Here is a 288,358-nt window from a genome sequence, read left to right on the forward strand (position 1 = left end):
TAATATACAATATTTGTTTTCCTCTTTCTGACTTACTTCATTCTGTATGACAGTCTCTCGATCCATCGATGTCTCTACAAATGACCCAGTTTCATTCCTTTTTATGGCCGAGTAATATTCCACTTCATATATGTACCACATCTTTATCCATTCATCTGTCTGTGGGCATTTAGGTTGCTTCCATTACCTGGCTATTGTAAATAGTGCTGCAACGAACATTGTGGTGAATGTGCCTTTTTGAAATACGGTTTTCTCTGGGTATATGCCCAGAAGTGGGATTGCTGGATCAGATGGTAATTCTATTTCTAATTTTTTTAAGGAAACTCCATACTGTTCTCCATAGTGACTGTATCAATTTACATTCCCACCAATAGTGGAAGAGGGCTCCTTTTGTCCACACCCTCCCAAGAATTGGTTGTTTGTAGATTTTCTGATGATGCCGAATCTAACAGGTGTGAAGTGATACCTGATTGTAGTTTTGATTTGCATTTCTCTAATAATTAGTGCTGTTGAGCCGCTTTTCATGTGCGTCTTGGCCATGTCTGTGTCTCCTTTGAAGAAACGTCTCTTTAGATCTTCTGCCCATTTTTGGGGGGTTGTTTGTTTTTTTAATATTAAGCTGCATGAGCTGTTTATATATATTGAAGATTAAACCTCTGTCCATTGCTTCATCTGCAACGATTTTCGCCCATTCTGTGGGATGCCTTTTTCCATTCCCGTGTTTTTTAACAAAAAAGGAAAGAAAGGAAAAGAAGCAGAACACTAATGTGCGTAAAATATGCCTTTTGAAACGGTCGTTTTGAAATATGGACGTCCTTTGAATTTTTTGGTCGATATGTGACCCCAGGATTTGTTTTCAGGGCAGGTGTCATTTACAGGCCTGCAATGATTTTGAATATCAACTGACCATTAGCGTTGGGATTAAAGCTGCTGTTGTGTGAAACGGCCACAAGGTGGCAGCAGTTCACCCTTACCAAATCTGGTTACTAGGGCAAGAGAGCCTCAGTGGAAGTGGTGTTCTAGATTGGAGTTTAGAATGGAATGTGCCAGGAGAAAGCCCCTCACGTTTGTCTCACTACATCTTGTTCGTGTTTTTAATTTAATTTTTTATTTTTTATTACAGCAAGTTTGATTACAAAGTTTGGCTTGTTGTAGGTGTGGAAGATGTGGTTCTTTTACACATATACAGATGACTGTTCTTCCTGGGATCCTTTTCCCATGTACGTTATGACAGAATGTTGAGTACTCCTCTCTTGGTATTCTGTAGGTCTTTGGTGATTATATATGTCACCTGTGTTTGTATATGTCTGTTAACCCCGATATCGTAATGAAACCAATCCTCACACCTTTCCATTGGTGAACCATAAGTTTGTTTAATGAATCTGTGATTGCCCTTCTCCGTGGAAATATCTGCCCTGGTATCCATTTTTAGGTAACACCTATAAGTGATATGATATGATATGTGTCTTTCACTTTCTGACTTACTACAAGTCACGTGATAACTTCTAGACTCATCTACGGTGCTGCAAATGGCATTGTGTCCTTTTCTTCCTTGGCTTCTCTTCTGCCTTAGCGGGGTCCATTTTCAACAATGTGATTCCCTGAGGGTTGTGGATTAGCTGACCTGGGCAGCCTTACCCTGCCGGCCCGCCCTCCCCAGGTGTGCCTCGTTGAGGTCAATATAAACAGAGCTCCAGGCAGCAATAGCCCCTGAAGCTGTGCCTGACTCCATATTCTCTGCCCCGTCAGCAGTCTCGGGGCTGTGCTGGTGGGAGGGAATGTGGGGCCACAGCATTGTGGGTGGCTCGGTGTGAGTGGGGTTCTGCTGGCCTTTCTGCTGGAGTTGTCAGGCTGCCGCCTGTAAAGAAGAGGATGTGTCACCCATACTTTCTGCTGGAATTTCTCTCCGGACAGAGGTGAGGAAGGAAAAAAGCAGTGGGGGCCGGGACAGGAGGGGTATCTCAGGCAGGGCAATGGAAAGCTTCTGGAAGAGCGCCCGGGGCCAGGACCACCCTGGCTGGCCTGCAGGCACCAAGTTGGCCTGCGTGCTGTCGCTGGTGTGGCTCCACGGTCCTTCCTCTAGGCTTTCAAGCCCTTGTACATATTCAGGTGTTTTACCTGGAATGGGTGGGAACAGTTCAGCAGCAGCTGGCCTGGGGCTCAGCTGACGTTTACTCACAGATGCCTCGGCACGGTCCCCCAGCTTTGCAATGAGGACGCTCCTTGCGTGGTGGGTGGGTTGCTGGGTGTATGGGAGATGGTTCCCCACCTCTGACCTATTTTAGAATTGTTTACCACTGGAGCAAGTGCCCTGATAGGGTTTTCCTCTGTATAACTCGTGGGTTCAGGTTTTTTTTTTTCTTTTATGGTTCAAGTTAGATTTTATTCCTCTTTTATGTATTTATAGATATAAGCATGGAAATAATTCATTCCTATAAATACATCTGTGTGACGTGAAGAACTTTTTTCTGTTTTATTTTTAAATTTTATTTTTTAAAATTTTGAAATTTATTTTTTTTTATACAGCACGTTATTATTGGTTATGTATTTTATGCATATACATGTATACAGGTAAATCCCAAACTCCCAACTCATCCCACCACCACAACCCCATGGCTTCCCACACTTGGTGTCCATACGTTTGTTCTCTACCTCTGTGTCTCTATTTCTTCCCTGCAAACCAGTTCATCTGTACCATTTTTAGGCTCCACATATATGCATTAATATACAATATTTGTTTTCCTCTTTCTGACTTACTTCATTCTCTATGACAGTCTCTCGATCCATCGATGTCTCTACAAATGACCCAGTTTCATTCCTTTTTATGGCCGAGTAATATTCCATTTTATATATGTACCACATCTTTATCCATTCATCTGTCTGTGGGCATTTAGGTTGCTTCCATTACCTGGCTATTGTAAATAGTGCTGCAATGAACATTGTGGTGAATGTGCCTTTTTGAAATACGGTTTTCTCTGGGTATATGCCCAGAAGTGGGATTGCTGGATCAGATGGTAATTCTATTTCTAGTTTTTTTAAGGAAACTCCATACTGTTCTCCATAGTGACTGTATCAATTTACATTCCCACCAATAGTGGAAGAGGGCTCCTTTTGTCCACACCCTCCCCAGAATTGGTTGTTTGTAGATATTCTGATGATGCCGATTCTAACAGGTGTGAGGTGATACCTCATTGTGGTTTTGATTTGCATTTCTCTAATAATTAGTGCTGTTGAGCAGCTTTTCATGTGCGTCTTGGCCATCTCTGTGTCTTCTTTGAAGAAACGTCTCTTTAGATCTTCTGCCCATTTTTGTATTGGGTTGTTTGTTTTTTTAATATTAAGCTGCATGTGTTGTTTATATATATTGGAGATTAAACCTCTGTCCTTTGATTCGTCTGCAACTATTTTCGCCCATTCTGAGGGATGCCTTTTTCCATTCCCGTGTTTTTTAACAAAAAAGGAAAGAAAGGAAAAGAAGCAGAACACTAATGTGCGTAAAATATGCCTTTTGAAACGGTCGTTTTGAAATATGGACGTCCTTTGAATTTTTTGGTCGATATGTGACCCCAGGATTTGTTTTCAGGGCAGGTGTCATTTACAGGCCTGCAATGATTTTGAATATCAACTGACCATTAGCGTTGGGATTAAAGCTGCTGTTGTGTGAAACGGCCACAAGGTGGCAGCAGTTCACCCTTACCAAATCTGGTTACTAGGGCAAGAGAGCCTCAGTGGAAGTGGTGTTCTAGATTGGAGTTTAGAATGGAATGTGCCAGGAGAAAGCCCCTCACGTTTGTCTCACTACTTCTTGTTCGTGTTTTTAATTTAATTTTTTATTTCTTATTACAGCAAGTTTGATTACAAAGTTTGGCTTGTTGTAGGTGTGGAAGATGTGGTTCTTTTACACATATACAGATGACTGTTCTTCCTGGGATCCTTTTCCCATGCACGTTATGACAGAATGTTGAGTAGTCCTCTCTTGGTATTCTGTAGGTCTTTGGTGATTATATATGTCACCTGTGTTTGTATATGTCTGTTAACCCCGATATCGTAATGAAACCAATCCTCACACCTTTCCATTGGTGAACCATAACTTTGTTTAATGAATCTGTGATTGCCCTTCTCCGTGGAAATATCTGCCCTGGTATCCATTTTTAGGTAACACCTATAAGTGATATGATATGATATATGTCTTTCACTTTCTGACTTACTACAAGTCACGTGATTACTTCTAGACTCATCTACGGTGCTGCAAATGGCATTGTGTCCTTTTTTTCCTTGACTTCTCTTCTGCCTTAGCGGGGTCCATTTTCAACAATGTGATTCCCTGAGGGTTGTGGATTAGCTGACCTAGGCAGCTTTACCCTCCCGGCCCTCCCTCTCCAGGTGTGCCTCGTTGAGGTCAATATAAACAGAGCTCCAAGCAGCAATAGCCCCTGAAGCTGTGCCTGACTCCATATTCTCTGCCCCGTCAGCAGTCTCGGGGCTGTGCTGGTGGGAGGGAGTGAGGAGCCACAGCTTTGTGGGTGGCCCGGTGTGAGTGGGGTTCTGCTGGCCTTTCTGCAGGAGTTGCCAGGCTGCCGCCTGTAAAGAAGAGGATGTGTCACCCATACCTTCCGCTGGAATTTCTCTTCAGACAGAGGTGAGGAAGGAAAAAAGCAGTGGGGGCCGGGACAGGAGGGGTATCTCAGGCAGGGCAATGGAAAGCTTCCGGAAGAGCGACCGGGGCCAGGACCACCCTGGCTGGCCTGCAGGCACCAAGTTGGCCTGCGTGCTGTCGCTGGTGTGGCTCCACGGTCCTTCCTCTAGGCTTTCAAGCCCTTGTACATATTCAGGTGTTTTACGTGGAAAGGGTGGGAACAGTTCAGCAGCAGCTGGCCTGGGGCTCAGCTCACGTTTACTCACAGATGCCTTGGCACGGTCCCCCAGCTTTGCAATGAGGATGCTCCTTGCGTGGGGGGTGGGTTGCTGGCTGTATGGGAGATGGTTCCCCACCTCTGACCAATTTCAGAATTGTTTACCGCTGGACCAAGTGCCGTGATAGGGTTTTCCTCTGTATAACTCGTGGGTTCACTTTTTTTTTTCTTTTATGGTTCAAGTTAGATTTTATTCCTCTTTTATGTATTTATAAATATAAGCATGGAAATAATTCATTCCTATATATACATCTGTGTGACGGGAAGAATTTTTTCTGTTTTATTTTTAAATTTTATTTTTTAAAATTTTGAAATTTAATTTTATTTATGTTTTTATACAGCACATTATTATTAGTTATGTATTTTATGCATATACATGTATACAGGTCAATCCCAATTTCCCAACTCATCCCACCACCACCACCCCATGGCATCCCACACTTGGTGTCCATACGTTTGTTCTCTACCTCTGTGTCTCTATTTCTTCCCTGCCAACCAGTTCATCTCTACCATTTTTTTAGGTTCCACATATATGCATTAATATACAATATTTGTTTTCCTCTTTCTGACTTACTTCATTCTGTATGACAGTCTCTCGATCCATCGATGTCTCTACAAATGACCCAGTTTCATTCCTTTTTATGGCCGAGTAATATTACACTTCATATATGTACCACATCTTTATCCATTCATCTGTCTGTGGGCATTTAGGTTGCTTCCATTACCTGGCTATTGTAAATAGTGCTGCAACGAACATTGTGGTGAATGTGCCTTTTTGAAATACGGTTTTCTCTGGGTATATGCCCAGAAGTGGGATTGCTGGATCAGATGGTAATTCTATTTCTAATTTTTTTAAGGAAACTCCATACTGTTCTCCATAGTGACTGTATCAATTTACATTCCCACCAATAGTGGAAGAGGGCTCCTTTTGTCCACACCCTCCCAAGAATTGGTTGTTTGTAGATTTTCTGATGATGCCGATTCTAAGAGGTGTGAAGTGATACCTGATTGTAGTTTTCATTTGCATTTCTCTAATAATTAGTGCTGTTGAGCAGCTTTTCATGTGCGTCTTGGCCATGTCTGTGTCTCCTTTGAAGAAACGTCTCTTTAGATCTTCTGCCCATTTTTTGGGGGTTGTTTGTTTTTTTAATATTAAGCTGCATGAGCTGTTTATATATATTGAAGATTAAACCTCTGTCCATTGATTCATCTGGAACGATTTTCGCCCATTCTGTGGGATGCCTTTTTCCATTCCCGTGTTTTTTAACAAAAAAGGAAAGAAAGGAAAAGAAGCAGAACACTAATGTGCGTAAAATATGCCTTTTGAAACGGTCGTTTTGAAATATGGACGTCCTTTGAATTTTTTGGTCGATATGTGACCCCAGGATTTGTTTTCAGGGCAGGTGTCATTTACAGGCCTGCAATGATTTTGAATATCAACTGACCATTAGCGCTGGGATTAAAGCTGCTGTTGTGTGAAACGGCCACAAGGTGGCAGCAGTTCACCCTTACCAAATCTGGTTACTAGGGCAAGAGAGCCTCAGTGGAAGTGGTGTTCTAGATTGGAGTTTAGAATGGAATGTGCCAGGAGAAAGCCCCTCACGTTTGTCTCACTACTTCTTGTTCGTGTTTTTAATTTAATTTTTTATTTTTTATTACAGCAAGTTTGATTACAAAGTTTGGCTTGTTGTAGGTGTGGAAGATGTGGTTCTTTTACACATATACAGATGACTGTTCTTCCTGGGATCCTTTTCCCATGTACGTTATGACAGAATGTTGAGTACTCCTCTCTTGGTATTCTGTAGGTCTTTGGTGATTATATATGTCACCTGTGTTTGTATATGTCTGTTAACCCCGATATCGTAATGAAACCAATCCTCACACCTTTCCATTGGTGAACCATAAGTTTGTTTAATGAATCTGTGATTGCCCTTCTCCGTGGAAATATCTGCCCTGGTATCCATTTTTAGGTAACACCTATAAGTGATATGATATGATAAGTGTCTTTCACTTTCTGACTTACTACAAGTCACGTGATTACTTCTAGACTCATCTACGGTGCTGCAAATGGCATTGTGTCCTTTTCTTCCTTGGCTTCTCTTCTGCCTTAGCGGGGTCCATTTTCAACAATGTGATTCCCTGAGGGTTGTGGATTAGCTGACCTGGGCAGCCTTACCCTGCCGGCCCGCCCTCCCCAGGTGTGCCTCGTTGAGGTCAATATAAACAGAGCTCCAGGCAGCAATAGCCCCTGAAGCTGTGCCTGACTCCATATTCTCTGCCCCGTCAGCAGTCTCGGGGCTGTGCTGGTGGGAGGGAATGTGGGGCCGCAGCATTGTGGGTGGCTCGGTGTGAGTGGGGTTCTGCTGGCCTTTCTGCTGGAGTTGTCAGGCTGCCGCCTGTAAAGAAGAGGATGTGTCACCCATACTTTCTGCTGGAATTTCTCTCCGGACAGAGGTGAGGAAGGAAAAAAGCAGTGGGGGCCGGGACAGGAGGGGTATCTCAGGCAGGGCAATGGAAAGCTTCTGGAAGAGCGCCCGGGGCCAGGACCACCCTGGCTGGCCTGCAGGCACCAAGTTGGCCTGCGTGCTGTCGCTGGTGTGGCTCCACGGTCCTTCCTCTAGGCTTTCAAGCCCTTGTACATATTCAGGTGTTTTACCTGGAATGGGTGGGAACAGTTCAGCAGCAGCTGGCCTGGGGCTCAGCTGACGTTTACTCACAGATGCCTCGGCACGGTCCCCCAGCTTTGCAATGAGGACGCTCCTTGCGTGGTGGGTGGGTTGCTGGCTGTATGGGAGATGGTTCCCCACCTCTGACCTATTTTAGAATTGTTTACCACTGGAGCAAGTGCCCTGATAGGGTTTTCCTCTGTATAACTCGTGGGTTCAGGTGTTTTTTTTCTTTTATGGTTCAAGTTAGATTTTATTCCTCTTTTATATATTTATAGATATAAGCATGGAAATAATTCATTCCTATAAATACATCTGTGTGACGTGAAGAACTTTTTTCTGTTTTATTTTTAAATTTTATTTTTTAAAATTTTGAAATTTAATTTTATTTATTTTTTTATACAGCACGTTATTATTGGTTATGTATTTTATGCATATACATGTATACAGGTAAATCCCAAACTCCCAACTCATCCCACCACCACAACCCCATGGCTTCCCACACTTGGTGTCCATACGTTTGTTCTCTACCTCTGTGTCTCTATTTCTTCCCTGCAAACCAGTTCATCTGTACCATTTTTAGGCTCCACATATATGCATTAATATACAATATTTGTTTTCCTCTTTCTGACTTACTTCATTCTCTATGACAGTCTCTCGATCCATCGATGTCTCTACAAATGACCCAGTTTCATTCCTTTTTATGGCCGAGTAATATTCCATTTTATATATGTACCACATCTTTATCCATTCATCTGTCTGTGGGCATTTAGGTTGCTTCCATTACCTGGCTATTGTAAATAGTGCTGCAATGAACATTGTGGTGAATGTGCCTTTTTGAAATACGGTTTTCTCTGGGTATATGCCCAGAAGTGGGATTGCTGGATCAGATGGTAATTCTATTTCTAGTTTTTTTAAGGAAACTCCATACTGTTCTCCATAGTGACTGTATCAATTTACATTCCCACCAATAGTGGAAGAGGGCTCCTTTTGTCCACACCCTCCCCAGAATTGGTTGTTTGTAGATATTCTGATGATGCCGATTCTAACAGGTGTGAGGTGATACCTCATTGTGGTTTTGATTTGCATTTCTCTAATAATTAGTGCTGTTGAGCAGCTTTTCATGTGCGTCTTGGCCATCTCTGTGTCTTCTTTGAAGAAACGTCTCTTTAGATCTTCTGCCCATTTTTGTATTGGGTTGTTTGTTTTTTTAATATTAAGCTGCATGTGTTGTTTATATATATTGGAGATTAAACCTCTGTCCTTTGATTCGTCTGCAACTATTTTCGCCCATTCTGAGGGATGCCTTTTTCCATTCCCGTGTTTTTTAACAAAAAAGGAAAGAAAGGAAAAGAAGCAGAACACTAATGTGCGTAAAATATGCCTTTTGAAACGGTCGTTTTGAAATATGGACGTCCTTTGAATTTTTTGGTCGATATGTGACCCCAGGATTTGTTTTCAGGGCAGGTGTCATTTACAGGCCTGCAATGATTTTGAATATCAACTGACCATTAGCGTTGGGATTAAAGCTGCTGTTGTGTGAAACGGCCACAAGGTGGCAGCAGTTCACCCTTACCAAATCTGGTTACTAGGGCAAGAGAGCCTCAGTGGAAGTGGTGTTCTAGATTGGAGTTTAGAATGGAATGTGCCAGGAGAAAGCCCCTCACGTTTGTCTCACTACTCCTTGTTCGTGTTTTTAATTTAATTTTTTATTTCTTATTACAGCAAGTTTGATTACAAAGTTTGGCTTGTTGTAGGTGTGGAAGATGTGGTTCTTTTACACATATACAGATGACTGTTCTTCCTGGGATCCTTTTCCCATGCACGTTATGACAGAATGTTGAGTACTCCTCTCTTGGTATTCTGTAGGTCTTTGGTGATTATATATGTCACCTGTGTTTGTATATGTCTGTTAACCCCGATATCGTAATGAAACCAATCCTCACACCTTTCCATTGGTGAACCATAAGTTTGTTTAATGAATCTGTGATTGCCCTTCTCCGTGGAAATATCTGCCCTGGTATCCATTTTTAGGTAACACCTATAAGTGATATGATATGATATATGTCTTTCACTTTCTGACTTACTACAAGTCACGTGATTACTTCTAGACTCATCTACGGTGCTGCAAATGGCATTGTGTCCTTTTTTTCCTTGGCTTCTCTTCTGCCTTAGCGGGGTCCATTTTCAACAATGTGATTCCCTGAGGGTTGTGGATTAGCTGACCTAGGCAGCTTTACCCTCCCGGCCCGCCCTCTCCAGGTGTGCCTCGTTGAGGTCAATATAAACAGAGCTCCAAGCAGCAATAGCCCCTGAAGCTGTGCCTGACTCCATATTCTCTGCCCCGTCAGCAGTCTCGGGGCTGTGCTGGTGGGAGGGAGTGAGGAGCCACAGCTTTGTGGGTGGCCCGGTGTGAGTGGGGTTCTGCTGGCCTTTCTGCAGGAGTTGCCAGGCTGCCGCCTGTAAAGAAGAGGATGTGTCACCCATACCTTCCGCTGGAATTTCTCTTCAGACAGAGGTGAGGAAGGAAAAAAGCAGTGGGGGCCGGGACAGGAGGGGTATCTCAGGCAGGGCAATGGAAAGCTTCCGGAAGAGCGACCGGGGCCAGGACCACCCTGGCTGGCCTGCAGGCACCAAGTTGGCCTGCGTGCTGTCGCTGGTGTGGCTCCACGGTCCTTCCTCTAGGCTTTCAAGCCCTTGTACATATTCAGGTGTTTTACGTGGAAAGGGTGGGAACAGTTCAGCAGCAGCTGGCCTGGGGCTCAGCTCACGTTTACTCACAGATGCCTTGGCACGGTCCCCCAGCTTTGCAATGAGGATGCTCCTTGCGTGGGGGGTGGGTTGCTGGCTGTATGGGAGATGGTTCCCCACCTCTGACCAATTTCAGAATTGTTTACCGCTGGACCAAGTGCCGTGATAGGGTTTTCCTCTGTATAACTCGTGGGTTCACTTTTTTTTTTCTTTTATGGTTCAAGTTAGATTTTATTCCTCTTTTATGTATTTATAAATATAAGCATGGAAATAATTCATTCCTATATATACATCTGTGTGACGGGAAGAATTTTTTCTGTTTTATTTTTAAATTTTATTTTTTAAAATTTTGAAATTTAATTTTATTTATGTTTTTATACAGCACATTATTATTAGTTATGTATTTTATGCATATACATGTATACAGGTCAATCCCAATTTCCCAACTCATCCCACCACCACCACCCCATGGCATCCCACACTTGGTGTCCATACGTTTGTTCTCTACCTCTGTGTCTCTATTTCTTCCCTGCCAACCAGTTCATCTCTACCATTTTTTTAGGTTCCACATATATGCATTAATATACAATATTTGTTTTCCTCTTTCTGACTTACTTCATTCTGTATGACAGTCTCTCGATCCATCGATGTCTCTACAAATGACCCAGTTTCATTCCTTTTTATGGCCGAGTAATATTACACTTCATATATGTACCACATCTTTATCCATTCATCTGTCTGTGGGCATTTAGGTTGCTTCCATTACCTGGCTATTGTAAATAGTGCTGCAACGAACATTGTGGTGAATGTGCCTTTTTGAAATACGGTTTTCTCTGGGTATATGCCCAGAAGTGGGATTGCTGGATCAGATGGTAATTCTATTTCTAATTTTTTTAAGGAAACTCCATACTGTTCTCCATAGTGACTGTATCAATTTACATTCCCACCAATAGTGGAAGAGGGCTCCTTTTGTCCACACCCTCCCAAGAATTGGTTGTTTGTAGATTTTCTGATGATGCCGATTCTAAGAGGTGTGAAGTGATACCTGATTGTAGTTTTCATTTGCATTTCTCTAATAATTAGTGCTGTTGAGCAGCTTTTCATGTGCGTCTTGGCCATGTCTGTGTCTCCTTTGAAGAAACGTCTCTTTAGATCTTCTGCCCATTTTTTGGGGGTTGTTTGTTTTTTTAATATTAAGCTGCATGAGCTGTTTATATATATTGAAGATTAAACCTCTGTCCATTGATTCATCTGGAACGATTTTCGCCCATTCTGTGGGATGCCTTTTTCCATTCCCGTGTTTTTTAACAAAAAAGGAAAGAAAGGAAAAGAAGCAGAACACTAATGTGCGTAAAATATGCCTTTTGAAACGGTCGTTTTGAAATATGGACGTCCTTTGAATTTTTTGGTCGATATGTGACCCCAGGATTTGTTTTCAGGGCAGGTGTCATTTACAGGCCTGCAATGATTTTGAATATCAACTGACCATTAGCGCTGGGATTAAAGCTGCTGTTGTGTGAAACGGCCACAAGGTGGCAGCAGTTCACCCTTACCAAATCTGGTTACTAGGGCAAGAGAGCCTCAGTGGAAGTGGTGTTCTAGATTGGAGTTTAGAATGGAATGTGCCAGGAGAAAGCCCCTCACGTTTGTCTCACTACTTCTTGTTCGTGTTTTTAATTTAATTTTTTATTTTTTATTACAGCAAGTTTGATTACAAAGTTTGGCTTGTTGTAGGTGTGGAAGATGTGGTTCTTTTACACATATACAGATGACTGTTCTTCCTGGGATCCTTTTCCCATGTACGTTATGACAGAATGTTGAGTACTCCTCTCTTGGTATTCTGTAGGTCTTTGGTGATTATATATGTCACCTGTGTTTGTATATGTCTGTTAACCCCGATATCGTAATGAAACCAATCCTCACACCTTTCCATTGGTGAACCATAAGTTTGTTTAATGAATCTGTGATTGCCCTTCTCCGTGGAAATATCTGCCCTGGTATCCATTTTTAGGTAACACCTATAAGTGATATGATATGATAAGTGTCTTTCACTTTCTGACTTACTACAAGTCACGTGATTACTTCTAGACTCATCTACGGTGCTGCAAATGGCATTGTGTCCTTTTCTTCCTTGGCTTCTCTTCTGCCTTAGCGGGGTCCATTTTCAACAATGTGATTCCCTGAGGGTTGTGGATTAGCTGACCTGGGCAGCCTTACCCTGCCGGCCCGCCCTCCCCAGGTGTGCCTCGTTGAGGTCAATATAAACAGAGCTCCAGGCAGCAATAGCCCCTGAAGCTGTGCCTGACTCCATATTCTCTGCCCCGTCAGCAGTCTCGGGGCTGTGCTGGTGGGAGGGAATGTGGGGCCGCAGCATTGTGGGTGGCTCGGTGTGAGTGGGGTTCTGCTGGCCTTTCTGCTGGAGTTGTCAGGCTGCCGCCTGTAAAGAAGAGGATGTGTCACCCATACTTTCTGCTGGAATTTCTCTCCGGACAGAGGTGAGGAAGGAAAAAAGCAGTGGGGGCCGGGACAGGAGGGGTATCTCAGGCAGGGCAATGGAAAGCTTCTGGAAGAGCGCCCGGGGCCAGGACCACCCTGGCTGGCCTGCAGGCACCAAGTTGGCCTGCGTGCTGTCGCTGGTGTGGCTCCACGGTCCTTCCTCTAGGCTTTCAAGCCCTTGTACATATTCAGGTGTTTTACCTGGAATGGGTGGGAACAGTTCAGCAGCAGCTGGCCTGGGGCTCAGCTGACGTTTACTCACAGATGCCTCGGCACGGTCCCCCAGCTTTGCAATGAGGACGCTCCTTGCGTGGTGGGTGGGTTGCTGGCTGTATGGGAGATGGTTCCCCACCTCTGACCTATTTTAGAATTGTTTACCACTGGAGCAAGTGCCCTGATAGGGTTTTCCTCTGTATAACTCGTGGGTTCAGGTGTTTTTTTTCTTTTATGGTTCAAGTTAGATTTTATTCCTCTTTTATATATTTATAGATATAAGCATGGAAATAATTCATTCCTATAAATACATCTGTGTGACGTGAAGAACTTTTTTCTGTTTTATTTTTAAATTTTATTTTTTAAAATTTTGAAATTTAATTTTATTTATTTTTTTATACAGCACGTTATTATTGGTTATGTATTTTATGCATATACATGTATACAGGTAAATCCCAAACTCCCAACTCATCCCACCACCACAACCCCATGGCTTCCCACACTTGGTGTCCATACGTTTGTTCTCTACCTCTGTGTCTCTATTTCTTCCCTGCAAACCAGTTCATCTGTACCATTTTTAGGCTCCACATATATGCATTAATATACAATATTTGTTTTCCTCTTTCTGACTTACTTCATTCTCTATGACAGTCTCTCGATCCATCGATGTCTCTACAAATGACCCAGTTTCATTCCTTTTTATGGCCGAGTAATATTCCATTTTATATATGTACCACATCTTTATCCATTCATCTGTCTGTGGGCATTTAGGTTGCTTCCATTACCTGGCTATTGTAAATAGTGCTGCAATGAACATTGTGGTGAATGTGCCTTTTTGAAATACGGTTTTCTCTGGGTATATGCCCAGAAGTGGGATTGCTGGATCAGATGGTAATTCTATTTCTAGTTTTTTTAAGGAAACTCCATACTGTTCTCCATAGTGACTGTATCAATTTACATTCCCACCAATAGTGGAAGAGGGCTCCTTTTGTCCACACCCTCCCCAGAATTGGTTGTTTGTAGATATTCTGATGATGCCGATTCTAACAGGTGTGAGGTGATACCTCATTGTGGTTTTGATTTGCATTTCTCTAATAATTAGTGCTGTTGAGCAGCTTTTCATGTGCGTCTTGGCCATCTCTGTGTCTTCTTTGAAGAAACGTCTCTTTAGATCTTCTGCCCATTTTTGTATTGGGTTGTTTGTTTTTTTAATATTAAGCTGCATGTGTTGTTTATATATATTGGAGATTAAACCTCTGTCCTTTGATTCGTCTGCAACTATTTTCGCCCATTCTGAGGGATGCCTTTTTCCATTCCCGTGTTTTTTAACAAAAAAGGAAAGAAAGGAAAAGAAGCAGAACACTAATGTGCGTAAAATATGCCTTTTGAAACGGTCGTTTTGAAATATGGACGTCCTTTGAATTTTTTGGTCGATATGTGACCCCAGGATTTGTTTTCAGGGCAGGTGTCATTTACAGGCCTGCAATGATTTTGAATATCAACTGACCATTAGCGTTGGGATTAAAGCTGCTGTTGTGTGAAACGGCCACAAGGTGGCAGCAGTTCACCCTTACCAAATCTGGTTACTAGGGCAAGAGAGCCTCAGTGGAAGTGGTGTTCTAGATTGGAGTTTAGAATGGAATGTGCCAGGAGAAAGCCCCTCACGTTTGTCTCACTACTCCTTGTTCGTGTTTTTAATTTAATTTTTTATTTCTTATTACAGCAAGTTTGATTACAAAGTTTGGCTTGTTGTAGGTGTGGAAGATGTGGTTCTTTTACACATATACAGATGACTGTTCTTCCTGGGATCCTTTTCCCATGCACGTTATGACAGAATGTTGAGTACTCCTCTCTTGGTATTCTGTAGGTCTTTGGTGATTATATATGTCACCTGTGTTTGTATATGTCTGTTAACCCCGATATCGTAATGAAACCAATCCTCACACCTTTCCATTGGTGAACCATAAGTTTGTTTAATGAATCTGTGATTGCCCTTCTCCGTGGAAATATCTGCCCTGGTATCCATTTTTAGGTAACACCTATAAGTGATATGATATGATATATGTCTTTCACTTTCTGACTTACTACAAGTCACGTGATTACTTCTAGACTCATCTACGGTGCTGCAAATGGCATTGTGTCCTTTTTTTCCTTGGCTTCTCTTCTGCCTTAGCGGGGTCCATTTTCAACAATGTGATTCCCTGAGGGTTGTGGATTAGCTGACCTAGGCAGCTTTACCCTCCCGGCCCGCCCTCTCCAGGTGTGCCTCGTTGAGGTCAATATAAACAGAGCTCCAAGCAGCAATAGCCCCTGAAGCTGTGCCTGACTCCATATTCTCTGCCCCGTCAGCAGTCTCGGGGCTGTGCTGGTGGGAGGGAGTGAGGGGCCACAGCTTTGTGGGTGGCCCGGTGTGAGTGGGGTTCTGCTGGCCTTTCTGCAGGAGTTGCCAGGCTGCCGCCTGTAAAGAAGAGGATGTGTCACCCATACCTTCCGCTGGAATTTCTCTTCAGACAGAGGTGAGGAAGGAAAAAAGCAGTGGGGGCCGGGACAGGAGGGGTATCTCAGGCAGGGCAATGGAAAGCTTCCGGAAGAGCGACCGGGGCCAGGACCACCCTGGCTGGCCTGCAGGCACCAAGTTGGCCTGCGTGCTGTCCCTGGTGTGGCTCCACGGTCCTTCCTCTAGGCTTTCAAGCCCTTGTACATATTCAGGTGTTTTACGTGGAAAGGGTGGGAACAGTTCAGCAGCAGCTGGCCTGGGGCTCAGCTCACGTTTACTCACAGATGCCTTGGCACGGTCCCCCAGCTTTGCAATGAGGATGCTCCTTGCGTGGGGGGTGGGTTGCTGGCTGTATGGGAGATGGTTCCCCACCTCTGACCAATTTCAGAATTGTTTACCGCTGGACCAAGTGCCGTGATAAGGTTTTCCTCTGTATAACTCGTGGGTTCACTTTTTTTTTCTTTTATGGTTCAAGTTAGATTTTATTCCTCTTTTATGTATTTATAAATATAAGCATGGAAATAATTCATTCCTATATATACATCTGTGTGACGGGAAGAATTTTTTCTGTTTTATTTTTAAATTTTATTTTTTAAAATTTTGAAATTTAATTTTATTTATGTTTTTATACAGCACATTATTATTAGTTATGTATTTTATGCATATACATGTATACAGGTCAATCCCAATTTCCCAACTCATCCCACCACCACCACCCCATGGCTTCCCACACTTGGTGTCCATACGTTTGTTCTCTACCTCTGTGTCTCTATTTCTTCCCTGCCAACCAGTTCATCTCTACCATTTTTTTAGGTTCCACATATATGCATTAATATACAATATTTGTTTTCCTCTTTCTGACTTACTTCATTCTGTATGACAGTCTCTCGATCCATCGATGTCTCTACAAATGACCCAGTTTCATTCCTTTTTATGGCCGAGTAATATTCCACTTCATATATGTACCACATCTTTATCCATTCATCTGTCTGTGGGCATTTAGGTTGCTTCCATTACCTGGCTATTGTAAATAGTGCTGCAACGAACATTGTGGTGAATGTGCCTTTTTGAAATACGGTTTTCTCTGGGTATATGCCCAGAAGTGGGATTGCTGGATCAGATGGTAATTCTATTTCTAATTTTTTTAAGGAAACTCCATACTGTTCTCCATAGTGACTGTATCAATTTACATTCCCACCAATAGTGGAAGAGGGCTCCTTTTGTCCACACCCTCCCAAGAATTGGTTGTTTGTAGATTTTCTGATGATGCCGAATCTAACAGGTGTGAAGTGATACCTGATTGTAGTTTTGATTTGCATTTCTCTAATAATTAGTGCTGTTGAGCCGCTTTTCATGTGCGTCTTGGCCATGTCTGTGTCTCCTTTGAAGAAACGTCTCTTTAGATCTTCTGCCCATTTTTGGGGGGTTGTTTGTTTTTTTAATATTAAGCTGCATGAGCTGTTTATATATATTGAAGATTAAACCTCTGTCCATTGCTTCATCTGCAACGATTTTCGCCCATTCTGTGGGATGCCTTTTTCCATTCCCGTGTTTTTTAACAAAAAAGGAAAGAAAGGAAAAGAAGCAGAACACTAATGTGCGTAAAATATGCCTTTTGAAACGGTCGTTTTGAAATATGGACGTCCTTTGAATTTTTTGGTCGATATGTGACCCCAGGATTTGTTTTCAGGGCAGGTGTCATTTACAGGCCTGCAATGATTTTGAATATCAACTGACCATTAGCGTTGGGATTAAAGCTGCTGTTGTGTGAAACGGCCACAAGGTGGCAGCAGTTCACCCTTACCAAATCTGGTTACTAGGGCAAGAGAGCCTCAGTGGAAGTGGTGTTCTAGATTGGAGTTTAGAATGGAATGTGCCAGGAGAAAGCCCCTCACGTTTGTCTCACTACATCTTGTTCGTGTTTTTAATTTAATTTTTTATTTTTTATTACAGCAAGTTTGATTACAAAGTTTGGCTTGTTGTAGGTGTGGAAGATGTGGTTCTTTTACACATATACAGATGACTGTTCTTCCTGGGATCCTTTTCCCATGTACGTTATGACAGAATGTTGAGTACTCCTCTCTTGGTATTCTGTAGGTCTTTGGTGATTATATATGTCACCTGTGTTTGTATATGTCTGTTAACCCCGATATCGTAATGAAACCAATCCTCACACCTTTCCATTGGTGAACCATAAGTTTGTTTAATGAATCTGTGATTGCCCTTCTCCGTGGAAATATCTGCCCTGGTATCCATTTTTAGGTAACACCTATAAGTGATATGATATGATATGTGTCTTTCACTTTCTGACTTACTACAAGTCACGTGATAACTTCTAGACTCATCTACGGTGCTGCAAATGGCATTGTGTCCTTTTCTTCCTTGGCTTCTCTTCTGCCTTAGCGGGGTCCATTTTCAACAATGTGATTCCCTGAGGGTTGTGGATTAGCTGACCTGGGCAGCCTTACCCTGCCGGCCCGCCCTCCCCAGGTGTGCCTCGTTGAGGTCAATATAAACAGAGCTCCAGGCAGCAATAGCCCCTGAAGCTGTGCCTGACTCCATATTCTCTGCCCCGTCAGCAGTCTCGGGGCTGTGCTGGTGGGAGGGAATGTGGGGCCACAGCATTGTGGGTGGCTCGGTGTGAGTGGGGTTCTGCTGGCCTTTCTGCTGGAGTTGTCAGGCTGCCGCCTGTAAAGAAGAGGATGTGTCACCCATACTTTCTGCTGGAATTTCTCTCCGGACAGAGGTGAGGAAGGAAAAAAGCAGTGGGGGCCGGGACAGGAGGGGTATCTCAGGCAGGGCAATGGAAAGCTTCTGGAAGAGCGCCCGGGGCCAGGACCACCCTGGCTGGCCTGCAGGCACCAAGTTGGCCTGCGTGCTGTCGCTGGTGTGGCTCCACGGTCCTTCCTCTAGGCTTTCAAGCCCTTGTACATATTCAGGTGTTTTACCTGGAATGGGTGGGAACAGTTCAGCAGCAGCTGGCCTGGGGCTCAGCTGACGTTTACTCACAGATGCCTCGGCACGGTCCCCCAGCTTTGCAATGAGGACGCTCCTTGCGTGGTGGGTGGGTTGCTGGGTGTATGGGAGATGGTTCCCCACCTCTGACCTATTTTAGAATTGTTTACCACTGGAGCAAGTGCCCTGATAGGGTTTTCCTCTGTATAACTCGTGGGTTCAGGTTTTTTTTTTTCTTTTATGGTTCAAGTTAGATTTTATTCCTCTTTTATGTATTTATAGATATAAGCATGGAAATAATTCATTCCTATAAATACATCTGTGTGACGTGAAGAACTTTTTTCTGTTTTATTTTTAAATTTTATTTTTTAAAATTTTGAAATTTATTTTTTTTTATACAGCACGTTATTATTGGTTATGTATTTTATGCATATACATGTATACAGGTAAATCCCAAACTCCCAACTCATCCCACCACCACAACCCCATGGCTTCCCACACTTGGTGTCCATACGTTTGTTCTCTACCTCTGTGTCTCTATTTCTTCCCTGCAAACCAGTTCATCTGTACCATTTTTAGGCTCCACATATATGCATTAATATACAATATTTGTTTTCCTCTTTCTGACTTACTTCATTCTCTATGACAGTCTCTCGATCCATCGATGTCTCTACAAATGACCCAGTTTCATTCCTTTTTATGGCCGAGTAATATTCCATTTTATATATGTACCACATCTTTATCCATTCATCTGTCTGTGGGCATTTAGGTTGCTTCCATTACCTGGCTATTGTAAATAGTGCTGCAATGAACATTGTGGTGAATGTGCCTTTTTGAAATACGGTTTTCTCTGGGTATATGCCCAGAAGTGGGATTGCTGGATCAGATGGTAATTCTATTTCTAGTTTTTTTAAGGAAACTCCATACTGTTCTCCATAGTGACTGTATCAATTTACATTCCCACCAATAGTGGAAGAGGGCTCCTTTTGTCCACACCCTCCCCAGAATTGGTTGTTTGTAGATATTCTGATGATGCCGATTCTAACAGGTGTGAGGTGATACCTCATTGTGGTTTTGATTTGCATTTCTCTAATAATTAGTGCTGTTGAGCAGCTTTTCATGTGCGTCTTGGCCATCTCTGTGTCTTCTTTGAAGAAACGTCTCTTTAGATCTTCTGCCCATTTTTGTATTGGGTTGTTTGTTTTTTTAATATTAAGCTGCATGTGTTGTTTATATATATTGGAGATTAAACCTCTGTCCTTTGATTCGTCTGCAACTATTTTCGCCCATTCTGAGGGATGCCTTTTTCCATTCCCGTGTTTTTTAACAAAAAAGGAAAGAAAGGAAAAGAAGCAGAACACTAATGTGCGTAAAATATGCCTTTTGAAACGGTCGTTTTGAAATATGGACGTCCTTTGAATTTTTTGGTCGATATGTGACCCCAGGATTTGTTTTCAGGGCAGGTGTCATTTACAGGCCTGCAATGATTTTGAATATCAACTGACCATTAGCGTTGGGATTAAAGCTGCTGTTGTGTGAAACGGCCACAAGGTGGCAGCAGTTCACCCTTACCAAATCTGGTTACTAGGGCAAGAGAGCCTCAGTGGAAGTGGTGTTCTAGATTGGAGTTTAGAATGGAATGTGCCAGGAGAAAGCCCCTCACGTTTGTCTCACTACTTCTTGTTCGTGTTTTTAATTTAATTTTTTATTTCTTATTACAGCAAGTTTGATTACAAAGTTTGGCTTGTTGTAGGTGTGGAAGATGTGGTTCTTTTACACATATACAGATGACTGTTCTTCCTGGGATCCTTTTCCCATGCACGTTATGACAGAATGTTGAGTAGTCCTCTCTTGGTATTCTGTAGGTCTTTGGTGATTATATATGTCACCTGTGTTTGTATATGTCTGTTAACCCCGATATCGTAATGAAACCAATCCTCACACCTTTCCATTGGTGAACCATAACTTTGTTTAATGAATCTGTGATTGCCCTTCTCCGTGGAAATATCTGCCCTGGTATCCATTTTTAGGTAACACCTATAAGTGATATGATATGATATATGTCTTTCACTTTCTGACTTACTACAAGTCACGTGATTACTTCTAGACTCATCTACGGTGCTGCAAATGGCATTGTGTCCTTTTTTTCCTTGGCTTCTCTTCTGCCTTAGCGGGGTCCATTTTCAACAATGTGATTCCCTGAGGGTTGTGGATTAGCTGACCTAGGCAGCTTTACCCTCCCGGCCCTCCCTCTCCAGGTGTGCCTCGTTGAGGTCAATATAAACAGAGCTCCAAGCAGCAATAGCCCCTGAAGCTGTGCCTGACTCCATATTCTCTGCCCCGTCAGCAGTCTCGGGGCTGTGCTGGTGGGAGGGAGTGAGGAGCCACAGCTTTGTGGGTGGCCCGGTGTGAGTGGGGTTCTGCTGGCCTTTCTGCAGGAGTTGCCAGGCTGCCGCCTGTAAAGAAGAGGATGTGTCACCCATACCTTCCGCTGGAATTTCTCTTCAGACAGAGGTGAGGAAGGAAAAAAGCAGTGGGGGCCGGGACAGGAGGGGTATCTCAGGCAGGGCAATGGAAAGCTTCCGGAAGAGCGACCGGGGCCAGGACCACCCTGGCTGGCCTGCAGGCACCAAGTTGGCCTGCGTGCTGTCGCTGGTGTGGCTCCACGGTCCTTCCTCTAGGCTTTCAAGCCCTTGTACATATTCAGGTGTTTTACGTGGAAAGGGTGGGAACAGTTCAGCAGCAGCTGGCCTGGGGCTCAGCTCACGTTTACTCACAGATGCCTTGGCACGGTCCCCCAGCTTTGCAATGAGGATGCTCCTTGCGTGGGGGGTGGGTTGCTGGCTGTATGGGAGATGGTTCCCCACCTCTGACCAATTTCAGAATTGTTTACCGCTGGACCAAGTGCCGTGATAGGGTTTTCCTCTGTATAACTCGTGGGTTCACTTTTTTTTTTCTTTTATGGTTCAAGTTAGATTTTATTCCTCTTTTATGTATTTATAAATATAAGCATGGAAATAATTCATTCCTATATATACATCTGTGTGACGGGAAGAATTTTTTCTGTTTTATTTTTAAATTTTATTTTTTAAAATTTTGAAATTTAATTTTATTTATGTTTTTATACAGCACATTATTATTAGTTATGTATTTTATGCATATACATGTATACAGGTCAATCCCAATTTCCCAACTCATCCCACCACCACCACCCCATGGCATCCCACACTTGGTGTCCATACGTTTGTTCTCTACCTCTGTGTCTCTATTTCTTCCCTGCCAACCAGTTCATCTCTACCATTTTTTTAGGTTCCACATATATGCATTAATATACAATATTTGTTTTCCTCTTTCTGACTTACTTCATTCTGTATGACAGTCTCTCGATCCATCGATGTCTCTACAAATGACCCAGTTTCATTCCTTTTTATGGCCGAGTAATATTACACTTCATATATGTACCACATCTTTATCCATTCATCTGTCTGTGGGCATTTAGGTTGCTTCCATTACCTGGCTATTGTAAATAGTGCTGCAACGAACATTGTGGTGAATGTGCCTTTTTGAAATACGGTTTTCTCTGGGTATATGCCCAGAAGTGGGATTGCTGGATCAGATGGTAATTCTATTTCTAATTTTTTTAAGGAAACTCCATACTGTTCTCCATAGTGACTGTATCAATTTACATTCCCACCAATAGTGGAAGAGGGCTCCTTTTGTCCACACCCTCCCAAGAATTGGTTGTTTGTAGATTTTCTGATGATGCCGATTCTAAGAGGTGTGAAGTGATACCTGATTGTAGTTTTCATTTGCATTTCTCTAATAATTAGTGCTGTTGAGCAGCTTTTCATGTGCGTCTTGGCCATGTCTGTGTCTCCTTTGAAGAAACGTCTCTTTAGATCTTCTGCCCATTTTTTGGGGGTTGTTTGTTTTTTTAATATTAAGCTGCATGAGCTGTTTATATATATTGAAGATTAAACCTCTGTCCATTGATTCATCTGGAACGATTTTCGCCCATTCTGTGGGATGCCTTTTTCCATTCCCGTGTTTTTTAACAAAAAAGGAAAGAAAGGAAAAGAAGCAGAACACTAATGTGCGTAAAATATGCCTTTTGAAACGGTCGTTTTGAAATATGGACGTCCTTTGAATTTTTTGGTCGATATGTGACCCCAGGATTTGTTTTCAGGGCAGGTGTCATTTACAGGCCTGCAATGATTTTGAATATCAACTGACCATTAGCGTTGGGATTAAAGCTGCTGTTGTGTGAAACGGCCACAAGGTGGCAGCAGTTCACCCTTACCAAATCTGGTTACTAGGGCAAGAGAGCCTCAGTGGAAGTGGTGTTCTAGATTGGAGTTTAGAATGGAATGTGCCAGGAGAAAGCCCCTCACGTTTGTCTCACTACTCCTTGTTCGTGTTTTTAATTTAATTTTTTATTTCTTATTACAGCAAGTTTGATTACAAAGTTTGGCTTGTTGTAGGTGTGGAAGATGTGGTTCTTTTACACATATACAGATGACTGTTCTTCCTGGGATCCTTTTCCCATGCACGTTATGACAGAATGTTGAGTACTCCTCTCTTGGTATTCTGTAGGTCTTTGGTGATTATATATGTCACCTGTGTTTGTATATGTCTGTTAACCCCGATATCGTAATGAAACCAATCCTCACACCTTTCCATTGGTGAACCATAAGTTTGTTTAATGAATCTGTGATTGCCCTTCTCCGTGGAAATATCTGCCCTGGTATCCATTTTTAGGTAACACCTATAAGTGATATGATATGATATATGTCTTTCACTTTCTGACTTACTACAAGTCACGTGATTACTTCTAGACTCATCTACGGTGCTGCAAATGGCATTGTGTCCTTTTTTTCCTTGGCTTCTCTTCTGCCTTAGCGGGGTCCATTTTCAACAATGTGATTCCCTGAGGGTTGTGGATTAGCTGACCTAGGCAGCTTTACCCTCCCGGCCCGCCCTCTCCAGGTGTGCCTCGTTGAGGTCAATATAAACAGAGCTCCAAGCAGCAATAGCCCCTGAAGCTGTGCCTGACTCCATATTCTCTGCCCCGTCAGCAGTCTCGGGGCTGTGCTGGTGGGAGGGAGTGAGGGGCCACAGCTTTGTGGGTGGCCCGGTGTGAGTGGGGTTCTGCTGGCCTTTCTGCAGGAGTTGCCAGGCTGCCGCCTGTAAAGAAGAGGATGTGTCACCCATACCTTCCGCTGGAATTTCTCTTCAGACAGAGGTGAGGAAGGAAAAAAGCAGTGGGGGCCGGGACAGGAGGGGTATCTCAGGCAGGGCAATGGAAAGCTTCCGGAAGAGCGACCGGGGCCAGGACCACCCTGGCTGGCCTGCAGGCACCAAGTTGGCCTGCGTGCTGTCCCTGGTGTGGCTCCACGGTCCTTCCTCTAGGCTTTCAAGCCCTTGTACATATTCAGGTGTTTTACGTGGAAAGGGTGGGAACAGTTCAGCAGCAGCTGGCCTGGGGCTCAGCTCACGTTTACTCACAGATGCCTTGGCACGGTCCCCCAGCTTTGCAATGAGGATGCTCCTTGCGTGGGGGGTGGGTTGCTGGCTGTATGGGAGATGGTTCCCCACCTCTGACCAATTTCAGAATTGTTTACCGCTGGACCAAGTGCCGTGATAAGGTTTTCCTCTGTATAACTCGTGGGTTCACTTTTTTTTTCTTTTATGGTTCAAGTTAGATTTTATTCCTCTTTTATGTATTTATAAATATAAGCATGGAAATAATTCATTCCTATATATACATCTGTGTGACGGGAAGAATTTTTTCTGTTTTATTTTTAAATTTTATTTTTTAAAATTTTGAAATTTAATTTTATTTATGTTTTTATACAGCACATTATTATTAGTTATGTATTTTATGCATATACATGTATACAGGTCAATCCCAATTTCCCAACTCATCCCACCACCACCACCCCATGGCTTCCCACACTTGGTGTCCATACGTTTGTTCTCTACCTCTGTGTCTCTATTTCTTCCCTGCCAACCAGTTCATCTCTACCATTTTTTTAGGTTCCACATATATGCATTAATATACAATATTTGTTTTCCTCTTTCTGACTTACTTCATTCTGTATGACAGTCTCTCGATCCATCGATGTCTCTACAAATGACCCAGTTTCATTCCTTTTTATGGCCGAGTAATATTCCACTTCATATATGTACCACATCTTTATCCATTCATCTGTCTGTGGGCATTTAGGTTGCTTCCATTACCTGGCTATTGTAAATAGTGCTGCAACGAACATTGTGGTGAATGTGCCTTTTTGAAATACGGTTTTCTCTGGGTATATGCCCAGAAGTGGGATTGCTGGATCAGATGGTAATTCTATTTCTAATTTTTTTAAGGAAACTCCATACTGTTCTCCATAGTGACTGTATCAATTTACATTCCCACCAATAGTGGAAGAGGGCTCCTTTTGTCCACACCCTCCCAAGAATTGGTTGTTTGTAGATTTTCTGATGATGCCGAATCTAACAGGTGTGAAGTGATACCTGATTGTAGTTTTGATTTGCATTTCTCTAATAATTAGTGCTGTTGAGCCGCTTTTCATGTGCGTCTTGGCCATGTCTGTGTCTCCTTTGAAGAAACGTCTCTTTAGATCTTCTGCCCATTTTTGGGGGGTTGTTTGTTTTTTTAATATTAAGCTGCATGAGCTGTTTATATATATTGAAGATTAAACCTCTGTCCATTGCTTCATCTGCAACGATTTTCGCCCATTCTGTGGGATGCCTTTTTCCATTCCCGTGTTTTTTAACAAAAAAGGAAAGAAAGGAAAAGAAGCAGAACACTAATGTGCGTAAAATATGCCTTTTGAAACGGTCGTTTTGAAATATGGACGTCCTTTGAATTTTTTGGTCGATATGTGACCCCAGGATTTGTTTTCAGGGCAGGTGTCATTTACAGGCCTGCAATGATTTTGAATATCAACTGACCATTAGCGTTGGGATTAAAGCTGCTGTTGTGTGAAACGGCCACAAGGTGGCAGCAGTTCACCCTTACCAAATCTGGTTACTAGGGCAAGAGAGCCTCAGTGGAAGTGGTGTTCTAGATTGGAGTTTAGAATGGAATGTGCCAGGAGAAAGCCCCTCACGTTTGTCTCACTACATCTTGTTCGTGTTTTTAATTTAATTTTTTATTTTTTATTACAGCAAGTTTGATTACAAAGTTTGGCTTGTTGTAGGTGTGGAAGATGTGGTTCTTTTACACATATACAGATGACTGTTCTTCCTGGGATCCTTTTCCCATGTACGTTATGACAGAATGTTGAGTACTCCTCTCTTGGTATTCTGTAGGTCTTTGGTGATTATATATGTCACCTGTGTTTGTATATGTCTGTTAACCCCGATATCGTAATGAAACCAATCCTCACACCTTTCCATTGGTGAACCATAAGTTTGTTTAATGAATCTGTGATTGCCCTTCTCCGTGGAAATATCTGCCCTGGTATCCATTTTTAGGTAACACCTATAAGTGATATGATATGATATGTGTCTTTCACTTTCTGACTTACTACAAGTCACGTGATAACTTCTAGACTCATCTACGGTGCTGCAAATGGCATTGTGTCCTTTTCTTCCTTGGCTTCTCTTCTGCCTTAGCGGGGTCCATTTTCAACAATGTGATTCCCTGAGGGTTGTGGATTAGCTGACCTGGGCAGCCTTACCCTGCCGGCCCGCCCTCCCCAGGTGTGCCTCGTTGAGGTCAATATAAACAGAGCTCCAGGCAGCAATAGCCCCTGAAGCTGTGCCTGACTCCATATTCTCTGCCCCGTCAGCAGTCTCGGGGCTGTGCTGGTGGGAGGGAATGTGGGGCCACAGCATTGTGGGTGGCTCGGTGTGAGTGGGGTTCTGCTGGCCTTTCTGCTGGAGTTGTCAGGCTGCCGCCTGTAAAGAAGAGGATGTGTCACCCATACTTTCTGCTGGAATTTCTCTCCGGACAGAGGTGAGGAAGGAAAAAAGCAGTGGGGGCCGGGACAGGAGGGGTATCTCAGGCAGGGCAATGGAAAGCTTCTGGAAGAGCGCCCGGGGCCAGGACCACCCTGGCTGGCCTGCAGGCACCAAGTTGGCCTGCGTGCTGTCGCTGGTGTGGCTCCACGGTCCTTCCTCTAGGCTTTCAAGCCCTTGTACATATTCAGGTGTTTTACCTGGAATGGGTGGGAACAGTTCAGCAGCAGCTGGCCTGGGGCTCAGCTGACGTTTACTCACAGATGCCTCGGCACGGTCCCCCAGCTTTGCAATGAGGACGCTCCTTGCGTGGTGGGTGGGTTGCTGGGTGTATGGGAGATGGTTCCCCACCTCTGACCTATTTTAGAATTGTTTACCACTGGAGCAAGTGCCCTGATAGGGTTTTCCTCTGTATAACTCGTGGGTTCAGGTTTTTTTTTTTCTTTTATGGTTCAAGTTAGATTTTATTCCTCTTTTATGTATTTATAGATATAAGCATGGAAATAATTCATTCCTATAAATACATCTGTGTGACGTGAAGAACTTTTTTCTGTTTTATTTTTAAATTTTATTTTTTAAAATTTTGAAATTTATTTTTTTTTATACAGCACGTTATTATTGGTTATGTATTTTATGCATATACATGTATACAGGTAAATCCCAAACTCCCAACTCATCCCACCACCACAACCCCATGGCTTCCCACACTTGGTGTCCATACGTTTGTTCTCTACCTCTGTGTCTCTATTTCTTCCCTGCAAACCAGTTCATCTGTACCATTTTTAGGCTCCACATATATGCATTAATATACAATATTTGTTTTCCTCTTTCTGACTTACTTCATTCTCTATGACAGTCTCTCGATCCATCGATGTCTCTACAAATGACCCAGTTTCATTCCTTTTTATGGCCGAGTAATATTCCATTTTATATATGTACCACATCTTTATCCATTCATCTGTCTGTGGGCATTTAGGTTGCTTCCATTACCTGGCTATTGTAAATAGTGCTGCAATGAACATTGTGGTGAATGTGCCTTTTTGAAATACGGTTTTCTCTGGGTATATGCCCAGAAGTGGGATTGCTGGATCAGATGGTAATTCTATTTCTAGTTTTTTTAAGGAAACTCCATACTGTTCTCCATAGTGACTGTATCAATTTACATTCCCACCAATAGTGGAAGAGGGCTCCTTTTGTCCACACCCTCCCCAGAATTGGTTGTTTGTAGATATTCTGATGATGCCGATTCTAACAGGTGTGAGGTGATACCTCATTGTGGTTTTGATTTGCATTTCTCTAATAATTAGTGCTGTTGAGCAGCTTTTCATGTGCGTCTTGGCCATCTCTGTGTCTTCTTTGAAGAAACGTCTCTTTAGATCTTCTGCCCATTTTTGTATTGGGTTGTTTGTTTTTTTAATATTAAGCTGCATGTGTTGTTTATATATATTGGAGATTAAACCTCTGTCCTTTGATTCGTCTGCAACTATTTTCGCCCATTCTGAGGGATGCCTTTTTCCATTCCCGTGTTTTTTAACAAAAAAGGAAAGAAAGGAAAAGAAGCAGAACACTAATGTGCGTAAAATATGCCTTTTGAAACGGTCGTTTTGAAATATGGACGTCCTTTGAATTTTTTGGTCGATATGTGACCCCAGGATTTGTTTTCAGGGCAGGTGTCATTTACAGGCCTGCAATGATTTTGAATATCAACTGACCATTAGCGTTGGGATTAAAGCTGCTGTTGTGTGAAACGGCCACAAGGTGGCAGCAGTTCACCCTTACCAAATCTGGTTACTAGGGCAAGAGAGCCTCAGTGGAAGTGGTGTTCTAGATTGGAGTTTAGATTGGAATGTGCCAGGAGAAAGCCCCTCACGTTTGTCTCACTACTTCTTGTTCGTGTTTTTAATTTAATTTTTTATTTCTTATTACAGCAAGTTTGATTACAAAGTTTGGCTTGTTGTAGGTGTGGAAGATGTGGTTCTTTTACACATATACAGATGACTGTTCTTCCTGGGATCCTTTTCCCATGCACGTTATGACAGAATGTTGAGTAGTCCTCTCTTGGTATTCTGTAGGTCTTTGGTGATTATATATGTCACCTGTGTTTGTATATGTCTGTTAACCCCGATATCGTAATGAAACCAATCCTCACACCTTTCCATTGGTGAACCATAACTTTGTTTAATGAATCTGTGATTGCCCTTCTCCGTGGAAATATCTGCCCTGGTATCCATTTTTAGGTAACACCTATAAGTGATATGATATGATATATGTCTTTCACTTTCTGACTTACTACAAGTCACGTGATTACTTCTAGACTCATCTACGGTGCTGCAAATGGCATTGTGTCCTTTTTTTCCTTGGCTTCTCTTCTGCCTTAGCGGGGTCCATTTTCAACAATGTGATTCCCTGAGGGTTGTGGATTAGCTGACCTAGGCAGCTTTACCCTCCCGGCCCTCCCTCTCCAGGTGTGCCTCGTTGAGGTCAATATAAACAGAGCTCCAAGCAGCAATAGCCCCTGAAGCTGTGCCTGACTCCATATTCTCTGCCCCGTCAGCAGTCTCGGGGCTGTGCTGGTGGGAGGGAGTGAGGAGCCACAGCTTTGTGGGTGGCCCGGTGTGAGTGGGGTTCTGCTGGCCTTTCTGCAGGAGTTGCCAGGCTGCCGCCTGTAAAGAAGAGGATGTGTCACCCATACCTTCCGCTGGAATTTCTCTTCAGACAGAGGTGAGGAAGGAAAAAAGCAGTGGGGGCCGGGACAGGAGGGGTATCTCAGGCAGGGCAATGGAAAGCTTCCGGAAGAGCGACCGGGGCCAGGACCACCCTGGCTGGCCTGCAGGCACCAAGTTGGCCTGCGTGCTGTCGCTGGTGTGGCTCCACGGTCCTTCCTCTAGGCTTTCAAGCCCTTGTACATATTCAGGTGTTTTACGTGGAAAGGGTGGGAACAGTTCAGCAGCAGCTGGCCTGGGGCTCAGCTCACGTTTACTCACAGATGCCTTGGCACGGTCCCCCAGCTTTGCAATGAGGATGCTCCTTGCGTGGGGGGTGGGTTGCTGGCTGTATGGGAGATGGTTCCCCACCTCTGACCAATTTCAGAATTGTTTACCGCTGGACCAAGTGCCGTGATAGGGTTTTCCTCTGTATAACTCGTGGGTTCACTTTTTTTTTTCTTTTATGGTTCAAGTTAGATTTTATTCCTCTTTTATGTATTTATAAATATAAGCATGGAAATAATTCATTCCTATATATACATCTGTGTGACGGGAAGAATTTTTTCTGTTTTATTTTTAAATTTTATTTTTTAAAATTTTGAAATTTAATTTTATTTATGTTTTTATACAGCACATTATTATTAGTTATGTATTTTATGCATATACATGTATACAGGTCAATCCCAATTTCCCAACTCATCCCACCACCACCACCCCATGGCATCCCACACTTGGTGTCCATACGTTTGTTCTCTACCTCTGTGTCTCTATTTCTTCCCTGCCAACCAGTTCATCTCTACCATTTTTTTAGGTTCCACATATATGCATTAATATACAATATTTGTTTTCCTCTTTCTGACTTACTTCATTCTGTATGACAGTCTCTCGATCCATCGATGTCTCTACAAATGACCCAGTTTCATTCCTTTTTATGGCCGAGTAATATTACACTTCATATATGTACCACATCTTTATCCATTCATCTGTCTGTGGGCATTTAGGTTGCTTCCATTACCTGGCTATTGTAAATAGTGCTGCAACGAACATTGTGGTGAATGTGCCTTTTTGAAATACGGTTTTCTCTGGGTATATGCCCAGAAGTGGGATTGCTGGATCAGATGGTAATTCTATTTCTAATTTTTTTAAGGAAACTCCATACTGTTCTCCATAGTGACTGTATCAATTTACATTCCCACCAATAGTGGAAGAGGGCTCCTTTTGTCCACACCCTCCCAAGAATTGGTTGTTTGTAGATTTTCTGATGATGCCGATTCTAAGAGGTGTGAAGTGATACCTGATTGTAGTTTTCATTTGCATTTCTCTAATAATTAGTGCTGTTGAGCAGCTTTTCATGTGCGTCTTGGCCATGTCTGTGTCTCCTTTGAAGAAACGTCTCTTTAGATCTTCTGCCCATTTTTTGGGGGTTGTTTGTTTTTTTAATATTAAGCTGCATGAGCTGTTTATATATATTGAAGATTAAACCTCTGTCCATTGATTCATCTGGAACGATTTTCGCCCATTCTGTGGGATGCCTTTTTCCATTCCCGTGTTTTTTAACAAAAAAGGAAAGAAAGGAAAAGAAGCAGAACACTAATGTGCGTAAAATATGCCTTTTGAAACGGTCGTTTTGAAATATGGACGTCCTTTGAATTTTTTGGTCGATATGTGACCCCAGGATTTGTTTTCAGGGCAGGTGTCATTTACAGGCCTGCAATGATTTTGAATATCAACTGACCATTAGCGCTGGGATTAAAGCTGCTGTTGTGTGAAACGGCCACAAGGTGGCAGCAGTTCACCCTTACCAAATCTGGTTACTAGGGCAAGAGAGCCTCAGTGGAAGTGGTGTTCTAGATTGGAGTTTAGAATGGAATGTGCCAGGAGAAAGCCCCTCACGTTTGTCTCACTACTTCTTGTTCGTGTTTTTAATTTAATTTTTTATTTTTTATTACAGCAAGTTTGATTACAAAGTTTGGCTTGTTGTAGGTGTGGAAGATGTGGTTCTTTTACACATATACAGATGACTGTTCTTCCTGGGATCCTTTTCCCATGTACGTTATGACAGAATGTTGAGTACTCCTCTCTTGGTATTCTGTAGGTCTTTGGTGATTATATATGTCACCTGTGTTTGTATATGTCTGTTAACCCCGATATCGTAATGAAACCAATCCTCACACCTTTCCATTGGTGAACCATAAGTTTGTTTAATGAATCTGTGATTGCCCTTCTCCGTGGAAATATCTGCCCTGGTATCCATTTTTAGGTAACACCTATAAGTGATATGATATGATAAGTGTCTTTCACTTTCTGACTTACTACAAGTCACGTGATTACTTCTAGACTCATCTACGGTGCTGCAAATGGCATTGTGTCCTTTTCTTCCTTGGCTTCTCTTCTGCCTTAGCGGGGTCCATTTTCAACAATGTGATTCCCTGAGGGTTGTGGATTAGCTGACCTGGGCAGCCTTACCCTGCCGGCCCGCCCTCCCCAGGTGTGCCTCGTTGAGGTCAATATAAACAGAGCTCCAGGCAGCAATAGCCCCTGAAGCTGTGCCTGACTCCATATTCTCTGCCCCGTCAGCAGTCTCGGGGCTGTGCTGGTGGGAGGGAATGTGGGGCCGCAGCATTGTGGGTGGCTCGGTGTGAGTGGGGTTCTGCTGGCCTTTCTGCTGGAGTTGTCAGGCTGCCGCCTGTAAAGAAGAGGATGTGTCACCCATACTTTCTGCTGGAATTTCTCTCCGGACAGAGGTGAGGAAGGAAAAAAGCAGTGGGGGCCGGGACAGGAGGGGTATCTCAGGCAGGGCAATGGAAAGCTTCTGGAAGAGCGCCCGGGGCCAGGACCACCCTGGCTGGCCTGCAGGCACCAAGTTGGCCTGCGTGCTGTCGCTGGTGTGGCTCCACGGTCCTTCCTCTAGGCTTTCAAGCCCTTGTACATATTCAGGTGTTTTACCTGGAATGGGTGGGAACAGTTCAGCAGCAGCTGGCCTGGGGCTCAGCTGACGTTTACTCACAGATGCCTCGGCACGGTCCCCCAGCTTTGCAATGAGGACGCTCCTTGCGTGGTGGGTGGGTTGCTGGCTGTATGGGAGATGGTTCCCCACCTCTGACCTATTTTAGAATTGTTTACCACTGGAGCAAGTGCCCTGATAGGGTTTTCCTCTGTATAACTCGTGGGTTCAGGTGTTTTTTTTCTTTTATGGTTCAAGTTAGATTTTATTCCTCTTTTATATATTTATAGATATAAGCATGGAAATAATTCATTCCTATAAATACATCTGTGTGACGTGAAGAACTTTTTTCTGTTTTATTTTTAAATTTTATTTTTTAAAATTTTGAAATTTAATTTTATTTATTTTTTTATACAGCACGTTATTATTGGTTATGTATTTTATGCATATACATGTATACAGGTAAATCCCAAACTCCCAACTCATCCCACCACCACAACCCCATGGCTTCCCACACTTGGTGTCCATACGTTTGTTCTCTACCTCTGTGTCTCTATTTCTTCCCTGCAAACCAGTTCATCTGTACCATTTTTAGGCTCCACATATATGCATTAATATACAATATTTGTTTTCCTCTTTCTGACTTACTTCATTCTCTATGACAGTCTCTCGATCCATCGATGTCTCTACAAATGACCCAGTTTCATTCCTTTTTATGGCCGAGTAATATTCCATTTTATATATGTACCACATCTTTATCCATTCATCTGTCTGTGGGCATTTAGGTTGCTTCCATTACCTGGCTATTGTAAATAGTGCTGCAATGAACATTGTGGTGAATGTGCCTTTTTGAAATACGGTTTTCTCTGGGTATATGCCCAGAAGTGGGATTGCTGGATCAGATGGTAATTCTATTTCTAGTTTTTTTAAGGAAACTCCATACTGTTCTCCATAGTGACTGTATCAATTTACATTCCCACCAATAGTGGAAGAGGGCTCCTTTTGTCCACACCCTCCCCAGAATTGGTTGTTTGTAGATATTCTGATGATGCCGATTCTAACAGGTGTGAGGTGATACCTCATTGTGGTTTTGATTTGCATTTCTCTAATAATTAGTGCTGTTGAGCAGCTTTTCATGTGCGTCTTGGCCATCTCTGTGTCTTCTTTGAAGAAACGTCTCTTTAGATCTTCTGCCCATTTTTGTATTGGGTTGTTTGTTTTTTTAATATTAAGCTGCATGTGTTGTTTATATATATTGGAGATTAAACCTCTGTCCTTTGATTCGTCTGCAACTATTTTCGCCCATTCTGAGGGATGCCTTTTTCCATTCCCGTGTTTTTTAACAAAAAAGGAAAGAAAGGAAAAGAAGCAGAACACTAATGTGCGTAAAATATGCCTTTTGAAACGGTCGTTTTGAAATATGGACGTCCTTTGAATTTTTTGGTCGATATGTGACCCCAGGATTTGTTTTCAGGGCAGGTGTCATTTACAGGCCTGCAATGATTTTGAATATCAACTGACCATTAGCGTTGGGATTAAAGCTGCTGTTGTGTGAAACGGCCACAAGGTGGCAGCAGTTCACCCTTACCAAATCTGGTTACTAGGGCAAGAGAGCCTCAGTGGAAGTGGTGTTCTAGATTGGAGTTTAGAATGGAATGTGCCAGGAGAAAGCCCCTCACGTTTGTCTCACTACTCCTTGTTCGTGTTTTTAATTTAATTTTTTATTTCTTATTACAGCAAGTTTGATTACAAAGTTTGGCTTGTTGTAGGTGTGGAAGATGTGGTTCTTTTACACATATACAGATGACTGTTCTTCCTGGGATCCTTTTCCCATGCACGTTATGACAGAATGTTGAGTACTCCTCTCTTGGTATTCTGTAGGTCTTTGGTGATTATATATGTCACCTGTGTTTGTATATGTCTGTTAACCCCGATATCGTAATGAAACCAATCCTCACACCTTTCCATTGGTGAACCATAAGTTTGTTTAATGAATCTGTGATTGCCCTTCTCCGTGGAAATATCTGCCCTGGTATCCATTTTTAGGTAACACCTATAAGTGATATGATATGATATATGTCTTTCACTTTCTGACTTACTACAAGTCACATGATTACTTCTAGACTCATCTACGGTGCTGCAAATGGCATTGTGTCCTTTTTTTCCTTGGCTTCTCTTCTGCCTTAGCGGGATCCATTTTCAACAATGTGATTCCCTGAGGGTTGTGGATTAGCTGACCTAGGCAGCTTTACCCTCCCGGCCCGCCCTCTCCAGGTGTGCCTCGTTGAGGTCAATATAAACAGAGCTCCAAGCAGCAATAGCCCCTGAAGCTGTGCCTGACTCCATATTCTCTGCCCCGTCAGCAGTCTCGGGGCTGTGCTGGTGGGAGGGAGTGAGGGGCCACAGCTTTGTGGGTGGCCCGGTGTGAGTGGGGTTCTGCTGGCCTTTCTGCAGGAGTTGCCAGGCTGCCGCCTGTAAAGAAGAGGATGTGTCACCCATACCTTCCGCTGGAATTTCTCTTCAGACAGAGGTGAGGAAGGAAAAAAGCAGTGGGGGCCGGGACAGGAGGGGTATCTCAGGCAGGGCAATGGAAAGCTTCCGGAAGAGCGACCGGGGCCAGGACCACCCTGGCTGGCCTGCAGGCACCAAGTTGGCCTGCGTGCTGTCCCTGGTGTGGCTCCACGGTCCTTCCTCTAGGCTTTCAAGCCCTTGTACATATTCAGGTGTTTTACGTGGAAAGGGTGGGAACAGTTCAGCAGCAGCTGGCCTGGGGCTCAGCTCACGTTTACTCACAGATGCCTTGGCACGGTCCCCCAGCTTTGCAATGAGGATGCTCCTTGCGTGGGGGGTGGGTTGCTGGCTGTATGGGAGATGGTTCCCCACCTCTGACCAATTTCAGAATTGTTTACCGCTGGACCAAGTGCCGTGATAAGGTTTTCCTCTGTATAACTCGTGGGTTCACTTTTTTTTTCTTTTATGGTTCAAGTTAGATTTTATTCCTCTTTTATGTATTTATAAATATAAGCATGGAAATAATTCATTCCTATATATACATCTGTGTGACGGGAAGAATTTTTTCTGTTTTATTTTTAAATTTTATTTTTTAAAATTTTGAAATTTAATTTTATTTATGTTTTTATACAGCACATTATTATTAGTTATGTATTTTATGCATATACATGTATACAGGTCAATCCCAATTTCCCAACTCATCCCACCACCACCACCCCATGGCTTCCCACACTTGGTGTCCATACGTTTGTTCTCTACCTCTGTGTCTCTATTTCTTCCCTGCCAACCAGTTCATCTCTACCATTTTTTTAGGTTCCACATATATGCATTAATATACAATATTTGTTTTCCTCTTTCTGACTTACTTCATTCTGTATGACAGTCTCTCGATCCATCGATGTCTCTACAAATGACCCAGTTTCATTCCTTTTTATGGCCGAGTAATATTCCACTTCATATATGTACCACATCTTTATCCATTCATCTGTCTGTGGGCATTTAGGTTGCTTCCATTACCTGGCTATTGTAAATAGTGCTGCAACGAACATTGTGGTGAATGTGCCTTTTTGAAATACGGTTTTCTCTGGGTATATGCCCAGAAGTGGGATTGCTGGATCAGATGGTAATTCTATTTCTAATTTTTTTAAGGAAACTCCATACTGTTCTCCATAGTGACTGTATCAATTTACATTCCCACCAATAGTGGAAGAGGGCTCCTTTTGTCCACACCCTCCCAAGAATTGGTTGTTTGTAGATTTTCTGATGATGCCGAATCTAACAGGTGTGAAGTGATACCTGATTGTAGTTTTGATTTGCATTTCTCTAATAATTAGTGCTGTTGAGCCGCTTTTCATGTGCGTCTTGGCCATGTCTGTGTCTCCTTTGAAGAAACGTCTCTTTAGATCTTCTGCCCATTTTTTGGGGGTTGTTTGTTTTTTTAATATTAAGCTGCATGAGCTGTTTATATATATTGAAGATTAAACCTCTGTCCATTGCTTCATCTGCAACGATTTTCGCCCATTCTGTGGGATGCCTTTTTCCATTCCCGTGTTTTTTAACAAAAAAGGAAAGAAAGGAAAAGAAGCAGAACACTAATGTGCGTAAAATATGCCTTTTGAAATGGTCGTTTTGAAATATGGACGTCCTTTGAATTTTTTGGTCGATATGTGACCCCAGGATTTGTTTTCAGGGCAGGTGTCATTTACAGGCCTGCAATGATTTTGAATATCAACTGACCATTAGCGTTGGGATTAAAGCTGCTGTTGTGTGAAACGGCCACAAGGTGGCAGCAGTTCACCCTTACCAAATCTGGTTACTAGGGCAAGAGAGCCTCAGTGGAAGTGGTGTTCTAGATTGGAGTTTAGAATGGAATGTGCCAGGAGAAAGCCCCTCACGTTTGTCTCACTACATCTTGTTCGTGTTTTTAATTTAATTTTTTATTTTTTATTACAGCAAGTTTGATTACAAAGTTTGGCTTGTTGTAGGTGTGGAAGATGTGGTTCTTTTACACATATACAGATGACTGTTCTTCCTGGGATCCTTTTCCCATGTACGTTATGACAGAATGTTGAGTACTCCTCTCTTGGTATTCTGTAGGTCTTTGGTGATTATATATGTCACCTGTGTTTGTATATGTCTGTTAACCCCGATATCGTAATGAAACCAATCCTCACACCTTTCCATTGGTGAACCATAAGTTTGTTTAATGAATCTGTGATTGCCCTTCTCCGTGGAAATATCTGCCCTGGTATCCATTTTTAGGTAACACCTATAAGTGATATGATATGATATGTGTCTTTCACTTTCTGACTTACTACAAGTCACGTGATAACTTCTAGACTCATCTACGGTGCTGCAAATGGCATTGTGTCCTTTTCTTCCTTGGCTTCTCTTCTGCCTTAGCGGGGTCCATTTTCAACAATGTGATTCCCTGAGGGTTGTGGATTAGCTGACCTGGGCAGCCTTACCCTGCCGGCCCGCCCTCCCCAGGTGTGCCTCGTTGAGGTCAATATAAACAGAGCTCCAGGCAGCAATAGCCCCTGAAGCTGTGCCTGACTCCATATTCTCTGCCCCGTCAGCAGTCTCGGGGCTGTGCTGGTGGGAGGGAATGTGGGGCCACAGCATTGTGGGTGGCTCGGTGTGAGTGGGGTTCTGCTGGCCTTTCTGCTGGAGTTGTCAGGCTGCCGCCTGTAAAGAAGAGGATGTGTCACCCATACTTTCTGCTGGAATTTCTCTCCGGACAGAGGTGAGGAAGGAAAAAAGCAGTGGGGGCCGGGACAGGAGGGGTATCTCAGGCAGGGCAATGGAAAGCTTCTGGAAGAGCGCCCGGGGCCAGGACCACCCTGGCTGGCCTGCAGGCACCAAGTTGGCCTGCGTGCTGTCGCTGGTGTGGCTCCACGGTCCTTCCTCTAGGCTTTCAAGCCCTTGTACATATTCAGGTGTTTTACCTGGAATGGGTGGGAACAGTTCAGCAGCAGCTGGCCTGGGGCTCAGCTGACGTTTACTCACAGATGCCTCGGCACGGTCCCCCAGCTTTGCAATGAGGACGCTCCTTGCGTGGTGGGTGGGTTGCTGGGTGTATGGGAGATGGTTCCCCACCTCTGACCTATTTTAGAATTGTTTACCACTGGAGCAAGTGCCCTGATAGGGTTTTCCTCTGTATAACTCGTGGGTTCAGGTTTTTTTTTTTCTTTTATGGTTCAAGTTAGATTTTATTCCTCTTTTATGTATTTATAGATATAAGCATGGAAATAATTCATTCCTATAAATACATCTGTGTGACGTGAAGAACTTTTTTCTGTTTTATTTTTAAATTTTATTTTTTAAAATTTTGAAATTTATTTTTTTTTATACAGCACGTTATTATTGGTTATGTATTTTATGCATATACATGTATACAGGTAAATCCCAAACTCCCAACTCATCCCACCACCACAACCCCATGGCTTCCCACACTTGGTGTCCATACGTTTGTTCTCTACCTCTGTGTCTCTATTTCTTCCCTGCAAACCAGTTCATCTGTACCATTTTTAGGCTCCACATATATGCATTAATATACAATATTTGTTTTCCTCTTTCTGACTTACTTCATTCTCTATGACAGTCTCTCGATCCATCGATGTCTCTACAAATGACCCAGTTTCATTCCTTTTTATGGCCGAGTAATATTCCATTTTATATATGTACCACATCTTTATCCATTCATCTGTCTGTGGGCATTTAGGTTGCTTCCATTACCTGGCTATTGTAAATAGTGCTGCAATGAACATTGTGGTGAATGTGCCTTTTTGAAATACGGTTTTCTCTGGGTATATGCCCAGAAGTGGGATTGCTGGATCAGATGGTAATTCTATTTCTAGTTTTTTTAAGGAAACTCCATACTGTTCTCCATAGTGACTGTATCAATTTACATTCCCACCAATAGTGGAAGAGGGCTCCTTTTGTCCACACCCTCCCCAGAATTGGTTGTTTGTAGATATTCTGATGATGCCGATTCTAACAGGTGTGAGGTGATACCTCATTGTGGTTTTGATTTGCATTTCTCTAATAATTAGTGCTGTTGAGCAGCTTTTCATGTGCGTCTTGGCCATCTCTGTGTCTTCTTTGAAGAAACGTCTCTTTAGATCTTCTGCCCATTTTTGTATTGGGTTGTTTGTTTTTTTAATATTAAGCTGCATGTGTTGTTTATATATATTGGAGATTAAACCTCTGTCCTTTGATTCGTCTGCAACTATTTTCGCCCATTCTGAGGGATGCCTTTTTCCATTCCCGTGTTTTTTAACAAAAAAGGAAAGAAAGGAAAAGAAGCAGAACACTAATGTGCGTAAAATATGCCTTTTGAAACGGTCGTTTTGAAATATGGACGTCCTTTGAATTTTTTGGTCGATATGTGACCCCAGGATTTGTTTTCAGGGCAGGTGTCATTTACAGGCCTGCAATGATTTTGAATATCAACTGACCATTAGCGTTGGGATTAAAGCTGCTGTTGTGTGAAACGGCCACAAGGTGGCAGCAGTTCACCCTTACCAAATCTGGTTACTAGGGCAAGAGAGCCTCAGTGGAAGTGGTGTTCTAGATTGGAGTTTAGAATGGAATGTGCCAGGAGAAAGCCCCTCACGTTTGTCTCACTACTCCTTGTTCGTGTTTTTAATTTAATTTTTTATTTCTTATTACAGCAAGTTTGATTACAAAGTTTGGCTTGTTGTAGGTGTGGAAGATGTGGTTCTTTTACACATATACAGATGACTGTTCTTCCTGGGATCCTTTTCCCATGCACGTTATGACAGAATGTTGAGTACTCCTCTCTTGGTATTCTGTAGGTCTTTGGTGATTATATATGTCACCTGTGTTTGTATATGTCTGTTAACCCCGATATCGTAATGAAACCAATCCTCACACCTTTCCATTGGTGAACCATAAGTTTGTTTAATGAATCTGTGATTGCCCTTCTCCGTGGAAATATCTGCCCTGGTATCCATTTTTAGGTAACACCTATAAGTGATATGATATGATATATGTCTTTCACTTTCTGACTTACTACAAGTCACGTGATTACTTCTAGACTCATCTACGGTGCTGCAAATGGCATTGTGTCCTTTTTTTCCTTGGCTTCTCTTCTGCCTTAGCGGGGTCCATTTTCAACAATGTGATTCCCTGAGGGTTGTGGATTAGCTGACCTAGGCAGCTTTACCCTCCCGGCCCGCCCTCTCCAGGTGTGCCTCGTTGAGGTCAATATAAACAGAGCTCCAAGCAGCAATAGCCCCTGAAGCTGTGCCTGACTCCATATTCTCTGCCCCGTCAGCAGTCTCGGGGCTGTGCTGGTGGGAGGGAGTGAGGGGCCACAGCTTTGTGGGTGGCCCGGTGTGAGTGGGGTTCTGCTGGCCTTTCTGCAGGAGTTGCCAGGCTGCCGCCTGTAAAGAAGAGGATGTGTCACCCATACCTTCCGCTGGAATTTCTCTTCAGACAGAGGTGAGGAAGGAAAAAAGCAGTGGGGGCCGGGACAGGAGGGGTATCTCAGGCAGGGCAATGGAAAGCTTCCGGAAGAGCGACCGGGGCCAGGACCACCCTGGCTGGCCTGCAGGCACCAAGTTGGCCTGCGTGCTGTCCCTGGTGTGGCTCCACGGTCCTTCCTCTAGGCTTTCAAGCCCTTGTACATATTCAGGTGTTTTACGTGGAAAGGGTGGGAACAGTTCAGCAGCAGCTGGCCTGGGGCTCAGCTCACGTTTACTCACAGATGCCTTGGCACGGTCCCCCAGCTTTGCAATGAGGATGCTCCTTGCGTGGGGGGTGGGTTGCTGGCTGTATGGGAGATGGTTCCCCACCTCTGACCAATTTCAGAATTGTTTACCGCTGGACCAAGTGCCGTGATAAGGTTTTCCTCTGTATAACTCGTGGGTTCACTTTTTTTTTCTTTTATGGTTCAAGTTAGATTTTATTCCTCTTTTATGTATTTATAAATATAAGCATGGAAATAATTCATTCCTATATATACATCTGTGTGACGGGAAGAATTTTTTCTGTTTTATTTTTAAATTTTATTTTTTAAAATTTTGAAATTTAATTTTATTTATGTTTTTATACAGCACATTATTATTAGTTATGTATTTTATGCATATACATGTATACAGGTCAATCCCAATTTCCCAACTCATCCCACCACCACCACCCCATGGCTTCCCACACTTGGTGTCCATACGTTTGTTCTCTACCTCTGTGTCTCTATTTCTTCCCTGCCAACCAGTTCATCTCTACCATTTTTTTAGGTTCCACATATATGCATTAATATACAATATTTGTTTTCCTCTTTCTGACTTACTTCATTCTGTATGACAGTCTCTCGATCCATCGATGTCTCTACAAATGACCCAGTTTCATTCCTTTTTATGGCCGAGTAATATTCCACTTCATATATGTACCACATCTTTATCCATTCATCTGTCTGTGGGCATTTAGGTTGCTTCCATTACCTGGCTATTGTAAATAGTGCTGCAACGAACATTGTGGTGAATGTGCCTTTTTGAAATACGGTTTTCTCTGGGTATATGCCCAGAAGTGGGATTGCTGGATCAGATGGTAATTCTATTTCTAATTTTTTTAAGGAAACTCCATACTGTTCTCCATAGTGACTGTATCAATTTACATTCCCACCAATAGTGGAAGAGGGCTCCTTTTGTCCACACCCTCCCAAGAATTGGTTGTTTGTAGATTTTCTGATGATGCCGAATCTAACAGGTGTGAAGTGATACCTGATTGTAGTTTTGATTTGCATTTCTCTAATAATTAGTGCTGTTGAGCCGCTTTTCATGTGCGTCTTGGCCATGTCTGTGTCTCCTTTGAAGAAACGTCTCTTTAGATCTTCTGCCCATTTTTTGGGGGTTGTTTGTTTTTTTAATATTAAGCTGCATGAGCTGTTTATATATATTGAAGATTAAACCTCTGTCCATTGCTTCATCTGCAACGATTTTCGCCCATTCTGTGGGATGCCTTTTTCCATTCCCGTGTTTTTTAACAAAAAAGGAAAGAAAGGAAAAGAAGCAGAACACTAATGTGCGTAAAATATGCCTTTTGAAACGGTCGTTTTGAAATATGGACGTCCTTTGAATTTTTTGGTCGATATGTGACCCCAGGATTTGTTTTCAGGGCAGGTGTCATTTACAGGCCTGCAATGATTTTGAATATCAACTGACCATTAGCGTTGGGATTAAAGCTGCTGTTGTGTGAAACGGCCACAAGGTGGCAGCAGTTCACCCTTACCAAATCTGGTTACTAGGGCAAGAGAGCCTCAGTGGAAGTGGTGTTCTAGATTGGAGTTTAGAATGGAATGTGCCAGGAGAAAGCCCCTCACGTTTGTCTCACTACATCTTGTTCGTGTTTTTAATTTAATTTTTTATTTTTTATTACAGCAAGTTTGATTACAAAGTTTGGCTTGTTGTAGGTGTGGAAGATGTGGTTCTTTTACACATATACAGATGACTGTTCTTCCTGGGATCCTTTTCCCATGTACGTTATGACAGAATGTTGAGTACTCCTCTCTTGGTATTCTGTAGGTCTTTGGTGATTATATATGTCACCTGTGTTTGTATATGTCTGTTAACCCCGATATCGTAATGAAACCAATCCTCACACCTTTCCATTGGTGAACCATAAGTTTGTTTAATGAATCTGTGATTGCCCTTCTCCGTGGAAATATCTGCCCTGGTATCCATTTTTAGGTAACACCTATAAGTGATATGATATGATATGTGTCTTTCACTTTCTGACTTACTACAAGTCACGTGATAACTTCTAGACTCATCTACGGTGCTGCAAATGGCATTGTGTCCTTTTCTTCCTTGGCTTCTCTTCTGCCTTAGCGGGGTCCATTTTCAACAATGTGATTCCCTGAGGGTTGTGGATTAGCTGACCTGGGCAGCCTTACCCTGCCGGCCCGCCCTCCCCAGGTGTGCCTCGTTGAGGTCAATATAAACAGAGCTCCAGGCAGCAATAGCCCCTGAAGCTGTGCCTGACTCCATATTCTCTGCCCCGTCAGCAGTCTCGGGGCTGTGCTGGTGGGAGGGAATGTGGGGCCACAGCATTGTGGGTGGCTCGGTGTGAGTGGGGTTCTGCTGGCCTTTCTGCTGGAGTTGTCAGGCTGCCGCCTGTAAAGAAGAGGATGTGTCACCCATACTTTCTGCTGGAATTTCTCTCCGGACAGAGGTGAGGAAGGAAAAAAGCAGTGGGGGCCGGGACAGGAGGGGTATCTCAGGCAGGGCAATGGAAAGCTTCTGGAAGAGCGCCCGGGGCCAGGACCACCCTGGCTGGCCTGCAGGCACCAAGTTGGCCTGCGTGCTGTCGCTGGTGTGGCTCCACGGTCCTTCCTCTAGGCTTTCAAGCCCTTGTACATATTCAGGTGTTTTACCTGGAATGGGTGGGAACAGTTCAGCAGCAGCTGGCCTGGGGCTCAGCTGACGTTTACTCACAGATGCCTCGGCACGGTCCCCCAGCTTTGCAATGAGGACGCTCCTTGCGTGGTGGGTGGGTTGCTGGGTGTATGGGAGATGGTTCCCCACCTCTGACCTATTTTAGAATTGTTTACCACTGGAGCAAGTGCCCTGATAGGGTTTTCCTCTGTATAACTCGTGGGTTCAGCTTTTTTTTTTCTTTTATGGTTCAAGTTAGATTTTATTCCTCTTTTATGTATTTATAGATATAAGCATGGAAATAATTCATTCCTATAAATACATCTGTGTGACGGGAAGAACGTTTTTCTGTTTTATTTTTAAATTTTATTTTTTAAAATTTTGAAATTTATTTTTTTTTATACAGCACGTTATTATTGGTTATGTATTTTATGCATATACATGTATACAGGTAAATCCCAAACTCCCAACTCATCCCACCACCACAACCCCATGGCTTCCCACACTTGGTGTCCATACGTTTGTTCTCTACCTCTGTGTCTCTATTTCTTCCCTGCAAACCAGTTCATCTGTACCATTTTTAGGCTCCACATATATGCATTAATATACAATATTTGTTTTCCTCTTTCTGACTTACTTCATTCTCTATGACAGTCTCTCGATCCATCGATGTCTCTACAAATGACCCAGTTTCATTCCTTTTTATGGCCGAGTAATATTCCATTTTATATATGTACCACATCTTTATCCATTCATCTGTCTGTGGGCATTTAGGTTGCTTCCATTACCTGGCTATTGTAAATAGTGCTGCAATGAACATTGTGGTGAATGTGCCTTTTTGAAATACGGTTTTCTCTGGGTATATGCCCAGAAGTGGGATTGCTGGATCAGATGGTAATTCTATTTCTAGTTTTTTTAAGGAAACTCCATACTGTTCTCCATAGTGACTGTATCAATTTACATTCCCACCAATAGTGGAAGAGGGCTCCTTTTGTCCACACCCTCCCCAGAATTGGTTGTTTGTAGATATTCTGATGATGCCGATTCTAACAGGTGTGAGGTGATACCTCATTGTGGTTTTGATTTGCATTTCTCTAATAATTAGTGCTGTTGAGCAGCTTTTCATGTGCGTCTTGGCCATCTCTGTGTCTTCTTTGAAGAAACGTCTCTTTAGATCTTCTGCCCATTTTTGTATTGGGTTGTTTGTTTTTTTAATATTAAGCTGCATGTGTTGTTTATATATATTGGAGATTAAACCTCTGTCCTTTGATACGTCTGCAACTATTTTCGCCCATTCTGAGGGATGCCTTTTTCCATTCCCGTGTTTTTTAACAAAAAAGGAAAGAAAGGAAAAGAAGCAGAACACTAATGTGCGTAAAATATGCCTTTTGAAACGGTCGTTTTGAAATATGGACGTCCTTTGAATTTTTTGGTCGATATGTGACCCCAGGATTTGTTTTCAGGGCAGGTGTCATTTACAGGCCTGCAATGATTTTGAATATCAACTGACCATTAGCGTTGGGATTAAAGCTGCTGTTGTGTGAAACGGCCACAAGGTGGCAGCAGTTCACCCTTACCAAATCTGGTTACTAGGGCAAGAGAGCCTCAGTGGAAGTGGTGTTCTAGATTGGAGTTTAGAATGGAATGTGCCAGGAGAAAGCCCCTCACGTTTGTCTCACTACTTCTTGTTCGTGTTTTTAATTTAATTTTTTATTTCTTATTACAGCAAGTTTGATTACAAAGTTTGGCTTGTTGTAGGTGTGGAAGATGTGGTTCTTTTACACATATACAGATGACTGTTCTTCCTGGGATCCTTTTCCCATGCACGTTATGACAGAATGTTGAGTAGTCCTCTCTTGGTATTCTGTAGGTCTTTGGTGATTATATATGTCACCTGTGTTTGTATATGTCTGTTAACCCCGATATCGTAATGAAACCAATCCTCACACCTTTCCATTGGTGAACCATAACTTTGTTTAATGAATCTGTGATTGCCCTTCTCCGTGGAAATATCTGCCCTGGTATCCATTTTTAGGTAACACCTATAAGTGATATGATATGATATATGTCTTTCACTTTCTGACTTACTACAAGTCACGTGATTACTTCTAGACTCATCTACGGTGCTGCAAATGGCATTGTGTCCTTTTTTTCCTTGGCTTCTCTTCTGCCTTAGCGGGGTCCATTTTCAACAATGTGATTCCCTGAGGGTTGTGGAATTAGCTGACCTTGGCAGCTTTACCCTCCCGGCCCTCCCTCTCCAGGTGTGCCTCGTTGAGGTCAATATAAACAGAGCTCCAAGCAGCAATAGCCCCTGAAGCTGTGCCTGACTCCATATTCTCTGCCCCGTCAGCAGTCTCGGGGCTGTGCTGGTGGGAGGGAGTGAGGGGCCACAGCTTTGTGGGTGGCCCGGTGTGAGTGGGGTTCTGCTGGCCTTTCTGCAGGAGTTGCCAGGCTGCCGCCTGTAAAGAAGAGGATGTGTCACCCATACCTTCCGCTGGAATTTCTCTTCAGACAGAGGTGAGGAAGGAAAAAAGCAGTGGGGGCCGGGACAGGAGGGGTATCTCAGGCAGGGCAATGGAAAGCTTCCGGAAGAGCGACCGGGGCCAGGACCACCCTGGCTGGCCTGCAGGCACCAAGTTGGCCTGCGTGCTGTCGCTGGTGTGGCTCCACGGTCCTTCCTCTAGGCTTTCAAGCCCTTGTACATATTCAGGTGTTTTACGTGGAAAGGGTGGGAACAGTTCAGCAGCAGCTGGCCTGGGGCTCAGCTCACGTTTACTCACAGATGCCTTGGCACGGTCCCCCAGCTTTGCAATGAGGATGCTCCTTGCGTGGGGGGTGGGTTGCTGGCTGTATGGGAGATGGTTCCCCACCTCTGACCAATTTCAGAATTGTTTACCGCTGGACCAAGTGCCGTGATAGGGTTTTCCTCTGTATAACTCGTGGGTTCACTTTTTTTTTTCTTTTATGGTTCAAGTTAGATTTTATTCCTCTTTTATGTATTTATAAATATAAGCATGGAAATAATTCATTCCTATATATACATCTGTGTGACGGGAAGAATTTTTTCTGTTTTATTTTTAAATTTTATTTTTTAAAATTTTGAAATTTAATTTTATTTATGTTTTTATACAGCACATTATTATTAGTTATGTATTTTATGCATATACATGTATACAGGTCAATCCCAATTTCCCAACTCATCCCACCACCACCACCCCATGGCATCCCACACTTGGTGTCCATACGTTTGTTCTCTACCTCTGTGTCTCTATTTCTTCCCTGCCAACCAGTTCATCTCTACCATTTTTTTAGGTTCCACATATATGCATTAATATACAATATTTGTTTTCCTCTTTCTGACTTACTTCATTCTGTATGACAGTCTCTCGATCCATCGATGTCTCTACAAATGACCCAGTTTCATTCCTTTTTATGGCCGAGTAATATTACACTTCATATATGTACCACATCTTTATCCATTCATCTGTCTGTGGGCATTTAGGTTGCTTCCATTACCTGGCTATTGTAAATAGTGCTGCAACGAACATTGTGGTGAATGTGCCTTTTTGAAATACGGTTTTCTCTGGGTATATGCCCAGAAGTGGGATTGCTGGATCAGATGGTAATTCTATTTCTAATTTTTTTAAGGAAACTCCATACTGTTCTCCATAGTGACTGTATCAATTTACATTCCCACCAATAGTGGAAGAGGGCTCCTTTTGTCCACACCCTCCCAAGAATTGGTTGTTTGTAGATTTTCTGATGATGCCGATTCTAAGAGGTGTGAAGTGATACCTGATTGTAGTTTTCATTTGCATTTCTCTAATAATTAGTGCTGTTGAGCAGCTTTTCATGTGCGTCTTGGCCATGTCTGTGTCTCCTTTGAAGAAACGTCTCTTTAGATCTTCTGCCCATTTTTTGGGGGTTGTTTGTTTTTTTAATATTAAGCTGCATGAGCTGTTTATATATATTGAAGATTAAACCTCTGTCCATTGATTCATCTGGAACGATTTTCGCCCATTCTGTGGGATGCCTTTTTCCATTCCCGTGTTTTTTAACAAAAAAGGAAAGAAAGGAAAAGAAGCAGAACACTAATGTGCGTAAAATATGCCTTTTGAAACGGTCGTTTTGAAATATGGACGTCCTTTGAATTTTTTGGTCGATATGTGACCCCAGGATTTGTTTTCAGGGCAGGTGTCATTTACAGGCCTGCAATGATTTTGAATATCAACTGACCATTAGCGCTGGGATTAAAGCTGCTGTTGTGTGAAACGGCCACAAGGTGGCAGCAGTTCACCCTTACCAAATCTGGTTACTAGGGCAAGAGAGCCTCAGTGGAAGTGGTGTTCTAGATTGGAGTTTAGAATGGAATGTGCCAGGAGAAAGCCCCTCACGTTTGTCTCACTACTTCTTGTTCGTGTTTTTAATTTAATTTTTTATTTTTTATTACAGCAAGTTTGATTACAAAGTTTGGCTTGTTGTAGGTGTGGAAGATGTGGTTCTTTTACACATATACAGATGACTGTTCTTCCTGGGATCCTTTTCCCATGTACGTTATGACAGAATGTTGAGTCGTCCTCTCTTGGTATTCTGTAGGTCTTTGGTGATTATATATGTCACCTGTGTTTGTATATATCTGTTAACCCCGATATCGTAATGAAACCAATCCTCACACCTTTCCATTGGTGAACCATAAGTTTGTTTAATGAATCTGTGATTGCCCTTCTCCGTGGAAATATCTGCCCTGGTATCCATTTTTAGGTAACACCTATAAGTGATATGATATGATATGTGTCTTTCACTTTCTGACTTACTACAAGTCACGTGATTACTTCTAGACTCATCTACGGTGCTGCAAATGGCATTGTGTCCTTTTCTTCCTTGGCTTCTCTTCTGCCTTAGCGGGGTCCATTTTCAACAATGTGATTCCCTGAGGGTTGTGGATTAGCTGACCTGGGCAGCCTTACCCTGCCGGCCCGCCCTCCCCAGGTGTGCCTCGTTGAGGTCAATATAAACAGAGCTCCAGGCAGCAATAGCCCCTGAAGCTGTGCCTGACTCCATATTCTCTGCCCCGTCAGCAGTCTCGGGGCTGTGCTGGTGGGAGGGAATGTGGGGCCACAGCATTGTGGGTGGCTCGGTGTGAGTGGGGTTCTGCTGGCCTTTCTGCTGGAGTTGTCAGGCTGCCGCCTGTAAAGAAGAGGATGTGTCACCCATACTTTCTGCTGGAATTTCTCTCCGGACAGAGGTGAGGAAGGAAAACAGCAGTGGGGGCCGGGACAGGAGGGGTATCTCAGGCAGGGCAATGGAAAGCTTCTGGAAGAGCGCCCGGGGCCAGGACCACCCTGGCTGGCCTGCAGGCACCAAGTTGGCCTGCGTGCTGTCGCTGGTGTGGCTCCACGGTCCTTCCTCTAGGCTTTCAAGCCCTTGTACATATTCAGGTGTTGTACCTGGAATGGGTTGGAACAGTTCAGCAGCAGCTGGCCTGGGGCTCAGCTGACGTTTACTCACAGATGCCTCGGCACGGTCCCCCAGCTTTGCAATGAGGACGCTCCTTGCGTGGTGGGTGGGTTGCTGGCTGTATGGGAGATGGTTCCCCACCTCTGACCAATTTTAGAATTGTTTACCACTGGAGCAAGTGCCCTGATAGGGTTTTCCTCTGTATAACTCGTGGGTTCAGCTTTTTTTTTTCTTTTATGGTTCAAGTTAGATTTTATTCCTCTTTTATGTATTTATAGATATAAGCATGGAAATAATTCATTCCTATAAATACATCTGTGTGACGGGAAGAACGTTTTTCTGTTTTATTTTTAAATTTTATTTTTTAAAATTTTGAAATTTAATTTTATTTATTTTTTTTATACAGCACGTTATTATTGGTTATGTATTTTATGCATATACATGTATACAAGTCAATCCCAAACTCCCAACTCATCCCACCACCACCACCCCATGGCTTCCCACACTTGGTGTCCATACGTTTGTTCTCTACCTCTGTGTCTCTATTTCTTCCCTGCAAACCAGTTCATCTGTACCATTTTTAGGCTCCACATATATGCATTAATATAGAATATTTGTTTTCCTCTTTCTGACTTACTTCGTTCTGTATGACAGTCTCTCGATCCATCGATGTCTCTACAAATGACCCAGTTTCATTCCTTTTTATGGCCGAGTCATATTCCATTTCATATATGTACCACCTCTTTATCCATTCATCTGTCTGTGGGCATTTAGGTGCTTCCATTACGTGGCTATTGTAAATAGTGCTGCAGCCTACATTGTGGTGAATGTGCCTTTTTGAAATACGGTTTTCTCTGGGTATATGCCCAGAAGTGGGATTGCTGGATCAGATGGTAATTCTATTTCTAGTTTTTTTAAGGAAACTCCATACTGTTCTCCATAGTGACTGTATCAATTTACATTCCCACCAATAGTGGAAGAGGGCTCCTTTTGTCCACACCCTCCCCAGAATTGGTTGTTTGTAGATATTCTGATGATGCCGATTCTAACAGGTGTGAGGTGATACCTCATTGTGGTTTTGATTTGCATTTCTCTAATAATTAGTGCTGTTGAGCAGCTTTTCATGTGCGTCTTGGCCATCTCTGTGTCTTCTTTGAAGAAACGTCTCTTTAGATCTTCTGCCCATTTTTGTATTGGGTTGTTTGTTTTTTTAATATTAAGCTGCATGTGTTGTTTATATATATTGGAGATTAAACCTCTGTCCTTTGATACGTCTGCAACTATTTTCGCCCATTCTGAGGGATGCCTTTTTCCATTCCCGTGTTTTTTAACAAAAAAGGAAAGAAAGGAAAAGAAGCAGAACACTAATGTGCGTAAAATATGCCTTTTGAAACGGTCGTTTTGAAATATGGACGTCCTTTGAATTTTTTGGTCGATATGTGACCCCAGGATTTGTTTTCAGGGCAGGTGTCATTTACAGGCCTGCAATGATTTTGAATATCAACTGACCATTAGCGTTGGGATTAAAGCTGCTGTTGTGTGAAACGGCCACAAGGTGGCAGCAGTTCACCCTTACCAAATCTGGTTACTAGGGCAAGAGAGCCTCAGTGGAAGTGGTGTTCTAGATTGGAGTTTAGAATGGAATGTGCCAGGAGAAAGCCCCTCACGTTTGTCTCACTACTTCTTGTTCGTGTTTTTAATTTAATTTTTTATTTCTTATTACAGCAAGTTTGATTACAAAGTTTGGCTTGTTGTAGGTGTGGAAGATGTGGTTCTTTTACACATATACAGATGACTGTTCTTCCTGGGATCCTTTTCCCATGCACGTTATGACAGAATGTTGAGTAGTCCTCTCTTGGTATTCTGTAGGACTTTGGTGATTATATATGTCACCTGTGTTTGTATATGTCTGTTAACCCCGATATCGTAATGAAACCAATCCTCACACCTTTCCATTGGTGAACCATAACTTTGTTTAATGAATCTGTGATTGCCCTTCTCCGTGGAAATATCTGCCCTGGTATCCATTTTTAGGTAACACCTATAAGTGATATGATATGATATATGTCTTTCACTTTCTGACTTACTACAAGTCACGTGATTACTTCTAGACTCATCTACGGTGCTGCAAATGGCATTGTGTCCTTTTTTTCCTTGGCTTCTCTTCTGCCTTAGCGGGGTCCATTTTCAACAATGTGATTCCCTGAGGGTTGTGGAATTAGCTGACCTTGGCAGCTTTACCCTCCCGGCCCTCCCTCTCCAGGTGTGCCTCGTTGAGGTCAATATAAACAGAGCTCCAAGCAGCAATAGCCCCTGAAGCTGTGCCTGACTCCATATTCTCTGCCCCGTCAGCAGTCTCGGGGCTGTGCTGGTGGGAGGGAGTGAGGGGCCACAGCTTTGTGGGTGGCCCGGTGTGAGTGGGGTTCTGCTGGCCTTTCTGCAGGAGTTGCCAGGCTGCCGCCTGTAAAGAAGAGGATGTGTCACCCATACCTTCCGCTGGAATTTCTCTTCAGACAGAGGTGAGGAAGGAAAAAAGCAGTGGGGGCCGGGACAGGAGGGGTATCTCAGGCAGGGCAATGGAAAGCTTCCGGAAGAGCGACCGGGGCCAGGACCACCCTGGCTGGCCTGCAGGCACCAAGTTGGCCTGCGTGCTGTCGCTGGTGTGGCTCCACGGTCCTTCCTCTAGGCTTTCAAGCCCTTGTACATATTCAGGTGTTTTACGTGGAAAGGGTGGGAACAGTTCAGCAGCAGCTGGCCTGGGGCTCAGCTCACGTTTACTCACAGATGCCTTGGCACGGTCCCCCAGCTTTGCAATGAGGATGCTCCTTGCGTGGGGGGTGGGTTGCTGGCTGTATGGGAGATGGTTCCCCACCTCTGACCAATTTCAGAATTGTTTACCGCTGGACCAAGTGCCGTGATAGGGTTTTCCTCTGTATAACTCGTGGGTTCACTTTTTTTTTTCTTTTATGGTTCAAGTTAGATTTTATTCCTCTTTTATGTATTTATAAATATAAGCATGGAAATAATTCATTCCTATATATACATCTGTGTGACGGGAAGAATTTTTTCTGTTTTATTTTTAAATTTTATTTTTTAAAATTTTGAAATTTAATTTTATTTATGTTTTTATACAGCACATTATTATTAGTTATGTATTTTATGCATATACATGTATACAGGTCAATCCCAATTTCCCAACTCATCCCACCACCACCACCCCATGGCATCCCACACTTGGTGTCCATACGTTTGTTCTCTACCTCTGTGTCTCTATTTCTTCCCTGCCAACCAGTTCATCTCTACCATTTTTTTAGGTTCCACATATATGCATTAATATACAATATTTGTTTTCCTCTTTCTGACTTACTTCATTCTGTATGACAGTCTCTCGATCCATCGATGTCTCTACAAATGACCCAGTTTCATTCCTTTTTATGGCCGAGTAATATTACACTTCATATATGTACCACATCTTTATCCATTCATCTGTCTGTGGGCATTTAGGTTGCTTCCATTACCTGGCTATTGTAAATAGTGCTGCAACGAACATTGTGGTGAATGTGCCTTTTTGAAATACGGTTTTCTCTGGGTATATGCCCAGAAGTGGGATTGCTGGATCAGATGGTAATTCTATTTCTAATTTTTTTAAGGAAACTCCATACTGTTCTCCATAGTGACTGTATCAATTTACATTCCCACCAATAGTGGAAGAGGGCTCCTTTTGTCCACACCCTCCCAAGAATTGGTTGTTTGTAGATTTTCTGATGATGCCGATTCTAAGAGGTGTGAAGTGATACCTGATTGTAGTTTTCATTTGCATTTCTCTAATAATTAGTGCTGTTGAGCAGCTTTTCATGTGCGTCTTGGCCATGTCTGTGTCTCCTTTGAAGAAACGTCTCTTTAGATCTTCTGCCCATTTTTTGGGGGTTGTTTGTTTTTTTAATATTAAGCTGCATGAGCTGTTTATATATATTGAAGATTAAACCTCTGTCCATTGATTCATCTGGAACGATTTTCGCCCATTCTGTGGGATGCCTTTTTCCATTCCCGTGTTTTTTAACAAAAAAGGAAAGAAAGGAAAAGAAGCAGAACACTAATGTGCGTAAAATATGCCTTTTGAAACGGTCGTTTTGAAATATGGACGTCCTTTGAATTTTTTGGTCGATATGTGACCCCAGGATTTGTTTTCAGGGCAGGTGTCATTTACAGGCCTGCAATGATTTTGAATATCAACTGACCATTAGCGCTGGGATTAAAGCTGCTGTTGTGTGAAACGGCCACAAGGTGGCAGCAGTTCACCCTTACCAAATCTGGTTACTAGGGCAAGAGAGCCTCAGTGGAAGTGGTGTTCTAGATTGGAGTTTAGAATGGAATGTGCCAGGAGAAAGCCCCTCACGTTTGTCTCACTACTTCTTGTTCGTGTTTTTAATTTAATTTTTTATTTTTTATTACAGCAAGTTTGATTACAAAGTTTGGCTTGTTGTAGGTGTGGAAGATGTGGTTCTTTTACACATATACAGATGACTGTTCTTCCTGGGATCCTTTTCCCATGTACGTTATGACAGAATGTTGAGTCGTCCTCTCTTGGTATTCTGTAGGTCTTTGGTGATTATATATGTCACCTGTGTTTGTATATATCTGTTAACCCCGATATCGTAATGAAACCAATCCTCACACCTTTCCATTGGTGAACCATAAGTTTGTTTAATGAATCTGTGATTGCCCTTCTCCGTGGAAATATCTGCCCTGGTATCCATTTTTAGGTAACACCTATAAGTGATATGATATGATATGTGTCTTTCACTTTCTGACTTACTACAAGTCACGTGATTACTTCTAGACTCATCTACGGTGCTGCAAATGGCATTGTGTCCTTTTCTTCCTTGGCTTCTCTTCTGCCTTAGCGGGGTCCATTTTCAACAATGTGATTCCCTGAGGGTTGTGGATTAGCTGACCTGGGCAGCCTTACCCTGCCGGCCCGCCCTCCCCAGGTGTGCCTCGTTGAGGTCAATATAAACAGAGCTCCAGGCAGCAATAGCCCCTGAAGCTGTGCCTGACTCCATATTCTCTGCCCCGTCAGCAGTCTCGGGGCTGTGCTGGTGGGAGGGAATGTGGGGCCACAGCATTGTGGGTGGCTCGGTGTGAGTGGGGTTCTGCTGGCCTTTCTGCTGGAGTTGTCAGGCTGCCGCCTGTAAAGAAGAGGATGTGTCACCCATACTTTCTGCTGGAATTTCTCTCCGGACAGAGGTGAGGAAGGAAAACAGCAGTGGGGGCCGGGACAGGAGGGGTATCTCAGGCAGGGCAATGGAAAGCTTCTGGAAGAGCGCCCGGGGCCAGGACCACCCTGGCTGGCCTGCAGGCACCAAGTTGGCCTGCGTGCTGTCGCTGGTGTGGCTCCACGGTCCTTCCTCTAGGCTTTCAAGCCCTTGTACATATTCAGGTGTTGTACCTGGAATGGGTTGGAACAGTTCAGCAGCAGCTGGCCTGGGGCTCAGCTGACGTTTACTCACAGATGCCTCGGCACGGTCCCCCAGCTTTGCAATGAGGACGCTCCTTGCGTGGTGGGTGGGTTGCTGGCTGTATGGGAGATGGTTCCCCACCTCTGACCAATTTTAGAATTGTTTACCACTGGAGCAAGTGCCCTGATAGGGTTTTCCTCTGTATAACTCGTGGGTTCAGCTTTTTTTTTTCTTTTATGGTTCAAGTTAGATTTTATTCCTCTTTTATGTATTTATAGATATAAGCATGGAAATAATTCATTCCTATAAATACATCTGTGTGACGGGAAGAACGTTTTTCTGTTTTATTTTTAAATTTTATTTTTTAAAATTTTGAAATTTAATTTTATTTATTTTTTTTATACAGCACGTTATTATTGGTTATGTATTTTATGCATATACATGTATACAAGTCAATCCCAAACTCCCAACTCATCCCACCACCACCACCCCATGGCTTCCCACACTTGGTGTCCATACGTTTGTTCTCTACCTCTGTGTCTCTATTTCTTCCCTGCAAACCAGTTCATCTGTACCATTTTTAGGCTCCACATATATGCATTAATATAGAATATTTGTTTTCCTCTTTCTGACTTACTTCGTTCTGTATGACAGTCTCTCGATCCATCGATGTCTCTACAAATGACCCAGTTTCATTCCTTTTTATGGCCGAGTCATATTCCATTTCATATATGTACCACCTCTTTATCCATTCATCTGTCTGTGGGCATTTAGGTGCTTCCATTACGTGGCTATTGTAAATAGTGCTGCAGCCTACATTGTGGTGAATGTGCCTTTTTGAAATACGGTTTTCTCTGGGTATATGCCCAGAAGTGGGATTGCTGGATCAGATGGTAATTCTATTTCTAGTTTTTTTAAGGAAATTCCATACTGTTCTCCATAGTGACTGTATCAATTTACATTCCCACCAATAGTGGAAGAGGGCTCCTTTTGTCCACACCCTCCCCAGAATTGGTTGTTTGTAGATATTCTGATGATGCCGATTCTAACAGGTGTGAGGTGATACCTCATTGTGGTTTTGATTTGCATTTCTCTAATAATTAGTGCTGTTGAGCAGCTTTTCATGTGCGTCTTGGCCATCTCTGTGTCTTCTTTGAAGAAACGTCTCTTTAGATCTTCTGCCCATTTTTGTATTGGGTTGTTTGTTTTTTTAATATTAAGCTGCATGTGTTGTTTATATATATTGGAGATTAAACCTCTGTCCTTTGATTCGTCTGCATCTATTTTCGCCCATTCTGAGGGATGCCTTTTTGCATTCCCGTGTTTTTTAACAAAAAAGGAAAGAAAGGAAAAGAAGCAGAACACTAATGTGCGTAAAATATGCCTTTTGAAATGGTCGTTTTGAAATATGGACGTCCTTTGAATTTTTTGGTCGATATGTGACCCCAGGATTTGTTTTCAGGGCAGGTGTCATTTACAGGCCTGCAATGATTTTGAATATCAACTGACCATTAGCGTTGGGATTAAAGCTGCTGTTGTGTGAAACGGCCACAAGGTGGCAGCAGTTCACCCTTACCAAATCTGGTTACTAGGGCAAGAGAGCCTCAGTGGAAGTGGTGTTCTAGATTGGAGTTTAGAATGGAATGTGCCAGGAGAAAGCCCCTCACGTTTGTCTCACTACTTCTTGTTCGTGTTTTTAATTTAATTTTTTATTTCTTATTACAGCAAGTTTGATTACAAAGTTTGGCTTGTTGTAGGTGTGGAAGATGTGGTTCTTTTACACATATACAGATGACTGTTCTTCCTGGGATCCTTTTCCCATGTACGTTATGACAGAATGTTGAGTCGTCCTCTCTTGGTATTCTGTAGGTCTTTGGTGATTATATATGTCACCTGTGTTTGTATATGTCTGTTAACCCCGATATCGTAATGAAACCAATCCTCACACCTTTCCATTGGTGAACCATAAGTTTGTTTAATGAATCTGTGATTGCCCTTCTCCGTGGAAATATCTGCCCTGGTATCCATTTTTAGGTAACACCTATAAGTGATATGATATGATATGTGTCTTTCACTTTCTGACTTACTACAAGTCACGTGATTACTTCTAGACTCATCTACGGTGCTGCAAATGGCATTGTGTCCTTTTTTTCCTTGGCTTCTCTTCTGCCTTAGCGGGGTCCATTTTCAACAATGTGATTCCCTGAGGGTTGTGGATTAGCTGACCTGGGCAGCCTTACCCTGCCTGCCCGCCCTCCCCAGGTATGCCTCGTTGAGGTCAATATAAACAGAGCTCCAGGCAGCAATAGCCCCTGAAGCTGTGCCTGACTCCATATTCTCTGCCCCGTCAGCAGTCTCGGGGCTGTGCTGGTGGGAGGGAGTGAGGGGCCACAGCTTTGTGGGTGGCCCGGTGTGAGTGGGGTTCTGCTGGCCTTTCTGCAGGAGTTGCCAGGCTGCCGCCTGTAAAGAAGAGGATGTGTCACCCATACCTTCCGCTGGAATTTCTCTCCAGACAGAGGTGAGGAAGGAAAAAAGCAGTGGGGGCCGGGACAGGAGGGGTATCTCAGGCAGGGCAATGGAAAGCTTCTGGAAGAGCGCCAGGGTCCAGGACCACCCTGGCTGCCCTGCAGGCACCAAGTTGGCCTGCGTGCTGTCGCTGGTGTGGCTCCACGGTCCTTCCTCTAGGCTTTCAAGCCCTTGTACATATTCAGGTGTTTTACCTGGAAAGGGTGGGAACAGTTCAGCAGCAGCTGGCCTGGGGCTCAGCTCACGTTTACTCACAGATGCCTCGGCACTGTCCCCCAGCTTTGCAATGAGGATGCTCCTTGCGTGGGGGGTGGGTTGCTGGCTGTATGGGTGATGGTTCCCCACCTCTGACCAATTTCAGAATTTTTTACCACTGGAGCAAGTGCCCTGATAGTGTTTTCCTCTGTATAACTCGTGGGTTCAGGTTTTTTTTTTCTTTTATGGTTCAAGTTAGATTTTATTCCTCTTTTATGTATTTATTGATATAAGCATGGAAATAATTCATTCCTATAAATACATCTGTGTGACGGGAAGAACATTTTTCTGTTTTATTTTTAAATTTTATTCTTTAAAATTTTGAAATTTAATTTATTTAATTTTTTAATACAGCACGTTCTTATTATTTATGTATTTTATGCATATACATATATACAGGTCAATCACAATCTCCCAACTCATCCCACCACCACCAACCCATGGCTTCCCACACTTGGTGTCCATACGTTTGTTCTCTACCTCTGTGTCTCTATTTCTTCCCTGCAAACCAGTTCATCTGTACCATTTTTAGGCTCCACATATATGCATTAATATACAATATTTGTTTTCCTCTTTCTGACTTACTTCATTCTGTATGACAGTCTCTCGATCCATCGATGTCTCTACAAATGACACAGTTTCATTCCTTTTTATGGCCGAGTAATATTCCATTTTATATATGTACCACATCTTTATCAATTCATCTGTCTGTGGGCATTTAGTTTGCTTCCATTACCTGGCTATTGTAAATAGTGCTGCAACGAACATTGTGGTGAATGTGCCTTTTTGAAATGCGGTTTTCTCTGGGTATAGGCCCAGAAGTGCGATTGCTGGATCAGATGGTAATTCTATTTCTAATTTTTTTAAGGAAACTCCATACTGTTCTCCATAGTGACTGTATCAATTTACATTCCCACCAATAGTGGAAGAGGGCTCCTTTTGTCCACACCCTCCCCAGAATTGGTTGTTTGTAGATTTTCTGATGATGCCGATTCTAACAGGTGTGAGGTGATACCTCATTGTAGTTTTGATTTGCATTTCTCTAATAATTAGTGCTGTTGAGCAGCTCTTCATGTGTGTCTTGGCCATCTCTGTGTCTCCTTTGAAGAAACGTCTCTTTAGATCTTCTGCCCAATTTTTGGGGGTTGTTTGTTTTTTTAATATTAAGCTGCATGAGCTGTTTATATATATTGGAGATTAAACCTCTGTCCATTGATTCGTCTGCAACGATTTTCGCCCATTCTGTGGGATGCCTTTTTCCATTCCCGTGTTTTTTAACAAAAAAGGAAAGAAAGGAAAAGAAGCAGAACACTAATGTGCGTAAAATATGCCTTTTGAAACGGTCGTTTTGAAATATGGACGTCCTTTGAATTTTTTGGTCGATATGTGACCCCAGGATTTGTTTTCAGGGCAGGTGTCATTTACAGGCCTGCAATGATTTTGAATATCAACTGACCATTAGCTTTGGGATTAAAGCTGCTGTTGTGTGAAACGGCCACAAGGTGGCAGCAGTTCACCCTTACCAAATCTGGTTACTAGGGCAAGAGAGCCTCAGTGGAAGTGGTGTTCTAGATTGGAGTTTAGAATGGAATGTGCCAGGAGAAAGCCCCTCACGTTTGTCTCACTACTTCTTGTTCGTGTTTTTAATTTAATTTTTTATTTTTTATTACAGCAAGTTTGATTACAATGTTTGGCTTGTTGTAGGTGTGGAAGATGTGGTTCTTTTACACATATACAGATGACTGTTCTTCCTGGGATCCTTTTCCCATGTACGTTATGACAGAATGTTGAGTCGTCCTCTCTTGGTATTCTGTAGGTGTTTGGTGATTATATATGTCACCTGTGTTTGTATATGTCTGTTGACCCCGATATCGTAATGAAACCAATCCTCACACCTTTCCATTGGTGAACCATAAGTTTGTTTAATGAATCTGTGATTGCCCTTCTCCGTGGAAATATCTGCCCTGGTATCCATTTTTAGGTAACACCTATAAGTGATATGATATGATATGTGTCTTCCACTTTCTGACTTACTACAAGTCACGTGATTACTTCTAGACTCATCTACGGTGCTGCAAATGGCATTGTTTCCTTTTTTTCCTTGGCTTCTCTTCTGCCTTAGCGGGGTCCATTTTCAACAATGTGATTCCCTGAGGGTTGTGGATTAGCTGACCTGGGCAGCCTTACCCTGCCGCCACGCCCTCCCCAGGTGTGCCTCGTTGAGGTCAATATAAACAGAGCTCCAGGCAGCAATAGCCCCTGAAGCTGTGCCTGACTCCATATTCTCTGCCCCGTCAGCAGTCTCGGGACTGTGCTGGTGGGAGGGAGTGAGGGGCCACAGCTTTGTGGGTGGCCCGGTGTGAGTGGGGTTCTGCTGGCCTTTCTGCAGGAGTTGCCAGGCTGCCGCCTGTAAAGAAGAGGATGTGTCACCCATACCTTCCGCTGGAATTTCTCTCCAGACAGAGGTGAGGAAGGAAAAAAGCAGTGGGGGCCGGGACAGGAGGGGTATCTCAGGCAGGGCAATGGAAAGCTTCTGGAAGAACGCCCGGGGCCAGGACCACCCTGGCTGGCCTGCAGGCACCAAGTTGGCCTGCGTGCTGTCGCTGGTGTGGCTCCACGGTCCTTCCTCTAGGCTTTCAAGCCCTTGTACATATTCAGGTGTTTTACCTGGAAAGGGTGGGAACAGTTCAGCAGCAGCTGGCCTGGGGCTCAGCTCACGTTTACTCACAGATGCCTCGGCACTGTCCCCCAGGTTTGCAATGAGGACGCTCCTTGCTTGGGGGGTGGGTTGCTGGCTGTTTGGGAGATGGTTCCCCACCTCTGACCAATTTCAGAATTGTTTACCACTGGAGCAAGTGCCCTGATAGGGTTTTCCTTTGTATAACTCGTGGGTTCAGGTTTTTTTTTTTCTTTTATGGTTCAAGTTAGATTTTATTCCTCTTTTATGTATTTATAGATATAAGCATGGAAATAATTCGTTCCTATAAATACATCTGTGTGACGGGAAGAACTTTTTTCTGTTTTATTTTTAAATTTTATTTTTTAAAATTTTGAAATTTAATTTTATTTATTTTTTTATACAGCACGTTAAAATTAGTTATGTATTTTATGCATATACATATATAGAGGTCAATCCCAAATTCCCAACTTATCCCACCACCACCACCCCATGGCTTCCCAAACTTGGTGTCCATACGTTTGTTCTCTACCTCTGTGTCTCTATTTCTTCCCTGCAAAACAGTTCATCTGTACCATTTTTAGGCTCCTCATATATGCATTAATATACAATATTTGTTTTCCTCTTTCTGACTTAATTCATTCTGTATGATAGTCTCTCGATCCATCGATGTCTCTACAAATGACCCAGTTTCTTTCCTTTTTATGGCCGAGTAATATTCCATTTTATATATGTACCACATCTTTATCCATTCATCTGTCTGTGGGCATTTAGGTTGCTTCCATTACCTGGCTATTGTAAATAGTGCTGCAACGAACATTGTGGTGAATGTGCCTTTTTGATTTACCGTTTTCTCTGGGTATATGCCCTGAAGTGGGATTGCTGGATCAGATGGTAATTCTATTTCTAGTTTTTTTAAGGAAACTCCATACTGTTCTCCATAGTGACTGTATCAATTTACATTCCCACCAATAGTGGAAGAGGGCTCCTTTTGTCCACACCCTCCCCAGAATTGGTTGTTTGTAGATTTTCTGATGATGCCGCTTCTAACAGGTGTGAGGTGATACCTCATTGTAGTTTTGATTTGCATTTCTCTAATAATTAGTGCTGTGGAGCAGCTTTTCATGTGCGTCTTGGCCATCTCTGTGTCTCCTTTGAAGAATCGTCTCTTTAGATCTTCTGCCCATTTTTTTTGGGTTGTTTGTTTTTTTTAATATTAAGCTGCATGAGCTGTTTATATATATTGGAGATTAAACCTCTGTCCATTGATTCGTCTGCAACGATTTTCGCCCATTCTGAGGGATGCCTTTTTCCATTCCCGTGTTTTTTAACAGAAAAGGAAAGAAAGGAAAAGAAGCAGAACACTAATGTGCATAAAATATGCCTTTTGAAACGGTCGTTTTGAAATATGGACGTCCTTTGAATTTTTTGGTCGATATGTGACCCCAGGATTTGTTTTCAGGGCAAGTGTCATTTACAGGCCTGCAATGATTTTGAATATCAACTGACCATTAGCGTTGGGATTAAAGCTGCTGTTGTGTGAAACGGCCACAAGGTGGCAGCAGTTCAACCTTACCAAATCTGGTTACTAGGGCAAGAGAGCCTCAGTGGAAGTGGTGTTCTAGATTGGAGTTTAGAATGGAATATGCCAGGAGAAAGCCCCTCACGTTTGTCTCACTACTTCTTGTTCGTGTTTTTAATTTAATTTTTTATTTTTTATTACAGCAAGTTTGATTACAATGTTTGGATTGTTGTAGGTGTGGAAGATGTGGTTCTTTTACACATATACAGATGACTGTTCTTCCTGGGATCCTTTTCCCATGTACGTTATGACAGAATGTTGAGTAGTCCTCTCTTGGTATTCTGTAGGTCTTTGGTGATTATATATGTCACCTGTGTTTGTATATGTCTGTTAACCCCAATATCGTAATGAAACCAATCCTCACACCTTTCCATTGGTGAAACATAAGTTTGTTTAATGAATCTGTGATTGCCCTTCTCCGTGGAAATATCTGCCCTGGTATCCATTTTTAGGTAACACCTATAAGTGATATGATATGATATGTGTCTTTCACTTTCTGACTTACTACAAGTCACGTGATTACTTCTAGACTCATCTACGGTGCTGCAAATGGCATTGTGTCCTTTTATTCCTTGGCTTCTCTTCTGCCTTAGCGAGGTCCATTTTCAACAATGTGATTCCTTGAGGGTTGTGGATTAGCTGACCTGGGCAGCCTTACACTGCCGGCCCGCCCTCCCCAGGTGTGCCTCGTTGAGGTCAATATAAACAGCGCTCCAGGCAACAATAGCCCCTGAAGCTGTGCCTGACTCCATATTCTCTGCCCCGTCAGCAGTCTCGGGGTTGTGCTGGTGGGAGGGAGGGAGGGGCCACAGCTTTGTGGGTGGCCCGGTGTGAGTGGGGTTCTGCTGGCCTTTCTGCAGGAGTTGCCAGGCTGCCGCCTGTAAAGAAGAGGATGTGTCACCCATACCTTCCGATGGAATTTCTCTCCGGACAGAGGTGATGAAGGAAAAAAGCAGTGGAGTCCGGGACAGGAGGGGAATCACAGGCAGGGCAATGGAAAGCTTCTGGAAGAGCGCCCGGGGCCAGGACCACCCTGGCTGGCCTGCAGGCACCAAGTTGGCCTGTGTGCTGTCGCTGGTGTGGCTCCACGGTCCTTCCTCTAGGCTTTCAAGCCCTTGTACATATTCAGGTGTTTTACCTGGAATGGGTGGGAACAGTTCAGCAGCATCTGGCCTGGGGCTCAGCTCTCCATTACTCACAGATGCCTCGGCACGGTCCCCCAGCTTTGCAAAGAGGACGCTCCTTGCATGGGGTGTGGGTTGCTGGCTGTATGGGAGATGGTTCCCCACCTCTGACCAATTTCAGAATTGTTTACCGCTGGAGCAAGTGCCGTGATAGGGTTTTCCTCTGTATAACTCGTGGGTTCGCTTTTTTTTTCTTTTATGGTTCAAGTTAGATTTTATTCCTCTTTTATGTATTTATAGATATAAGCATGGAAATAATTCATTCCTATAAATATATCTGTGTGACCCGAAGTATTTTTTCTGTTTTATTTTTAAATTTTATATTTTAAAATTTTGAAATTTAATTTTATTTATGTTTTTATACAGTAGGTTATTATTAGTTATGTATTTTATGCATATACATGTATACAGGTCAATCCCAATCTCCCAACTCATCACACCACCACCACCCCATGGCTTCCCACACTTGGTGTCCATACGTTTGTTCTCTACCTCTGTGTCTCTATGTCTTTCCTGCAAACCAGTTCATCTGTACCATTTTTTTAGGTTCCACATATTTGCATTAATATCCAATATTTGTTTTCCTCTTTCTGACTTACTTCATTCTGTATGACAGTCTCTCGATCCATCGATGTCTCTACAAATGACCCAGTTTCATTCCTTTTTATGGCCGAGTAATATTCCATTTCATATATGTACCACATCTTTATCCATTCATCTGTCTGTGGGAATTTAGGTTGCTTCCATTACCTGTCTATTGTAAATAGTGCTGCAATGAACATTGTGGTGAATGTGCCTTTTTGATTTACGGTTTTCTTTGGGTATATGCCCAGAAGTGGGATTGCTGGATCAGATGGTAATTCTATTTCTAGTTTTTATAAGGAAACTCCATACTGTTCTCCATAGTGACTATCAATTTACATTCCCACCAATAGTGGAAGAGGGCTCCTTTTGTCCACACCCTCCCCAGAATTGGTTGTTTGTAGATTTTCTGATGATGCTGATTCTAACAGGTGTGACGTGATACCTCATTGTAGTTTTGATTTGCATTTCTCTAATAATTAGTGCTGTTGAGCAGCTTTTCATGGGCGTCTTGGCCATCTCTGTGTCTTCTTTGAAGAAACGTCTCTTTAGATCTTCTGCCCATTTTTGTATTGGGTTGTTTGTTTTTTTAATATTAAGCTGCATGAGTTGTTTATATATATTGGAGATTAAACCTCTGTCCATTGATTCGTCTGCAACGATTTTCACACATTCTGAGGGATGCTTTTTTCCATTCCCGTGTTTTTTAACAAAAAAGGAAAGAAAGGAAAAGAAGCAGAACACTAATGTGCGTAAAATATGCCTTTTGAAACGGTCGTTTTGAAATATGGACGTCCTTTGAATTTTTTGGTCGATATGTGACCCCAGGATTAGTTTTCAGGGCAGGTGTCATTTACAGGCCTGCAATGATTTTGAATATCAACTGACCATTAGCGTTGGGATTAAAGCTGCTGTTGTGTGAAACGGCCACAAGGTGGCAGCAGTTCACCCTTACCAAATCTGGTTACTAGGGCAAGGGAGCCTCAGTGGAAGTGGTGTTCTAGATTGGAATTTAGAATGGAATGTGACAGGAGAAATCCCCTCACGTTTGTCTCACTACATCTTGTTCGTGTTTTTAATTTAATTTTTTTTTTATTTTTTATTACAGCAAGTTTGATTACAATGTTTGGCTTGTTGTAGGTGTGGAAGATGTGGTTCTTTTACACATATACAGATGTCTGTTCTTCCTGGGATCCTTTTCCCATGTACGTTATGACAGAATGTTGAGTAGTCCTCCTTTGGTATTCTGTAGGTCTTTGGTGATTATATATGTCACCTGTGTTTGTATATGTCTGTTAACCCCGATATCGTAATGAAACCAATCCTCACACCTTTCCATTGGTGAAACATAAGTTTGTTTAATGAATCTGTGATTGCCCTTCTCCGTGGAAATATCTGCCCTGGTATCCATTTTTAGGTAACACCTATAAGTGATATGGTATGATATGTGTCTTTCACTTTCTGACTTACTACAAGTCACGTGATTACTTCTAGACTCATCTACGGTGCTGCAAATGGCATTGTGTCCTTTTTTCCCTTGGCTTCTCTTCTGCCTTAGCGGGGTCCATTTTCAACAATGTGATTCCCTGAGGGTTGTGGATTAGCTGACCTGGGCAGCCTTACCCTGCCGGCCCGCCCTCCCCAGGTGTGCCTCGTTGAGGTCAATATAAACAGCGCTCCAGGCAGCAATAGCCCCTGAAGCTGTCCCTGACTCCATATTCTCTGCCCCGTCAGCAGTCTCGGGGCTGTGCTGGTGGGAGGGAGGAAGGGGCCACAGCTTTGAGGGTGACCCGGTGTGAGTGGGGTTCTGCTGGCCTTTCTGCAGGAGTTGCCAGGCTGCCGCCTGTAAAGAAGAGGTTGTGTCACCCATACCTTCCGCTGGAATTTCTCTCCGGACAGAGGTGAGGAAGGAAAAAAGCAGTGGGGGCCGGGACAGGAGGGGTATCTCAGGCAGGGCAATGGAAAGGTTCTGGAAGAGCGCCCGGGGCCAGGACCACCCTGGCTGGCCTGCAGGCACCAAGTTGGCCTGCGTGCTGTCGCTGGTGTGGCTCCACGGTCCTTCCTCTAGGCTTTCAAGCCCTTGTACATATTCAAGTGTTTTACCTGGAAAGGGTGGGAACAGTTCAGCAGCAGCTGGCCTGGGGCTCAGCTCACGTTTACTCACAGATGCCTCGGCACTGTCCCCCAGGTTTGCAATGAGGACGCTCCTTGCTTGGGGGGTGGGTTGCTGGCTGTATGGGAGATGGTTCCCCACCTCTGACCAATTTCAGAATTGTTTACCACTGGAGCAAGTGCCCTGATAGGGTTTTCCTCTGTATAACTCGTGGGTTCAGGTTTTTTTTTTCTTTTATGGTTCAAGTTAGATTTTATTCCTCTTTTATGTATTTATAGATATAAGCATGGAAATAATTCGTTCCTATAAATACATCTGTGTGACGGGAAGAACTTTTTTCTGTTTTATTTTTAAATTTTATTTTTTAAAATTTTGAAATTTAATTTTATTTATTTTTTTATACAGCACGTTAAAATTAGTTATGTATTTTATGCATATACATGTATAGAGGTCAATCCCAAATTCCCAACTTATCCCACCACCACCACCCCATGGCTTCCCAAACTTGGTGTCCATACGTTTGTTCTCTACCTCTGTGTCTCTATTTCTTCCCTGCAAAACAGTTCATCTGTACCATTTTTAGGCTCCTCATATATGCATTAATATACAATATTTGTTTTCCTCTTTCTGACTTAATTCATTCTGTATGATAGTCTCTCGATCCATCGATGTCTCTACAAATGACCCAGTTTCTTTCCTTTTTATGGCCGAGTAATATTCCATTTTATATATGTACCACATCTTTATCCATTCATCTGTCTGTGGGCATTTAGGTTGCTTCCATTACCTGGCTATTGTAAATAGTGCTGCAACGAACATTGTGGTGAATGTGCCTTTTTGATTTACCGTTTTCTCTGGGTATATGCCCAGAAGTGGGATTGCTGGATCAGATGGTAATTCTATTTCTAGTTTTTTTAAGGAAACTCCATACTGTTCTCCATAGTGACTGTATCAATTTACATTCCCACCAATAGTGGAAGAGGGCTCCTTTTGTCCACACCCTCCCCAGAATTGGTTGTTTGTAGATTTTCTGATGATGCCGCTTCTAACAGGTGTGAGGTGATACCTCATTGTAGTTTTGATTTGCATTTCTCTAATAATTAGTGCTGTGGAGCAGCTTTTCATGTGCGTCTTGGCCATCTCTGTGTCTCCTTTGAAGAATCGTCTCTTTAGATCTTCTGCCCATTTTTTTTGGGTTGTTTGTTTTTTTTAATATTAAGCTGCATGAGCTGTTTATATATATTGGAGATTAAACCTCTGTCCATTGATTCGTCTGCAACGATTTTCGCCCATTCTGAGGGATGCCTTTTTCCATTCCCGTGTTTTTTAACAAAAAAGGAAAGAAAGGAAAAGAAGCAGAACACTAATGTGCGTAAAATATGCCTTTTGAAACGGTCGTTTTGAAATATGGACGTCCTTTGAATTTTTTGGTCGATATGTGACCCCAGGATTTGTTTTCAGGGCAGGTGTCATTTACAGGCCTGCAATGATTTTGAATATCAACTGACCATTAGCGTTGGGATTAAAGCTGCTGTTGTGTGAAACGGCCACAAGGTGGCAGCAGTTCAACCTTAACAAATCTGGTTACTAGGGCAAGAGAGCCTCAGTGGAAGTGGTGTTCTAGATTGGAGTTTAGAATGGAATATGCCAGGAGAAAGCCCCTCACGTTTGTCTCACTACTTCTTGTTCGTGTTTTTAATTTAATTTTTTATTTTTTATTACAGCAAGTTTGATTACAATGTTTGGATTGTTGTAGGTGTGGAAGATGTGGTTCTTTTACACATATACAGATGACTGTTCTTCCTGGGATCCTTTTCCCATGTACGTTATGACAGAATGTTGAGTAGTCCTCTCTTGGTATTCTGTAGGTCTTTGGTGATTATATATGTCACCTGTGTTTGTATATGTCTGTTAACCCCAATATCGTAATGAAACCAATCCTCACACCTTTCCATTGGTGAACCATAAGTTTGTTTAATGAATCTGTGATTGCCCTTCTCCGTGGAAATATCTGCCCTGGTATCCATTTTTAGGTAACACCTATAAGTGATATGATATGATATGTGTCTTTCACTTTCTGACTTACTACAAGTCACGTGATTACTTCTAGACTCATCTACGGTGCTGCAAATGGCATTGTGTCCTTTTTTTCCTTGGCTTCTCTTCTGCCTTAGCGAGGTCCATTTTCAACAATGTGATTCCTTGAGGGTTGTGGATTAGCTGACCTGGGCAGCCTTACCCTGCCGGCCCGCCCTCCCCAGGTGTGCCTCGTTGAGGTCAATATAAACAGCGCTCCAGGCAACAATAGCCCCTGAAGCTGTGCCTGACTCCATATTCTCTGCCCCGTCAGCAGTCTCGGGGCTGTGCTGGTGGGAGGGAGGGAGGGGCCACAGCTTTGTGGGTGGCCCGGTGTGAGTGGGGTTCTGCTGGCCTTTCTGCAGGAGTTGCCAGGCTGCCGCCTGTAAAGAAGAGGATGTGTCACCCATACCTTCCGATGGAATTTCTCTCCGGACAGAGGTGAGGAAGGAAAAAAGCAGTGGAGTCCGGGACAGGAGGGGAATCACAGGCAGGGCAATGGAAAGCTTCTGGAAGAGCGCCCGGGGCCAGGACCACCCTGGCTCGCCTGCAGGCACCAAGTTGGCCTGTGTGCTGTCGCTGGTGTGGCTCCACGGTCCTTCCTCTAGGCTTTCAAGCCCTTGTACATATTCAGGTGTTTTACCTGGAAAGGGTGGGAACAGTTCAGCAGCATCTGGCCTGGGGCTCAGCTCTCCATTACTCACAGATGCCTCGGCACGGTCCCCCAGCTTTGCAATGAGGACGCTCCTTGCGTGGGGTGTGGGTTGCTGGCTGTATGGGAGATGGTTCCCCACCTCTGACCAATTTCAGAATTGTTTACCGCTGGAGCAAGTGCCGTGATAGGGTTTTCCTCTGTATAACTCGTGGGTTCGCTTTTTTTTTTCTTTTATGGTTCAAGTTAGATTTTATTCCTCTTTTATGTATTTATAGATATAAGCATGGAAATAATTCATTCCTATAAATATATCTGTGTGACCCGAAGTATTTTTTCTGTTTTATTTTTAAATTTTATTTTTTAAAATTTTGAAATTTAATTTTATTTATGTTTTTATACAGTAGGTTATTATTAGTTATGTATTTTATGCATATACATGTATACAGGTCAATCCCAATCTCCCAACTCATCACACCACCACCACCCCATGGCTTCCCACACTTGGTGTCCATACGTTTGTTCTCTACCTCTGTGTCTCTATGTCTTTCCTGCAAACCAGTTCATCTGTACCATTTTTTTAGGTTCCACATATTTGCATTAATATCCAATATTTGTTTTCCTCTTTCTGACTTACTTCATTCTGTATGACAGTCTCTCGATCCATCGATGTCTCTACAAATGACCCAGTTTCATTCCTTTTTATGGCCGAGTAATATTCCATTTCATATATGTACCACATCTTTATCCATTCATCTGTCTGTGGGAATTTAGGTTGCTTCCATTACCTGTCTATTGTAAATAGTGCTGCAATGAACATTGTGGTGAATGTGCCTTTTTGATTTACGGTTTTCTTTGGGTATATGCCCAGAAGTGGGATTGCTGGATCAGATGGTAATTCTATTTCTAGTTTTTATAAGGAAACTCCATACTGTTCTCCATAGTGACTATCAATTTACATTCCCACCAATAGTGGAAGAGGGCTCCTTTTGTCCACACCCTCCCCAGAATTGGTTGTTTGTAGATTTTCTGATGATGCTGATTCTAACAGGTGTGACGTGATACCTCATTGTAGTTTTGATTTGCATTTCTCTAATAATTAGTGCTGTTGAGCAGCTTTTCATGGGCGTCTTGGCCATCTCTGTGTCTTCTTTGAAGAAACGTCTCTTTAGATCTTCTGCCCATTTTTGTATTGGGTTGTTTGTTTTTTTAATATTAAGCTGCATGAGTTGTTTATATATATTGGAGATTAAACCTCTGTCCATTGATTCGTCTGCAACGATTTTCACACATTCTGAGGGATGCTTTTTTCCATTCCCGTGTTTTTTAACAAAAAAGGAAAGAAAGGAAAAGAAGCAGAACACTAATGTGCGTAAAATATGCCTTTTGAAACGGTCGTTTTGAAATATGGACGTCCTTTGAATTTTTTGGTCGATATGTGACCCCAGGATTAGTTTTCAGGGCAGGTGTCATTTACAGGCCTGCAATGATTTTGAATATCAACTGACCATTAGCGTTGGGATTAAAGCTGCTGTTGTGTGAAACGGCCACAACGTGGCAGCAGTTCACCCTTACCAAATCTGGTTACTAGGGCAAGAGAGCCTCAGTGGAAGTGGTGTTCTAGATTGGAATTTAGAATGGAATGTGCCAGGAGAAATCCCCTCACGTTTGTCTCACTACATCTTGTTCATGTTTTTAATTTAATTTTTTTTTTTATTTTTTATTACAGCAAGTTTGATTACAATGTTTGGCTTGTTGTAGGTGTGGAAGATGTGGTTCTTTTACACATATACAGATGTCTGTTCTTCCTGGGATCCTTTTCCCATGTACGTTATGACAGAATGTTGAGTAGTCCTCTTTTGGTATTCTGTAGGTCTTTGGTGATTATATATGTCACCTGTGTTTGTATATGTCTGTTAACCCCGATATCGTAATGAAACCAATCCTCACACCTTTCCATTGGTGAAACATAAGTTTGTTTAATGAATCTGTGATTGCCCTTCTCCGTGGAAATATCTGCCCTGGTATCCATTTTTAGGTAACACCTATAAGTGATATGGTATGATATGTGTCTTTCACTTTCTGACTTACTACAAGTCACGTGATTACTTCTAGACTCATCTACGGTGCTGCAAATGGCATTGTGTCCTTTTTTCCCTTGGCTTCTCTTCTGCCTTTCGGGGTCCATTTTCAACAATGTGATTCCCTGAGGGTTGTGGATTAGCTGACCTGGGCAGCCTTACCCTGCCGGCCCGCCCTCCCCAGGTGTGCCTCGTTGAGGTCAATATAAACAGCGCTCCAGGCAGCAATAGCCCCTGAAGCTGTCCCTGACTCCATATTCTCTGCCCCGTCAGCAGTCTCGGGGCTGTGCTGGTGGGAGGGAGGGAGGGGCCACAGCTTTGAGGGTGGCCCGGTGTGAGTGGGGTTCTGCTGGCCTTTCTGCAGGAGTTGCCAGGCTGCCGCCTGTAAAGAAGAGGTTGTGTCACCCATACCTTCCGCTGGAATTTCTCTCCGGACAGAGGTGAGGAAGGAAAAAAGCAGTGGGGGCCTGGACAGGAGGTGTATCTCAGGCAGGGCAATGGAAAGCTTCTGGAAGAGCGCCCGGGGCCAGGACCACCCTGGCTGGCCTGCAGGCACCAAGTTGGCCTGCGTGCTGTCGCTGGTGTGGCTCCACGGTCCTTCCTCTAGGCTTTCAAGCCCTTGTACATATTCAAGTGTTTTACCTGGAAAGGGTGGGAACAGTTCAGCAGCAGCTGGCCTGGGGCTCATCTCACGTTTACTCACAGATGCCTCGGCACGGTCCCCCAGCTTTGCAATGAGGACGCTCCTTGCGTGGGGGGTGGGTTGCTGGCTGTATGGGAGAAGGTTCCCCACCTCTGACCAATTTCAGAATTGTTTACCACTGGAGCAAGTGCCCTGATAGGCTTTTCCTCTGTATAACTCCTGGGTTCAGGTTTTTTTTTTCTTTTATGGTTCAAGTTAGATTTTATTCCTCTTTTATGTATTTATAGATATAAGCATGGAAATAATTCGTTCCTATAAATACATCTGTGTGACGGGAAGAACTTTTTTCTGTTTTATTTTTAAATTTTATTTTTTAAAATTTTGAAATTTAATTTTATTTATTTTTTTATACAGCACGTTAAAATTAGTTATGTATTTTATGCATATACATGTATAGAGGTCAATCCCAAATTCCCAACTTATCCCACCACAACCACCCCATGGCTTCCCAAACTTGGTGTCCATACGTTTGTTCTCTACCTCTGTGTCTCTATTTCTTCCCTGCAAAACAGTTCATCTGTACCATTTTTAGGCTCCTCATATATGCATTAATATACAATATTTGTTTTCCTCTTTCTGACTTACTTCATTCTGTATGATAGTCTCTCGATCCATCGATGTCTCTACAAATGACCCAGTTTCTTTCCTTTTTATGGCCGAGTAATATTCCATTTTATATATGTACCACATCTTTATCCATTCATCTCTCTGTGGGCATTTAGGTTGCTTCCATTACCTGGCTATTGTAAATAGTGCTGCAACGAACATTGTGGTGAATGTGCCTTTTTGATTTACCGTTTTCTCTGGGTATATGCCCAGAAGTGGGATTGCTGGATCAGATGGTAATTCTATTTCTAGTTTTTTTAAGGAAACTCCATACTGTTCTCCATAGTGACTGTATCAATTTACATTCCCACCAATAGTGGAAGAGGGCTCCTTTTGTCCACACCCTCCCCAGAATTGGTTGTTTGTAGATTTTCTGATGATGCCGCTTCTAACAGGTGTGAGGTGATACCTCATTGTAGTTTTGATTTGCATTTCTCTAATAATTAGTGCTGTGGAGCAGCTTTTCATGTGCGTCTTGGCCATCTCTGTGTCTCCTTTGAAGAATCGTCTCTTTAGATCTTCTGCCCATTTTTTTTGGGTTGTTTGTTTTTTTTAATATTAAGCTGCATGAGCTGTTTATATATATTGGAGATTAAACCTCTGTCCATTGATTCGTCTGCAACGATTTTCGCCCATTCTGAGGGATGCCTTTTTCCATTCCCGTGTTTTTTAACAAAAAAGGAAAGAAAGGAAAAGAAGCAGAACACTAATGTGCGTAAAATATGCCTTTTGAAACGGTCGTTTTGAAATATGGACGTCCTTTGAATTTTTTGGTCGATATGTGACCCCAGGATTTGTTTTCAGGGCAGGTGTCATTTACAGGCCTGCAATGATTTTGAATATCAACTGACCATTAGCGTTGGGATTAAAGCTGCTGTTGTGTGAAACGGCCACAAGGTGGCAGCAGTTCAACCTTACCAAATCTGGTTACTAGGGCAAGAGAGCCTCAGTGGAAGTGGTGTTCTAGATTGGAGTTTAGAATGGAATATGCCAGGAGAAAGCCCCTCACGTTTGTCTCACTACTTCTTGTTCGTGTTTTTAATTTAATTTTTTATTTTTTATTACAGCAAGTTTGATTACAATGTTTGGATTGTTGTAGGTGTGGAAGATGTGGTTCTTTTACACATATACAGATGACTGTTCTTCCTGGGATCCTTTTCCCATGTACGTTATGACAGAATGTTGAGTAGTCCTCTCTTGGTATTCTGTAGGTCTTTGGTGATTATATATGTCACCTGTGTTTGTATATGTCTGTTAACCCCAATATCGTAATGAAACCAATCCTCACACCTTTCCATTGGTGAACCATAAGTTTGTTTAATGAATCTGTGATTGCCCTTCTCCGTGGAAATATCTGCCCTGGTATCCATTTTTAGGTAACTCCTATAAGTGATATGATATGATATGTGTCTTTCACTTTCTGACTTACTACAAGTCACGTGATTACTTCTAGACTCATCTACGGTGCTGCAAATGGCATTGTGTCCTTTTTTTCCTTGGCTTCTCTTCTGCCTTAGCGAGGTCCATTTTCAACAATGTGATTCCCTGAGGGTTGTGGATTAGCTGACCTCGGCAGCCTTACCCTGCCGGCCCGCCCTCCCCAGGTGTGCCTCTTTGAGGTCAATATAAACAGCGCTCCAGGCAACAATAGCCCCTGAAGCTGTGCCTGACTCCGTATTCTCTGCCCCATCAGCAGTCTCGGGGCTGTGCTGGTGGGAGGGAGTGAGGGGCCACAGCTTTGTGGGTGGCCCGGTGTGAGTGGGGTTCTGCTGGCCTTTCTGCAGGAGTTGCCAGGCTGCCGCCTGTAAAGAAGAGGATGTGTCACCCATACCTTCCGATGGAATTTCTCTCCGGACAGAGGTGAGGAAGGAAAAAAGCAGTGGAGTCCGGGACAGGAGGGGAATCACAGGCAGGGCAATGGAAAGCTTCTGGAAGAGCGCCCGGGGCCAGGACCACCCTGGCTGGCCTGCAGGCACCAAGTTGGCCTGTGTGCTGTCGCTGGTGTGGCTCCACGGTCCTTCCTCTAGGCTTTCAAGCCCTTGTACATATTCAGGTGTTTTACCTGGAAAGGGTGGGAACAGTTCAGCAGCATCTGGCCTGGGGCTCAGCTCTCCATTACTCACAGATGCCACGGCACGGTCCCCCAGCTTTGCAATGAGGACGCTCCTTGCGTGGGGTGTGGGTTGCTGGCTGTATGGGAGATGGTTCCCCACCTCTGACCAATTTCAGAATTGTTTACTGCTGGAGCAAGTGCCGTGATAGGGTTTTCCTCTGTATAACTCGTGGGTTCGCTTTTTTTTTTCTTTTATGGTTCAAGTTAGAATTTATTCCTCTTTTATGTATTTATAGATATAAGCATGGAAATAATTCATTCCTATAAATACATCTGTGTGACCGGAAGTATTTTTTCTGTTTTATTTTTAAATTTTATTTTTTAAAATTTTGAAATTTAATTTTATTTATGTTTTTATACAGTAGGTTATTATTAGTTATGTATTTTATGCATATACATGTATACAGGTCAATCCCAATCTCCCAACTCATCACACCACCACCACCCCATGGCTTCCCACACTTGGTGTCCATACGTTTGTTCTCTACCTCTGTGTCTCTATTTCTTTCCTGCAAACCAGTTCATCTGTACCATTTTTTTAGGTTCCACATATATGCATTAATATCCAATATTTGTTTTCCTCTTTCTGACTTACTTCATTCTGTATGACAGTCTCTCGATCCATCGATGTCTCTACAAATGACCCAGTTTCATTCCTTTTTATGGCCGAGTAATATTCCATTTCATATATGTACCACATCTTTATCCATTCATCTGTCTGTGGGAATTTAGGTTGCTTCCATTACCTGTCTATTGTAAATAGTTCTGCAATGAACATTGTGGTGAATGTGCCTTTTTGATTTACGGTTTTCTCTGGGTATATGCCCAGAAGTGGGATTGCTGGATCAGATGGTAATTCTATTTCTAGTTTTTTTAAGGAAACTCCATACTGTTCTCCATAGTGACTGTATCAATTTACATTCCCACCAATAGTGGAAGAGGGCTCCTTTTGTCCACACCCTCCCAAGAATTGGTTGTTTGTAGATTTTCTGATGATGCCGCTTCTAACAGGTGTGAGGTGATACCTCATTGTAGTTTTGATTTGCATTTCTCTAATAATTAGTGCTGTGGAGAAGCTTTTCATGTGCGTCTTGGCCATCTCTGTGTCTCCTTTGAAGAATCGTCTCTTTAGATCTTCTGCCCATTTTTTTTGGGTTGTTTGTTTTTTTAATATTAAGCTGCATGAGCTGTTTATATATATTGGAGATTAAACCTCTGTCCATTGATTCGTCTGCAACGATTTTCGCCCATTCTGAGGGATGCCTTTTTCCATTCCCGTGTTTTTTAACAAAAAAGGAAAGAAAGGAAAAGAAGCAGAACACTAATGTGCGTAAAATATGCCTTTTGAAACGGTCGTTTTGAAATATGGACGTCCTTTGAATTTTTTGGTCGATATGTGACCCCAGGATTTGTTTTCAGGGCAGGTGTCATTTACAGGCCTGCAATGATTTTGAATATCAACTGACCATTAGCGCTGGGATTAAAGCTGCTGTTGTGTGAAACGGCCACAAGGTGGCAGCAGTTCACCCTTACCAAATCTGGTTACTAGGGCAAGAGAGCCTCAGTGGAAGTGGTGTTCTAGATTGGAGTTTAGAATGGAATGTGCCAGGAGAAAGCCCCTCACGTTTGTCTCACTAGTTCTTGTTCGTGTTTTTAATTTAATTTTTTATTTTTTATTACAGCAAGTTTGATTACAATGTTTGGATTGTTGTAGGTGTGGAAGATGTGGTTCTTTTACACATATACAGATGACTGTTCTTCCTGGGATCCTTTTCCCATGTACGTTATGACAGAATGTTGAGTAGTCCTCTCTTGGTATTCTGTAGGTCTTTGGTGATTATATATGTCACCTGTGTTTGTATATGTCGGTTAACCCCAATATCGTAATGAAACCAATCCTCACACCTTTCCATTGGTGAACCATAAGTTTGTTTAATGAATCTGTGATTGCCCTTCTCCGTGGAAATATCTGCCCTGGTATCCATTTTTAGGTAACACCTATAAGTGATATGATATGATATGTGTCTTTCACTTTCTGACTTACTACAAGTCACGTGATTACTTCTAGACTCATCTACGGTGCTGCAAATGGCATTGTGTCCTTTTTTTCCTTGGCTTCTCTTCTGCCTTAGCGAGGTCCATTTTCAACAATGTGATTCCCTGAGGGTTGTGGATTAGCTGACCTCGGCAGCCTTACCCTGCCGGCCCGCCCTCCCCAGGTGTGCCTCTTTGAGGTCAATATAAACAGCGCTCCAGGCAACAATAGCCCCTGAAGCTGTGCCTGACTCCGTATTCTCTGCCCCGTCAGCAGTCTCGGGGCTGTGCTGGTGGGAGGGAGTGAGGGGCCACAGCTTTGTGGGTGGCCCGGTGTGAGTGGGGCTCTGCTGGCCTTTCTGCAGGAGTTGCCAGGCTGCCGCCTGTAAAGAAGAGGATGTGTCACCCATACCTTCCGATGGAATTTCTCTCCGGACAGAGGTGAGGAAGGAAAAAAGCAGTGGAGTCCGGGACAGGAGGGGAATCACAGGCAGGGCAATGGAAAGCTTCTGGAAGAGCGCCCGGGGCCAGGACCACCCTGGCTGGCCTGCAGGCACCAAGTTGGCCTGTGTGCTGTCGCTGGTGTGGCTCCACGGTCCTTCCTCTAGGCTTTCAAGCCCTTGTACATATTCAGGTGTTTTACCTGGAAAGGGTGGGAACAGTTCAGCAGCATCTGGCCTGGGGCTCAGCTCTCCATTACTCACAGATGCCTCGGCACGGTCCCCCAGCTTTGCAATGAGGACGCTCCTTGCGTGGGGTGTGGGTTGCTGGCTGTATGGGAGATGGTTCCCCACCTCTGACCAATTTCAGAATTGTTTACTGCTGGAGCAAGTGCCGTGATAGGGTTTTCCTCTGTATAACTCGTGGGTTCGCTTTTTTTTTTCTTTTATGGTTCAAGTTAGAATTTATTCCTCTTTTATGTATTTATAGATATAAGCATGGAAATAATTCATTCCTATAAATACATCTGTGTGACCGGAAGTATTTTTTCTGTTTTATTTTTAAATTTTATTTTTTAAAATTTTGAAATTTAATTTTATTTATGTTTTTATACAGTAGGTTATTATTAGTTATGTATTTTATGCATATACATGTATACAGGTCAATCCCAATCTCCCAACTCATCACACCACCACCACCCCATGGCTTCCCACACTTGGTGTCCATACGTTTGTTCTCTACCTCTGTGTCTCTATTTCTTTCCTGCAAACCAGTTCATCTGTACCATTTTTTTAGGTTCCACATATATGCATTAATATCCAATATTTGTTTTCCTCTTTCTGACTTACTTCATTCTGTATGACAGTCTCTCTACATCATGTAGAGACATCGATGTCTCTACAAATGACCCAGTTTCATTCCTTTTTATGGCCGAGTAATATTCCATTTCATATATGTACCACATCTTTATCCATTCATCTGTCTGTGGGAATTTAGGTTGCTTCCATTACCTGTCTATTGTAAATAGTGCTGCAATGAACATTGTGGTGAATGTGCCTTTTTGATTTACGGTTTTCTCTGGGTATATGCCCAGAAGTGGGATTGCTGGATCAGATGGTAATTCTATTTCTAGTTTTTTTAAGGAAACTCCATACTGTTCTCCATAGTGACTGTATCAATTTACATTCCCACCAATAGTGGAAGAGGGCTCCTTTTGTCCACACCCTCCCCAGAATTGGTTGTTTGTAGATTTTCTGATGATGCTGATTCTAACAGGTGTGACGTGATACCTCATTGTAGTTTTGATTTGCATTTCTCTAATAATTAGTGCTGTTGAGCAGCTTTTCATGGGCGTCTTGGCCATCTCTGTGTCTTCTTTGAAGAAACGTCTCTTTAGATCTTCTGCCCATTTTTGTATTGGGTTGTTTGTTTTTTTAATATTAAGCTGCATGAGTTGTTTATATATATTGGAGATTAAACCTCTGTCCATTGATTCGTCTGCAACGATTTTCACACATTCTGAGGGATGCTTTTTTCCATTCCCGTGTTTTTTAACAAAAAAGGAAAGAAAGGAAAAGAAGCAGAACACGAATGTGCGTAAAATATGCCTTTTGAAACGGTCGTTTTGAAATATGGACGTCCTTTGAATTTTTTGGTCTATATGTGACCCCAGGATTAGTTTTCAGGGCAGGTGTCATTTACAGGCCTGCAATGATTTTGAATATCAACTGACCATTAGCGTTGGGATTAAAGCTGCTGTTGTGTGAAACGGCCACAAGGTGGCAGCAGTTCACCCTTACCAAATCTGGTTACTAGGGCAAGAGAGCCTCAGTGGAAGTGGTGTTCTAGATTGGAATTTAGAATGGAATGTGCCAGGAGAAATCCCCTCACGTTTGTCTCACTACATCTTGTTCGTGTTTTTAATTTAATTTTTTTTTTATTTTTTATTACAGCAAGTTTGATTACAATGTTTGGCTTGTTGTAGGTGTGGAAGATGTGGTTCTTTTACACATATACAGATGTCTGTTCTTCCTGGGATCCTTTTCCCATGTACGTTATGACAGAATGTTGAGTAGTCCTCCTTTGGTATTCTGTAGGTCTTTGGTGATTATATATGTCACCTGTGTTTGTATATGTCTGTTAACCCCGATATCGTAATGAAACCAATCCTCACACCTTTCCATTGGTGAAACATAAGTTTGTTTAATGAATCTGTGATTGCCCTTCTCCGTGGAAATATCTGCCCTGGTATCCATTTTTAGGTAACACCTATAAGTGATATGGTATGATATGTGTCTTTCACTTTCTGACTTACTACAAGTCACGTGATTACTTCTAGACTCATCTACGGTGCTGCAAATGGCATTGTGTCCTTTTTTCCCTTGGCTTCTCTTCTGCCTTAGCGGGGTCCATTTTCAACAATGTGATTCCCTGAGGGTTGTGGATTAGCTGACCTGGGCAGCCTTACCCTGCCGGCCCGCCCTCCCCAGGTGTGCCTCGTTGAGGTCAATATAAACAGCGCTCCAGGCAGCAATAGCCCCTGAAGCTGTCCCTGACTCCATATTCTCTGCCCCGTCAGCAGTCTCGGGGCTGTGCTGGTGGGAGGGAGGGAGGGGCCACAGCTTTGAGGGTGACCCGGTGTGAGTGGGGTTCTGCTGGCCCTTCTGCAGGAGTTGCCAGGCTGCCGCCTGTAAAGAAGAGGTTGTGTCACCCATACCTTCCGCTGGAATTTCTCTCCGGACAGAGGTGAGGAAGGAAAAAAGCAGTGGGGGCCGGGACAGGAGGGGTATCTCAGGCAGGGCAATGGAAAGGTTCTGGAAGAGCGCCCGGGGCCAGGGCCACCCTGGCTGGCCTGCAGGCACCAAGTTGGCCTGCGTGCTGTCGCTGGTGTGGCTCCACGGTCCTTCCTCTAGGCTTTCAAGCCCTTGTACATATTCAAGTGTTTTACCTGGAAAGGGTGGGAACAGTTCAGCAGCAGCTGGCCTGGGGCTCAGCTCACGTTTACTCACAGATGCCTCGGCACTCTCCCCCAGGTTTGCAATGAGGACGCTCCTTGCTTGGGGGGTGGGTTGCTGGCTGTATGGGAGATGGTTCCCCACCTCTGACCAATTTCAGAATTGTTTACCACTGGAGCAAGTGCCCTGATAGGGTTTTCCTCTGTATAACTCGTGGGTTCAGGTTTTTTTTTTTCTTTTATGGTTCAAGTTAGATTTTATTCCTCTTTTATGTATTTATAGATATAAGCATGGAAATAATTCGTTCCTATAAATACATCTGTGTGACGGGAAGAACTTTTTTCTGTTTTATTTTTAAATTTTATTTTTTAAAATTTTGAAATTTAATTTTATTTATTTTTTTATACAGCACGTTAAAATTAGTTATGTATTTTATGCATATACATGTATAGAGGTCAATCCCAAATTCCCAACTTATCCCACCACCACCACCCCATGGCTTCCCAAACTTGGTGTCCATACGTTTGTTCTCTACCTCTGTGTCTCTATTTCTTCCCTGCAAAACAGTTCATCTGTACCATTTTTAGGCTCCTCATATATGCATTAATATACAATATTTGTTTTCCTCTTTCTGACTTAATTCATTCTGTATGATAGTCTCTCGATCCATCGATGTCTCTACAAATGACCCAGTTTCTTTCCTTTTTATGGCCGAGTAATATTCCATTTTATATATGTACCACATCTTTATCCATTCATCTGTCTGTGGGCATTTAGGTTGCTTCCATTACCTGGCTATTGTAAATAGTGCTGCAACGAACATTGTGGTGAATGTGCCTTTTTGATTTACCGTTTTCTCTGGGTATATGCCCAGAAGTGGGATTGCTGGATCAGATGGTAATTCTATTTCTAGTTTTTTTAAGGAAACTCCATACTGTTCTCCATAGTGACTGTATCAATTTACATTCCCACCAATAGTGGAAGAGGGCTCCTTTTGTCCACACCCTCCCCAGAATTGGTTGTTTGTAGATTTTCTGATGATGCCGCTTCTAACAGGTGTGAGGTGATACCTCATTGTAGTTTTGATTTGCATTTCTCTAATAATTAGTGCTGTGGAGCAGCTTTTCATGTGCGTCTTGGCCATCTCTGTGTCTCCTTTGAAGAATCGTCTCTTTAGATCTTCTGCCCATTTTTTTGGGTTGTTTGTTTTTTTTAATATTAAGCTGCATGAGCTGTTTATATATATTGGAGATTAAACCTCTGTCCATTGATTCGTCTGCAACGATTTTCGCCCATTCTGAGGGATGCCTTTTTCCATTCCCGTGTTTTTTAACAAAAAAGGAAAGAAAGGAAAAGAAGCAGAACACTAATGTGCGTAAAATATGCCTTTTGAAACGGTCGTTTTGAAATATGGACGTCCTTTGAATTTTTTGGTCGATATGTGACCCCAGGATTTGTTTTCAGGGCAGGTGTCATTTACAGGCCTGCAATGATTTTGAATATCAACTGACCATTAGCGTTGGGATTAAAGCTGCTGTTGTGTGAAACGGCCACAAGGTGGCAGCAGTTCAACCTTAACAAATCTGGTTACTAGGGCAAGAGAGCCTCAGTGGAAGTGGTGTTCTAGATTGGAGTTTAGAATGGAATATGCCAGGAGAAAGCCCCTCACGTTTGTCTCACTACTTCTTGTTCGTGTTTTTAATTTAATTTTTTATTTTTTATTACAGCAAGTTTGATTACAATGTTTGGATTGTTGTAGGTGTGGAAGATGTGGTTCTTTTACACATATACAGATGACTGTTCTTCCTGGGATCCTTTTCCCATGTACGTTATGACAGAATGTTGAGTAGTCCTCTCTTGGTATTCTGTAGGTCTTTGGTGATTATATATGTCACCTGTGTTTGTATATGTCTGTTAACCCCAATATCGTAATGAAACCAATCCTCACACCTTTCCATTGGTGAACCATAAGTTTGTTTAATGAATCTGTGATTGCCCTTCTCCGTGGAAATATCTGCCCTGGTATCCATTTTTAGGTAACTCCTATAAGTGATATGATATGATATGTGTCTTTCACTTTCTGACTTACTACAAGTCACGTGATTACTTCTAGACTCATCTACGGTGCTGCAAATGGCATTGTGTCCTTTTTTTCCTTGGCTTCTCTTCTGCCTTAGCGAGGTCCATTTTCAACAATGTGATTCCCTGAGGGTTGTGGATTAGCTGACCTCGGCAGCCTTACCCTGCCGGCCCGCCCTCCCCAGGTGTGCCTCTTTGAGGTCAATATAAACAGCGCTCCAGGCAACAATAGCCCCTGAAGCTGTGCCTGACTCCGTATTCTCTGCCCCGTCAGCAGTCTCGGGGCTGTGCTGGTGGGAGGGAGTGAGGGGCCACAGCTTTGTGGGTGGCCCGGTGTGAGTGGGGTTCTGCTGGCCTTTCTGCAGGAGTTGCCAGGCTGCCGCCTGTAAAGAAGAGGATGTGTCACCCATACCTTCCGATGGAATTTCTCTCCGGACAGAGGTGAGGAAGGAAAAAAGCAGTGGAGTCCGGGACAGGAGGGGAATCACAGGCAGGGCAATGGAAAGCTTCTGGAAGAGCGCCCGGGGCCAGGACCACCCTGGCTGGCCTGCAGGCACCAAGTTGGCCTGTGTGCTGTCGCTGGTGTGGCTCCACGGTCCTTCCTCTAGGCTTTCAAGCCCTTGTACATATTCAGGTGTTTTACCTGGAAAGGGTGGGAACAGTTCAGCAGCATCTGGCCTGGGGCTCAGCTCTCCATTACTCACAGATGCCTCGGCACGGTCCCCCAGCTTTGCAATGAGGACGCTCCTTGCGTGGGGTGTGGGTTGCTGGCTGTATGGGAGATGGTTCCCCACCTCTGACCAATTTCAGAATTGTTTACTGCTGGAGCAAGTGCCGTGATAGGGTTTTCCTCTGTATAACTCGTGGGTTCGCTTTTTTTTTTCTTTTATGGTTCAAGTTAGAATTTATTCCTCTTTTATGTATTTATAGATATAAGCATGGAAATAATTCATTCCTATAAATACATCTGTGTGACCGGAAGTATTTTTTCTGTTTTATTTTTAAATTTTATTTTTTAAAATTTTGAAATTTAATTTTATTTATGTTTTTATACAGTAGGTTATTATTAGTTATGTATTTTATGCATATACATGTATACAGGTCAATCCCAATCTCCCAACTCATCACACCACCACCACCCCATGGCTTCCCACACTTGGTGTCCATACGTTTGTTCTCTACCTCTGTGTCTCTATGTCTTTCCTGCAAACCAGTTCATCTGTACCATTTTTTTAGGTTCCACATATTTGCATTAATATCCAATATTTGTTTTCCTCTTTCTGACTTACTTCATTCTGTATGACAGTCTCTCGATCCATCGATGTCTCTACAAATGACCCAGTTTCATTCCTTTTTATGGCCGAGTAATATTCCATTTCATATATGTACCACATCTTTATCCATTCATCTGTCTGTGGGAATTTAGGTTGCTTCCATTACCTGTCTATTGTAAATAGTGCTGCAATGAACATTGTGGTGAATGTGCCTTTTTGATTTACGGTTTTCTTTGGGTATATGCCCAGAAGTGGGATTGCTGGATCAGATGGTAATTCTATTTCTAGTTTTTATAAGGAAACTCCATACTGTTCTCCATAGTGACTATCAATTTACATTCCCACCAATAGTGGAAGAGGGCTCCTTTTGTCCACACCCTCCCCAGAATTGGTTGTTTGTAGATTTTCTGATGATGCTGATTCTAACAGGTGTGACGTGATACCTCATTGTAGTTTTGATTTGCATTTCTCTAATAATTAGTGCTGTTGAGCAGCTTTTCATGGGCATCTTGGCCATCTCTGTGTCTTCTTTGAAGAAACGTCTCTTTAGATCTTCTGCCCATTTTTGTATTGGGTTGTTTGTTTTTTTAATATTAAGCTGCATGAGTTGTTTATATATATTGGAGATTAAACCTCTGTCCATTGATTCGTCTGCAACGATTTTCACACATTCTGAGGGATGCTTTTTTCCATTCCCGTGTTTTTTAACAAAAAAGGAAAGAAAGGAAAAGAAGCAGAACACTAATGTGCGTAAAATATGCCTTTTGAAACGGTCGTTTTGAAATATGGACGTCCTTTGAATTTTTTGGTCTATATGTGACCCCAGGATTAGTTTTCAGGGCAGGTGTCATTTACAGGCCTGCAATGATTTTGAATATCAACTGACCATTAGCGTTGGGATTAAAGCTGCTGTTGTGTGAAACGGCCACAAGGTGGCAGCAGTTCACCCTTACCAAATCTGGTTACTAGGGCAAGAGAGCCTCAGTGGAAGTGGTGTTCTAGATTGGAATTTAGAATGGAATGTGCCAGGAGAAATCCCCTCACGTTTGTCTCACTACATCTTGTTCGTGTTTTTAATTTAATTTTTTTTTTATTTTTTATTACAGCAAGTTTGATTACAATGTTTGGCTTGTTGTAGGTGTGGAAGATGTGGTTCTTTTACACATATACAGATGTCTGTTCTTCCTGGGATCCTTTTCCCATGTACGTTATGACAGAATGTTGAGTAGTCCTCTTTTGGTATTCTGTAGGTCTTTGGTGATTATATATGTCACCTGTGTTTGTATATGTCTGTTAACCCCGATATCGTAATGAAACCAATCCTCACACCTTTCCATTGGTGAAACATAAGTTTGTTTAATGAATCTGTGATTGCCCTTCTCCGTGGAAATATCTGCCCTGGTATCCATTTTTAGGTAACACCTATAAGTGATATGGTATGATATGTGTCTTTCACTTTCTGACTTACTACAAGTCACGTGATTACTTCTAGACTCATCTACGGTGCTGCAAATGGCATTGTGTCCTTTTTTCCCTTGGCTTCTCTTCTGCCTTAGCGGGGTCCATTTTCAACAATGTGATTCCCTGAGGGTTGTGGATTAGCTGACCTGGGCAGCCTTACCCTGCCGGCCCGCCCTCCCCAGGTGTGCCTTGTTGAGGTCAATATAAACAGCGCTCCAGGCAGCAATAGCCCCTGAAGCTGTCCCTGACTCCATATTCTCTGCCCCGTCAGCAGTCTCGGGGCTGTGCTGGTGGGAGGGAGGGAGGGGCCACAGCTTTGAGGGTGGCCCGGTGTGAGTGGGGTTCTGCTGGCCTTTCTGCAGGAGTTGCCAGGCTGCCGCCTGTAAAGAAGAGGTTGTGTCACCCATACCTTCCGCTGGAATTTCTCTCCGGACAGAGGTGAGGAAGGAAAAAAGCAGTGGGGGCCTGGACAGGAGGTGTATCTCAGGCAGGGCAATGGAAAGCTTCTGGAAGAGCGCCCGGGGCCAGGACCACCCTGGCTGGCCTGCAGGCACCAAGTTGGCCTGCGAGCTGTCGCTGGTGTGGCTCCACGGTCCTTCCTCTAGGCTTTCAAGCCCTTGTACATATTCAAGTGTTTTACCTGGAAAGGGTGGGAACAGTTCAGCAGCAGCTGGCCTGGGGCTCATCTCACGTTTACTCACAGATGCCTCGGCACGGTCCCCCAGCTTTGCAATGAGGACGCTCCTTGCGTGGGGGGTGGGTTGCTGGCTGTATGGGAGAAGGTTCCCCACCTCTGACCAATTTCAGAATTGTTTACCACTGGAGCAAGTGCCCTGATAGGCTTTTCCTCTGTATAACTCCTGGGTTCAGGTTTTTTTTTTCTTTTATGGTTCAAGTTAGATTTTATTCCTCTTTTATGTATTTATAGATATAAGCATGGAAATAATTCGTTCCTATAAATACATCTGTGTGACGGGAAGAACTTTTTTCTGTTTTATTTTTAAATTTTATTTTTTAAAATTTTGAAATTTAATTTTATTTATTTTTTTATACAGCACGTTAAAATTAGTTATGTATTTTATGCATATACATGTATAGAGGTCAATCCCAAATTCCCAACTTATCCCACCACAACCACCCCATGGCTTCCCAAACTTGGTGTCCATACGTTTGTTCTCTACCTCTGTGTCTCTATTTCTTCCCTGCAAAACAGTTCATCTGTACCATTTTTAGGCTCCTCATATATGCATTAATATACAATATTTGTTTTCCTCTTTCTGACTTACTTCATTCTGTATGATAGTCTCTCGATCCATCGATGTCTCTACAAATGACCCAGTTTCTTTCCTTTTTATGGCCGAGTAATATTCCATTTTATATATGTACCACATCTTTATCCATTCATCTCTCTGTGGGCATTTAGGTTGCTTCCATTACCTGGCTATTGTAAATAGTGCTGCAACGAACATTGTGGTGAATGTGACTTTTTGATTTACCGTTTTCTCTGGGTATATGCCCAGAAGTGGGATTGCTGGATCAGATGGTAATTCTATTTCTAGTTTTTTTAAGGAAACTCCATACTGTTCTCCATAGTGACTGTATCAATTTACATTCCCACCAATAGTGGAAGAGGGCTCCTTTTGTCCACACCCTCCCCAGAATTGGTTGTTTGTAGATTTTCTGATGATGCCGCTTCTAACAGGTGTGAGGTGATACCTCATTGTAGTTTTGATTTGCATTTCTCTAATAATTAGTGCTGTGGAGCAGCTTTTCATGTGCGTCTTGGCCATCTCTGTGTCTCCTTTGAAGAATCGTCTCTTTAGATCTTCTGCCCATTTTTTTTGGGTTGTTTGTTTTTTTTAATATTAAGCTGCATGAGCTGTTTATATATATTGGAGATTAAACCTCTGTCCATTGATTCGTCTGCAACGATTTTCGCCCATTCTGAGGGATGCCTTTTTCCATTCCCGTGTTTTTTAACAAAAAAGGAAAGAAAGGAAAAGAAGCAGAACACTAATGTGCGTAAAATATGCCTTTTGAAACGGTCGTTTTGAAATATGGACGTCCTTTGAATTTTTTGGTCGATATGTGACCCCAGGATTTGTTTTCAGGGCAGGTGTCATTTACAGGCCTGCAATGATTTTGAATATCAACTGACCATTAGCATTGGGATTAAAGCTGCTGTTGTGTGAAACGGCCACAAGGTGGCAGCAGTTCAACCTTAACAAATCTGGTTACTAGGGCAAGAGAGCCTCAGTGGAAGTGGTGTTCTAGATTGGAGTTTAGAATGGAATATGCCAGGAGAAAGCCCCTCACGTTTGTCTCACTACTTCTTGTTCGTGTTTTTAATTTAATTTTTTATTTTTTATTACAGCAAGTTTGATTACAATGTTTGGATTGTTGTAGGTGTGGAAGATGTGGTTCTTTTACACATATACAGATGACTGTTCTTCCTGGGATCCTTTTCCCATGTACGTTATGACAGAATGTTGAGTAGTCCTCTCTTGGTATTCTGTAGGTCTTTGGTGATTATATATGTCACCTGTGTTTGTATATGTCGGTTAACCCCAATATCGTAATGAAACCAATCCTCACACCTTTCCATTGGTGAACCATAAGTTTGTTTAATGAATCTGTGATTGCCCTTCTCCGTGGAAATATCTGCCCTGGTATCCATTTTTAGGTAACACCTATAAGTGATATGATATGATATGTGTCTTTCACTTTCTGACTTACTACAAGTCACGTGATTACTTCTAGACTCATCTACGGTGCTGCAAATGGCATTGTGTCCTTTTTTTCCTTGGCTTCTCTTCTGCCTTAGCGAGGTCCATTTTCAACAATGTGATTCCCTGAGGGTTGTGGATTAGCTGACCTCGGCAGCCTTACCCTGCCGGCCCGCCCTCCCCAGGTGTGCCTCTTTGAGGTCAATATAAACAGCGCTCCAGGCAACAATAGCCCCTGAAGCTGTGCCTGACTCCGTATTCTCTGCCCCGTCAGCAGTCTCGGGGCTGTGCTGGTGGGAGGGAGTGAGGGGCCACAGCTTTGTGGGTGGCCCGGTGTGAGTGGGGTTCTGCTGGCCTTTCTGCAGGAGTTGCCAGGCTGCCGCCTGTAAAGAAGAGGATGTGTCACCCATACCTTCCGATGGAATTTCTCTCCGGACAGAGGTGAGGAAGGAAAAAAGCAGTGGAGTCCGGGACAGGAGGGGAATCACAGGCAGGGCAATGGAAAGCTTCTGGAAGAGCGCCCGGGGCCAGGACCACCCTGGCTGGCCTGCAGGCACCAAGTTGGCCTGTGTGCTGTCGCTGGTGTGGCTCCACGGTCCTTCCTCTAGGCTTTCAAGCCCTTGTACATATTCAGGTGTTTTACCTGGAAAGGGTGGGAACAGTTCAGCAGCATCTGGCCTGGGGCTCAGCTCTCCATTACTCACAGATGCCTCGGCACGGTCCCCCAGCTTTGCAATGAGGACGCTCCTTGCGTGGGGTGTGGGTTGCTGGCTGTATGGGAGATGGTTCCCCACCTCTGACCAATTTCAGAATTGTTTACTGCTGGAGCAAGTGCCGTGATAGGGTTTTCCTCTGTATAACTCGTGGGTTCGCTTTTTTTTTTCTTTTATGGTTCAAGTTAGAATTTATTCCTCTTTTATGTATTTATAGATATAAGCATGGAAATAATTCATTCCTATAAATACATCTGTGTGACCGGAAGTATTTTTTCTGTTTTATTTTTAAATTTTATTTTTTAAAATTTTGAAATTTAATTTTATTTATGTTTTTATACAGTAGGTTATTATTAGTTATGTATTTTATGCATATACATGTATACAGGTCAATCCCAATCTCCCAACTCATCACACCACCACCACCCCATGGCTTCCCACACTTGGTGTCCATACGTTTGTTCTCTACCTCTGTGTCTCTATTTCTTTCCTGCAAACCAGTTCATCTGTACCATTTTTTTAGGTTCCACATATATGCATTAATATCCAATATTTGTTTTCCTCTTTCTGACTTACTTCATTCTGTATGACAGTCTCTCGATCCATCGATGTCTCTACAAATGACCCAGTTTCATTCCTTTTTATGGCCGAGTAATATTCCATTTCATATATGTACCACATCTTTATCCATTCATCTGTCTGTGGGAATTTAGGTTGCTTCCATTACCTGTCTATTGTAAATAGTTCTGCAATGAACATTGTGGTGAATGTGCCTTTTTGATTTACGGTTTTCTCTGGGTATATGCCCAGAAGTGGGATTGCTGGATCAGATGGTAATTCTATTTCTAGTTTTTTTAAGGAAACTCCATACTGTTCTCCATAGTGACTGTATCAATTTACATTCCCACCAATAGTGGAAGAGGGCTCCTTTTGTCCACACCCTCCCAAGAATTGGTTGTTTGTAGATTTTCTGATGATGCCGCTTCTAACAGGTGTGAGGTGATACCTCATTGTAGTTTTGATTTGCATTTCTCTAATAATTAGTGCTGTGGAGCAGCTTTTCATGTGCGTCTTGGCCATCTCTGTGTCTCCTTTGAAGAATCGTCTCTTTAGATCTTCTGCCCATTTTTTTGGGGTTTTTTGTTTTTTTTAATATTAAGCTGCATGAGCTTTTTATATATATTGGAGATTAAACCTCTGTCCATTGATTCGTCTGCAACGATTTTCGCCCATTCTGAGGGATGCCTTTTTCCATTCCCGTGTTTTTTAACAAAAAAGGAAAGAAAGGAAAAGAAGCAGAACACTAATGTGCGTAAAATATGCCTTTTGAAACGGTCGTTTTGAAATATGGACGTCCTTTGAATTTTTTGGTCGATATGTGACCCCAGGATTTGTTTTCAGGGCAGGTGTCATTTACAGGCCTGCAATGATTTTGAATATCAACTGACCATTAGCGTTGGGATTAAAGCTGCTGTTGTGTGAAACGGCCACAAGGTGGCAGCAGTTCACCCTTACCAAATCTGGTTACTAGGGCAAGAGAGCCTCAGTGGAAGTGGTGTTCTAGATTGTAGTTTAGAATGGAATATGCCAGGAGAAAGCCCCTCACGTTTGTCTCACTAGTTCTTGTTCGTGTTTTTAATTTAATTTTTTATTTTTTATTACAGCAAGTTTGATTACAATGTTTGGATTGTTGTAGGTGTGGAAGATGTGGTTCTTTTACACATATACAGATTACTGTTCTTCCTGGGATCCTTTTCCCATGTACGTTATGACAGAATGTTGAGTAGTCCTCTCTTGGTATTCTGTAGGTCTTTGGTGATTATATATGTCACCTGTGTTTGTATATGTCGGTTAACCCCAATATCGTAATGAAACCAATCCTCACACCTTTCCATTGGTGAAACATAAGTTTGTTTAATGAATCTGTGATTGCCCTTCTCCGTGGAAATATCTGCCCTGGTATCCATTTTTAGGTAACACCTATAAGTGATATGATATGATATGTGTCTTTCACTTTCTGACTTACTACAAGTCACGTGATTACTTCTAGACTCATCTACGGTGCTGCAAATGGCATTGTGTCCTTTTTTTCCTTGGCTTCTCTTCTGCCTTAGCGAGGTCCATTTTCAACAATGTGATTCCCTGAGGGTTGTGGATTAGCTGACCTCGGCAGCCTTACCCTGCCGGCCCGCCCTCCCCAGGTGTGCCTCGTTGAGGTAAATATAAACAGCGCTCCAGGCAACAATAGCCCCTGAAGCTGTGCCTGACTCCGTATTCTCTGCCCCGTCAGCAGTCTCGGGGCTGTGCTGGTGGGAGGGAGTGAGGGGCCACAGCTTTGTGGGTGGCCCGGTGTGAGTGGGGTTCTGCTGGCCTTTCTGCAGGAGTTGCCAGGCTGCCGCCTGTAAAGAAGAGGATGTGTCACCCATACCTTCCGATGGAATTTCTCTCCGGACAGAGGTGAGGAAGGAAAAAAGCAGTGGAGTCCGGGACAGGAGGGGAATTACAGGCAGGGCAATGGAAAGCTTCTGGAAGAGCGCCCAGGGCCAGGACCACCCTGGCTGGCCTGCAGGCACCAAGTTGGCCTGTGTGCTGTCGCTGGTGTGGCTCCACGGTCCTTCCTCTAGGCTTTCAAGCCCTTGTACATATTCAGGTGTTTTACCTGGAAAGGGTGGGAACAGTTCAGCAGCATCTGGCCTGGGGCTCAGCTCTCCATTACTCACAGATGCCTCGGCACGGTCCCCCAGCTTTGCAATGAGGACGCTCCTTGCGTGGGGTGTGGGTTGCTGGCTGTATGGGAGATGGTTCCCCACCTCTGACCAATTTCAGAATTGTTTACTGCTGGAGCAAGTGCCGTGATAGGGTTTTCCTCTGTATAACTCGTGGGTTCGCTTTTTTTTTCTTTTATGGTTCAAGTTAGAATTTATTCCTCTTTTATGTATTTATAGATATAAGCATGGAAATAATTCATTCCTATAAATACATCTGTGTGACCGGAAGTATTTTTTCTGTTTTATTTTTAAATTTTATTTTTTAAAATTTTGAAATTTAATTTTATTTATGTTTTTATACAGTAGGTTATTATTAGTTATGTATTTTATGCATATACATGTATACAGGTCAATCCCAATCTCCCAACTCATCACACCACCACCACCCCATGGCTTCCCACACTTGGTGTCCATACGTTTGTTCTCTACCTCTGTGTCTCTATTTCTTTCCTGCAAACCAGTTCATCTGTACCATTTTTTTAGGTTCCACATATATGCATTAATATCCAATATTTGTTTTCCTCTTTCTGACTTACTTCATTCTGTATGACAGTCTCTCGATCCATCGATGTCTCTACAAATGACCCAGTTTCATTCCTTTTTATGGCCGAGTAATATTCCATTTCATATATGTACCACATCTTTATCCATTCATCTGTCTGTGGGCATTTAGGTTGCTTCCATTACCTGGCTATTGTAAATAGTGCTGCAATGAACATTGTGGTGAATGTGCCTTTTTGATTTACGGTTTTCTCTGGGTATATGCCCAGAAGTGGGATTGCTGGATCAGATGGTAATTCTATTTCTAGTTTTTTTAAGGAAACTCCATACTGTTCTCCATAGTGACTGTATCAATTTACATTCCCACCAATAGTGGAAGAGGGCTCCTTTTGTCCACACCCTCCACAGAATTGGTTGTTTGTAGATTTTCTGATGATGCCGCTTCTAACAGGTGTGAGGTGATACCTCATTGTAGTTTTGATTTGCATTTCTCTAATAATTAGTTCTGTGGAGCAGCTTTTCATGTGCGTCTTGGCCATCTCTGTGTCTCCTTTGAAGAATCGTCTCTTTAGATCTTCTGCCCATTTTTTTTGGGTTGTTTGTTTTTTTTAATATTAAGCTGCATGAGCTTTTTATATATATTGGAGATTAAACCTCTGTCCATTGATTCGTCTGCAACGATTTTCGCCCATTCTGAGGGATGCCTTTTTCCATTCCCGTGTTTTTTAACAAAAAAGGAAAGAAAGGAAAAGAAGCAGAACACTAATGTGCGTAAAATATGCCTTTTGAAACGGTCGTTTTGAAATATGGACGTCCTTTGAATTTTTTGGTCGATATGTGACCCCAGGATTTGTTTTCAGGGCAGGTGTCATTTACAGGCCTGCAATGATTTTGAATATCAACTGACCATTAGCGTTGGGATTAAAGCTGCTGTTGTGTGAAACGGCCACAAGGTGGCAGCAGTTCACCCTTACCAAATCTGGTTACTAGGGCAAGAGAGCCTCAGTGGAAGTGGTGTTCTAGATTGGAGTTTAGAATGGAATGTGCCAGGAGAAAGCCCCTCACGTTTGTCTCACTAGTTCTTGTTCGTGTTTTTAATTTAATTTTTTATTTTTTATTACAGCAAGTTTGATTACAATGTTTGGATTGTTGTAGGTGTGGAAGATGTGGTTCTTTTACACATATACAGATGACTGTTCTTCCTGGGATCCTTTTCCCATGTACGTTATGACAGAATGTTGAGTAGTCCTCTCTTGGTATTCTGTAGGTCTTTGGTGATTATATATGTCACCTGTGTTTGTATATGTCGGTTAACCCCAATATCGTAATGAAACCAATCCTCACACCTTTCCATTGGTGAACCATAAGTTTGTTTAATGAATCTGTGATTGCCCTTCTCCGTGGAAATATCTGCCCTGGTATCCATTTTTAGGTAACACCTATAAGTGATATGATATGATATGTGTCTTTCACTTTCTGACTTACTACAAGTCACGTGATTACTTCTAGACTCATCTACGGTGCTGCAAATGGCATTGTGTCCTTTTTTTCCTTGGCTTCTCTTCTGCCTTAGCGAGGTCCATTTTCAACAATGTGATTCCCTGAGGGTTGTGGATTAGCTGACCTCGGCAGCCTTACCCTGCCGGCCCGCCCTCCCCAGGTGTGCCTCTTTGAGGTCAATATAAACAGCGCTCCAGGCAACAATAGCCCCTGAAGCTGTGCCTGACTCCGTATTCTCTGCCCCATCAGCAGTCTCGGGGCTGTGCTGGTGGTAGGGAGTGAGGGGCCACAGCTTTGTGGGTGGCCCGGTGTGAGTGGGGTTCTGCTGGCCTTTCTGCAGGAGTTGCCAGGCTGCCGCCTGTAAAGAAGAGGATGTGTCACCCATACCTTCCGCTGGAATTTCTCTCCGGACAGAGGTGAGGAAGGAAAAAAGCAGTGGAGTCCGGGACAGGAGGGGAATCACAGGCAGGGCAATGGAAAGCTTCTGGAAGAGCGCCCAGGGCCAGGACCACCCTGGCTGGCCTGCAGGCACCAAGTTGGCCTGTGTGCTGTCGCTGGTGTGGCTCCACGGTCCTTCCTCTAGGCTTTCAAGCCCTTGTACATATTCAGGTGTTTTACCTGGAAAGGGTGGGAACAGTTCAGCAGCATCTGGCCTGGGGCTCAGCTCTCCATTACTCACAGATGCCTCGGCACGGTCCCCCAGCTTTGCAATGAGGACGCTCCTTGCGTGGGGTGTGGGTTGCTGGCTGTATGGGAGATGGTTCCCCACCTCTGACCAATTTCAGAATTGTTTACTGCTGGAGCAAGTGCCGTGATAGGGTTTTCCTCTGTATAACTCGTGGGTTCGCTTTTTTTTTTCTTTTATGGTTCAGGTTAGAATTTATTCCTCTTTTATGTATTTATAGATATAAGCATGGAAATAATTCATTCCTATAAATACATCTGTGTGACCGGAAGTATTTTTTCTGTTTTATTTTTAAATTTTATTTTTTAAAATTTTGAAATTTAATTTTATTTATGTTTTTATACAGTAGGTTATTATTAGTTATGCATTTTATGCATATACATGTATACAGGTCAATCCCAATCTCCCAACTCATCACACCACCACCACCCCATGGCTTCCCACACTTGGTGTCCATACGTTTGTTCTCTACCTCTGTGTCTCTATTTCTTTCCTGCAAACCAGTTCATCTGTACCATTTTTTTAGGTTCCACATATATGCATTAATATCCAATATTTGTTTTCCTCTTTCTGACTTACTTCATTCTGTATGACAGTCTCTCGATCCATCGATGTCTCTACAAATGACCCAGTTTCATTCCTTTTTATGGGCGAGTAATATTCCATTTCATATATGTACCACATCTTTATCCATTCATCTGTCTGTGGGCATTTAGGTTGCTTCCATTACCTGGCTATTGTAAATAGTGCTGCAATGAACATTGTGGTGAATGTGCCTTTTTGATTTACGGTTTTCTCTGGGTATATGCCCAGAAGTGGGATTGCTGGATCAGATGGTAATTCTATTTCTAGTTTTTTTAAGGAAACTCCATACTGTTCTCCATAGTGACTGTATCAATTTACATTCCCACCAATAGTGGAAGAGGGCTCCTTTTGTCCACACCCTCCCAAGAATTGGTTGTTTGTAGATTTTCTGATGATGCCGCTTCTAACAGGTGTGAGGTGATACCTCATTGTAGTTTTGATTTGCATTTCTCTAATAATTAGTGCTGTGGAGCAGCTTTTCATGTGCGTCTTGGCCATCTCTGTGTCTCCTTTGAAGAATCGTCTCTTTAGATCTTCTGCCCATTTTTTTTGGGTTGTTTGTTTTTTAAATATTAAGCTGCATGAGCTGTTTATATATATTGGAGATTAAACCTCTGTCCATTGATTCGTCTGCAACGATTTTCGCCCATTCTGAGGGATGCCTTTTTCCATTCCCGTGTTTTTTAACAAAAAAGGAAAGAAAGGAAAAGAAGCAGAACACTAATGTGCGTAAAATATGCCTTTTGAAACGGTCGTTTTGAAATATGGACGTCCTTTGAATTTTTTGGTCGATATGTGACCCCAGGATTTGTTTTCAGGGCAGGTGTCATTTACAGGCCTGCAATGATTTTGAATATCAACTGACCATTAGCGCTGGGATTAAAGCTGCTGTTGTGTGAAACGGCCACAAGGTGGCAGCAGTTCACCCTTACCAAATCTGGTTACTAGGGCAAGAGAGCCTCAGTGGAAGTGGTGTTCTAGATTGGAGTTTAGAATGGAATGTGCCAGGAGAAAGCCCCTCACGTTTGTCTCACTAGTTCTTGTTCGTGTTTTTAATTTAATTTTTTATTTTTTATTACAGCAAGTTTGATTACAATGTTTGGATTGTTGTAGGTGTGGAAGATGTGGTTCTTTTACACATATACAGATGACTGTTCTTCCTGGGATCCTTTTCCCATGTACGTTATGACAGAATGTTGAGTAGTCCTCTCTTGGTATTCTGTAGGTCTTTGGTGATTATATATGTCACCTGTGTTTGTATATGTCGGTTAACCCCAATATCGTAATGAAACCAATCCTCACACCTTTCCATTGGTGAACCATAAGTTTGTTTAATGAATCTGTGATTGCCCTTCTCCGTGGAAATATCTGCCCTGGTATCCATTTTTAGGTAACACCTATAAGTGATATGATATGATATGTGTCTTTCACTTTCTGACTTACTACAAGTCACGTGATTACTTCTAGACTCATCTACGGTGCTGCAAATGGCATTGTGTCCTTTTTTTCCTTGGCTTCTCTTCTGCCTTAGCGAGGTCCATTTTCAACAATGTGATTCCCTGAGGGTTGTGGATTAGCTGACCTCGGCAGCCTTACCCTGCCGGCCCGCCCTCCCCAGGTGTGCCTCTTTGAGGTCAATATAAACAGCGCTCCAGGCAACAATAGCCCCTGAAGCTGTGCCTGACTCCGTATTCTCTGCCCCGTCAGCAGTCTCGGGGCTGTGCTGGTGGGAGGGAGTGAGGGGCCACAGCTTTGTGGGTGGCCCGGTGTGAGTGGGGCTCTGCTGGCCTTTCTGCAGGAGTTGCCAGGCTGCCGCCTGTAAAGAAGAGGATGTGTCACCCATACCTTCCGATGGAATTTCTCTCCGGACAGAGGTGAGGAAGGAAAAAAGCAGTGGAGTCCGGGACAGGAGGGGAATCACAGGCAGGGCAATGGAAAGCTTCTGGAAGAGCGCCCGGGGCCAGGACCACCCTGGCTGGCCTGCAGGCACCAAGTTGGCCTGTGTGCTGTCGCTGGTGTGGCTCCACGGTCCTTCCTCTAGGCTTTCAAGCCCTTGTACATATTCAGGTGTTTTACCTGGAAAGGGTGGGAACAGTTCAGCAGCATCTGGCCTGGGGCTCAGCTCTCCATTACTCACAGATGCCTCGGCACGGTACCCCAGCTTTGCAATGAGGACGCTCCTTGCGTGGGGTGTGGGTTGCTGGCTGTATGGGAGATGGTTCCCCACCTCTGACCAATTTCAGAATTGTTTACTGCTGGAGCAAGTGCCGTGATAGGGTTTTCCTCTGTATAACTCGTGGGTTCGCTTTTTTTTTTCTTTTATGGTTCAAGTTAGAATTTATTCCTCTTTTATGTATTTATAGATATAAGCATGGAAATAATTCATTCCTATAAATACATCTGTGTGACCGGAAGTATTTTTTCTGTTTTATTTTTAAATTTTATTTTTTAAAATTTTGAAATTTAATTTTATTTATGTTTTTATACAGTAGGTTATTATTAGTTATGTATTTTATGCATATACATGTATACAGGTCAATCCCAATCTCCCAACTCATCACACCACAACCACCCCATGGCTTCCCACACTTGGTGTCCATACGTTTGTTCTCTACCTCTGTGTCTCTATTTCTTTCCTGCAAACCAGTTCATCTGTACCATTTTTTTAGGTTCCACATATATGCATTAATATCCAATATTTGTTTTCCTCTTTCTGACTTACTTCATTCTGTATGACAGTCTCTCGATCCATCGATGTCTCTACAAATGACCCAGTTTCATTCCTTTTTATGGGCGAGTAATATTCCATTTCATATATGTACCACATCTTTATCCATTCATCTGTCTGTGGGCATTTAGGTTGCTTCCATTACCTGGCTATTGTAAATAGTGCTGCAATGAACATTGTGGTGAATGTGCCTTTTTGATTTACGGTTTTCTCTGGGTATATGCCCAGAAGTGGGATTGCTGGATCAGATGGTAATTCTATTTCTAGTTTTTTTAAGGAAACTCCATACTGTTCTCCATAGTGACTGTATCAATTTACATTCCCACCAATAGTGGAAGAGGGCTCCTTTTGTCCACACCCTCCACAGAATTGGTTGTTTGTAGATTTTCTGATGATGCCGCTTCTAACAGGTGTGAGGTGATACCTCATTGTAGTTTTGATTTGCATTTCTCTAATAATTAGTGCTGTGGAGCAGCTTTTCATGTGCGTCTTGGCCATCTCTGTGTCTCCTTTGAAGAATCGTCTCTTTAGATCTTCTGCCCATTTTTTTTGGGTTGTTTGTTTTTTTTAATATTAAGCTGCATGAGCTTTTTATATATATTGGAGATTAAACCTCTGTCCATTGATTCGTCTGCAACGATTTTCGCCCATTCTGAGGGATGCCTTTTTCCATTCCCGTGTTTTTTAACAAAAAAGGAAAGAAAGGAAAAGAAGCAGAACACTAATGTGCGTAAAATATGCCTTTTGAAACGGTCGTTTTGAAATATGGACGTCCTTTGAATTTTTTGGTCGATATGTGACCCCAGGATTTGTTTTCAGGGCAGGTGTCATTTACAGGCCTGCAATGATTTTGAATATCAACTGACCATTAGCGCTGGGATTAAAGCTGCTGTTGTGTGAAACGGCCACAAGGTGGCAGCAGTTCACCCTTACCAAATCTGGTTACTAGGGCAAGAGAGCCTCAGTGGAAGTGGTGTTCTAGATTGGAGTTTAGAATGGAATGTGCCAGGAGAAAGCCCCTCACGTTTGTCTCACTAGTTCTTGTTCGTGTTTTTAATTTAATTTTTTATTTTTTATTACAGCAAGTTTGATTACAATGTTTGGATTGTTGTAGGTGTGGAAGATGTGGTTCTTTTACACATATACAGATGACTGTTCTTCCTGGGATCCTTTTCCCATGTACGTTATGACAGAATGTTGAGTAGTCCTCTCTTGGTATTCTGTAGGTCTTTGGTGATTATATATGTCACCTGTGTTTGTATATGTCGGTTAACCCCAATATCGTAATGAAACCAATCCTCACACCTTTCCATTGGTGAACCATAAGTTTGTTTAATGAATCTGTGATTGCCCTTCTCCGTGGAAATATCTGCCCTGGTATCCATTTTTAGGTAACACCTATAAGTGATATGATATGATATGTGTCTTTCACTTTCTGACTTACTACAAGTCACGTGATTACTTCTAGACTCATCTACGGTGCTGCAAATGGCATTGTGTCCTTTTTTTCCTTGGCTTCTCTTCTGCCTTAGCGAGGTCCATTTTCAACAATGTGATTCCCTGAGGGTTGTGGATTAGCTGACCTCGGCAGCCTTACCCTGCCGGCCCGCCCTCCCCAGGTGTGCCTCTTTGAGGTCAATATAAACAGCGCTCCAGGCAACAATAGCCCCTGAAGCTGTGCCTGACTCCGTATTCTCTGCCCCGTCAGCAGTCTCGGGGCTGTGCTGGTGGGAGGGAGTGAGGGGCCACAGCTTTGTGGGTGGCCCGGTGTGAGTGGGGCTCTGCTGGCCTTTCTGCAGGAGTTGCCAGGCTGCCGCCTGTAAAGAAGAGGATGTGTCACCCATACCTTCCGATGGAATTTCTCTCCGGACAGAGGTGAGGAAGGAAAAAAGCAGTGGAGTCCGGGACAGGAGGGGAATCACAGGCAGGGCAATGGAAAGCTTCTGGAAGAGCGCCCGGGGCCAGGACCACCCTGGCTGGCCTGCAGGCACCAAGTTGGCCTGTGTGCTGTCGCTGGTGTGGCTCCACGGTCCTTCCTCTAGGCTTTCAAGCCCTTGTACATATTCAGGTGTTTTACCTGGAAAGGGTGGGAACAGTTCAGCAGCATCTGGCCTGGGGCTCAGCTCTCCATTACTCACAGATGCCTCGGCACGGTACCCCAGCTTTGCAATGAGGACGCTCCTTGCGTGGGGTGTGGGTTGCTGGCTGTATGGGAGATGGTTCCCCACCTCTGACCAATTTCAGAATTGTTTACTGCTGGAGCAAGTGCCGTGATAGGGTTTTCCTCTGTATAACTCGTGGGTTCGCTTTTTTTTTTCTTTTATGGTTCAAGTTAGAATTTATTCCTCTTTTATGTATTTATAGATATAAGCATGGAAATAATTCATTCCTATAAATACATCTGTGTGACCGGAAGTATTTTTTCTGTTTTATTTTTAAATTTTATTTTTTAAAATTTTGAAATTTAATTTTATTTATGTTTTTATACAGTAGGTTATTATTAGTTATGTATTTTATGCATATACATGTATACAGGTCAATCCCAATCTCCCAACTCATCACACCACAACCACCCCATGGCTTCCCACACTTGGTGTCCATACGTTTGTTCTCTACCTCTGTGTCTCTATTTCTTTCCTGCAAACCAGTTCATCTGTACCATTTTTTTAGGTTCCACATATATGCATTAATATACAATATTTGTTTTCCTCTTTCTGACTTACTTCATTCTGTATGACAGTCTCTCGATCCATCGATGTCTCTTCAAATGACCCAGTTTCATTCCTTTTTATGGGCGAGTAATATTCCATTTCATATATGTACCACATCTTTATCCATTCATCTGTCTGTGGGCATTTAGGTTGCTTCCATTACCTGGCTATTGTAAATAGTGCTGCAATGAACATTGTGGTGAATGTGCCTTTTTGATTTACGGTTTTCTCTGGGTATATGCCCAGAAGTGGGATTGCTGGATCAGATGGTAATTCTATTTCTAGTTTTTTTAAGGAAACTCCATACTGTTCTCCATAGTGACTGTATCAATTTACATTCCCACCAATAGTGGAAGAGGGCTCCTTTTGTCCACACCCTCCACAGAATTGGTTGTTTGTAGATTTTCTGATGATGCCGCTTCTAACAGGTGTGAGGTGATACCTCATTGTAGTTTTGATTTGCATTTCTCTAATAATTAGTGCTGTGGAGCAGCTTTTCATGTGCGTCTTGGCCATCTCTGTGTCTCCTTTGAAGAATCGTCTCTTTAGATCTTCTGCCCATTTTTTTTGGGTTGTTTGTTTTTTTTAATATTAAGCTGCATGAGCTTTTTATATATATTGGAGATTAAACCTCTGTCCATTGATTCGTCTGCAACGATTTTCGCCCATTCTGAGGGATGCCTTTTTCCATTCCCGTGTTTTTTAACAAAAAAGGAAAGAAAGGAAAAGAAGCAGAACACTAATGTGCGTAAAATATGCCTTTTGAAACGGTCGTTTTGAAATATGGACGTCCTTTGAATTTTTTGGTCGATATGTGACCCCAGGATTTGTTTTCAGGGCAGGTGTCATTTACAGGCCTGCAATGATTTTGAATATCAACTGACCATTAGCGTTGGGATTAAAGCTGCTGTTGTGTGAAACGGCCACAAGGTGGCAGCAGTTCACCCTTACCAAATCTGGTTACTAGGGCAAGAGAGCCTCAGTGGAAGTGGTGTTCTAGATTGGAGTTTAGAATGGAATATGCCAGGAGAAAGCCCCTCACGTTTGTCTCACTACTTCTTGTTCGTGTTTTTAATTTAATTTTTTATTTTTTATTACAGCAAGTTTGATTACAATGTTTGGATTGTTGTAGGTGTGGAAGATGTGGTTCTTTTACACATATACAGATGACTGTTCTTCCTGGGATCCTTTTCCCATGTACGTTATGACAGAATGTTGAGTAGTCCTCTCTTGGTATTCTGTAGGTCTTTGGTGATTATATATGTCACCTGTGTTTGTATATGTCGGTTAACCCCAATATCGTAATGAAACCAATCCTCACACCTTTCCATTGGTGAACCATAAGTTTGTTTAATGAATCTGTGATTGCCCTTCTCCGTGGAAATATCTGCCCTGGTATCCATTTTTAGGTAACACCTATAAGTGATATGATATGATATGTGTCTTTCACTTTCTGACTTACTACAAGTCACGTGATTACTTCTAGACTCATCTACGGTGCTGCAAATGGCATTGTGTCCTTTTTTTCCTTGGCTTCTCTTCTGCCTTAGCGAGGTCCATTTTCAACAATGTGATTCCCTGAGGGTTGTGGATTAGCTGACCTCGGCAGCCTTACCCTGCCGGCCCGCCCTCCCCAGGTGTGCCTCTGTGAGGTCAATATAAACAGCGCTCCAGGCAACAATAGCCCCTGAAGCTGTGCCTGACTCCGTATTCTCTGCCCCGTCAGCAGTCTCGGGGCTGTGCTGGTGGGAGGGAGTGAGGGGCCACAGCTTTGTGGGTGGCCCGGTGTGAGTGGGGTTCTGCTGGCCTTTCTGCAGGAGTTGCCAGGCTGCCGCCTGTAAAGAAGAGGATGTGTCACCCATACCTTCCGATGGAATTTCTCTCCGGACAGAGGTGAGGAAGGAAAAAAGCAGTGGAGTCCGGGACAGGAGGGGAATCACAGGCAGGGCAATGGAAAGCTTCTGGAAGAGCGCCCAGGGCCAGGACCACCCTGGCTGGCCTGCAGGCACCAAGTTGGCCTGTGTGCTGTCGCTGGTGTGGCTCCACGGTCCTTCCTCTAGGCTTTCAAGCCCTTGTACATATTCAGGTGTTTTACCTGGAAAGGGTGGGAACAGTTCAGCAGCATCTGGCCTGGGGCTCAGCTCTCCATTACTCACAGATGCCTCGGCACGGTCCCCCAGCTTTGCAATGAGGACGCTCCTTGCGTGGGGTGTGGGTTGCTGGCTGTATGGGAGATGGTTCCCCACCTCTGACCAATTTCAGAATTGTTTACTGCTGGAGCAAGTGCCGTGATAGGGTTTTCCTCTGTATAACTCGTGGGTTCGCTTTTTTTTTTCTTTTATGGTTCAAGTTAGAATTTATTCCTCTTTTATGTATTTATAGATATAAGCATGGAAATAATTCATTCCTATAAATACATCTGTGTGACCGGAAGTATTTTTTCTGTTTTATTTTTAAATTTTATTTTTTAAAATTTTGAAATTTAATTTTATTTATGTTTTTATACAGTAGGTTATTATTAGTTATGCATTTTATGCATATACATGTATACAGGTCAATCCCAATCTCCCAACTCATCACACCACCACCACCCCATGGCTTCCCACACTTGGTGTCCATACGTTTGTTCTCTACCTCTGTGTCTCTATTTCTTTCCTGCAAACCAGTTCATCTGTACCATTTTTTTAGGTTCCACATATATGCATTAATATCCAATATTTGTTTTCCTCTTTCTGACTTACTTCATTCTGTATGACAGTCTCTCGATCCATCGATGTCTCTACAAATGACCCAGTTTCATTCCTTTTTATGGGCGAGTAATATTCCATTTCATATATGTACCACATCTTTATCCATTCATCTGTCTGTGGGAATTTAGGTTGCTTCCATTACCTGTCTATTGTAAATAGTGCTGCAATGAACATTGTGGTGAATGTGCCTTTTTGATTTACGGTTTTCTCTGGGTATATGCCCAGAAGTGGGATTGCTGGATCAGATGGTAATTCTATTTCTAGTTTTTTTAAGGAAACTCCATACTGTTCTCCATAGTGACTGTATCAATTTACATTCCCACCAATAGTGGAAGAGGGCTCCTTTTGTCCACACCCTCCCAAGAATTGGTTGTTTGTAGATTTTCTGGTGATGCCGCTTCTAACAGGTGTGAGGTGATACCTCATTGTAGTTTTGATTTGCATTTCTCTAATAATTAGTGCTGTGGAGCAGCTTTTCATGTGCGTCTTGGCCATCTCTGTGTCTCCTTTGAAGAATCGTCTCTTTAGATCTTCTGCCCATTTTTTTTGGGTTGTTTGTTTTTTTTAATATTAAGCTGCATGAGCTGTTTATATATATTGGAGATTAAACCTCTGTCCATTGATTCGTCTGCAACGATTTTCGCCCATTCTGAGGGATGCCTTTTTCCATTCCCGTGTTTTTTAACAAAAAAGGAAAGAAAGGAAAAGAAGCAGAACACTAATGTGCGTAAAATATGCCTTTTGAAACGGTCGTTTTGAAATATGGACGTCCTTTGAATTTTTTGGTCGATATGTGACCCCAGGATTTGTTTTCAGGGCAGGTGTCATTTACAGGCCTGCAATGATTTTGAATATCAACTGACCATTAGCGTTGGGATTAAAGCTGCTGTTGTGTGAAACGGCCACAAGGTGGCAGCAGTTCACCCTTACCAAATCTGGTTACTAGGGCAAGAGAGCCTCAGTGGAAGTGGTGTTCTAGATTGGAGTTTAGAATGGAATATGCCAGGAGAAAGCCCCTCACGTTTGTCTCACTAGTTCTTGTTCGTGTTTTTAATTTAATTTTTTATTTTTTATTACAGCAAGTTTGATTACAATGTTTGGATTGTTGTAGGTGTGGAAGATGTGGTTCTTTTACACATATACAGATGACTGTTCTTCCTGGGATCCTTTTCCCATGTACGTTATGACAGAATGTTGAGTAGTCCTCTCTTGGTATTCTGTAGGTCTTTGGTGATTATATATGTCACCTGTGTTTGTATATGTCGGTTAACCCCAATATCGTAATGAAACCAATCCTCACACCTTTCCATTGGTGAAACATAAGTTTGTTTAATGAATCTGTGATTGCCCTTCTCCGTGGAAATATCTGCCCTGGTATCCATTTTTAGGTAACACCTATAAGTGATATGATATGATATGTGTCTTTCACTTTCTGACTTACTACAAGTCACGTGATTACTTCTAGACTCATCTATGGTGCTGCAAATGGCATTGTGTCCTTTTTTTCCTTGGCTTCTCTTCTGCCTTAGCGAGGTCCATTTTCAACAATGTGATTCCCTGAGGGTTGTGGATTAGCTGACCTCGGCAGCCTTACCCTGCCGGCCCGCCCTCCCCAGGTGTGCCTCTTTGAGGTCAATATAAACAGCGCTCCAGGCAACAATAGCCCCTGAAGCTGTGCCTGACTCCGTATTCTCTGCCCCGTCAGCAGTCTCGGGGCTGTGCTGGTGGGAGGGAGTGAGGGGCCACAGCTTTGTGGGTGGCCCGGTGTGAGTGGGGTTCTGCTGGCCTTTCTGCAGGAGTTGCCAGGCTGCCGCCTGTAAAGAAGAGGATGTGTCACCCATACCTTCCGATGGAATTTCTCTCCGGACAGAGGTGAGGAAGGAAAAAAGCAGTGGAGTCCGGGACAGGAGGGGAATCACAGGCAGGGCAATGGAAAGCTTCTGGAAGAGCGCCCGTGGCCAGGACCACCCTGGCTGGCCTGCAGGCACCAAGTTGGCCTGTGTGCTGTCACTGGTGTGGCTCCACGGTCCTTCCTCTAGGCTTTCAAGCCCTTGTACATATTCAGGTGTTTTACCTGGAAAGGGTGGGAAGAGTTCAGCAGCATCTGGCCTGGGGCTCAGCTCTCCATTACTCACAGATGCCTCGGCACGGTCCGTCAGCTTTGCAATGAGGATGCTCCTTGCATGGGGGGTGGGTTGCTGGCTGTATGTGAGGATGATTCCCGACCTCTGACCAATTTCAGAATTGTTTACCACTGGAGCAAGTGCCCGGATAGGGTTTTCCTGTGTATAACTCGTGGGTTCAGGTTTCTTTTTCTTTTATGGTTCAAGTTAGAATTTATTCCTCTTTTATGTATTTATAGATATAAGTATGGAAATAATTCATTCCTATAAATACATCTGTGTGAAGAGAAGAACATTTTTCTGTTTTATTTTTAAATTTTATTTTTTTGAAATTTAATTTTATTTATTTTTTTATACAGCAGGTTATTATTAGTTATGTATTTTATGCATATACATGTATACAGGTCAATCCCAATCTCCCAACTCATCCCACCACCACCACCCCATGGCTTCCCACACTTGGTGTCCATACGTTTGTTCTCTACCTCTGTGTCTCTATTTCTTCCCTGCAAACCAGTTCATCTGTACCATTTTTTAGGTTCCACATATATGCATTAATATACAATATTTGTTTTCCTCTTTCTGACTTACTTCATTCCGTATGACAGTCACTAGATCAATCGATGTCTCTACAAATGACCGAGTTTCATTCCTCTTTATGGCCGAGTAATATTCCATTTTATATATGTACCACATCTTTATCCATTCATCTGTCTGTGGGCATTTAGTTTGCTTCCATTACCTGGCTATTGTAAATAGTGCTGCAATGAATATTGTGGTGAATGTGCCTTTTTGATTTATGGTTTTCTCTGGGTATATGCCCAGAAGTGGGATTGCTGGATCAGATGGTAATTCTATTTCTAGTTTTTTTTAAGGAAACTCCATACTGTTCTCCATATTGACTGTATCAATTTACATTCCCACCAATAGTGGAAGAGGGCTCCTTTTTTCCACACCCTCCACAGAATTTGTGGTTTGTAGATTTCCTGATGATGCCGATTCTAACAGGTGTGAGGTGATACCTCATTGTAGTTTTGATTTGCATTTCTCTAATAATTAGTGCTGTTGTGCAGCTTTTCATGTGCGTCTTGGCCATCTCTGTGTCTTTGAAGAAACGTCTCTTTAGATCTTCTGCCCATTTATGTATTGGGTTGTTTGTTTTTTTAATATTAAGCTGCATGAGCTGTTTATATATATTGGAGATTAAACCTTTGTCCATTGATTCGTTTGCAATGATTTTCGCCCATTCTGAGGGATGTCTTTGTCCATTCCCGTTTTTTTTAACAAAAAAAGGAAAGAAAGAAAAAGAAGTAGAACACTAATGTGCGTAAAATATTCCTTTTGAAACGGTCGTTTTGAAATACGGACGTCCTTTAAATTTTTTGGTCGATATGTGACCCCAGGATTTGTTTTCAGGGCAGGTGTGATTTACAGGCCTGCAATGATTTTGAGTATCAATGGACCATTAGCGCTGGGATAAAATCTGCTGTTGTGTGAAACGGACACAAGGTGGCAGCAGTTCTCCCTAACCAAATCTGGTTAAGAGGGCAACATTGCCTCCCAGGAAGACGTGTTCTAGATTGGAATTTAGAATGGAATGTGCCAGGAGAAAGCCCCTCAAGTTTGAATCACTACTTCTTGTTCGTGTTTTTAGTTTATTTTTTTATTTTTTATTACAGCAAGTTTGATTACAGTGTTTGGCTTGTTGTAGGTGTGGAAGATGTGGTTCTTTTACACATATACAGATGTCTGTACTTCCTGGGATCCTTTTCCCATGTACGTTATGACAGAATGTTGAGTAGTCTTCTCTTGGTATTCCGTAGCACTTTGGTGATTATATATGTCACTTGTGTTTGTATATGTCTGTTAAACCTGATATCATAATGAAACCAATCCTCACACCTTTCCATTGGTGAACCATAAGTTTGTTTAATGAATCTGTGATTGCCCTTCTCCGTGGAAATATTTGCCCTGGTATCCATTTTTAGGTAACACCTATAAGTGATATGATACGATATGTGTCTTTCACTTTCTGACTTACTACAAGTCACGTGATTACCTCTAGACTCATCTACGGGGCTGCAAATGGCATTGTGTCCTTTTTTTCCTTGGCTTCTATTCTGCCTTAGTGAGGTCCATTTTCAACAATGTGATTCCCTGAGGGTTGCGGATTTGCTGACCAGGGCAGCCTTACCCTGCCGGCCGGCCCTCCCATGGTGTCCCTGGTTGAGGTCGATATAAACAGCGCTCCAGGAAGCAATAGCCCCTGAAGCTGTGCCTGACTCCATATTCTTTGCCCCGTCAGCAGTCTCGGGGCTGTGCTGGTGGGAGGGAGTGAGGGGCCACAGCTTTGTGCTTGGCCCGGTGTGAGTGGGGTTCTGCTGGCCTTTCTGAAGTAGTTGCCAGGCTGCCGCCTGTAAAGAAGAGGATGTGTCACCCATACCTTCCGCTGGAATTTCTCTCCGGACAGAGGTGAGGAAGGAAAAAAGCAGTGGGGGCCGGGACAGGAGGGGTATCTCAGGCAGGGCAATGGAAAGCTTCCAGAAGAGCACCCGGGGCCAGGAACACCCTGGCTGGCCTGCAGGCACCAAGTTGGCCTGCGTGCTGTCGCTGGTGTGGCTCCGCGGCCCTTCATCTAGGCTTTCAAGCCCTTGTACATATTCAGGTGTTTTACCTGGGAAGGGTGGGAACAGTTCAGCAGCAGCTGGCCTGGGGCTCAGCTCACGTTTACTCACAGATGCCTCAGCACGGTCCGTCAGCTTTGCAATGAGGACGCTCCTTGCGTGGGGGGTGGGTTGCTGGCTGTATGGGAGATGATTCCCCACCTCTGACCAATTTCAGAATTGTTTACCGCTGGAGCAAGTGCCCTGATAGGGTTTTCCTGTGTATAACTGGTGGGTTCAGGTTTTTTTTTTCTTTTATGGTTCAAGTTAGGATTTATTCCTCTTTTATGTATTTATAGATATAAGCATGGAAATAATTCATTCCTATAAATACATCTGTGTGAAGGGAAGAACTTTTTTCTGTTTTATTTTTAAATTTTATTTTTTTTAAATTTTGAAATTTAATTTTTTTTATTTTTTTATACAGCAGGTTATTATTAGTAATGTATTTTATGCATATACATGTATACAGGTCAATTCCAATCTCCCAACTCATCCCACCACCACCACCCCATGGCTTCCCACACTTGGTGTCCACACGTTTCTTCTCTAACTCTGTCTCTATTTCTTCCCTGCAAATCAGTTCATCTGTACCATTTTTTAGGTTCCACATATATGCATTAATATACAATATTTGTTTTCCTCTTTCTGACTTACTTCATTCTGTATGACAGTCTCTCGATCCATCGATGTCTCTACAAATGACCCAGTTTCATTCCTCTTTATGGCCGAGTAATATTCCATTTTATATATGTACCACATCTTTATCCATTCATCTGTCTGTGGGCATTTAGGTTGCTTCCATTACCTGGCTATTGTAAATAGTGCTGCAATGAACATTGTGGTGAATGTGCCTTTTTGATTTATGGTTTTCTCTGGGCATATGCCCAGAAGTGGGATTGCTGGATCAGATGGTCATTCTATATCTAGTTTTTTTAAAGGAAACTCCACACTGTTCTCCATAGTGTCTGTATGAAGTTACATTCCCACCAATAGTGGAAGAGGGCTCCTTTTGTCCACACCCTCCCCAGTATTTGTCGTTTGTAGATTTCCTGATGATGCCGATTCTAACAGGTGTGAGGTGATACCTCATTGTAGTTTTGATTTGCATTTCCCTAATAATTAGTGCTGTTGAGCAGCTTTTCATGTGCGTCTTGGCCATCTCTGTGTCTTCTTTGAAGAAACGTCTCCTTAGATCTTCTGCCCATTTTTGTGTTGGGTTGTTTGTTTTTTTAATATTAAGCTGCATGAGCTGTTTATATATATTGGAGATTAAAACTCTGTCAATTGATTCGTTTGCAACGATTTTCGCCCATTCTGAGGGATGCCTTTTTCCATTCCCGTTGTTTTTTAACAAAAAAAGGATAGAAAGAAAAAGAAGCAGAACACTAATGTGCATAAAATATGCCTTTTGAAACGGTCGTTTTGAAATATGGACGTCCTTTGAATTTTTTGGTCGATATGTGACCCCAGGATTTGTTTTCAGGGCAGGTGTGATTTACAGGCCTGCAATGATTTTGAATATCAGTGGACCATTAGCGCTGGGATTAAAGCTGCTGTTGTGTGAAACGGCAACAAGGTGGCAGCAGTTTTCCCTTACCAAATCTGTTTAAGAGGGCAACAGAGCCTCAATGGAAGTGGTGTTCTAGATTGGAGTTTAGAATGGAATGTGCCAGGAGAAAGCCCCTCAAGTTTGTCTCACTACATCTTGTTCGTGTTTTTAATTTATTTTTATTATTTTTATTACAGCAAGTTTGATTACAATGTTTGGCTTGTTGTAGGTGTGGAAGATGTGGTTCTTTTACTCATATACAGATGTCTGATCTTCCTGGGATCCTTTTCCCATGTACGTTATGACAGAATGTTGAGTAGTCTTCTCTTGGTATTCCGTAGGTCTTTGGTGATTATATATGTCACCTGTGTTTGTATATGTCTGTTAACCCTGATATCGTAATGAAACCAATCCTCACACCTTTCCATTGGTGAACCATAAGTTTGTTTAATGAATCTGTGATTGCCCTTCTCCGTGGAAATATCTGCCCTGGTATCCGTTTTTAGGTAACACCTATAAGTGATATGATACGATATGTGTCTTTCACTTTCTGACTTACTACAAGTCACGTGATTACATCTAGACTCATCTACGGGGCTGCAAATGGCATTGTGTCCTTTTTTCCCTTGGCTTGTATTCTGCCTTAGCGAGGTCCATTTTCAACAATGTGATTCCCTGAGGGTTGTGGATTAGCTGACCTGGGCAGCCTTACCCTGCCGGCCGGCCCTCCCCAGGTATGCCTGTTTGAGGTCAATATAAACAGCGCTCCAGGCGGCAATAGCCCCTGCAGCTGTTCGTGACTCCATATCCTCTGCTCCGTCAGCAGTCTCGGGGCTGTGCTGGTGGGAGGGAGTGAGGGGCCACAGCTTTGATGGTGTCCCAGTGTGAGGGGGGCTCTGCTGGCCTTTCTGCAGGGTTGCCATGCTGCCACGTGTAAAGAAGAGGATGTGTCACCCATACCTTCCGCTGGAATTTCTCTCCGGACAGAGGTGAGGAAGGAAAAAAGCAGTGGGGGCCCGGACAGGAGGGGTATCTCAGGCAGGGCAATGGAAAGCTTCCAGAAGAGCGCCCGGGGCCAGGACCACCCTGGCTGGCCTGCAGGCACCAAGTTGGCCTGCGTGCTGTCGCTGGTGTGGCTCCGCGGCCCTTCATCTAGGCTTTCAAGCCCTTGTACATATTCAGGTGTTTTACCTGGGAAGGGTGGGAACAGTTCAGCAGCAGCTGGCCTGGGGCTCAGCTCACGTTTACTCACAGATGCCTCAGCACGGTCCGTCAGCTTTGCAATGAGGACACTCCTTGCGTGGGGCGTGGGTTGCTGGCTGTATGGGAGATGATTCCCCACCTCTGACCAATTTCAGAATTGTTTACCGCTGGAGCAAGTGCCCTGATAGGGTTTTCCTGTGTATAACTGGTGGGTTCAGGTTTTTTTTTCTTTTATGGTTCAAGTTAGGATTTATTCCTCTTTTATGTATTTATAGATATAAGCATGGAAATAATTCATTCCTATAAATACATCTGTGTGAAGGGAAGAAATTTTTTCTGTTTTATTTTTAAATTTTATTTTTTTTTAATTTTAAAATTTAATTTTATTTATTTTATTATACAGCAGGTTATTATTAGTTATGTATTTTATGCATATACATGTATACAGGTCAATCCCAATCTCCCAACTCATCCCACCACCACCACCCCATGGCTTCCCACACTTGGTGTCCATACGTTTGTTCTCTACCTCTGTGTCTCTATTTCTTCCCTGCAAATCAGTTCATCTGTACCAGTTTTTAGGTTCCACATATATGCATTAATATACAATATTTGTTTTCCTCTTTCTGACTTACTTCATTCTGTATGACAGTCTCTCTATCCATCGATGTCTCTACAAATGACCCAGTTTCATTCCTCTTTATGGCTGAGTAATATTCCATTTTATATATGTACCACATCTTTATCCATTCATCTGTCTGTGGGCATTTAGGTTGCTTCCATTACCTGGCTATTGTAAATAGTGCTGCAATGAACATTGTGGTGAATGTGCCTTTTTGATTTATGGTTTTCTCTGGGCATATGCCCAGAAGTGGGATTGCTGGATCAGATGGTAATTCTATATCTAGTTTTTTTAAAGGAAACTCCACACTGTTCTCCATAGTGTCTGTATGAAGTTACATTCCCACCAATAGTGGAATAGGGCTCCTTTTGTCCACACCCTCCCCAGTATTTGTCGTTTGTAGATTTCCTGATGATGCCGATTCAAACAGGTGTGAGGTGATACCTCATTGTAGTTTTGATTTGCATTTCCCTAATAATTAGTGCTGTTGAGCAGCTTTTCATGTGCGTCTTGGCCATCTCTGTGTCTTCTTTGAAGAAACGTCTTCTTAGATCTTCTGCCCATTTTTGTGTTGGGTTGTTTGTTTTTTTAATATTAAGCTGCATGAGCTGTTTATATATATTGGAGATTAAACCTTTGTCCATTGATTCGTTTGCAACGATTTTCGCCCATTCTGAGGGATGCCTTTTTCCATTCCCGTTGTTTTTTAACAAAAAAAGGAAAGAAAGAAAAAGAAGCAGAACACTAATGTGCATAAAATATGCCTTTTGAAAGGGTCGTTTTGAAATATGGACGTCCTTTGAATTTTTTGGTCGATATGTGACCCCAGGATTTGTTTTCAGGGCAGGTGTGATTTACAGGCCTGCAATGATTTTGAATATCAATGGACCATTAGCGCTGGGATTAAAGCTGCTGTTGTGTGAAACGGCCACAAGGTGGCAGCAGTTCTCCCTTACCAAATCTGGTTAAGAGGGCAACAGAGCCTCAATGGAAGTCGTGTTCTAGATTGGAATTTAGAATGGAATGTGCCAGGAGAAAGCCCCTCAAGTTTGTCTCACTACATCTTGTTCGTGTTTTTAATTTATTTTTATTATTTTTTATTACAGCAAGTTTGATTACAATGTTTGGCTTGTTGTAGGTGTGGAAGATGTGGTTCTTTTACACATATACAGATGTCTGATCTTCCTGGGATCCTTTTCCCATGTACGTTATGACAGAATGTTGAGTAGTCTTCTCTTGGTATTCCGTAGGTCTTTGGTGATTATATATGTCACCTGTGTTTGTATATGTCTGTTAACCCCGATATCGTAATGAAACCAATCCTCACACCTTTCCATTGGTGAACCATAAGTTTGTTTAATGAATCTGTGATTGCCCTTCTCCGTGGAAATATCTGCCCTGGTATCCGTTTTTAGGTAACACCTATAAGTGATATGATACGATATGTGTCTTTCACTTTCTGACTTACTACAAGTCACGTGATTACCTCTAGACTCATCTACGGGGCTGCAAATGGCATTGTGTACTTTTTTCCCTTGGCTTCTATTCTGCCTTAGCGAGGTCCATTTTCAACAATGTGATTCCCTGAGGGTTGTGGATTAGCTGACCTGGGCAGCCTTACCCTGCCGGCCGGCCCTCCCCAGGTGTGCCTGTTTGAGGTCAATATAAACAGCGCTCCAGGCGGCAATAGGCCCTGAAGCTGTGCCTGACTCCATATCCTCTGCCCCGTCAGCAGTCTCGGGGCTGTGCTGGTGGGAGGGAGTGAGGGGCCACAGCTTTGATGGTGTCCCAGTGTGAGGGGGGCTCTGCTGGCCTTTCTCCAGGGGTTGCCATGCTGCCACGTGTAAAGAAGAGGATGTGTCACCTATACCTTCCGCTGGAATTTCTCTCCGGACAGAGGTGAGGAAGGAATAAAGCAGTGGGGGCCTGGACAGGAGGGGTATCTCAGGCAGGGCAATGGAAAGCTTCCAGAAGAGCGCCCGGGGCCAGGACCACCCTGGCTGGCCTGCAGGCACCAAGTTGGCCTGCGTGCTGTCGCTGGTGTGGCTCCGTGGCCCATCCTCTAGGCTTTCAAGCCCTTGTACATATTCAGGTGTTTTACCTGGGAAGGGTGGGAACAGTTCAGCAGCAGCTGGCCTGGGGCTCAGCTCACGTTTACTCACAGATGCCTCAGCACGGTCCGTCAGCTTTGCAGTGAGGACGCTCCTTGCGTGGGGGGTGGGTTGCTGGCTGTATGGGAGATGATTCCCCACCTCTGACCAATTTCAGAATTGTTTACCGCTGGAGCAAGTGCCCTGATAGGGTTTTCCTGTGTATAACTGGTGGGTTCAGGTTTTTTTTTCTTTTATGGTTCAAGTTAGGATTTATTCCTCTTTTATGTATTTATAGATATAAGCATGGAAATAATTCATTCCTATAAATACATCTGTGTGAAGGGAAGAACTTTTTTCTGTTTTATTTTTAAATTTTATTTTTTTAAAATTTTGAAATTTAATTTTATTTATTTTTTTATACAGCAGGTTATTATTAGTTATGTATTTTATGCATATACATGTATACAGGTCAATCCCAATCTCCCAACTCATCCCACAACCACCACCCCATGGCTTCCCACACTTGGTGTCCATACGTTTGTTCTCTACCTCTGTGTCTCTATTTCTTCCCTGCAAATCAGTTCATCTGTACCAGTTTTTAGGTTCCACATATATGCATTAATATACAATATTTGTTTTCCTCTTTCTGACTTACTTCATTCTGTATGACAGTCTCTCTATCCATCGATGTCTCTACAAATGACCCAGTTTCATTCCTCTTTATGGCCGAGTAATATTCCATTTTATATATGTACCACATCTTTATCCATTCATCTGTCTGTGGGCATTTAGGTTGCTTCCATTACCTGGCTATTGTAAATAGTGCTGCAATGAACATTGTGGTGAATGTGCCTTTTTGATTTATGGTTTTCTCTGGGCATATGCCCAGAAGTGGGATTGCTGGATCAGATGGTCATTCTATATCTAGTTTTTTTAAAGGAAACTCCACACTGTTCTCCATAGTGTCTGTATGAAGTTACATTCCCACCAATAGTGGAAGAGGGCTCCTTTTGTCCACGCCCTCCCCAGTATTTGTCGTTTGTAGATTTCCTGATGATGCCGATTCTAACAGGTGTGTGGTGATACCTCATTGTAGATTTGATTTGCATTTCCCTAATAATTAGTGCTGTTGAGCAGCTTTTCATGTGCGTCTTGGCCATCTCTGTGTCTTCTTTGAAGAAATGTCTCCTTAGATCTTCTGCCCATTTTTGTGTTGGGTTGTTTGTTTTTTTAATATTAAGCTGCATGAGCTGTTTATATATATTGGAGATTAAACCTTTGTCCATTGATTCGTTTGCAACGATTTTCGCCCATTCTGAGGGATGCCTTTTTCCATTCCCGTTGTTTTTTAACAAAAAAAGGAAAGAAAGAAAAAGAAGCAGAACACTAATGTGCATAAAATATGCCTTTTGAAAGGGTCGTTTTGAAATATGGACGTCCTTTGAATTTTTTGGTCAATATGTGACCCCAGGATTTGTTTTCAGGGCAGGTGTGATTTACAGGCCTGCAATGATTTTGAATATCAATGGACCATTAGCGCTGGGATTAAAGCTGCTGTTGTGTGAAACGGCCACAAGGTGGCAGCAGTTTTCCCTTACCAAATCTGTTTAAGAGGGCAACAGAGCCTCAATGGAAGTCGTGTTCTAGATTGGAATTTAGAATGGAATGTGCCAGGAGAAAGCCCCTCAAGTTTGTCTCACTACATCTTGTTCGTGTTTTTAATTTATTTTTATTATTTTTTATTACAGCAAGTTTGATTACAATGTTTGGCTTGTTGTAGGTGTGGAAGATGTGGTTCTTTTACACATATACAGATGTCTGATCTTCCTGGGATCCTTTTCCCATGTACGTTATGACAGAATGTTGAGTAGTCTTCTCTTGGTATTCCGTAGGTCTTTGGTGATTATATATGTCACCTGTGTTTGTATATGTCTGTTAACCCCGATATCGTAATGAAACCAATCCTCACACCTTTCCATTGGTGAACCATAAGTTTGTTTAATGAATCTGTGATTGCCCTTCTCCGTGGAAATATCTGCCCTGGTATCCGTTTTTAGGTAACACCTATAAGTGATATGATACGATATGTGTCTTTCACTTTCTGACTTACTACAAGTCACGTGATTACCTCTAGACTCATCTACGGGGCTGCAAATGGCATTGTGTCCTTTTTTCCCTTGGCTTCTATTCTGCCTTAGCGAGGTCCATTTTCAACAATGTGATTCCCTGAGGGTTGTGGATTAGCTGACCTGGGCAGCCTTACCCTGCCGGCCGGCCCTCCCCAGGTGTGCCTGTTTGAGGTCAATATAAACAGCGCTCCAGGCGGCAATAGCCCCTGCAGCTGTGCGTGACTCCATATCCTCTGCCCCGTCAGCAGTCTCGGGGCTGTGCTGGTGGGAGGGAGTGAGGGGCCACAGCTTTGATGGTGTCCCAGTGTGAGGGGGGCTCTGCTGGCCTTTCTGTAGGGGTTGCCATGCTGCCACGTGTAAAGAAGAGGATGTGTCACCCATACCTTCCGCTGGAATTTCTCTCCGGACAGAGGTGAGGAAGGAAAAAAGCAGTGGGGGCCGGGACAGGAGGGGTATCTCAGGCAGGGCAATGGAAAGCTTCCAGAAGAGCGCCCGGGGCCAGGACCACCCTGGCTGGCCTGCAGGCACCAAGTTGGCCTGCGTGCTGTCGCTGGTGTGGCTCCGCGGCCCTTCCTCTAGGCTTTCAAGCCCTTGTACATATTCAGGTGTTTTACCTGGGAAGGGTGGGAACAGTTCAGCAGCAGCTGGCCTGGGGCTCAGCTCACGTTTACTCACAGATGCCTCAGCACGGTCCGTCAGCTTTGCAATGAGGACGCTCCTTGCGTGGGGGGTGGGTTGCTGGCTGTATGGGAGATGATTCCCCACCTCTGACCAATTTCAGAATTGTTTACCGCTGGAGCAAGTGCCCTGATAGGGTTTTCCTGTGTATAACTGGTGGGTTCAGGTTTTTTTTTTTTTATGGTTCAAGTTAGGATTTATTCCTCTTTTATGTATTTATAGATATAAGCATGGAAATAATTCATTCCTATAAATACATCTGTGTGAAGGGAAGAACTTTTTTCTGTTTTATTTTTAAATTTTATTTTTTTTAAAATTTGAAATTTAATTTTATTTATTTTTTATACAGCAGGTTATTATTAGTTATGTATTTTATGCATATACATGTATACAGGTCAATCCCAAACTCCCAACTCATTCCACCACCACCACCCCATGGCTTCCCACACTTGGTGTCCATACGTTTGTTCTCTACCTCTGTGTCTCTATTTCTTCCCTGCAAATCAGTTCATCTGTACCATTTTTTAGGTTCCACATATATGCATTAATATACAATATTTGTTTTCCTCTTTCTGACTTACTTCATTCTGTATGACAGTCACTAGATCCATCGATGTCTCTACAAATGACCCAGTTTCATTCCTCTTTATGGCCGAGTAATATTCCATTTTATATATGTACCACATCTTTATCCATTCATCTGTCTTTGGGCATTTAGGTTGCTTCCATTACCTGGCTATTGTAAATAGTGCTGCAATGAACAATGTGGTGAATGTGCCTTTTTGATTTATGGTTTTCTCTGGGCATATGCCCAGAAGTGGGATTGCTGGATCAGATGGTTATTCTATATCTAGTTTTTTTAAAGGAAACTCCACACTGTTCTCCATAGTGTCTGTATGAAGTTACATTCCCACCAATAGTGGAAGAGGGCTCCTTTTGTCCACACCCTCCCCAGAATTTGTTGTTTGTAGATTTCCTGATGATGCCGATTCTAACAGGTGTGAGGTGATACCTCATTGTAGTTTTGATTTGCATTTCTCTAATAATTAGTGCTGTTGAGCAGCTTTTCATGTGCGTCTTGGCCATCTCTGTGTCTCCTTTGAAGAAACGTCTCTTTAGATCTTCTGCCCATTTTTTGGGGGTTTTTTGTTTTTTTAATATTAAGTTGCATGAGCTCTTTATATATATTGGAGATTAAACCTCTGTCCATTGATTCATCTGCAACGATTTTCGCCCATTCTGAGGGATGCCTTTTTCCAATCCCGTTGTTTTTTAACAAAAAAAAGGAAAGAAAGAAAAAGAAGCAGAACACTAATATGCATAAAATATGCCTTTTGAAACGGTCGTTTTGAAATATGGACGTCCTTTGAATATTTTGGTCGATATGTGACCCCAGGATTTGTTTTCAGGGCAGGTGTGATTTACAGGCCTGCAAGGATTTTGAATATCAATGGACCATGAGCACTGGGATTAAAGCTGCTGTTGTGTGAAACGGCCACAAGGTGGCAGCAGTTCTCCCTTACCAAATCTGGTTAAGAGGACAACAGAGCCTCAATGGAAGTCGTGTTATAGATTGGAATTTAGAATGGAATGTGCCAGGAAAAAGCCCTTCATGTTTGTCTCACTACATCTTGTTCGTGTTTTTAATTTATTTTTATATATTTCATTACGGCAAGTTTGATCACAATGTTTGGATTGTTGTAGGTGTGGAAGATGTAGTTCTTTTACACATATACAGATGTTTGATCTTCCTTGGATCCTTTTCCCATGTACGTTATGACAGAATGTTGAGTAGTCTTCTCTTGGTATTCCGTAGGTCTTTGGTGATTATATATGTCACCTGTGTTTGTATATGTCTGTTAACCCCGATATCGTAATGAAACCAATCCTCACACCTTTCCATTGGTGAACCATAAGTTTGTTTAATGAATCTGTGATTGCCCTTCTCCGTGGAAATATCTGCCCTGGTATCCGTTTTTAGGTAACACCTATAAGTGATATGATACGATATGTGTCTTTCACTTTCTGACTTACTACAAGTCACGTGATTACCTCTAGACTCATCTACGGGGCTGCAAATGGCATTGTGTCCTTTTTTCCCTTGGCTTGTATTCTGCCTTAGCGAGGTCCATTTTCAACAATGTGATTCCCTGAGGGTTGTGGATTAGCTGACCTGGGCAGCCTTACCCTGCCGGCCGGCCCTCCACAGGTGTGCCTGTTTGAGGTCAATATAAACAGCGCTCCAGGCAACAATAGCCCCTGAAGCTGTGCCTGACTCCGTATTCTCTGCCCCGTCAGCAGTCTCGGGGCTGTGCTGGTGGGAGGGAGTGTGGGGCCACAGCTTTGTGGGTGGCCCGGTGTGAGTGGGGTTCTGCTGGCCTTTCTGCAGTAGTTGCCAGGCTGCCGCCTGTAAAGAAGAGGATGTGTCACCCATACCTTCCGCTGGAATTTCTCTCCGGACAGAGGTGAGGAAGGAAAAAAGCAGTGGGGGCCGGGACAGGAGGGGTATCTCAGGCAGGGCAATGGAAAGCTTCCAGAAGAGCGCCCGGGGCCAGGACCACCCTGGCTGGCCTGCAGGCACCAAGTTGGCCTGCGTGCTGTCGCTGGTGTGGCTCCGCGGCCCTTCCTCTAGGCTTTCAAGCCCTTGTACATATTCAGGTGTTTTACCTGGGAAGGGTGGGAACAGTTCAGCAGCAGCTGGCCTGGGGCTCAGCTCACGTTTACTCACAGATGCCTCAGCACGGTCCGTCAGCTTTGCAATGAGGACGCTCCTTGCGTGGGGGGTGGGTTGCTGGCTGTATGGGAGATGATTCCCCACCTCTGACCAATTTCAGAATTGTTTACCGCTGGAGCAAGTGCCCTGATAGGGTTTTCCTGTGTATAACTGGTGGGTTCAGGTTTTTTTTTCTTTTATGGTTCAAGTTAGGATTTATTCCTCTTTTATGTATTTATAGATATAAGCATGGAAATAATTCATTCCTATAAATACATCTGTGTGAAGGGAAGAACTTTTTTCTGTTTTATTTTTAAATTTTATTTTTTTAAAATTTTGAAATTTAATTTTATTTATTTTTTTATACAGCAGGTTATTATTAGTTATGTATTTTATGCATATACATGTATACAGGTCAATCCCAATCTCCCAACTCATCCCACCACCACCACCCCATGGCTTCCCACACTTGGTGTCCATACGTTTGTTCTCTACCTCTGTGTCTCTATTTCTTCCCTGCAAATCAGTTCATCTGTACCAGATTTTAGGTTCCACATATATGCATTAATATACAATATTTGTTTTCCTCTTTCTGACTTACTTCATTCTGTATGACAGTCTCTCTATCCATCGATGTCTCTACAAATGACCCAGTTTCATTCCTCTTTATGGCCGAGTAATATTCCATTTTATATATGTACCACATCTTTATCCATTCATCTGTCTGTGGGCATTTAGGTTGCTTCCATTACCTGGCTATTGTAAATAGTGCTGCAATGAACATTGTGGTGAATGTGCCTTTTTGATTTATGGTTTTCTCTGGGCATATGCCCAGAAGTGGGATTGCTGGATCAGATGGTAATTCTATATCTAGTTTTTTTAAAGGAAACTCCACACTGTTCTCCATAGTGTCTGTATGAAGTTACATTCCCACCAATAGTGGAAGAGGGCTCCTTTTGTCCACGCCCTCCCCAGAATTTGTTGTTTGTAGATTTCCTGATGATGCCGATTCTAACAGGTGTGAGGTGATACCTCATTGTAGTTTTGATTTGCATTTCCCTAATAATTAGTGCTGTTGAGCAGCTTTTCATGTGCGTCTTGGCCATCTCTGTGTCTTCTTTGAAGAAACGTCTTCTTAGATCTTCTGCCCATTTTTGTGTTGGGTTGTTTGTTTTTTTAATATTAAGCTGCATGAGCTGTTTATATATATTTGAGATTAAACCTTTGTCCATTGATTCGTTTGCAAAGATTTTCGCCCATTCTGAGGGATGCCTTTCTCCATTCCCGTTGTTTTTTAACAAAAAAGGAAAGAAAGAAAAAGAAGCAGAACACTAATGTGCATAAAATATGCCTTTTGAAAGGGTCGTTTTGAAATATGGACGTCCTTTGAATTTTTTGGTCGATATGTGACCCCAGGATTTGTTTTCAGGGCAGGTGTGATTTACAGGCCTGCAATGATTTTGAATATCAATGGACCATTAGCGCTGGGATTAAAGCTGCTGTTGTGTGAAACGGCCACAAGGTGGCAGCAGTTTTCCCTTACCAAATCTGTTTAAGAGGGCAACAGAGCCTCAATGGAAGTCGTGTTCTAGATTGGAATTTAGAATGGAATGTGCCAGGAGAAAGCCCCTCAAGTTTGTCTCACTACATCTTGTTCGTGTTTTTAATTTATTTTTATTATTTTTTATTACAGCAAGTTTGATTACAATGTTTGGCTTGTTGTAGGTGTGGAAGATGTGGTTCTTTTACACATATACAGATGTCTGATCTTCCTGGGATCCTTTTCCCATGTACGTTATGACAGAATGTTGAGTAGTCTTCTCTTGGTATTCCGTAGGTCTTTGGTGATTATATATATCACCTGTGTTTGTATATGTCTGTTAACCCCGATATCGTAATGAAACCAATCCTCACACCTTTCCATTGGTGAACCATAAGTTTGTTTAATGAATCTGTGATTGCCCTTCTCCGTGGAAATATCTGCCCTGGTATCCGTTTTTAGGTAACACCTATAAGTGATATGATACGATATGTGTCTTTCACTTTCTGACTTACTACAAGTCACGTGATTACCTCTAGACTCATCTACGGGGCTGCAAATGGCATTGAGTCCTTTTTTCCCTTGGCTTCTATTCTGCCTTAGCGAGGTCCATTTTCAACAATGTGATTCCCTGAGGGTTGTGGATTAGCTGACCTGGGCAGCCTTACCCTGCCGGCCGGCCCTCCCCAGGTGTGCCTGTTTGAGGTCAATATAAACAGCGCTCCAGGCGGCAATAGCCCCTGCAGCTGTGCGTGACTCCATATCCTCTGCCCCGTCAGCAGTCTCGGGGCTGTGCTGGTGGGAGGGAGTGAGAGGCCACAGCTTTGATGGTGTCCCAGTGTGAGGGGGGCTCTGCTGGCCTTTCTGCAGGGGTTGCCATGCTGCCACGTGTAAAGAAGAGGATGTGTCACCCATACCTTCCGCTGGAATTTCTCTCCGGACAGAGGTGAGGAAGGAAAAATGCAGTGGGGGCCGGGACAGGAGGGGTATCTCAGGCAGGGCAATGGAAAGCTTCCAGAAGAGCGCCCGGGGCCAGGACCACCCTGGCTGGCCTGCAGGCACCAAGTTGGCCTGCGTGCTGTCGCTCGTGTGGCTCCGCGGCCCTTCATCTAGGCTTTCAAGCCCTTGTACATATTCAGGTGTTTTACCTGGGAAGGGTGGGAACAGTTCAGCAGCAGCTGGCCTGGGGCTCAGCTCACGTTTACTCACAGATGCCTCAGCACGGTCCATCAGCTTTGCAATGAGGACGCTCCTTGCGTGGGGGGTGGGTTGCTGGCTGTATGGGAGATGATTCCCCACCTCTGACCAATTTCAGAATTGTTTACCGCTGGAGCAAGTGCCCTGATAGGGTTTTCCTGTGTATAACTGGTGGGTTCAGTTTTTTTTTTCTTTTATGGTTCAAGTTAGGATTTATTCCTCTTTTATGTATTTATAGATATAAGCATGGAAATAATTCATTCCTATAAATACATCTGTGTGAAGGGAAGAAATTTTTTCTGTTTTATTTTTAAATTTTATTTTTTTTAAATTTTGGAATTTAATTTTATTTATTTTTTTATACAGCAGGTTATTATTAGTTATGTATTTTATGCATATACATGTATACAGGTCAATCCCAATCTCCCAACTCATCCCACCACCACCACCCCATGGCTTCCCACACTTGGTGTCCATACGTTTGTTCTCTACCTCTGTGTCTCTATTTCTTCCCTGCAAATCAGTTCATCTGTACCAGTTTTTAGGTTCCACATATATGCATTAATATACAATATTTGTTTTCCTCTTTCTGACTTACTTCATTCTGTATGACAGTCTCTCTATCCATCGATGTCTCTACAAATGACCCAGTTTCATTCCTCTTTATGGCCGAGTAATATTCCATTTTATATATGTACCACATCTTTATCCATTCATCTGTCTGTGGGCATTTAGGTTGGTTCCATTACCTGGCTATTGTAAATAGTGCTGCAATGAACATTGTGGTGAATGTGCCTTTTTGATTTATGGTTTTCTCTGGGCATATGCCCAGAAGTGGGATTGCTGGATCAGATGGTAATTCTATATCTAGTTTTTTTAAAGGAATTTCCACACTGTTCTCCATAGTGTCTGTATGAAGTTACATTCCCACCAATAGTGGAAGAGGGCTCCTTTTGTCCACACCCTCCCCAGTATTTGTCGTTTGTAGATTTCCTGATGATGCCGATTCTAACAGGTGTGAGGTGATACCTCATTGTAGTTTTGATTTGCATTTCCCTAATAATTAGTGCTGTTGAGCAGCTTTTCATGTGCGTCTTTGTCATCTCTGTGTCTTTTTGAAGAAACGTCTCCTTAGATCTTCTGCCCATTTTTGTGTTGGGTTGTTTGTTTTTTTAATATTAAGCTGCATGAGCTGTTTATATATATTGGAGATTAAACCTTTGTCCATTGATTCGTTTGCAATGATTTTCGCCCATTCTGAGGGATGCATTTTTCCATTCCCGTTGTTTTTTAACAAAAAAAGGAAAGAAAGAAAAAGTAGCAGAACACTAATGTGCATAAAATATGCCTTTTGAAACGGTCGTTTTGAAATATGGACGTCTTTTGAATTTTTTGGTCGATATGTGACCCCAGGATTTGTTTTCAGGGCAGGTGTGATTTACAGGCCTGCAATGATTTTGAATATCAATGGACCATTAGCGCTGGGATTAAAGCTGCTGTTGTGTCAAACGGCCACAAGGTGGCAGCAGTTCTCCCTTACCAAATCTGGTTAAGAGGGCAACAGAGCCTCAATGGAAGTCGTGTTCTAGATTGGAATTTAGAATGGAATGTGCCAGGAGAAAGCCCCTCAAGTTTGTCTCACTACATCTTGTTCGTGTTTTTAATTTATTTTTATTATTTTTTATTACAGCAAGTTTGATTACAATGTTTGGCTTGTTGTAGGTGTGGAAGATGTGGTTCTTTTACACATATACAGATGTCTGATCTTCCTGGGATCCTTTTCCCATGTACGTTATGACAGAATGTTGAGTAGTCTTCTCTTGGTATTCCGTATGTCTTTGGTGATTATATATGTCACCTGTGTTTGTATATGTCTGTTAACCCCGATATCGTAATGAAACCAAACCTCACACCTTTCCATTGGTGAACCATAAGTTTGTTTAATGAATCTGTGATTGCCCTTCTCCGTGGAAATATCTGCCCTGGTATCCGTTTTTAGGTAACACCTATAAGTGATATGATACGATATGTGTCTTTCACTTTCTGACTTACTACAAGTCACGTGATTACCTCTAGACTCATCTACGGGGCTGCAAATGGCATTGTGTCCTTTTTTCCCTTGGCTTGTATTCTGCCTTAGCGAGATCCATTTTCAACAATGTGATTCCCTGAGGGTTGTGGATTAGCTGACCTGGGCAGCCTTACCCTGCCGGCCGGCCCTCCCCAGGTGTGCCTGTTTGAGGTCAATATAAACAGCGCTCCAGGCGGCAATAGCCCCTGCAGCTGTGCGTGACTCCATATCCTCTGCCCCGTCAGCAGTCTCGGGGCTGTGCTGGTGGGAGGGAGTGAGGGGCCACAGCTTTGATGGTGTCCCAGTGTGAGGGGGGCTCTGCTGGCCTTTCTGCAGGGGTTGCCATGCTGCCACGTGTGAAGAAGAGGATGTGTCACCCATACCTTCCGCTGGAATTTCTCTCCGGACAGAGGTGAGGAAGGAAAAAAGCAGTGGGGGCCTGGACAGGAGGGGTATCTCAGGCAGGGCAATGGAAAGCTTCTGGAAGAGCGCCAGGGTCCAGGACCACCCTGGCTGGCCTGCAGGCACCAAGTTGGCCTGCGTGCTGTCGCTGGTGTGGCTCCGTGGCCCTTCCTCTAGGCTTTCAAGCCGTTGTACATATTCAGGTGTTTTACCTGGGAAGGGTGGGAACAGTTCAGCAGCAGCTGGCCTGGGGCTCAGCTCACGTTTACTCACAGATGCCTCAGCACGGTCCTTCAGCTTTGCAATGAGGACGCTCCTTGCGTGGGGGGTGGGTTGCTGGCTGTATGGGAGATGATTCCCCACCTCTGACCAATTTCAGAATTGTTTACCGCTGGAGCAAGTGCCCTGATAGGGTTTTCCTGTGTATAACTGGTGGGTTCAGGTTTTTTTTTCTTTTATGGTTCAAGTTAGGATTTATTCCTCTTTTATGTATTTATAGATATAAGCATGGAAATAATTCATTCCTATAAATACATCTGTGTGAAGGGAAGAACATTTTTCTGTTTTATTTTTAAATTTTATTTTTTAAAATTTTGAAATTTAATTTTATTTATTTTTTTATACAGCAGGTTATTATTAGTTATGTATTTTATGCATATACATGTATACAGGTCAATCCCTATCTCCCAACTCATCCCACCACCACCACCCCATGGCTTCCCACACTTGGTGTCCATACGTTTGTTCTCTACCTCTGTGTCTCTATTTCTTCCCTGCAAACCAGTTCATCTGTACCATTTTTAGGCTCCACATATATGCATTAATATACAATATTTGTTTTCCTCTTTCTGACTTACTTCATTCTGTATGACAGTCTCTCGATCCATCGATGTCTCTACAAATGACCCAGTTTCATTCCTCTTTATGGCCGAGTAATATTCCATTATATATATGTACCACATCTTTATCCATTCATCTGTCTGTGGGCATTTAGGTTGCTTCCATTACCTGGCTATTTTAAATAGTGCTGCAACGAACATTGTGGTGAATGTGCCTTTTTGATTTACTGTTTTCTCTGGGTATATGCCCAGAAGTGGGATTGCTGGATCAGATGGTAATTCTATTTCTAGTTTTTTAAAGGAAACTCCATACTGTTCTCCATAGTGACTATCAATTTACATTGCCACCAATAGTGGAAGAGGGCTCCTTTTGTCCACACCCTCCCCAGAATTGGTGGTTTGCAGATTTTCTGATGATGCCGATTCTAACAGGTGTGACGTGATACCTCATTGTAGATTTGATTTGCATTTCTCTAATAATTAGTGCTGTTGAGCAGCTTTTCATGTGCGTCTTGGCCATCTCTGTGTCTCCTTTGAAGAAACGTCTCTTTAGATCTTCTGCCCATTTTTGTATTGGGTTGTTTGTTTTTTTAATATTAAGCTGCATGTGTTGTTTATATACTGGAGAATAAACCTCTGTCCATTGATTCGTCTGCAACGATTTTCGCCCATTCTGAGGGATGCCTTTTTCCATTCCCGTGTTTTTTAACAAAAAAGGAAAGAAAGGAAAAGAAGCAGAACACTAATGTACGTAAAATATGCCTTTTGAAATGGTCGTTTTGAAATATGGACGTCCTTTGAATGTTTTGGTCGATATGTGACCCCAGGATTTGTATTCAGGGCAGGTGTCATTTACAGGCCTGAAATGATTTTGAATAACAACTGATAATTAGCGCTGGGATTAAAGCTGCTGTTGTGTGAAACGGCCACAAGGTGGCAGCAGTTCACCCTTACCAAATCTGGTTACTAGGGCAAGAGAGCCTCAGTGGAAGTGGTGTTCTAGATTGGAGTTTAGAATGGAATGTACCAGGAGAAAACCCCTCACGTTTGTCTCACTACTTCTTGTTCGTGTTTTTAATTTAAGTTTTTATTTTTTATTACAGCAAGTTTGATTACAATGTTTGGCTTGTTCTAGGTGTGGAAGATGTGGTTCTTTTACACATATACAGATGACTGTTCTTCTTGGGATCCTTTTCCCATGTACGTTATGACAGAATGTTGAGTAGTCCTCTCTTGGTATTCTGTAGGTCTTTGGTGATTATATATGACAACTGTGTTTGTACATGTCTGTTAACCCCAATATCGTAATGAAACCAATCCTCACACCTTTCCATTGGTGAACCATAAGTTTGTTTAATGAATCTGTGATTGCCCTTCTCCGTGGAAATATCTGCCCTGGTATCCATTTTTAGGTAACACCTATAAGTGATATGATATGATATGTGTCTTGCACTTTCTGACTTACTACAAGTCACGTGATTACTTCTAGACTCATCTACGGTGCTGCAAATGGCATTGTGTCCTTTTTTCCCTTGGCTTCTCTTCTGTCTTAGCGGGGAACATTTTCAACAATGTTATTCCCTGAGGGTTGTGGATTAGCTGACCTGGGCAGCCTTACCCTGCCGGCCCGCCCTCCCCAGGTGTGCCTCGTTGAGGTCAATATAAACAGAGCTCCAGGCAGCAATAGCCCCTGAAGCTGTGCCTGACTCCATATTCTCTGCCCCGTCAGCAGTCTCGGGGCTGTGCTGGTGGGAGGGAGTGAGGGGCCACAGCTTTGTGGGTGGCCCGGTGTGAGTGGGGCTCTGCTGGCCTTTCTGCAGGAGTTGCCAAGCTGCCGCCTGTAAAGAAGAGGATGTGTCACCCATACCTTCCGCTGGAATTTCTCTCCGGACAGAGGTGAGGAAGGAAAAAAGCAGTGGGGGCCGGGACAGGAGGGGTATCTCAGGCAGGGCAATGGAAAGCTTCTGGAAGAGCGCCAGGGTCCTGGACCACGCTGGCTGGCCTGCAGGCACCAAGTTGGCCTGCGTGCTGTCGCTGGTGTGGCTCCACGGTCCTTCCTCTAGGCTTTCAAGCCCTTGTACATATTCAGGTGTTTTACCTGGAAAGGGTGGGAACAGTTCAGCAGCAGCTGGCCTGGGGCTCAGCTCACGTTTACTCACAGATGCCTCGGCACGGTCCCCCAGCTTTGCAATGAGGACGCTCCTTGCGTGGGGGTTGGGTTGCTGGCTGTATGGGAGATGGTTCCCCACCTCTGACCAATTTCAGAATTGTTTAGCACTGGAGCAAGTGCCCTGATAGTGTTTTCCTCTGTATAACTCCTGGATTCAGGTTTTTTTTTTCTTTTATTGTTCAAGTTAGATTTTATTCCCCTTTTATGTATTTATAAATATAAGCATGGAAATAATTCTTTCCTATAAATACATCTGTGTGATCGGAAGAATTTTTTCTGTTTTATTTTTAAATTTTATTTTTTAAAATTTTGAAATTTAATTTTATTTATGTTTTTATACAGCACGTTATTATTAGTTATGTATTTTATGCATATACATGTATACAGGTCAATCCCAAACTCCCAACTCATCCCACCACCACCACCCCATGGCTTCCCACACTTGGTGTCCATACGTTTGTTCTCTACCTCTGTGTCTCTATTTCTTCCCTGCAAACCAGTTCATCTGTACCATTTTTAGGCTCCACATATATGCATTAATATACAATATTTGTTTTCCTCTTTCTGACTTACTTCATTCTGTATGACAGTCTCTCGATCCATCGATGTCTCTACAAATGACCCAGTTTCATTCCTTTTTATGGCCGAGTAATATTCCATTTTATATATGTACCACATCTTTATCCATTCATCTGTCTGTGGGCATTTAGGTTGCTTCCATTACCTGGCTATTGTAAATAGTGCTGCAATGAACATTGTGGTGAATGTGCCCTTTTGAAATACGGTTTTCTCTGGGTATATGCCCAGAAGTGGGATTGCTGGATCAGATGGTAATTCTATTTCTAATTTTTTTAAGGAAACTCCATACTGTTCTCCATAGTGACTGTATCAATTTACATTCCCACCAATAGTGGAAGGGGGCTCCTTTTGTCCACACCCTCCCCAGAATTGGTTGTTTGTAGATTTCCTGATGATGCCGATTCTAACAGGTGTGAGGTGATACCTCATTGTAGTTTTGATTTGCATTTCTCTAATAATTAGTGCTGTTGAGCAGCTTTTCATGTGCGTCTTGGCCATCTCTGTGTCTCCTTTGAAGAAACGTCTCTTTAGATCTTCTGCCCATTTTTGTATTGGGTTGTTTGTTTTTTTAATATTAAGCTGCATGAGCTGTTTATATATATTGGAGATTAAACCTCTGTCCATTGATTCGTCTGCAACGATTTTCGCCCATTCTGAGGGATGCCTTTTTCCATTCCCGTGTTTTTTAACAAAAAAGGAAAGAAAGGAAAAGAAGCAGAACACTAATGTGCGTAAAATATGCCTTTTGAAACGGTCGTTTTGAAATATGGACGTCCTTTGAATTTTTTGGTCGATATGTGACGCCAGGATTTGTTTTCAGGGCAGGTGTCATTTACAGGCCTGCAATGATTTTGAATATCAACTGACCATTAGCGCTGGGATTAAAGCTGCTGTTGTGTGAAACGGCCACAAGGTGGCAGCAGTTCACCCTTACCAAATCTGGTTACTAGGGCAAGAGAGCCTCAGTGGAAGTGGTGTTCTAGATTGGAGTTTAGAATGGAATGTGCCAGGAGAAAGCCCCTCACGTTTGTCTCACTACTTCTTGTTCGTGTTTTTAATTTATTTTTATTATTTTTTATTACAGCAAGTTTGATTACAATGTTTGGCTTGTTGTAGGTGTGGAAGATGTGGTTCTTTTACACATATACAGATGACTGTTCTTCCTGGGATCCTTTTCCCATGTACGTTATGACAGTATGTTGAGTAGTCCTCTCTTGGTATTCTGTAGGTCTTTGGTGATTATATATGTCACCTGTGTTTGTATATGTCTGTTAACCCCGATATCGTAATGAAACCAATCCTCACACCTTTCCATTGGTGAACCATAAGTTTGTTTAATGAATCTGTGATTGCCCTTCTCCGTGGAAATATCTGCCCTGGTATCCATTTTTAGGTAACACCTATAAGTGATATGATATGATATGTGTCTTTCACTTTCTGACTTACTACAAGTCACGTGATTACTTCTAGACTCATCTACGGTGCTGCAAATGGCATTGGGTCCTTTTTTTCCTTGGCATCTCTTCTGCCTTAGCGGGGTCCATTTTCAACAATGTGATTCCCTGAGGGTTGTGGATTAGCTGACCTGGTCAGCCTTACACTGCCGGCCCGCCCTCCCCAGGTGTGCCTCATTGAGGTCAATATAAACAGCGCTCCAGGCAGCAATAGCCCCTGAAGCTGTGCCTGACTCCATATTCTCTGCCCCGTCAGCAGTCTCGGGGCTGTGCTGGTGGGAGGGAGTGAGGGGCCACAGCTTTGTGGGTGGCCCGGTGTGAGTGGGGTTCTGCTGGCCTTTCTGCAGGAGTTGCCAGGCTGCCGCCTGTAAAGAAGAGGATGTGTCACCCATACCTTCCGCTGGAATTTCTCTCCGGACAGAGGTGAGGAAGGAAAAAAGCAGTGGGGGCCGGGACAGGAGGGGTATCTCAGGCAGGGCAATGGAAAGCTTCTGGAAGAGAGCCAGGGTCCAGGACCACCCTGGCTGGCCTGCAGGCACCAAGTTGGCCTGCGTGCTGTCGCTGGTGTGGCTCCACGGTCCTTCCTCTAGGCTTTCAAGCCCTTGTACATATTCAGGTGTTTTACCTGGAAAGGGTGGGGACAGTTCAGCAGCAGCTGGCCTGGGGCTCAGCTCACGTTTACTCACAGATGCCTCGGCACGGTCCCCCAGCTTTGCAATGAGGACGCTCCTTGCGTGGGGGGTGGGTTGCTGGCTGTATGGGAGATGGTTCCCCACCTCTGACCAATTTCAGAATTGTTGACCACTGGAGCAAGTGCCGTGATAGGGTTTTCCTCTGTATAACTCGTGGGTTCACTTTTTTTTTCTTTTATCGTTCAAGTTAGATTTTATTCCTCTTTTATGTATTTATAGATATAAGCATGGAAATAATTCATTCCTATAAATACATCTGTGTGACGGGAAGAACTTTTTTCTGTTTTATTTTTAAATTTTATTTTTTTAAATTGTGAAATTTAAAATTATTTATTTTTTTATACAGCACGTTATTATTAGTTATGTATTTTATGCATATACATGTATACAGGTCAATCCCAAACTCCCAACTCATCCCACCACCACCACCCCATGGCTTCCCACACTTGGTGTCCATACGTTTGTTCTCTACCTCTGTGTCTCTATTTCTTCCCTGCAAACCAGTTCATCTGTACCATTTTTTTAGGTTCCACATATATGCATTAATATACAATATTTGTTTTCCTCTTTCTGACTTACTTCATTCTGTATGACAGTCTCTCGATCCATCGATGTCTGTTCAAATGACCCAGTTTCATTCCTTTTTATGACCGAGTAATATTCCATTTCATATATGTACCACATCTTTATCCATTCATCTGTCTGTGGGCATTTAGGTTGCTTCCATTACCTGGCTATTGTAAATAGTGCTGCAATGAACATTGTGGTGAATGTGCCCTTTTGAAATTCGGTTTTCTCTGGGTATATGCCCAGAAGTGGGATTGCTGGATCAGATGGTAATTCTATTTCTAATTTTTTTAAGGAAACTCCATACTGTTCTCCATAGTGACTGTATCAATTTACATTCCCACCAATAGTGGAAGGGGGCTCCTTTTGTCCACACCCTCCCCAGAATTGGTTGTTTGTAGATTTCCTGATGATGCCGATTCTAACAGGTGTGAGGTGATACCTCATTGTAGTTTTGATTTGCATTTCTCTAATAATTAGTGCTGTTGAGCAGCTTTTCATGTGCGTCTTGGCCATCTCTGTGTCTCCTTTGAAGAAACGTCTCTTTAGATCTTCTGCCCATTTTTGTATTGGGTTGTTTGTTTTTTTAATATTAAGCTGCATGAGCTGTTTATATATATTGGAGATTAAACCTCTGTCCATTGATTCGTCTGCAACGATTTTCGCCCATTCTGAGGGATGCCTTTTTCCATTCCCGTGTTTTTTAACAAAAAAGGAAAGAAAGGAAAAGAAGCAGAACACTAATGTGCGTAAAATATGCCTTTTGAAACGGTCGTTTTGAAATATGGACGTCCTTTGAATTTTTTGGTCGATATGTGACCCCAGGATTTGTTTTCAGGGCAGGTGTCATTTACAGGCCTGCAATGATTTTGAATATCAACTGACCATTCGCGCTGGGATTAAAGCTGCTGTTGTGTGAAACGGCCACAAGGTGGCAGCAGTTCACCCTTACCAAATCTGGTTACTAGGGCAAGAGAGCCTCAGTGGAAGTGGTGTTCTAGATTGGAGTTTAGAATGGAATGTGCCAGGAGAAAGCCCCTCACGTTTGTCTCACTACTTCTTGTTCGTGTTTTTAATTTAATTTTTTATTTTTTATTACAGCAAGTTTGATTACAATGTTTGGCTTGTTGTAGGTGTGGAAGATGTGGTTCTTTTACACATATACAGATGACTGTTCTTCCTGGGATCCTTTTCCCATGTACGTTATGACAGAATGTTGAGTCGTCCTCTCTTGGTATTCTGTAGGTCTTTGGTGATTATATATGTCACCTGTGTTTGTATATGTCTGTTAACCCCGATATCGTAATGAAACCAATCCTCACACCTTTCCATTGGTGAACCATAAGTTTGTTTAATGAATCTGTGATTGCCCTTCTCCGTGGAAATATCTGCCCTGGTATCCATTTTTAGGTAACACCTATAAGTGATATGATATGATAAGTGTCTTTCACTTTCTGACTTACTACAAGTCACGTGATTACTTCTAGACTCATCTACGGTGCTGCAAATGGCATTGGGTCCTTTTTTTCCTTGGCATCTCTTCTGCCTTAGCGGGGTCCATTTTCAACAATGTGATTCCCTGAGGGTTGTGGATTAGCTGACCTGGGCAGCCTTACCCTGCCGGCCCGCCCTCCCCAGGTGTGCCTCCTTGAGGTCAATATAAACAGCGCTCCAGGCAGCAATAGCCCCTGAAGCTGCGCCTGACTCCATATTCTCTGCCCCGTCAGCAGTCTCGGGGCTGTGCTGGTGGGAGGGAGTGAGGGGCCACAGCTTTGTGGGTGGCCCGGTGTGAGTGGGGTTCTGCTGGCCTTTCTGCAGGAGTTGCCAGGCTGCCGCCTGTAAAGAAGAGGATGTGTCACCCATACCTTCCGCTGGAATTTCTCTCCGGACAGAGGTGAGGAAGGAAAAAAGCAGTGGGGGCCGGGACAGGAGGGGTATCTCAGGCAGGGCAATGGAAAGCTTCTGGAAGAGCGCCAGGGTCCAGGACCACCCTGGCTGGCCTGCAGGCACCAAGTTGGCCTGCGTGCTGTCGCTGGTGTGGCTCCACGGTCCTTCCTCTAGGCTTTCAAGCCCTTGTACATATTCAGGTGTTTTACCTGGAAAGGGTGGGGACAGTTCAGCAGCAGCTGGCCTGGGGCTCAGCTCACGTTTACTCACAGATGCCTCGGCACGGTCCCCCAGCTTTGCAATGAGGACGCTCCTTGCGTGGGGGGTGGGTTGCTGGCTGTATGGGAGATGGTTCCCCACCTCTGACCAATTTCAGAATTGTTGACCGCTGGAGCAAGTGCCGTGATAGTGTTTTCCTCTGTATAACTCGTGGGTTCACTTTTTTTTTCTTTTATCGTTCAAGTTAGATTTTATTCCTCTTTTATGTATTTATAGATATAAGCATGGAAATAATTCATTCCTATAAATACATCTGTGTGACGGGAAGAACATTTTTCTGTTTTATTTTTAAATTTTATTTTTTTAAATTTTGAAATTTAATTTTATTTATTTTTTTTATACAGCACGTTATTATTAGTTATGTATTTTATGCATATGCATGTATACAGGTCAATCACAAACTCCCAACTCATCCCACCACCACCACCCCATGGCTTCTCACACTTGGTTTCCATACGTTTGTTCTCTACCTCTGTGTCTCTATTTCTTCCCTACAAACCAGTTCATCTGTACCATTTTTAGGCTCCACAGATATGCATTAATATACAATATTTGTTTTCCTCTATCTGACTTACTTCATTCTGTATGACAGTCTCTCGATCCATCGATGTCTCTACAAATGACCCAGTTTCATTTCTTTATATGGCCGAGTAATATTCCATTTTATATATGTACCACATCTTTATCCATTCATCTGTCTGTGGGCATTTAGGTTGCTTCCATTACCTGGCTATTGTAAATAGTGCTGCAACGAACATTGTGGTGAATGTGCCTTTTTGAAATACGGTTTTCTCTGGGTATATGCCCAGAAGTGGGATTGCTGGATCAGATGGTAATTCTATTTCTAATTTTTTTAAGGAAACTCCATACTGTTCTCCATAGTGACTGTATCAATTTACATTCCCACCTATAGTGGAAGAGGGCTCCTTTTGTCCACACCCTCCCCAGAATTGGTTGTTTGTAGATTTCCTGATGATGCCGATTCTAACAGGTGTGAGGTGATACCTCATTGTAGTTTTGATTTGCATTGCTCTAATAATTAGTGCTGTTGAGCAGCTTTTCATGTGCGTCTTGGCCATCTCTGTGTCTCCTTTGAAGAAACGTCTCTTTAGATCTTCTGCCCATTTTTTTTGTGTTGTTTGTTTTTTTAATATTAAGCTGCATGAGCTGTTTATATATATTGGAGATTAAACCTCTGTCCATTGATTCGTCTGCAACGATTTTCGCCCATTCTGAGGGATGCCTTTTTCCATTCCCGTGTTTTTTAACAAAAAAGGAAAGAAAGGAAAAGAAGCAGAACACTAATGTGCGTAAAATATGCCTTTTGAAACGGTCGTTTTGAAATATGGACGTCCTTTGAATTTTTTGGTCGATATGTGACCCCAGGATTTGTTTTCAGGGCAGGTGTCATTTACAGGCCTGCAATGATTTTGAATATCAACTGACCATTAGCGCTGGGATTAAAGCTGCTGTTGTGTGAAACGGCCACAAGGTGGCAGCAGTTCACCCTTACCAAATCTGGTTACTAGGGCAAGAGAGCCTCAGTGGAAGTGGTGTTCTAGATTGGAGTTTAGAATGGAATGTGCCAGGAGAAAGCCCCTCACGTTTGTCTCACTACTTCTTGTTCGTGTTTTTAATTTAATTTTTTATTTTTTATTACAGCAAGTTTGATTACAATGTTTGGCTTGTTGTAGGTGTGGAAGATGTGGTTCTTTTACACATATACAGATGACTGTTCTTCCTGGGATCCTTTTCCCATGTACGTTATGACAGAATGTTGAGTAGTCCTCTCTTGGTATTCTGTAGGTCTTTGGTGATTATATATGTCACCTGTGTTTGTATATGTCTGTTAACCCCGATATCGTAATGAAACCAATCCTCACACCTTTCCATTGGTGAACCATAAGTTTGTTTAATGAATCTGTGATTGCCCTTCTCCGTGGAAATATCTGCCCTGGTATCCATTTTTAGGTAACACCTATAAGTGATATGATATGATATGTGTCTTTCACTTTCTGACTTACTACAAGTCACGTGATTACTTCTAGACTCATCTACGGTGCTGCAAATGGCATTGGGTCCTTTTTTTCCTTGGCATCTCTTCTGCCTTAGCGGGGTCCATTTTCAACAATGTGATTCCCTGAGGGTTGTGGATTAGCTGACCTGGGCAGCCTTACCCTGCCGGCCCGCCCTCCCCAGGTGTGCCTCATTGAGGTCAATATAAACAGAGCTCCAGGCAGCAATAGCCCCTGAAGCTGTGCCTGACTCCATATTCTCTGCCCCGTCAGCAGTCTCGGGGCTGTGCTGGTGGGAGGGAGTGAGGGGCCACAGCTTTGTGGGTGGCCCAGTGTGAGTGGGGTTCTGCTGGCCTTTCTGCAGGAGTTGCCAGGCTGCCGCCTGTAAAGAAGAGGATGTGTCGCCCATACCTTCCGCTGGAATTTCTCTCTGGACAGAGGTGAGGAAGGAAAAAAGCAGTGGGGGCCGGGACAGGAAGGGTATCTCAGGCAGGGCAATGGAAAGCTTCTGGAAGAGCGCCAGGGTCCAGGACCACCCTGGCTGGCCTGCAGGCACCAGGTTGGCCTGCGTGCTCTCGCTGGTGTGGCTCCATGGTCCTTCCTCTAGGCTTTCAAGCCCTTGTACATATTCAGGTGTTTTACCTGGAAAGGGTGGGGACAGTTCAGCAGCAGCTGGCCTGGGGCTCAGCTCACGTTTACTCACAGATGCCTCGGCACGGTCCCCCAGCTTTGCAATGAGGACGCTCCTTGCGTGGGGGGTGGGTTGCTGGCTGTATGGGAGATGGTTCCCCACCTCTGACCAATTTCAGAATTGTTGACCGCTGGAGCAAGTGCCGTGATAGGGTTTTCCTCTGTATAACTCGTGGGTTCACTTTTTTTTTCTTTTATCGTTCAAGTTAGATTTTATTCCTCTTTTATGTATTTATAGATATAAGCATGGAAATAATTCATTCCTATAAATACATCTGTGTGACGGGAAGAACTTTTTTCTGTTTTATTTTTAAATTTTATTTTTTTAAATTTTGAAATTTAATTTTATTTATTTTTTTATACAGCACGTTATTATTAGTTATGTATTTTATGCATATGCATGTATACAGGTCAATCCCAAACTCCCAACTCATCCCACCACCACCACACCATGGCTTCCCACACTTGGTGTCCATACGTTTGTTCTCTACCTCTGTGTCTCTATTTCTTCCCTGCAAACCAGTTCATCTGTACCATTTTTTTAGGTTCCACATATATGCATTAATATACAGTATTTGTTTTCCTCTTTCTGACTTACTTCATTCTGTATGACAGTCTCTCGATCCATCGATGTCTCTTCAAATGACCCAGTTTCATTCCTTTTTATGACCGAGTAATATTCCATTTCATATATGTACCACATCTTTATCCATTCATCTGTCTGTGGGCATTTAGGTTGCTTCCATTACCTGGCTATTGTAAATAGTGCTGCAATGAACATTGTGGTGAATGTGCCCTTTTGAAATTCGGTTTTCTCTGGGTATATGCCCAGAAGTGGGATTGCTGGATCAGATGGTAATTCTATTTCTAATTTTTTTAAGGAAACTCCATACTGTTCTCCATAGTGACTGTATCAATTTACATTCCCACCAATAGTGGAAGGGGGCTCCTTTTGTCCACACCCTCCCCAGAATTGGTTGTTTGTAGATTTCCTGATGATGCCGATTCTAACAGGTGTGAGGTGATACCTCATTGTAGTTTTGATTTGCATTTCTCTAATAATTAGTGCTGTTGAGCAGCTTTTCATGTGCGTCTTGCTCATCTCTGTGTCTCCTTTGAAGAAACGTCTCTTTAGATCTTCTGCCCATTTTTTTTGGGTTGTTTGTTTTTTTAATATTAAGCTGCATGAGCTGTTTATATATATTGGAGATTAAACGTCTGTCCATTGATTCGTCTGCAACGATTTTCGCCCATTCTGAGGGATGCCTTTTTCCATTCCCGTGTTTTTTAACAAAAAAGGAAAGAAAGGAAAAGAAGCAGAACACTAATGTGCGTAAAATATGCCTTTTGAAACGGTCGTTTTGAAATATGGACGTCCTTTGAATTTTTTGGTCGATATGTGACCCCAGGATTTGTTTTCAGGGCAGGTGTCATTTACAGGCCTGCAATGATTTTGAATATCAACTGACCATTAGCGCTGGGATTAAAGCTGCTGTTGTGTGAAACGGCCACAAGGTGGCAGCAGTTCACCCTTACCAAATCTGGTTACTAGGGCAAGAGAGCCTCAGTGGAAGTGGTGTTCTAGATTGGAGTTTAGAATGGAATGTGCCAGGAGAAAGCCCCTCACGTTTGTCTCACTAGTTCTTGTTCGTGTTTTTAATTTAATTTTTTATTTTTTATTACAGCAAGTTTGATTACAATGTTTGGCTTGTTGTAGGTGTGGAAGATGTGGTTCTTTTACACATATACAGATGACTGTTCTTCCTGGGATCCTTTTCCCATGTACGTTATGACAGAATGTTGAGTAGTCCTCTCTTGGTATTCTGTAGGTCTTTGGTGATTATATATGTCACCTGTGTTTGTATATGTCTGTTAACCCCGATATCATAATGAAACCAATCCTCACACCTTTCCATTGGTGAACCATAAGTTTGTTTAATGAATCTGTGATTGCCCTTCTCCGTGGAAATATCTGCCCTGGTATCCATTTTTAGGTAACACCTATAAGTGATATGATATGATATGTGTCTTTCACTTTCTGACTTACTACAAGTCACGTGATTACTTCTAGACTCATCTACGGTGCTGCAAATGGCATTGGGTCCTTTTTTTCCTTGGCATCTCTTCTGCCTTAGCAGGGTCCATTTTCAACAATGTGATTCCCTGAGGGTTGTGGATTAGCTGACCTGGGCAGCCTTACTCTGCCGGCCCGCCCTCCCCAGGTGTGCCTCATTGAGGTCAATATAAACAGAGCTCCAGGCAGCAATAGCCCCTGAAGCTGTGCCTGACTCCATATTCTCTGCCCCGTCAGCAGTCTCGGGGCTGTGCTGATGGGAGGGAGTGAGGGGCCACAGCTTTGTGGGTGGCCCAGTGTGAGTGGGGTTCTGCTGGCCTTTCTGCAGGAGTTGCCAGGCTGCCGCCTGTAAAGAAGAGGATGTGTCACCCATACCTTCCGCTGGAATTTCTCTCCGGACAGAGGTGAGGAAGGAAAAAAGCAGTGGGGGCCGGGACAGGAAGGGTATCTCAGGCAGGGCAATGGAAAGCTTCTGGAAGAGCGCCAGGGTCCAGGACCACCCTGGCTGGCCTGCAGGCACCAAGTTGGCCTGCGTGCTGTCGCTGGTGTGGCTCCACGGTCCTTCCTCTAGGCTTTCAAGCCCTTGTACATATTCAGGTGTTTTACCTGGAAAGGGTGGGGACAGTTCAGCAGCAGCTGGCCTGGGGCTCAGCTCACGTTTACTCACAGATGCCTCGGCACGGTCCCCCAGCTTTGCAATGAGGACGCTCCTTGCGTGGGGGGTGGGTTGCTGGCTGTATGGGAGATGGTTCCCCACCTCTCACCAATTTCAGAATTGTTGACCGCTGGAGCAAGTGCCGTGATAGGGTTTTCCTCTGTATAACTCGTGGGTTCACTTTTTTTTTTCTTTTATCGTTCAAGTTAGATTTTATTCCTCTTTTATGTATTTATAGATATAAGCATGGAAATAATTCATTCCTATAAATACATCTGTGTGACGGGAAGAACTTTTTTCTGTTTTATTTTTAAATTTTATTTTTTTAAATTTTGATATTTAATTTTATTTATTTTTTTTATACAGCACGTTATTATTAGTTATGTATTTTATGCATATACATGTATACAGGTCAATCCCAAACTCCCAACTCATCCCACCACCACCACCCCATGGCTTCCCACACTTGGTGTCCATACGTTTGTTCTCTACCTCTGTGTCTCTATTTCTTCCCTGCAAACCAGTTCATCTGTACCATTTTTTTAGGTTCCACATATATGCATTAATATACAATATTTGTTTTCCTCTTTCTGACTTACTTCATTCTGTATGACAGTCTCTCGATCCATCGATGTCTCTTCAAATGACCCAGTTTCATTCCTTTTTATGACCGAGTAATATTCCATTTCATATATGTACCACATCTTTATCCATTCATCTGTCTGTGGGCATTTAGGTTGCTTCCATTACCTGGCTATTGTAAATAGTGCTGCAATGAACATTGTGGTGAATGTGCCCTTTTGAAATTCGGTTTTCTCTGGGTATATGCCCAGAAGTGGGATTGCTGGATCAGATGGTAATTCTATTTCTAATTTTTTTAAGGAAACTCCATACTGTTCTCCATAGTGACTGTATCAATTTACATTCCCACCAATAGTGGAAGGGGGCTCCTTTTGTCCACACCCTCCCCAGAATTGGTTGTTTGTAGATTTCCTGATGATGCCGATTCTAACAGGTGTGAGGTGATACCTCATTGTAGTTTTGATTTGCATTTCTCTAATAATTAGTGCTGTTGAGCAGCTTTTCATGTGCGTCTTGGCCATCTCTGTGTCTCCTTTGAAGAAACGTCTCTTTAGATCTTCTGCCCATTTTTGTATTGGGTTGTTTGTTTTTTTAATATTAAGCTGCATGAGCTGTTTATATATATTGGAGATTAAACCTCTGTCCATTGATTCGTCTGCAACGATTTTCGCCCATTCTGAGGGATGCCTTTTTCCATTCCCGTGTTTTTTAACAAAAAAGGAAAGAAAGGAAAAGAAGCAGAACACTAATGTGCGTAAAATATGCCTTTTGAAACGGTCGTTTTGAAATATGGACGTCCTTTGAATTTTTTGGTCGATATGTGACCCCAGGATTTGTTTTCAGGGCAGGTGTCATTTACAGGCCTGCAATGATTTTGAATATCAACTGACCATTAGCGCTGGGATTAAAGCTGCTGTTGTGTGAAACGGCCACAAGGTGGCAGCAGTTCACCCTTACCAAATCTGGTTACTAGGGCAAGAGAGCCTCAGTGGAAGTGGTGTTCTAGATTGGAGTTTAGAATGGAATGTGCCAGGAGAAAGCCCCTCACGTTTGTCTCACTACTTCTTGTTCGTGTTTTTAATTTAATTTTTTATTTTTTATTACAGCAAGTTTGATTACAATGTTTGGCTTGTTGTAGGTGTGGAAGATGTGGTTCTTTTACACATATACAGATGACTGTTCTTCCTGGGATCCTTTTCCCATGTACGTTATGACAGAATGTTGAGTCGTCCTCTCTTGGTATTCTGTAGGTCTTTGGTGATTATATATGTCACCTGTGTTTGTATATGTCTGTTAACCCCGATATCGTAATGAAACCAATCCTCACACCTTTCCATTGGTGAACCATAAGTTTGTTTAATGAATCTGTGATTGCCCTTCTCCGTGGAAATATCTGCCCTGGTATCCATTTTTAGGTAACACCTATAAGTGATATGATATGATATGTGTCTTTCACTTTCTGACTTACTACAAGTCACGTGATTACTTCTAGACTCATCTACGGTGCTGCAAATGGCATTGTGTCCTTTTCTTCCTTGGCATATCTTCTACCTTAGCGGGGTCCATTTTCAACAATGTGATTCCCTGAGGGTTGTGGATTAGCTGACCTGGGCAGCCTTACCCTGCCGGCCCGCCCTCCCCAGGTGTGCCTCGTTGAGGTCAATATAAACAGCGCTCCAGGCAGCAATAGCCCCTGAAGCTGTGCCTGACTCCATATTCTCTGCCCCGTCAGCAGTCTCGGGGCTGTGCTGGTGGGAGGGAGTGAGGGGCCACAGCTTTGTGGGTGGCCTGGTGTGAGTGGGGTTCTGCTGGCCTTTCTGCAGGAGTTGCCAGGCTGCCGCCTGTAAAGAAGAGGATGTGTCACCCATACCTTCCGCTGGAATTTCTCTCCGGACAGAGGTGAGGAAGGAAAAAAGCAGTGGGGGCCGGGACAGGAGGGGTATCTCAGGCAGGGCAATGGAAAGCTTCTGGAAGAGCGCCAGGGTCCAGGACCACCCTGGCTGGCCTGCAGGCACCAACTTGGCCTGCGTGCTGTCGCTGGTGTGGCTCCATGGTCCTTCCTCTAGGCTTTCAAGCCCTTGTACATATTCAGGTGTTTTACCTGGAAAGGGTGGGGACAGTTCAGCAGCAGCTGGCCTGGGGCTCAGCTCACGTTTACTCACAGATGCCTCGGCACGGTCCCCCAGCTTTGCAATGAGGACGCTCCTTGCGTGGGGGGTGGGTTGCTGGCTGTATGGGAGATGGTTCCCCACCTCTGACCAATTTCAGAATTGTTGACCGCTGGAGCAAGTGCCGTGATAGGGTTTTCCTCTGTATAACTCGTGGGTTCACTTTTTTTTTCTTTTATCGTTCAAGTTAGATTTTATTCCTCTTTTATGTATTTATAGATATAAGCATGGAAATAATTCATTCCTATAAATACATCTGTGTGACGGGAAGAACTTTTTTCTGTTTTATTTTTAAATTTTATTTTTTTAAATTTTGAAATTTAATTTTATTTATTTTTTTATACAGCACGTTATTATTAGTTATGTATTTTATGCATATACATGTATACAGGTCAATCCCAAACTCCCAACTCATCCCACCACCACCACCCCATGGCTTCCCACACTTGGTGTCCATACGTTTGTTCTCTACCTCTGTGTCTCTATTTCTTCCCTGCAAACCAGTTCATCTGTACCATTTTTTTAGGTTCCACATATATGCATTAATATACAATATTTGTTTTCCTCTTTCTGACTTACTTCATTCTGTATGACAGTCTCTCGATCCATCGATGTCTCTTCAAATGACCCAGTTTCATTCCTTTTTATGACCGAGTAATATTCCATTTCATATATGTACCACATCTTTATCCATTCTTCTGTCTGAGGGCATTTAGGTTGCTTCCATTACCTGGCTATTGTAAATAGTGCTGCAATGAACATTGTGGTGAATGTGCCCTTTTGAAATTCGGTTTTCTCTGGGTATATGCCCAGAAGTGGGATTGCTGGATCAGATGGTAATTCTATTTCTAATTTTTTTAAGGAAACTCCATACTGTTCTCCATAGTGACTGTATCAATTTACATTCCCACCAATAGTGGAAGGGGGCTCCTTTTGTCCACACCCTCCCCAGAATTGGTTGTTTGTAGATTTCCTGATGATGCCGATTCTAACAGGTGTGAGGTGATACCTCATTGTAGTTTTGATTTGCATTTCTCTAATAATTAGTGCTGTTGAGCAGCTTTTCATGTGCGTCTTGGCCATCTCTGTGTCTCCTTTGAAGAAACGTCTCTTTAGATCTTCTGCCCATTTTTGTATTGGGTTGTTTGTTTTTTTAATATTAAGCTGCATGAGCTGTTTATATATATTGGAGATTAAACCTCTGTCCATTGATTCGTCTGCAACGATTTTCGCCCATTCTGAGGGATGCCTTTTTCCATTCCCGTGTTTTTTAACAAAAAAGGAAAGAAAGGAAAAGAAGCAGAACACTAATGTGCGTAAAATATGCCTTTTGAAACGGTCGTTTTGAAATATGGACGTCCTTTGAATTTTTTGGTCGATATGTGACCCCAGGATTTGTTTTCAGGGCAGGTGTCATTTACAGGCCTGCAATGATTTTGAATATCAACTGACCATTAGCGCTGGGATTAAAGCTGCTGTTGTGTGAAACGGCCACAAGGTGGCAGCAGTTCACCCTTACCAAATCTGGTTACTAGGGCAAGAGAGCCTCAGTGGAAGTGGTGTTCTAGATTGGAGTTTAGAATGGAATGTGCCAGGAGAAAGCCCCTCACGTTTGTCTCACTACTTCTTGTTCGTGTTTTTAATTTAATTTTTATTTTTTATTACAGCAAGTTTGATTACAATGTTTGGCTTGTTGTAGGTGTGGAAGATGTGGTTCTTTTACACATATACAGATGACTGTTCTTCCTGGGATCCTTTTCCCATGTACGTTATGACAGAATGTTGAGTAGTCCTCTCTTGGTATTCTGTAGGTCTTTGGTGATTATATATGTCACCTGTGTTTGTATATGTCTCTTAACCCCGATATCGTAATGAAACCAATCCTCACACCTTTCCATTGGTGAACCATAAGTTTGTTTAATGAATCTGTGATTGCCCTTCTCCGTGGAAATATCTGCCCTGGTATCCATTTTTAGGTAACACCTATAAGTGATATGATATGATATGTGTCTTTCACTTTCTGACTTACTACAAGTCACGTGATTACTTCTAGACTCATCTACGGTGCTGCAAATGGCATTGTGTCCTTTTTTTCCTTGGCATATCTTCTACCTTAGCGGGGTCCATTTTCAACAATGTGATTCCCTGAGGGTTGTGGATTAGCTGACCTGGGCAGCCTTACCCTGCCGGCCCGCCCTCCCCAGGTGTGCCTCGTTGAGGTCAATATAAACAGCGCTCCAGGCAGCAATAGCCCCTGAAGCTGTGCCTGACTCCATATTCTCTGCCCCGTCAGCAGTCTCGGGGCTGTGCTGGTGGGAGGGAGTGAGGGGCCACAGCTTTGTGGGTGGCCTGGTGTGAGTGGGGTTCTGCTGGCCTTTCTGCAGGAGTTGCCAGGCTGCCGCCTGTAAAGAAGAGGATGTGTCACCCATACCTTCCGCTGGAATTTCTCTCCGGACAGAGGTGAGGAAGGAAAAAAGCAGTGGGGGCCGGGACAGGAGGGGTATCTCAGGCAGGGCAATGGAAAGCTTCTGGAAGAGCACCAGGGTCCAGGACCACCCTGGCTGGCCTGTAGGCACCAAGTTGGCCTGCGTGCTGTCGCTGGTGTGGCTCCACGGTCCTTCCTCTAGGCTTTCAAGCCCTTGTACATATTCAGGTGTTTTACCTGGAAAGGGTGGGGACAGTTCAGCAGCAGCTGGCCTGGGGCTCAGCTCACGTTTACTCACAGATGCCTCGGCACGGTCCCCCAGCTTTGCAATGAGGACGCTCCTTGCATGGGGGGTGGGTTGCTGGCTGTATGGGAGATGGTTCCCCACCTCTGACCAATTTCAGAATTGTTGACCGCTGGAGCAAGTGCCGTGATAGGGTTTTCCTCTGTATAACTCGTGGGTTCATTTTTTTTTTCTTTTATCGTTCAAGTTAGATTTTATTCCTCTTTTATGTATTTATAGATATAAGCATGGAAATAATTCATTCCTATAAATACATCTGTGTGACGGGAAGAACTTTTTTCTGTTTTATTTTTAAATTTTATTTTTTTAAATTTTGAAATTTAATTTTATTTATTTTTTTTATACAGCACGTTATTATTAGTTATGTATTTTATGCATATACATGTATACAGGTCAATCCCAAACTCCCAACTCATCCCACCACCACCACCCCATGGCTTCCCACACTTGGTGTCCATACGTTTGTTCTCTACCTCTGTGTCTCTATTTCTTCCCTGCAAACCAGTTCATCTGTACCATTTTTTTAGGTTCCACATATATGCATTAATATACAATATTTGTTTTCCTCTTTCTGCCTTACTTCATTCAGTATGACAGTCTCTCGATCCATCGATGTCTCTTCAAATGACCCAGTTTCATTCCTTTTTATGGCCGAGTAATATTCCATTTCATATATGTACCACATCTTTATCCATTCATCTGTCTGTGGGCATTTAGGTTGCTTCCATTACCTGGCTATTGTAAATAGTGCTGCAATGAACATTGTGGTGAATGTGCCCTTTTAAAATTCGGTTTTCTCTGGGTATATGCCCAGAAGTGGGATTGCTGGATCAGATGGTAATTCTATTTCTAATTTTTTTAAGGAAACTCCATACTGTTCTCCATAGGGACTGTATCAATTTACATTCCCACCAATAGTGGAAGGGGGCTCCTTTTGTCCACACCCTCCCCAGAATTGGTTGTTTGTAGATTTCCTGATGATGCCGATTCTAACAGTTGTGAGGTGATACCTCATTGTAGTTTTGATTTGCATTTCTCTAATAATTAGTGCTGTTGAGCAGCTTTTCATGTGCGTCTTGGCCATCTCTGTGTCTCCTTTGAAGAAACGTCTCTTTAGATCTTCTGCCCATTTTTGTATTGGGTTGTTTGTTTTTTTAATATTAAGCTGCATGAGCTGTTTATATATATTGGAGATTAAACCTCTGTCCATTGATTCGTCTGCAACGATTTTCGCCCATTCTGAGGGATGCCTTTTTCCATTCCCGTGTTTTTTAACAAAAAAGGAAAGAAAGGAAAAGAAGCAGAACACTAATGTGCGTAAAATATGCCTTTTGAAACGGTCGTTTTGAAATATGGACGTCCTTTGAATTTTTTGGTCGATATGTGACCCCAGGATTTGTTTTCAGGGCAGGTGTCATTTACAGGCCTGCAATGATTTTGAATATCAACTGACCATTAGCGCTGGGATTAAAGCTGCTGTTGTGTGAAACGGCCACAAGGTGGCAGCAGTTCACCCTTACCAAATCTGGTTACTAGGGCAAGAGAGCCTCAGTGGAAGTGGTGTTCTAGATTGGAGTTTAGAATGGAATGTGCCAGGAGAAAGCCCCTCACGTTTGTCTCACTACTTCTTGTTCGTGTTTTTAATTTAATTTTTTATTTTTTATTACAGCAAGTTTGATTACAATGTTTGGCTTGTTGTAGGTGTGGAAGATGTGGTTCTTTTACACATATACAGATGACTGTTCTTCCTGGGATCCTTTTCCCATGTACGTTATGACAGAATGTTGAGTCGTCCTCTCTTGGTATTCTGTAGGTCTTTGGTGATTATATATGTCACCTGTGTTTGTATATGTCTGTTAACCCCGATATCGTAATGAAACCAATTCTCACACCTTTCCATTGGTGAACCATAAGTTTGTTTAATGAATCTGTGATTGCCCTTCTCCGTGGAAATATCTGCCCTGGTATCCATTTTTAGGTAACACCTATAAGTGATATGATATGATAAGTGTCTTTCACTTTCTGACTTACTACAAGTCACGTGATTACTTCTAGACTCATCTACGGTGCTGCAAATGGCATTGTGTCCTTTTTTTCCTTGGCATCTCTTCTGCCTTAGCGGGGTCCATTTTCAACAATGTGATTCCCTGAGGGTTGTGGATTAGCTGACCTGGGCAGCCTTACCCTGCCGGCCCGCCCTCCCCAGGTGTGCCTCGTTGAGGTCAATATAAACAGAGCTCCAGGCAGCAATAGCCCCTGAAGCTGTGCCTGACTCCATATTCTCTGCCCCGTCAGCAGTCTCGGGGCTGTGCTGGTGGGAGGGAGTGAGGGGCCACAGCTTTGTGGGTGGCCTGGTGTGAGTGGGGTTCTGCTGGCCTTTCTGCAGGAGTTGCCAGGCTGCCGCCTGTAAAGAAGAGGATGTGTCACCCATACCTTCCGCTGGAATTTCTCTCCGGACAGAGGTGAGGAAGGAAAAAAGCAGTGGGGGCCGGGACAGGAGGGGTATCTCAGGCAGGGCAATGGAAAGCTTCTGGAAGAGCGCCAGGGTCCAGGACCACCCTGGCTGGCCTGCAGGCACCAAGTTGGCCTGCGTGCTGTCGCTGGTGTGGCTCCACGGTCCTTCCTCTAGGCTTTCAAGCCCTTGTACATATTCAGGTGTTTTACCTGGAAAGGGTGGGGACAGTTCAGCAGCAGCTGGCCTGGGGCTCAGCTCACGTTTACTCACAGATGCCTCGGCACGGTCCCCCAGCTTTGCAATGAGGACGCTCCTTGCGTGGGGGGTGGGTTGCTGGCTGTATGGGAGATGGTTCCCCACCTCTGACCAATTTCAGAATTGTTGACCGCTGGAGCAAGTGCCGTGATAGGGTTTTCCTCTGTATAACTCGTGGGTTCACTTTTTTTTTTCTTTTATCGTTCAAGTTAGATTTTATTCCTCTTTTATGTATTTATAGATATAAGCATGGAAATAATTCATTCCTATAAATACATCTGTGTGACGGGAACAACATTTTTCTGTTTTATTTTTAAATTTTATTTTTTAAAATTTTGAAATTTAATTTTATTTATTTTTTTTATACAGCACGTTATTATTAGTTATGTATTTTATGCATATGCATGTATACAGGTCAATCCCAAACTCCCAACTCATCCCACCACCACCACCCCATGGCTTCCCACACTTGGTTTCCATACGTTTGTTCTCTACCTCTGTGTCTCTATTTCTTCCCTGCAAACCAGTTCATCTGTACCATTTTTTTAGGTTCCACATATATGCATTAATATACAATATTTGTTTTCCTCTTTCTGACTTACTTCATTCTGTATGACAGTCTCTCGATCCATCGATGTCTCTACAAATGACCCAGTTTCATTTCTTTATATGGCCGAGTAATATTCCATTTTATATATGTACCACATCTTTATCCATTCATCTGTCTGTGGGCATTTAGGTTGCTTCCATTACCTGGCTATTGTAAATAGTGCTGCAACGAACATTGTGGTGAATGTGCCTTTTTGAAATACGGTTTTCTCTGGGTATATGCCCAGAAGTGGGATTGCTGGATCAGATGGTAATTCTATTTCTAATTTTTTTAAGGAAACTCCATACTGTTCTCCATAGTGACTGTATCAATTTACATTCCCACCAATAGTGGAAGGGGGCTCCTTTTGTCCACACCCTCCCCAGAATTGGTTGTTTGTAGATTTCCTGATGATGCCGATTCTAACAGGTGTGAGGTGATACCTCATTGTAGTTTTGATTTGCATTTCTCTAATAATTAGTGCTGTTGAGCAGCTTTTCATGTGCGTCTTGGCCATCTCTGTGTCTCCTTTGAAGAAACGTCTCTTTAGATCTTCTGCCCATTTTTGTATTGGGTTGTTTGTTTTTTTAATATTAAGCTGCATGAGCTGTTTATATATATTGGAGATTAAACGTCTGTCCATTGATTCGTCTGCAACGATTTTCGCCCATTCTGAGGGATGCCTTTTTCCATTCCCGTGTTTTTTAACAAAAAAGGAAAGAAAGGAAAAGAAGCAGAACACTAATGTGCGTAAAATATGCCTTTTGAAACGGTCGTTTTGAAATATGGACGTCCTTTGAATTTTTTGGTCGATATGTGACCCCAGGATTTGTTTTCAGGGCAGGTGTCATTTACAGGCCTGCAATGATTTTGAATATCAACTGACCATTAGCGCTGGGATTAAAGCTGCTGTTGTGTGAAACGGCCACAAGGTGGCAGCAGTTCACCCTTACCAAATCTGGTTACTAGGGCAAGAGAGCCTCAGTGGAAGTGGTGTTCTAGATTGGAGTTTAGAATGGAATGTGCCAGGAGAAAGCCCCTCACGTTTGTCTCACTACTTCTTGTTCGTGTTTTTAATTTAATTTTTTATTTTTTATTACAGCAAGTTTGATTACAATGTTTGGCTTGTTGTAGGTGTGGAAGATGTGGTTCTTTTACACATATACAGATGACTGTTCTTCCTGGGATCCTTTTCCCATGTACGTTATGACAGAATGTTGAGTAGTCCTCTCTTGGTATTCTGTAGGTCTTTGGTGATTATATATGTCACCTGTGTTTGTATATGTCTGTTAACCCCGATATCGTAATGAAACCAATCCTCACACCTTTCCATTGGTGAACCATAAGTTTGTTTAATGAATCTGTGATTGCCCTTCTCCGTGGAAATATCTGCCCTGGTATCCATTTTTAGGTAACACCTATAAGTGATATGATATGATATGTGTCTTTCACTTTCTGACTTACTACAAGTCACGTGATTACTTCTAGACTCATCTACGGTGCTGCAAATGGCATTGGGTCCTTTTTTTCCTTGGCATCTCTTCTGCCTTAGCGGGGTCCATTTTCAACAATGTGATTCCCTGAGGGTTGTGGATTAGCTGACCTGGGCAGCCTTACCCTGCCGGCCCGCCCTCCCCAGGTGTGCCTCGTTGAGGTCAATATAAACAGCGCTCCAGGCAGCAATAGCCCCTGAAGCTGTGCCTGACTCCATATTCTCTGCCCCGTCAGCAGTCTCGGGGCTGTGCTGGTGGGAGGGAGTGAGGGGCCACAGCTTTGTGGGTGGCCCGGTGTGAGTGGGGTTCTGCTGGCCTTTCTGCAGGAGTTGCCAGTCTGCCGCCTGTAAAGAAGAGGATGTGTCACCCATACCTTCCGCTGGAATTTCTCTCCGGACAGAGGTGAGGAAGGAAAAAAGCAGTGGGGGCCGGGACAGGAGGGGTATCTCAGGCAGGGCAATGGAAAGCTTCTGGAAGAGCGCCAGGGTCCAGGACCACCCTGGCTGGCCTGCAGGCACCAAGTTGGCCTGCGTGCTGTCGCTGGTGTGGCTCCACGGTCCTTCCTCTAGGCTTTCAAGCCCTTGTACATATTCAGGTGTTTTACCTGGAAAGGGTGGGGACAGTTCAGCAGCAGCTGGCCTGGGGCTCAGCTCACGTTTACTCACAGATGCCTCGGCACGGTCCCCCAGCTTTGCAATGAGGACGCTCCTTGCGTGGGGGGTGGGTTGCTGGCTGTATGGGAGATGGTTCCCCACCTCTGACCAATTTCAGAATTGTTGACCGCTGGAGCAAGTGCCGTGATAGGGTTTTCCTCTGTATAACTCGTGGGTTCACTTTTTTTTTCTTTTATCGTTCAAGTTAGATTTTATTCCTCTTTTATGTATTTATAGATATAAGCATGGAAATAATTCATTCCTATAAATACATCTGTGTGACGGGAAGAACATTTTTCTGTTTTATTTTTAAATTTTATTTTTTAAAATTTTGAAATTTAATTTTATTTATTTTTTTTATACAGCACGTTATTATTAGTTATGTATTTTATGCATATGCATGTATACAGGTCAATCCCAAACTCCCAACTCATCCCACCACCACCACCCCATGGCTTCCCACACTTGGTTTCCATACGTTTGTTCTCTACCTCTGTGTCTCTATTTCTTCCCTGCAAACCAGTTCATCTGTACCATTTTTAGGCTCCACAGATATGCATTAATATACAATATTTGTTTTCCTCTTTCTGACTTACTTCATTCTGTATGACAGTCTCTCGATCCATCGATGTCTCTACAAATGACCCAGTTTCATTTCTTTATATGGCCGAGTAATATTCCATTTTATATATGTACCACATCTTTATCCATTCATCTGTCTGTGGGCATTTAGGTTGCTTCCATTACCTGGCTATTGTAAATAGTGCTGCAACGAACATTGTGGTGAATGTGCCTTTTTGAAATACGGTTTTCTCTGGGTATATGCCCAGAAGTGGGATTGCTGGATCAGATGGTAATTCTATTTCTAATTTTTTTAAAGAAACTCCATACTGTTCTCCATAGTGACTGTATCAATTTACATTCCCACCTATAGTGGAAGAGGGCTCCTTTTGTCCACACCCTCCCCAGAATTGGTTGTTTGTAGATTTCCTGATGATGCCGATTCTAACAGGTGTGAGGTGATACCTCATTGTAGTTTTGATTTGCATTTCTCTAATAATTAGTGCTGTTGAGCAGCTTTTCATGTGCGTCTTGGCCATCTCTGTGTCTCCTTTGAAGAAACGTCTCTTTAGATCTTCTGCCCATTTTTTTTGTGTTGTTTGTTTTTTTTAATATTAAGCTGCATGAGCTGTTTATATATATTGGAGATTAAACCTCTGTCCATTGATTCGTCTGCAACGATTTTCGCCCATTCTGAGGGATGCCTTTTTCCATTCCCATGTTTTTTAACAAAAAAGGAAAGAAAGGAAAAGAAGCAGAACACTAATGTGCGTAAAATATGCCTTTTGAAACGGTCGTTTTGAAATATGGACGTCCTTTGAATTTTTTGGTCGATATGTGACCCCAGGATTTGTTTTCAGGGCAGGTGTCATTTACAGGCCTGCAATGATTTTGAATATCAACTGACCATTAGCGCTGGGATTAAAGCTGCTGTTGTGTGAAACGGCCACAAGGTGGCAGCAGTTCACCCTTACCAAATCTGGTTACTAGGGCAAGAGAGCCTCAGTGGAAGTGGTGTTCTAGATTGGAGTTTAGAATGGAATGTGCTAGGAGAAAGCCCCTCACGTTTGTCTCACTACTTCTTGTTCGTGTTTTTAATTTAATTTTTTATTTTTTATTACAGCAAGTTTGATTACAATGTTTGGCTTGTTGTAGGTGTGGAAGATGTGGTTCTTTTACACATATACAGATGACTGTTCTTCCTGGGATCCTTTTCCCATGTACGTTATGACAGAATGTTGAGTCGTCCTCTCTTGGTATTCTGTAGGTCTTTGGTGATTATATATGTCACCTGTGTTTGTATATGTCTGTTAACCCCGATATCGTAATGAAACCAATCCTCACACCTTTCCATTGGTGAACCATAAGTTTGTTTAATGAATCTGTGATTGCCCTTCTCCGTGGAAATATCTGCCCTGGTATCCATTTTTAGGTAACACCTATAAGTGATATGATATGATAAGTGTCTTTCACTTTCTGACTTACTACAAGTCACGTGATTACTTCTAGACTCATCTACGGTGCTGCAAATGGCATTGGGTCCTTTTTTTCCTTGGCATCTCTTCTGCCTTAGCGGGGTCCATTTTCAACAATGTGATTCCCTGAGGGTTGTGGATTAGCTGACCTGGGCAGCCTTACCCTGCCGGCCCGCCCTCCCCAGGTGTGCCTCGTTGAGGTCAATATAAACAGCGCTCCAGGCAGCAATAGCCCCTGAAGCTGTGCCTGACTCCATATTCTCTGCCCCGTCAGCAGTCTCGGGGCTGTGCTGGTGGGAGGGAGTGAGGGGCCACAGCTTTGTGGGTGGCCCGGTGTGAGTGGGGTTCTGCTGGCCTTTCTGCAGGAGTTGCCAGGCTGCCGCCTGTAAAGAAGAGGATGTGTCACCCATACCTTCCGCTGGAATTTCTCTCCGGACAGAGGTGAGGAAGGAAAAAAGCAGTGGGGGCCGGGACAGGAGGGGTATCTCAGGCAGGGCAATGGAAAGCTTCTGGAAGAGCGCCAGGGTCCAGGACCACCCTGGCTGGCCTGCAGGCACCAAGTTGGCCTGCATGCTGTCGCTGGTGTGGCTCCACGGTCCTTCCTCTAGGCTTTCAAGCCCTTGTACATATTCAGGTGTTTTACCTGGAAAGGGTGGGGACAGTTCAGCAGCAGCTGGCCTGGGGCTCAGCTCATGTTTACTCACAGATGCCTCGGCACGGTCCCCCAGCTTTGCAATGAGGACGCTCCTTGCGTGGGGGGTGGGTTGCTGGCTGTATGGGAGATGGTTCCACACCTCTGACCAATTTCAGAATTGTTTACCGCTGGAGCAAGTGCCCTGATAGGGTTTTCCTCTGTATAACTCGTGGGTTCACTTTTTTTTTCTTTTATCGTTCAAGTTAGATTTTATTCCTCTTTTATGTATTTATAGATATAAGCATGGAAATAATTCATTCCTATAAATACATCTGTGTGACGGGAAGAACATTTTTCTGTTTTATTTTTAAATTTTATTTTTTAAAATTTTGAAATTTAATTTTATTTATTTTTTTTTATACAGCACGTTATTATTAGTTATGTATTTTATGCATATGCATGTATACAGGTCAATCCCAAACTCCCAACTCATCCCACAACCACCACCCCATGGCTTCCCACACTTGGTTTCCATACGTTTGTTCTCTACCTCTGTGTCTCTATTTCTTCCCTGCAAACCAGTTCATCTGTACCATTTTTAGGCTCCACAGATAGGCATTAATATACAATATTTGTTTTCCTCTTTCTGACTTACTTCATTCTGTATGACAGTCTCTCGATCCATCGATGTCTCTACAAATGACCCAGTTTCATTTCTTTATATGGCCGAGTAATATTCCATTTTATATATGTACCACATCTTTATCCATTCATGTGTCTGTGGGCATTTAGGTTGCTTCCATTACCTGGCTATTGTAAATAGTGCTGCAACGAACATTGTGGTGAATGTGCCTTTTTGAAATACGGTTTTCTCTTGGTATATGCCCAGAAGTGGGATTGCTGGATCAGATGGTAATTCTATTTCTAATTTTTTTAAGGAAACTCCATACTGTTCTCCATAGTGACTGTATCAATTTACATTCCCACCTATAGTGGAAGAGGGCTCCTTTTGTCCACACCCTCCCCAGAATTGGTTGTTTGTAGATTTCCTGATGATGCCGATTCTAACAGGTGTGAGGTGATACCTCATTGTAGTTTTGATTTGCATTTCTCTAATAATTAGTGCTGTTGAGCAGCTTTTCATGTGCGTCTTGGCCATCTCTGTGTCTCCTTTGAAGAAACGTCTCTTTAGATCTTCTGCCCATTTTTTTGTGTTGTTTGTTTTTTTAATATTAAGCTGCATGAGCTGTTTATATATATTGGAGATTAAACCTCTGTCCATTGATTCGTCTGCAACGATTTTCGCCCATTCTGAGGGATGCCTTTTTCCATTCCCGTGTTTTTTAACAAAAAAGGAAAGAAAGGAAAAGAAGCAGAACACTAATGTGCGTAAAATATGCCTTTTGAAACGGTCGTTTTGAAATATGGACGTCCTTTGAATTTTTTGGTCGATATGTGACCCCAGGATTTGTTTTCAGGGCAGGTGTCATTTACAGGCCTGCAATGATTTTGAATATCAACTGACCATTAGCGCTGGGATTAAAGCTGCTGTTGTGTGAAACGGCCACAAGGTGGCAGCAGTTCACCCTTACCAAATCTGGTTACTAGGGCAAGAGAGCCTCAGTGGAAGTGGTGTTCTAGATTGGAGTTTAGAATGGAATGTGCCAGGAGAAAGCCCCTCACGTTTGTCTCACTACTTCTTGTTCGTGTTTTTAATTTAATTTTTTATTTTTTATTACAGCAAGTTTGATTACAATGTTTGGCTTGTTGTAGGTGTGGAAGATGTGGTTCTTTTACACATATACAGATGACTGTTCTTCCTGGGATCCTTTTCCCATGTACGTTATGACAGAATGTTGAGTAGTCCTCTCTTGGTATTCTGTAGGTCTTTGGTGATTATATATGTCACCTGTGTTTGTATATGTCTGTTAACCCCGATATCGTAATGAAACCAATCCTCACACCTTTCCATTGGTGAACCATAAGTTTGTTTAATGAATCTGTGATTGCCCTTCTCCGTGGAAATATCTGCCCTGGTATCCATTTTTAGGTAACACCTATAAGTGATATGATATGATATGTGTCTTTCACTTTCTGACTTACTACAAGTCACGTGATTACTTCTAGACTAATCTACGGTGCTGCAAATGGCATTGGGTCCTTTTTTTCCTTGGCATATCTTCTACCTTAGCGGGGTCCATTTTCAACAATGTGATTCCCTGAGGGTTGTGGATTAGCTGACCTGGGCAGCCTTACCCTGCCGGCCCGCCCTCCCCAGGTGTGCCTCGTTGAGGTCAATATAAACAGCGCTCCAGGCAGCAATAGCCCCTGAAGCTGTGCCTGACTCCATATTCTCTGCCCCGTTAGCAGTCTCGGGGCTGTGCTGGTGGGATGGAGTGAGGGGCCACAGCTTTGTGGTTGGCCCGGTGTGAGTGGGTTTCTGCTGGCCTTTCTGCAGGAGTTGCCAGGCTGCCGCCTGTAAAGAAGAGGATGTGTCACCCATACCTTCCGCTGGAATTTCTCTCCGGACAGAGGTGAGGAAGGAAAAAAGCAGTGGGGGCCGGGACAGGAGGGGTATCTCAGGCAGGGCAATGGAAAGCTTCTGGAAGAGCGCCAGGGTCCAGGACCACCCTGGCTGGCCTGCAGGCACCAAGTTGGCCTGCGTGCTGTCGCTGGTGTGGCTCCACAGTCCTTCCTCTAGGCTTTCAAGCCCTTGTACATATTCAGGTGTTTTACCTGGAAAGGGTGGGGACAGTTCAGCAGCAGCTGGCCTGGGGCTCAGCTCACGTTTACTCACAGATGCCTCGGCACGGTCCCCCAGCTTTGCAATGAGGACGCTCCTTGCGTGGGGGGTGGGTTTTTGGCTGTATGGGAGATGGTTCCCCACCTCTGACCAATTTCAGAATTGTTGACCGCTGGAGCAAGTGCCGTGATAGGGTTTTCCTCTGTATAACTCGTGGGTTCACTTTTTTTTTCTTTTATCGTTCAAGTTAGATTTTATTCCTCTTTTATGTATTTATAGATATAAGCATGGAAATAATTCATTCCTATAAATACATCTGTGTGACGGGAAGAACTTTTTTCTGTTTTATTTTTAAATTTTATTTTTTTAAATTTTGAAATTTAATTTTATTTATTTTTTTATACAGCACGTTATTATTAGTTATGTATTTTATGCATATACATGTATACAGGTCAATCCCAAACTCCCAACTCATCCCACCACCACCACCCCATGGCTTCCCACACTTGGTGTCCATACGTTTGTTCTCTACCTCTGTGTCTCTATTGCTTCCCTGCAAAGCAGTTCATCTGTACCATTTTTTTAGGTTCCACATATATGCATTAATATACAATATTTGTTTTCCTCTTTCTGCCTTACTTCATTCTGTATGACAGTCTCTCGATCCATCGATGTCTCTTCAAATGACCCAGTTTCATTCCTTTTTATGGCCGAGTAATATTCCATTTCATATATGTACCACATCTTTATCCATTCATCTGTCTGTGGGCATTTAGGTTGCTTCCATTACCTGGCTATTGTAAATAGTGCTGCAATGAACATTGTGGTGAATGTGCCCTTTTAAAATTCGGTTTTCTCTGGGTATATGCCCAGAAGTGGGATTGCTGGATCAGATGGTAATTCTATTTCTAATTTTTTTAAGGAAACTCCATACTGTTCTCCATAGGGACTGTATCAATTTACATTCCCACCAATAGTGGAAGGGGGCTCCTTTTGTCCACACCCTCCCCAGAATTGGTTGTTTGTAGATTTCCTGATGATGCCGATTCTAACAGTTGTGAGGTGATACCTCATTGTAGTTTTGATTTGCATTTCTCTAATAATTAGTGCTGTTGAGCAGCTTTTCATGTGCGTCTTGGCCATCTCTGTGTCTCCTTTGAAGAAACGTCTCTTTAGATCTTCTGCCCATTTTTGTATTGGGTTGTTTGTTTTTTTAATATTAAGCTGCATGAGCTGTTTATATATATTGGAGATTAAACCTCTGTCCATTGATTCGTCTGCAACGATTTTCGCCCATTCTGAGGGATGCCTTTTTCCATTCCCGTGTTTTTTAACAAAAAAGGAAAGAAAGGAAAAGAAGCAGAACACTAATGTGCGTAAAATATGCCTTTTGAAACGGTCGTTTTGAAATATGGACGTCCTTTGAATTTTTTGGTCGATATGTGACCCCAGGATTTGTTTTCAGGGCAGGTGTCATTTACAGGCCTGCAATGATTTTGAATATCAACTGACCATTAGCGCTGGGATTAAAGCTGCTGTTGTGTGAAACGGCCACAAGGTGGCAGCAGTTCACCCTTACCAAATCTGGTTACTAGGGCAAGAGAGCCTCAGTGGAAGTGGTGTTCTAGATTGGAGTTTAGAATGGAATGTGCCAGGAGAAAGCCCCTCACGTTTGTCTCACTACTTCTTGTTCGTGTTTTTAATTTAATTTTTTATTTTTTATTACAGCAAGTTTGATTACAATGTTTGGCTTGTTGTAGGTGTGGAAGATGTGGTTCTTTTACACATATACAGATGACTGTTCTTCCTGGGATCCTTTTCCCATGTACGTTATGACAGAATGTTGAGTCGTCCTCTCTTGGTATTCTGTAGGTCTTTGGTGATTATATATGTCACCTGTGTTTGTATATGTCTGTTAACCCCGATATCGTAATGAAACCAATCCTCACACCTTTCCATTGGTGAACCATAAGTTTGTTTAATGAATCTGTGATTGCCCTTCTCCGTGGAAATATCTGCCCTGGTATCCATTTTTAGGTAACACCTATAAGTGATATGATATGATATGTGTCTTTCACTTTCTGACTTACTACAAGTCACGTGATTACTTCTAGACTCATCTACGGTGCTGCAAATGGCATTGGGTCCTCTTTTTCCTTGGCATATCTTCTACCTTAGTGGGGTCCATTTTCAACAATGTGATTCCCTGAGGGTTGTGGATTAGCTGACCTGGGCAGCCTTACCCTGCCGGCCCGCCCTCCCCAGGTGTGCCTCGTTGAGGTCAATATAAACAGCACTCCAGGCAGCAATAGCCCCTGAAGCTGTGCCTGACTCCATATTCTCTGCCCCGTTAGCAGTCTCGGGGCTGTGCTGGTGGGAGGGAGTGAGGGGCCACAGCTTTGTGGGTGGCCCGGTGTGAGTGGGGTTCTGCTGGCCTTTCTGCAGGAGTTGCCAGGCTGCCGCCTGTAAAGAAGAGGATGTGTCACCCATACCTTCCGCTGGAATTTCTCTCCGGACAGAGTTGAGGAAGGAAAAAAGCAGTGGGGGCCGGGACAGGAGGGGTATCTCAGGCAGGGCAATGGAAAGCTTCTGGAAGAGCGCCAGGGTCCAGGACCACCCTGGCTGGCCTGCAGGCACCAATTTGGCCTGCGTGCTGTCACTGGTGTGGCTCCACGGTCCTTCCTCTAGGCTTTCAAGCCCTTGTACATATTCAGGTGTTTTACCTGGAAAGGGTGGGGACAGTTCAGCAGCAGCTGGCCTGGGGCTCAGCTCACACGTTTACTCACAGATGCCTCGGCACGGTCCCCCAGCTTTGCAATGAGGACGCTCCTTGCGTGGGGGGTGGGTTGCTGGCTGTATGGGAGATGGTTCCCCACCTCTGACCAATTTCAGAATTGTTGACCGCTGGAGCAAGTGCCGTGATAGGGTTTTCCTCTGTATAACTCGTGGGTTCACTTTTTTTTTCTTTTATCGTTCAAGTTAGATTTTATTCCTCTTTTATGTATTTATAGATATAAGCATGGAAATAATTCATTCCTATAAATACATCTGTGTGACGGGAAGAACTTTTTTCTGTTTTATTTTTAAATTTTATTTTTTTAAATTTTGAAATATAATTTTATTTATTTTTTTTATACAGCACGTTATTATTAGTTATGTATTTTATGCATATACATGTATACAGGTCAATCCCAAACTCCCAACTCATCCCACCACCACCACCCCATGGCTTCCCACACTTGGTGTCCATACGTTTGTTCTCTACCTCTGTGTCTCTATTTCTTCCCTGCAAAGCAGTTCATCTGTACAATTTTTTTAGGTTCCACATATATGCATTAATATACAATATTGTTTTCCTCTTTCTGACTTACTTCATTCTGTATGACAGTCTCTCGATCCATCGATGTCTCTTCAAATGACCCAGTTTCATTCCTTTTTATGGCCGAGTAATATTGCATTTCATATATGTACCACATCTTTATCCATTCATCTGTCTGTGGGCATTTAGGTTGCTTCCATTACCTGGCTATTGTAAATAGTGCTGCAATGAACATTGTGGTGAATGTGCCCTTTTGAAATTCGGTTTTCTCTGGGTATATGCCCAGAAGTGGGATTGCTGGATCAGATGGTAATTCTATTTCTAATTTTTTTAAGGAAACTCCATACTGTTCTCCATAGGGACTGTATCAATTTACATTCCCACCAATAGTGGAAGGGGGCTCCTTTTGTCCACACCCTCGCCAGAATTGGTTGTTTGTAGATTTCCTGATGATGCCGATTCTAACAGGTGTGAGGTGATACCTCATTGTAGTTTTGATTTGCATTTCTCTAATAATTAGTGCTGTTGAGCAGCTTTTCATGTGCGTCTTGGCCATCTCTGTGTCTCCTTTGAAGAAACGTCTCTTTAGATCTTCTGCCCATTTTTGTATTGGGTTGTTTGTTTTTTTAATATTAAGCTGCATGAGCTGTTTATATATATTGGAGATTAAACCTCTGTCCATTGATTCGTCTGCAACGATTTTCGCCCATTCTGAGGGATGCCTTTTTCCATTCCCGTGTTTTATAACAAAAAAGGAAAGAAAGGAAAAGAAGCAGAACACTAATGTGCGTAAAATATGCCTTTTGAAACGGTCGTTTTGAAATATGGACGTCCTTTGAATTTTTTGGTCGATATGTGACCCCAGGATTTGTTTTCAGGGCAGGTGTCATTTACAGGCCTGCAATGATTTTGAATATCAACTGACCATTAGCGCTGGGATTAAAGCTGCTGTTGTGTGAAACGGCCACAAGGTGGCAGCAGTTCACCCTTACCAAATCTGGTTACTAGGGCAAGAGAGCCTCAGTGGAAGTGGTGTTCTAGATTGGAGTTTAGAATGGAATGTGCCAGGAGAAAGCCCCTCACGTTTGTCTCACTACTTCTTGTTCGTGTTTTTAATTTAATTTTTTATTTTTTATTACAGCAAGTTTGATTACAATGTTTGGCTTGTTGTAGGTGTGGAAGATGTGGTTCTTTTACACATATACAGATGACTGTTCTTCCTGGGATCCTTTTCCCATGTACGTTATGACAGAATGTTGAGTAGTCCTCTCTTGGTATTCTGTAGGTCTTTGGTGATTATATATGTCACCTGTGTTTGTATATGTCTGTTAACCCCGATATCGTAATGAAACCAATCCTCACACCTTTCCATTGGTGAACCATAAGTTTGTTTAATGAATCTGTGATTGCCCTTCTCCGTGGAAATATCTGCCCTGGTATCCATTTTTAGGTAACACCTATAAGTGATATGATATGATATGTGTCTTTCACTTTCTGACTTACTACAAGTCACGTGATTACTTCTAGACTCATCTACGGTGCTGCAAATGGCATTGGGTCCTTTTTTTCCTTGGCATATCTTCTACCTTAGCGGGGTCCATTTTCAACAATGTGATTCCCTGAGGGTTGTGGATTAGCTGACCTGGGCAGCCTTACCCTGTCGGCCCGCCCTCCCCAGGTGTGCCTCGTTGAGGTCAATATAAACAGCACTCCAGGCAGCAATAGCCCCTGAAGCTGTGCCTGACTCCATATTCTCTGCCCCGTTAGCAGTCTCGGGGCTGTGCTGGTGGGAGGGAGTGAGGGGCCACAGCTTTGTGGGTGGCCCGGTGTGAGTGGGGTTCTGCTGGCCTTTCTGCAGGAGTTGCCAGGCTGCCGCCTGTAAAGAAGAGGATGTGTCACCCATACCTTCCGCTGGAATTTCTCTCCGGACAGAGTTGAGGAAGGAAAAAAGCAGTGGGGGCCGGGACAGGAGTGGTATCTCAGGCAGGGCAATGGAAAGCTTCTGGAAGAGCGCCAGGGTCCAGGACCACCCTGGCTGGCCTGCAGGCACCAATTTGGCCTGCGTGCTGTCACTGGTGTGGCTCCACGGTCCTTCCTCTAGGCTTTCAAGCCCTTGTACATATTCAGGTGTTTTACCTGGAAAGGGTGGGGACACTTCAGCAGCAGCTGGCCTGGGGCTCAGCTCACACGTTTACTCACAGATGCCTCGGCACGGTCCCCCAGCTTTGCAATGAGGACGCTCCTTGCGTGGGGGGTGGGTTGCTGGCTCTATGGGAGATGGTTCCCCACCTCTGACCAATTTCAGAATTGTTGACCGCTGGAGCAAGTGCCGTGATAGGGTTTTCCTCTGTATAACTCGTGGGTTCACTTTTTTTTTCTTTTATCGTTCAAGTTAGATTTTATTCCTCTTTTATGTATTTATAGATATAAGCATGGAAATAATTCATTCCTATAAATACATCTGTGTGACGGGAAGAACTTTTTTCTGTTTTATTTTTAAATTTTATTTTTTTAAATTTTGAAATTTAATTTTATTTATTTTTTTTATACAGCACGTTATTATTAGTTATGTATTTTATGCATATACATGTATACAGGTCAATCCCAAACTCCCAACTCATCCCACCACCACCACCCCATGGCTTCCCACACTTGGTGTCCATACGTTTGTTCTCTACCTCTGTGTCTCTATTTCTTCCCTGCAAAGCAGTTCATCTGTACAATTTTTTTAGGTTCCACATATATGCATTAATATACAATATTGTTTTCCTCTTTCTGACTTACTTCATTCTGTATGACAGTCTCTCGATCCATCGATGTCTCTTCAAATGACCCAGTTTCATTCCTTTTTATGGCCGAGTAATATTGCATTTCATATATGTACCACATCTTTATCCATTCATCTGTCTGTGGGCATTTAGGTTGCTTCCATTACCTGGCTATTGTAAATAGTGCTGCAATGAACATTGTGGTGAATGTGCCCTTTTGAAATTCGGTTTTCTCTGGGTATATGCCCAGAAGTGGGATTGCTGGATCAGATGGTAATTCTATTTCTAATTTTTTTAAGGAAACTCCATACTGTTCTCCATAGTGACTGTATCAATTTACATTCCCACCAATAGTGGAAGGGGGCTCCTTTTGTCCACACCCTCCCCAGAATTGGTTGTTTGTAGATTTCCTGATGATGCCGATTCTAACAGGTGTGAGGTGATACCTCATTGTAGTTTTGATTTGCATTTCTCTAATAATTAGTGCTGTTGAGCAGCTTTTCATGTGCGTCTTGGCCATCTCTGTGTCTCCTTTGAAGAAACGTCTCTTTAGATCTTCTGCCCATTTTTGTATTGGGTTGTTTGTTTTTTTAATATTAAGCTGCATGAGCTGTTTATATATATTGGAGATTAAACCTCTGTCCATTGATTCGTCTGCAACGATTTTCGCCCATTCTGAGGGATGCCTTTTTCCATTCCCGTGTTTTATAACAAAAAAGGAAAGAAAGGAAAAGAAGCAGAACACTAATGTGCGTAAAATATGCCTTTTGAAACGGTCGTTTTGAAATATGGACGTCCTTTGAATTTTTTGGTCGATATGTGACCCCAGGATTTGTTTTCAGGGCAGGTGTCATTTACAGGCCTGCAATGATTTTGAATATCAACTGACCATTAGCGCTGGGATTAAAGCTGCTGTTGTGTGAAACGGCCACAAGGTGGCAGCAGTTCACCCTTACCAAATCTGGTTACTAGGGCAAGAGAGCCTCAGTGGAAGTGGTGTTCTAGATTGGAGTTTAGAATGGAATGTGCCAGGAGAAAGCCCCTCACGTTTGTCTCACTACTTCTTGTTCGTGTTTTTAATTTAATTTTTTATTTTTTATTACAGCAAGTTTGATTACAATGTTTGGCTTGTTGTAGGTGTGGAAGATGTGGTTCTTTTACACATATACAGATGACTGTTCTTCCTGGGATCCTTTTCCCATGTACGTTATGACAGAATGTTGAGTAGTCCTCTCTTGGTATTCTGTAGGTCTTTGGTGATTATATATGTCACCTGTGTTTGTATATGTCTGTTAACCCCGATATCGTAATGAAACCAATCCTCACACCTTTCCATTGATGAACCATAAGTTTGTTTAATGAATCTGTGATTGCCCTTCTCCGTGGAAATATCTGCCCTGGTATCCATTTTTAGGTAACACCTATAAGTGATATGATATGATATGTGTCTTTCACTTTCTGACTTACTACAAGTCACGTGATTACTTCTAGACTCATCTACGGTGCTGCAAATGGCATTGGGTCCTTTTTTTCCTTGGCATCTCTTCTGCCTTAGCGGGGTCCATTTTCAACAATGTGATTCCCTGAGGGTTGTGGATTAGCTGACCTGGGCAGCCTTACCCTGCCGGCCCGCCCTCCCCAGGTGTGCTTCGTTGAGGTCAATATAAACAGAGCTCCAGGCAGCAATAGCCCCTGAAGCTGTGCCTGACTCCATATTCTCTGCCCCGTCAGCAGTCTCGGGGCTGTGCTGGTGGGAGGGAGGGAGGGGCCACAGCTTTGTGGGTGGCCCAGTGTGAGTGGGGTTCTGCTGGCCTTTCTGCAGGAGTTGCCAGGCTGCCGCCTGTAAAGAAGAGGATGTGTCACCCATACCTTCCGCTGGAACTTCTCTCCGGACAGAGGTGAGGAAGGAAAAAAGCAGTGGGGGCCGGGACAGGAGGGGTATCTCAGGCAGGGCAATGGAAAGCTTCTGGAAGAGCGCCAGGGTCCAGGACCACCCTGGCTGGCCTGCAGGCACCAAGTTGGCCTGCGTGCTGTCGCTGGTGTGGCTCCATGGTCCTTCCTCTAGGCTTTCAAGCCCTTGTACATATTCAGGTGTTTTACCTGGAAAGGGTGGGGACAGTTCAGCAGCAGCTGGCCTGGGGCTCAGCTCACGTTTACTCACAGATGCCTCGGCACGGTCCCCCAGCTTTGCAATGAGGATGCTCCTTGCGTGGGGGGTGGGTTGCTGGCTGTATGGGAGATGGTTCCCCACCTCTGACCAATTTCAGAATTGTTGACCGCTGGAGCAAGTGCCGTGATAGGGTTTTCCTCTGTATAACTCGTGGGTTCACTTTTTTTTTCTTTTATCGTTCAAGTTAGATTTTATTCCTCTTTTATGTATTTATAGATATAAGCATGGAAATAATTCATTCCTATAAATACATCTGTGTGACGGGAAGAACTTTTTTCTGTTTTATTTTTAAATTTTATTTTTTTAAATTTTGAAATTTAATTTTATTTATTTTTTTTATACAGCACGTTATTATTAGTTATGTATTTTATGCATATACATGTATACATGTCAATCCCAAACTCCCAACTCATCCCACCACCACCACCCCATGGCTTCCCACACTTGGTTTCCATACGTTTGTTCTCTACCTCTGTGTCTCTATTTCTTCCCTGCAAACCAGTTCATCTGTACCATTTTTTTAGGTTCCACATATATGCATTAATATACAATATTTGTTTTCCTCTTTCTGACTTACTTCATTCTGTATGACAGTCTCTCGATCCATCGATGTCTCTTCAAATGACCCAGTTTCATTCCTTTTTATGGCCGAGTAATATTCCATTTCATATATGTACCACATCTTTATCCATTCATCTGTCTGTGGGCATTTAGGTTGCTTCCATTACCTGGCTATTGTAAATAGTGCTGCAATGAACATTGTGGTGAATGTGCCCTTTTGAAATTCGGTTTTCTCTGGGTATATGCCCAGAAGTGGGATTGCTGGATCAGATGGTAATTCTATTTCTAATTTTTTTAAGGAAACTCCATACTGTTCTCCATAGGGACTGTATCAATTTACATTCCCACCAATAGTGGAAGGGGGCTCCTTTTGTCCACACCCTCCCCAGAATTGGTTGTTTGTAGATTTCCTGATGATGCCGATTCTAACAGGTGTGAGGTGATACCTCATTGTAGTTTTGATTTGCATTTCTCTAATAATTAGTGCTGTTGAGCAGCTTTTCATGTGCTTCTTGGCCATCTCTGTGTCTCCTTTGAAGAAACGTCTCTTTAGATCTTCTGCCCATTTTTGTATTGGGTTGTTTGTTTTTTTAATATTAAGCTGCATGAGCTGTTTATATATATTGGAGATTAAACCTCTGTCCATTGATTCGTCTGCAACGATTTTCGCCCATTCTGAGGGATGCCTTTTTCCATTCCCGTGTTTTTTAACAAAAAAGGAAAGAAAGGAAAAGAAGCAGAACACTAATGTGCGTAAAATATGCCTTTTGAAACGGTCGTTTTGAAATATGGACGTCCTTTGAATTTTTTGGTCGATATGTGACCCCAGGATTTGTTTTCAGGGCAGGTGTCATTTACAGGCCTGCAATGATTTTGAATATCAACTGACCATTAGCGCTGGGATTAAAGCTGCTGTTGTGTGAAACGGCCACAAGGTGGCAGCAGTTCACCCTTACCAAATCTGGTTACTAGGGCAAGAGAGCCTCAGTGGAAGTGGTGTTCTAGATTGGAGTTTAGAATGGAATGTGCCAGGAGAAAGCCCCTCACGTTTGTCTCACTACTTCTTGTTCGTGTTTTTAATTTAATTTTTTATTTTTTATTACAGCAAGTTTGATTACAATGTTTGGCTTGTTGTAGGTGTGGAAGATGTGGTTCTTTTACACATATACAGATGACTGTTCTTCCTGGGATCCTTTTCCCATGTACGTTATGACAGAATGTTGAGTCGTCCTCTCTTGGTATTCTGTAGGTCTTTGGTGAAAATATATGTCACCTGTGTTTGTATATGTCTGTTAACCCCGATATCGTAATGAAACCAATCCTCACACCTTTCCATTGGTGAACCATAAGTTTGTTTAATGAATCTGTGATTGCCCTTCTCCGTGGAAATATCTGCCCTGGTATCCATTTTTAGGTAACACCTATAAGTGATATGATATGATATGTGTCTTTCACTTTCTGACTTACTACAAGTCACGTGATTACTTCTAGACTCATCTACGGTGCTGCAAATGGCATTGGGTCCTTTTTTTCCTTGGCATCTCTTCTACCTTTGCGGGCTCCATTTTCAACAATGTGATTCCCTGAGGGTTGTGGATTAGCTGACCTGGGCAGCCTTACCCTGCCGGCCCGCCCTCCCCAGGTGTGCCTCGTTGAGGTCAATATAAACAGAGCTCCAGGCAGCAATAGCCCCTGAAGCTGTGCCTGACTCCATATTCTCTGCCCCGTCAGCAGTCTCGGGGCTGTGCTGGTGGGAGGGAGTGAGGGGCCACAGCTTTGTGGGTGGCCCGGTGTGAGTGGGGTTCTGCTGGCCTTTCTGCAGGAGTTGCCAGGCTGCCGCCTGTAAAGAAGAGGATGTGTCACCCATACGTTCCGCTGGAATTTCTCTCCGGACAGAGGTGAGGAAGGAAAAAAGCAGTGGGGGCCGGGACAGGAGGGGTATCTCAGGCAGGGCAATGGAAAGCTTCTGGAAGAGCGCCAGGGTCCAGGACCACCCTGGCTGGCCTGCAGGCACCAAGTTGGCCTGCGTGCTGTCGCTGGTGTGGCTCCACGGTCCTTCCTCTAGGCTTTCAAGCCCTTGTACATATTCAGGTGTTTTACCTGGAAAGGGTGGGGACAGTTCAGCAGCAGCTGGCCTGGGGCTCAGCTCACGTTTACTCACAGATGCCTCGGCACGGTCCCCCAGCTTTGCAATGAGGACGCTCCTTGCGTGGGGGGTGGGTTGTTGGCTGTATGGGAGATGGTTCCCCACCTCTGACCAATTTCAGAATTGTTGACCGCTGGAGCAAGTGCCGTGATAGGGTTTTCCTCTGTATAACTCGTGGGTTCACTTTTTTTTTCTTTTATCGTTCAAGTTAGATTTTATTCCTCTTTTATGTATTTATAGATATAAGCATGGAAATAATTCATTCCTATAAATACATCTGTGTGACGGGAAGAACTTTTTTCTGTTTTATTTTTAAATTTTATTTTTTTAAATTTTGAAATTTAATTTTATTTATTTTTTTTATACAGCAGGTTATTATTAGTTATGTATTTTATGCATATACATGTATACAGGTCAATCCCAAACTCCCAACTCATCCCACCACCACCACCCCATGGCTTCCCACACTTGGTGTCCATACGTTTGTTCTCTACCTCTGTGTCTCTATTTCTTCCCTGCAAACCAGTTCATCTGTACCATTTTTTTAGGTTCCACATATATGCATTAATATACAATATTTGTTTTCCTCTTTCTGACTTACTTCATTCTGTATGACAGTCTCTCGATCCATCGATGTCTCTTCAAATGACCCAGTTTCATTCCTTTTTATGGCCGAGTAATATTGCATTTCATATATGTACCACATCTTTATCCATTCATCTGTCTGTGGGCATTTAGGTTGCTTCCATTACCTGGCTATTGTAAATAGTGCTGCAATGAACATTGTGGTGAATGTGCCCTTTTGAAATTCGGTTTTCTCTGGGTATATGCCCAGAAGTGGGATTGCTGGATCAGATGGTAATTCTATTTCTAATTTTTTTAAGGAAACTCCATACTGTTCTCCATAGTGACTGTATCAATTTACATTCCCACCAATAGTGGAAGGGGGCTCCTTTTGTCCACACCCTCCCCAGAATTGGTTGTTTGTAGATTTCCTGATGATGCCGATTCTAACAGGTGTGAGGTGATACCTCATTGTAGTTTTGATTTGCATTTCTCTAATAATTAGTGCTGTTGAGCAGCTTTTCATGTGCGTCTTGGCCATCTCTGTGTCTCCTTTGAAGAAACGTCTCTTTAGATCTTCTGCCCATTTTTGTATTGGGTTGTTTGTTTTTTTAATATTAAGCTGCATGAGCTGTTTATATATATTGGAGATTAAACCTCTGTCCATTGATTCGTCTGCAACGATTTTCGCCCATTCTGAGGGATGCCTTTTTCCATTCCCGTGTTTTATAACAAAAAAGGAAAGAAAGGAAAAGAAGCAGAACACTAATGTGCGTAAAATATGCCTTTTGAAACGGTCGTTTTGAAATATGGACGTCCTTTGAATTTTTTGGTCGATATGTGACCCCAGGATTTGTTTTCAGGGCAGGTGTCATTTACAGGCCTGCAATGATTTTGAATATCAACTGACCATTAGCGCTGGGATTAAAGCTGCTGTTGTGTGAAACGGCCACAAGGTGGCAGCAGTTCACCCTTACCAAATCTGGTTACTAGGGCAAGAGAGCCTCAGTGGAAGTGGTGTTCTAGATTGGAGTTTAGAATGGAATGTGCCAGGAGAAAGCCCCTCACGTTTGTCTCACTACTTCTTGTTCGTGTTTTTAATTTAATTTTTTATTTTTTATTACAGCAAGTTTGATTACAATGTTTGGCTTGTTGTAGGTGTGGAAGATGTGGTTCTTTTACACATATACAGATGACTGTTCTTCCTGGGATCCTTTTCCCATGTACGTTATGACAGAATGTTGAGTAGTCCTCTCTTGGTATTCTGTAGGTCTTTGGTGATTATATATGTCACCTGTGTTTGTATATGTCTCTTAACCCCGATATCGTAATGAAACCAATCCTCACACCTTTCCATTGGTGAACCATAAGTTTGTTTAATGAATCTGTGATTGCCCTTCTCCGTGGAAATATCTGCCCTGGTATCCATTTTTAGGTAACACCTATAAGTGATATGATATGATATGTGTCTTTCACTTTCTGACTTACTACAAGTCACGTGATTACTTCTAGACTCATCTACGGTGCTGCAAATGGCATTGGGTCCTTTTTTTCCTTGGCATCTCTTCTGCCTTAGCGGGGTCCATTTTCAACAATGTGATTCCCTGAGGGTTGTGGATTAGCTGACCTGGGCAGCCTTACCCTGCCGGCCCGCCCTCCCCAGGTGTGCTTCGTTGAGGTCAATATAAACAGAGCTCCAGGCAGCAATAGCCCCTGAAGCTGTGCCTGACTCCATATTCTCTGCCCCGTCAGCAGTCTCGGGGCTGTGCTGGTGGGAGGGAGGGAGGGGCCACAGCTTTGTGGGTGGCCCAGTGTGAGTGGGGTTCTGCTGGCCTTTCTGCAGGAGTTGCCAGGCTGCCGCCTGTAAAGAAGAGGATGTGTCACCCATACCTTCCGCTGGAACTTCTCTCCGGACAGAGGTGAGGAAGGAAAAAAGCAGTGGGGGCCGGGACAGGAGGGGTATCTCAGGCAGGGCAATGGAAAGCTTCTGGAAGAGCGCCAGGGTCCAGGACCACCCTGGCTGGCCTGCAGGCACCAAGTTGGCCTGCGTGCTGTCGCTGGTGTGGCTCCATGGTCCTTCCTCTAGGCTTTCAAGCCCTTGTACATATTCAGGTGTTTTACCTGGAAAGGGTGGGGACAGTTCAGCAGCAGCTGGCCTGGGGCTCAGCTCACGTTTACTCACAGATGCCTCGGCACGGTCCCCCAGCTTTGCAATGAGGACGCTCCTTGCGTGGGGGGTGGGTTGCTGGCTGTATGGGAGATGGTTCCCCACCTCTGACCAATTTCAGAATTGTTGACCGCTGGAGCAAGTGCCGTGATAGGGTTTTCCTCTGTATAACTCGTGGGTTCACTTTTTTTTTCTTTTATCGTTCAAGTTAGATTTTATTCCTCTTTTATGTATTTATAGATATAAGCATGGAAATAATTCATTCCTATAAATACATCTGTGTGACGGGAAGAACTTTTTTCTGTTTTATTTTTAAATTTTATTTTTTTAAATTTTGAAATTTAATTTTATTTATTTTTTTATACAGCACGTTATTATTAGTTATGTATTTTATGCATATACATGTATACATGTCAATCCCAAACTCCCAACTCATCCCACCACCACCACCCCATGGCTTCCCACACTTGGTGTCCATACGTTTGTTCTCTACCTCTGTGTCTCTATTTCTTCCCTGCAAACCAGTTCATCTGTACCATTTTTTTAGGTTCCACATATATGCATTAATATACAATATTTGTTTTCCTCTTTCTGACTTACTTCATTCTGTATGACAGTCTCTCGATCCATCGATGTCTCTTCAAATGACCCAGTTTCATTCCTTTTTATGGCCGAGTAATATTCCATTTCATATATGTACCACATCTTTATCCATTCATCTGTCTGTGGGCATTTAGGTTGCTTCCATTACCTGGCTATTGTAAATAGTGCTGCAATGAACATTGTGGTGAATGTGCCCTTTTGAAATTCGGTTTTCTCTGGGTATATGCCCAGAAGTGGGATTGCTGGATCAGATGGTAATTCTATTTCTAATTTTTTTAAGGAAACTCCATACTGTTCTCCATAGGGACTGTATCAATTTACATTCCCACCAATAGTGGAAGGGGGCTCCTTTTGTCCACACCCTCCCCAGAATTGGTTGTTTGTAGATTTCCTGATGATGCCGATTCTAACAGGTGTGAGGTGATACCTCATTGTAGTTTTGATTTGCATTTCTCTAATAATTAGTGCTGTTGAGCAGCTTTTCATGTGCTTCTTGGCCATCTCTGTGTCTCCTTTGAAGAAACGTCTCTTTAGATCTTCTGCCCATTTTTGTATTGGGTTGTTTGTTTTTTTAATATTAAGCTGCATGAGCTGTTTATATATATTGGAGATTAAACCTCTGTCCATTGATTCGTCTGCAACGATTTTCGCCCATTCTGAGGGATGCCTTTTTCCATTCCCGTGTTTTTTAACAAAAAAGGAAAGAAAGGAAAAGAAGCAGAACACTAATGTGCGTAAAATATGCCTTTTGAAACGGTCGTTTTGAAATATGGACGTCCTTTGAATTTTTTGGTCGATATGTGACCCCAGGATTTGTTTTCAGGGCAGGTGTCATTTACAGGCCTGCAATGATTTTGAATATCAACTGACCATTAGCGCTGGGATTAAAGCTGCTGTTGTGTGAAACGGCCACAAGGTGGCAGCAGTTCACCCTTACCAAATCTGGTTACTAGGGCAAGAGAGCCTCAGTGGAAGTGGTGTTCTAGATTGGAGTTTAGAATGGAATGTGCCAGGAGAAAGCCCCTCACGTTTGTCTCACTACTTCTTGTTCGTGTTTTTAATTTAATTTTTTATTTTTTATTACAGCAAGTTTGATTACAATGTTTGGCTTGTTGTAGGTGTGGAAGATGTGGTTCTTTTACACATATACAGATGACTGTTCTTCCTGGGATCCTTTTCCCATGTACGTTATGACAGAATGTTGAGTCGTCCTCTCTTGGTATTCTGTAGGTCTTTGGTGATTATATATGTCACCTGTGTTTGTATATGTCTGTTAACCCCGATATCGTAATGAAACCAATCCTCACACCTTTCCATTGGTGAACCATAAGTTTGTTTAATGAATCTGTGATTGCCCTTCTCCGTGGCAATATCTGCCCTGGTATCCATTTTTAGGTAACACCTATAAGTGATATGATATGATATGTGTCTTTCACTTTCTGACTTACTACAAGTCACGTGATTACTTCTAGACTCATCTACGGTGCTGCAAATGGCATTGGGTCCTTTTTTTCCTTGGCATCTCTTCTACCTTTGCGGGCTCCATTTTCAACAATGTGATTCCCTGAGGGTTGTGGATTAGCTGACCTGGGCAGCCTTACCCTGCCGGCCCGCCCACCCCAGGTGTGCCTCGTTGAGGTCAATATAAACAGAGCTCCAGGCAGCAATAGCCCCTGAAGCTGTGCCTGACTCCATATTCTCTGCCCCGTCAGCAGTCTCGGGGCTGTGCTGGTGGGAGGGAGTGAGGGGCCACAGCTTTGTGGGTGGCCCGGTGTGAGTGGGGTTCTGCTGGCCTTTCTGCAGGAGTTGCCAGGCTGCCGCCTGTAAAGAAGAGGATGTGTCACCCATACCTTCCGCTGGAATTTCTCTCCGGACAGAGGTGAGGAAGGAAAAAAGCAGTGGGGGCCGGGACAGGAGGGGTATCTCAGGCAGGGCAATGGAAAGCTTCTGGAAGAGCGCCAGGGTCCAGGACCACCCTGGCTGGCCTGCAGGCACCAAGTTGGCCTGCGTGCTGTCGCTGGTGTGGCTCCACGGTCCTTCCTCTAGGCTTTCAAGCCCTTGTACATATTCAGGTGTTTTACCTGGAAAGGGTGGGGACAGTTCAGCAGCAGCTGGCCTGGGGCTCAGCTCACGTTTACTCACAGATGCCTCGGCACGGTCCCCCAGCTTTGCAATGAGGACGCTCCTTGCGTGGGGGGTGGGTTTTTGGCTGTATGGGAGATGGTTCCCCACCTCTGACCAATTTCAGAATTGTTGACCGCTGGAGCAAGTGCCGTGATAGGGTTTTCCTCTGTATAACTCGTGGGTTCACTTTTTTTTTCTTTTATCGTTCAAGTTATATTTTATTCCTCTTTTATATATTTATAGATATAAGCATGGAAATAATTCATTCCTATAAATACATCTGTGTGACGGGAAGAACTTTTTTCTGTTTTATTTTTAAATTTTATTTTTTTAAATTTTGAAATTTAATTTTATTTATTTTTTTTATACAGCAGGTTATTATTAGTTATGTATTTTATGCATATACATGTATACATGTCAATCCCAAACTCCCAACTCATCCCACCACCACCACCCCATGGCTTCCCACACTTGGTGTCCATACGTTTGTTCTCTACCTCTGTGTCTCTATTTCTTCCCTGCAAACCAGTTCATCTGTACCATTTTTTTAGGTTCCACATATATGCATTAATATACAATATTTGTTTTCCTCTTTCTGACTTACTTCATTCTGTATGACAGTCTCTCGATCCATCGATGTCTCTTCAAATGACCCAGTTTCATTCCTTTTTATGGCCGAGTAATATTGCATTTCATATATGTACCACATCTTTATCCATTCATCTGTCTGTGGGCATTTAGGTTGCTTCCATTACCTGGCTATTGTAAATAGTGCTGCAATGAACATTGTGGTGAATGTGCCCTTTTGAAATTCGGTTTTCTCTGGGTATATGCCCAGAAGTGGGATTGCTGGATCAGATGGTAATTCTATTTCTAATTTTTTTAAGGAAACTCCATACTGTTCTCCATAGTGACTGTATCAATTTACATTCCCACCAATAGTGGAAGGGGGCTCCTTTTGTCCACACCCTCCCCAGAATTGGTTGTTTGTAGATTTCCTGATGATGCCGATTCTAACAGGTGTGAGGTGATACCTCATTGTAGTTTTGATTTGCATTTCTCTAATAATTAGTGCTGTTGAGCAGCTTTTCATGTGCGTCTTGGCCATCTCTGTGTCTCCTTTGAAGAAACGTCTCTTTAGATCTTCTGCCCATTTTTTTTGTGTTGTTTGTTTTTTTAATATTAAGCTGCATGAGCTGTTTATATATATTGGAGATTAAACCTCTGTCCATTGATTCGTCTGCAACGATTTTCGCCCATTCTGAGGGATGCCTTTTTCCATTCCCGTTTTTTTTTAACAAAAAAGGAAAGAAAGGAAAAGAAGCAGAACACTAATGTGCGTAAAATATGCCTTTTGAAACGGTCGTTTTGAAATATGGACGTCCTTTGAATTTTTTGGTCGATATGTGACCCCAGGATTTGTTTTCAGGGCAGGTGTCATTTACAGGCCTGCAATGATTTTGAATATCAACTGACCATTAGCGCTGGGATTAAAGCTGCTGTTGTGTGAAACGGCCACAAGGTGGCAGCAGTTCACCCTTACCAAATCTGGTTACTAGGGCAAGAGAGCCTCAGTGGAAGTGGTGTTCTAGATTGGAGTTTAGAATGGAATGTGCCAGGAGAAAGCCCCTCACGTTTGTCTCACTACTTCTTGTTCGTGTTTTTAATTTAATTTTTTATTTTTTATTACAGCAAGTTTGATTACAATGTTTGGCTTGTTGTAGGTGTGGAAGATGTGGTTCTTTTACACATATACAGATGACTGTTCTTCCTGGGATCCTTTTCCCATGTACGTTATGACAGAATGTTGAGTCGTCCTCTCTTGGTATTCTGTAGGTCTTTGGTGATTATATATGTCACCTGTGTTTGTATATGTCTCTTAACCCCGATATCGTAATGAAACCAATCCTCACACCTTTCCATTGGTGAACCATAAGTTTGTTTAATGAATCTGTGATTGCCCTTCTCCGTGGAAATATCTGCCCTGGTATCCATTTTTAGGTAACACCTATAAGTGATATGATATGATATGTGTCTTTCACTTTCTGACTTACTACAAGTCACGTGATTACTTCTAGACTCATCTACGGTGCTGCAAATGGCATTGGGTCCTTTTTTTCCTTGGCATCTCTTCTGCCTTAGCGGGGTCCATTTTCAACAATGTGATTCCCTGAGGGTTGTGGATTAGCTGACCTGGGCAGCCTTACCCTGCCGGCCCGCCCTCCCCAGGTGTGCCTCGTTGAGGTCAATATAAACAGAGCTCCAGGCAGCAATAGCCCCTGAAGCTGTGCCTGACACCATATTCTCTGCCCCGTCAGCAGTCTCGGGGCTGTGCTGGTGGGAGGGAGTGAGGGGCCACAGCTTTGTGGGTGGCCCGGTGTGAGTGGGGTTCTGCTGGCCTTTCTGCAGGAGTTGCCAGGCTGCCGCCTGTAAAGAAGAGGATGTGTCACCCATACCTTCCGCTGGAATTTCTCTCCGGACAGAGGTGAGGAAGGAAAAAAGCAGTGGGGGCCGGGACAGGAGGGGTATCTCAGGCAGGGCAATGGAAAGCTTCTGGAAGAGCGCCAGGGTCCAGGACCACCCTGGCTGGCCTGCAGGCAACAAGTTGGCCTGCGTGCTGTCGCTGGTGTGGCTCCATGGTCCTTCCTCTAGGCTTTCAAGCCCTTGTACATATTCAGGTGTTTTACCTGGAAAGGGTGGGGACAGTTCAGCAGCAGCTGGCCTGGGGCTCAGCTCACGTTTACTCACAGATGCCTCGGCACGGTCCCCCAGCTTTGCAATGAGGACGCTCCTTGCGTGGGGGGTGGGTTGCTGGCTGTATGGGAGATGGTTCCCCACCTCTGACCAATTTCAGAATTGTTGACCGCTGGAGCAAGTGCCGTGATAGGGTTTTCCTCTGTATAACTCGTGGGTTCACTTTTTTTTTCTTTTATCGTTCAAGTTAGATTTTATTCCTCTTTTATGTATTTATAGATATAAGCATGGAAATAATTCATTCCTATAAATACATCTGTGTGACGGGAAGAACTTTTTTCTGTTTTATTTTTAAATTTTATTTTTTTAAATTTTGAAATTTAATTTTATTTATTTTTTATACAGCACGTTATTATTAGTTATGTATTTTATGCATATACATGTATACAGGTCAATCCCAAACTCCCAACTCATCCCACCACCACCACCCCATGGTTTCCCACACTTGGTGTCCATACGTTTGTTCTCTACCTCTGTGTCTCTATTTCTTCCCTGCAAACCAGTTCATCTGTACCATTTTTTTAGGTTCCACATATATGCATTAATATACAATATTTGTTTTCCTCTTTGTGACTTACTTCATTCTGTATGACAGTCTCTCGATCCATCGATGTCTCTTCAAATGACCCAGTTCCATTCCTTTTTATGGCCGAGTAATATTCCATTTCATATATGTACCACATCTTTATCCATTCATCTGTCTGTGGGCATTTAGGTTGCTTCCATTACCTGGCTATTGTAAATAGTGCTGCAATGAACATTGTGGTGAATGTGCCCTTTTGAAATTCGGTTTTCTCTGGGTATATGCCCAGAAGTGGGATTGCTGGATCAGATGGTAATTCTATTTCTAATTTTTTTAAGGAAACTCCATACTGTTCTCCATAGGGACTGTATCAATTTACATTCCCACCAATAGTGGAAGGGGCCTCCTTTTGTCCACACCCTCCCCAGAATTGGTTGTTTGTAGATTTCCTGATGATGCCGATTCTAACAGGTGTGAGGTGATACCTCATTGTAGTTTTGATTTGCATTTCTCTAATAATTAGTGCTGTTGAGCAGCTTTTCATGTGCGTCTTGGCCATCTCTGTGTCTCCTTTGAAGAAACGTCTCTTTAGATCTTCTGCCCATTTTTTTTGTGTTGTTTGTTTTTTTAATATTAAGCTGCATGAGCTGTTTATATATATTGGAGATTAAACCTCTGTCCATTGATTCGTCTGCAACGATTTTCGCCCATTCTGAGGGATGCCTTTTTCCATTCCCGTTTTTTTTTAACAAAAAAGGAAAGAAAGGAAAAGAAGCAGAACACTAATGTGCGTAAAATATGCCTTTTGAAACGGTCGTTTTGAAATATGGACGTCCTTTGAATTTTTTGGTCGATATGTGACCCCAGGATTTGTTTTCAGGGCAGGTGTCATTTACAGGCCTGCAATGATTTTGAATATCAACTGACCATTAGCGCTGGGATTAAAGCTGCTGTTGTGTGAAACGGCCACAAGGTGGCAGCAGTTCACCCTTACCAAATCTGGTTACTAGGGCAAGAGAGCCTCAGTGGAAGTGGTGTTCTAGATTGGAGTTTAGAATGGAATGTGCCAGGAGAAAGCCCCTCACGTTTGTCTCACTACTTCTTGTTCGTGTTTTTAATTTAATTTTTTATTTTTTATTACAGCAAGTTTGATTACAATGTTTGGCTTGTTGTAGGTGTGGAAGATGTGGTTCTTTTACACATATACAGATGACTGTTCTTCCTGGGATCCTTTTCCCATGTACGTTATGACAGAATGTTGAGTAGTCCTCTCTTGGTATTCTGTAGGTCTTTGGTGATTTTATATGTCACCTGTGTTTGTATATGTCTGTTAACCCCGATATCGTAATGAAACCAATCCTCACACCTTTCCATTGGTGAACCATAAGTTTGTTTAATGAATCTGTGATTGCCCTTCTCCGTGGAAATATCTGCCCTGGTATCCATTTTTAGGTAACACCTATAAGTGATATGATATGATATGTGTCTTTCACTTTCTGACTTACTACAAGTCACGTGATTACTTCTAGACTCATCTACGGTGCTGCAAATGGCATTGGGTCCTTTTTTTCCTTGGCATCTCTTCTGCCTTAGCGGGGTCCATTTTCAACAATGTGATTCCCTGAGGGTTGTGGATTAGCTGACCTGGGCAGCCTTACCCTGCCGGCCCGCCCTCCCCAGGTGTGCCTCGTTGAGGTCAATATAAACAGAGCTCCAGGCAGCAATAGCCCCTGAAGCTGTGCCTGACTCCATATTCTCTGCCCCGTCAGCAGTCTCGGGGCTGTGCTGGTGGGAGGGAGTGAGGGGCCACAGCTTTGTGGGTGGCCCGGTGTGAGTGGGGTTCTGCTGGCCTTTCTGCAGGAGTTGCCAGGCTGCCGCCTGTAAAGAAGAGGATGTGTCACCCATACCTTCCGCTGGAATTTCTCTCCGGACAGAGGTGAGGAAGGAAAAAAGCAGTGGGGGCCGGGACAGGAGGGGTATCTCAGGCAGGGCAATGGAAAGCTTCTGGAAGAGCGCCAGGGTCCAGGACCACCCTGGCTGGCCTGCAGGCAACAAGTTGGCCTGCGTGCTGTCGCTGGTGTGGCTCCATGGTCCTTCCTCTAGGCTTTCAAGCCCTTGTACATATTCAGGTGTTTTACCTGGAAAGGGTGGGGACAGTTCAGCAGCAGCTGGCCTGGGGCTCAGCTCACGTTTACTCACAGATGCCTCGGCACGGTCCCCCAGCTTTGCAATGAGGACGCTCCTTGCGTGGGGGGTGGGTTGCTGGCTGTATGGGAGATGGTTCCCCACCTCTGACCAATTTCAGAATTGTTGACCGCTGGAGCAAGTGCCGTGATAGGGTTTTCCTCTGTATAACTCGTGGGTTCACTTTTTTTTTCTTTTATCGTTCAAGTTAGATTTTATTCCTCTTTTATGTATTTATAGATATAAGCATGGAAATAATTCATTCCTATAAATACATCTGTGTGACGGGAAGAACTTTTTTCTGTTTTATTTTTAAATTTTATTTTTTTAAATTTTGAAATTTAATTTTATTTATTTTTTTTGTACAGCACGTTATTATTAGTTATGTATTTTATGCATATACATGTATACAGGTCAATCCCAAACTCCCAACTCATCCCACCACCACCACCCCATGGCTTCCCACACTTGGTGTCCATACGTTTGTTCTCTACCTCTGTGTCTCTATTTCTTCCCTGCAAACCAGTTCATCTGTACCATTTTTTTAGGTTCCACATATATGCATTAATATACAATATTTGTTTTCCTCTTTCTGACTTACTTCATTCTGTATGACAGTCTCTCGATCCATCGATGTCTCTTCAAATGACCCAGTTTCATTCCTTTTTATGACCGAGTAATATTCCATTTCATATATGTACCACATCTTTATCCATTCATCTGTCTGTGGGCATTTAGGTTGCTTCCATTACCTGGCTATTGTAAATAGTGCTGCAATGAACATTGTGGTGAATGTGCCCTTTTGAAATTCGGTTTTCTCTGGGTATATGCCCAGAAGTGGGATTGCTGGATTAGATGGTAATTCTATTTCTAATTTTTTTTAAGGAAACTCCATACTGTTCTCCATAGGGACTGTATCAATTTACATTCCCACCAATAGTGGAAGGGGGCTCCTTTTGTCCACACCCTCCCCAGAATTGGTTGTTTGTAGATTTCCTGATGATGCCGATTCTAACAGGTGTGAGGTGATACCTCATTGTAGTTTTGATTTGCATTTCTCTAATAATTAGTGCTGTTGAGCAGCTTTTCATGTGCATCTTGGCCATCTCTGTGTCTCCTTTGAAGAAACGTCTCTTTAGATCTTCTGCCCATTTTTGTATTGGGTTGTTTGTTTTTTTAATATTAAGCTGCATGAGCTGTTTATATATATTGGAGATTAAACCTCTGTCCATTGATTCGTCTGCAACGATTTTCGCCCATTCTGAGGGATGCCTTTTTCCATTCCTGTGTTTTTTAACAAAAAAGGAAAGAAAGGAAAAGAAGCAGAACACTAATGTGCGTAAAATATGCCTTTTGAAACGGTCGTTTTGAAATATGGACGTCCTTTGAATTTTTTGGTCGATATGTGACCCCAGGATTTGTTTTCAGGGCAGGTGTCATTTACAGGCCTGCAATGATTTTGAATATCAACTGACCATTAGCGCTGGGATTAAAGCTGCTGTTGTGTGAAACGGCCACAAGGTGGCAGCAGTTCACCCTTACCAAATCTGGTTACTAGGGCAAGAGAGCCTCAGTGGAAGTGGTGTTCTAGATTGGAGTTTAGAATGGAATGTGCCAGGAGAAAGCCCCTCACGTTTGTCTCACTACTTCTTGTTCGTGTTTTTAATTTAATTTTTTATTTTTTATTACAGCAAGTTTGATTACAATGTTTGGCTTGTTGTAGGTGTGGAAGATGTGGTTCTTTTACACATATACAGATGACTGTTCTTCCTGGGATCCTTTTCCCATGTACGTTATGACAGAATGTTGAGTAGTCCTCTCTTGGTATTCTGTAGGTCTTTGGTGATTATATATGTCACCTGTGTTTTTATATGTCTGTTAACCCCGATATCGTAATGAAACCAATCCTCACACCTTTCCATTGGTGAACCATAAGTTTGTTTAATGAATCTGTGATTGCCCTTCTCCGTGGAAATATCTGCCCTGGTATCCATTTTTAGGTAACACCTATAAGTGATATGATATGATATGTGTCTTTCACTTTCTGACTTACTACAAGTCACGTGATTACTTCTAGACTCATCTACGGTGCTGCAAATGGCATTGGGTCCTTTTTTTCCTTGGCATCTCTTCTGCCTTAGCGGGGTCCATTTTCAACAATGTGATTCCCTGAGGGTTGTGGATTAGCTGACCTGGGCAGCCTTACCCTGCCGGCCCGCCCTCCCCAGGTGTGCCTCGTTGAGGTCAATATAAACAGAGCTCCAGGCAGCAATAGCCCCTGAAGCTGTGCCTGACTCCATATTCTCTGCCCCGTCAGCAGTCTCGGGGCTGTGCTGGTGGGAGGGAGTGAGGGGCCACAGCTTTGTGGGTGGCCCGGTGTGAGTGGGGTTCTGCTGGCCTTTCTGCAGGAGTTGCCAGGCTGCCGCCTGTAAAGAAGAGGATGTGTCACCCATACCTTCCGCTGGAATTTCTCTCCGGACAGAGGTGAGGAAGGAAAAAAGCAGTGGGGGCCGGGACAGGAGGGGTATCTCAGGCAGGGCAATGGAAAGCTTCTGGAAGAGCGCCAGGGTCCAGGACCACCCTGGCTGGCCTGCAGGCACCAAGTTGGCCTGCGTGCTGTCGCTGGTGTGGCTCCACGGTCCTTCCTCTAGGCTTTCAAGCCCTTGTACATATTCAGGTGTTTTACCTGGAAAGGGTGGGGACAGTTCAGCAGCAGCTGGCCTGGGGCTCAGCTCACGTTTACTCACAGATGCCTCGGCACGGTCCCCCAGCTTTGCAATGAGGACGCTCCTTGCGTGGGGGGTGGGTTGCTGGCTGTATGGGAGATGGTTCCCCACCTCTGACCAATTTCAGAATTGTTGACCGCTGGAGCAAGTGCCGTGATAGGGTTTTCCTCTGTATAACTCGTGGGTTCACTTTTTTTTTCTTTTATCGTTCAAGTTAGATTTTATTCCTCTTTTATGTATTTATAGATATAAGCATGGAAATAATTCATTCCTATAAATACATCTGTGTGACGGGAAGAACTTTTTTCTGTTTTATTTTTAAATTTTTTTTTTTAAATTTTGAAATTTAATTTTATTTATTTTTTTTATACAGCACGTTATTATTAGTTATGTATTTTATGCATATACATGTATACAGGTCAATCCCAAACTCCCAACTCATCCCACCACCACCACCCCATGGCTTCCCACCCTTGGTGTCCATACGTTTGTTCTCTACCTCTGTGTCTCTATTTCTTCCCTGCAAACCAGTTCATCTGTACCATTTTTTTAGGTTCCACATATATGCATTAATATACAATATTTGTTTTCCTCTTTCTGACTTACTTCATTCTGTATGACAGTCTCTCGATCCATCGATGTCTCTTCAAATGACCCAGTTTCATTCCTTTTTATGACCGAGTAATATTCCATTTCATATATGTACCACATCTTTATCCATTCATCTGTCTGTGGGCATTTAGGTTGCTTCCATTACCTGGCTATTGTAAATAGTGCTGCAATGAACATTGTGGTGAATGTGCCCTTTTGAAATTCGGTTTTCTCTGGGTATATGCCCAGAAGTGGGATTGCTGGATTAGATGGTAATTCTATTTCTAATTTTTTTAAGGAAACTCCATACTGTTCTCCATAGGGACTGTATCAATTTACATTCCCACCAATAGTGGAAGGGGGCTCCTTTTGTCCACACCCTCCCCAGAATTGGTTGTTTGTAGATTTCCTGATGATGCCGATTCTAACAGGTGTGAGGTGATACCTCATTGTAGTTTTGATTTGCATTTCTCTAATAATTAGTGCTGTTGAGCAGCTTTTCATGTGCATCTTGGCCATCTCTGTGTCTCCTTTGAAGAAACGTCTCTTTAGATCTTCTGCCCATTTTTGTATTGGGTTGTTTGTTTTTTTAATATTAAGCTGCATGAGCTGTTTATATATATTGGAGATTAAACCTCTGTCCATTGATTCGTCTGCAACGATTTTCGCCCATTCTGAGGGATGCCTTTTTCCATTCCTGTGTTTTTTAACAAAAAAGGAAAGAAAGGAAAAGAAGCAGAACACTAATGTGCGTAAAATATGCCTTTTGAAACGGTCGTTTTGAAATATGGACGTCCTTTGAATTTTTTGGTCGATATGTGACCCCAGGATTTGTTTTCAGGGCAGGTGTCATTTACAGGCCTGCAATGATTTTGAATATCAACTGACCATTAGCGCTGGGATTAAAGCTGCTGTTGTGTGAAACGGCCACAAGGTGGCAGCAGTTCACCCTTACCAAATCTGGTTACTAGGGCAAGAGAGCCTCAGTGGAAGTGGTGTTCTAGATTGGAGTTTAGAATGGAATGTGCCAGGAGAAAGCCCCTCACGTTTGTCTCACTACTTCTTGTTCGTGTTTTTAATTTAATTTTTTTTATTTTTTATTACAGCAAGTTTGATTACAATGTTTGGCTTGTTGTAGGTGTGGAAGATGTGGTTCTTTTACACATATACAGATGACTGTTCTTCCTGGGATCCTTTTCCCATGTACGTTATGACAGAATGTTGAGTCGTCCTCTCTTGGTATTCTGTAGGTCTTTGGTGATTATATATGTCACCTGTGTTTGTATATGTCTGTTAACCCCGATATCGTAATGAAACCAATCCTCACACCTTTCCATTGGTGAACCATAAGTTTGTTTAATGAATCTGTGATTGCCCTTCTCCGTGGAAATATCTGCCCTGGTATCCATTTTTAGGTAACACCTATAAGTGATATGATATGATAAGTGTCTTTCACTTTCTGACTTACTACAAGTCACGTGATTACTTCTAGACTCATCTACGGTGCTGCAAATGGCATTGGGTCCTTTTTTTCCTTGGCATCTCTTCTGCCTTAGCGGGGTCCATTTTCAACAATGTGATTCCCTGAGGGTTGTGGATTAGCTGACCTGGGCAGCCTTACCCTGCCGGCCCGCCCTCCCCAGGTGTGCCTCGTTGAGGTCAATATAAACAGAGCTCCAGGCAGCAATAGCCCCTGAAGCTGTGCCTGACTCCATATTCTCTGCCCCGTCAGCAGTCTCGGGGCTGTGCTGGTGGGAGGGAGTGAGGGGCCACAGCTTTGTGGGTGGCCCGGTGTGAGTGGGGTTCTGCTGGCCTTTCTGCAGGAGTTGCCAGGCTGCCGCCTGTAAAGAAGAGGATGTGTCACCCATACCTTCCGCTGGAATTTCTCTCCGGACAGAGGTGAGGAAGGAAAAAAGCAGTGGGGGCCGGGACAGGAGGGGTATCTCAGGCAGGGCAATGGAAAGCTTCTGGAAGAGCGCCAGGGTCCAGGACCACCCTGGCTGGCCTGCAGGCACCAAGTTGGCCTGCGTGCTGTCGCTGGTGTGGCTCCACGGTCCTTCCTCTAGGCTTTCAAGCCCTTGTACATATTCAGGTGTTTTACCTGGAAAGGGTGGGGACAGTTCAGCAGCAGCTGGCCTGGGGCTCAGCTCACGTTTACTCACAGATGCCTCGGCACGGTCCCCCAGCTTTGCAATGAGGACGCTCCTTGCGTGGGGGGTGGGTTGCTGGCTGTATGGGAGATGGTTCCCCACCTCTGACCAATTTCAGAATTGTTGACCGCTGGAGCAAGTGCCGTGATAGGGTTTTCCTCTGTATAACTCGTGGGTTCACTTTTTTTTTCTTTTATCGTTCAAGTTAGATTTTATTCCTCTTTTATGTATTTATAGATATAAGCATGGAAATAATTCATTCCTATAAATACATCTGTGTGACGGGAAGAACTTTTTTCTGTTTTATTTTTAAATTTTTTTTTTTAAATTTTGAAATTTAATTTTATTTATTTTTTTTATACAGCACGTTATTATTAGTTATGTATTTTATGCATATACATGTATACAGGTCAATCCCAAACTCCCAACTCATCCCACCACCACCACCCCATGGCTTCCCACCCTTGGTGTCCATACGTTTGTTCTCTACCTCTGTGTCTCTATTTCTTCCCTGCAAACCAGTTCATCTGTACCATTTTTTTAGGTTCCACATATATGCATTAATATACAATATTTGTTTTCCTCTTTCTGACTTACTTCATTCTGTATGACAGTCTCTCGATCCATCGATGTCTCTTCAAATGACCCAGTTTCATTCCTTTTTATGACCGAGTAATATTCCATTTCATATATGTACCACATCTTTATCCATTCATCTGTCTGTGGGCATTTAGGTTGCTTCCATTACCTGGCTATTGTAAATAGTGCTGCAATGAACATTGTGGTGAATGTGCCCTTTTGAAATTCGGTTTTCTCTGGGTATATGCCCAGAAGTGGGATTGCTGGATTAGATGGTAATTCTATTTCTAATTTTTTTAAGGAAACTCCATACTGTTCTCCATAGGGACTGTATCAATTTACATTCCCACCAATAGTGGAAGGGGGCTCCTTTTGTCCACACCCTCCCCAGAATTGGTTGTTTGTAGATTTCCTGATGATGCCGATTCTAACAGGTGTGAGGTGATACCTCATTGTAGTTTTGATTTGCATTTCTCTAATAATTAGTGCTGTTGAGCAGCTTTTCATGTGCATCTTGGCCATCTCTGTGTCTCCTTTGAAGAAACGTCTCTTTAGATCTTCTGCCCATTTTTGTATTGGGTTGTTTGTTTTTTTAATATTAAGCTGCATGAGCTGTTTATATATATTGGAGATTAAACCTCTGTCCATTGATTCGTCTGCAACGATTTTCGCCCATTCTGAGGGATGCCTTTTTCCATTCCTGTGTTTTTTAACAAAAAAGGAAAGAAAGGAAAAGAAGCAGAACACTAATGTGCGTAAAATATGCCTTTTGAAACGGTCGTTTTGAAATATGGACGTCCTTTGAATTTTTTGGTCGATATGTGACCCCAGGATTTGTTTTCAGGGCAGGTGTCATTTACAGGCCTGCAATGATTTTGAATATCAACTGACCATTAGCGCTGGGATTAAAGCTGCTGTTGTGTGAAACGGCCACAAGGTGGCAGCAGTTCACCCTTACCAAATCTGGTTACTAGGGCAAGAGAGCCTCAGTGGAAGTGGTGTTCTAGATTGGAGTTTAGAATGGAATGTGCCAGGAGAAAGCCCCTCACGTTTGTCTCACTACTTCTTGTTCGTGTTTTTAATTTAATTTTTTTATTTTTTATTACAGCAAGTTTGATTACAATGTTTGGCTTGTTGTAGGTGTGGAAGATGTGGTTCTTTTACACATATACAGATGACTGTTCTTCCTGGGATCCTTTTCCCATGTACGTTATGACAGAATGTTGAGTCGTCCTCTCTTGGTATTCTGTAGGTCTTTGGTGATTATATATGTCACCTGTGTTTGTATATGTCTGTTAACCCCGATATCGTAATGAAACCAATCCTCACACCTTTCCATTGGTGAACCATAAGTTTGTTTAATGAATCTGTGATTGCCCTTCTCCGTGGAAATATCTGCCCTGGTATCCATTTTTAGGTAACACCTATAAGTGATATGATATGATAAGTGTCTTTCACTTTCTGACTTACTACAAGTCACGTGATTACTTCTAGACTCATCTACGGTGCTGCAAATGGCATTGGGTCCTTTTTTTCCTTGGCATCTCTTCTGCCTTAGCGGGGTCCATTTTCAACAATGTGATTCCCTGAGGGTTGTGGATTAGCTGACCTGGGCAGCCTTACCCTGCCGGCCCGCCCTCCCCAGGTGTGCCTCGTTGAGGTCAATATAAACAGAGCTCCAGGCAGCAATAGCCCCTGAAGCTGTGCCTGACTCCATATTCTCTGCCCCGTCAGCAGTCTCGGGGCTGTGCTGGTGGGAGGGAGTGAGGGGCCACAGCTTTGTGGGTGGCCCGGTGTGAGTGGGGTTCTGCTGGCCTTTCTGCAGGAGTTGCCAGGCTGCCGCCTGTAAAGAAGAGGATGTGTCACCCATACCTTCCGCTGGAATTTCTCTCCGGACAGAGGTGAGGAAGGAAAAAAGCAGTGGGGGCCGGGACAGGAGGGGTATCTCAGGCAGGGCAATGGAAAGCTTCTGGAAGAGCGCCAGGGTCCAGGACCACCCTGGCTGGCCTGCAGGCACCAAGTTGGCCTGCGTGCTGTCGCTGGTGTGGCTCCACGGTCCTTCCTCTAGGCTTTCAAGCCCTTGTACATATTCAGGTGTTTTACCTGGAAAGGGTGGGGACAGTTCAGCAGCAGCTGGCCTGGGGCTCAGCTCACGTTTACTCACAGATGCCTCGGCACGGTCCCCCAGCTTTGCAATGAGGACGCTCCTTGCGTGGGGGGTGGGTTGCTGGCTGTATGGGAGATGGTTCCCCACCTCTGACCAATTTCAGAATTGTTGACCGCTGGAGCAAGTGCCGTGATAGGGTTTTCCTCTGTATAACTCGTGGGTTCACTTTTTTTTTCTTTTATCGTTCAAGTTAGATTTTATTCCTCTTTTATGTATTTATAGATATAAGCATGGAAATAATTCATTCCTATAAATACATCTGTGTGACGGGAAGAACTTTTTTCTGTTTTATTTTTAAATTTTATTTTTTTAAATTTTGAAATTTAATTTTATTTATTTTTTTTATACAGCACGTTATTATTAGTTATGTATTTTATGCATATACATGTATACAGGTCAATCCCAAACTCCCAACTCATCCCACCACCACCACCCCATGGCTTCCCACCCTTGGTGTCCATACGTTTGTTCTCTACCTCTGTGTCTCTATTTCTTCCCTGCAAACCAGTTCATCTGTACCATTTTTTTAGGTTCCACATATATGCATTAATATACAATATTTGTTTTCCTCTTTCTGACTTACTTCATTCTGTATGACAGTCTCTCGATCCATCGATGTCTCTTCAAATGACCCAGTTTCATTCCTTTTTATGACCGAGTAATATTCCATTTCATATATGTACCACATCTTTATCCATTCATCTGTCTGTGGGCATTTAGGTTGCTTCCATTACCTGGCTATTGTAAATAGTGCTGCAATGAACATTGTGGTGAATGTGCCCTTTTGAAATTCGGTTTTCTCTGGGTATATGCCCAGAAGTGGGATTGCTGGATCAGATGGTAATTCTATTTCTAATTTTTTTAAGGAAACTCCATACTGTTCTCCATAGGGACTGTATCAATTTACATTCCCACCAATAGTGGAAGGAGGCTCCTTTTGTCCACACCCTCCCCAGAATTGGTTGTTTGTAGATTTCCTGATGATGCCGATTCTAACAGGTGTGAGGTGATACCTCATTGTAGTTTTGATTTGCATTTCTCTAATAATTAGTGCTGTTGAGCAGCTTTTCATGTGCGTCTTGGCCATCTCTGTGTCTCCTTTGAAGAAACGTCTCTTTAGATCTTCTGCCCATTTTTGTATTGGGTTGTTTGTTTTTTTAATATTAAGCTGCATGAGCTGTTTATATATATTGGAGATTAAACCTCTGTCCATTGATTCGTCTGCAACGATTTTCGCCCATTCTGAGGGATGCCTTTTTCCATTCCTGTGTTTTTTAACAAAAAAGGAAAGAAAGGAAAAGAAGCAGAACACTAATGTGCGTAAAATATGCCTTTTGAAACGGTCGTTTTGAAATATGGACGTCCTTTGAATTTTTTGGTCGATATGTGACCCCAGGATTTGTTTTCAGAGCAGGTGTCATTTACAGGCCTGCAATGATTTTGAATATCAACTGACCATTAGCGCTGGGATTAAAGCTGCTGTTGTGTGAAACGGCCACAAGGTGGCAGCAGTTCACCCTTACCAAATCTGGTTACTAGGGCAAGAGAGCCTCAGTGGAAGTGGTGTTCTAGATTGGAGTTTAGAATGGAATGTGCCAGGAGAAAGCCCCTCACGTTTGTCTCACTACTTCTTGTTCGTGTTTTTAATTTAATTTTTTTATTTTTTATTACAGCAAGTTTGATTACAATGTTTGGCTTGTTGTAGGTGTGGAAGATGTGGTTCTTTTACACATATACAGATGACTGTTCTTCCTGGGATCCTTTTTCCATGTACGTTATGACAGAATGTTGAGTAGTCCTCTCTTGGTATTCTGTAGGTCTTTGGTGATTATATATGTCACCTGTGTTTGTATATGTCTGTTAACCCCGATATCGTAATGAAACCAATCCTCACACCTTTCCATTGGTGAACCATAAGTTTGTTTAATGAATCTGTGATTGCCCTTCTCCGTGGAAATATCTGCCCTGGTATCCATTTTTAGGTAACACCTATAAGTGATATGATATGATATGTGTCTTTCACTTTCTGACTTACTACAAGTCACGTGATTACTTCTAGACTCATCTACGGTGCTGCAAATGGCATTGGGTCCTTTTTTTCCTTGGCATCTCTTCTGCCTCAGCGGGGTCCATTTTCAACAATGTGATTCCCTGAGGGTTGTGGATTAGCTGACCTGGGCAGCCTTAACCTGCCAGCCCGCCCTCCCCAGGTGTGCCTCGTTGAGGTCAATATAAACAGCGCTCCAGGCAGCAATAGCCCCTGAAGCTGTGCCTGACTCCATATTCTCTGCCCCGTCAGCAGTCTCGGGGCTGTGCTGGTGGGAGGGAGTGAGGGGCCACAGCTTTGTGGGTGGCCCGGTGTGAGTGGGGTTCTGCTGGCCTTTCTGCAGGAGTTGCCAGGCTGCCGCCTGTAAAGAAGAGGATGTGTCACCCATACCTTCCGCTGGAATTTCTCTCCGGACAGAGGTGAGGAAGGAAAAAAGCAGTGGGGGCCGGGACAGGAGGGGTATCTCAGGCAGGGCAATGGAAAGCTTCTGGAAGAGCGCCAGGGTCCAGGACCACCCTGGCTGGCCTGCAGGCACCAAGTTGGCCTGCGTGCTGTCGCTGGTGTGGCTCCACGGTCCTTCCTCTAGGCTTTCAAGCCCTTGTACATATTCAGGTGTTTTACCTGGAAAGGGTGGGGACAGTTCAGCAGCAGCTGGCCTGGGGCTCAGCTCACGTTTACTCACAGATGCCTCGGCACGGTCCCCCAGCTTTGCAATGAGGACGCTCCTTGCGTGGGGGGTGGGTTGCTGGCTGTATGGGAGATGGTTCCCCACCTCTGACCAATTTCAGAATTGTTGACCGCTGGAGCAAGTGCCGTGATAGGGTTTTCCTCTGTATAACTCGTGGGTTCACTTTTTTTTTCTTTTATCGTTCAAGTTAGATTTTATTCCTCTTTTATGTATTTATAGATATAAGCATGGAAATAATTCATTCCTATAAATACATCTGTGTGACGGGAAGAACATTTTTCTGTTTTATTTTTAAATTTTATTTTTTTAAATTTTGAAATTTAATTTTATTTATTTTTTTTATACAGCACGTTATTATTAGTTATGTATTTTATGCATATGCATGTATACAGGTCAATCCCAAACTCCCAACTCATCCCACCACCACCACCCCATGGCTTCCCACACTTGGTTTCCATACGTTTGTTCTCTACCTCTGTGTCTCTATTTCTTCCCTGCAAACCACTTCATCTGTACCATTTTTAGGCTCCACAGATATGCATTAATATACAATATTTGTTTTCCTCTTTCTGACTTACTTCATTCTGTATGACAGTCTCTCGATCCATCGATGTCTCTACAAATGACCCAGTTTCATTTCTTTATATGGCCGAGTAATATTCCATTTTATATATGTACCACATCTTTATCCATTCATCTGTCTGTGGGCATTTAGGTTGCTTCCATTACCTGGCTATTGTAAATAGTGCTGCAACGAACATTGTGGTGAATGTGCCTTTTTGAAATACGGTTTTCTCTGGGTATATGCCCAGAAGTGGGATTGCTGGATCAGATGGTAATTCTATTTCTAATTTTTTTAAGGAAACTCCATACTGTTCTCCATAGTGACTGTATCAATTTACATTCCCACCAATAGTGGAAGAGGGCTCCTTTTGTACACACCCTGCCCAGAATTGGTTGTTTGTAGATTTCCTGATGATGCCGATTCTAACAGGTGTGAGGTGATACCTCATTGTAGTTTTGATTTGCATTTCTCTAATAATTAGTGCTGTTGAGCAGCTTTTCATGTGCGTCTTGGCCATCTCTGTGTCTCCTTTGAAGAAACGTCTCTTTAGATCTTCTGCCCATTTTTTTTGTGTTGATTGTTTTTTTAATATTAAGCTGCATGGGCTGTTTATATATATTGGAGATTAAACCTCTGTCCATTGATTCGTCTGCAACGATTTTCGCCCATTCTGAGGGATGCCTTTTTCCATTCCCGTGTTTTTTAACAAAAAAGGAAAGAAAGGAAAAGAAGCAGAACACTAATGTGCGTAAAATATGCCTTTTGAAACGGTCGTTTTGAAATATGGACGTCCTTTGAATTTTTTGGTCGATATGTGACCCCAGGATTTGTTTTCAGGGCAGGTGTCATTTACAGGCCTGCAATGATTTTGAATATCAACTGACCATTAGCGCTGGGATTAAAGCTGCTGTTGTGTGAAACGGCCACAAGGTGGCAGCAGTTCACCCTTACCAAATCTGGTTACTAGGGCAAGAGAGCCTCAGTGGAAGTGGTGTTCTAGATTGGAGTTTAGAATGGAATGTGCCAGGAGAAAGCCCCTCACGTTTGTCTCACTACTTCTTGTTCGTGTTTTTAATTTAATTTTTTATTTTTTATTACAGCAAGTTTGATTACAATGTTTGGCTTGTTGTAGGTGTGGAAGATGTGGTTCTTTTACACATATACAGATGACTGTTCTTCCTGGGATCCTTTTCCCATGTACGTTATGACAGAATGTTGAGTAGTCCTCTCTTGGTATTCTGTAGGTCTTTGGTGATTATATATGTCACCTGTGTTTGTATATGTCTGTTAACCCCGATATCGTAATGAAACCAATCCTCACACCTTTCCATTGGTGAACCATAAGTTTGTTTAATGAATCTGTGATTGCCCTTCTCCGTGGAAATATCTGCCCTGGTATCCATTTTTAGGTAACACCTATAAGTGATATGATATGATATGTGTCTTTCACTTTCTGACTTACTACAAGTCACATGATTACTTCTAGACTCATCTACGGTGCTGCAAATGGCATTGGGTCCTTTTTTTCCTTGGCATCTCTTCTGCCTTAGCGGGGTCCATTTTCAACAATGTGATTCCCTGAGGGTTGTGGATTAGCTGACCTGGGCAGCCTTACCCTGCCGGCCCACCCTCCCCAGGTGTGCCTCGTTGAGGTCAATATAAACAGCGCTCCAGGCAGCAATAGCCCCTGAAGCTGTGCCTGACTCCATATTCTCTGCCCCGTCAGCAGTCTCGGGGCTGTGCTGGTGGGAGGGAGTGAGGGGCCACAGCTTTGTGGGTGGCCCGGTGTGAGTGGAGTTCTGCTGGCCTTTCTGCAGGAGTTGCCAGGCTGCCGCCTGTAAAGAAGAGGATGTGTCACCCATACCTTCCGCTGGAATTTCTCTCCGGACAGAGGTGAGGAAGGAAAAAAGCAGTGGGGGCCGGGACAGGAGGGGTATCTCAGGCAGGGCAATGGAAAGCTTCTGGAAGAGCGCCAGGGTCCAGGACCACCCTGGCTGGCCTGCAGGCACCAAGTTGGCCTGCATGCTATCACTGGTGTGGCTCCACGGTCCTTCCTCTAGGCTTTCAAGCCCTTGTACATATTCAGGTGTTTTACCTGGAAAGGGTGGGGACAGTTCAGCAGCAGCTGGCCTGGGGCTCAGCTCACGTTTACTCACAGATGCCTCGGCACGGTCCCCCAGCTTTGCAATGAGGACGCTCCTTGCGTGGGGGGTGGGTTGCTGGCTGTATGGGAGATGGTTCCCCACCTCTGACCAATTTCAGAATTGTTGACCGCTGGAGCAAGTGCCGTGATAGGGTTTTCTTCTGTATAACACGTGGGTTCACTTTTTTTTTCTTTTATCGTTCAAGTTAGATTTTATTCCTCTTTTATGTATTTATAGATATAAGCATGGAAATAATTCATTCCTATAAATACATCTGTGTGACGGGAAGAACTATTTTCTGTTTTATTTTTAAATTTTATTTTTTTAAATTTTGAAATTTAATTTTATTTATTTTTTTTATACAGCACGTTATTATTAGTTATGTATTTTATGCATATATATGTATACAGGTCAATCCCAAACTCCCAACTCATCCCACCACCACCACCCCATGGCTTCCCACACTTGGTGTCCATACGTTTGTTCTCTACCTCTGTGTCTCTATTTCTTCCCTGCAATCCAGTTCATCTGTACCATTTTTTTAGGTTCCACATATATGCATTAATATACAATATTTGTTTTCCTCTTTCTGACTTACTTCATTCTGTATGACAGTCTCTCGATCCATCGATGTCTCTTCAAATGACCCAGTTTCATTCCTTTTTATGGCCGAGTAATATTCCATTTCATATATGTACCACATCTTTATCCATTCATCTGTCTGTGGGCATTTAGGTTGCTTCCATTACCTGGCTATTGTAAATAGTGCTGCAATGAACATTGTGGTGAATGTGCCCTTTTGAAATTCGGTTTTCTCTGGGTATATGCCCAGAAGTGGGATTGCTGGATCAGATGGTAATTCTATTTCTAATTTTTTTAAGGAAACTCCATACTGTTCTCCATAGTGACTGTATCAATTTACATTCCCACCAATAGTGGAAGGGGGCTCCTTTTGTCCACACCCTCCCCAGAATTGGTTGTTTGTAGATTTCCTGATGATGCCGATTCTAACAGGTGTGAGGTGATACCTCATTGTAGTTTTGATTTGCATTTCTCTAATAATTAGTGCTGTTGAGCAGCTTTTCATGTGCGTCTTGGCCATCTCTGTGTCTCCTTTGAAGAAACGTCTCTTTAGATCTTCTGCCCATTTTTGTATTGGGTTGTTTGTTTTTTTAATATTAAGCTGCATGGGCTGTTTATATATATTGGAGATTAAACCTCTGTCCATTGATTCGTCTGCAACGATTTTCGCCCATTCTGAGGGATGCCTTTTTCCATTCCCGTGTTTTTTAACAAAAAAGGAAAGAAAGGAAAAGAAGCAGAACACTAATGTGCGTAAAATATGCCTTTTGAAACGGTCGTTTTGAAATATGGACGTCCTTTGAATTTTTTGGTCGATATGTGACCCCAGGATTTGTTTTCAGGGCAGGTGTCATTTACAGGCCTGCAATGATTTTGAATATCAACTGACCATTAGCGCTGGGATTAAAGCTGCTGTTGTGTGAAACGGCCACAAGGTGGCAGCAGTTCACCCTTACCAAATCTGGTTACTAGGGCAAGAGAGCCTCAGTGGAAGTGGTGTTCTAGATTGGAGTTTAGAATGGAATGTGCCAGGAGAAAGCCCCTCACGTTTGTCTCACTACTTCTTGTTCGTGTTTTTAATTTAATTTTTTATTTTTTATCACAGCAAGTTTGATTACAATGTTTGGCTTGTTGTAGGTGTGGAAGATGTGGTTCTTTTACACATATACAGATGACTGTTCTTCCTGGGATCCTTTTCCCATGTACGTTATGACAGAATGTTGAGTAGTCCTCTCTTGGTATTCTGTAGGTCTTTGGTGATTATATATGTCACCTGTGTTTGTATATGTCTGTTAACCCCGATATCGTAATGAAACCAATCCTCACACCTTTCCATTGGTGAACCATAAGTTTGTTTAATGAATCTGTGATTGCCCTTCTCCGTGGAAATATCTGCCCTGGTATCCATTTTTAGGTAACACCTATAAGTGATATGATATGATATGTGTCTTTCACTTTCTGACTTACTACAAGTCACGTGATTACTTCTAGACTCATCTACGGTGCTGCAAATGGCATTGGGTCCTTTTTTTCCTTGGCATCTCTTCTGCCTTAGCGGGGTCCATTTTCAACAATGTGATTCCCTGAGGGTTGTGGATTAGCTGACCTGGGCAGCCTTACCCTGCAGGCCCGCCCTCCCCAGGTGTGCCTCGTTGAGGTCAATATAAACAGCGCTCCAGGCAGCAATAGCCCCTGAAGCTGTGCCTGACTCCATATTCTCTGCCCCGTCAGCAGTCTCGGGGCTGTGCTGGTGGGAGGGAGTGAGGGGCCACAGCTTTGTGGGTGGCCCGGTGTGAGTGGGGTTCTGCTGGCCTTTCTGCAGGAGTTGCCAGGCTGCCGCCTGTAAAGAAGAGGATGTGTCACCCATACCTTCCGCTGGAATTTCTCTCCGGACAGAGGTGAGGAAGGAAAAAAGCAGTGGGGGCCGGGACAGGAGGGGTATCTCAGGCAGGGCAATGGAAAGCTTCTGGAAGAGCGCCAGGGTCCAGGACCACCCTGGCTGGCCTGCAGGCACCATGTTGGCCTGCGTGCTGTCGCTGGTGTGGCTCCACGGTCCTTCCTCTAGGCTTTCAAGCCCTTGTACATATTCAGGTGTTTTACCTGGAAAGGGTGGGGACAGTTCAGCAGCAGCTGGCCTGGGGCTCAGCTCACGTTTACTCACAGATGCCTCGGCACGGTCCCCCAGCTTTGCAATGAGGACGCTCCTTGCGTGGGGGGTGGGTTGCTGGCTGTATGGGAGATGGTTCCCCACCTCTGACCAATTTCAGAATTGTTGACCGCTGGAGCAAGTGCCGTGATAGGATTTTCCTCTGTATAACACGTGGGTTCACTTTTTTTTCTTTTATCGTTCAAGTTAGATTTTATTCCTCTTTTATGTATTTATAGATATAAGCATGGAAATAATTCATTCCTATAAATACATCTGTGTGACGGGAAGAACTTTTTTCTGTTTTATTTTTAAATTTTATTTTTTTAAATTTTGAAATTTAATTTTATTTATTTTTTTTATACAGCACGTTATTATTAGTTATGTATTTTATGCATATACATGTATACAGGTCAATCCCAAACTCCCAACTCATCCCACCACCACCACCCCATGGCTTCCCACCCTTGGTGTCCATACGTTTGTTCTCTACCTCTGTGTCTCTATTTCTTCCCTGCAAACCAGTTCATCTGTACCATTTTTTTAGGTTCCACATATATGCATTAATATACAATATTTGTTTTCCTCTTTCTGACTTACTTCATTCTGTATGACAGTCTCTCGATCCATCGATGTCTCTTCAAATGACCCAGTTTCATTCCTTTTTATGACCGAGTAATATTCCATTTCATATATGTACCACATCTTTATCCATTCATCTGTCTGTGGGCATTTAGGTTGCTTCCATTACCTGGCTATTGTAAATAGTGCTGCAATGAACATTGTGGTGAATGTGCCCTTTTGAAATTCGGTTTTCTCTGGGTATATGCCCAGAAGTGGGATTGCTGGATTAGATGGTAATTCTATTTCTAATTTTTTTAAGGAAACTCCATACTGTTCTCCATAGGGACTGTATCAATTTACATTCCCACCAATAGTGGAAGGGGGCTCCTTTTGTCCACACCCTCCCCAGAATTGGTTGTTTGTAGATTTCCTGATGATGCCGATTCTAACAGGTGTGAGGTGATACCTCATTGTAGTTTTGATTTGCATTTCTCTAATAATTAGTGCTGTTGAGCAGCTTTTCATGTGCGTCTTGGCCATCTCTGTGTCTCCTTTGAAGAAACGTCTCTTTAGATCTTCTGCCCATTTTTGTATTGGGTTGTTTGTTTTTTTAATATTAAGCTGCATGGGCTGTTTATATATATTGGAGATTAAACCTCTGTCCATTGATTCGTCTGCAACGATTTTCGCCCATTCTGAGGGATGCCTTTTTCCATTCCCGTGTTTTATAACAAAAAAGGAAAGAAAGGAAAAGAAGCAGAACACTAATGTGCGTAAAATATGCCTTTTGAAACGGTCGTTTTGAAATATGGACGTCCTTTGAATTTTTTGGTCGATATGTGACCCCAGGATTTGTTTTCAGGGCAGGTGTCATTTACAGGCCTGCAATGATTTTGAATATCAACTGACCATTAGCGCTGGGATTAAAGCTGCTGTTGTGTGAAACGGCCACAAGGTGGCAGCAGTTCACCCTTACCAAATCTGGTTACTAGGGCAAGAGAGCCTCAGTGGAAGTGGTGTTCTAGATTGGAGTTTAGAATGGAATGTGCCAGGAGAAAGCCCCTCACGTTTGTCTCACTACTTCTTGTTCGTGTTTTTAATTTAATTTTTTATTTTTTATTACAGCAAGTTTGATTACAATGTTTGGCTTGTTGTAGGTGTGGAAGATGTGGTTCTTTTACACATATACAGATGACTGTTCTTCCTGGGATCCTTTTCCCATGTACGTTATGACAGAATGTTGAGTAGTCCTCTCTTGGTATTCTGTAGGTCTTTGGTGATTATATATGTCACCTGTGTTTGTATATGTCTGTTAACCCCGATATCGTAATGAAACCAATCCTCACACCTTTCCATTGGTGAACCATAAGTTTGTTTAATGAATCTGTGATTGCCCTTCTCCGTGGAAATATCTGCCCTGGTATCCATTTTTAGGTAACACCTATAAGTGATATGATATGATATGTGTCTTTCACTTTCTGACTTACTACAAGTCACATGATTACTTCTAGACTCATCTACGGTGCTGCAAATGGCATTGGGTCCTTTTTTTCCTTGGCATCTCTTCTGCCTTAGCGGGGTCCATTTTCAACAATGTGATTCCCTGAGGGTTGTGGATTAGCTGACCTGGGCAGCCTTACCCTGCCGGCCCACCCTCCCCAGGTGTGCCTCGTTGAGATCAATATAAACAGCGCTCCAGGCAGCAATAGCCCCTGAAGCTGTGCCTGACTCCATATTCTCTGCCCCGTCAGCAGTCTCGGGGCTGTGCTGGTGGGAGGGAGTGAGGGGCCACAGCTTTGTGGGTGGCCCGGTGTGAGTGGAGTTCTGCTGGCCTTTCTGCAGGAGTTGCCAGGCTGCCGCCTGTAAAGAAGAGGATGTGTCACCCATACCTTCCGCTGGAATTTCTCTCCGGACAGAGGTGAGGAAGGAAAAAAGCAGTGGGGGCCGGGACAGGAGGGGTATCTCAGGCAGGGCAATGGAAAGCTTCTGGAAGAGCGCCAGGGTCCAGGACCACCCTGGCTGGCCTGCAGGCACCAAGTTGGCCTGCGTGCTATCACTGGTGTGGCTCCACGGTCCTTCCTCTAGGCTTTCAAGCCCTTGTACATATTCAGGTGTTTTACCTGGAAAGGGTGGGGACAGTTCAGCAGCAGCTGGCCTGGGGCTCAGCTCACGTTTACTCACAGATGCCTCGGCACGGTCCCCCAGCTTTGCAATGAGGACGCTCCTTGCGTGGGGGGTGGGTTGCTGGCTGTATGGGAGATGGTTCCCCACCTCTGACCAATTTCAGAATTGTTGACCGCTGGAGCAAGTGCCGTGATAGGGTTTTCTTCTGTATAACACGTGGGTTCACTTTTTTTTCTTTTATCGTTCAAGTTAGATTTTATTCCTCTTTTATGTATTTATAGATATAAGCATGGAAATAATTCATTCCTATAAATACATCTGTGTGACGGGAAGAACTATTTTCTGTTTTATTTTTAAATTTTATTTTTTTAAATTTTGAAATTTAATTTTATTTATTTTTTTTATACAGCACGTTATTATTAGTTATGTATTTTATGCATATATATGTATACAGGTCAATCCCAAACTCCCAACTCATCCCACCACCACCACCCCATGGCTTCCCACACTTGGTGTCCATACGTTTGTTCTCTACCTCTGTGTCTCTATTTCTTCCCTGCAATCCAGTTCATCTGTACCATTTTTTTAGGTTCCACATATATGCATTAATATACAATATTTGTTTTCCTCTTTCTGACTTACTTCATTCTGTATGACAGTCTCTCGATCCATCGATGTCTCTTCAAATGACCCAGTTTCATTCCTTTTTATGGCCGAGTAATATTCCATTTCATATATGTACCACATCTTTATCCATTCATCTGTCTGTGGGCATTTAGGTTGCTTCCATTACCTGGCTATTGTAAATAGTGCTGCAATGAACATTGTGGTGAATGTGCCCTTTTGAAATTCGGTTTTCTCTGGGTATATGCCCAGAAGTGGGATTGCTGGATCAGATGGTAATTCTATTTCTAATTTTTTTAAGGAAACTCCATACTGTTCTCCATAGTGACTGTATCAATTTACATTCCCACCAATAGTGGAAGGGGGCTCCTTTTGTCCACACCCTCCCCAGAATTGGTTGTTTGTAGATTTCCTGATGATGCCGATTCTAACAGGTGTGAGGTGATACCTCATTGTAGTTTTGATTTGCATTTCTCTAATAATTAGTGCTGTTGAGCAGCTTTTCATGTGCGTCTTGGCCATCTCTGTGTCTCCTTTGAAGAAACGTCTCTTTAGATCTTCTGCCCATTTTTGTATTGGGTTGTTTGTTTTTTTAATATTAAGCTGCATGGGCTGTTTATATATATTGGAGATTAAACCTCTGTCCATTGATTCGTCTGCAACGATTTTCGCCCATTCTGAGGGATGCCTTTTTCCATTCCCGTGTTTTTTAACAAAAAAGGAAAGAAAGGAAAAGAAGCAGAACACTAATGTGCGTAAAATATGCCTTTTGAAACGGTCGTTTTGAAATATGGACGTCCTTTGAATTTTTTGGTCGATATGTGACCCCAGGATTTGTTTTCAGGGCAGGTGTCATTTACAGGCCTGCAATGATTTTGAATATCAACTGACCATTAGCGCTGGGATTAAAGCTGCTGTTGTGTGAAACGGCCACAAGGTGGCAGCAGTTCACCCTTACCAAATCTGGTTACTAGGGCAAGAGAGCCTCAGTGGAAGTGGTGTTCTAGATTGGAGTTTAGAATGGAATGTGCCAGGAGAAAGCCCCTCACGTTTGTCTCACTACTTCTTGTTCGTGTTTTTAATTTAATTTTTTATTTTTTATTACAGCAAGTTTGATTACAATGTTTGGCTTGTTGTAGGTGTGGAAGATGTGGTTCTTTTACACATATACAGATGACTGTTCTTCCTGGGATCCTTTTCCCATGTACGTTATGACAGAATGTTGAGTAGTCCTCTCTTGGTATTCTGTAGGTCTTTGGTGATTATATATGTCACCTGTGTTTGTATATGTCTGTTAACCCCAATATCGTAATGAAACCAATCCTCACACCTTTCCATTGGTGAACCATAAGTTTGTTTAATGAATCTGTGATTGCCCTTCTCCGTGGAAATATCTGCCCTGGTATCCATTTTTAGGTAACACCTATAAGTGATATGATATGATATGTGTCTTTCACTTTCTGACTTACTACAAGTCACGTGATTACTTCTAGACTCATCTACGGTGCTGCAAATGGCATTGGGTCCTTTTTTTCCTTGGCATCTCTTCTGCCTTAGCGGGGTCCATTTTCAACAATGTGATTCCCTGAGGGTTGTGGATTAGCTGACCTGGGCAGCCTTACCCTGCAGGCCCGCCCTCCCCAGGTGTGCCTCGTTGAGGTCAATATAAACAGCGCTCCAGGCAGCAATAGCCCCTGAAGCTGTGCCTGACTCCATATTCTCTGCCCCGTCAGCAGTCTCGGGGCTGTGCTGGTGGGAGGGAGTGAGGGGCCACAGCTTTGTGGGTGGCCCGGTGTGAGTGGGGTTCTGCTGGCCTTTCTGCAGGAGTTGCCAGGCTGCCGCCTGTAAAGAAGAGGATGTGTCACCCATACCTTCCGCTGGAATTTCTCTCCGGACAGAGGTGAGGAAGGAAAAAAGCAGTGGGGGCCGGGACAGGAGGGGTATCTCAGGCAGGGCAATGGAAAGCTTCTGGAAGAGCGCCAGGGTCCAGGACCACCCTGGCTGGCCTGCAGGCACCATGTTGGCCTGCGTGCTGTCGCTGGTGTGGCTCCACGGTCCTTCCTCTAGGCTTTCAAGCCCTTGTACATATTCAGGTGTTTTACCTGGAAAGGGTGGGGACAGTTCAGCAGCAGCTGGCCTGGGGCTCAGCTCACGTTTACTCACAGATGCCTCGGCACGGTCCCCCAGCTTTGCAATGAGGACGCTCCTTGCGTGGGGGGTGGGTTGCTGGCTGTATGGGAGATGGTTCCCCACCTCTGACCAATTTCAGAATTGTTGACCGCTGGAGCAAGTGCCGTGATAGGATTTTCCTCTGTATAACACGTGGGTTCACTTTTTTTTCTTTTATCGTTCAAGTTAGATTTTATTCCTCTTTTATGTATTTATAGATATAAGCATGGAAATAATTCATTCCTATAAATACATCTGTGTGACGGGAAGAACTTTTTTCTGTTTTATTTTTAAATTTTATTTTTTTAAATTTTGAAATTTAATTTTATTTATTTTTTTTATACAGCACGTTATTATTAGTTATGTATTTTATGCATATACATGTATACAGGTCAATCCCAAACTCCCAACTCATCCCACCACCACCACCCCATGGCTTCCCACCCTTGGTGTCCATACGTTTGTTCTCTACCTCTGTGTCTCTATTTCTTCCCTGCAAACCAGTTCATCTGTACCATTTTTTTAGGTTCCACATATATGCATTAATATACAATATTTGTTTTCCTCTTTCTGACTTACTTCATTCTGTATGACAGTCTCTCGATCCATCGATGTCTCTTCAAATGACCCAGTTTCATTCCTTTTTATGACCGAGTAATATTCCATTTCATATATGTACCACATCTTTATCCATTCATCTGTCTGTGGGCATTTAGGTTGCTTCCATTACCTGGCTATTGTAAATAGTGCTGCAATGAACATTGTGGTGAATGTGCCCTTTTGAAATTCGGTTTTCTCTGGGTATATGCCCAGAAGTGGGATTGCTGGATTAGATGGTAATTCTATTTCTAATTTTTTTAAGGAAACTCCATACTGTTCTCCATAGGGACTGTATCAATTTACATTCCCACCAATAGTGGAAGGGGGCTCCTTTTGTCCACACCCTCCCCAGAATTGGTTGTTTGTAGATTTCCTGATGATGCCGATTCTAACAGGTGTGAGGTGATACCTCATTGTAGTTTTGATTTGCATTTCTCTAATAATTAGTGCTGTTGAGCAGCTTTTCATGTGCATCTTGGCCATCTCTGTGTCTCCTTTGAAGAAACGTCTCTTTAGATCTTCTGCCCATTTTTGTATTGGGTTGTTTGTTTTTTTAATATTAAGCTGCATGAGCTGTTTATATATATTGGAGATTAAACCTCTGTCCATTGATTCGTCTGCAACGATTTTCGCCCATTCTGAGGGATGCCTTTTTCCATTCCTGTGTTTTTTAACAAAAAAGGAAAGAAAGGAAAAGAAGCAGAACACTAATGTGCGTAAAATATGCCTTTTGAAACGGTCGTTTTGAAATATGGACGTCCTTTGAATTTTTTGGTCGATATGTGACCCCAGGATTTGTTTTCAGGGCAGGTGTCATTTACAGGCCTGCAATGATTTTGAATATCAACTGACCATTAGCGCTGGGATTAAAGCTGCTGTTGTGTGAAACGGCCACAAGGTGGCAGCAGTTCACCCTTACCAAATCTGGTTACTAGGGCAAGAGAGCCTCAGTGGAAGTGGTGTTCTAGATTGGAGTTTAGAATGGAATGTGCCAGGAGAAAGCCCCTCACGTTTGTCTCACTACTTCTTGTTCGTGTTTTTAATTTAATTTTTTTATTTTTTATTACAGCAAGTTTGATTACAATGTTTGGCTTGTTGTAGGTGTGGAAGATGTGGTTCTTTTACACATATACAGATGACTGTTCTTCCTGGGATCCTTTTCCCATGTACGTTATGACAGAATGTTGAGTCGTCCTCTCTTGGTATTCTGTAGGTCTTTGGTGATTATATATGTCACCTGTGTTTGTATATGTCTGTTAACCCCGATATCGTAATGAAACCAATCCTCACACCTTTCCATTGGTGAACCATAAGTTTGTTTAATGAATCTGTGATTGCCCTTCTCCGTGGAAATATCTGCCCTGGTATCCATTTTTAGGTAACACCTATAAGTGATATGATATGATAAGTGTCTTTCACTTTCTGACTTACTACAAGTCACGTGATTACTTCTAGACTCATCTACGGTGCTGCAAATGGCATTGGGTCCTTTTTTTCCTTGGCATCTCTTCTGCCTTAGCGGGGTCCATTTTCAACAATGTGATTCCCTGAGGGTTGTGGATTAGCTGACCTGGGCAGCCTTACCCTGCCGGCCCGCCCTCCCCAGGTGTGCCTCGTTGAGGTCAATATAAACAGAGCTCCAGGCAGCAATAGCCCCTGAAGCTGTGCCTGACTCCATATTCTCTGCCCCGTCAGCAGTCTCGGGGCTGTGCTGGTGGGAGGGAGTGAGGGGCCACAGCTTTGTGGGTGGCCCGGTGTGAGTGGGGTTCTGCTGGCCTTTCTGCAGGAGTTGCCAGGCTGCCGCCTGTAAAGAAGAGGATGTGTCACCCATACCTTCCGCTGGAATTTCTCTCCGGACAGAGGTGAGGAAGGAAAAAAGCAGTGGGGGCCGGGACAGGAGGGGTATCTCAGGCAGGGCAATGGAAAGCTTCTGGAAGAGCGCCAGGGTCCAGGACCACCCTGGCTGGCCTGCAGGCACCAAGTTGGCCTGCGTGCTGTCGCTGGTGTGGCTCCACGGTCCTTCCTCTAGGCTTTCAAGCCCTTGTACATATTCAGGTGTTTTACCTGGAAAGGGTGGGGACAGTTCAGCAGCAGCTGGCCTGGGGCTCAGCTCACGTTTACTCACAGATGCCTCGGCACGGTCCCCCAGCTTTGCAATGAGGACGCTCCTTGCGTGGGGGGTGGGTTGCTGGCTGTATGGGAGATGGTTCCCCACCTCTGACCAATTTCAGAATTGTTGACCGCTGGAGCAAGTGCCGTGATAGGGTTTTCCTCTGTATAACTCGTGGGTTCACTTTTTTTTTCTTTTATCGTTCAAGTTAGATTTTATTCCTCTTTTATGTATTTATAGATATAAGCATGGAAATAATTCATTCCTATAAATACATCTGTGTGACGGGAAGAACTTTTTTCTGTTTTATTTTTAAATTTTATTTTTTTAAATTTTGAAATTTAATTTTATTTATTTTTTTTATACAGCACGTTATTATTAGTTATGTATTTTATGCATATACATGTATACAGGTCAATCCCAAACTCCCAACTCATCCCACCACCACCACCCCATGGCTTCCCACACTTGGTGTCCATACGTTTGTTCTCTACCTCTGTGTCTCTATTTCTTCCCTGCAAACCAGTTCATCTGTACCATTTTTTTAGGTTCCACATATATGCATTAATATACAATATTTGTTTTCCTCTTTCTGACTTACTTCATTCTGTATGACAGTCTCTCGATCCATCGATGTCTCTTCAAATGACCCAGTTTCATTCCTTTTTATGACCGAGTAATATTCCATTTCATATATGTACCACATCTTTATCCATTCATCTGTCTGTGGGCATTTAGGTTGCTTCCATTACCTGGCTATTGTAAATAGTGCTGCAATGAACATTGTGGTGAATGTGCCCTTTTGAAATTCGGTTTTCTCTGGGTATATGCCCAGAAGTGGGATTGCTGGATTAGATGGTAATTCTATTTCTAATTTTTTTAAGGAAACTCCATACTGTTCTCCATAGGGACTGTATCAATTTACATTCCCACCAATAGTGGAAGGGGGCTCCTTTTGTCCACACCCTCCCCAGAATTGGTTGTTTGTAGATTTCCTGATGATGCCGATTCTAACAGGTGTGAGGTGATACCTCATTGTAATTTTGATTTGCATTTCTCTAATAATTAGTGCTGTTGAGCAGCTTTTCATGTGCGTCTTGGCCATCTCTGTGTCTCCTTTGAAGAAACGTCTCTTTAGATCTTCTGCCCATTTTTGTATTGGGTTGTTTGTTTTTTTAATATTAAGCTGCATGAGCTGTTTATATATATTGGAGATTAAACCTCTGTCCATTGATTCGTCTGCAACGATTTTCGCCCATTCTGAGGGATGCCTTTTTCCATTCCCGTGTTTTTTAACAAAAAAGGAAAGAAAGGAAAAGAAGCAGAACACTAATGTGCGTAAAATATGCCTTTTGAAACGGTCGTTTTGAAATATGGACGTCCTTTGAATTTTTTGGTCGATATGTGACCCCAGGATTTGTTTTCAGGGCAGGTGTCATTTACAAGCCTGCAATGATTTTGAATATCAACTGACCATTAGCGCTGGGATTAAAGCTGCTGTTGTGTGAAACGGCCACAAGGTGGCAGCAGTTCACCCTTACCAAATCTGGTTACTAGGGCAAGAGAGCCTCAGTGGAAGTGGTGTTCTAGATTGGAGTTTAGAATGGAATGTGCCAGGAGAAAGCCCCTCACGTTTGTCTCACTACTTCTTGTTCGTGTTTTTAATTTAATTTTTTATTTTTTATTACAGCAAGTTTGATTACAATGTTTGGCTTGTTGTAGGTGTGGAAGATGTGGTTCTTTTACACATATACAGATGACTGTTCTTCCTGGGATCCTTTTCCCATGTACGTTATGACAGAATGTTGAGTAGTCCTCTCTTGGTATTCTGTAGGTCTTTGGTGATTATATATGTCACCTGTGTTTGTATATGTCTGTTAACCCCGATATCGTAATGAAACCAATCCTCACACCTTTCCATTGGTGAACCATAAGTTTGTTTAATGAATCTGTGATTGCCCTTCTCCGTGGAAATATCTGCCCTGGTATCCATTTTTAGGTAACACCTATAAGTGATATGATATGATATGTGTCTTTCACTTTCTGACTTACTACAAGTCACGTGATTACTTCTAGACTCATCTACGGTGCTGCAAATGGCATTGGGTCCTTTTTTTCCTTGGCATCTCTTCTGCCTTAGCGGGGTCCATTTTCAACAATGTATTCCCTGAGGGTTGTGGATTAGCTGACCTGGGCAGCCTTACCCTGCCGGCCCGCCCTCCCCAGGTGTGCCTCGTTGAGGTCAATATAAACAGAGCTCCAGGCAGCAATAGCCCCTGAAGCTGTGCCTGACTCCATATTCTCTGCCCCGTCAGCAGTCTCGGGGCTGTGCTGGTGGGAGGGAGTGAGGGGCCACAGCTTTGTGGGTGGCCCGGTGTGAGTGGGGTTCTGCTGGCCTTTCTGCAGGAGTTGCCAGGCTGCCGCCTGTAAAGAAGAGGATGTGTCACCCATACCTTCCGCTGGAATTTCTCTCCGGACAGAGGTGAGGAAGGAAAAAAGCAGTGGGGGCCGGGACAGGAGGGGTATCTCAGGCAGGGCAATGGAAAGCTTCTGGAAGAGCGCCAGGGTCCAGGACCACCCTGGCTGGCCTGCAGGCACCAAGTTGGCCTGCGTGCTGTCGCTGGTGTGGCTCCACGGTCCTTCCTCTAGGCTTTCAAGCCCTTGTACATATTCAGGTGTTTTACCTGGAAAGGGTGGGGACAGTTCAGCAGCAGCTGGCCTGGGGCTCAGCTCACGTTTACTCACAGATGCCTCGGCACGGTCCCCCAGCTTTGCAATGAGGACGCTCCTTGCGTGGGGGGTGGGTTGCTGGCTGTATGGGAGATGGTTCCCCACCTCTGACCAATTTCAGAATTGTTGACCGCTGGAGCAAGTGCCGTGATAGGGTTTTCCTCTGTATAACTCGTGGGTTCACTTTTTTTTTCTTTTATCGTTCAAGTTAGATTTTATTCCTCTTTTATGTATTTATAGATATAAGCATGGAAATAATTCATTCCTATAAATACATCTGTGTGACGGGAAGAACTTTTTTCTGTTTTATTTTTAAATTTTATTTTTTTAAATTTTGAAATTTAATTTTATTTATTTTTTTTATACAGCACGTTATTATTAGTTATGTATTTTATGCATATACATGTATACAGGTCAATCCCAAACTCCCAACTCATCCCACCACCACCACCCCATGGCTTCCCACACTTGGTGTCCATACGTTTGTTCTCTACCTCTGTGTCTCTATTTCTTCCCTGCAAACCAGTTCATCTGTACCATTTTTTTAGGTTCCACATATATGCATTAATATACAATATTTGTTTTCCTCTTTCTGACTTACTTCATTCTGTATGACAGTCTCTCGATCCATCGATGTCTCTTCAAATGACCCAGTTTCATTCCTTTTTATGACCGAGTAATATTCCATTTCATATATGTACCACATCTTTATCCATTCATCTGTCTGTGGGCATTTAGGTTGCTTCCATTACCTGGCTATTGTAAATAGTGCTGCAATGAACATTGTGGTGAATGTGCCCTTTTGAAATTCGGTTTTCTCTGGGTATATGCCCAGAAGTGGGATTGCTGGATTAGATGGTAATTCTATTTCTAATTTTTTTAAGGAAACTCCATACTGTTCTCCATAGGGACTGTATCAATTTACATTCCCACCAATAGTGGAAGGGGGCTCCTTTTGTCCACACCCTCCCCAGAATTGGTTGTTTGTAGATTTCCTGATGATGCCGATTCTAACAGGTGTGAGGTGATACCTCATTGTAATTTTGATTTGCATTTCTCTAATAATTAGTGCTGTTGAGCAGCTTTTCATGTGCGTCTTGGCCATCTCTGTGTCTCCTTTGAAGAAACGTCTCTTTAGATCTTCTGCCCATTTTTGTATTGGGTTGTTTGTTTTTTTAATATTAAGCTGCATGAGCTGTTTATATATATTGGAGATTAAACCTCTGTCCATTGATTCGTCTGCAACGATTTTCGCCCATTCTGAGGGATGCCTTTTTCCATTCCCGTGTTTTTTAACAAAAAAGGAAAGAAAGGAAAAGAAGCAGAACACTAATGTGCGTAAAATATGCCTTTTGAAACGGTCGTTTTGAAATATGGACGTCCTTTGAATTTTTTGGTCGATATGTGACCCCAGGATTTGTTTTCAGGGCAGGTGTCATTTACAAGCCTGCAATGATTTTGAATATCAACTGACCATTAGCGCTGGGATTAAAGCTGCTGTTGTGTGAAACGGCCACAAGGTGGCAGCAGTTCACCCTTACCAAATCTGGTTACTAGGGCAAGAGAGCCTCAGTGGAAGTGGTGTTCTAGATTGGAGTTTAGAATGGAATGTGCCAGGAGAAAGCCCCTCACGTTTGTCTCACTACTTCTTGTTCGTGTTTTTAATTTAATTTTTTATTTTTTATTACAGCAAGTTTGATTACAATGTTTGGCTTGTTGTAGGTGTGGAAGATGTGGTTCTTTTACACATATACAGATGACTGTTCTTCCTGGGATCCTTTTCCCATGTACGTTATGACAGAATGTTGAGTAGTCCTCTCTTGGTATTCTGTAGGTCTTTGGTGATTATATATGTCACCTGTGTTTGTATATGTCTGTTAACCCCGATATCGTAATGAAACCAATCCTCACACCTTTCCATTGGTGAACCATAAGTTTGTTTAATGAATCTGTGATTGCCCTTCTCCATGGAAATATCTGCCCTGGTATCCATTTTTAGGTAACACCTATAAGTGATATGATATGATATGTGTCTTTCACTTTCTGACTTACTACAAGTCACGTGATTACTTCTAGACTCATCTACGGTGCTGCAAATGGCATTGGGTCCTTTTTTTCCTTGGCATCTCTTCTGCCTTAGCGGGGTCCATTTTCAACAATGTATTCCCTGAGGGTTGTGGATTAGCTGACCTGGGCAGCCTTACCCTGCCGGCCCGCCCTCCCCAGGTGTGCCTCGTTGAGGTCAATATAAACAGAGCTCCAGGCAGCAATAGCCCCTGAAGCTGTGCCTGACTCCATATTCTCTGCCCCGTCAGCAGTCTCGGGGCTGTGCTGGTGAGAGGGAGTGAGGGGCCACAGCTTTGTGGGTGGCCCGGTGTGAGTGGGGTTCTGCTGGCCTTTCTGCAGGAGTTGCCAGGCTGCCGCCTGTAAAGAAGAGGATGTGTCACCCATACCTTCCGCTGGAATTTCTCTCCGGACAGAGGTGAGGAAGGAAAAAAGCAGTGGGGGCCGGGACAGGAGGGGTATCTCAGGCAGGGCAATGGAAAGCTTCTGGAAGAGCGCCAGGGTCCAGGACCACCCTGGCTGGCCTGCAGGCACCAAGTTGGCCTGCGTGCTGTCGCTGGTGTGGCTCCACGGTCCTTCCTCTAGGCTTTCAAGCCCTTGTACATATTCAGGTGTTTTACCTGGAAAGGGTGGGGACAGTTCAGCAGCAGCTGGCCTGGGGCTCAGCTCACGTTTACTCACAGATGCCTCGGCACGGTCCCCCAGCTTTGCAATGAGGACGCTCCTTGCGTGGGGGGTTGGTTGCTGGCTGTATGGGAGATGGTTCCCCACCTCTGACCAATTTCAGAATTGTTGACCGCTGGAGCAAGTGCCGTGATAGGGTTTTCCTCTGTATAACTCGTGGGTTCACTTTTTTTTTCTTTTATCGTTCAAGTTAGATTTTATTCCTCTTTTATGTATTTATAGATATAAGCATGGAAATAATTCATTCCTATAAATACATCTGTGTGACGGGAAGAACTTTTTTCTGTTTTATTTTTAAATTTTATTTTTTTAAATTTTGTAATTTAATTTTATTTATTTTTTTTATACAGCACGTTATTATTAGTTATGTATTTTATGCATATACATGTATACAGGTCAATCCCAAACTCCCAACTCATCCCACCACCACCACCCCATGGCTTCCCACACTTGGTGTCCATACGTTTGTTCTCTACCTCTGTGTCTCTATTTCTTCCCTGCAAACCAGTTCATCAGTACCATTTTTTTAGGTTCCACATATATGCATTAATATACAATATTTGTTTTCCTCTTTCTGACTTACTTCATTCTGTATGACAGTCTCTCGATCCATCGATGTCTCTTCAAATGACCCAGTTTCATTCCTTTTTATGGCCGAGTAATATTCCATTTCATATATGTACCACATCTTTATCCATTCATCTGTCTGTGGGCATTTAGGTTGCTTCCATTACCTGGCTATTGTAAATAGTGCTGCAATGAATATTGTGGTGAATGTGCCCTTTTGAAATTCGGTTTTCTCTGGGTATATGCCCAGAAGTGGGATTGCTGGATCAGATGGTAATTCTATTTCTAATTTTTTTAAGGAAACTCCATACTGTTCTCCATAGGGACTGTATCAATTTACATTCCCACCAATAGTGGAAGGAGGCTCCTTTTGTCCACACCCTCCCCAGAATTGGTTGTTTGTAGATTTCCTGATGATGCCGATTCTAACAGGTGTGAGGTGATACCTCATTGTAGTTTTGATTTGCATTTCTCTAATAATTAGTGCTGTTGAGCAGCTTTTCATGTGCGTCTTGGCCATCTCTGTGTCTCCTTTGAAGAAACGTCTCTTTAGATCTTCTGCCCATTTTTGTATTGGGTTGTTTGTTTTTTTAATATTAAGCTGCATGAGCTGTTTATATATATTGGAGATTAAACCTCTGTCCATTGATTCGTCTGCAACGATTTTCGCCCATTCTGAGGGATGCCTTTTTCCATTCCCGTGTTTTTTAATAAAAAAGGAAAGAAAGGAAAAGAAGCAGAACACTAATGTGCGTAAAATATGCCTTTTGAAACGGTCGTTTTGAAATATGGACGTCCTTTGAATTTTTTGGTCGATATGTGACGCCAGGATTTGTTTTCAGGGCAGGTGTCATTTACAGGCCTGCAATGATTTTGAATATCAACTGACCATTAGCGCTGGGATTAAAGCTGCTGTTGTGTGAAACGGCCACAAGGTGGCAGCAGTTCACCCTTACCAAATCTGGTTACTAGGGCAAGAGAGCCTCAGTGGAAGTGGTGTTCTAGATTGGAGTTTAGAATGGAATGTGCCAGGAGAAAGCCCCTCACGTTTGTCTCACTACTTCTTGTTCGTGTTTTTAATTTAATTTTTTATTTTTTATTACAGCAAGTTTGATTACAATGTTTGGCTTGTTGTAGGTTTGGAAGATGTGGTTCTTTTACACATATACAGATGACTGTTCTTCCTGGGATCCTTTTCCCATGTACGTTATGACAGAATGTTGAGTAGTCCTCTCTTGGTATTCTGTAGGTCTTTGGTGATTATATATATCACCTGTGTTTGTATATGTCTGTTAACCCCGATATCGTAATGAAACCAATCCTCACACCTTTCCATTGGTGAACCATAAGTTTGTTTAATGAATCTGTGATTGCCCTTCTCCGTGGAAATATCTGCCCTGGTATCCATTTTTAGGTAACACCTATAAGTGATATGATATGATATGTGTCTTTCACTTTCTGACTTACTACAAGTCACGTGATTACTTCTAGACTCATCTACGGTGCTGCAAATGGCATTGGGTCCTTTTTTTCCTTGGCATCTCTTCTGCCTTAGCGGGGTCCATTTTCAACAATGTGATTCCCTGAGGGTTGTGGATTAGCTGACCTGGGCAGCCTTACCCTGCCGGCCCGCCCTCCCCAGGTGTGCCTCGTTGAGGTCAATATAAACAGAGCTCCAGGCAGCAATAGCCCCTGAAGCTGTGCCTGACTCCATATTCTCTGCCCCGTCAGCAGTCTCGGGGCTGTGCTGGTGGGAGGGAGTGAGGGGCCACAGCTTTGTGGGTGGTCCGGTGTGAGTGGGGTTCTGCTGGCCTTTCTGCAGGAGTTGCCAGGCTGCCGCCTGTAAAGAAGAGGATGTGTCACCCATACCTTCCGCTGGAATTTCTCTCCGGACAGAGGTGAGGAAGGAAAAAAGCAGTGGGGGCCGGGACAGGAGGGGTATCTCAGGCAGGGCAATGGAAAGCTTCTGGAAGAGCGCCAGGGTCCAGGACCACCCTGGCTGGCCTGCAGGCACCAAGTTGGCCTGCGTGCTGTCGCTGGTGTGGCTCCACGGTCCTTCCTCTAGGCTTTCAAGCCCTTGTACATATTCAGGTGTTTTACCTGGAAAGGGTGGGGACAGTTCAGCAGCAGCTGGCCTGGGGCTCAGCTCACGTTTACTCACAGATGCCTCGGCACGGTCCCCCAGCTTTGCAATGAGGACGCTCCTTGCGTGGGGGGTGGGTTGCTGGCTGTATGGGAGATGGTTCCCCACCTCTGACCAATTTCAGAATTGTTGACCGCTGGAGCAAGTGCCGTGATAGGGTTTTCCTCTGTATAACTCGTGGGTTCACTTTTTTTTTCTTTTATCGTTCAAGTTAGATTTTATTCCTCTTTTATGTATTTATAGATATAAGCATGGAAATAATTCATTCCTATAAATACATCTGTGTGACAGGAAGAACTTTTTTCTGTTTTATTTTTAAATTTTATTTTTTTAAATTTTGAAATTTAATTTTATTTATTTTTTTATACAGCACGTTATTATTAGTTATGTATTTTATGCATATACATGTATACAGGTCAATCCCAAACTCCCAACTCATCCCACTACCACCACCCCATGGCTTCCCACACTTGGTGTCCATACGTTTGTTCTCTACCTCTGTGTCTCTATTTCTTCCCTGCAAACCAGTTCATCTGTACCATTTTTTTAGGTTCCACATATATGCATTAATATACAATATTTGTTTTCCTCTTTCTGACTTACTTCATTCTGTATGACAGTCTCTCGATCCATCGATGTCTCCAGAAATGACCCAGTTTCATTCCTTTTTATGGCCGAGTAATATTCCATTTCATATATGTACCACATCTTTATCCATTCTTCTGTCTGAGGGCATTTAGGTTGCTTCCATTACCTGGCTATTGTAAATAGTGCTGCAATGAACATTGTGGTGAATGTGCCCTTTTGAAATACGGTTTTCTCTGGGTATATGCCCAGAAGTGGGATTGCTGGATCAGATGGTAATTCTATTTCTAAATTTTTTAAGGAAACTCCATACTGTTCTCCATAGGGACTGTATCAATTTACATTCCCACCAATAGTGGAAGGGGGCTCCTTTTGTCCACACCCTCCCCAGAATTGGTTGTTTGTAGATTTCCTGATGATGCCGATTCTAACAGGTGTGAGGTGATACCTCATTGTAGTTTTGATTTGCATTTCTCTAATAATTAGTGCTGTTGAGCAGCTTTTCATGTGCGTCTTGGCCATCTCTGTGTCTCCTTTGAAGAAACGTCTCTTTAGATCTTCTGCCCATTTTTGTATTGGGTTGTTTGTTTTTTTAATATTAAGCTGCATGAGCTGTTTATATATACTGGAGATTAAACCTCTGTCCATTGATTCGTCTGCAACGATTTTCGCCCATTCTGAGGGATGCCTTTTTCCATTCCCGTGTTTTTTAAGAAAAAAGGAAAGAAAGGAAAAGAAGCAGAACACTAATGTGCGTAAAATATGCCTTTTGAAACGGTCGTTTTGAAATATGGACGTCCTTTGAATTTTTTGGTCGATATGTGACCCCAGGATTTGTTTTCAGGGCAGGTGTCATTTATAGGCCTGCAATGATTTTGAATATCAACTGACCATTAGCGCTGGGATTAAAGCTGCTGTTGTGTGAATCGGCCACAAGGTGGCAGCAGTTCACCCTTACCAAATCTGGTTACTAGGGCAAGAGAGCCTCAGTGGAAGTGGTGTTCTAGATTGGAGTTTAGAATGGAATGTGCCAGGAGAAAGCCCCTCACGTTTGTCTCACTACTTCTTGTTCGTGTTTTTAATTTAATTTTTTATTTTTTATTACAGCAAGTTTGATTACAATGTTTGGCTTGTTGTAGGTGTGGAAGATGTGGTTCTTTTACACATATACAGATGACTGTTCTTCCTGGGATCCTTTTCCCATGTACGTTATGACAGAATGTTGAGTAGTCCTCTCTTGGTATTCTGTAGGTCTTTGGTGATTATATATGTCACCTGTGTTTGTATATGTCTGTTAACCCCAATATCGTAATGAAACCAATCCTCACACCTTTCCATTGGTGAACCATAAGTTTGTTTAATGAATCTGTGATTGCCCTTCTCCGTGGAAATATCTGCCCTGGTATCCATTTTTAGGTGACACCTATAAGTGATATGATATGATATGTGTCTTTCACTTTCTGACTTACTACAAGTCACGTGATTACTTCTAGACTCATCTACGGTGCTGCAAATGGCATTGTGTCCGTTTTTTCCTTGGCATCTCTTCTGCCTTAGCGGGGTCCATTTTCAACAATGTGATTCCCTGAGGGTTGTGGATTAGCTGACCTGGGCAGCCTTACCCTGCCGGCCCGCCCTCCCCAGGTGTGCCTCGTTGAGGTCAATATAAACAGAGCTCCAGGCAGCAATAGCCCCTGAAGCTGTGCCTGACTCCATATTCTCTGCCCCGTCAGCAGTCTCGGGGCTGTGCTGGTGGGAGGGAGTGAGGGGCCACAGCTTTGTGGGTGGCCCGGTGTGAGTGGGGTTCTGCTGGCCTTTCTGCAGGAGTTGCCAGGCTGCCGCCTGTAAAGAAGAGGATGTGTCACCCATACCTTCCGCTGGAATTTCTCTCCGGACAGAGGTGAGGAAGGAAAAAAGCAGTGGGGGCCGGGACAGGAGGGGTATCTCAGGCAGGGCAATGGAAAGCTTCTGGAAGAGCGCCAGGGTCCAGGACCACCCTGGCTGGCCTGCAGGCACCAAGTTGGCCTGCGTGCTGTCGCTGGTGTGGCTCCACGGTCCTTCCTCTAGGCTTTCAAGCCCTTGTACATATTCAGGTGTTTTACCTGGAAAGGGTGGGGACAGTTCAGCAGCAGCTGGCCTGGGGCTCAGCTCACGTTTACTCACAGATGCCTCGGCACGGTCCCCCAGCTTTGCAATGAGGACGCTCCTTGCGTGGGGGGTTGGTTGCTGGCTGTATGGGAGATGGTTCCCCACCTCTGACCAATTTCAGAATTGTTGACCGCTGGAGCAAGTGCCGTGATAGGGTTTTCCTCTGTATAACTCGTGGGTTCACTTTTTTTTTCTTTTATCGTTCAAGTTAGATTTTATTCCTCTTTTATGTATTTATAGATATAAGCATGGAAATAATTCATTCCTATAAATACATCTGTGTGACGGGAAGAACTTTTTTCTGTTTTATTTTTAAATTTTATTTTTTTAAATTTTGTAATTTAATTTTATTTATTTTTTTTATACAGCACGTTATTATTAGTTATGTATTTTATGCATATACATGTATACAGGTCAATCCCAAACTCCCAACTCATCCCACCACCACCACCCCATGGCTTCCCACACTTGGTGTCCATACGTTTGTTCTCTACCTCTGTGTCTCTATTTCTTCCCTGCAAACCAGTTCATCAGTACCATTTTTTTAGGTTCCACATATATGCATTAATATACAATATTTGTTTTCCTCTTTCTGACTTACTTCATTCTGTATGACAGTCTCTCGATCCATCGATGTCTCTTCAAATGACCCAGTTTCATTCCTTTTTATGGCCGAGTAATATTCCATTTCATATATGTACCACATCTTTATCCATTCATCTGTCTGTGGGCATTTAGGTTGCTTCCATTACCTGGCTATTGTAAATAGTGCTGCAATGAATATTGTGGTGAATGTGCCCTTTTGAAATTCGGTTTTCTCTGGGTATATGCCCAGAAGTGGGATTGCTGGATCAGATGGTAATTCTATTTCTAATTTTTTTAAGGAAACTCCATACTGTTCTCCATAGGGACTGTATCAATTTACATTCCCACCAATAGTGGAAGGAGGCTCCTTTTGTCCACACCCTCCCCAGAATTGGTTGTTTGTAGATTTCCTGATGATGCCGATTCTAACAGGTGTGAGGTGATACCTCATTGTAGTTTTGATTTGCATTTCTCTAATAATTAGTGCTGTTGAGCAGCTTTTCATGTGCGTCTTGGCCATCTCTGTGTCTCCTTTGAAGAAACGTCTCTTTAGATCTTCTGCCCATTTTTGTATTGGGTTGTTTGTTTTTTTAATATTAAGCTGCATGAGCTGTTTATATATATTGGAGATTAAACCTCTGTCCATTGATTCGTCTGCAACGATTTTCGCCCATTCTGAGGGATGCCTTTTTCCATTCCCGTGTTTTTTAATAAAAAAGGAAAGAAAGGAAAAGAAGCAGAACACTAATGTGCGTAAAATATGCCTTTTGAAACGGTCGTTTTGAAATATGGACGTCCTTTGAATTTTTTGGTCGATATGTGACGCCAGGATTTGTTTTCAGGGCAGGTGTCATTTACAGGCCTGCAATGATTTTGAATATCAACTGACCATTAGCGCTGGGATTAAAGCTGCTGTTGTGTGAAACGGCCACAAGGTGGCAGCAGTTCACCCTTACCAAATCTGGTTACTAGGGCAAGAGAGCCTCAGTGGAAGTGGTGTTCTAGATTGGAGTTTAGAATGGAATGTGCCAGGAGAAAGCCCCTCACGTTTGTCTCACTACTTCTTGTTCGTGTTTTTAATTTAATTTTTTATTTTTTATTACAGCAAGTTTGATTACAATGTTTGGCTTGTTGTAGGTTTGGAAGATGTGGTTCTTTTACACATATACAGATGACTGTTCTTCCTGGGATCCTTTTCCCATGTACGTTATGACAGAATGTTGAGTAGTCCTCTCTTGGTATTCTGTAGGTCTTTGGTGATTATATATATCACCTGTGTTTGTATATGTCTGTTAACCCCGATATCGTAATGAAACCAATCCTCACACCTTTCCATTGGTGAACCATAAGTTTGTTTAATGAATCTGTGATTGCCCTTCTCCGTGGAAATATCTGCCCTGGTATCCATTTTTAGGTAACACCTATAAGTGATATGATATGATATGTGTCTTTCACTTTCTGACTTACTACAAGTCACGTGATTACTTCTAGACTCATCTACGGTGCTGCAAATGGCATTGGGTCCTTTTTTTCCTTGGCATCTCTTCTGCCTTAGCGGGGTCCATTTTCAACAATGTGATTCCCTGAGGGTTGTGGATTAGCTGACCTGGGCAGCCTTACCCTGCCGGCCCGCCCTCCCCAGGTGTGCCTCGTTGAGGTCAATATAAACAGAGCTCCAGGCAGCAATAGCCCCTGAAGCTGTGCCTGACTCCATATTCTCTGCCCCGTCAGCAGTCTCGGGGCTGTGCTGGTGGGAGGGAGTGAGGGGCCACAGCTTTGTGGGTGGTCCGGTGTGAGTGGGGTTCTGCTGGCCTTTCTGCAGGAGTTGCCAGGCTGCCGCCTGTAAAGAAGAGGATGTGTCACCCATACCTTCCGCTGGAATTTCTCTCCGGACAGAGGTGAGGAAGGAAAAAAGCAGTGGGGGCCGGGACAGGAGGGGTATCTCAGGCAGGGCAATGGAAAGCTTCTGGAAGAGCGCCAGGGTCCAGGACCACCCTGGCTGGCCTGCAGGCACCAAGTTGGCCTGCGTGCTGTCGCTGGTGTGGCTCCACGGTCCTTCCTCTAGGCTTTCAAGCCCTTGTACATATTCAGGTGTTTTACCTGGAAAGGGTGGGGACAGTTCAGCAGCAGCTGGCCTGGGGCTCAGCTCACGTTTACTCACAGATGCCTCGGCACGGTCCCCCAGCTTTGCAATGAGGACGCTCCTTGCGTGGGGGGTGGGTTGCTGGCTGTATGGGAGATGGTTCCCCACCTCTGACCAATTTCAGAATTGTTGACCGCTGGAGCAAGTGCCGTGATAGGGTTTTCCTCTGTATAACTCGTGGGTTCACTTTTTTTTTCTTTTATCGTTCAAGTTAGATTTTATTCCTCTTTTATGTATTTATAGATATAAGCATGGAAATAATTCATTCCTATAAATACATCTGTGTGACAGGAAGAACTTTTTTCTGTTTTATTTTTAAATTTTATTTTTTTAAATTTTGAAATTTAATTTTATTTATTTTTTTATACAGCACGTTATTATTAGTTATGTATTTTATGCATATACATGTATACAGGTCAATCCCAAACTCCCAACTCATCCCACTACCACCACCCCATGGCTTCCCACACTTGGTGTCCATACGTTTGTTCTCTACCTCTGTGTCTCTATTTCTTCCCTGCAAACCAGTTCATCTGTACCATTTTTTTAGGTTCCACATATATGCATTAATATACAATATTTGTTTTCCTCTTTCTGACTTACTTCATTCTGTATGACAGTCTCTCGATCCATCGATGTCTCCAGAAATGACCCAGTTTCATTCCTTTTTATGGCCGAGTAATATTCCATTTCATATATGTACCACATCTTTATCCATTCTTCTGTCTGAGGGCATTTAGGTTGCTTCCATTACCTGGCTATTGTAAATAGTGCTGCAATGAACATTGTGGTGAATGTGCCCTTTTGAAATACGGTTTTCTCTGGGTATATGCCCAGAAGTGGGATTGCTGGATCAGATGGTAATTCTATTTCTAAATTTTTTAAGGAAACTCCATACTGTTCTCCATAGGGACTGTATCAATTTACATTCCCACCAATAGTGGAAGGGGGCTCCTTTTGTCCACACCCTCCCCAGAATTGGTTGTTTGTAGATTTCCTGATGATGCCGATTCTAACAGGTGTGAGGTGATACCTCATTGTAGTTTTGATTTGCATTTCTCTAATAATTAGTGCTGTTGAGCAGCTTTTCATGTGCGTCTTGGCCATCTCTGTGTCTCCTTTGAAGAAACGTCTCTTTAGATCTTCTGCCCATTTTTGTATTGGGTTGTTTGTTTTTTTAATATTAAGCTGCATGAGCTGTTTATATATACTGGAGATTAAACCTCTGTCCATTGATTCGTCTGCAACGATTTTCGCCCATTCTGAGGGATGCCTTTTTCCATTCCCGTGTTTTTTAAGAAAAAAGGAAAGAAAGGAAAAGAAGCAGAACACTAATGTGCGTAAAATATGCCTTTTGAAACGGTCGTTTTGAAATATGGACGTCCTTTGAATTTTTTGGTCGATATGTGACCCCAGGATTTGTTTTCAGGGCAGGTGTCATTTATAGGCCTGCAATGATTTTGAATATCAACTGACCATTAGCGCTGGGATTAAAGCTGCTGTTGTGTGAATCGGCCACAAGGTGGCAGCAGTTCACCCTTACCAAATCTGGTTACTAGGGCAAGAGAGCCTCAGTGGAAGTGGTGTTCTAGATTGGAGTTTAGAATGGAATGTGCCAGGAGAAAGCCCCTCACGTTTGTCTCACTACTTCTTGTTCGTGTTTTTAATTTAATTTTTTATTTTTTATTACAGCAAGTTTGATTACAATGTTTGGCTTGTTGTAGGTGTGGAAGATGTGGTTCTTTTACACATATACAGATGACTGTTCTTCCTGGGATCCTTTTCCCATGTACGTTATGACAGAATGTTGAGTAGTCCTCTCTTGGTATTCTGTAGGTCTTTGGTGATTATATATGTCACCTGTGTTTGTATATGTCTGTTAACCCCAATATCGTAATGAAACCAATCCTCACACCTTTCCATTGGTGAACCATAAGTTTGTTTAATGAATCTGTGATTGCCCTTCTCCGTGGAAATATCTGCCCTGGTATCCATTTTTAGGTGACACCTATAAGTGATATGATATGATATGTGTCTTTCACTTTCTGACTTACTACAAGTCACGTGATTACTTCTAGACTCATCTACGGTGCTGCAAATGGCATTGTGTCCGTTTTTTCCTTGGCATCTCTTCTGCCTTAGCGGGGTCCATTTTCAACAATGTGATTCCCTGAGGGTTGTGGATTAGCTGACCTGGGCAGCCTTACCCTGCCGGCCCGCCCTCCCCAGGTGTGCCTCGTTGAGGTCAATATAAACAGAGCTCCAGGCAGCAATAGCCCCTGAAGCTGTGCCTGACTCCATATTCTCTGCCCCGTCAGCAGTCTCGGGGCTGTGCTGGTGGGAGGGAGTGAGGGGCCACAGCTTTGTGGGTGGCCCGGTGTGAGTGGGGTTCTGCTGGCCTTTCTGCAGGAGTTGCCAGGCTGCCGCCTGTAAAGAAGAGGATGTGTCACCCATACCTTCCGCTGGAATTTCTCTCCGGACAGAGGTGAGGAAGGAAAAAAGCAGTGGGGGCCGGGACAGGAGGGGTATCTCAGGCAGGGCAATGGAAAGCTTCTGGAAGAGCGCCAGGGTCCAGGACCACCCTGGCTGGCCTGCAGGCACCAAGTTGGCCTGCGTGCTGTCGCTGGTGTGGCTCCACGGTCCTTCCTCTAGGCTTTCAAGCCCTTGTACATATTCAGGTGTTTTACCTGGAAAGGGTGGGGACAGTTCAGCAGCAGCTGGCCTGGGGCTCAGCTCACGTTTACTCACAGATGCCTCGGCACGGTCCCCCAGCTTTGCAATGAGGACGCTCCTTGCGTGGGGGGTGGGTTGCTGGCTGTATGGGAGATGGTTCCCCACCTCTGACCAATTTCAGAATTGTTGACCGCTGGAGCAAGTGCCGTGATAGGGTTTTCCTCTGTATAACTCGTGGGTTCACTTTTTTTTTCTTTTATCGTTCAAGTTAGATTTTATTCCTCTTTTATGTATTTATAGATATAAGCATGGAAATAATTCATTCCTATAAATACATCTGTGTGACGGGAAGAACTTTTTTCTGTTTTATTTTTAAATTTTATTTTTTTAAATTTTGAAATTTAATTTTATTTATTTTTTTATACAGCACGTTATTATTAGTTATGTATTTTATGCATATACATGTATACAGGTCAATCCCAAACTCCCAACTCATCCCACCACCACCACCCCATGGTTTCCCACACTTGGTGTCCATACGTTTGTTCTCTACCTCTGTGTCTCTATTTCTTCCCTGCAAACCAGTTCATCTGTACCATTTTTTTAGGTTCCACATATATGCATTAATATACAATATTTGTTTTCCTCTTTGTGACTTACTTCATTCTGTATGACAGTCTCTCGATCCATCGATGTCTCTTCAAATGACCCAGTTCCATTCCTTTTTATGGCCGAGTAATATTGCATTTCATATATGTACCACATCTTTATCCAGTCATCTGTCTGTGGGCATTTAGGTTGCTTCCATTACCTGGCTATTGTAAATAGTGCTGCAATGAACATTGTGGTGAATGTGCCCTTTTGAAATTCGGTTTTCTCTGGGTATATGCCCAGAAGTGGTATTGCTGGATCAGATGGTAATTCTATTTCTAATTTTTTTAAGGAAACTCCATACTGTTCTCCATAGGGACTGTATCAATTTACATTCCCACCAATAGTGGAAGGGGCCTACTTTTGTCCACACCCTCCCCAGAATTGGTTGTTTGTAGATTTCCTGATGATGCCGATTCTAACAGGTGTGAGGTGATACCTCATTGTAGTTTTGATTTGCATTTCTCTAATAATTAGTGCTGTTGAGCAGCTTTTCATGTGCGTCTTGGCCATCTCTGTGTCTCCTTTGAAGAAACGTCTCTTTAGATCTTCTGCCCATTTTTGTATTGGGTTGTTTGTTTTTTTAATATTAAGCTGCATGAACTGTTTATATATATTGGAGATTAAACCTCTGTCCATTGATTCGTCTGCAACGATTTTCGCCCATTCTGAGGGATGCCTTTTTCCATTCCCGTGTTTTTTAACAAAAAAGGAAAGAAAGGAAAAGAAGCAGAACACTAATGTGCGTAAAATATGCCTTTTGAAACGGTCGTTTTGAAATATGGACGTCCTTTGAATTTTTTGGTCGATATGTGACCCCAGGATTTGTTTTCAGGGCAGGTGTCATTTACAGGCCTGCAATGATTTTGAATATCAACTGACCATTAGCGCTGGGATTAAAGCTGCTGTTGTGTGAAACGGCCACAAGGTGGCAGCAGTTCACCCTTACCAAATCTGGTTACTGGGGCAAGAGAGCCTCAGTGGAAGTGGTGTTCTAGATTGGAGTTTAGAATGGAATGTGCCAGGAGAAAGCCCCTCACGTTTGTCTCACTACTTCTTGTTCGTGTTTTTAATTTAATTTTTTATTTTTTATTACAGCAAGTTTGATTACAATGTTTGGCTTGTTGTAGGTGTGGAAGATGTGGTTCTTTTACACATATACAGATGACTGTTCTTCCTGGGATCCTTTTCCCATGTACGTTATGACAGAATGTTGAGTAGTCCTCTCTTGGTATTCTGTAGGTCTTTGGTGATTATATATGTCACCTGTGTTTGTATATGTCTGTTAACCCCGATATCGTAATGAAACCAATCCTCACACCTTTCCATTGGTGAACCATAAGTTTGTTTAATGAATCTGTGATTGCCCTTCTCCGTGGAAATATCTGCCCTGGTATCCATTTTTAGGTAACACCTATAAGTGATATGATATGATATGTGTCTTTCACTTTCTGACTTACTACAAGTCACGTGATTACTTCTAGACTCATCTACGGTGCTGCAAATGGCATTGTGTCCTTTTTTTCCTTGGCATCTCTTCTGCCTTAGCGGGGTCCATTTTCAACAATGTGATTCCCTGAGGGTTGTGGATTAGCTGACCTGGGCAGCCTTACCCTGCCGGCCCGCCCTCCCCAGGTGTGCCTCGTTGAGGTCAATATAAACAGAGCTCCAGGCAGCAATAGCCCCTGAAGCTGTGCCTGACTCCATATTCTCTGCCCCGTCAGCAGTCTCGGGGCTGTGCTGGTGGGAGGGAGTGAGGGGCCACAGCTTTGTGGGTGGTCCGGTGTGAGTGGGGTTCTGCTGGCCTTTCTGCAGGAGTTGCCAGGCTGCCGCCTGTAAAGAAGAGGATGTGTCACCCATACCTTCCGCTGGAATTTCTCTCCGGACAGAGGTGAGGAAGGAAAAAAGCAGTGGGGGCCGGGACAGGAGGGGTATCTCAGGCAGGGCAATGGAAAGCTTCTGGAAGAGCGCCAGGGTCCAGGACCACCCTGGCTGGCCTGCAGGCACCAAGTTGGCCTGCGTGCTGTCGCTGGTGTGGCTCCACGGTCCTTCCTCTAGGCTTTCAAGCCCTTGTACATATTCAGGTGTTTTACCTGGAAAGGGTGGGGACAGTTCAGCAGCAGCTGGCCTGGGGCTCAGCTCACGTTTACTCACAGATGCCTCGGCACGGTCCCCCAGCTTTGCAATGAGGACGCTCCTTGCGTGGGGGGTGGGTTGCTGGCTGTATGGGAGATGGTTCCCCACCTCTGACCAATTTCAGAATTGTTGACCGCTGGAGCAAGTGCCGTGATAGGGTTTTCCTCTGTATAACTCGTGGGTTCACTTTTTTTTTCTTTTATCGTTCAAGTTAGATTTTATTCCTCTTTTATGTATTTATAGATATAAGCATGGAAATAATTCATTCCTATAAATACATCTGTGTGACAGGAAGAACCTTTTTCTGTTTTATTTTTAAATTTTATTTTTTTAAATTTTGAAATTTAATTTTATTTATTTTTTTATACAGCACGTTATTATTAGTTATGTATTTTATGCATATACATGTATACAGGTCAATCCCAAACTCCCAACTCATCCCACTACCACCACCCCATGGCTTCCCACACTTGGTGTCCATACGTTTGTTCTCTACCTCTGTGTCTCTATTTCTTCCCTGCAAACCAGTTCATCTGTACAATTTTTTTAGGTTCCACATATATGCATTAATATACAATATTTGTTTTCCTCTTTCTGACTTACTTCATTCTGTATGACAGTCTCTCGATCCATCGATGTCTCTACAAATGACCCAGTTTCATTCCTTTTTATGGCCGAGTAATATTCCATTTCATATATGTACCACATCTTTATCCATTCTTCTGTCTGAGGGCATTTAGGTTGCTTCCATTACCTGGCTATTGTAAATAGTGCTGCAATGAACATTGTGGTGAATGTGCCCTTTTGAAATACGGTTTTCTCTGGGTATATGCCCAGAAGTGGGATTGCTGGATCAGATGGTAATTCTATTTCTAATTTTTTTAAGGAAACTCCATACTGTTCTCCATAGGGACTGTATCAATTTACATTCCCACCAATAGTGGAAGGGGGCTCCTTTTGTCCACACCCTCCCCAGAATTGGTTGTTTGTAGATTTCCTGATGATGCCGATTCTAACAGGTGTGAGGTGATACCTCATTGTAGTTTTGATTTGCATTTCTCTAATAATTAGTGCTGTTGAGCAGCTTTTCATGTGCGTCTTGGCCATCTCTGTGTCTCCTTTGAAGAAACGTCTCTTTAGATCTTCTGCCCATTTTTGTATTGGGTTGTTTGTTTTTTTAATATTAAGCTGCATGAGCTGTTTATATATACTGGAGATAAAAACTCTGTCCATTGATTCGTCTGCAACGATTTTCGCCCATTCTGAGGGATGCCTTTTTCCATTCCCGTGTTTTTTAAGAAAAAAGGAAAGAAAGGAAAAGAAGCAGAACACTAATGTGCGTAAAATATGCCTTTTGAAACGGTCGTTTTGAAATATGGACGTCCTTTGAATTTTTTGGTCGATATGTGACCCCAGGATTTGTTTTCAGGGCAGGTGTCATTTATAGGCCTGCAATGATTTTGAATATCAACTGACCATTAGCGCTGGGATTAAAGCTGCTGTTGTGTGCATCGGCCACAAGGTGGCAGCAGTTCACCCTTACCAAATCTGGTTACTAGGGCAAGAGAGCCTCAGTGGAAGTGGTGTTCTAGATTGGAGTTTAGAATGGAATGTGCCAGGAGAAAGCCCCTCACGTTTGTCTCACTACTTCTTGTTCGTGTTTTTAATTTAATTTTTTATTTTTTATTACAGCAAGTTTGATTACAATGTTTGGCTTGTTGTAGGTGTGGAAGATGTGGTTCTTTTACACATATACAGATGACTGTTCTTCCTGGGATCCTTTTCCCATGTACGTTATGACAGAATGTTGAGTAGTCCTCTCTTGGTATTCTGTAGGTCTTTGGTGATTATATATGTCACCTGTGTTTGTATATGTCTGTTAACCCCAATATCGTAATGAAACCAATCCTCACACCTTTCCATTGGTGAACCATAAGTTTGTTTAATGAATCTGTGATTGCCCTTCTCCGTGGAAATATCTGCCCTGGTATCCATTTTTAGGTAACACCTATAAGTGATATGATATGATATGTGTCTTTCACTTTCTGACTTACTACAAGTCACGTGATTACTTCTAGACTCATCTACGGTGCTGCAAATGGCATTGTGTCCGTTTTTTCCTTGGCATCTCTTCTGCCTTAGCGGGGTCCATTTTCAACAATGTGATTCCCTGAGGGTTGTGGATTAGCTGACCTGGGCAGCCTTACACTGCCGGCCCGCCCTCCCCAGGTGTGCCTCGTTGAGGTCAATATAAACAGAGCTCCAGGCAGCAATAGCCCCTGAAGCTGTGCCTGACTCCATATTCTCTGCCCCGTCAGCAGTCTCGGGGCTGTGCTGGTGGGAGGGAGTGAGGGGCCACAGCTTTGTGGGTGGCCCGGTGTGAGTGGGGTTCTGCTGGCCTTTCTGCAGGAGTTGCCAGGCTGCCGCCTGTAAAGAAGAGGATGTGTCACCCATACCTTCCGCTGGAATTTCTCTCCGGACAGAGGTGAGGAAGGAAAAAAGCAGTGGGGGCCGGGACAGGAGGGGTATCTCAGGCAGGGCAATGGAAAGCTTCTGGAAGAGCGCCAGGGTCCAGGACCACCCTGGCTGGCCTGCAGGCACCAAGTTGGCCTGCGTGCTGTCGCTGGTGTGGCTCCACGGTCCTTCCTCTAGGCTTTCAAGCCCTTGTACATATTCAGGTGTTTTACCTGGAAAGGGTGGGGACAGTTCAGCAGCAGCTGGCCTGGGGCTCAGCTCACGTTTACTCACAGATGCCTCGGCACGGTCCCCCAGCTTTGCAATGAGGACGCTCCTTGCGTGGGGGGTGGGTTGCTGGCTGTATGGGAGATGGTTCCCCACCTCTGACCAATTTCAGAATTGTTGACCGCTGGAGCAAGTGCCGTGATAGGGTTTTCCTCTGTATAACTCGTGGGTTCACTTTTTTTTTCTTTTATCGTTCAAGTTAGATTTTATTCCTCTTTTATGTATTTATAGATATAAGCATGGAAATAATTCATTCCTATAAATACATCTGTGTGACGGGAAGAACTTTTTTCTGTTTTATTTTTAAATTTTATTTTTTTAAATTTTGAAATTTAATTTTATTTATTTTTTTATACAGCATGTTATTATTAGTTATGTATTTTATGCATATACATGTATACAGGTCAATCCCAAACTCCCAACTCATCCCACCACCACCACCCCATGGTTTCCCACACTTGGTGTCCATACGTTTGTTCTCTACCTCTGTGTCTCTATTTCTTCCCTGCAAACCAGTTCATCTGTACCATTTTTTTAGGTTCCACATATATGCATTAATATACAATATTTGTTTTCCTCTTTGTGACTTACTTCATTCTGTATGACAGTCTCTCGATCCATCGATGTCTCTTCAAATGACCCAGTTCCATTCCTTTTTATGGCCGAGTAATATTGCATTTCATATATGTACCACATCTTTATCCAGTCATCTGTCTGTGGGCATTTAGGTTGCTTCCATTACCTGGCTATTGTAAATAGTGCTGCAATGAACATTGTGGTGAATGTGCCCTTTTGAAATTCGGTTTTCTCTGGGTATATGCCCAGAAGTGGTATTGCTGGATCAGATGGTAATTCTATTTCTAATTTTTTTAAGGAAACTCCATACTGTTCTCCATAGGGACTGTATCAATTTACATTCCCACCAATAGTGGAAGGGGCCTCCTTTTGTCCACACCCTCCCCAGAATTGGTTGTTTGTAGATTTCCTGATGATGCCGATTCTAACAGGTGTGAGGTGATACCTCATTGTAGTTTTGATTTGCATTTCTCTAATAATTAGTGCTGTTGAGCAGCTTTACATGTGCGTCTTGGCCATCTCTGTGTCTCCTTTGAAGAAACGTCTCTTTAGATCTTCTGCCCATTTTTGTATTGGGTTGTTTGTTTTTTTAATATTAAGCTGCATGAACTGTTTATATATATTGGAGATTAAACCTCTGTCCATTGATTCGTCTGCAACGATTTTCGCCCATTCTGAGGGATGCCTTTTTCCATTCCCGTGTTTTTTAACAAAAAAGGAAAGAAAGGAAAAGAAGCAGAACACTAATGTGCGTAAAATATGCCTTTTGAAACGGTCGTTTTGAAATATGGACGTCCTTTGAATTTTTTGGTCGATATGTGACCCCAGGATTTGTTTTCAGGGCAGGTGTCATTTACAGGCCTGCAATGATTTTGAATATCAACTGACCATTAGCGCTGGGATTAAAGCTGCTGTTGTGTGAAACGGCCACAAGGTGGCAGCAGTTCACCCTTACCAAATCTGGTTACTAGGGCAAGAGAGCCTCAGTGGAAGTGGTGTTCTAGATTGGAGTTTAGAATGGAATGTGCCAGGAGAAAGCCCCTCACGTTTGTCTCACTACTTCTTGTTCGTGTTTTTAATTTAATTTTTTATTTTTTATTACAGCAAGTTTGATTACAATGTTTGGCTTGTTGTAGGTGTGGAAGATGTGGTTCTTTTACACATATACAGATGACTGTTCTTCCTGGGATCCTTTTCCCATGTACGTTATGACAGCATGTTGAGTAGTCCTCTCTTGGTATTCTGTAGGTCTTTGGTGATTATATATGTCACCTGTGTTTGTATATGTCTGTTAACCCCGATATCGTAATGAAACCAATCCTCACACCTTTCCATTGGTGAACCATAAGTTTGTTTAATGAATCTGTGATTGCCCTTCTCCGTGGAAATATCTGCCCTGGTATCCATTTTTAGGTAACACCTATAAGTGGTATGATATGATATGTGTCTTTCACTTTCTGACTTACTACAAGTCACGTGATTACTTCTAGACTCATCTACGGTGCTGCAAATGGCATTGTGTCCTTTTTTTCCTTGGCATCTCTTCTGCCTTAGCGGGGTCCATTTTCAACAATGTGATTCCCTGAGGGTTGTGGATTAGCTGACCTGGGCAGCCTTACCCTGCCGGCCCGCCCTCCCCAGGTGTGCCTCGTTGAGGTCAATATAAACAGAGCTCCAGGCAGCAATAGCCCCTGAAGCTGTGCCTGACTCCATATTCTCTGCCCCGTCAGCAGTCTCGGGGCTGTGCTGGTGGGAGGGAGTGAGGGGCCACAGCTTTGTGGGTGGTCCGGTGTGAGTGGGGTTCTGCTGGCCTTTCTGCAGGAGTTGCCAGGCTGCCGCCTGTAAAGAAGAGGATGTGTCACCCATACCTTCCGCTGGAATTTCTCTCCGGACAGAGGTGAGGAAGGAAAAAAGCAGTGGGGGCCGGGACAGGAGGGGTATCTCAGGCAGGGCAATGGAAAGCTTCTGGAAGAGCGCCAGGGTCCAGGACCACCCTGGCTGGCCTGCAGGCACCAAGTTGGCCTGCGTGCTGTCGCTGGTGTGGCTCCACGGTCCTTCCTCTAGGCTTTCAAGCCCTTGTACATATTCAGGTGTTTTACCTGGAAAGGGTGGGGACAGTTCAGCAGCAGCTGGCCTGGGGCTCAGCTCACGTTTACTCACAGATGCCTCGGCACGGTCCCCCAGCTTTGCAATGAGGACGCTCCTTGCGTGGGGGGTGGGTTGCTGGCTGTATGGGAGATGGTTCCCCACCTCTGACCAATTTCAGAATTGTTGACCGCTGGAGCAAGTGCCGTGATAGGGTTTTCCTCTGTATAACTCGTGGGTTCACTTTTTTTTTCTTTTATCGTTCAAGTTAGATTTTATTCCTCTTTTATGTATTTATAGATATAAGCATGGAAATAATTCATTCCTATAAATACATCTGTGTGACAGGAAGAACTTTTTTCTGTTTTATTTTTAAATTTTATTTTTTTAAATTTTGAAATTTAATTTTATTTATTTTTTTTATACAGCACGTTATTATTAGTTATGTATTTTATGCATATACATGTATACAGGTCAATCCCAAACTCCCAACTCATCCCACCACCACCACCCCATGGCTTCCCACACTTGGTGTCCATACGTTTGTTCTCTACCTCTGTGTCTCTATTTCTTCCCTGCAAACCAGTTCATCTGTACCATTTTTTTAGTTTCCACATATATGCATTAATATACAATATTTGTTTTCCTCTTTGTGACTTACTTCATTCTGTATGACAGTCTCTCGATCCATCGATGTCTCTTCAAATGACCCAGTTCCATTCCTTTTTATGGCCGAGTAATATTCCATTTCATATATGTACCACATCTTTATCCATTCATCTGTCTGTGGGCATTTAGGTTGCTTCCATTACCTGGCTATTGTAAATAGTGCTGCAATGAACATTGTGGTGAATGTGCCCTTTTGAAATTCGGTTTTCTCTGGGTATATGCCCAGAAGTGGGATTGCTGTATCAGATGGTAATTCTATTTCTAATTTTTTTAAGGAAACTCCATACTGTTCTCCATAGGGACTGTATCAATTTACATTCCCACCAATAGTGGAAGGGGCCTCCTTTTGTCCACACCCTCCCCAGAATTGGTTGTTTGTAGATTTCCTGATGATGCCGATTCTAACAGGTGTGAGGTGATACCTCATTGTAGTTTTGATTTGCATTTCTCTAATAATTAGTGCTGTTGAGCAGCTTTTCATGTGCGTCTTGGCCATCTCTGTGTCTCCTTTGAAGAAACGTCTCTTTAGATCTTCTGCCCATTTTTGTATTGGGTTGTTTGTTTTTTTAATATTAAGCTGCATGAACTGTTTATATATATTGGAGATTAAACCTCTGTCCATTGATTCGTCTGCAACGATTTTCGCCCATTCTGAGGGATGCCTTTTTCCATTCCCGTGTTTTTTAACAAAAAAGGAAAGAAAGGAAAAGAAGCAGAACACTAATGTGCGTAAAATATGCCTTTTGAAACGGTCGTTTTGAAATATGGACGTCCTTTGAATTTTTTGGTCGATATGTGACCCCAGGATTTGTTTTCAGGGCAGGTGTCATTTACAGGCCTGCAATGATTTTGAATATCAACTGACCATTAGCGCTGGGATTAAAGCTGCTGTTGTGTGAAACGGCCACAAGGTGGCAGCAGTTCACCCTTACCAAATCTGGTTACTAGGGCAAGAGAGCCTCAGTGGAAGTGGTGTTCTAGATTGGAGTTTAGAATGGAATGTGCCAGGAGAAAGCCCCTCACGTTTGTCTCACTACTTCTTGTTCGTGTTTTTAATTTAATTTTTTATTTTTTATTACAGCAAGTTTGATTACAATGTTTGGCTTGTTGTAGGTGTGGAAGATGTGGTTCTTTTACACATATACAGATGACTGTTCTTCCTGGGATCCTTTTCCCATGTACGTTATGACAGAATGTTGAGTAGTCCTCTCTTGGTATTCTGTAGGTCTTTGGTGATTATATATGTCACCTGTGTTTGTATATGTCTGTTAACCCCGATATCGTAATGAAACCAATCCTCACACCTTTCCATTGGTGAACCATAAGTTTGTTTAATGAATCTGTGATTGCCCTTCTCCGTGGAAATATCTGCCCTGGTATCCATTTTTAGGTAACACCTATAAGTGATATGATATGATATGTGTCTTTCACTTTCTGACTTACTACAAGTCACGTGATTACTTCTAGACTCATCTACGGTGCTGCAAATGGCATTGGGTCCTTTTTTTCCTTGGCATCTCTTCTGCCTTAGCGGGGTCCATTTTCAACAATGTGATTCCCTGAGGGTTGTGGATTAGCTGACCTGGGCAGCCTTACCCTGCCGGCCCGCCCTCCCCAGGTGTGCCTCGTTGAGGTCAATATAAACAGAGCTCCAGGCAGCAATAGCCCCTGAAGCTGTGCCTGACTCCATATTCTCTGCCCCGTCAGCAGTCTCGGGGCTGTGCTGGTGGGAGGGAGTGAGGGGCCACAGCTTTGTGGGTGGTCCGGTGTGAGTGGGGTTCTGCTGGCCTTTCTGCAGGAGTTGCCAGGCTGCCGCCTGTAAAGAAGAGGATGTGTCACCCATACCTTCCGCTGGAATTTCTCTCCGGACAGAGGTGAGGAAGGAAAAAAGCAGTGGGGGCCGGGACAGGAGGGGTATCTCAGGCAGGGCAATGGAAAGCTTCTGGAAGAGCGCCAGGGTCCAGGACCACCCTGGCTGGCCTGCAGGCACCAAGTTGGCCTGCGTGCTGTCGCTGGTGTGGCTCCACGGTCCTTCCTCTAGGCTTTCAAGCCCTTGTACATATTCAGGTGTTTTACCTGGAAAGGGTGGGGACAGTTCAGCAGCAGCTGGCCTGGGGCTCAGCTCACGTTTACTCACAGATGCCTCGGCACGGTCCCCCAGCTTTGCAATGAGGACGCTCCTTGCGTGGGGGGTGGGTTGCTGGCTGTATGGGAGATGGTTCCCCACCTCTGACCAATTTCAGAATTGTTGACCGCTGGAGCAAGTGCCGTGATAGGGTTTTCCTCTGTATAACTCGTGGGTTCACTTTTTTTTTCTTTTATCGTTCAAGTTAGATTTTATTCCTCTTTTATGTATTTATAGATATAAGCATGGAAATCATTCATTCCTATAAATACATCTGTGTGACGGGAAGAACTTTTTTCTGTTTTATTTTTAAATTTTATTTTTTTAAATTTTGAAATTTAATATTATTTATTTTTTTATACAGCATGTTATTATTAGTTATGTATTTTATGCATATACATGTATACAGGTCAATCCCAAACTCCCAACTCATCCCACCACCACCACCCCATGGTTTCCCACACTTGGTGTCCATACGTTTGTTCTCTACCTCTGTGTCTCTATTTCTTCCCTGCAAACCAGTTCATCTGTACCATTTTTTTAGGTTCCACATATATGCATTAATATACAATATTTGTTTTCCTCTTTGTGACTTACTTCATTCTGTATGACAGTCTCTCGATCCATCGATGTCTCTTCAAATGACCCAGTTCCATTCCTTTTTATGGCCGAGTAATATTGCATTTCATATATGTACCACATCTTTATCCAGTCATCTGTCTGTGGGCATTTAGGTTGCTTCCATTACCTGGCTATTGTAAATAGTGCTGCAATGAACATTGTGGTGAATGTGCCCTTTTGAAATTCGGTTTTCTCTGGGTATATGCCCAGAAGTGGTATTGCTGGATCAGATGGTAATTCTATTTCTAATTTTTTTAAGGAAACTCCATACTGTTCTCCATAGGGACTGTATCAATTTACATTCCCACCAATAGTGGAAGGGGCCTCCTTTTGTCCACACCCTCCCCAGAATTGGTTGTTTGTAGATTTCCTGATGATGCCGATTCTAACAGGTGTGAGGTGATACCTCATTGTAGTTTTGATTTGCATTTCTCTAATAATTAGTGCTGTTGAGCAGCTTTACATGTGCGTCTTGGCCATCTCTGTGTCTCCTTTGAAGAAACGTCTCTTTAGATCTTCTGCCCATTTTTGTATTGGGTTGTTTGTTTTTTTAATATTAAGCTGCATGAACTGTTTATATATATTGGAGATTAAACCTCTGTCCATTGATTCGTCTGCAACGATTTTCGCCCATTCTGAGGGATGCCTTTTTCCATTCCCGTGTTTTTTAACAAAAAAGGAAAGAAAGGAAAAGAAGCAGAACACTAATGTGCGTAAAATATGCCTTTTGAAACGGTCGTTTTGAAATATGGACGTCCTTTGAATTTTTTGGTCGATATGTGACCCCAGGATTTGTTTTCAGGGCAGGTGTCATTTATAGGCCTGCAATGATTTTGAATATCAACTGACCATTAGCGCTGGGATTAAAGCTGCTGTTGTGTGAAACGGCCACAAGGTGGCAGCAGTTCACCCTTACCAAATCTGGTTACTAGGGCAAGAGAGCCTCAGTGGAAGTGGTGTTCTAGATTGGAGTTTAGAATGGAATGTGCCAGGAGAAAGCCCCTCACGTTTGTCTCACTACTTCTTGTTCGTGTTTTTAATTTAATTTTTTATTTTTTATTACAGCAAGTTTGATTACAATGTTTGGCTTGTTGTAGGTGTGGAAGATGTGGTTCTTTTACACATATACAGATGACTGTTCTTCCTGGGATCCTTTTCCCATGTACGTTATGACAGCATGTTGAGTAGTCCTCTCTTGGTATTCTGTAGGTCTTTGGTGATTATATATGTCACCTGTGTTTGTATATGTCTGTTAACCCCGATATCGTAATGAAACCAATCCTCACACCTTTCCATTGGTGAACCATAAGTTTGTTTAATGAATCTGTGATTGCCCTTCTCCGTGGAAATATCTGCCCTGGTATCCATTTTTAGGTAACACCTATAAGTGATATGATATGATATGTGTCTTTCACTTTCTGACTTACTACAAGTCACGTGATTACTTCTAGACTCATCTACGGTGCTGCAAATGGCATTGTGTCCTTTTTTTCCTTGGCATCTCTTCTGCCTTAGCGGGGTCCATTTTCAACAATGTGATTCCCTGAGGGTTGTGGATTAGCTGACCTGGGCAGCCTTACCCTGCCGGCCCGCCCTCCCCAGGTGTGCCTCGTTGAGGTCAATATAAACAGAGCTCCAGGCAGCAATAGCCCCTGAAGCTGTGCCTGACTCCATATTCTCTGCCCCGTCAGCAGTCTCGGGGCTGTGCTGGTGGGAGGGAGTGAGGGGCCACAGCTTTGTGGGTGGTCCGGTGTGAGTGGGGTTCTGCTGGCCTTTCTGCAGGAGTTGCCAGGCTGCCGCCTGTAAAGAAGAGGATGTGTCACCCATACCTTCCGCTGGAATTTCTCTCCGGACAGAGGTGAGGAAGGAAAAAAGCAGTGGGGGCCGGGACAGGAGGGGTATCTCAGGCAGGGCAATGGAAAGCTTCTGGAAGAGCGCCAGGGTCCAGGACCACCCTGGCTGGCCTGCAGGCACCAAGTTGGCCTGCGTGCTGTCGCTGGTGTGGCTCCACGGTCCTTCCTCTAGGCTTTCAAGCCCTTGTACATATTCAGGTGTTTTACCTGGAAAGGGTGGGGACAGTTCAGCAGCAGCTGGCCTGGGGCTCAGCTCACGTTTACTCACAGATGCCTCGGCACGGTCCCCCAGCTTTGCAATGAGGACGCTCCTTGCGTGGGGGGTGGGTTGCTGGCTGTATGGGAGATGGTTCCCCACCTCTGACCAATTTCAGAATTGTTGACCGCTGGAGCAAGTGCCGTGATAGGGTTTTCCTCTGTATAACTCGTGGGTTCACTTTTTTTTTCTTTTATCGTTCAAGTTAGATTTTATTCCTCTTTTATGTATTTATAGATATAAGCATGGAAATCATTCATTCCTATAAATACATCTGTGTGACGGGAAGAACTTTTTTCTGTTTTATTTTTAAATTTTATTTTTTTAAATTTTGAAATTTAATATTATTTATTTTTTTATACAGCACGTTATTATTAGTTATGTATTTTATGCATATACATGTATACAGGTCAATCCCAAACTCCCAACTCATCCCACCACCACCACCCCATGGCTTCCCACACTTGGTGTCCATACGTTTGTTCTCTACCTCTGTGTCTCTATTTCTTCCCTGCAAACCAGTTCATCTGTACCATTTTTTTAGGTTCCACATATATGCATTAATATACAATATTTGTTTTCCTCTTTGTGACTTACTTCATTCTGTATGACAGTCTCTCGATCCATCGATGTCTCTTCAAATGACCCAGTTCCATTCCTTTTTATGGCCGAGTAATATTGCATTTCATATATGTACCACATCTTTATCCAGTCATCTGTCTGTGGGCATTTAGGTTGCTTCCATTACCTGGCTATTGTAAATAGTGCTGCAATGAACATTGTGGTGAATGTGCCCTTTTGAAATTCGGTTTTCTCTGGGTATATGCCCAGAAGTGGGATTGCTGGATCAGATGGTAATTCTATTTCTAATTTTTTTAAGGAAACTCCATACTGTTCTCCATAGGGACTGTATCAATTTACATTCCCACCAATAGTGGAAGGGGCCTCCTTTTGTCCACACCCTCCCCAGAATTGGTTGTTTGTAGATTTCCTGATGATGCCGATTCTAACAGGTGTGAGGTGATACCTCATTGTAGTTTTGATTTGCATTTCTCTAATAATTAGTGCTGTTGAGCAGCTTTTCATGTGCGTCTTGGCCATCTCTGTGTCTCCTTTGAAGAAACGTCTCTTTAGATCTTCTGCCCATTTTTGTATTGGGTTGTTTGTTTTTTTAATATTAAGCTGCATGAACTGTTTATATATATTGGAGATTAAACCTCTGTCCATTGATTCGTCTGCAACGATTTTCGCCCATTCTGAGGGATGCCTTTTTCCATTCCCGTGTTTTTTAACAAAAAAGGAAAGAAAGGAAAAGAAGCAGAACACTAATGTGCGTAAAATATGCCTTTTGAAACGGTCGTTTTGAAATATGGACGTCCTTTGAATTTTTTGGTCGATATGTGACCCCAGGATTTGTTTTCAGGGCAGGTGTCATTTACAGGCCTGCAATGATTTTGAATATCAACTGACCATTAGCGCTGGGATTAAAGCTGCTGTTGTGTGAAACGGCCACAAGGTGGCAGCAGTTCACCCTTACCAAATCTGGTTACTAGGGCAAGAGAGCCTCAGTGGAAGTGGTGTTCTAGATTGGAGTTTAGAATGGAATGTGCCAGGAGAAAGCCCCTCACGTTTGTCTCACTACTTCTTGTTCGTGTTTTTAATTTAATTTTTTATTTTTTATTACAGCAAGTTTGATTACAATGTTTGGCTTGTTGTAGGTGTGGAAGATGTGGTTCTTTTACACATATACAGATGACTGTTCTTCCTGGGATCCTTTTCCCATGTACGTTATGACAGAATGTTGAGTAGTCCTCTCTTGGTATTCTGTAGGTCTTTGGTGATTATATATGTCACCTGTGTTTGTATATGTCTGTTAACCCCGATATCGTAATGAAACCAATCCTCACACCTTTCCATTGGTGAACCATAAGTTTGTTTAATGAATCTGTGATTGCCCTTCTCCGTGGAAATATCTGCCCTGGTATCCATTTTTAGGTAACACCTATAAGTGATATGATATGATATGTGTCTTTCACTTTCTGACTTACTACAAGTCACGTGATTACTTCTAGACTCATCTACGGTGCTGCAAATGGCATTGGGTCCTTTTTTTCCTTGGCATCTCTTCTGCCTTAGCGGGGTCCATTTTCAACAATGTGATTCCCTGAGGGTTGTGGATTAGCTGACCTGGGCAGCCTTACCCTGCCGGCCCGCCCTCCCCAGGTGTGCCTCGTTGAGGTCAATATAAACAGAGCTCCAGGCAGCAATAGCCCCTGAAGCTGTGCCTGACTCCATATTCTCTGCCCCGTCAGCAGTCTCGGGGCTGTGCTGGTGGGAGGGAGTGAGGGGCCACAGCTTTGTGGGTGGTCCGGTGTGAGTGGGGTTCTGCTGGCCTTTCTGCAGGAGTTGCCAGGCTGCCGCCTGTAAAGAAGAGGATGTGTCACCCATACCTTCCGCTGGAATTTCTCTCCGGACAGAGGTGAGGAAGGAAAAAAGCAGTGGGGGCCGGGACAGGAGGGGTATCTCAGGCAGGGCAATGGAAAGCTTCTGGAAGAGCGCCAGGGTCCAGGACCACCCTGGCTGGCCTGCAGGCACCAAGTTGGCCTGCGTGCTGTCGCTGGTGTGGCTCCACGGTCCTTCCTCTAGGCTTTCAAGCCCTTGTACATATTCAGGTGTTTTACCTGGAAAGGGTGGGGACAGTTCAGCAGCAGCTGGCCTGGGGCTCAGCTCACGTTTACTCACAGATGCCTCGGCACGGTCCCCCAGCTTTGCAATGAGGACGCTCCTTGCGTGGGGGGTGGGTTGCTGGCTGTATGGGAGATGGTTCCCCACCTCTGACCAATTTCAGAATTGTTGACCGCTGGAGCAAGTGCCGTGATAGGGTTTTCCTCTGTATAACTCGTGGGTTCACTTTTTTTTTCTTTTATCGTTCAAGTTAGATTTTATTCCTCTTTTATGTATTTATAGATATAAGCATGGAAATCATTCATTCCTATAAATACATCTGTGTGACGGGAAGAACTTTTTTCTGTTTTATTTTTAAATTTTATTTTTTTAAATTTTGAAATTTAATATTATTTATTTTTTTATACAGCATGTTATTATTAGTTATGTATTTTATGCATATACATGTATACAGGTCAATCCCAAACTCCCAACTCATCCCACCACCACCACCCCATGGTTTCCCACACTTGGTGTCCATACGTTTGTTCTCTACCTCTGTGTCTCTATTTCTTCCCTGCAAACCAGTTCATCTGTACCATTTTTTTAGGTTCCACATATATGCATTAATATACAATATTTGTTTTCCTCTTTGTGACTTACTTCATTCTGTATGACAGTCTCTCGATCCATCGATGTCTCTTCAAATGACCCAGTTCCATTCCTTTTTATGGCCGAGTAATATTCCATTTCATATATGTACCACATCTTTATCCAGTCATCTGTCTGTGGGCATTTAGGTTGCTTCCATTACCTGGCTATTGTAAATAGTGCTGCAATGAACATTGTGGTGAATGTGCCCTTTTGAAATTCGGTTTTCTCTGGGTATATGCCCAGAAGTGGGATTGCTGGATCAGATGGTAATTCTATTTCTAATTTTTTTAAGGAAACTCCATACTGTTCTCCATAGGGACTGTATCAATTTACATTCCCACCAATAGTGGAAGGGGCCTCCTTTTGTCCACACCCTCCCCAGAATTGGTTGTTTGTAGATTTCCTGATGATGCCGATTCTAACAGGTGTGAGGTGATACCTCATTGTAGTTTTGATTTGCATTTCTCTAATAATTAGTGCTGTTGAGCAGCTTTTCATGTGCGTCTTGGCCATCTCTGTGTCTCCTTTGAAGAAACGTCTCTTTAGATCTTCTGCCCAGTTTTGTATTGGGTTGTTTGTTTTTTTAATATTAAGCTGCATGAACTGTTTATATATATTGGAGATTAAACCTCTGTCCATTGATTCGTCTGCAACGATTTTCGCCCATTCTGAGGGATGCCTTTTTCCATTCCCGTGTTTTTTAACAAAAAAGGAAAGAAAGGAAAAGAAGCAGAACACTAATGTGCGTAAAATATGCCTTTTGAAACGGTCGTTTTGAAATATGGACGTCCTTTGAATTTTTTGGTCGATATGTGACCCCAGGATTTGTTTTCAGGGCAGGTGTCATTTACAGGCCTGCAATGATTTTGAATATCAACTGACCATTAGCGCTGGGATTAAAGCTGCTGTTGTGTGAAACGGCCACAAGGTGGCAGCAGTTCACCCTTACCAAATCTGGTTACTAGGGCAAGAGAGCCTCAGTGGAAGTGGTGTTCTAGATTGGAGTTTAGAATGGAATGTGCCAGGAGAAAGCCCCTCACGTTTGTCTCACTACTTCTTGTTCGTGTTTTTAATTTAATTTTTTATTTTTTATTACAGCAAGTTTGATTACAATGTTTGGCTTGTTGTAGGTGTGGAAGATGTGGTTCTTTTACACATATACAGATGACTGTTCTTCCTGGGATCCTTTTCCCATGTACGTTATGACAGAATGTTGAGTAGTCCTCTCTTGGTATTCTGTAGGTCTTTGGTGATTATATATGTCACCTGTGTTTGTATATGTCTGTTAACCCCGATATCGTAATGAAACCAATCCTCACACCTTTCCATTGGTGAACCATAAGTTTGTTTAATGAATCTGTGATTGCCCTTCTCCGTGGAAATATCTGCCCTGGTATCCATTTTTAGGTAACACCTATAAGTGATATGATATGATATGTGTCTTTCACTTTCTGACTTACTACAAGTCACGTGATTACTTCTAGACTCATCTACGGTGCTGCAAATGGCATTGGGTCCTTTTTTTCCTTGGCATCTCTTCTGCCTTAGCGGGGTCCATTTTCAACAATGTGATTCCCTGAGGGTTGTGGATTAGCTGACCTGGGCAGCCTTACCCTGCCGGCCCGCCCTCCCCAGGTGTGCCTCGTTGAGGTCAATATAAACAGAGCTCCAGGCAGCAATAGCCCCTGAAGCTGTGCCTGACTCCATATTCTCTGCCCCGTCAGCAGTCTCGGGGCTGTGCTGGTGGGAGGGAGTGAGGGGCCACAGCTTTGTGGGTGGTCCGGTGTGAGTGGGGTTCTGCTGGCCTTTCTGCAGGAGTTGCCAGGCTGCCGCCTGTAAAGAAGAGGATGTGTCACCCATACCTTCCGCTGGAATTTCTCTCCGGACAGAGGTGAGGAAGGAAAAAAGCAGTGGGGGCCGGGACAGGAGGGGTATCTCAGGCAGGGCAATGGAAAGCTTCTGGAAGAGCGCCAGGGTCCAGGACCACCCTGGCTGGCCTGCAGGCACCAAGTTGGCCTGCGTGCTGTCGCTGGTGTGGCTCCACGGTCCTTCCTCTAGGCTTTCAAGCCCTTGTACATATTCAGGTGTTTTACCTGGAAAGGGTGGGGACAGTTCAGCAGCAGCTGGCCTGGGGCTCAGCTCACGTTTACTCACAGATGCCTCGGCACGGTCCCCCAGCTTTGCAATGAGGACGCTCCTTGCGTAGGGGGTGGGTTGCTGGCTGTATGGGAGATGGTTCCCCACCTCTGACCAATTTCAGAATTGTTGACCGCTGGAGCAAGTGCCGTGATAGGGTTTTCCTCTGTATAACTCGTGGGTTCACTTTTTTTTTCTTTTATCGTTCAAGTTAGATTTTATTCCTCTTTTATGTATTTATAGATATAAGCATGGAAATAATTCATTCCTATAAATACATCTGTGTGACAGGAAGAACTTTTTTCTGATTTATTTTTAAATTTTATTTTTTTAAATTTTGAAATTTAATTTTATTTATTTTTTTATACAGCACGTTATTATTAGTTATGTATTTTATGCATATACATGTATACAGGTCAATCCCAAACTCCCAACTCATCCCACCACCACCACCCCATGGCTTCCCACACGTGGTGTCCATACGTTTGTTCTCTACCTCTGTGTCTCTATTTCTTCCCTGCAAACCAGTTCATCTGTACCATTTTTTTAGGTTCCACATATATGCATTAATATACAATATTTGTTTTCCTCTTTCTGACTTACTTCATTCTGTATGACAGTCTCTCGATCCATCGATGTCTCCAGAAATGACCCAGTTTCATTCCTTTTTATGGCCGAGTAATATTCCATTTCATATATGTACCACATCTTTATCCATTCTTCTGTCTGAGGGCATTTAGGTTGCTTCCATTACCTGGCTATTGTAAATAGTGCTGCAATGAACATTGTGGTGAATGTGCCCTTTTGAAATACGGTTTTCTCTGGGTATATGCCCAGAAGTGGGATTGCTGGATCAGATGGTAATTCTATTTCTAAATTTTTTAAGGAAACTCCATACTGTTCTCCATAGGGACTGTATCAATTTACATTCCCACCAATAGTGGAAGGGGGCTCCTTTTGTCCACACCCTCCCCAGAATTGGTTATTTGTAGATTTCCTGATGATGCCGATTCTAACAGGTGTGAGGTGATACCTCATTGTAGTTTTGATTTGCATTTCTCTAATAATTAGTGCTGTTGAGCAGCTTTTCATGTGCGTCTTGGCCATCTCTGTGTCTCCTTTGAAGAAACGTCTCTTTAGATCTTCTGCCCATTTTTGTATTGGGTTGTTTGTTTTTTTAATATTAAGCTGCATGAGCTGTTTATATATTCTGGAGATTAAACCTCTGTCCATTGATTCGTCTGCAACGATTTTCGCCCATTCTGAGGGATGCCTTTTTCCATTCCCGTGTTTTTTAACAAAAAAGGAAAGAAAGGAAAAGAAGCAGAACACTAATGTGCGTAAAATATGCCTTTTGAAACGGTCGTTTTGAAATATGGACGTCCTTTGAATTTTTTGGTCGATATGTGACCCCAGGATTTGTTTTCAGGGCAGGTGTCATTTATAGGCCTGCAATGATTTTGAATATCAACTGACCATTAGCGCTGGGATTAAAGCTGCTGTTGTGTGAATCGGCCACAAGGTGGCAGCAGTTCACCCTTACCAAATCTGGTTACTAGGGCAAGAGAGCCTCAGTGGAAGTGGTGTTCTAGATTGGAGTTTAGAATGGAATGTGCCAGGAGAAAGCCCCTCACGTTTGTCTCACTACTTCTTGTTCGTGTTTTTAATTTAATTTTTTATTTTTTATTACAGCAAGTTTGATTACAATGTTTGGCTTGTTGTAGGTGTGGAAGATGTGGTTCTTTTACACATATACAGATGACTGTTCTTCCTGGGATCCTTTTCCCATGTACGTTATGACAGAATGTTGAGTAGTCCTCTCTTGGTATTCTGTAGGTCTTTGGTGATTATATATGTCACCTGTGTTTGTATATGTCTGTTAACCCCAATATCGTAATGAAACCAATCCTCACACCTTTCCATTGGTGAACCATAAGTTTGTTTAATGAATCTGTGATTGCCCTTCTCCGTGGAAATATCTGCCCTGGTATCCATTTTTAGGTAACACCTATAAGTGATATGATATGATATGTGTCTTTCACTTTCTGACTTACTACAAGTCACGTGATTACTTCTAGACTCATCTACGGTGCTGCAAATGGCATTGTGTCCGTTTTTTCCTTGGCATCTCTTCTGCCTTAGCGGGGTCCATTTTCAACAATGTGATTCCCTGAGGGTTGTGGATTAGCTGACCTGGGCAGCCTTACCCTGCCGGCCCGCCCTCCCCAGGTGTGCCTCGTTGAGGTCAATATAAACAGAGCTCCAGGCAGCAATAGCCCCTGAAGCTGTGCCTGACTCCATATTCTCTGCCCCGTCAGCAGTCTCGGGGCTGTGCTGGTGGGAGGGAGTGAGGGGCCACAGCTTTGTGGGTGGCCCGGTGTGAGTGGGGTTCTGCTGGCCTTTCTGCAGGAGTTGCCAGGCTGCCGCCTGTAAAGAAGAGGATGTGTCACCCATACCTTCCGCTGGAATTTCTCTCCGGACAGAGGTGAGGAAGGAAAAAAGCAGTGGGGGCCGGGACAGGAGGGGTATCTCAGGCAGGGCAATGGAAAGCTTCTGGAAGAGCGCCAGGGTCCAGGACCACCCTGGCTGGCCTGCAGGCACCAAGTTGGCCTGCGTGCTGTCGCTGGTGTGGCTCCACGGTCCTTCCTCTAGGCTTTCAAGCCCTTGTACATATTCAGGTGTTTTACCTGGAAAGGGTGGGGACAGTTCAGCAGCAGCTGGCCTGGGGCTCAGCTCACGTTTACTCACAGATGCCTCGGCACGGTCCCCCAGCTTTGCAATGAGGACGCTCCTTGCGTGGGGGGTGGGTTGCTGGCTGTATGGGAGATGGTTCCCCACCTCTGACCAATTTCAGAATTGTTGACCGCTGGAGCAAGTGCCGTGATAGGGTTTTCCTCTGTATAACTCGTGGGTTCACTTTTTTTTTCTTTTATCGTTCAAGTTAGATTTTATTCCTCTTTTATGTATTTATAGATATAAGCATGGAAATCATTCATTCCTATAAATACATCTGTGTGACGGGAAGAACTTTTTTCTGTTTTATTTTTAAATTTTATTTTTTTAAATTTTGAAATTTAATTTTATTTATTTTTTTATACAGCACGTTATTATTAGTTATGTATTTTATGCATATACATGTATACAGGTCAATCCCAAACTCCCAACTCATCCCACCACCACCACCCCATGGTTTCCCACACTTGGTGTCCATACGTTTGTTCTCTACCTCTGTGTCTCTATTTCTTCCCTGCAAACCAGTTCATCTGTACCATTTTTTTAGGTTCCACATATATGCATTAATATACAATATTTGTTTTCCTCTTTGTGACTTACTTCATTCTGTATGACAGTCTCTCGATCCATCGATGTCTCTTCAAATGACCCAGTTCCATTCCTTTTTATGGCCGAGTAATATTGCATTTCATATATGTACCACATCTTTATCCAGTCATCTGTCTGTGGGCATTTAGGTTGCTTCCATTACCTGGCTATTGTAAATAGTGCTGCAATGAACATTGTGGTGAATGTGCCCTTTTGAAATTCGGTTTTCTCTGGGTATATGCCCAGAAGTGGTATTGCTGGATCAGATGGTAATTCTATTTCTAATTTTTTTAAGGAAACTCCATACTGTTCTCCATAGGGACTGTATCAATTTACATTCCCACCAATAGTGGAAGGGGGCTCCTTTTGTCCACACCCTCCCCAGAATTGGTTGTTTGTAGATCTCCGGATGATGCCGATTCTAACAGGTGTGAGGTGATACCTCATTGTAGTTTTGATTTGCATTTCTCTAATAATTAGTGCTGTTGAGCAGCTTTTCATGTGCGTCTTGGCCATCTCTGTGTCTCCTTTGAAGAAACGTCTCTTTAGATCTTCTGCCCATTTTTGTATTGGGTTGTTTGTTTTTTTAATATTAAGCTGCATGAACTGTTTATATATATTGGAGATTAAACCTCTGTCCATTGATTCGTCTGCAACGATTTTCGCCCATTCTGAGGGATGCCTTTTTCCATTCCCGTGTTTTTTAACAAAAAAGGAAAGAAAGGAAAAGAAGCAGAACACTAATGTGCGTAAAATATGCCTTTTGAAACGGTCGTTTTGAAATATGGACGTCCTTTGAATTTTTTGGTCGATATGTGACCCCAGGATTTGTTTTCAGGGCAGGTGTCATTTACAGGCCTGCAATGATTTTGAATATCAACTGACCATTAGCGCTGGGATTAAAGCTGCTGTTGTGTGAAACGGCCACAAGGTGGCAGCAGTTCACCCTTACCAAATCTGGTTACTAGGGCAAGAGAGCCTCAGTGGAAGTGGTGTTCTAGATTGGAGTTTAGAATGGAATGTGCCAGGAGAAAGCCCCTCACGTTTGTCTCACTACTTCTTGTTTGTGTTTTTAATTTAATTTTTTATTTTTTATTACAGCAAGTTTGATTACAATGTTTGGCTTGTTGTAGGTGTGGAAGATGTGGTTCTTTTACACATATACAGATGACTGTTCTTCCTGGGATCCTTTTCCCATGTACGTTATGACAGCATGTTGAGTAGTCCTCTCTTGGTATTCTGTAGGTCTTTGGTGATTATATATGTCACCTGTGTTTGTATATGTCTGTTAACCCCGATATCGTAATGAAACCAATCCTCACACCTTTCCATTGGTGAACCATAAGTTTGTTTAATGAATCTGTGATTGCCCTTCTCCGTGGAAATATCTGCCCTGGTATCCATTTTTAGGTAACACCTATAAGTGATATGATATGATATGTGTCTTTCACTTTCTGACTTACTACAAGTCACGTGATTACTTCTAGACTCATCTACGGTGCTGCAAATGGCATTGGGTCCTTTTTTTCCTTGGCATCTCTTCTGCCTTAGCGGGGTCCATTTTCAACAATGTGATTCCCTGAGGGTTGTGGATTAGCTGACCTGGGCAGCCTTACCCTGCCGGCCCGCCCTCCCCAGGTGTGCCTCGTTGAGGTCAATATAAACAGAGCTCCAGGCAGCAATAGCCCCTGAAGCTGTGCCTGACTCCATATTCTCTGCCCCGTCAGCAGTCTCGGGGCTGTGCTGGTGGGAGGGAGTGAGGGGCCACAGCTTTGTGGGTGGTCCGGTGTGAGTGTGGTTCTGCTGGCCTTTCTGCAGGAGTTGCCAGGCTGCCGCCTGTAAAGAAGAGGATGTGTCACCCATACCTTCCGCTGGAATTTCTCTCCGGACATAGGTGAGGAAGGAAAACAGCAGTGGGGGCCGGGACAGGAGGGGTATCTCAGGCAGGGCAATGGAAAGCTTCTGGAAGAGCGCCAGGGTCCAGGACCACCCTGGCTGGCCTGCAGGCACCAAGTTGGCCTGCGTGCTGTCGCTGGTGTGGCTCCACGGTCCTTCCTCTAGGCTTTCAAGCCCTTGTACATATTCAGGTGTTTTACCTGGAAAGGGTGGGGACAGTTCAGCAGCAGCTGGCCTGGGGCTCAGCTCACGTTTACTCACAGATGCCTCGGCACGGTCCCCCAGCTTTGCAATGAGGACGCTCCTTGCGTGGGGGGTGGGTTGCTGGCTGTATGGGAGATGGTTCCCCACCTCTGACCAATTTCAGAATTGTTGACCGCTGGAGCAAGTGCCGTGATAGGGTTTTCCTCTGTATAACTCGTGGGTTCACTTTTTTTTTCTTTTATCGTTCAAGTTAGATTTTATTCCTCTTTTATGTATTTATAGATATAAGCATGGAAATAATTCATTCCTATAAATACATCTGTGTGACAGGAAGAACTTTTTTCTGTTTTATTTTTAAATTTTATTTTTTTAAATTTTTAAATTTAATTTTATTTATTTTTTTTATACAGCACGTTATTATTAGTTATGTATTTTATGCATATACATGTATACAGGTCAATCCCAAACTCCCAACTCATCCCACCACCACCACCCCATGGCTTCCCACACTTGGTGTCCATACGTTTGTTCTCTACCTCTGTGTCTCTATTTCTTCCCTGCAAACCAGTTCATCTGTACCATTTTTTTAGGTTCCACATATATGCATTAATATACAATATTTGTTTTCCTCTTTCTGACTTACTTCATTCTGTATGACAGTCTCTCGATCCATCGATGTCTCCTCAAATGACCCAGTTCCATTCCTTTTTATGGCCGAGTAATATTCCATTTCATATATGTACCACATCTTTATCCATTCATCTGTCTGTGGGCATTTAGGTTGCTTCCATTACCTGGCTATTGTAAATAGTGCTGCAATGAACATTGTGGTGAATGTGCCCTTTTGAAATTCGGTTTTCTCTGGGTATATGCCCAGAAGTGGGATTGCTGGATCAGATGGTAATTCTATTTCTAATTTTTTTAAGGAAACTCCATACTGTTCTCCATAGGGACTGTATCAATTTACATTCCCACCAATAGTGGAAGGGGCCTCCTTTTGTCCACACCCTCCCCAGAATTGGTTGTTTGTAGATTTCCTGATGATGCCGATTCTAACAGGTGTGAGGTGATACCTCATTGTAGTTTTGATTTGCATTTCTCTAATAATTAGTGCTGTTGAGCAGCTTTTCATGTGCGTCTTGGCCATCTCTGTGTCTCCTTTGAAGAAACGTCTCTTTAGATCTTCTGCCCATTTTTGTATTGGGTTGTTTGTTTTTTTAATATTAAGCTGCATGAACTGTTTATATATATTGGAGATTAAACCTCTGTCCATTGATTCGTCTGCAACGATTTTCGCCCATTCTGAGGGATGCCTTTTTCCATTCCCGTGTTTTTTAACAAAAAAGGAAAGAAAGGAAAAGAAGCAGAACACTAATGTGCGTAAAATATGCTTTTTGAAACGGTCGTTTTGAAATATGGACGTCCTTTGAATTTTTTGGTCGATATGTGACCCCAGGATTTGTTTTCAGGGCAGGTGTCATTTACAGGCCTGCAATGATTTTGAATATCAACTGACCATTAGCGCTGGGATTAAAGCTGCTGTTGTGTGAAACGGCCACAAGGTGGCAGCAGTTCACCCTTACCAAATCTGGTTACTAGGGCAAGAGAGCCTCAGTGGAAGTGGTGTTCTAGATTGGAGTTTAGAATGGAATGTGCCAGGAGAAAGCCCCTCACGTTTGTCTCACTACTTCTTGTTCGTGTTTTTAATTTAATTTTTTATTTTTTATTACAGCAAGTTTGATTACAATGTTTGGCTTGTTGTAGGTGTGGAAGATGTGGTTCTTTTACACATATACAGATGACTGTTCTTCCTGGGATCCTTTTCCCATGTACGTTATGACAGAATGTTGAGTAGTCCTCTCTTGGTATTCTGTAGGTCTTTGGTGATTATATATGTCACCTGTGTTTGTATATGTCTGTTAACCCCGATATCGTAATGAAACCAATCCTCACACCTTTCCATTGGTGAACCATAAGTTTGTTTAATGAATCTGTGATTGCCCTTCTCCGTGGAAATATCTGCCCTGGTATCCATTTTTAGGTAACACCTATAAGTGATATGATATGATATGTGTCTTTCACTTTCTGACTTACTACAAGTCACGTGATTACTTCTAGACTCATCTACGGTGCTGCAAATGGCATTGTGTCCTTTTTTTCCTTGGCATCTCTTCTGCCTTAGCGGGGTCCATTTTCAACAATGTGATTCCCTGAGGGTTGTGGATTAGCTGACCTGGGCAGCCTTACCCTGCCGGCCCGCCCTCCCCAGGTGTGCCTCGTTGAGGTCAATATAAACAGAGCTCCAGGCAGCAATAGCCCCTGAAGCTGTGCCTGACTCCATATTCTCTGCCCCGTCAGCAGTCTCGGGGCTGTGCTGGTGGGAGGGAGTGAGGGGCCACAGCTTTGTGGTTGGCCCGGTGTGAGTGGGGTTCTGCTGGCCTTTCTGCAGGAGTTGCCAGGCTGCCGCCTGTAAAGAAGAGGATGTGTCACCCATACCTTCCGCTGGAATTTCTCTCCGGACAGAGGTGAGGAAGGAAAAAAGCAGTGGGGGCCGGGACAGGAGGGGTATCTCAGGCAGGGCAATGGAAAGCTTCTGGAAGAGCGCCAGGGTCCAGGACCACCCTGGCTGGCCTGCAGGCACCAAGTTGGCCTGCGTGCTGTCGCTGGTGTGGCTCCACGGTCCTTCCTCTAGGCTTTCAAGCCCTTGTACATATTCAGGTGTTTTACCTGGAAAGGGTGGGGACAGTTCAGCAGCAGCTGGCCTGGGGCTCAGCTCACGTTTACTCACAGATGCCTCGGCACGGTCCCCCAGCTTTGCAATGAGGACGCTCCTTGCGTGGGGGGTGGGTTGCTGGCTGTATGGGAGATGGTTCCCCACCTCTGACCAATTTCAGAATTGTTGACCGCTGGAGCAAGTGCCGTGATAGGGTTTTCCTCTGTATAACTCGTGGGTTCACTTTTTTTTCTTTTATCGTTCAAGTTAGATTTTATTCCTGTTTTATTTATTTATAGATATAAACATGGAAATAATTCATTCCTATAAATACATCTGTGTGACGGGAAGAAGTTTTTTCTGTTTTATTTTTAAATTTTATTTTTTAAAATTTTGAAATTTAATTTTATTTATTTTTTTATACAGCATGTTATTATTAGTTATGTATTTTATGCATATACATGTATACAGGTCAATCCCAAACTCCCAACTCATCCCACCACCACCACCCCATGGCTTCCCACTCTTGGTGTCCATACGTTTGTTCTCTACCTCTGTGTCTCTATTTCTTCCCTGCAAACCAGTTCATCTGTACCATTTTTTTAGGTTCCACATATATGCATTAATATACAATATTTGTTTTCCTCTTTGTGACTTACTTCATTCTGTATGACAGTCTCTCGATCCATCGATGTCTCTTCAAATGACCCAGTTCCATTCCTTTTTATGGCCGAGTAATATTCCATTTCATATATGTACCACATCTTTATCCATTCATCTGTCTGTGGGCATTTAGGTTGCTTCCATTACCTGGCTATTGTAAATAGTGCTGCAATGAACATTGTGGTGAATGTGCCCTTTTGAAATTCGGTTTTCTCTGGGTATATGCCCAGAAGTGGGATTGCTGGATCAGATGGTAATTCTATTTCTAATTTTTTTAAGGAAACTCCATACTGTTCTCCATAGGGACTGTATCAATTTACATTCCCACCAATAGTGGAAGGGGCCTCCTTTTGTCCACATCCTCCCCAGAATTGGTTGTTTGTAGATTTCCTGATGATGCCAATTCTAACAGGTGTGAGGTGATACCTCATTGTAGTTTTGATTTGCATTTCTCTAATAATTAGTGCTGTTGAGCAGCTTTTCATGTGCGTCTTGGCCATCTCTGTGTCTCCTTTGAAGAAACGTCTCTTTAGATCTTCTGCCCATTTTTGTATTGGGTTGTTTGTTTTTTTAATATTAAGCTGCATGAACTGTTTATATATATTGGAGATTAAACCTCTGTCCATTGATTCGTCTGCAACGATTTTCGCCCATTCTGAGGGATGCCTTTTTCCATTCCCGTGTTTTTTAACAAAAAAGGAAAGAAAGGAAAAGAAGCAGAACACTAATGTGCGTAAAATATGCCTTTTGAAACGGTCGTTTTGAAATATGGACGTCCTTTGAATTTTTTGGTCGATATGTGACCCCAGGATTTGTTTTCAGGGCAGGTGTCATTTACAGGCCTGCAATGATTTTGAATATCAACTGACCATTAGCGCTGGGATTAAAGCTGCTGTTGTGTGAAACGGCCACAAGGTGGCAGCAGTTCACCCTTACCAAATCTGGTTACTAGGGCAAGAGAGCCTCAGTGGAAGTGGTGTTCTAGATTGGAGTTTAGAATGGAATGTGCCAGGAGAAAGCCCCTCACGTTTGTCTCACTACTTCTTGTTCGTGTTTTTAATTTAATTTTTTATTTTTTATTACAGCAAGTTTGATTACAATGTTTGGCTTGTTGTAGGTGTGGAAGATGTGGTTCTTTTACACATATACAGATGACTGTTCTTCCTGGGATCCTTTTCCCATGTACGTTATGACAGAATGTTGAGTAGTCCTCTCTTGGTATTCTGTAGGTCTTTGGTGATTATATATGTCACCTGTGTTTGTATATGTCTGTTAACCCCGATATCGTAATGAAACCAATCCTCACACCTTTCCATTGGTGAACCATAAGTTTGTTTAATGAATCTGTGATTGCCCTTCTCCGTGGAAATATCTGCCCTGGTATCCATTTTTAGGTAACACCTATAAGTGATATGATATGATATGTGTCTTTCACTTTCTGACTTACTACAAGTCACGTGATTACTTCTAGACTCATCTACGGTGCTGCAAATGGCATTGTGTCCTTTTTTTCCTTGGCATCTCTTCTGCCTTAGCGGGGTCCATTTTCAACAATGTGATTCCCTGAGGGTTGTGGATTAGCTGACCTGGGCAGCCTTACCCTGCCGGCCCGCCCTCCCCAGGTGTGCCTCGTTGAGGTCAATATAAACAGAGCTCCAGGCAGCAATAGCCCCTGAAGCTGTGCCTGACTCCATATTCTCTGCCCCGTCAGCAGTCTCGGGGCTGTGCTGGTGGGAGGGAGTGAGGGGCCACAGCTTTGTGGGTGGCCCGGTGTGAGTGGGGTTCTGCTGGCCTTTCTGCAGGAGTTGCCAGGCTGCCGCCTGTAAAGAAGAGGATGTGTCACCCATACCTTCCGCTGGAATTTCTCTCCGGACAGAGGTGAGGAAGGAAAAAAGCAGTGGGGGCCGGGACAGGAGGGGTATCTCAGGCAGGGCAATGGAAAGCTTCTGGAAGAGCGCCAGGGTCCAGGACCACCCTGGCTGGCCTGCAGGCACCAAGTTGGCCTGCGTGCTGTCGCTGGTGTGGCTCCACGGTCCTTCCTCTAGGCTTTCAAGCCCTTGTACATATTCAGGTGTTTTACCTGGAAAGGGTGGGGACAGTTCAGCAGCAGCTGGCCTGGGGCTCAGCTCACGTTTACTCACAGATGCCTCGGCACGGTCCCCCAGCTTTGCAATGAGGACGCTCCTTGCGTGGGGGGTGGGTTGCTGGCTGTATGGGAGATGGTTCCCCACCTCTGACCAATTTCAGAATTGTTGACCGCTGGAGCAAGTGCCGTGATAGGGTTTTCCTCTGTATAACTCGTGGGTTCACTTTTTTTTTCTTTTATCGTTCAAGTTAGATTTTATTCCTCTTTTATGTATTTATAGATATAAGCATGGAAATAATTCATTCCTATAAATACATCTGTGTGACAGGAAGAACTTTTTTCTGTTTTATTTTTAAATTTTATTTTTTTAAATTTTTAAATTTAATTTTATTTATTTTTTTTATACAGCACGTTATTATTAGTTATGTATTTTATGCATATACATATATACAGGTCAATCCCAAACTCCCAACTCATCCCACCACCACCACCCCATGGCTTCCCACACTTGGTGTCCATACGTTTGTTCTCTACCTCTGTGTCTCTATTTCTTCCCTGCAAACCAGTTCATCTGTACCATTTTTTTAGGTTCCACATATATGCATTAATATACAATATTTGTTTTCCTCTTTCTGACTTACTTCATTCTGTATGACAGTCTCTCGATCCATCGATGTCTCTTCAAATGACCCAGTTTCATTCCTTTTTATGGCCGAGTAATATTCCATTTCATATATGTACCACATCTTTATCCATTCATCTGTCTGTGGGCATTTAGGTTGCTTCCATTACCTGGCTATTGTAAATAGTGCTGCAATGAACATTGTGGTGAATGTGCCCTTTTGAATTTCGGTTTTCTCTGGGTATATGCCCAGAAGTGGGATTGCTGGATCAGATGGTAATTCTATTTCTAATTTTTTTAAGGAAACTCCATACTGTTCTCCATAGGGACTGTATCAATTTACATTCCCACCAATAGTGGAAGGGGGCTCCTTTTGTCAACACCCTCCCCAGAATTGGTTGTTTGTAGATTTCCTGATGATGCCGATTCTAACAGGTGTGAGGTGATACCTCATTGTAGTTTTGATTTGCATTTCTCTAATAATTAGTGCTGTTGAGCAGCTTTTCATGTGCGTCTTGGCCATCTCTGTGTCTCCTTTGAAGAAACGTCTCTTTAGATCTTCTGCCCATTTTTGTATTGGGTTGTTTGTTTTTTTAATATTAAGCTGCATGAGCTGTTTATATATATTGGAGATTAAACCTCTGTCCATTGATTCGTCTGCAACGATTTTCGCCCATTCTGAGGGATGCCTTTTTCCATTCCCGTGTTTTTTAACAAAAAAGGAAAGAAAGGAAAAGAAGCAGAACACTAATGTGCGTAAAATATGCCTTTTGAAACGGTCGTTTTGAAATATGGACGTCCTTTGAATTTTTTGGTCGATATGTGACCCCAGGATTTGTTTTCAGGGCAGGTGTCATTTACAGGCCTGCAATGATTTTGAATATCAACTGACCATTAGCGCTGGGATTAAAGCTGCTGTTGTGTGAATCGGCCACAAGGTGGCAGCAGTTCACCCTTACCAAATCTGGTTACTAGGGCAAGAGAGCCTCAGTGGAAGTGGTGTTCTAGATTGGAGTTTAGAATGGAATGTGCCAGGAGAAAGCCCCTCACGTTTGTCTCACTACTTCTTGTTCGTGTTTTTAATTTAATTTTTTATTTTTTATTACAGCAAGTTTGATTACAATGTTTGGCTTGTTGTAGGTGTGGAAGATGTGGTTCTTTTACACATATACAGATGACTGTTCTTCCTGGGATCCTTTTCCCATGTACGTTATGACAGAATGTTGAGTAGTCCTCTCTTGGTATTCTGTAGGTCTTTGGTGATTATATATGTCACCTGTGTTTGTATATGTCTGTTAACCCCGATATCGTAATGAAACCAATCCTCACACCTTTCCATTGGTGAACCATAAGTTTGTTTAATGAATCTGTGATTGCCCTTCTCCGTGGAAATATCTGCCCTGGTATCCATTTTTAGGTAACACCTATAAGTGATATGATATGATATGTGTCTTTCACTTTCTGACTTACTACAAGTCACGTGATTACTTCTAGACTCATCTACGGTGCTGCAAATGGCATTGTGTCCTTTTTTTCCTTGGCATCTCTTCTGCCTTAGCGGAGTCCATTTTCAACAATGTGATTCCCTGAGGGTTGTGGATTAGCTGACCTGGGCAGCCTTACCCTGCCGGCCCGCCCTCCCAAGGTGTGCCTCATTGAGGTCAATATAAACAGCGCTCCAGGCAGCAATAGCCCCTGAAGCTGTGCCTGACTCCATATTCTCTGCCCCGTCAGCAGTCTCGGGGCTGTGCTGGTGGGAGGGAGTGAGGGGCCACAGCTTTGTGGGTGGCCCGGTGTGAGTGGGGTTCTGCTGGCCTTTCTGCAGGAGTTGCCAGGCTGCCGCCTGTAAAGAAGAGGATGTGTCACCCATACCTTCCGCTGGAATTTCTCTCCGGACAGAGGTGAGGAAGGAAAAAAGCAGTGGGGGCCGGGACAGGAGGGGTATCTCAGGCAGGGCAATGGAAAGCTTCTGGAAGAGCGCCAGGGTCCAGGACCACCCTGGCTGGCCTGCAGGCACCAAGTTGGCCTGCGTGCTGTCGCTGGTGTGGCTCCACGGTCCTTCCTCTAGGCTTTCAAGCCCTTGTACATATTCAGGTGTTTTACCTGGAAAGGGTGGGGACAGTTCAGCAGCAGCTGGCCTGGGGCTCAGCTCACGTTTACTCACAGATGCCTCGGCACGGTCCCCCAGCTTTGCAATGAGGACGCTCCTTGCGTGGGGGGTGGGTTGCTGGCTGTATGGGAGATGGTTCCCCACCTCTGACCAATTTCAGAATTGTTGACCGCTGGAGCAAGTGCCGTGATAGGGTTTTCCTCTGTATAACTCGTGGGTTCACTTTTTTTTCTTTTATCGTTCAAGTTAGATTTTATTCCTGTTTTATTTATTTATAGATATAAACATGGAAATAATTCATTCCTATAAATACATCTGTGTGACGGGAAGAAGTTTTTTCTGTTTTATTTTTAAATTTTATTTTTTAAAATTTTGAAATTTAATTTTATTTATTTTTTTATACAGCATGTTATTATTAGTTATGTATTTTATGCATATACATGTATACAGGTCAATCCCAAACTCCCAACTCATCCCACCACCACCACCCCATGGCTTCCCACACTTGGTGTCCATACGTTTGTTCTCTACCTCTGTGTCTCTATTTCTTCCCTGCAAACCAGTTCATCTGTACCATTTTTAGGCTCCACATATATGCATTAATATACAATATTTGTTTTCCTCTTTCTGACTTACTTCCTTCTGTATGACAGTCTCTCGATCCATCGATGTCTCTACAAATGACCCAGTTTCATTCCTTTTTATGGCCGAGTAATATTCCATTTCATATATGTATGACATCTTTATCCATTCATCTGTCTGTGGGCATTTAGGTTGCTTCCATTACCTGGCTATTGTAAATAGTGCTGCAACCAATATTGTGGTGAATGTGCCTTTTTGAAATACGGTTTTCTCTGGGTATATGCCCAGAAGTGGGATTGCTGGATCAGATGGTAATTCTATTTCTAATTTTTTTAAGGAAACTCCATACTGTTCTCCATAGTGACTGTATCAATTTACATTCCCACCAATAGTGGAAGGGGGCTCCTTTTGTCCACACCCTCCCCAGAATTGGTTGTTTGTAGATTTTCTGATGATGCCGATTCTAACAGGTGTGAGGTGATACCTCATTGTAGTTTTGATTTGCATTTCTCTAATAATTAGTGCTGTTGAGCAGCTTTTCATGTGCGTCTTGGCCATCTCTGTGTCTCCTTTGAAGAAACGTCTCTTTAGATCTTCTGCCCATTTTTTTTGGGTTGTTTGTTTTTTTAATATTAAGCTGCATGAGCTGTTTATATATATTGGAGATTAAACCTCTGTCCATTGATTCGTCTGCAACGATTTTCGCCCATTTTGAGGGATGACTTTTTCCATTCTCGTGTTTTTTAACAAAAAAGGAAAGAAAGGAAAAGAAGCAGAACACTAATGTGCGTAAAATATGCCTTTTGAAACGGTCGTTTTGAAATATGGACGTCCTTTGAATTTTTTGGTCGATATGTGACCCCAGGATTTGTTTTCAGGGCAGGTGTCATTTACAGGCCTGCAATGATTTTGAATATCAACTGACCATTAGCGCTGGGATTAAAGCTGCTGTTGTGTGAATCGGCCACAAGGTGGCAGCAGTTCACCCTTACCAAATCTGGTTACTAGGGCAAGAGAGCCTCAGTGGAAGTGGTGTTCTAGATTGGAGTTTAGAATGGAATGTGCCAGGGGAAAGCCCCTCACGTTTGTCTCACTACTTCTTGTTCGTGTTTTTAATTTAATTTTTTATTTTTTATTACAGCAAGTTTGATTACAATGTTTGGCTTGTTGTAGGTGTGGAAGATGTGGTTCTTTTACACATATACAGATGACTGTTCTTCCTGGGATCCTTTTCCCATGTACGTTATGACAGAATGTTGAGTAGTCCTCTCTTGGTATTCTGTAGGTCTTTGGTGATTATATATGTCACCTGTGTTTGTATATGTCTGTTAACCCCGATATCGTAATGAAACCAATCCTCACACCTTTCCATTGGTGAACCATAAGTTTGTTTAATGAATCTGTGATTGCCCTTCTCCGTGGAAATATCTGCCCTGGTATCCATTTTTAGGTAACACCTATAAGTGATATGATATGATATGTGTCTTTCACTTTGTGACTTACTACAAGTCACGTGATTACTTCTAGACTCATCTACGGTGCTGCAAATGGCATTGTGTCCTGTTTTTCCTTGGCATCTCTTCTGCCTTAGCGGGGTCCATTTTCAACAATGTGATTCCCTGAGGGTTGTGGATTAGCTGACCTGGGCAGCCTTACCCTGCCGGCCCGCCCTCCCCAGGTGTGCCTCGTTGAGGTCAATATAAACAGCGCTCCAGGCAGCAATAGCCCCTGAAGCTGTGCCTGACTCCATATTCTCTGCCCCGTCAGCAGTCTCGGGGCTGTGCTGGTGGGAGGGAGTGAGGGGCCACAGCTTTGTGGGTGGCCCGGTGTGAGTGGGGTTCTGCTGGCCTTTCTGCAGGAGTTGCCAGGCTGCCGCCTGTAAAGAAGAGGATGTGTCACCCATCCCTTCCGCTGGAATTTCTCTCCGGACAGAGGTGAGGAAGGAAAAAAGCAGTGGGGGCCAGGACAGGAGGGGTATCTCAGGCAGGGCAATGGAAAGCTTCTGGAAGAGCGCCAGGGTCCAGGACCACCCTGGCTGGCCTGCAGGCACCAAGTTGGCCTGCGTGCTGTCGCTGGTGTGGCTCCACGGTCCTTCCTCTAGGCTTTCAAGCCCTTGTACATATTCAGTGTGTTACCTGGAAAGGGTGGGGACAGTTCAGCAGCAGCTGGCCTGGGGCTCAGCTCACGTTTACTCACAGATGCCTCGGCACGGTCCCCCAGCTTTGCAATGAGGACGCTCCTTGCGTGGGGGGTGGGTTGCTGGCTGTATGGGAGATGGTTCCCCACCTCTGACCAATTTCAGAATTGTTGACCGCTGGAGCAAGTGCCGTGATAGGGTTTTCCTCTGTATAACTCGTGGGTTCACTTTTTTTTCTTTTATCGTTCAAGTTAGATTTTATTCCTCTTTTATTTATTTATAGATATAAACATGGAAATAATTCATTCCTATAAATACATGTGTGTGACGTGAAGAACTTTTTTCTGTTTTATTTTTAAATTTTATTTTTTAAAATTTTGAAATTTAATTTTATTTATTTTTTTATACAGCACGTTATTATTAGTTATGTATTTTATGCATATACATGTATACAGGTCAATCCCAAACTCCCAACTCATCCCACCACCACCACCCCATGGCTTCCCACACTTGGTGTCCATACGTTTGTTCTCTACCTCTGTGTCTCTATTTCTTCCCTGCAAACCAGTTCATCTGTACCATTTTTAGGCTCCACATATATGCATTAATATACAATATTTGTTTTCCTCTTTCTGACTTACTTCCTTCTGTATGACAGTCTCTCGATCCATCGATGTCTCTACAAATGACCCAGTTTCATTCCTTTTTATGGCCGAGTAATATTCCATTTCATATATGTACGACATCTTTATCCATTCATCTGTCTGTGGGCATTTAGGTTGCTTCCATTACCTGGCTATTGTAAATAGTGCTGCAATGAACATTGTGGTGAATGTGCCTTTTTGAAATACGGTTTTCTCTGGGTATATGCCCAGAAGTCGGATTGCTGGATCAGATGGTAATTCTATTTCTAATTTTTTTAAGGAAACTCCATACTGTTCTCCATAGTGACTGTATCAATTTACATTCCCACCAATAGTGGAAGGGGGCTCCTTTTGTCCACACCCTCCCCAGAATTGGTTGTTTGTAGATTTTCTGATGATGCCGATTCTAACAGGTGTGAGGTGATACCTCATTGTAGTTTTGATTTGCATTTCTCTAATAATTAGTGCTGTTGAGCAGCTTTTCATGTGCGTCTTGGCCATCTCTGTGTCTCCTTTGAAGAAACGTCTCTTTAGATCTTCTGCCCATTTTTTTGGGTTGTTTGTTTTTTTAATATTAAGCTGCATGTGCTGTTTATATATATTGGAGATTAAACCTCTGTCCATTGATTCGTCTGCAACGATTTTCGCCCATTCTGAGGAATGCCTTTTTCCATTCCCGTGTTTTTTAACAAAAAAGGAAAGAAAGGAAAAGAAGCAGAACACTAATGTGCGTAAAATATGCCTTTTGAAACGGTCGTTTTGAAATATGGACGTCCTTTGAATTTTTTGGTCGATATGTGACCCCAGGATTTGTTTTCAGGGCAGGTGTCATTTACAGGCCTGCAATGATTTTGAATATCAACTGACCATTAGCGCTGGGATTAAAGCTGCTGTTGTGTGAAACGGCCACAAGGTGGCAGCAGTTCACCCTTACCAAATCTGGTTACTAGGGCAAGAGAGCCTCAGTGGAAGTGGTGTTCTAGATTGGAGTTTAGAATGGAATGTGCCAGGAGAAAGCCCCTCACGTTTGTCTCACTACTTCTTGTTCGTGTTTTTAATTTAATTTTTTATTTTTTATTACAGCAAGTTTGATTACAATGTTTGGCTTGTTGTAGGTGTGGAAGATGTGGTTCTTTTACACATATACAGATGACTGTTCTTCCTGGGATCCTTTTCCCATGTACGTTATGACAGAATGTTGAGTAGTCCTCTCTTGGTATTCTGTAGGTCTTTGGTGATTATATATGTCACCTGTGTTTGTATATGTCTGTTAACCCTGATATCGTAATGAAACCAATCCTCACACCTTTCCATTGGTGAACCATAAGTTTGTTTAATGAATCTGTGATTGCCCTTCTCCGTGGAAATATCTGCCCTGGTATCCATTTTTAGGTAACACCTATAAGTGATATGATATGATATGTGTCTTTCACTTTCTGACTTACTACAAGTCACGTGATTACTTCTAGACTCATCTACGGTGCTGCAAATGGCATTGTGTCCTGTTTTTCCTTGGCATCTCTTTTGCCTTAGCGGGGTCCATTTTCATCAATGTGATTCCCTGAGGGTTGTGGATTAGCTGACCTGGGCAGCCTTACCCTGCCGGCCCGCCCTCCCCAGGTGTGCCTCGTTCAGGTCAATATAAACAGTGCTCCAGGCAGCAATAGCCCCTGAAGCTGTGCCTGACTCCATATTCTCTGCCCCGTCAGCAGTCTCGGGGCTGTGCTGGTGGGAGGGAGTGAGGGGCCACAGCTTTGTGGGTGGCCCGGTGTGAGTGGGGTTCTGCTGGCCTTTCTGCAGGAGTTGCCAGGCTGCCGCCTGTAAAGAAGAGGATGTGTCACCCATACCTTCCGCTGGAATTTCTCTCCGGACAGAGGTGAGGAAGGAAAAAAGCAGTGGGGGCCGGGACAGGAGGGGTATCTCAGGCAGGGCAATGGAAAGCTTCTGGAAGAGCGCCAGGGTCCAGGACCACCCTGGCTGGCCTGCAGGCACCAAGTTGGCCTTCGTGCTGTCGCGGGTGTGGCTCCACGGTCCTTCCTCTAGGCTTTCAAGCCCTTGTACATATTCAGGTGTTTTACCTGGAAAGGGTGGGGACAGTTCAGCAGCAGCTGGCCTGGGGCTCAGCTCACGTTTACTCACAGATGCCTCGGCACGGTCCCCCAGCTTTGCAATGAGGACGCTCCTTGCGTGGGGGGTGGGTTGCTGGCTGTATGGGAGATGGTTCCCCACCTCTGACCAATTTCAGAATTGTTGACCGCTGGAGCAAGTGCCGTGATAGGGTTTTCCTCTGTATAACTCGTGGGTTCACTTTTTTTCTTTTATCGTTCAAGTTAGATTTTATTCCTCTTTTATTTATTTATAGATATAAACACGGAAATAATTCATTCCTATAAATACATCTGTGTGACGGGAAGAACTTTTTTCTGTTTTATTTTTAAATTTTATTTTTTAAAATTTTGAAATTTAATTTTATTTATTTTTTTATACAGCACGTTATTATTAGTTATGTATATTATGCATATACATGTATACAGGTCAATCCCAAACTCCCAACTCATCCCACCACCACCACCCCATGGCTTCCCACACTTGGTGTCCATATGTTTGTTCTCTACCTCTGTGTCTCTATTTCTTCCCTGCAAACCAGTTCATCTGTACCATTTTTAGGCTCCACATATATGCATTAATATACAATATTTGTTTTCCTCTTTCTGACTTACTTCCTTCTGTATGACAGTCTCTCGATCCATCGATGTCTCTACAAATGACCCAGTTTCATTCCTTTTTATGGCCGAGTAATATTCCATTTCATATATGTACGACATCTTTATCCATTCATCTGTCTGTGGGCATTAAGGTTGCTTCCATTACCTGGCTATTGTAAATAGTGCTGCAATGAACATTGTGGTGAATGTGCCTTTTTGAAATACGGTTTTCTCTGGGTATATGCCCAGAAGTCGGATTGCTGGATCAGATGGTAATTCTATTTCTAATTTTTTTAAGGAAACTCCATACTGTTCTCCATAGTGACTGTATCAATTTACATTCCCACCAATAGTGGAAGGGGGCTCCTTTTGTCCACACCCTCCCCAGAATTTGGTGTTTGTAGATTTTCTGATGATTCCGATTCTAACAAGTGTGAGGTGATACTTCATTGTAGTTTTGATTTGCATTTCTCTAATAATTAGTGCTGTTGAGCAGCTTTTCATGTGCGTCTTGGCCATCTCTGTGTCTCCTTTGAAGAAACGTCTCTTTAGATCTTCTGCCCATTTTTTTTGGGTTGTTTGTTTTTTTAATATTAAGCTGCATGAGCTGTTTATATATATTGGAGATTAAACCTCTGTCCATTGATTCGTCTGCAACGATTTTCGCCCATTCTGAGGAATGCCTTTTTCCATTCCCGTGTTTTTTAACAAAAAAGGAAAGAAAGGAAAAGAAGCAGAACACTAATGTGCGTAAAATATGCCTTTTGAAACGGTCGTTTTGAAATATGGACGTCCTTTGAATTTTTTGGTCGATATGTGACCCCAGGATTTGTTTTCAGGGCAGGTGTCATTTACAGGCCTGCAATGATTTTGAATATCAACTGACCATTAGCGCTGGGATTAAAGCTGCTGTTGTGTGAATCGGCCACAAGGTGGCAGCAGTTCACCCTTACCAAATCTGGTTACTAGGGCAAGAGAGCCTCAGTGGAAGTGGTGTTCTAGATTGGAGTTTAGAATGGAATGTGCCAGGAGAAAGCCCCTCACGTTTGTCTCACTACTTCTTGTTCGTGTTTTTAATTTAATTTTTTATTTTTTATTACAGCAAGTTTGATTATAATGTTTGGCTTGTTGTAGGTGTGGAAGATGTGGTTCTTTTACACATATACAGATGACTGTTCTTCCTGGGATCCTTTTCCCATGTACGTTATGACAGAATGTTGAGTAGTCCTCTCTTGGTATTCTGTAGGTCTTTGGTGATTATATATGTCACCTGTGTTTGTATATGTCTGTTAACCCCGATATCGTAATGAAACCAATCCTCACTCCTTTCCATTGGTGAACCATAAGTTTGTTTAATGAATCTGTGATTGCCCTTCTCCGTGGAAATATCTGCCCTGGTATCCATTTTTAGGTAACACCTATAAGTGATATGATATGATATGTGTCTTTCACTTTCTGACTTACTACAAGTCACGTGATTACTTCTAGACTCATCTACGGTGCTGCAAATGGCATTGTGTCCTGTTTTTCCTTGGCATCTCTTCTGCCTTAGCGGGGTCCATTTTCAACAATGTGATTCCCTGAGGGTTGTGGATTAGCTGACCTGGGCAGCCTTACCCTGGCGGCCCGCCCTCCCCAGGTGTGCCTCGTTGAGGTCAATATAAACAGAGCTCCAGGCAGCAATAGCCCCTGAAGCTGTGCCTGACTCCATATTCTCTGCCCCGTCAGCAGTCTCGGGGCTGTGCTGGTGGGAGGGAGTGAGGGGCCACAGCTTTGTGGGTGGCCCGGTGTGAGTGGGGTTCTGCTGGCCTTTCTGCAGGAGTTGCCAGGCTGCCGCCTGTAAAGAAGAGGATGTGTCACCCATACCTTCCGCTGGAATTTCTCTCCGGACAGAGGTGAGGAAGGAAAAAAGCAGTGGGGGCCGGGACAGGAGGGGTATCTCAGGCAGGGCAATGGAAAGCTTCTGGAAGAGCGCCAGGGTCCAGGACCACGCTGGCTGGCCTGCAGGCACCACGTTGGCCTGCGTGCTGTCGCTGGTGTGGCTCCACGGTCCTTCCTCTAGGCTTTCAAGCCCTTGTACATATTCAGGTGTTTTACCTGAAAGTGTGGGAACAGTTCAGCAGCAGCTGGCCTGGGGCTCAGCTCACGTTTACTCACAGATGCCTCGACACGGTCCCCCAGCTTTGCAATGAGGACGCTCCTTGCGTGGGGGGGTGGGTTGCTGGCTGTATGGGAGATGGTTCCCCACCTCTGACCAATTTCAGAATTGTTGACCGCTGGAGCAAGTGCCGTGATAGGGTTTTCCTCTGTATAACTCGTGGGTTCACTTTTTTTTCTTTTATAGTTCAAGTTAGATTTTATTCCTCTTTTATGTATTTATAGATATAAGCATGGAAATAATTCATTCCTATAAATACATCTGTGTGACGGGAAGAACTTTTTTCTGTTTTATTTTTAAATTTTATTTTTTAAAATTTTGAAATTTAATTTTATTTTTTTTATACAGCACGTTATTATTAGTTATGTATTTTATGCATATACATGTATACAGGTCAATCCCAATCTCCCAACTCATCCCACCACCACCACCCCATGGCTTCCCACACTTGGTGTCCATACGTTTGTTCTCTACCTCTGTGTCTCTATTTCTTCCCTGCAAACCAGTTCATCTGTACCATTTTTAGGCTCCACATATATGCGTTAATATACAATATTTGTTTTCCTCTTTCTGACTTACTTCATTCTGTATGACAGTCTCTCGATCCATCGATGTCTCTACAAATGACCCAGTTTCATTCCTTTTTATGGCCGAGTAATATTCCATTTCATATATGTACCACGTCTTTATCCATTCATCTGTCTGTGGGCATTTACGTTACTTCCATTACCTGGCTATTGTAAATAGTGCTGCAACGAACATTGTGGTGAATGTGCCTTTTTGAAATACGGTTTTCTCTGGGTATATGCCCAGAAGTTGGATTGCTGGATCAGATGGTAATTCTATGTCTAATTTTTTTAAGGAAACTCCATACTGTTCTCCATAGTGACTGTATCAATTTACATTACCACCAATAGTGGAAGAGGGCTCCTTTTGTCCACACCCTCCCCAGAATTGGTTGTTTGTAGATTTCCTGATGATTCCGATTCTAACAGGTGTGAGGTGATACCTCATTGTAGTTTTGATTTGCATTTCTCTAATAATTAGTGCTGTTGGGCAGCTTTTCATGTGCGTCTTGGACATCTCTGTGTCTCCTTTGAAGAAACGTCTCTTTAGATCTTCTGCCCATTTTTTTGGGTTCTTTGTTTTTTTTAATATTAAGCTGCATGAGCTGTTTATATATATTGGAGATTAAACCTCTGTCCATTGATTCGTCTGCAACAATTTTCGCCCATTCTGTGGGATGCCTTTTTCCATTCCCGTGTTTTTTAACAAAAAAGGAAAGAAAGGAAAAGAAGCAGAACACTAATGTGCGTAAAATATGCCTTTTGAAACGGTCGTTTTGAAATATGGACGTCCTTTGAATTTTTTGGTCGATATGTGACCCCAGGATTTGTTTTCAGGGCAGGTGTCATTTACAGGCCTGCAATGATTTTGAATATCAACTGACCATTAGCGCTGGGATTAAAGCTGCTGTTGTGTGAAACGGCCACAAGGTGGCAGCAGTTCATCCTTACCAAATCTGGTTACAAGGGCAAGAGAGCCTCAGTGGAAGTGGTGTTCTAGATTGGAGTTTAGAATGGAATGTGCCAGGGGAAAGCCCCTCACGTTTGTCTCACTACTTCTTGTTCGTGTTTTTAATTTAATTTTTTATTTTTTATTACAGCAAGTTTGATTACAATGTTTGGCTTGTTGTAGGTGTGGAAGATGTGGTTCTTTTACACATATACAGATGACTGTTCTTCCTGGGATCCTTTTCCCATGTACGTTATGACAGAATGTTGAGTCGTCCTCTCTTGGTATTCTGTAGGTCTTTGGTGATTATATATGTCACCTGTGTTGGTATATGTCTGTTAACCCCGATATCGTAATGAAACCAATCCTCACACCTTTCCATTGGTGAACCATAAGTTTGTTTAATGAATCTGTGATTGCCCTTCTCCGTGGAAATATCTGCCCTGGTATCCATTTTTAGGTAACACCTATAAGTGATATGATATGATATGTGTCTTTCACTTTCTGACTTACTACAAGTCACGTGATTACTTCTAGACTCATCTACGGTGCTGCAACTGGCATTGTGTCCTTTTTTTCCTTGGCATCTCTTCTGACTTAGCGGGGTCCATTTTCAACAATGTGATTCCCTGAGGGTTGTGGATTAGCTGACCTGGGCAGCCTTACCCTGCCGGCCCGCCCTCCTCAGGTGTGCCTCATTGAGGTCAATATAAACAGAGCTCCAGGCAGCAATAGCCCCTGAAGCTGTGCCTGACTCCATATTCTCTGCCCCGTCAGCAGTCTCGGGGCTGTGCTGGTGGGAGGGAGTGAGGGGCCACAGCTTTGTGGGTGGCCCGGTGTGAGTGGGGTTCTGCTGGCCTTTCTGCAGGAGTTGCCAGGCTGCCGCCTGTAAAGAAGAGGATGTGTCACCCATACCTTCCGCTGGAATTTCTCTCCGGACAGAGGTGAGGAAGGAAAAAAGCAGTGGGGGCCGGGACAGGAGGGGTATCTCAGGCAGGGCAATGGAAAGTTTCCGGAAGAGCGCCTGGGTCCAGGACCACCCTGGCTTGCCTGCAGGTACCAAGTTGGCCTGTGTGCTGTCGCTGGTGTGGCTCCACGGACCTGCCTCTAGGCTTTCAAGCCCTTGTACATATTCAGGTGTTTTACCTGGAAAGGGTGGGGACAGTTCAGCAGCAGCTGGCCTGGGGCTCAATCCACGTTTACTCACAGATGCCTCAGCACGGTCCTCCAGCTTTGCAATGAGGACACTCCTTGCGTGGGGGGTGGGTTGCTGGCTGTATGGGAGATGGTTCCCCACCTCTGAACAATTTCAGAATTGTTAACCGCTGGAGCAAGTGCCGTGATAGGGTTTTCCTCTGTATAACTCGTGGGTTCACTTATTTTTTCTTTTATCGTTCAAGTTAGATTTTATTCCTCTTTTATGTATTTATAGATATAAGCATGGAAATAATTCATTCCTATAAATACATCTGTGTGACAGGAAGAACTTTTTTCTGTTTTATTTTTAAATTTTATTTTTTAAAATTTTGAAATTTAATTTTATTTTTTTATACAGCACGTTATTATTAGTTATGTATTTTATGCATATACATGTATACATGTCAATCCCAATCTCCCAACTCATCCCACCACCACCACCCCATGGCTTCCCACACTTGGTGTCCATACGTTTGTTCTCTACCTCTGTGTCTCTATTTCTTCCCTGCAAACCAGTTCATCTGTACCATTTTTAGGCTCCACATATATGCGTTAATATACAATATTTGTTTTCCTCTTTCTGACTTACTTCATTCTGTATGACAGTCTCTCGATCCATCGATGTCTCTACAAATGACCCAGTTTCATTCCTTTTTATGGCCGAGTAATATTCTATTTTATATATGTACCACATCTTCATCCATTCATCTGTCTGTGGGCATTTAGGGTGCTTCCATTACCTGGCTATTGTAAATAGTGCTGCAACCAACATTGTGGTGAATGTGCCTTTTTGAAATACGGTTTTCTCTGGGTATATGCCCAGAAGTGGGATTGCTGGATCAGATGGTAATTCTATTTCTAGTTTTTTTAAGGAAACTCCATACTGTTCTCCATAGTGACTGTATCAATTTACATTCCCACCAATAGTGGAAGAGGGCTCCTTTTGTCCACACCCTCCCCAGAATTGGTTGTTTGTAGATTTTCTGATGATGCCGATTCTAACAGGTGTGAGGTGATACCTCATTGTAGTTTTGATTTGCATTTCTCTAAAAATTAGTGCTGTTGAGCAGCTTTTCATGTGCGTCTTGGCCATCTCTGTGTCTCCTTTGAAGAAACGTCTCTTTAGATCTTCTGCCCATTTTTTTGGGTTGTTTGTTTTTTTAATATTAAGCTGCATGAGCTGTTTATATATATTGGAGATTAAACCTCTGTCCATTGATTCGTCTGCAATGATTTTCGCCCATTCTGAGGGATGCCTTTTTCCATTCCCGTTTTTTTAACAAAAAAGTAAAGAATGGAAAAGAAGCAGAACACTAATGTACGTACAATATGCCTTTTGAAACGGTCGTTTTGAAGTATGGACGTCCTTTGAATTTTTTGGTCGATATGTGACCCCAGGATTTGTTTTCAGGGCAGGTGTCATTTACAGGCCTGCAATGATTTTGAATATCAATTGACCATTAGCGTTGGGATTAAAGCTGCTGTTGTGTGAAACGGCCACAAGGTGGCAGCAGTTCACCCTTACCAAATCTGGATACTAGGGCAAGAGAGCCTCAGTGGAAGTGGTGTTCTAGATTGGATTTTAGAATGGAATGTGCCAGGAGAAAGCCCCTCACGTTTGTCTCACTACTTCTTGTTCGTGTTTTTAATTTAATTTTTTTATTTTTTATTACAGCAAGTTTGATTACAATGTTTGGCTTGTTCTAGGTGTGGAAGATGTGGTTCTTTTACACATATACAGATGTCTGTTCTTCCTGGGATCCTTTTCCCATGTACGTTATGACAGAATGTTGAGTAGTCCTCTCTTGGTATTCTGTAGGTCTTTGGTGATTATATATGTCACCTGTGTTTGTATATGTCTGTTAACCCCGATATCGTAATGAAACCAATCCTCACACCTTTCCATTGGTGAACCATAAGTTTGTTTAATGAATCTGTGATTGCCCTTCTCCGTGGAAATATCTGCCCTGGTATCCATTTTTAGGTAACACCTATAAGTGATATGATATGATATGTGTCTTTCACTTTCTGACTTACTACAATTCACGTGATTACTTCTAGACTCATCTACGGTGCTGCAAATGGCATTGTGTCCTCTTTTTCCTTGGCATCTCTTCTGCCTTAGCGGGGTCCATTTTCAACAATGTGATTCCCTGAGGGTTGTGGATTAGCTGACCTGGGCAGCCTTACCCTGCCGGCCCGCCCTCCCCAGGTGTGCCTCATTGAGGTCAATATAAACAGCGCTCCAGGCAGCAATAGACACTGAAGCTGTGCCTGACTCCATATTCTCTGCCCCGTCAGCAGTCTCGGGGCTGTGCTGGTGGGAGGGAGTGAGGGGCCACAGCTTTGTGGGTGGCCCGGTGTGAGTGGGGTTCTGCTGGCCTTTCTGCAGGAGTTGCCAGGCTGCCGCCTGTAAAGAAGAGGATGTGTCACCCATACCTTCCGCTGGAATTTCTCTCCGGACAGAGGTGAGGAAGGAAAAAAGCAGTGGGGGCCGGGACAGGAGGGGTATCTCAGGCAGGGCAATGGAAAGCTTCTGGAAGAGCGCCAGGGTCCAGGACCACCCTGGCTGGCCTGCAGGCACCAAGTTGGCCTGCGTGCTGTCGCTGGTGTGGCTCCACAGTCCTTCCTCTAGGCTTTCAAGCCCTTGTACATATTCAGGTGTTTTACCTGGAAAGGGTGGGGACAGTTCAGCAGCAGCTGGCCTGGGGCTCAGCTCACGTTTACACACAGATGCCTCGGCACGGTCCCCCAGCTTTGCAATGAGGACGCTCCTTGCGTGGGGGGTGGGTTGCTGGCTGTATGGGAGATGGTTCCCCACCTCTGACCAAATTCAGAATTGTTGACCGCTGGAGCAAGTGCCGTGATAGGGTTTTCCTCTGTATAACTCGTGGATTCACTTTTTTTTTTCTTTTATGGTTCAAGTTAGATATTATTCCTCTTTTGTGTATTTATAGATATAAGCATGGAAATAATTCATTCCTATAAATACATCTGTGTGACGGGAAGAACTTTTTTCTGTTTTATTTTTAAATTATATTTTTTAAAATTTTGAAATTTAATTTTATTTATTTTTTTATACAGCACGTTATTATTAGTTATGTATTTTATGCATATACATGTATACAGGTCAATCCCAAACTCCCAACTCATCCCACCACCACCACCCCATGGCTTCCCACACTTGGTGTCCATACGTTTGTTCTCTACCTCTGTGTCTCTATTTCTTCCCTGCAAACCAGTTCATCTGTACCATTTTTAGGCTCCACATATATGCATTAATATACAATATTTGTTTTCCTCTTTCTGACTTACTTCATTCTGTATGACAGTCTCTCGATCCATCGATGTCTCTACAAATGACCCAGTTTCATTCCTTTTTATGGCCGAGTAATATTCTATTTTATATATGTACCACATCTTCATCCATTCATCTGTCTGTGGGCATTTAGGGTGCTTCCATTACCTGGCTATTGTAAATAGTGCTGCAACGAACATTGTGGTGAATGTGCCTTTTTGAAATACGGTTTTCTCTGGGTATATGCCCAGAAGTGGGATTGCTGGATCAGATGGTAATTCTATTTCTAATTTTTTTAAGGAAACACCATACTGTTCTCCATAGTGACTGTATCAATTTACATTCCCACCAGTAGTGGAAGAGGGCTCCTTTTGTCCACACCCTCCCCAGAATTGGTTGTTTGTAGATTTTCTGATGATGCCGATTCTAACACGTGTGAGGTGATACCTCATTGTAGTTTTGATTTGCATTTCTCTAATAATTAGTGCTGTTGAGCAGCTTTTCATGTGCGTCTTGGCCATCTCTGTGTCTCCTTTGAAGAAACATCTCTTTAGATCTTCTGCCCATTTTTTGGGGTTGTTTGTTTTTTTAATATTAAGCTGCATGAGCTGTTTATATATATTGAGATTAAACCTCTGTCCATTGATTCGTCTGCAACGATTTTCGCCCATTCTGAGGGATGCCTTTTTCCATTCCCGTGTTTTTTAACAAAAAAGGAAAGAAAGGAAAAGAAGCAGAACACTAATGTGCGTAAAATATGCCTTTTGAAATGGTCGTTTTGAAATATGGACGTCCTTTGAATTTTTTGGTCGATATGTGACCCCAGGATTTGTTTTCAGGGCAGGTGTCATTTACAGGCCTGCAATGATTTTGAATATCAACTGACCATTAGCGCTGGGATTAAAGCTGCTGTTGTGTGAAACGGCCACAAGGTGGCAGCAGTTCACCCTTACCAAATCTGGTTACTAGGGCAAGAGAGCCTCAGTGGAAGTGGTGTTCTAGATTGGAGTTTAGAATGGAATGTGCCAGGAGAAAGCCCCTCACGTTTGTCTCACTACTTCTTGTTCGTGTTTTTAATTTAATTTTTTATTTTTTATTACAGCAAGTTTGATTACAATGTTTGGCTTGTTGTAGGTGTGGAAGATGTGGTTCTTTTACACATATACAGATGACTGTCCTTCCTGGGATCCTTTTCCCATGTACGTTATGACAGCATGTTGAGTAGTCCTCTCTTGGTATTCTGTAGGTCTTTGGTGATTATATATGTCACCTGTGTTTGTATATGTCTGTTAACCCCGATATCGTAATGAAACCAATCCTCACACCTTTCCATTGGTGAACCATAAGTTTGTTTAATGAATCTGTGATTGCCCTTCTCCGTGGAAATATCTGCCCTGGTATCCATTTTTAGGTAACACCTATAAGTGATATGATATGATATGTGTCTTTCACTTTCTGACTTACTACAAGTCACGTGATTACTTCTAGACTCATCTACGGTGCTGCAAATGGCATTGTGTCCTGTTTTCCCTTGGCATCTCTTCTGCCTTAGCGGGGTCCATTTTCAACAATGTGATTCCCTGAGGGTTGTGGATTAGCTGACCTGGGCAGCCTTACCCTGCCGGCCCGCCCTCCTCAGGTGTGCCTCATTGAGGTCAATATAAACAGAGCTCCAGGCAGCAATAGCCCCTGAAGCTGTGTCTGACTCCATATTCTCTGCCCCGTCAGCAGTCTCGGGGCTGTGCTGGTGGGAGGGAGTGAGGGGCCACAGCGTTGTGGGTGGCCCGGTGTGAGTGGGGTTCTGCTGGCCTTTCTGCAGGAGTTGCCAGGCTGCCGCCTGTAAAGAAGAGGATGTGTCACCCATACCTTCCGCTGGAATTTCTCTCCGGACAGAGGTGAGGAAGGAAAAAATCAGTGGGGGCCGGGACAGGAGGGGTATCTCAGGCAGGGCAATAGAAAGCTTCCGGAAGAGCGCCTGTGTCCGGGACCACGCTGGCTTGCCTGCAGGCACCAAGTTGGCCTGCGTGCTGTCGCTGGTGTGGCTCCACGGACCTGCCTCTAGGATTTCAATCCCTTGTACATATTCAGGTGTTTTACCTGGAAAGGGTGGGGACAGTTCAGCAGCAGCTGGCCTGGGGCTCAATCCACGTTTACTCACAGATGCCTCAGCACAGTCCTCCAGCTTTGCAATGAGGACGCTCCTTGTGTGGGGGGTGGGTTGCTGGCTGTATGGGAGATGGTTCCCCACCTCTGACCAATTTCAGAATTGTTGACCGCTGGAGCAAGTGCCGTGATAGGGTTTTCCTCTGTATAACTCGTGGGTTCACTTTTTTTTTCTTTTATCGTTCAAGTTAGATTTTATTCCTCTTTTATGTATTTATAGATATAAGCATGGAAATAATTCATTCCTATAAATACATCTGTGTGACGGGAAGAACTTTTTTCTGTTTTATTTTTAAATTTTATTTTTTAAAATTTTGAAATTTAATTTTATTTATTTTTTTTTATACAGCACGTTATTATTAGTTATGTATTTTATGCATATACATGTATACAGGTCAATCCCAAACTCCCAACTCATCCCACCACCACCACCCCATGGCTTCCCACTCTTGGTTTCCATACGTTTGTTCTCTACCTCTGTGTCTCTATTTCTTCCCTGCAACCCAGTTCATCTGTACCATTTTTAGGCTCCACATATATGCATTAATATACAATATTTGTTTTCCTCTTTCTGACTTACTTCATTCTGTATGACAGTCTCTCGATCCATCGATGTCTCTACAAATGACCCAGTTTCATTCCTTTTTATGGCCGAGTAATATTCCATTTCATATATGTACCACATCTTTATCCATTCATCTGTCTGTGGGAATTTAGGTTGCTTCCATTACCTGGCTATTGTAAATAGTGCTGCAATGAACATTGTGGTGAATGTGCCTTTTTGAAATACGGTTTTCTCTGGGTATATGCCCAGAAGTGGGATTGCTGGATCAGATGGTGATTCTATTTCTAGTTTTTTTAAGGAAACTCCATACTGTTCTCCATAGTGACTGTATCAATTTACATTCCCACCAATAGTGGAAGAGGGCTCCTTTTGTCCACACCCTCCCCAGAATTGGTTGTTTGTAGATTTCCTGATGATTCCGATTCTAACAGGTGTGAGGTGATACCTCATTGTAGTTTTGATTTGCATTTCTCTAATAATTAGTGCTGTTGGGCAGCTTTTCTTGTGCGTCTTGGACATCTCTGTGTCTCCTTTGAAGAAACGTCTCTTTAGATCTTCTGCCCATTTTTTTGGGTTGTTTGTTTTTTTAATATTAAGCTGCATGAGCTGTTTATATATATTGGAGATTAAACCTCTGTCCATTGATTCGTCTGCAACAATTTTCGCCCATTCTGTGGGATGCCTTTTTCCATTCCCGTGTTTTTTAACAAAAAAGGAAAGAAAGGAAAAGAAGCAGAACACTAATGTGCGTAAAATATGCCTTTTGAAACGGTCGTTTTGAAATATGGACGTCCTTTGAATTTTTTGGTCGATAGGTGACCCCAGGATTTGTTTTCAGGGCAGGTGTCATTTACAGGCCTGCAATGATTTTGAATATCAACTGACCATTAGCGCTGGGATTAAAGCTGCTGTTGTGTGAAACGGCCACAAGGTGGCAGCAGTTCACCCTAACCAAATCTGGTTACTAGGGCAAGAGAGCCTCAGTGGAAGTGGTGTTCTAGATTGGAGTTTAGAATGGAATGTGCCAGGGGAAAGCCCCTCACGTTTGTCTCACTACTTCTTGTTCGTGTTTTTAATTTAATTTTTTATTTTTTATTACAGCAAGTTTGATTACAATGTTTGGCTTGTTGTAGGTGTGGAAGATGTGGTTCTTTTACACATATACAGATGACTGTTCTTCCTGGGATCCTTTTCCCATGTACGTTATGACAGAATGTTGAGTCGTCCTCTCTTGGTATTCTGTAGGTCTTTGGTGATTATATATGTCACCTGTGTTTGTATATGTCTGTTAACCCCAATATCGTAATGAAACCAATCCTCACACCTTTCCATTGGTGAACCATAAGTTTGTTTAATGAATCTGTGATTGCCCTTCTCCGTGAAAATATCTGCCCTGGTATCCATTTTTAGGTAACACCTATAAGTGATATGATATGATATGTGTCTTTCACTTTCTGACTTACTACAAGTCACGTGATTACTTCTAGACTCATCTACGGTGCTGCAACTGGCATTGTGTCCTTTTTTTCCTTGGCATCTCTTCTGACTTAGCGGGGTCCATTTTCAACAATGTGATTCCCTGAGGGTTGTGGACTAGCTGACCTGGGCAGCCTTACCCTGCCGGCCCGCCCTCCTCAGGTGTGCCTCATTGAGGTCAATATAAACAGAGCTCCAGGCAGCAATAGCCCCTGAAGCTGTGTCTGACTCCATATTCTCTGCCCCGTCAGCAGTCTCGGGGCTGTGCTGGTGGGAGGGAGTGAGGGGCCACAGCGTTGTGGGTGGCCCGGTGTGAGTGGGGTTCTGCTGGCCTTTCTGCAGGAGTTGCCAGGCTGCCGCCTGTAAAGAAGAGGATGTGTCACCCATACCTTCCGCTGGAATTTCTCTCCGGACAGAGGTGAGGAAGGAAAAAATCAGTGGGGGCCGGGACAGGAGGGGTATCTCAGGCAGGGCAATAGAAAGCTTCCGGAAGAGCGCCTGTGTCCGGGACCACGCTGGCTTGCCTGCAGGCACCAAGTTGGCCTGCGTGCTGTCGCTGGTGTGGCTCCACGGACCTGCCTCTAGGATTTCAATCCCTTGTACATATTCAGGTGTTTTACCTGGAAAGGGTGGGGACAGTTCAGCAGCAGCTGGCCTGGGGCTCAATCCACGTTTACTCACAGATGCCTCAGCACAGTCCTCCAGCTTTGCAATGAGGATGCTCCTTGTGTGGGGGGTGGGTTGCTGGCTGTATGGGAGATGGTTCCCCACCTCTGACCAATTTCAGAATTGTTGACCGCTGGAGCAAGTGCCGTGATAGGGTTTTCCTCTGTATAACTCGTGGGTTCACTTTTTTTTTCTTTTATCGTTCAAGTTAGATTTTATTCCTCTTTTATGTATTTATAGATATAAGCATGGAAATAATTCATTCCTATAAATACATCTGTGTGACGGGAAAAATATTTTTCTGTTTTATTTTTAAATTTTATTTTTTAAAATTTTGAAATTTAATTTTATTTATTTTTTTTTATACAGCACGTTATTATTAGTTATGTATTTTATGCATATACATGTATACAGGTCAATCCCAAACTCCCAACTCATCCCACCACCACCACCCCATGGCTTCCCACTCTTGGTGTCCATACGTTTGTTCTCTACCTCTGTGTCTCTATTTCTTCCCTGCAACCCAGTTCATCTGTACCATTTTTAGGCTCCACATATATGCATTAATATACAATATTTGTTTTCCTCTTTCTGACTTACTTCATTCTGTATGACAGTCTCTCGATCCATCGATGTCTCTACAAATGACCCAGTTTCATTCCTTTTTATGGCCGAGTAATATTCCATTTCATATATGTACCACATCTTTATCCATTCATCTGTCTGTGGGCATTTAGGTTGCTTCCATTACCTGGCTATTGTAAATAGTGCTGCAATGAACATTGTGGTGAATGTGCCTTTTTGAAATACGGTTTTCTCTGGGTATATGCCCAGAAGTTGGATTGCTGGATCAGATGGTAATTCTATTTCTAATTTTTTTAAGGAAACTCCATACTGTTCTCCATAGTGACTGTATCAATTTACATTCCCACCAATAGTGGAAGAGGGCTCCTTTTGTCCACACCCTCCCCAGAATTGGTTGTTTGTAGATTTCCTGATGATTCGGATTCTAACAGGTGTGAGGTGATACCTCATTGTAGTTTTGATTTGCATTTCTCTAATAATTAGTGCTGTTGAGCAGCTTTTCATGTGTGTCTTGGACATCTCTGTGTCTCCTTTGAAGAAACGTCTCTTTAGATCTTCTGCCCATTTTTTTTGGGTTGTTTGTTTTTTTAATATTAAGCTGCATGAGCTGTTTATATATATTGGAGATTAAACCTCTGTCCATTGATTCGTCTGCAACGATTTTCGCCCATTCTGTGGGATGCCTTTTTCCATTTCCGTGTTTTTTAACAAAAAAGGAAAGAAAGGAAAAGAAGCAGAACACTAATGTGCGTAAAATATGCCTTTTGAAACGGTCGTTTTGAAATATGGACGTCCTTTGAATTTTTTGGTCGATAGGTGACCCCAGGATTTGTTTTCAGGGCAGGTGTCATTTACAGGCCTGCAATGATTTTGAATATCAACTGACCATTAGCGCTGGGATTAAAGCTGCTGTTGTGTGAAACGGCCACAAGGTGGCAGCTGTTCACCCTTACCAAATCTGGTTACTAGGGCAAGAGAGCCTCAGTGGAAGTGGTGTTCTAGATTGGAGTTTAGAATGGAATGTGCCAGGGGAAAGCCCCTCACGTTTGTCTCACTACTTCTTGTTCGTGTTTTTAATTTAATTTTTTATTTTTTATTACAGCAAGTTTGATTACAATGTTTGGCTTGTTGTAGGTGTGGAAGATGTGGTTCTTTTACACATATACAGATGACTGTTCTTCCTGGGATCCTTTTCCCATGTACGTTATGACAGAATGTTGAGTCGTCCTCTCTTGGTATTCTGTAGGTGTTTGGTGATTATATATGTCACCTGTGTTTGTATATGTCTGTTAACCCCGATATCGTAATGAAACCAATCCTCACACCTTTCCATTGGTGAACCATAAGTTTGTTTAATGAATCTGTGATTGCCCTTCTCCGTGGAAATATCTGCCCTGGTATCCATTTTTAGGTAACACCTATAAGTGATATGATATGATATGTGTCTTTCACTTTCTGACTTACTACATGTCACGTGATTACTTCTAGACTCATCTACGGTGCTGCAACTGGCATTGTGTCCTTTTTTTCCTTGGCATCTCTTCTGACTTAGCGGGGTCCATTTTCAACAATGTGATTCCCTGAGGGTTGTGGATTAGCTGACCTGGGCAGCCTTACCCTGCCGGCCCGCCCTCCTCAGGTGTGCCTCATTGAGGTCAATATAAACAGAGCTCCAGGCAGCAATAGCCCCTGAAGCTGTGCCTGACTCCATATTCTCTGCCCCGTCAGCAGTCTCGGGGCTGTGCTGGTGGGAGGGAGTGAGGGGCCACAGCTTTGTGGGTGGCCCGGTGTGAGTGGGGTTCTGCTGGCCTTTCTGCAGGAGTTGCCAGGCTGCCGCCTGTAAAGAAGAGGATGTGTCACCCATACCTTCCGCTGGAATTTCTCTCCGGACAGAGGTAAGGAAGGAAAAAAGCAGTGGGGGCCGGGACAGGAGGGGTATCTCAGGCAGGGCAATGGAAAGCTTCCGGAAGAGCCCCTGGGTCCAGGACCACCCTGGCTTGCCTGCAGGCACCAAGTTGGCCTGCGTGCTGTCGCTGGTGTGGCTCCACGGACCTGCCTCTAGGATTTCAAGCCCTTGTACATATTCAGGTGTTTTACATGGAAAGGGTGGGGACAGTTCAGCAGCAGCTGGTCTGGGGCTCAATCCACGTTTACTCACAGATGCCTCAGCACGGTCCTCCAGCTTTGCAATAAGGACGCTCCTTGTGTGGGGGGTGGGTTGCTGGCTGTATGGGAGATGGTTCCCCACCTCTGACCAATTTCAGAATTGTTGACCGCTGGAGCAAGTGCCGTGATAGGGTTTTCCTCTGTATAACTCGTGGGTTCACTTTTTTTTTCTTTTATCGTTCAAGTTAGATTTTATTCCTCTTTTATGTATTTATAGATATAAGCATGGAAATAATTCATTCCTATAAATACATCTGTGTGACGGGAAAAATATTTTTCTGTTTTATTTTTAAATTTTATTTTTTAAAATTTTGAAATTTAATTTTATTTATTTTTTTTTATACAGCACGTTATTATTAGTTATGTATTTTATGCATATACATGTATACAGGTCAATCCCAAACTCCCAACTCATCCCACCACCACCACCCCATGGCTTCCCACTCTTGGTGTCCATACGTTTGTTCTCTACCTCTGTGTCTCTATTTCTTCCCTGCAACCCAGTTCATCTGTACCATTTTTAGGCTCCACATATATGCATTAATATACAATATTTGTTTTCCTCTTTCTGACTTACTTCATTCTGTATGACAGTCTCTCGATCCATCGATGTCTCTACAAATGACCCAGTTTCATTCCTTTTTATGGCCGAGTAATATTCCATTTCATATATGTACCACATCTTTATCCATTCATCTGTCTGTGGACATTTAGGTTGCTTCCATTACCTGGCTATTGTAAATAGTGCTGCAATGAACATTGTGGTGAATGTGCCTTTTTGAAATACGGTTTTCTCTGGGTATATGCCCAGAAGTGGGATTGCTGGATCAGATGGTGATTCTATTTCTAGTTTTTTTAAGGAAACTCCATACTGTTCTCCATAGTGACTGTATCAATTTACATTCCCACCAATAGTGGAAGAGGGCTCCTTTTGTCCACACCCTCCCCAGAATTGGTTGTTTGTAGATTTCCTGATGATTCCGATTCTAACAGGTGTGAGGTGATACCTCATTGTAGTTTTGATTTGCATTTCTCTAATAATTAGTGGTGTTGGGCAGCTTTTCTTGTGCGTCTTGGACATCTCTGTGTCTCCTTTGAAGAAACGTCTCTTTAGATCTTCTGCCCATTTTTTTGGGTTGTTTGTTTTTTTAATATTAAGCTGCATGAGCTGTTTATATATATTGGAGATTAAACCTCTGTCCATTGATTCGTCTGCAACGATTTTCGCCCATTCTGTGGGATGCCTTTTTCCATTCCCGTGTTTTTTAACAAAAAAGGAAAGAAAGGAAAAGAAGCAGAACACTAATGTGCGTAAAATATGCCTTTTGAAACGGTCGTTTTGAAATATGGACGTCCTTTGAATTTTTTGGTCGATAGGTGACCCCAGGATTTGTTTTCAGGGCAGGTGTCATTTACAGGCCTGCAATGATTTTGAATATCAACTGACCATTAGCGCTGGGATTAAAGCTGCTGTTGTGTGAAACGGCCACAAGGTGGCAGCAGTTCACCCTAACCAAATCTGGTTACTAGGGCAAGAGAGCCTCAGTGGAAGTGGTGTTCTAGATTGGAGTTTAGAATGGAATGTGCCAGGGGAAAGCCCCTCACGTTTGTCTCACTACTTCTTGTTCGTGTTTTTAATTTAATTTTTTATTTTTTATTACAGCAAGTTTGATTACAATGTTTGGCTTGTTGTAGGTGTGGAAGATGTGGTTCTTTTACACATATACAGATGACTGTTCTTCCTGGGATCCTTTTCCCATGTACGTTATGACAGAATGTTGAGTCGTCCTCTCTTGGTATTCTGTAGGTCTTTGGTGATTATATATGTCACCTGTGTTTGTATATGTCTGTTAACCCCAATATCGTAATGAAACCAATCCTCACACCTTTCCATTGGTGAACCATAAGTTTGTTTAATGAATCTGTGATTGCCCTTCTCCGTGAAAATATCTGCCCTGGTATCCATTTTTAGGTAACACCTATAAGTGATATGATATGATATGTGTCTTTCACTTTCTGACTTACTACAAGTCACGTGATTACTTCTAGACTCATCTACGGTGCTGCAACTGGCATTGTGTCCTTTTTTTCCTTGGCATCTCTTCTGACTTAGCGGGGTCCATTTTCAACAATGTGATTCCCTGAGGGTTGTGGACTAGCTGACCTGGGCAGCCTTACCCTGCCGGCCCGCCCTCCTCAGGTGTGCCTCATTGAGGTCAATATAAACAGAGCTCCAGGCAGCAATAGCCCCTGAAGCTGTGTCTGACTCCATATTCTCTGCCCCGTCAGCAGTCTCGGGGCTGTGCTGGTGGGAGGGAGTGAGGGGCCACAGCGTTGTGGGTGGCCCGGTGTGAGTGGGGTTCTGCTGGCCTTTCTGCAGGAGTTGCCAGGCTGCCGCCTGTAAAGAAGAGGATGTGTCACCCATACCTTCCGCTGGAATTTCTCTCCGGACAGAGGTGAGGAAGGAAAAAATCAGTGGGGGCCGGGACAGGAGGGGTATCTCAGGCAGGGCAATAGAAAGCTTCCGGAAGAGCGCCTGTGTCCGGGACCACGCTGGCTTGCCTGCAGGCACCAAGTTGGCCTGCGTGCTGTCGCTGGTGTGGCTCCACGGACCTGCCTCTAGGATTTCAATCCCTTGTACATATTCAGGTGTTTTACCTGGAAAGGGTGGGGACAGTTCAGCAGCAGCTGGCCTGGGGCTCAATCCACGTTTACTCACAGATGCCTCAGCACAGTCCTCCAGCTTTGCAATGAGGACGCTCCTTGTGTGGGGGGTGGGTTGCTGGCTGTATGGGAGATGGTTCCCCACCTCTGACCAATTTCAGAATTGTTGACCGCTGGAGCAAGTGCCGTGATAGGGTTTTCCTCTGTATAACTCGTGGGTTCACTTTTTTTTTCTTTTATCGTTCAAGTTAGATTTTATTCCTCTTTTATGTATTTATAGATATAAGCATGGAAATAATTCATTCCTATAAATACATCTGTGTGACGGGAAAAATATTTTTCTGTTTTATTTTTAAATTTTATTTTTTAAAATTTTGAAATTTAATTTTATTTATTTTTTTTTATACAGCACGTTATTATTAGTTATGTATTTTATGCATATACATGTATACAGGTCAATCCCAAACTCCCAACTCATCCCACCACCACCACCCCATGGCTTCCCACTCTTGGTGTCCATACGTTTGTTCTCTACCTCTGTGTCTCTATTTCTTCCCTGCAACCCAGTTCATCTGTACCATTTTTAGGCTCCACATATATGCATTAATATACAATATTTGTTTTCCTCTTTCTGACTTACTTCATTCTGTATGACAGTCTCTCGATCCATCGATGTCTCTACAAATGACCCAGTTTCATTCCTTTTTATGGCCGAGTAATATTCCATTTCATATATGTACCACATCTTTATCCATTCATCTGTCTGTGGGCATTTAGGTTGCTTCCATTACCTGGCTATTGTAAATAGTGCTGCAACGAACATTGTGGTGAATGTGACTTTTTGATGTACGGTTTTCTCTGGGTATATGCCCAGAAGTGGGATTGCTGGATCAGATGGTAATTCTATTTCTAGTTTTTTTAAGGAAACTCCATACTGTTCTCCATAGTGACTGTATCAATTTACATTCCCACCAATAGTGGAAGAGGGCTCCTTTTGTCCACACCCTCCCCAGAATTGGTTGTTTGTAGATTTCCTGATGATTCGGATTCTAACAGGTGTGAGGTGATACCTCATTGTAGTTTTGATTTGCATTTCTCTAATAATTAGTGCTGTTGAGCAGCTTTTCATGTGCGTCTTGGCCATCTCTGTGTCTCCTTTGAAGAAACGTCTCTTTAGATCTTCTGCCCATTTTTTTTGGGTTGTTTGTTTTTTTAATATTAAGCTGCATGAGCTGTTTATATATATTGGAGATTAAACCTCTGTCCATTGATTCGTCTGCAACGATTTTCGCCCATTCTGTGGGATGCCTTTTTCCATTTCCGTGTTTTTTAACAAAAAAGGAAAGAAAGGAAAAGAAGCAGAACACTAATGTGCGTAAAATATGCCTTTTGAAACGGTCGTTTTGAAATATGGACGTCCTTTGAATTTTTTGGTCGATAGGTGACCCCAGGATTTGTTTTCAGGGCAGGTGTCATTTACAGGCCTGCAATGATTTTGAATATCAACTGACCATTAGCGCTGGGATTAAAGCTGCTGTTGTGTGAAACGGCCACAAGGTGGCAGCAGTTCACCCTTACCAAATCTGGTTACTAGGGCAAGAGAGCCTCAGTGGAAGTGGTGTTCTAGATTGGAGTTTAGAATGGAATGTGCCAGGGGAAAGCCCCTCACGTTTGTCTCACTACTTCTTGTTCGTGTTTTTAATTTAATTTTTTATTTTTTATTACAGCAAGTTTGATTACAATGTTTGGCTTGTTGTAGGTGTGGAAGATGTGGTTCTTTTACACATATACAGATGACTGTTCTTCCTGGGATCCTTTTCCCATGTACGTTATGACAGAATGTTGAGTCGTCCTCTCTTGGTATTCTGTAGGTCTTTGGTGATTATATATGTCACCTGTGTTTGTATATGTCTGTTAACCCCGATATCGTAATGAAACCAATCCTCACACCTTTCCATTGGTGAACCATAAGTTTGTTTAATGAATCTGTGATTGCCCTTCTCCGTGGAAATATCTGCCCTGGTATCCATTTTTAGGTAACACCTATAAGTGATATGATATGATATGTGTCTTTCACTTTCTGACTTACTACAAGTCACGTGATTACTTCTAGACTCATCTACGGTGCTGCAACTGGCATTGTGTCCTTTTTTTCCTTGGCATCTCTTCTGACTTAGCGGGGTCCATTTTCAACAATGTGATTCCCTGAGGGTTGTGGATTAGCTGACCTGGGCAGCCTTACCCTGCCGGCCCGCCCTCCTCAGGTGTGCCTCATTGAGGTCAATATAAACAGAGCTCCAGGCAGCAATAGCCCCTGAAGCTGTGCCTGACTCCATATTCTCTGCCCCGTCAGCAGTCTCGGGGCTGTGCTGGTGGGAGGGAGTGAGGGGCCACAGCTTTGTGGGTGGCCCGGTGTGAGTGGGGTTCTGCTGGCCTTTCTGCAGGAGTTGCCAGGCTGCCGCCTGTAAAGAAGAGGATGTGTCACCCATACCTTCCGCTGGAATTTCTCTCCGGACAGAGGTAAGGAAGGAAAAAAGCAGTGGGGGCCGGGACAGGAGGGGTATCTCAGGCAGGGCAATGGAAAGCTTCCGGAAGAGCGCCTGTGTCCAGGACCACCCTGGCTTGCCTGCAGGCACCAAGTTGGCCTGCGTGCTGTCGCTGGTGTGGCTCCACGGACCTGCCTCTAGGATTTCAAGCCCTTGTACATATTCAGGTGTTTTACATGGAAAGGGTGGGGACAGTTCAGCAGCAGCTGGTCTGGGGCTCAATCCACGTTTACTCACAGATGCCTCAGCACTGTCCTCCAGCTTTGCAATGAGGACGCTCCTTGCGTGGGGGGTGGGTTGCTGGCTGTATGGGAGATGGTTCCCCACCTCTGACCAATTTCAGAATTGTTGACCGCTGGAGCAAGTGCCGTGATAGGGTTTTCCTCTGTATAACTCGTGGGTTCACTTTTTTTTTCTTTTATCGTTCAAGTTAGATTTTATTCCTCTTTTATGTATTTATAGATATAAGCATGGAAATAATTCATTCCTATAAATACATCTGTGTGACGGGAAGAACTTTTTTCTGTTTTATTTTTAAATTTTATTTTTTAAAATTTTGAAATTTAATTTTATTTATTTATTTATACAGCACGTTATTATTAGTTATGTATTTTATGCATATACATGTATACAGGTCAATCCCAAACTCCCAACTCATCCCACCACCACCACCCCATGGCTTCCCACACTTGGTGTCCATACGTTTGTTCTCTACCTCTGTGTCTGTATTTCTTCCCTGCAAAGCAGTTCATCTGTACCATTTTTTAGGCTCCACATATATGCATTAATATACAATATGTGTTTTCCTCTTTCTGACTTACTTCATTCTGTATGACAGTCTCTCGATCCATCGATGTCTCTACAAATGACCCAGTTTCATTCCTTTTCATGGCCGAGTAATATTCCATTTTATACATGTACCACATCTTTATCCATTCATCTGTCTGTGGGCATTTAGGTTGCTTCCATTACCTGGCTATTGTAAATAGTGCTGCAACGAACATTGTGGTGAATGTGCCTTTTTGAAATACGGTTTTCTCTGGGTATATGCCCAGAAGTGGGATTGCTGGATCAGATGGTAATTCTATTTCTAATTTTTTTAAGGAAACTCCATACTGTTCTCCATAGTGACTGTATCAATTTACATTCCCACCAATAGTGGAAGAGGGCTCCTTTTGTCCACACCCTCCCCAGAATTGGTTGTTTGCAGATTTTCTGATGATGCCGATTCTAACAGGTGTGAGGTGATACCTCATTGTAGTTTTGATTTGCATTTCTCTAATAATTAGTGCTGTTGAGCAGCTTTTCATGTGCGTCTTGGCCATCTCTGTGTCTCCTTTGAAGAAACGTCTCTTTAGATCTTCTGCCCATTTTTTGGGGTTGTTTGTTTTTTTAATATTAAGCTGTATGAGCTGTTTATATATATTGGAGATTAAACCTCTGTCCATTGATTTGTCTGCAACGATTTTCGCCCATTCTGAGGGATGCCTTTTTCCATTCCCGTGTTTTTTAACAAAAAAGGAAAGAAAGGAAAAGAAGCAGAACACTAATGTGCGTAAAATATGCCTTTTGTAACGGTCGTTTTGAAATATGGACGTCCTTTGAATTTTTTGGTCGATATGTGACCCCAGGATTTGTTTTCAGGGCAGGTGTCATTTACAGGCCTGCAGTGATTTTGAATATCAACTGACCATTAGCGTTGGGATTAAAGCTGCTGTTGTGTGAAACGGCCACAAGGTGGCAGCAGTTCACCCTTACCAAATCTGGTTACTAGGGCAAGAGAGCCTCAGTGGAAGTGGTGTTCTAGATTGGAGTTTAGAATGGAATGTGCCAGGAGAAAGCCCCTCACGTTTGTCTCACTACTTCTTGTTCGTGTTTTTAATTTAATTTTTTATTTTTTATTACAGCAAGTTTGATTACAATGTTTGGCTTGTTGTAGGTGTGGAAGATGTGGTTCTTTTACACATATACAGATGACTGTTCTTCCTGGGATCCTTTTCCCATGTACGTTATGACAAAATGTTGAGTCGTCCTCTCTTGGTATTCTGTAGGTGTTTGGTGATTATATATGTCACCAGTGTTTGTATATGTCTGTTAACCCCGATATCGTAATGAAACCAATCCTCACACATTTCCATTGGTGAACCATAAGTTTGTTTAATGAATCTGTGATTGCCCTTCTCCGTGGAAATATCTGCCCTGGTATCCATTTTTAGGTAACACCTATAAGTGATATGATATGATATGTGTCTTTCACTTTCTGACTTACAACAAGTCACGTGATTACTTCTAGACTCATCTACGGTGCTGCAAATGGCATTGTGTCCTTTTTTTCCTTGGCATCTCTTCTGCCTTAGCGGGGTCCATTTTCAACAATGTGATTCTCTGAGGGTTGTGGATAAGCTGACCTGGGCAGCCTTACCCTGCCGCCCCGCCCTCCCCTGGTGTGCCTCGTTGAGGTCAATATAAACAGAGCTCCAGGCAGCAATAGCCCCTGAAGCTGTGCCTGACTCCATATTCTCTGCCCCGTCAGCAGTTTCGGGGCTGTGCTGGTGGGAGGGAGTGAGGTGCCACAGCTTTGTGGGTGGCCCGGTGTGAGTGGGGTTCTGCTGGCCTTTCTGCAGGAGTTGCCAGGCTGCCGCCTGTAAAGAAGAGGATGTGTCACCCATACCTTCCGCTGGAATTTCTCTCTGGACAGAGGTGAGGAAGGAAAAAAGCAGTGGGGGCCGGGACAGGAGGGGTATCTCAGGCAGGGCAATGGAAAGCTTCTGGAAGAGCGCCAGGGTCCAGGACCACCCTGGCTGGCCTGCAGGCACCAAGTTGGCCTGCGTGCTGTCGCTGGTGTGGCTCCACGGTCTTTCCTCTAGGCTTTCAAGCCCTTGTACATATTCAGGTGTTTTACCTGGAAAGGGTGGGGACAGTTCAGCAGCATCTGGCCTGGGGCTCAGCGAACGTTTACTCACAGATGCCTCGGCACGGTCCCCCTGCTTTGCAATGAGGACGCTCCTCGCATGGGGGGTGGGTTGATGGCTGTATGGGAGATGGTTCCCCACCTCTGACCAATTTCAGAATTGTTGACCGCTGGAGCAAGTGCCGTGATAGGTTTTTCCTCTGTATAACTCGTGGGTTCACTTTTTTTTTCTTTTATGGTTCAAGTTAGATTTTATTCCTCTTTTGTGTATTTATAGATATAAGCATGGAAATAATTCATTCGTATAAATACATCTGTGTGACGGGAAGTACTTTTTTCTGTTTTATGTTTAAATTATATTTTTTAAAATTTTGAAATTTAATTTTATTTATTTTTTTATACAGCACGTTATTATTAGTTATGTATTTTATGCATATACATGTATACAGGTCAATCCCAAACTCCCAACTCATCCCACCACCACCACCCCATGGCTTCCCACACTTGGTGTCCATACGTTTGTTCTCTACCTCTGTGTCTCTATTTCTTCCCTGCAAACCAGTTCATCTGTACCATTTTTAGGCTCCACATATATGCATTAATATACAATATTTGTTTTCCTCTTTCTGACTTACTTCATTCTGTATGACAGTCTCTCGATCCATCGATGTCTCTACAAATGACCCAGTTTCATTCCTTTTTATGGCCGAGTAATATTCTATTTTATATATGTACCACATCTTCATCCATTCATCTGTCTGTGGGCATTTAGGGTGCTTCCATTACCTGGCTATTGTAAATAGTGCTGCAACGAACATTGTGGTGAATGTGCCTTTTTGAAATACGGTTTTCTCTGGGTATATGCCCAGAAGTGGGATTGCTGGATCAGATGGTAATTCTATTTCTAATTTTTTTAAGGAAACTCCATACTGTTCTCCATAGTGACTGTATCAATTTACATTCCCACCAGTAGTGGAAGAGGGCTCCTTTTGTCCACACCCTCCCCAGAATTGGTTGTTTGTAGATTTTCTGATGATGCCGATTCTAACACGTGTGAGGTGATACCTCATTGTAGTTTTGATTTGCATTTCTCTAATAATTAGTGCTGTTGAGCAGCTTTTCATGTGCGTCTTGGCCATCTCTGTGTCTCCTTTGAAGAAACGTCTCTTTAGATCTTCTGCCCATTTTTGGGGGGTTGTTTGTTTTTTTAATATTAAGCTGCATGAGCTGATATATATATTGAGATTAAACCTCTGTCCATTGATTCGTCTGCAACGATTTTCGCCCATTCTGAGGGATGCCTTTTTCCATTCCCGTGTTTTTTAACAAAAAAGGAAAGAAAGGAAAAGAAGCAGAACACTAATGTGCGTAAAATATGCCTTTTGAAATGGTCGTTTTGAAATATGGACGTCCTTTGAATTTTTTTGGTCGATATGTGACCCAAGGATTTGTTTTCAGGGCAGGTGTCATTTACAGGCCTGCAATGATTTTGAATATCAACTGACCATTAGCGCTGGGATTAAAGCTGCTGTTGTGTGAAACGGCCACAAGGTGGCAGCAGTTCACCCTTACCAAATCTGGTTACTAGGGCAAGAGAGCCTCAGTGGAAGTGGTGTTCTAGATTGGAGTTTAGAATGGAATGTGCCAGGGGAAAGCCCCTCACGTTTGTCTCACTACTTCTTGTTCGTGTTTCTAATTTAATTTTTTATTTTTTATTACAGCAAGTTTGATTACAATGTTTGGCTTGTTGTAGGTGTGGAAGATGAGGTTCTTTTACACATATACAGATGACTGTTCTTCCTGGGATCCTTTTCCCATGTACGTTATGACAGAATGTTGAGTCGTCCTCTCTTGGTATTCTGTAGGTCTTTGGTGATTATATATGTCACCTGTGTTTGTATATGTCTGTTAACCCCGATATCGTAATGAAACCAATCCTCACACCTTTCCATTGGTGAACCATAAGTTTGTTTAATGAATCTGTGATTGCCCTTCTCCGTGGAAATATCTGCCCTGGTATCCATTTTTAGGTAACACCTATAAGTGATATGATATGATATGTGTCTTTCACTTTCTGACTTACTACAAGTCACGTGATTACTTCTAGACTCATCTACGGTGCTGCAACTGGCATTGTGTCCTTTTTTTCCTTGGCATCTCTTCTGACTTAGCGGGGTCCATTTTCAACAATGTGATTCCCTGAGGGTTGTGGATTAGCTGACCTGGGCAGCCTTACCCTGCCGGCCCGCCCTCCTCAGGTGTGCCTCATTGAGGTCAATATAAACAGAGCTCCAGGCAGCAATAGCCCCTGAAGCTGTGCCTGACTCCATATTCTCTGCCCCGTCAGCAGTCTCGGGGCTGTGCTGGTGGGAGGGAGTGAGGGGCCACAGCTTTGTGGGTGGCCCGGTGTGAGTGGGGTTCTGCTGGCCTTTCTGCAGGAGTTGCCAGGCTGCCGCCTGTAAAGAAGAGGATGTGTCACCCATACCTTCCGCTGGAATTTCTCTCCGGACAGAGGTAAGGAAGGAAAAAAGCAGTGGGGGCCGGGACAGGAGGGGTATCTCAGGCAGGGCAATGGAAAGCTTCCGGAAGAGCCCCTGGGTCCAGGACCACCCTGGCTTGCCTGCAGGCACCAAGTTGGCCTGCGTGCTGTCGCTGGTGTGGCTCCACGGACCTGCCTCTAGGATTTCAAGCCCTTGTACATATTCAGGTGTTTTACATGGAAAGGGTGGGGACAGTTCAGCAGCAGCTGGTCTGGGGCTCAATCCACGTTTACTCACAGATGCCTCAGCACGGTCCTCCAGCTTTGCAATAAGGACGCTCCTTGTGTGGGGGGTGGGTTGCTGGCTGTATGGGAGATGGTTCCCCACCTCTGACCAATGTCAGAATTGTTGACCGCTGGAGCAAGTGCCGTGATAGGGTTTTCCTCTGTATAACTCGTGGGTTCACTTTTTTTTTCTTTTATCGTTCAAGTTAGATTTTATTCCTCTTTTATGTATTTATAGATATAAGCATGGAAATAATTCATTCCTATAAATACATCTGTGTGACGGGAAGAACTTTTTTCTGTTTTATTTTTAAATTTTATTTTTTAAAATTTTGAAATTTAATTTTATTTATTTATTTATACAGCACGTTATTATTAGTTATGTATTTTATGCATATACATGTATACAGGTCAATCCCAAACTCCCAACTCATCCCACCACCACCACCCCATGGCTTCCCACACTTGGTGTCCATACGTTTGTTCTCTACCTCTGTGTCTGTATTTCTTCCCTGCAAAGCAGTTCATCTGTACCATTTTTTAGGCTCCACATATATGCATTAATATACAATATGTGTTTTCCTCTTTCTGACTTACTTCATTCTGTATGACAGTCTCTCGATCCATCGATGTCTCTACAAATGACCCAGTTTCATTCCTTTTCATGGCCGAGTAATATTCCATTTTATACATGTACCACATCTTTATCCATTCATCTGTCTGTGGGCATTTAGGTTGCTTCCATTACCTGGCTATTGTAAATAGTGCTGCAACGAACATTGTGGTGAATGTGCCTTTTTGAAATACGGTTTTCTCTGGGTATATGCCCAGAAGTGGGATTGCTGGATCAGATGGTAATTCTATTTCTAATTTTTTTAAGGAAACTCCATACTGTTCTCCATAGTGACTGTATCAATTTACATTCCCACCAATAGTGGAAGAGGGCTCCTTTTGTCCACACCCTCCCCAGAATTGGTTGTTTGCAGATTTTCTGATGATGCCGATTCTAACAGGTGTGAGGTGATACCTCATTGTAGTTTTGATTTGCATTTCTCTAATAATTAGTGCTGTTGAGCAGCTTTTCATGTGCGTCTTGGCCATCTCTGTGTCTCCTTTGAAGAAACGTCTCTTTAGATCTTCTGCCCATTTTTTGGGGTTGTTTGTTTTTTTAATATTAAGCTGTATGAGCTGTTTATATATATTGGAGATTAAACCTCTGTCCATTGATTTGTCTGCAACGATTTTCGCCCATTCTGAGGGATGCCTTTTTCCATTCCCGTGTTTTTTAACAAAAAAGGAAAGAAAGGAAAAGAAGCAGAACACTAATGTGCGTAAAATATGCCTTTTGTAACGGTCGTTTTGAAATATGGACGTCCTTTGAATTTTTTGGTCGATATGTGACCCCAGGATTTGTTTTCAGGGCAGGTGTCATTTACAGGCCTGCAGTGATTTTGAATATCAACTGACCATTAGCGTTGGGATTAAAGCTGCTGTTGTGTGAAACGGCCACAAGGTGGCAGCAGTTCACCCTTACCAAATCTGGTTACTAGGGCAAGAGAGCCTCAGTGGAAGTGGTGTTCTAGATTGGAGTTTAGAATGGAATGTGCCAGGAGAAAGCCCCTCACGTTTGTCTCACTACTTCTTGTTCGTGTTTTTAATTTAATTTTTTATTTTTTATTACAGCAAGTTTGATTACAATGTTTGGCTTGTTGTAGGTGTGGAAGATGTGGTTCTTTTACACATATACAGATGACTGTTCTTCCTGGGATCCTTTTCCCATGTACGTTATGACAAAATGTTGAGTCGTCCTCTCTTGGTATTCTGTAGGTGTTTGGTGATTATATATGTCACCAGTGTTTGTATATGTCTGTTAACCCCGATATCGTAATGAAACCAATCCTCACACATTTCCATTGGTGAACCATAAGTTTGTTTAATGAATCTGTGATTGCCCTTCTCCGTGGAAATATCTGCCCTGGTATCCATTTTTAGGTAACACCTATAAGTGATATGATATGATATGTGTCTTTCACTTTCTGACTTACAACAAGTCACGTGATTACTTCTAGACTCATCTACGGTGCTGCAAATGGCATTGTGTCCTTTTTTTCCTTGGCATCTCTTCTGCCTTAGCGGGGTCCATTTTCAACAATGTGATTCTCTGAGGGTTGTGGATAAGCTGACCTGGGCAGCCTTACCCTGCCGCCCCGCCCTCCCCTGGTGTGCCTCGTTGAGGTCAATATAAACAGAGCTCCAGGCAGCAATAGCCCCTGAAGCTGTGCCTGACTCCATATTCTCTGCCCCGTCAGCAGTTTCGGGGCTGTGCTGGTGGGAGGGAGTGAGGTGCCACAGCTTTGTGGGTGGCCCGGTGTGAGTGGGGTTCTGCTGGCCTTTCTGCAGGAGTTGCCAGGCTGCCGCCTGTAAAGAAGAGGATGTGTCACCCATACCTTCCGCTGGAATTTCTCTCTGGACAGAGGTGAGGAAGGAAAAAAGCAGTGGGGGCCGGGACAGGAGGGGTATCTCAGGCAGGGCAATGGAAAGCTTCTGGAAGAGCGCCAGGGTCCAGGACCACCCTGGCTGGCCTGCAGGCACCAAGTTGGCCTGCGTGCTGTCGCTGGTGTGGCTCCACGGTCTTTCCTCTAGGCTTTCAAGCCCTTGTACATATTCAGGTGTTTTACCTGGAAAGGGTGGGGACAGTTCAGCAGCATCTGGCCTGGGGCTCAGCGAACGTTTACTCACAGATGCCTCGGCACGGTCCCCCTGCTTTGCAATGAGGACGCTCCTCGCATGGGGGGTGGGTTGATGGCTGTATGGGAGATGGTTCCCCACCTCTGACCAATTTCAGAATTGTTGACCGCTGGAGCAAGTGCCGTGATAGGTTTTTCCTCTGTATAACTCGTGGGTTCACTTTTTTTTTCTTTTATGGTTCAAGTTAGATTTTATTCCTCTTTTGTGTATTTATAGATATAAGCATGGAAATAATTCATTCGTATAAATACATCTGTGTGACGGGAAGTACTTTTTTCTGTTTTATGTTTAAATTATATTTTTTAAAATTTTGAAATTTAATTTTATTTATTTTTTTATACAGCACGTTATTATTAGTTATGTATTTTATGCATATACATGTATACAGGTCAATCCCAAACTCCCAACTCATCCCACCACCACCACCCCATGGCTTCCCACACTTGGTGTCCATACGTTTGTTCTCTACCTCTGTGTCTCTATTTCTTCCCTGCAAACCAGTTCATCTGTACCATTTTTAGGCTCCACATATATGCATTAATATACAATATTTGTTTTCCTCTTTCTGACTTACTTCATTCTGTATGACAGTCTCTCGATCCATCGATGTCTCTACAAATGACCCAGTTTCATTCCTTTTTATGGCCGAGTAATATTCTATTTTATATATGTACCACATCTTCATCCATTCATCTGTCTGTGGGCATTTAGGGTGCTTCCATTACCTGGCTATTGTAAATAGTGCTGCAACGAACATTGTGGTGAATGTGCCTTTTTGAAATACGGTTTTCTCTGGGTATATGCCCAGAAGTGGGATTGCTGGATCAGATGGTAATTCTATTTCTAATTTTTTTAAGGAAACTCCATACTGTTCTCCATAGTGACTGTATCAATTTACATTCCCACCAGTAGTGGAAGAGGGCTCCTTTTGTCCACACCCTCCCCAGAATTGGTTGTTTGTAGATTTTCTGATGATGCCGATTCTAACACGTGTGAGGTGATACCTCATTGTAGTTTTGATTTGCATTTCTCTAATAATTAGTGCTGTTGAGCAGCTTTTCATGTGCGTCTTGGCCATCTCTGTGTCTCCTTTGAAGAAACGTCTCTTTAGATCTTCTGCCCATTTTTGGGGGGTTGTTTGTTTTTTTAATATTAAGCTGCATGAGCTGATATATATATTGAGATTAAACCTCTGTCCATTGATTCGTCTGCAACGATTTTCGCCCATTCTGAGGGATGCCTTTTTCCATTCCCGTGTTTTTTAACAAAAAAGGAAAGAAAGGAAAAGAAGCAGAACACTAATGTGCGTAAAATATGCCTTTTGAAATGGTCGTTTTGAAATATGGACGTCCTTTGAATTTTTTTGGTCGATATGTGACCCAAGGATTTGTTTTCAGGGCAGGTGTCATTTACAGGCCTGCAATGATTTTGAATATCAACTGACCATTAGCGCTGGGATTAAAGCTGCTGTTGTGTGAAACGGCCACAAGGTGGCAGCAGTTCACCCTTACCAAATCTGGTTACTAGGGCAAGAGAGCCTCAGTGGAAGTGGTGTTCTAGATTGGAGTTTAGAATGGAATGTGCCAGGGGAAAGCCCCTCACGTTTGTCTCACTACTTCTTGTTCGTGTTTCTAATTTAATTTTTTATTTTTTATTACAGCAAGTTTGATTACAATGTTTGGCTTGTTGTAGGTGTGGAAGATGAGGTTCTTTTACACATATACAGATGACTGTTCTTCCTGGGATCCTTTTCCCATGTACGTTATGACAGAATGTTGAGTCGTCCTCTCTTGGTATTCTGTAGGTCTTTGGTGATTATATATGTCACCTGTGTTTGTATATGTCTGTTAACCCCGATATCGTAATGAAACCAATCCTCACACCTTTCCATTGGTGAACCATAAGTTTGTTTAATGAATCTGTGATTGCCCTTCTCCGTGGAAATATCTGCCCTGGTATCCATTTTTAGGTAACACCTATAAGTGATATGATATGATATGTGTCTTTCACTTTCTGACTTACTACAAGTCACGTGATTACTTCTAGACTCATCTACGGTGCTGCAACTGGCATTGTGTCCTTTTTTTCCTTGGCATCTCTTCTGACTTAGCGGGGTCCATTTTCAACAATGTGATTCCCTGAGGGTTGTGGATTAGCTGACCTGGGCAGCCTTACCCTGCCGGCCCGCCCTCCTCAGGTGTGCCTCATTGAGGTCAATATAAACAGAGCTCCAGGCAGCAATAGCCCCTGAAGCTGTGCCTGACTCCATATTCTCTGCCCCGTCAGCAGTCTCGGGGCTGTGCTGGTGGGAGGGAGTGAGGGGCCACAGCTTTGTGGGTGGCCCGGTGTGAGTGGGGTTCTGCTGGCCTTTCTGCAGGAGTTGCCAGGCTGCCGCCTGTAAAGAAGAGGATGTGTCACCCATACCTTCCGCTGGAATTTCTCTCCGGACAGAGGTAAGGAAGGAAAAAAGCAGTGGGGGCCGGGACAGGAGGGGTATCTCAGGCAGGGCAATGGAAAGCTTCCGGAAGAGCCCCTGGGTCCAGGACCACCCTGGCTTGCCTGCAGGCACCAAGTTGGCCTGCGTGCTGTCGCTGGTGTGGCTCCACGGACCTGCCTCTAGGATTTCAAGCCCTTGTACATATTCAGGTGTTTTACATGGAAAGGGTGGGGACAGTTCAGCAGCAGCTGGTCTGGGGCTCAATCCACGTTTACTCACAGATGCCTCAGCACGGTCCTCCAGCTTTGCAATAAGGACGCTCCTTGTGTGGGGGGTGGGTTGCTGGCTGTATGGGAGATGGTTCCCCACCTCTGACCAATGTCAGAATTGTTGACCGCTGGAGCAAGTGCCGTGATAGGGTTTTCCTCTGTATAACTCGTGGGTTCACTTTTTTTTTCTTTTATCGTTCAAGTTAGATTTTATTCCTCTTTTATGTATTTATAGATATAAGCATGGAAATAATTCATTCCTATAAATACATCTGTGTGACGGGAAAAATATTTTTCTGTTTTATTTTTAAATTTTATTTTTTAAAATTTTGAAATTTAATTTTATTTATTTTTTTTATACAGCACGTTATTATTAGTTATGTATTTTATGCATATACATGTATACAGGTCAATCCCAAACTCCCAACTCATCCCACCACCACCACCCCATGGCTTCCCACTCTTGGTGTCCATACGTTTGTTCTCTACCTCTGTGTCTCTATTTCTTCCCTGCAACCCAGTTCATCTGTACCATTTTTAGGCTCCACATATATGCATTAATATACAATATTTGTTTTCCTCTTTCTGACTTACTTCATTCTGTATGACAGTCTCTCGATCCATCGATGTCTCTACAAATGACCCAGTTTCATTCCTTTTTATGGCCGAGTAATATTCCATTTCATATATGTACCACATCTTTATCCATTCATCTGTCTGTGGACATTTAGGTTGCTTCCATTACCTGGCTATTGTAAATAGTGCTGCAATGAACATTGTGGTGAATGTGCCTTTTTGAAATACGGTTTTCTCTGGGTATATGCCCAGAAGTGGGATTGCTGGATCAGATGGTGATTCTATTTCTAGTTTTTTTAAGGAAACTCCATACTGTTCTCCATAGTGACTGTATCAATTTACATTCCCACCAATAGTGGAAGAGGGCTCCTTTTGTCCACACCCTCCCCAGAATTGGTTGTTTGTAGATTTCCTGATGATTCCGATTCTAACAGGTGTGAGGTGATACCTCATTGTAGATTTGATTTGCATTTCTCTAATAATTAGTGCTGTTGGGCAGCTTTTCTTGTGCGTCTTGGACATCTCTGTGTCTCCTTTGAAGAAACGTCTCTTTAGATCTTCTGCCCATTTTTTTGGGTTGTTTGTTTTTTTAATATTAAGCTGCATGAGCTGTTTATATATATTGGAGATTAAACCTCTGTCCATTGATTCGTCTGCAACGATTTTCGCCCATTCTGTGGGATGCCTTTTTCCATTCCCGTGTTTTTTAACAAAAAAGGAAAGAAAGGAAAAGAAGCAGAACACTAATGTGCGTAAAATATGCCTTTTGAAACGGTCGTTTTGAAATATGGACGTCCTTTGAATTTTTTGGTCGATAGGTGACCCCAGGATTTGTTTTCAGGGCAGGTGTCATTTACAGGCCTGCAATGATTTTGAATATCAACTGACCATTAGCGCTGGGATTAAAGCTGCTGTTGTGTGAAACGGCCACAAGGTGGCAGCAGTTCACCCTAACCAAATCTGGTTACTAGGGCAAGAGAACCTCAGTGGAAGTGGTGTTCTAGATTGGAGTTTAGAATGGAATGTGCCAGGGGAAAGCCCCTCACGTTTGTCTCACTACTTCTTGTTCGTGTTTTTAATTTAATTTTTTATTTTTTATTACAGCAAGTTTGATTACAATGTTTGGCTTGTTGTAGGTGTGGAAGATGTGGTTCTTTTACACATATACAGATGACTGTTCTTCCTGGGATCCTTTTCCCATGTACGTTATGACAGAATGTTGAGTCGTCCTCTCTTGGTATTCTGTAGGTCTTTGGTGATTATATATGTCACCTGTGTTTGTATATGTCTGTTAACCCCAATATCGTAATGAAACCAATCCTCACACCTTTCCATTGGTGAACCATAAGTTTGTTTAATGAATCTGTGATTGCCCTTCTCCGTGAAAATATCTGCCCTGGTATCCATTTTTAGGTAACACCTATAAGTGATATGATATGATATGTGTCTTTCACTTTCTGACTTACTACAAGTCACGTGATTACTTCTAGACTCATCTACGGTGCTGCAACTGGCATTGTGTCCTTTTTTTCCTTGGCATCTCTTCTGACTTAGCGGGGTCCATTTTCAACAATGTGATTCCCTGAGGGTTGTGGACTAGCTGACCTGGGCAGCCTTACCCTGCCGGCCCGCCCTCCTCAGGTGTGCCTCATTGAGGTCAATATAAACAGAGCTCCAGGCAGCAATAGCCCCTGAAGCTGTGTCTGACTCCATATTCTCTGCCCCGTCAGCAGTCTCGGGGCTGTGCTGGTGGGAGGGAGTGAGGGGCCACAGCGTTGTGGGTGGCCCGGTGTGAGTG

The sequence above is a fragment of the Mesoplodon mirus genome (assembly GCF_964341445.2).
Source record: "Mesoplodon mirus genome assembly, chromosome: 8".
Lineage (NCBI taxonomy): Eukaryota > Metazoa > Chordata > Mammalia > Artiodactyla > Ziphiidae > Mesoplodon > Mesoplodon mirus.